The following is a 208,389-nucleotide window of genomic DNA, read 5'->3' on the forward strand; positions in this document are numbered from 1 at the left end:
GGAATAGAATTGAGAGAATAGACATAAACAATTTATGGTCAGTTAATTTTCAACAAAGGTGCCAAGATAATTCCGTGGCAGAAAGAATAGTCTCTTCAACAAATGGGGAAGAATAACTTTTGAATAAATGGTGCTAGGATATCCACATGCCAAAAAAATGAAGTTGGACCCCTACCTTACATCATACACAGAGATGAACTCAAAGATGTTTCAGTTACACAATATATGCAAAAATAACAAGATGTGCAAAGTTATCTTGATGTAAGAGCTAAAACTATAATAAAATCCCTAGGAGAAAACAAAGGAGTAATCTTCAAGACCTTGGATTAAGCAATGATTTCTTAGATATGATACTAAAGGTACAAGAAATTTTTTTATAAAAGAAAGAAATGGATGAATTGAATGTTGTCAAAGAACATCATCAAGAAAATGAGAAGAGAGTTCTCAAAATGGGAGACATTTCTACAAATCATATATCTGATAAAGAAATTGTACACTAAAGAACTCTTACAACTCACCATAAAGAGGCAAATAACCCAATTTTAAAATGGTCAAAGAATCTGACTAGATATTTCCAAAGAAGATATACAAATGATCAACAAGAATATAAAAAAATGTTCAATGTAGTCATTCAGGGGAAAAGCCACAATGAGATACTACTTCATACCCATTAGATGGCTAGAATCAATAAAATAGACAATAACAAGTGTTAGAGAAAATGTGAAAAATTAGAACTCTCATACATTACTGGGGAGGATTTAAAGTAGGGTGGCTATTTTGGAAAACAGTGTGGTAGTTCCTTAAAATGTTAAGTATTTGAGTTACCATGTGACTCGGAAATTCCATTCCTAGTTATATTCTTCAAAAAATGGGGAAAAAAGAAAAGAAAATGAAAATCTATGTCTACACAAGAACTTGTACACAAATATTATAATAGTGATATTTATAATAGTAGAAAAATCCCAAATGGTCATCAACCGATGAAAAGATAAACAAAATATGTTATATCCATACAGAGGAATATTATTCAGCCATAGAAAGGAAGGGGTGTTGGTTCATGCTGCAACATGGACAAACCTCCAAAATATTATGCTACATGAAAGAAGTCAGTCACAAAGGACAGCACATTGTGTTTCTCCATTTATGCAAAATTTCCAGAATAGGCAAATCTATAGAAACAGAAAATAGATTAATGGCTGCCAAGAGTTGTGTGAATGGAGTTAGGGGTTAGAACAGGGCATGACTACTGAGGTGTACTGGGTTGCTTTGGGGGGGCTGATGGAAATGTTTTGAAATTACATTGTGGTAATGGTTACCCAACTCTGTAAATACACTAAAAATCACTGAACATATACTTTAAATAAGTGAATTGTGTGATATATGAATCGTATTCCAATAAGGCTATTCTAAAACAAACATAACAGCCATTCCCCCTTGAGTTTTATACATTTAACACCTAGAAGCATTGCAAGTTCCAAAGCAAACCCTCTCCAACCGGGATTAAGGTTTTAGGAAGACAAATGTCTGTCCTTCTCTCTTAATGGTTGAAAGTTCTTAGAATGGATAAATGTGCTGAGAAAGACAATGTCCCAGTGTTATACTGGAGAACTTCCCTCAGCAATAGAGTTTCTTTTTTTGGTATAGAAGTAAAGCTTGGACTTGAGTTCATTTCTCCCCGACACCTTGGAACTGTTGGTGTAGCCTGGAGCTGAGTAGAGACCTGAAAAGTCCCTAGAAATTCTTCAAATCTTTGTGTTGCCATAACTCAGCCTTCAAGCCCAACCTTGACTCAACTGTGAAGGCAATCATTCCCAGAGCAGGAGACCAAGGTCAGGCAAGGTCCATGTAGCAGGAAGGGAAGCTGGTGACCCATTATTCGTGACCCGGGCTTGCAGGCAGAATCGCACCCAAGATCAACAACTGTTGTGAACGGTATCCTCCGTTGACACAGAATTTCAGCTAGCCCCTAATATTATCTTTTTATTTCTTTTTGAACAGATAATATGTTTACAAAGCTCAAAGGTTACAGTTCTTCAGAATATTAAAAATAGAATTACCTTATGATCTGCAATTCCATCGTAAAAGTGTATTCCCAAAAGACAAAAGCATAGTCTCAAACAGGTATCTGTGCACCCATGAGCACAGCAACATTATTCATAACAGCCTCAGTGCCCATTGATGAATGAATGGGTTAAAAAAAATGCGGTATAGGCTGAGCATCACTAATTTGAAATCTGAAATCCTCCAAAATCCAAAACTTATTATTATTATTATTTTGGTACTAAGGATTGAACACAGAGGCACTCAACCACTGAACCATATCTCCATCCCTTTTTTGTATTTTATTTAGTGACAGGGTCTCACTGAGTTGCTTAGGGCCTCACTAAGTTGCTGAGGTTGGCTTTTTTTTTTTTTAGGTGTAGTTGGACACAATACCTTTATTTTATTTATTTATTTTTATGTGGTGCTGAAGATTGAACCCAGTGCCTCACACGTGCTAGGTGAGCGCTCTGCTGCTGAGGCTGGCTTTGAACTCGAGACCCTCCTGCCTCAGCCTCCCAAGCTGCTGGGATTACAGATGTGTGCCTTCACATCCAGCAATCCAAAACTTTTTGATGCCACAAATGAAAAAATTCCACACCATGAAGCATCATTTCTTGCACAAAATTATTTAAAATATTGTATAAAATCACCCTCAAGCTGTGTATATAAGTTGAATATGAAAACATAAATGAATTTCTTATCTAGAATTGGGTCCCATCCACAGGATATCTTATTATGTATATGAAAATCTTTTAAAATAAAAAAAAATCTGAAATACTTCTGGTTCTAAGCACTTCAGATAAGGGATCAATTCTGTATATGCATACAATTCAACATTTATTATTCATCATTAAAAAAGAGAGAAAACTCTTGGTCAGTGCATGAGATATGCATACATGTATATATCATAATGAACCCCATTGATATGTATAATTAATATGTGTTAATTTTAAAAATTAAAAAGAAAATTCTGACACATGCCATGACATGGATGAAATTTGAAGACCTTATATTAAGTTAAATAAGCCAGTCACAGAAAAGACAAAGAGTGTACTCCCACTTATCCACAGTACCTAGTGTGGGCAAATCCTTAGAGACAAAAAGTAGAATGTTAGTCACTAGGGGCTGGGGAATAGGAGGAATACAAGTTATGAATAAATGGGTTTAGAACTTTAAGTTTTGCAAGATGAAAGAGTTCTGGAGATTGGTTGCCCAATAAGATGGATGTGCTTAATATTCCTGAACTATATACACTTAAAATAATTAAGAAGGTAAATTTTAATTTTACTACAATAAAAAAGTAAATAATTCTTAGTCTATACCCAAAGGACTTAAAATCAGCATACTGCAGCAATACAACTACATCAGTTTTATAGCAGCTCAACTCACAATAGCCAAGCTATGGAAACAACCTAGATGTCCCTCAACAGATGAATGGATAAAGAAAATGGAATATTACTCAGCCATAAAGTAGAATGAAATTATGGCATTTGCCAGTAAATGGATGGAACTTGAGAATACCATGCTAAGTGAAATAAGCCAAACCCAAAAAAACAAAGGCCAAATATTCTCTTTGATATGTAGATGCTAACTCACAACAAGGGAGGGCAGGGAGAAGAAGAATAGAAAATCCATTGGATTAGACAAAGAGGAATGAAGGGAAGGGGTGGGGAATAGAAGGGACAGTAGAATTAATTGGATATAACTGTCCTAGCCCCATATTTGAATACATGACCAGGGTAACTCCATATCATGTACAACTAGTAGAAGGGGATCCTAAATAAAATAAGTTCTACTCTATGTATGTATACATTCTACTGTCATGTATAACTAAAAAGAACAGATAAAAAAATTTAAAGTAAATAAAAATTCAAAGGTCTAAAAAGAAAAATCAATAAAAAATCTCCCAGTTCCTTTCCCAAAAAGCAAGCAATATTAAGTCTTTTCTAAAATTTATTTTAAAGGTCAATTTTCTACTTAACCAAAATACTTTTTCTGGGGGCATTTTGTACCTGCACAAACCTATTCTTTTGAAGTTGGAAATTTATTATGTGACTTGATTTGGCTGGTGAAACATCACTTTAGAAGAGATGCTTTGAAAGGCAGGGAATGAGTCACCCTGGCCTTTAATCCTGCCTTTTCAATTGTGGAAGCATAAGTTGAAGCCTCCCTCAGCCTGGGTCCCTAAGGGACAAGAAGGTTAAGGCCAAGTCCTTCCCAGACAACCCAGGACAAACAGGTGACACATGTGAGACATAAACCTTTGATGCTTGAGGCCACAGTGAGCTGTGGTTGGTTGTTGCCGGGGTGTAACCATGTCTATCTGACCAGTGCATGAGATGTGGCTGGTATTATTTTTGGTGGCCCTGATTTTTACCCCCATCCTTTCTTTTGATGACCTATTGTATTAGTTGATATAGTCTAACAAAAAAAATGTAAACTCTCCATTGTAAGGACTCAAATTCATTAGAAGTTTATTTCTCATTCACGTAACAGTAGAGGGCTGATGAAGGTCAGCAGGTGACTTCCTTTCACACAGACATTCGTTTGGTGACTGTCAACTGGTGGGGTCACTGTCATACTCAATATGAGCTTTCTGAGGTTGTCTCCCTTCCAGCCAACCAGAAGGAAAATGAGGAGCACAGGTAGGAGATTTGATGGGCCAGTCCTGGAAGGGGGTCACCTCCATTTGCTCTCATTCCATTACTGGAGTGTGGTCATCTAACTGTGCCTGTCTCTGAGGGAGGCTGGAAGGTTCTCTAGCTGAGTGTCCTGGAGTAAGAAAAGAACATGGATTGTCCGGGAGCAGTTGGAAGCCTCTACCACACAGACCTCCCCCTTGGCACTCTGCCATGGAGTTGGACACGTGACCCAAACTAGGCCAATCGGAGCTTTTCCCCTGGGTCTTTCCTGTGGATCTGACAGGAGGCTGTTTCTTAGCTTGGGGACCATGAGGTGGGGAGGATGTGAATTAGATCCCAGCAGCCTTCTTCCCTGGAACATGAAGAAAGCGTCTCCACCACCAGAGAGAAGGAGGGGAAACATAAAGAACTCCATGCTAAGAGTGCGAGAACTGAAAGAGGCAAGACCGTCCTGGTGACATTTCTTGGGACCTCGCTTCAGTGCTGATGCCAAACCCACCCTCCTCTGTTCCAGTTCTGTGATCCAGTGACTCCTTTAGTGTTTAGGATGAATTATGAGAACAACAATTTGGTTGTTCTGTCTCAAACCTCTCTAGGCCAAAGGTGTGATGTTGAGGGCCACAGCCGAGTGGGGATGAGCATGGCATTTTGCCAGAAGGGAGTGGTTGAGAGGTGATGCCAGCGAGCCATTGAGATGATGATGGTTATGTTAAGCTGTGTATTCAATTGTATATAGACCCCTGCTGTCTGCCTGGGGGGGTGGCGCCCCTACTCTGGAGTTCTCGTGGGGATTCCTGGGGAGTCCGCGTTGGAAGTTCCAGTGGAGGGAGTTCCGGTTGGAGTGTGGTGTTCCTGGAAGGGCCACGTGCAGCGGGGCGGGGAGTTCGGGCAATAAAGTAGTTCCTGGTTGAACCTACAAGTGCCTCGTGGAGGCTTGGTTATTTTGTGCCCAGCCAGACTGCGGCAGTGTGAAATGAAGATGTCCGCGGGGCCATACTACCACTGAGGGCTCCAGGGGAGAAACTTTCTTGCCTTTTCCAGCTTCTGGTAGCTCTCTGTTCCATGGCTTACGGCTGCTGCGTCATTCAGATCTCTGTCTTCATCTTCACCCAAACTTCTTGATGTGTCTGTCTTCATGCATGCAGGTGACAAACATTTAAAGGAGAGCTTCGATGACATGGTCTGAAGGCATAGAACCTAGTAGAAGCAACCTCCTCCCTCCCAACCCTCTTAGGCTTCCTCGTCTCCATTTCTAGCCCTGCTCTCCAACCTTTCAGTCTTTTTTTTTTTTCATATACTTTTATTTATTTTTATGTGGTGCTGAGGATCGAACTCAGGGCCTCGCACATGCTAGACGAGCGCTCTACCTCTGAGTCACAACCCCAGCCCCCTTCAGTCTTTTATAGAAACACTTTGTGTTGGACTTATGGACCAACCAAATAATCCAGAGTGACTTCAAGATTCTTCATTTAATTACAACTACAAAGGCTCTTTCCCAAAAAAAGATCCCACTCATAGGTTTTGGGGGTCAGGATTCAGGCATACATTTTGGGAAGCCACCATTCAACTCACACTACAGTATACGCAAGAATTGTTAAGAAAAGCTATAAGAGAAGCACATGGATGCATATATGCTAAAGGTGCCACCGATACAGAGAAAACAGAATAACCATCACCAATTTGTTATTCCCATCCTCTACTCTGTTGATAGCTCACCTGAGAAAAGTCTCAGAGCCACAAGCTAACCAGGGGGCTTTTTTTTTTTCTACAAAAGATCACAAAGTAGGGTCTTATCACCATCTCATTGTTGCTTCTTCCATATAAGTATTGATGTGTTTGATTATAGTTTGCTCTAAATTCCACTACAGTCACTAACAAGGTGCACACAGAGACTTAATCTCAAAAACAGCCCTTGTCTATGGGCTTCGTTCTACTTGAATGTGAAATGCCTGCTGAAGGGAAGCAGGAACAATCACCTTGTCTTCCCAAGAAGCCATATCGTGTTTGGTTTTTCCATTCCAAAAATAACTTAGAAATTTCTGGAGACAGTCACGGAGCAGCAGTGAAACAAGAGGTGGAATGCAAGACCTTGCATTTCTTGTGCGGCCTCTTGAGCATTCAAATAGTTACATTCCAACACCACAGGGCAGCCTAAGAGCAGCAGGTGCGTGAGCAGCCTGGGAGGCAGCCTGCCTGCGGCTCCTCCTGGAGGAGGACTCATTGAGTCAGACCCCAGAGAAGTCATGGTGCCCTGCAACCTAACCTCTTGCTACCACTGTAGTCTGGGAGGCTCCCTGGAGGAAATCTGTGGCTGCCCCAGATTGTGCCCGACCTCCCCAAGCCCACCTAGACACCTTTTCCTCCTCTCCCCACAGAGTGACACCACCCCAGTGATGTTAGTTTCCCTGGTGGAAACAATGCAAGTGGATTTGTTCTATTCTCTTTCCCACCTTGACAATAGATCGTGCATCAATCACATGCCTTCCTGTTTTCCTCCATTGCTCCTTGGGCCCCCTTTCCTTCTCACATAATCAACATTTTTTGGGGGGTGGGGTACCAGGAATTGAACTCAGGGCCAGTCAACCACTCAGCAGCATCCTCAGCCCTATTTTGTATTTTATTTAGAGACAGGGTCTCACTGAGTTACTTAGCACCTCTGGATCCTCCTGCCTCAGCCTCCCAAGCCTCTGTAAATACAGGTGTGCAGCACTGTACCCGGCCCTAATCAACATTTTTATCTCATAATTCCATTTTTCCTACCGCACGGTTATGATTATGTCATTAAAATCTGTCTAATTCTCTCTGTCTTCCATTTGTGAATGATAAATAAATAAATAATAAATAAATAAATAGAATTAAAGGCCCTTTCAGCAAACAATGCTGAAGGAATTGGTAGGTTATCTATGGATAAGAAAAAAAAATTGATCTAAATTGATCTCACATCTTATACAAATATTAATTCAAAGTACATCAAAGGTTTATAAAAATATTGAAATTATAATTTTAGGAAAAAATATTTGGGATCTAAAGCTAGGCAAACAATTATTAATTTTGACATTAATAGCACATCTATAAAAGGAAAAATAAAAAACCAGAACTCATCAAAATAAAAAACTCTTACTCTCAAAGGGCATTGTTAATAGGATGAAAAGACAAGGGACAGACTGGGAAAAGATATATCTGACAGAAAAGTATTATCTAGAATATATGAAAATGCTCAAAACTCAACAATAAAAGACAAACAATCCAATTAGAAAAATCACTGTAGAAAATATACAGATATAAATGCATTAAAAGATGCTCAACTTTATTAGCTGTTGGTGGAATGAAAATCAAAACCATTAACTACCAGAATGTTAACACTAAAAAGTAGTGTCAACACCAAATACAGACAAGGATATAGTTAACCACATCATTTATATATTTCTGATGGAAATGTAAAATGGTGCAGCCATTCCGGGAAATATCTTGAGAGTTTCTAGAAAAACTAAACAGGCAACTACCATATGACTGCAATTGCACTCTTGGGCATTTATCCTACAGAAGTGAAAACATCTTCACAAAAAAAACCTACACACAAATGTTTGTAGCAGCTTAATTTATACCCCCAAAGTGGAAACAATCCAGATTTCCTTCAATGAATGAATAGTTAAACAAACTGAGACACATCGATACCATAGCATATATTACTCAGCGATAAAAAGGAAGACACTATTGATAGATGCAACTTGGATGCATCTCCAGGGAACCACACTGAGTTAAAAAAAAAAAGTCAATCTCAAAATATTTTGTACTGATTCCATTTATGTACCTTTTTAATTTTTTTTTTTTCTTTTAGTACCGGGGATTCAAGCCAGGGCCTCCTGCATGCTAAGCACAAACTCGACCACTGAGTTAAGCGCCCAGCCCCCCAGTAACATTTTTTAAATGACAAAATTATAAAAATAAGGGGAAAGACTAGTGGTTGACAGGGATTAGACATGAAGGGAAGATGTGAGAGAGATCTTTGTTGCAATTAAACTCTTTTGTATCTTGACTGCTCTGGTGGTCACCTGAATCTACACACACTGATAAAACTTCATGGAATAAATACACACACACACACACACAAATGCATATAAAACTAAACTATAAAATCTAAATAAGGCAGATCATCTGTACCATTGTTAATTTTCTGGTCAGGATACTGTACAACAATTAATGTAAGATGTTACCATTGGGAGAAACTGAGGGAAAAGTAGATGGGATTTCTGGTAACTGCATGTGAATCTCAATCATCTCAAAACATCAAGTTTTTAAAAAGGCAAGCCAAATGACAGTTGGTGTGCATAGGATTAAAAAGGAAAGGCTGTGAAGCACCTGAGGTCAAGCTGGCCTCATTAGCTGGAAGCAGCATGAGAAGAATGTCCAGAAAAATCTGCCCCGTGGAGTAGAGTAGGGAGTCACCCAATCTGGAAGTCCCTAGATTTATACTTACATATTGCTGACTTGAGACCCGGTCCATGGGGTGGTAATTCTTTTTCCTGTCCTGGCAAGGGGGAATGGAGAAGGGTACTGGGAAAGAGCAGGAGATGCTCCTTCCTACAGAGCCCAGTGGCGGAGGCCGCCTTCTCCTTCCCTGGGTGGGTAGATCTTTCTACCTGACACAGGGTTTCCAGTCCCCATCTCCTCACCCAGCTCCTCCATCTCTGGGGCCCCACATAGCCCATCCATAGATATCAGCCTGCACTAGAAGGACAGCCTGGACAATTAGCCCCATGTGGTTCTCTCTGCTCTGCATCATGCACCCTAAAAGAAAGCAGGTATCTACCACCGATATGAAATCTGGCGCGTCCCTTAGCCAGGCAAGCACACATACACAGAACCTCAAAGAATGTGCTGTTAGCTATTCCATTCAGGCTCTGCCATATAATCCAACCAAGGCTACAAGGAGGCTTCTCTCTACCTTTCAGCCTTGGGAGGTGCCAGACTAAAGGAACAGGAACAAGAGCAGCAGAGAGAAGGACAGAAAAGAGCAACCACAACGTGAATCACCAGAAGGTGCTTCAGAGCCAGGGAATGGGTTGGTTGAACAGCGAGTGTCAAGATTCCTTAGGAAATTAAAGTCAATGGATGTGTAACTGATGTGATTCTGCAATCTGTGTATGGGGTGAAGGTGGGAGTTCATAACCCACTTGAATCAAAGTGTGGAATATGATATGTCAAGAAATTTGTAATGTTTTGAACAACCCACAATAAAAAAATTAAAAAAAAAAGAAAAACTGTTACAAGATATGAATATACTTTCCAAATTAGAAAATGAACAAAAAAGTAAATAAAAATTAATAATGTAAAAAAAAAAAAAGTCAACCTTTTTTTCATCAAGCAAGTTAATCAGAGTTATGAACAGTGTAAGTATATTGAGGATTGTGACTATGGACAGATTGTTTTTTAATGTTCCAGAACTTTCATTTTCTCAAAGATTTTTGTTTTTATTTTGATGTGACAGCGAAACTATCTATATGATGGGACCACGCTCAGATCTGAGTTGTGAACAGACCTCTCCTGACCACCCAAAGGATAGAGGGACCGTCCCCGTAAACAAGTGCTTCAGGAATGGATGGGAAGGAGACAAACATCACCGGCCACGCTCCCTTGAAGGGGCTGGCTGGAACTCAACTCCTTTGTTGGTGGTCTGTGATATGCTCTTTCATTAGACCTGTGGCAGGACAGGCAAAGCTCCCCTCTGAAACTTGAAATAGAAACTCACAACAAATCTAGTTTTGGAGACCTTAATCGGCTTTGTGATTCTAGAATTGGGCAGCAGTACAGAGCAAAAAATGGTTCAGAATGCTCTGCCCTACCAAATGGGCAAGTTGTCTTTCCAGGCTGAGAAAAGGAAGTGACATACAGAAAACCAAAGTGAGGTACAGAGACAGCCCTATTGGCTACAGCTCTCGTCTGTCTTATTTGAATATGTTTGAACAGTTGGTCACTTGTGATGATGACCTGAGACACATTTACCTGTTATCAGAAGAGGTCACAGTTTACCCATCAGGCTCAGTGACAATTCACCATGTACAGAGAAACCTTTGGACCGAACTTAAAAAATAGGTAAGGTGGCTGCTGTCGACCAAACTTACTCAGTTTAACAAGACCCTCACTTCAACCTTGGAATGCACAAAGACAAGTGAATGCTTCTTGGCTATTCTCTTTGGGTTGGGCTATTTATGATCAGAGTCTAAGGTGTTTCACCTTAGTTGTGCCTGGAATCCAGAGAACCTTGTGCTTCCCAATGTTCCTGGTAATGATTGGTGTGTGGTCAGTGTCACCCCACAGAGCCCACATGGGAGTCACAGGATCAGGCTCATCATAACAGAAAATATGCCAGGCAGAAAAAGATACCCCCAGGTTGAGTTTTTTTTTAAATGACTGATGACCTGTAAAACACTGATTAAACCAAATTAGAAAATAGAAAAACTGCATTCTGAATTTTGCATGAAAACATTTTTGTTTAAATCAACGAAGGTGGCAGGAGAAAAAAAAAATTGCTTGTGTTTCATTCTCAGAAACTTATCTATATTAGCTCCAGATCTGAATGCTTTTCTCTTTTCACTTCCACTACTGGGAAGATAGCAAAGCAATTTAGGGCCTGGTAGAGGAAGTACATTTGACCTTGGGGTAATTTTTTTTTTTGCCAAGAGATATGGAGGCCTCCCTGCCTTGCTATCTAGTCAACAGTAACATCAAGATGTAAGAGCATCTAGTCTCAGGACAACCAAAGGGACAAGACTTTGGGTCACCCTGTGGGCTGAGCCTGGGCCAACACAGTGTGCGAGAAAGTGAACTGAGTCACAAAATTCTGAACTGAAGTCTAAGCAAGGAGTAGGCAGCTTCACAGACCAGTCCCTGAGGCAAAATCAGATGGGTCTCAGCTGTCGAATTAAGGTATTGAGATAGGAAATAACAGTCAGGGACTGGGACACTATTTGCAGCCCACTTGGGGTGCCTAAAACACAGTTCTTGAACTATGCCTAGTCATCTAAGAGCCACATACCTAGACTGCACCCCCAGCCATTTCTGGAAATCCAAAACACCTTTAATCTCCTGGTTAATCTTTTCCCACACTGAGTCGCACATTCAGAGAGAGCCAGTTGTGGATCCTGGAAACTGCCCGTTGTCTTCAGGTAGGAGTGATATTGAGGGCTCTGACCCTTCTATTCGCAAAGACCATCTGAGAGCGATGGAATGGAAGTTCCCGGAGTTCTGCTTCTCCTGAAGAGCTGGTTTATTTTTGTCTTAATGATCGCTGTGGATGGTGTTACCCAATTTGTTCTGATTGCCAACAAGCTCAGTGTCCACCCTGAAGCCACCAGAGCAAGGGATCCTACCATGTGCATTGTGAATACCCACGTCCCCCTGGGTGACTTCTGATTTCCCCACATAAGGATTTCTTCGCTGGGACAACGTCTTTTTCAAAGTTCTGGGTTACTCTCCTCATCTCTGCCACCTTAAATAGTCTTTGTGGTGAGGGGGGTGCATGCTAGAGAAAAAATAAACAACTGAGCAAACAAGTCAAATGAGCAGTTGGCATAAACAACGTGTTTTAAAATACTTTCATCCAACTTTTTGTTATCTTGCTTTGCCTGTCTTTAAATGGCTATGTTTACAAACTAACATCTGCTGTGTTGAGTGAAGAATGTGTTTTTAAATGACCCCTGATATTTTTAACTTCTGATGGATTTATTACCACTAGTGAACTTCTTCCAAATGATGCACTTTTAAGAGCTTCTACTGAGCCCGGCAAGAGCATTCTGGGAGCATTTCCCAAGACCGAACAGACTTCTAGGTAGTTCTGGGGACACCGGCAACCGGCAACCGGGCAGATGAAAGTCACACAGTGGAGAGGCAGAAGCCAGAGGTCTGAGGAATGGGTGCCGTGTCTGTCCCTCCTCACTGTCTCCTTCCCCTGGTCATAGGAATGGCCTCCTCCTCCTCTGGACCTCAGTCTTCTCAGAGAAACAAGAACAGGGGCTCGGGAACTCAGTGGTTGGGTCTGGGGAGGAGAGGAAGGCAGGAAGAGTTCTGAACTCTCCTTGAGACAGCTGGGAGTGTGGGGAGAGGGCAGGGAAGGGCAGTCCTTCCTGCTCCTCCAGCTCTGTCTGAGGCTGGCTCCTCGGCCTCACACCTGCCTCTGGAGCATGGGAAGGTCCAAGGTGAGGGCAGGACAGGAAAGCAGAGAGCCTGTTGGACCAACAGTGCGTACATGAGAGGATGCAGGTGAAGGGCACCACATTTTTTAAAGATCAGGCAATATCTATCCCTTTCATGCATTAGTCTACTTTTTCTTTCTTACTTCTCTCTCTTGCTTGTGTCATTTTTAAAGCCAGATATCTTTTTAAACTGTTTTATGAGGGAGAATACACAACACAAAACTTACCATTTTAGTTGTGCAGCTCAGTGGTTTTAAATGTGACCACAGTGTTGTGCAAACATCCTTCTTCCAAACCTTTATCATCTCGCAAATCTCAATTCTGTACCCACTAAACAGCTCTCCATTCCCTACCATTCCCAGCCCTTGCCAATCACCGTTCTGCTTTCTTTCCTTTTTTAAAATTTCTTGTTGTTGTTACTGTAGTTTTGTATTATTTGGTCAGGGATTGAACCCAGAGGTACTTTGCCACTGTACCACTAAACTACATCCCCAACCCTTTTTTTTTAATTTTTTATTTTGAGACAGTATCTCACTAAGTTGCTGAGGCTGGCCTTGAACTTGTGATCCTCCTGCGTCAGCCTCCAAGTTGTTAGGATTTCAGGTGTGCACCACCACACCTGGGACTGTTCTGTTTTTTGGGGTTTTTTCTCTATGAATTTGACTACTCCGGGTGCCTCATGTAAGTGGAATCACAAAGTATTTGTCCTTTTGCGACTGGCTTATTTCACTTAGCTTAGTGTCTTCAAAGTTCATCTATGTTGTAGTTCATGCCAGAATTCCCTTCCCTTTGGGGGTTAATATTCCATTGTATGTACATGACACATTTTGTTTGTCTGTTCATCTGTTGATGGACATTTGGTTGTTCCCATCTTTGGGCTACTGTGAATAATGCTGCTTATGACAATGGTATATAAATATCTGTTTGAAGTCTTGCTTTCAATTTGTTGGCATATACTGTGGAATTGCCAGAATACAGACACATATTTTTATGGTGTTTTTATTAATGAAAATTTCTTACATCCACAAAAAGTAGAGAGGCCCCATGTACCTGATACTGACCATGGCCAATCTTGTTATATCCATTTTTACTTCGTCTATCAGTGAAGTACCTTAAAACCCACTATAAACACCATATGACTTCATCCATATGAATTCCAGGATCTACTTCTAGAAAAAAATCATCTAGATATTTCTTAGGGAGTAATGTACATTGTGAGTATCCAATTATCAAACACCAATATAAATCAATATTCATTGAATGACCAATAATTATTGTTTGGAATTTTATTCAAAGTGTCAACTTTTCAAAGAACTGATTTAAGAGATGATTCAACAAGGAACCCTCATGTGCCCTCATCTGATTTCAATGGCCACTGATAACAAAATGATACTCTCTTTAAAAATGGAGCCCTCAGAATTGAAAGCGGAAGTGTTTGCCTGCAATCCCAGCAACTCAGAAGGCTAAGGCAGGAGGATTACAAGTTGGAGGCCAGCCTCTCTCTGCAATGTAGAAAGGCCTTAAGCCACTCAGTGTCACCCTGTCTCAAAATTAAAGTTAGTGCTTGGAGTATATAGCTCAGTGATTAAGTGCCCCTGGACTCAATCCCCAGTAAATAATAATAACAGAGCCTGTAGATTGCTCAAATGAAATTCTGACACTTTGTTCCTCTGGAGGAGAACACAGGAAGTAGAAAGGAAGCAAGGACAGGGAGAAATCTTTCAGTTCTGGAAAGGTGTGTTACTAATCACCCAAAGCACACGTTTTCAAATGACTGACTCCTTGCCGTAAATGCTCAGAACGATCCGTCTGAGTTTGCAGCCGCGGATGTGATTTGCGGTTTCTCTGTGCTCCTTGTCTTTCCTCTCTGGCCTGAGTGACTTTCAGCTTTCCCAGCCCAGATGGTTATTCTCAGAAAGAACAAGCTGACCTTACCATAAAGGCAGTGGCTCAGGCATGATTTCTTCTTTTATCAGAAGCACAGAAAATGTAGAAGCAGGAATAGACGTGGTACAAATGTCCCTCTTTTTATTTAATAAGGAATTGGGATGGTTTTAGAAACAGATGCATTTCCCTATTGTTTTTGCAAATGATTTCATCATCTTGGCTCAAAACAAATCACCACCAAAATTTAAAGGTTTAAAACAACTATGAATATAAAGCTCAAAAAAAAAAAAAATCAAGGTGAAAGAGCTTTCCCTATCTGATATCAGACTGTATCATCTGTCATTGACTCTAAGCTTTTTTATTGTCTTTGAGCCAGGCTGTGTCTAACAATCCATGACAGTGTGTACCTTGCTCTTGCAGCAGCTGTACATATTTGTTGCTGCCTCTACAAAACTGGCCTTGGGGGCTGGGGATATAGCTCAGTTGGTAGAGTGCTTGCCTTGCTTGCACAAGGGCCTAGGTTAAGTTCCCAGCACCACGAAAAAATAACACCTGACCTTGGCTCTTGGCCGTGGATGTCCACACTATGACCACTGCACCTGAGTTTGTGCATTGTTGTAAGCCTGTGCTGAGTGATCTGCCAAAAGATGGCACTATTTAAAAAAAAAAAAAAAAAAGACATGTACAAAAGAGAGAGAGAGAGAGAGAGAGAGAGAGAGAGAGAGAGAGAGATTGTACTATAATTGACATGGGAATGAGAAGTTAATGTCTCTCTAGAAAGGTGTTGAAAACAGATTGTTTGGGTAGAGAATTGATATTAGTGAAATGAATTTTTATTTTTGGAGAAATGGCCTGAATCAGATGTGTGTTTTGTGAAAAGCAGAGCTGTGCTTTGTGAAACCTAAGAAATGGTGAGATGACACTGTTAGGTTGTGTAACTGAGATGCATGCCCAAGAATTGCTCATATACCCAGAAACTTCTCAAAAAGCCAGGTGTGGTGACACACACCTATAATCCCAGCAGCTTGGGAGGCTAAGACAGGAGGATGGTGAGGTGCTAAGCAACTCAGTGAGACCCTATCTCTAAACAAAAATACAAAATAGAGATGGGGATGTGGCTCAGTGGTTAAGTGCCCCTGAGTTCAATCCCCAGTACCCCCTCCAAGAAAGAAACTTCTCAAAATGGGTGTCAGAAGCTAACCCCTTAACCCCTGCAAAAATAAAATAAAATAAAATAATAATAATCAATAGTTAAGTACTCCTTTACAAAATTTTATTTCTCCAATTCACCTGATGGCTGCAAGTAACAGGAAAAAAAAAAAAAAAAAACATTAGCCCAACAAGCTATATGTTTATTCCTCTGAGACATAAAAGAATTCTAGAGGAAACCTATACTAGATTCCTGGATACCTTCAAAAAGTTATCATGGATATAGGTATGTTTTATCTTGCCAACCAACCTCTGAACATGACTCCTACCTCATGGTATAATACAGCTGCTTCAGATCCAGACATCATGTCCATATTCCAGCTACCTTACTGGAAAAAGGTAAGAAGGACCAAAGGGTAGGTGCCAAATTCTTAAAGGACCAAAGGGTAAGTGCCAGTCAAATTTCGAAGAAGTTGCCATACAACCTCTACTCTATTTCATTGATGTACATATTCACAGAGATGCTCCTAGTTACAAAGAATGCTAGTAAATGTCATCTGTATTTAGGAGTCATATACTCAACTAAAAATCAGAGGTCCCATAATTAGAGAAAAAGCAAATAAATGGATTTGGAAAACTGGCAGTCTTAACCACATCAAATTTATTGGTATGAAACTACCTATAGCATTCTCTTTTTAAAATCTCAATTGCATAAATAATTGTTTTCACTGCTTTGGTCCCAGTATTTGTGTGTCCTCTATTTTTTTTCTTGATCAATCAGGCTAATAATTAGTTTCATGTTTTTTGCCAAACTACTACCTTATCGATATTTTCTATTGATTCATTTTCTAATTTTTAAATTTCTTTTTTTCCCTTTATTATTTGCTTCCTTCAAGTTACTCTGATGTTCTTTTTCTAATTCCTTAGATTCTATATGTAATCTAAGAATACATACAAAACTATATGTAAGATTCTTCTTAGATTCCATATGTAGCTCATTTACTTTTTTTTTTTTTTTTTTTTTTTTGGTACCAGGAATTGAACCCAGGGGGCACTTAATCCCTGAGCCACATCCCCAGTGTTTAAAAAATATATATATATATATATATTTTTTAATTTAGAGGCAGGATTTCACTAAGTTGTTGAGGACCTCCTTAAATTGCTGAGGCTGACTTTGAACTTGCAATCCTCCTGCCTCAGCCTCCTGAGCTGCTGGGATTGTAGGCATGTGCCACTATGCTTGGCTCATTTAAACTTGCTTTGTTTTGCAAATTAGCCAGGTGGAGGACATATGTAATCCCAGCTACTCGGGAAGCAGGAGGATGCCGTGTTCCAGGCAAGCCTGGGAAATTTAGCAAGGCCCCATGTAAAAAAAGGAGGAGGAAGAGGAGGAGGAGGAGGAGGAGGAGGAGGAGGAGGAGGAGGAGGAGGAAGAGGAGAAGAAAAGAAATACATTTTACTATTATGATACCATGAAATAATGGAAGATTATATGTTTGGTCTCTGCCCCTGATTCCTGCCACTGAGTTCCCAATCCCTTGGCACTCCCTGGGTGACAGGAGCATCTTTTGTTCTAATGAAGTGACTCTTGTGGAGCTCCTGATGGGAGCTGGTCACCAGAAGGACAAGCCAGGACTAGAGGCTTGGAGCTTTCTGCCTCTCTCCTCATCCTCCAAGGAGGGGAGGGAGAATAAAGGCTGAGTTAACGTGCAACCATGCCCATGTCACCAGGCCTTCCTAAGGATCCTGAATGGTACTGGAGGAACCTCCAGATTGTGGAACACACGGAGATTCCCAGAGGGTGGCACACCTGAGAAGGCATTGAGGCTCCTCCCATATGACTACTCACCTGCATCCTGTGTATTATCCTTTATAATAAGTGAGTAAACATAAGTGGTATTTCTCTGAGATCTGAAAGCTGCTCTAATGAATTAACTGAACCTAATACGGTGGTGGGGGGGGCATGTCATGGTAACCCTCATGTTTAGCTAGTTGGTCAGAGTCTGAGACTTGGCATATGAGGTGGAAACAATCTTGTAGCACTGAATGGGAACTGAATTGCAGGACACGCATTGGTATCCAATAGAGAACTGATTGTCAGGGAAGAGAAATCACGGCATGTTTTGGTGAGCAGCAGTGAAGCATTCTGTACTGTGTGTTATATTAACAGTAGGAATAGGAAAAACAGTTTGATTTTTCCTCTCAAACAATTCCATATGCTGCTTTCAAGGAAATAAGGTTATAGATACTGCTTTCATAGTCATTTAATTCTAAATATTATGGAATTTCCAATGATTGCCTCTTAAACTCATACATTTTCAAGAGATTATTTTTAAAGCTTGTAATAATACATATGTGGTTTAAAAATATATATTCCTAATTAATTTCAGCATGATTAGTAAAATGTTGCCTGATCTTAAATCTCGGTTCTTAGAAATGTGTGGAGACTTCTTTGAAAATATAATTGAGGCAATCTTTTGTAAATATCCTGTTATCTCAAAAGAATGTCTAAATCAAGTTCACTTATTAAATTTAATTGCTCAATCTTGTAAAATTTTAACCTTTTTTGCTTGTTTGTTTGTTTAAATATATCTCTATTAGACATATGTCAGCCAGGGGGCTGGGGCTGTAACTCAGTGGCAGGGTGCCTGCCCAGCACATGTGAGGCACTGGGTTCGATCCTTAGCATCACATAAAAATAAGTAAATGAATAAACAAATAATAATTTTTTAAAAAGAAATAAATATGTCAGCTAGGTGCGGTGGCTCACACCTATAATCCTAGTGACTCCTGAAGTTAAGGCAGGAGGATCACAAGTTTGAGGCTAATCGCAGCAATTTAGTGATGAATTGAGCAATTTATCGAGACCCTATCTCAAAATAGAAAGTGCTGGGGATGTGACTTAGTGGTTAAGACCCTCTGGGTTCAATCCCCAGTACAAGGGGGTGGGGAAGAAATATGTCAGTCTTGGCCTGTCTCCGGAGCACACATCTGTAATTCCACTGACTCAGAGGCTGAGCCAGGAAGATTGCAAATTTAAGGTCAGTCTGGGCAACTTAGTGAGAACTCATCTCAATAAAAGGAAGGGCTGGGGATGTATCTCAGTGTTAGTGCACCCCTGCGTTCAATTGCCAGTACAGCAAAAAAGAAAAAAAAAATCTTGGCTAGCAGTGCAGTTCAGTAGAAGCATGTTCTTAGAACTTATGAGGCCCTAGGTTGGATCCCAGCACTATCACAAAAAAAAAAAAAAATTGTTTACATGTTTGTGGATTTGTTTGTGTCTTCTTATAATTCTTTTAGCTTCATAATTTGTAATTAAGTTGTTAGGTACAGTTCCTCTTTACCCTTATATGCATGCAAAAATAATAGCACAAGGTGGGTATGGACCTATATTGGAGCAAATTTGTCATATTTAAGTAGAATTAAGTCAGTATTCAACTGAAATAAATTATTAGATCCCTAGAATGAATACACACACACACACACACACACACCTCAAAAAATGAACCTAAAAGTCAGCAGAGGATGGATAACAAAAAACATTAGTAACAAAAGAAAAAATAGATAATTTGAACTTTATCAAAATAAAAACGTATATGCTTCAAAGAGCATCAACAGAAAAGTAAAATGAGGGTGTGGTGGCTCATGCCTGTGATACCAGACTCCGGAGGCTGAGGCAAGAGGACTGCAAATTCAAAGCCAGTCTCAGAAACTTAGTGAGGCCCTAAGCAACTCAGGGAGACCCTGTTTCAAACTTAAAAAAAAAAAAATTAAAGGGCTAAGGATATGTTAAGTATCCCTATGTTCAATCCGTGGTACCTAAGGAAAAAAAAGAAAGTGAAAAGACAACCTACAGAATGAGAGAAATATTTTTCAAATCACATATCTTTTTTCTTAAACTTTTTTGTAGTTGTAGATGGACAGAATGCCTTTATTTTAATTGTTTATTTATTTATTGTTTATGTGTGCTTAGAATCGAACCCAGTGCCTCACGCATGCTAGGCAAGCACTCTACCACTGAACTATAGCCCCAGCCCCTCAAATCACATATCTTATGAAGGACTTCTATCTAGAATATATGAGAACTCTTACAATTCAATAATAAAAAGACAACCTAATTTTTAAAAGGGAAAAAGATCTGAATATTCATTTCTCCAAAGAGACACAAGTAGTCAACAAGCTCATGAAGATACTCAGCATCATTGTCACCAGGAAATGCAAATCAAAAACACAATGAGATGCCACCTCATACCTACTGGATGAGTATAATTTTTAAAAAGACAGATAATAAATAATAATAAGAAATAGTAAGACTGTGACTAACTTGGAAGCTTCATGCATTGCTGGTAAGGATGTAAAATAGTGAAGCCACTTTGGAAAACAGTCTGGCAGTTCCTCAAATGAGTAAATACACAGAGAATTGGCCCATTACTTCTACTCATACATACATATTCAAAAGAAGTGAAACATACGTCCTCACAAAGAGTTAGCAGTGTCATTTATAATAGACAAAATATGGAACACCCCAAATGTCCACCAACTGATGAATGGGCTTTTAAAAAGTGATGTATCCATTCAGTGGAATATAATTCAGCCATAAAAAGAAATGAAAAACACTTTATTTTTATTATTTATTACATTTATTTATTTACTTACTTTATTGCAGTGCTGGGGATAGAACCCAGGGCCTCCTGGACACTGAATAGTCACTTAACCATTGAGCTACTTCAGTCCCCTGAAATATTGTGCAGGAACTGTGTGCTATGTTAACTACAACTCAATAGAGCTCTTTGAAAATCAACAGAGGCATTTTAACCATACACTAAGATGTAGATGTTCAATGCAAATGAAACTGTGAGGCTCGTATTAACACAGACAAACTTTATATATTATGTGATTAATTAAATATCATATTAAATATTATATAATGAAAGAAGCCCACCAAGAAAGAACGAATGTTGTCTGGTTCTACTTACATGAAGTTTCTAAAAAAGGTAAAGCTGTAGAAACAATGAGCAGATCCGTGTTTTCTGTGGCTAAGAATGCCAGCAGGGATCACTGCACACAGACACGAGGGAAATTTTGTGGTGCTGAGAGCTCTAAAACCAGGCTGTGGGACGACTGTACAGCTATTACTGGACTGAGGGTGAGTTGTATGATGTATAAATTATACATCAATAAAATCATTTAAGGAAGAAATAAAATGTTTTCTGATTTTTATGGTCAATAGCTATTATATCTACTGACATGTTCTTTCCAAATCTGGGCTAATCATTTTATTTTGTTTGCATTTTTAGATTTACTTTACTTCCAGCTAGACACATCTTTTAATAATTCTTTTGGTGAAAGTCTGAGAGTATTAAACTTAGTTTTTGCATGTCTAAATGATCTTCATGTTGCTTTTACTTTTTTTGTTGGTTTGTTTGTTGAACAAAATATAAAAATTGTGAATTATTATGTAAAACATTTTGTCTTACCCCAACTCTTCAGGATCAAACTTGTAGATGTTCACTTCCAGAACAAAGCCCTACAAACTTGTAAGTTCAATATTGTTTTCATTTTGCATTTTGTTCCTTTTCTTTTCTGCCTTCAGCATATCTTTGCTCTTCCATGGGCTTCCTCAATGGGGCTCATTCTCAAATATGAATGGGTGCCAGGGTCACCAGATGTCAGAGGAAAGCCTCTAGCAAACAAGAGAGATCATGAAGCAAAAGGAAACAAGGAACTCAAAGGAAACAGAGACAATAAAGGAAACAGGAAATGTATAGCAAAACTAAACACTACTATCAATGTTGTCAGTGAGACACTAAACAACAGTACATCCATTAAATTTGAATAAGATTTTTTTAATTGAATAGTCAAAGAACAAGAATGAGATGTTGGGGGCTGGGGTTGTGGCTCAGTGGTAGAGCACGTGCCTAGCATGTATGAGGCACTGGGCTCAATTCTCAGCACCATATAAAAATAAATAAATAAAATATAGGTATTATGTCTATCTACAACTTAAAAAAAGAATGATATGTTTGAAATTAAATATGTAATAGTAGTAATAAAATTTTTTAAATATTTATTTTTTAGGGTTTTTTTAGGTGGACACAATATCTTTATTTTTTATCTTTATGTGGTGCTGAGGATCAAACCCAGCACCCTACACATGCCAGGCGAGCAGGCTACCACGTGAGCCACATCCCCAGCCCAGTAATAAAAATTTAACAGAAAATTTAGAAGATAACACTGAAAATATATCACAGAAAAAACTCGATGATGAAAGAGATAGAGAATAAGAAGGTATTAGAAAGATTAAAGAAAAAATTAGAAGATCAAATATTTTATATAAGCAGGAAGTAAGAAGGAAAAAAAATGGAGAAAAAAGAAGGAAGAAAGTTGGCAAAGAATCTTTTTTTTTAAATTCTTAAGAGTTGAAGACAGATCGAAAGACCCACTGCCTGCCTAAGGGGAATGAACAAAAATATTCCTCTCCAACACAGATCTCTGGGAAATGTTAAAATATGGGGCATAAAGAAAGTGTCAAAGAGCATCCCAGAATCCCAAATAAATAACTCAAGTGCTGTAGCGTGCGTGCATACACACACACACACACACAGGAATCAGAATGGCACACGTCTCCTAAGCGCCCTTGGCAACTGACTTTTCAACTTTATTCTAAGTTCAGCTACACTAAAAATGAAGTGTAAGGACAGAATATGATTATTCTGAGATCTGCAAAGTCTTTTAAAATGCATCTGCTTTGCATTCTTTTTCAGGAAGCTACTAGAAGATGGTATTCTCACAAAAGTAATTAAAAAATGGACAAATCACTAAGAATGAAAGACATGGGAGAATTAACAGGAGAGAGCAGAAAAAGGTAATCCAGGCGACACCTGTGCACCAGGCTAGGAAGCAGGCAGTCCAGGAACAGTAAAGGACTATGGGAGAGAGGTGGGGGAGCAAGACGGAGGGTGTTTGACTATGTGGGGCAGCAACAGATAGGCCCATAAGAGAATTAGGAAAACAGAGAACAAGTGAAATAAAAATGAAGTAAGAATTAACTATAGGGAGGAAATGAGTTATTAAAGTCAAAGGATAAACAATGTGAATGCTTCTTAAGTCAACAATAAAAATCACGTGTTCATAATGTAAACACGTGTTTAACTCAAAACTGTAATAAAGTTTTGACAAAATTATTAGTTACCTACCAAACATACATTCTACCTATCTTTTATAGTACTTGAATCCCAACTTTATTTAGGTAGACTGCACCATGTTCAAAATTCATGTTTCAGTTAAATAGAGCAAATGCTACCCAAAAAATGTAAGTATGTTGTATAGGATTAATGAGAAGGCTCCACATAAAGGCTAATTTTGCTGGAAGATGAGCTGCCTGTTCCCTTCCCTCCTGTTCCAGATGATAAGATCATTCACAAATATTCACTGGTCCTCCATAAGAGAAAATTATCATTCCCTATCCTATTGACTCATTGGCCATGTGACTCATTTTATATAATAAAATATAAGTAGAAATGACACAATGTCAAGACGAAGCATCAAGAGGTAGTGTGTGATTTACTTTACTTGTTTTGTGTATCTGCCCTGTATCTGTCCACAATGCCCCAGACAGAAATTACACAATCAACCTGGGTTGTCAAGAAAGGTCAAAGAAAGAGAGCAGCAGCCAATAATGGGTATGTTATATGAGAGAGGAGAAAAGTAACTCTTTTTTTTTTTTTTTAAAGAGAGAGGGAGAAGAGAGAGAAAGAGAGAGAGAGAATTTTTAATATTTATTTTTTAGTTCTCGGCGGACACAACATCTTTGTTTGTATGTGGTGCTGAGGATCGAACCCGGGCCCCACGCATGCCAGGCGAGTGCGCTACCGCTTGAGCCACATCCCCAGCCCCGAAAAGTAACTCTTGTTGTTAGCTAGAAATTGGGGGCTGTTCATTACTGCAGCACAAGCTAGTTTATCCTAGCTAATTCAGCACTTTTCTTCTTACTCCTTCAAGATGGAAGTCAGAGCCAAGAAGGATGAGAAAGCATCCTTTCAGATGCCTGAAGATCCACCATATCAGCCTACTTCCCAACTTCTTTTACATAAGAGAGAAGAAAAATTCTATTTAAAACAGTTATTTTGAGTTCTGCTGTATGCAACAGAACCTTATCTTCACTGATAAAATAACTGCTGAGGAGATGGTAGGAGGGAATTTATATAGGGATGAGATTAAGAGAGATACATCCTCTGTAACAGTAAGTCATCAGATAGATAGTATCAAAAATAGTAGCACTGGCATACTACTTAGAATTTGGTGGTGAGGAGGGTATAAAAATCAGAAAAAAAAAAACAGCTAAATGAGTTTGAAAGAAATTGGGTCAGAACAGAACTGAGGAATAGCAACAGGTAAAGCAAGGGCTGCCTCGTTTTCTTTTAGGTGGTTTATAAAATATTTTTTAACTAAAGAAATGTATTACTTTGACAACAATTGAAATTAAATTATTGGACTGAGGGTGCAGCTCAGTGATACAGAACTTGCCTAGAATGTACAAGGCCCTGGATCAAATTCCCAGAACCATAAAAGGAATAAAAAAATAAATAAAAAAAATAAGAAGGAAAGAAAGATTGAAATTAAGCTCTTTAAAGGAATGGGGAACCAAACACAAAACGTTTTCTTTAGGAATGTACCTCCAGGAATCTCAGCATTCAACATCTCAGTGAGAAAGTCTGAGCCTGATGCAGTTATCTTGGGGTCAATCCTGATCACTTCTCCCCATGCTGTTTCGAGACAGAGGGACACACAGAATGACTATTCACTACTTAAGAAGGACCCACTTCCTGTTCTCAGAAGCTCAATGTCTCAAACCTGGAAGACTACCCCAACTTGGCTCTGCCTCACTACAATACAATACAGTATATACAGTAGCCCCAATATTGGTGCAAGTATGAGAAACAAATACCTCAGGGATTGTCCTTCCCTTGTGGAAGTTCCCAGCCTTTCTCCTCGTTCATTCTATTGAGCCCTAAAAAGTCAAAAGGGAAGAAAATGAGTTGATGTATCTTTTCCTGTTATGAATCCAATTCCTACTTATTCAACATCCTCTAGATGAAGTTAAAATGGAGGAGAAAGGAGAGGCAGCAGTTTTTTCTCTCAAGAGCTTAGGACCTAGACGAGGACAAAGGCCATCCAAGGGGCAGGAGGCAGCATTTTTGACAATGTGGTCAATTGTTTGTCAGGGAGAGAGGCACAAGCCACTGTGGGACCCTTGGAAGATTTCCAGGAGTAGGTGACATTTAAGGACACAGTTAAATGGAGGAGAACAGCACGATCAAAGTAGTGAACAGAACTAGTGAACTCTTGAGGAGAAATAGTTCTATCAAAACAAGAAGGTATCTGAGGGCTTCTACACGTCATTGAGGTTGAGCAATGAGAGACAGAGAGAAGTTGCTTTTGGCTGGCTTACAAAGTGGTCTGAACCCCTTCCCTGGAGTGTTCTAAGCCAGAGACTTCCCCTCCCCTTTCAGGTTTCCCTTCCAAAGCCCTGGAATCTTCCATTTCACCATTGCCTATAGATGTTACCTGCAATATCAGGAAGAGATTCTGTCTGGGTTTGGGCATGAAAGAGTGAGTGTGAGCAAGATGTCTGATCCAGGCCTGGGTTTTCAGAAGAGAAGCAGTCCTCCCTAGCCTATCACTCTGATCTATTTACAGGCCTCGAATGGTAAGTTTCCTTTGGACTCTTCATTGTAGAAGTTGCAATGAGAGGGAGGGAACCAGAGCTCAGCTTCACTCTTCTCTCCTTTGCTTATACCCTCCCCTCACCCTGCTTGCATCTGGCACTTTCTCCCTTTTGTTAGCATCCCCCCATCAGACTCTGGTGGACTGTCAGGGATATGGGGTCAGGAAGACACAATCTTACCCCTACCCAGCATCCGGTGTTCAATAATCACTCAATAAATATATGTGAGTCCATGCAGTCAATAATGTTTCCTCTCAGTTCGGGTTGAATTTCAAATGGAGTTATCTTCAACTTTCAGGCCCCTTCCTGAGGAAACAGGATAAAAATTGGGTCAAAAGCACATTCAAGCCTCAAGAGTACTCTTCATACAGCTTCTGAGTGGTTTGTAATTTTCGTGATACCTTTGGAATGTCAATATGTGACAGCACAAGCCCTCATGTAGGATTAGGAATGTGACCCTACCAGTCAAGCCAGGGACACAAACTTTATTCTCAGATCCATGCCAACAGCCAGCCTGCCTTGTGGTCCTTCCAACCCCACTCACAGGCTGCTAGAACAGGATATGTGTGGCTCTTGAAACATATTTTTGATGGAGGCTGACTTGGTCCTGGACTTTACAAGGCTCTGCACATCATATTTGCCAGAAGATTCACTACTTAAACTTAAGGACTCTGAGTCAGGCATGGTGGTGCACACCTGTAGTCCTAGTACTCAAGATGCTGAGGCAGGAGAGAGACAGTCTTGAAAATCAGGATCAGGTCTCATTCCCCTGGTGTTGAAGATTGAACACCCAAGAAACACCAAGACAAGAGCAAAAAGTTGTATTTAAAGGATAGAATAGAGAAAAAGAGACTCCTCCGGAGAGGAGGGGGTCCAAAGCTGGTGCCCAAGAGAGTAGGGTTGTCTTGCCCCTTTTATAGATTTCAGATTTCTTTCTTCTCATGTCCTCTCCTCCTCTTCTGTTATCTGACCAAAAGCCAGGAAAGTAGCTGCCCAGAAAGGCAGAAAGGGAGCCACCCAGGGGGCACTCATTAACAATCCTTGTTGAGAGGAACAATTCCCTGGAGGCAGGTGACCTTGGTAACAGGTGAGGAAGGGAAAGTGCTCTGGAGGTATCAGTATTTTATTTCCTTTGAATCAGTCTCCATCTTCCTGACCCAGTCATCCATTATCTACACTGACTGTCCTTTTGCCTCGGTCTCAGGAGGATCACTTATACCCAAGAGTTAGAGGCCAGACTGGGCAACATAGTGAGATCCCTTTTCAAACAAAGAAATGAAATAAATGTCAGGCATGGTGGCACATGCCTGCAATCCCAGTGACTCAGGAGGCAAGAGGATCACAAGTTCAAGGCCAACTTAGGCAACTTATAGAACTCCTATCACAAAACACAAAGAAAAGCCTGAGAATGTAGCTCAGTAGTAGAGTGCCACCGGATTCAATCCCTAGTATCAAAATAAAATAATATAGGGCTGGGGTTGTGGCTCAGTGGTAGAGTGCTTGCTAGCACGTGTGAGGCCCTGGTTCTATCCTTAGCACCACATATAAAAAGAAATAAAAAACAAATAAAGGTATTGTGTCCAGCTACAACTAAAAATTTTTTTAATTAAAAAATATAATATAATAAGTAAACTTAAGGACCTTGTCATGGGGCAGAGATTTTCAGTCTACTAGTTGACTATTTTTACCTAGAATCCTTCCTGTGACCTTTCTTTCTCCTGGACTTTCTCTCAAGGATCTTGCAGAGAACAAACCCAGGCATCTATCCTTGCCAGCCATTGCTCTTTTTTTTTTTTTTTTTTTTTGTACCAGGGATTGACCCAGAGGCACTTTACCACTAAGCCACATCCCCAGCCCTTTTTTATATTTTATTTACAGACAGGGTGGCTTTGAATTCGAAATACTCCTGCCTCAGCCTCCCAAGCCACTGGGATTACAGGAGAGCACCACTGCGCCCAGCTTGCCATTGCTCCCTTCTAACACAATCATCTTTTCTTTATTTAAAAGAGTATTAGCCATATTCTTGGGAGTACTAGTGCATATTCCCCTAGGAACCTATATGCAAATGTGGCTGACCATATTTTCCAAGAATGGTGACTGCAATGTTTCCTGTCCTACAATCTTCTAGAACCTTCCCTCACTCCATCAAGAGGCAGATCCCATTTACTCTCCCCTTGAACATGGATGGGTCTCAATGACTGCTTCAATCAATAGAAGTTTATGGAAATAATGGTGCATGACTTGTGAGACCAGGTCAAAGGAGATGTTTCCTTCCGGCTCCCTCTCTTGGAATGCTCCATTCTGTGAAGGAGCCCAAAGCAACTTTCACAGAGAAATCACATGAAAAAATCCACATGGAGAACAGAGATCCTAATCAAAATCCAGCATTAACCACTAGAAATGGGAGTCAACTACATAATGATACTAGCCCCCAGCCTTAGAGTCTTTCAGTTGAGGCCCTAGACATCATGGTGTAACAGGACAAGCTGTCCCTGCTGCATTGGGTCCAAGCTCCAACCCATAGAATCCATGAGCATAATGAATGGCCGTTTTTATCACTCAGTTTGGAGATAATTTGCTAAACAGCCATAGTAACTAGAGCAGTGAACCAAGCATACAATGTTCATGAACCTTCCAAAATCTCTTTAGTACTTCAGCATCTGTGGACTTGCTGTGACACTGTAGCCACATGTGAATGCTGTAGGGTAAAATGAGGGTGGTTTTGCTGCCATAACCCTCTCAGCCATGAGAGATATAAAGACAGAAAATACTCAGAGGCATGTAGAAGCATAAGAAAAACTGGGAAATGACTGTATACCTTGGATAAAATAAAACTGGCCCAATACTGACCATTTCTAACCCTGATGATAAACTTGCTAGAACTCTGTTCTTGGCATTGGTAATTTTTAGTCCTTTCCTCCTCCCCTTTTGTGGAGCTGCAGATTGAACCCAGAGCCCTAGGCAAGCACTCTACCATTGAGCTATATACCTAATCCTTTTTATTTTGAGACAGGGCTAAATTACCCAGGCTGGCCTCAAACTTGCAATTCTCTTGCCCCAGCCTCCACAGTAGTGGGGGTTACACACTTGGCTCCTCTCCCCTTTTTCTAAAGAAACAAGAACAAGTACATGAGGAATGGGGGTCTGAATCAGCCTACACCCCTGGGCCGTATCACCTCCAGTTTTATGGCTTTCTTTAAGTCACATAAGCATCCAATTCATAGATATTCAATTCATAGGTAGTACTCCAATTCATCAACATCCAGTCCTTATTGCTTAATTTGCTAAAAATAAAATTTGCTGAAATTGATGAGCCAAATACCCCATCGTAGTGGCACCATCAGCAACACCCCTCCCAATAATCCCAAATCATCACAATCTCTATGAACATGACTATGGTCACAATCTTTCATACAACCAAATGGCACATATACTCCTACGAAAGTGTTACTACAAACAACTTCAGAATGCCCTGTAGTTCTTGTCTATTTGTGGCCATTTCACCCTGGGTACACTGAGGCAGAGGTCAAGAGAAGGATCTATGCCAGAAGTAGTTTATGTGGAAGGTGATCCCAGGGAGCCAGAGTGAAGGAGGAAGGAGAATGAGACCCAGAAGAGGGAAGAACCAATATTAGGGTGCATTTTCTATGTTGCTACTCTGGGTCTTAGAGTTTGATTGCATGAGACTTCCTGAGAAAACATGGAATTTCTCCTCTCCTGATTTGTTAGGTACTTGGTAAACACTCCCTCAGTTATCACAACATTGAAAGGTAAGTTTTAATAATCCCAATTTCCCCCATACCACACCTTTTTTTTTTTTTTTTTGGAAGTGCTGGAGTTCAAACCCAGAGCCTCATATGTTCTAGGTAAAAGTGCTCCAATACTATGCTTGAAGGCCACCTCCATTTTATAGATGAGAAAACTGAGATTTGAAAAGCTTAAGCTGCCCAAGTCATGAAGTGAGGTCACATCCCACCCCCTAACTTCAAAATCCTTTTCCATTTTACAACAGGGTCTGCTGTTGAAGAGTGGGCAGTTCCAGTGGGTTCTCTCAGAAGCTCTTAGCAAATGCAAAAATATCCTTTGGCCTCAAGTCAAAATGCCTCTGAGGCAAGAGTCTTACTTGGACAATAGAGAATTGTCTGGCAAACTTAGCCCCTCGGCTCCCAGTTAGAAGGAACATTCCTGGAACCCTGATAAGCTTCTCTGGCCCATATTATGTGTGTGATTATGTAGCTGACAAAAGTTCACAGAAATATTTGGAGTATCAAAAACACAGACCAATGGCCAAACTGAGGACCTAACACTGAGTGTTAGGTCTTTTAAAGAAACCCTGGCAGCAAGAAGAGTCTCTCCCAGCCCATGGTTGTCGCCTTCCTTCATCAGTCAGAGTCCTATTCTTAGTTTGAGGTATCTCAGTTGTCACCAAAGAGAACTCTCCACCAGCGGAATAATTACAGTGGCCCAGAATAGCACATTTGAGGCGTACAAGAAGAGAGAGCGGGCAGGCGCTGCTGGATGGGTGAGTGAGACAAGGTATTTCTGAGTACTGAGGATCCTGAGTCCACTTGCAAGAGGGCCCTCATTTTTACTTACAGCAAAGGTCAGAATAACCAGATCTGTTGCAAGGACAATGCTGTGGGAGAGGAGAGGCAAGTTTGAAGCCAAAGAAACATTTCTTCAGATTCCTTTTGCTAAATTGGAAAAGTGCAAGTTGCTATGTGATCTTGTAGCTATAAAATGAATATATTTCTCATTGTTAAAAATTCAGGAATGCATCAAATATATAACAGAAAGCAGAAATCACTAGTAAATCCATGATCCAAAGCTCAGAGCTACATGCATAATTTGCTTTTTGGTGTTTTTCTGACTTCAACAACCACTATTTGCTATCCAACACTTCATCTTGCCCTTCCTTTAGGAAAAGTCCCCCCAAACTTCCTTTGGGAAATGTTCTCCCCTCACTCCCCACCCCAGGTTCTCAGGCTAGGGGTTTAGGGATTGTTGGGTCCTCAATGCCTTAAGGACCATAGCCCATTGCCCTGACCAAGGAATTTGTTCAGGCATGGTCATGTGACCCAAGCCAGTGCAACCAGAGTAGAGTGTGTGTCTTTCTCTGGGACAACTAAAACAAGACACCATTTACTTCCCACTGGATGGGAATGAGGACACAGCCCAGGCAGGGTTTGCCACATGTTAGGATCGTGAAAGATGAAGAAACTCCACAGAATGCAGAAGAAAGAGACAGAAAGAAACCAGTTCTTCCAGGACATTACTGAGCCCCTGGAAGCCCCTACCCAGTTTCATGATCAGTTACTTAATTTGACATTCAATCAGATTTGAGATGGGTTTTCAGTTACAAGCCACTGGGAAAACATTTTGAATAGTATTGGTTCCCTTGGACATGTTTCTGGCATCTCCCCCCACCCCACCCAACTTACCCCCACCCATATAGTTTTAGGAAAAACAGGTTTTGTAATGTCTTTTTATGCCAAAAAATACAGGCCTACTTACATAATGATTTTTTTTTTTTTACAGTACTGGGGACTGAACCCAGAGCCTCTCCTGCTACGCAAGTGACCTACCACTGAGCTACGCCCCAGCCATTTTCATTTTTTTGACAGGGTCTCACTAAGTTGCCCAGGCTGACCTAGAACTTGTGATCCTCTTGCCTCAGACTACCAAGTAGCTGGGATTACAGGCCTATGCCATTGCACCCAGCAACTAATGATTTCTAATGTCCTTCTTGTCACCTGTATCTCTATTTAGAAGTCTCCTCCTATATCTGGCTTTTTATGACCTACAATTTGAAGTAGCTCCACCTCCAGTCATCCTTTATCATATGAAAGTGATATATGAATGGAGTTTTGCAGTTTTACTGTACTCTTATATCTTTAATTGTTTTTTCTTTGTATTCCTCTTCTCACTTGTCTGTTTTCCTGGATTTTCTTTTCACCTTTTCTCCAACCAACAGCCAATCTCTGTTGGTTCCTCTTCCATTCTGCCTGTGAACTTTTGCTTCTAGATTCTCTCTTCCTCCCTTATGAACACAACGTACTATGCTATTTCAGTTTTTCTCATCCACTATTTGAAATTATAAACCATTTTAGCAAATTTTCTGTTTATACTGTAGTCAGTTATCGAACTCATCATTTGGTTTATTGTGAGAAAGCAGTAGATGCCTTAGTGGGAGCTATTAGGTTAAAGCTATATATTATTTATACTGGGTGCAGTTGATATTGGTCTCACCCTTAAAGGCGAGGCACTAGAAACCTTCGGGGACACTATAGATCTGCAGGGTATAATTTGTGCTGACTTAGATCCATACTGCTCAGTGGGAAAACACACGAACAAAATGAAAAAACAGGGAATAAAGCACCCCAAACAAACCAAGATGCTCCAACAACAGAATTCACTGACAGCACAGTAGAAAAAGTGTCCAAGAAGGAGTTCAGAATGTACATAGGTAAACTGACCCATGAAATAAAGGATAGTATACAGACTGAAATCAAAGAAAAAAACACAGGAAGTGGAAGATAACTTCAATAAAGAGTTAGAGATTGTGAAAAAAATAACCAAGCAGAAATGTTCAAAATGAAGGAATCAATAAACCAAATTATAAATTCAATAGACAGCATCACCAACAGACTAGACCACTTGGAAGACAGAACCTCAGGCAATGAAGACAAAATATATTATCTTGAAAAGAGAGTTGACCATGCAGAGAAGATGGTAAAAAAAAAAAATGAACATAATATCCAAGAATTACGGGGGTAACATGAAAACACCAAATTTAAGAGTTATTGGAATAGGTGAAGGAGCAGAGATACAAACCAAAGGAATGCACAATCTTTTCAATGATATAATATCAGAAAATCTCCCAAACCTAAAGAATGGAATGGAAAATCAAATACAAGAGGTTTACAGGGCCCCAAATGTACAAAATTACAGCAGACCCACACCAACACACATTATAATGACAATTACTAACACAGAGAATAAAGATAAAATCTTAAAGGCCAGGAGATAAAAAATTCAAATTACATATGGGGGAAAACAATTTGAATTTCAACTGATTTCTCAACCCAGACCCTCAAAGCTAGGAGGTCCTGGAATAAGATATTTCAAGCTCTGAAAGAAAATGGATGCCAACCAAGAATTTTATATCCAGCAAAATTTTTTCAAATTTGAAGATGAAATTAAAACCTTCCATGATAAACAAAAATTAAAAGAATTTACAACTATATCTGACTTTTTTCTGACCCACAATTTAAAGTAGCTCCACCCCAGTCACCCTTTATCATATGACCTTTTTAATCTTCATAACAGCACAGTATAAACAGTACAAATGACCCAACATATAAGTCTTTACTTATCTATTTATTCTGTGTCTCCAACCTCTAAAATGAAACTTCTGCAGAAAAAGAGGTGATCTGTAGCTCTAGATTTTACATCAGTATTGAATACTGTATTGAATACAAAGAAGGTTCTCATTACATGCTTGGTGAATAAATTATTATTTCATGGATCTACCATAATTTATTTAAAATAAATCCCTATTGTGGAACATGTAGGTTGCTTCCAAGTTTTGGTTCAGAGAAACAACTCTGTGACATCTGTATACATTTAGTTATCATTTCATTAGGATAAATTATTGAAATGGAACTGTGGATCAAAGGTAAATATATTTTGATATATATTACTAGGTTGTCCAGCAGCAAATCTGTATCAATTTATACTTTCAACTGCAAATCCATATTCTTTCCTATAGATAAAAAATAATATCTCATTTTCTTTTTGTTATTAGTGGATTTGAATCTTTTCATTATTTCATTAAAGCTAAATTGCCCAGGTTGGCTTCAAATTTATAATCCTCCTGCCTCAGATTACCTAGTAGCTGGGATTATAGTCAGTCACTGCAATGATGGTGCCTGGCTTTTGCCTATTTTTCTATTTGGCTTTCAGTTTTTCTTCTTGATTTTGTCTTGATCTATTTTCTACTCTGTAACTGAATACCAGAGACTGGGTAATTTATGCATAATAAAAATTTACTCAGCTCACAATTTTGGAGTCTGAGAAATCCAAGGTTATGGGGCCACATACAGTGAAGGCCTTCTTGATCCTGGGAATTCTCTGCAGAATCTTGAGGGCACAAGACATCATGTAGCCAGAGGGGTGCATAAGAGAGACAGAACCAAAGAGGTCATTATAATAGACCCACTCTGGAGATGACCCATTAATCCATGAAATAATTAATCCCTTCATGGGGCACAGCCCTCATGACCTAATCACCTACTAAGGGTCCCCTTTCTTATAATGCAGATTAAGTTTCAACATGAGTTTCGATGGGGACATTCAAACCATAGGAGATTTTTTTTTTTTTTTTTTTTTTTTTTTTTTTTTTTTTTTTTAATATTTATTTATTTAGTTAGTTATTGGCAGACACAACATCTTTGTTTGTATGTGGTGCTGAGGATCGAACCCGGGCCGCACGCATGACAGGCGAGCGCGCTACCACTTGAGCCACATCCCCAGCCCCATAGGAGATTTGAACAAAGGATTTTTTTTTAAATAGAACAAGTTGAGATTAATAATCAGACATTTCTATTATCTCAATATTCAGAAATCTAGATCATAACTTTCAGATATTCATTTGAAGTTCAAAATCCAATTGATTTCTGGTCCTTTTCTTGCTGGTGAGCTTATCAGAGGGGGAAATAAGGGGGAGCCTAAGGTGGCAGGGACTGAGAGGCTGCACTTGATGACCAGTGACAAGGTAGACATGGTCACATAGTCAGGCAGCAAAGTGGGTGGTGCTCAAGTTAGACTTTGTGGAGATTTTGGCATGGGCTAGCTGGTCATGCTGCCCTCCAGAACTGGTACGATGGCTTGCCTTCTAAAATTATTGGATTCTTATAAGCCAAAAAGTTCTAGATTTGGTGAAAAGAAGTCTTACTGGAATCATCAAAATGGAGTGACAGGCCCATATCAGTTTTTAGACTTGAACCAATTCAATCTCAGAGTCCTTTACGGGAGGGGAAGTCTGAGCCCCTGGAGGAAAGAACTTCCTCACCACCAGAAATTACCTCCCACCCTCCCCACTGGGCCAATTACTAGGTGACTGTGGATGGGACAACACAGAATAACCAGACTTTGGGGGATTACTGATCACTGGCTTTGACTGGACACTACCTTGTTGAGACATAAAATGCTACTATTGTCTACTAGTTATAGGGGGCCTGTAAAGGTCAGGAGATCACTGAGTTTCAGGTCTATATCACCTTAGCTCTTTAAGTTCCTGAACCCACCTGTGATTATTTCCTCATTTTGGAAATGAATATGGGACAGAACAACACAGCAACTGACAGGATCCCCACATCCCCCCATAGTACTATATCTATCTTTATCTGTGTATCTGTCTATCCATCCATTCATTCACCCATCTTTCTGCTTCACATACTACTACCACTATAATTAATGATCAGAAAATAATCACTCAAGGCATTCTGGTGACAGGAATAATAGTAACAGTTAACACCTATTGAGCTCTGGGTACCAGACACTGGTCTGAGCTCTTTATATGGTTATATTTACTTGCTCCTCTTGACACAAAGATCCCGAGGGACCTCCATCTACTCATTTCTGTGGCCCTGCTAGCCAGGCCCTCAATAAGTGCATGCTACAGGAAGGACCTAGGATTGGTGTGTCCAGTGGATGACATTCTTTTTAAATAACTTTCCCCAAACAAGAGCTTTGGGCTTCCTTCCCTGGAATTTCTCTCCCCTTCTACGCTAATGTGTTGTTTGTTGACCCTCTCGCCTATTAATTCAAAGTGCCTGATGCCTAATTACAGGGATAAATCTGTTTGGACACAGTTCTTCAGGATGGTCCCCAGCATTTTGGTTTTTAAATGCTGCTATATCCTCACTAGCTTCATAAATAGCAGCTTTGGGCAAGAGGCAACCAACCCCATCTTGTCCCTCTGGGCCTTCCCACCAGCATCCCACCCTGTCACTTATGCCACTTCAGGGCCACAGTGTCCCAGGAGCAGCTTTGCTTTCCACTGACCCTTAAATACCTGGCACTCAAACATGCAAAGAAAGATGCTCTAATTTGTCCTAAAAGAGCATTTAACCATTAACTTGTTTGGTTGTCATTTGTGTTTTGAATCTTCCCTCCCCCAAAATTCTTGAACATTGTACAATGTTCAAAGAATTCAGAAGATAGTAATAGTCAAAATAATGTGTTTCAAGCCTTGAAATATTATGCAAAGTGACAGAAGCCAGACATGAAATATATACACTGTACACTTCCATTTTCCTGAAACATCCAGAATAGACAAATCTGTAGGGACAGAAGATGGATTAGTGGTTGACAGGAACTGGGGGATGGAGGTCTGGGGAGTAACTGGGTACAGTTCCTAACTTAATGGGTGCAGGGCTTCCTTTTGAGGTTATGAAAATGTCACAGAACTATACACAGGCGACGGTTGCCTAATATTGTAAATGTACCGAATTCCATTAAATTATATATTTTAAAATAGGTACTGGCTAACTTTATATTATGTGATTTTTAGCTCAATTTTTTTAATAAGAGATAAGGTTTTGCATCTAGGTTTTTTTTTTTTTTTAAGTCTTGTTTGTTGAGTACCTTCTATGTGCCTGTGCTCTGCTAAGCCTGCACTGTAACATATAATTCTCACAATCAACCTTTTGAGATAGGTGCAGTTTGTATACAAATAGTTTACAAATGAGGAAATGGAGCGGGTGTGTGGTGCACACCTGTAATACCAGCAGCTCTGGAGGCTAAGCCAGGATGATCATGAGTTCAAAGCCAGCCTCAGCAACTTAGTGAGGCTCTAAGCAACTTAGCAGGACCCTGTCTCAAACTAAAATGTAAAAAGAGCTAGGGGTGTGGCTCAGTGGATAAGCACCCCTGGGTTCAACTCCAGTTGAGAGCCACAGCCCAGTCGGGATGGCGCCTGGCATTTTGCCAGAAGGAGTGGTTGAGAGGTGACACCATCGAGCCATTAAGATGATGATAATTAAGTTACAGCTGTGTATAATTGCTGTGACTGGATGATGCTGGATTGAAACAGGCTGTGTATTCAGTTGTATATAGACCCCTGGTGTCCGGCAATAGGGCGGCGCCCTCGCGGGAGTTCCCGTTGAGTTGTTGAGTTCTGGAGTTCCCATTGAGTTCTCCACGAGCCCGGTTGAGAGCTGGAAGAGTTCCCGGGGAGTGTGCGTGGAGTTCGGGCAATAAAGGAGTTCCTGTTTGAACCTACAAGTGGCTCGTGACCTCCCAATTTGGTGCCCAGCCAGACTGCGGCAAACTCCTAGTACAAAAAAAAAGAAAGAAAGAAAGAAAGAAAGAGATCTGAGGCACAGTTAGGTTGCATAATTAGGCCCAGGTCACATTAGCAGCAGTTTTCAGAGAAGGATTCATGCATGGGCAGTCTATGGTGGGGCCAGCATTCTGTATCACTGGTCATTTGCTCTGTTATGAGGGATTCTGCTCCCTCAGCATCATCAGAGGAGAAAGGAAGCCAGCATATATTGGTGACAGGGGCAGGGCCAATATTTTTATCACTCTGGGCCATCTCCTAACTTAGAGTCTTCATTTAATTCTCACTACTACATCTTGTGGAGAGAACTACTGATATTCCTATTTTGCAGATGAAGAGCCTAAGACCCAGAAAGTTTGGTCAACTTACCCCAGGTCATAGGACCCTTGAAGAACTGAAGCCAGACTGGCTGAGATGACAGCCCTTGATCTGAGCAAGAATAAAGCTTTGTCTTAGCTTCTCTCACAAGACTTTTTCTTCTTGTCTATCAACCATCTATGCAGATAATGAGAAAGCAATGAATAGGACAAAGCTCTCGCCTTCCTTCTCGTCTCACAGAAGGAGCACTGCCATTCTTTGACATGACCCCTTTGCAGGCCTGTTAGTCCAAATACAGAAGACCACACATTGGCTTCCATCTCTGTCACACACGTCTATTAACAAAGAAATATGGATTGATTCATCACATGTTAATGAACTGAGGTCTAAAGGGGATTACAGGTGTGAGAATAAGTCTGACAGCTGAGCCTAAAACTATTATCTGATTTCCTGTTAATGCATACTACATTATATTTCTTTAGAGAATTTTCAGAATGCATTTCCTTAGACCAAGTCTATAAATTCAACCTCTGCTAACAAAAGTGACAACAAGACCTCAGAAACTCCATTTGGCAAGATCCAATTCCCCAATATTGGTGGGGGGGATCTTCTTTGGCCTTTATTTAGCACAGCTTTGGGAAATAATTTTCAAAACCACAAAAATATACACTGTTTCCTTGCCATCTCTGTGAGATTGGTTCTAGGACCCCCTGCAGGTTCCCAAACATGTAGATACTCAGGTCCCTTGTGTAAAACTGCATAAAAATTGCAGAGTACCTATGCACATCCTCTCATATATTTTAAATCAGCTCTGGATTGCTTATGATACCTAATATATGTAAGTGCTATGGAGATAGTTGTTATATTGCATTGGGTTTTTAATTGGTATTGGATTTTATTTTATTTTTTCCTAAATATTTTCCATCATGGTTGGTTGAATCTGAGGATGGAGAGCTTATGAATACAGAGTGATCTGTATCTGCCACCCTCCCCCAAATTTCTTTTTTTGGTGGGGAGAGGGGTGGGTACCAGGGATTGAACTCAGGGGCACTTGACCACTGAGCCACATCCCCAGCCCTATTTTGTATTTTATTTAGAGACAGGGTCTCACTGAGTTGCTTAGCACCTCACTTTTGCTGAGACTGTCTTTGAATTCGCAATCCTCCTGCCTCATCCTCCCAAGTCACTGAGTACAGGTATGTGCTGGCCTAAATTTCTATTTTTTTTTTTTTTTAGTTTTATTGATTATATTTTTTTAAATACACGACAGCGGAATGCATTACAATTCTTATTACACATATTGAGTACAATTTTTCATATCTTTGTATATACAGTATGTTCATGCCAATCCATGCCTTTATACGTGTACTTTGTTTTTAATTTTTAGTTTTTGGCATTACAATTCTTACTACACATATATACCACAATTTTTCAAATCTCTGTATATAAGGTATGTTGACACCCAATTCGAGTCTTCATACATGTTCTTTGGATAATGATGTCCATCACATTCCACCATCCTTGCTAATCCCCTGCCCCCTCTTTCCCTCCCACCCCTTTTCCCTATCTAGAATTCATCTAATCTTCCCATGTTCCCCCTCCCTACCCCCTATGAGTCAGCCTCCTTATATCTGAGAAAACATTAGGCATTTATTTTGGGGGGATTGGCTAAATTCACTTAGCATTATCTTCTCCAATGCCATCCATTTACCTGCAAATGCCATGCTTTTATTCTCTTTTAATGCTATTTCTTATACTATTTCTTATTCTACCCCATTTAAACTTCAGTAGCCAGAGAAAATAGGACCTGAAAAGATATAGTCATTGGTTCCCATGAGAGCCAGGTGCAAGTTCTGACCCATCTTGTAAAGTTAGCTGCAAACCTACCCAGGGAGCTGCATACATCTTCCAAAGGCTGACTGCCTGTGTGCATAGACACAGCATGGTGCTTGGGACTGCATGGGGAAAGAGGAAGCAAGGTTGCAAACCCACCACCCTCATACATCTACAAAGGTTAGTAAGTGAAGCTGGACAGGTTATCTGTACAGGGCATCAGCCTCACAGCTTCAGCTTATGGTTGTCATACAAAGACTTATGCCCAGCATCATCAAATCTGCCATTACAAAACGAAAAACAAAATCCCCCCCAAATCTGGACTTGATATAAAATCTACTAATTTTTTCTAAAAAATGTATTGTCCCATGTAGGCCAAATAATACATGTTTAGAAGCTAGATAAACTCCAGGGGTTTTGCCAGTTTGCAAATTCAGCTCTTAAAGGTGTTTTAAGAATGTTTTAAACAGCTGGACACAGATTACATGCCTGTAATCCCAGGGAATAGGGAGGCTGAAGCAGGAGGTTTGTGAGTTCAAAGCTAGCCTCAGCAACTTAGTTAGGCCCTAAGAAACTCGGGAGACCCTGTCTCTAAATAAAAATACAAAAAAGGGCTGGGGATGTGGCTTGGTGGTTAAGCACCCCTGGGTTCAATCCCTGGTACCAAAAAGAAGAAGAAGGAGAAGGAGAAGGAGAAGGAGAAGAAGAAGAAGAAGAAGAAGAAGAAGAAGAAGAAGAAGAAGAAGAAGAAGAAGAAGAAGAAGAAGAAGAGGAAGAGGAAGAAGAAGAAGAAAAAGAATGTTTTAATTAGGAAACCAAATAACATGGTCAACAAACTATTTCAGAAGATACTCTGGGAGGGAACTCTAGATGGAGAAAAGGAACATTGAACCCAGAAGCAAGAAACTTTGTTTTGAACCCGAACTTATTAGCTGAAGGGTCCTGAGCAAGCTACAGAACAAAGCTGTGAATGACTTATAGAATGGTTATAGTTTCACTAGCCACATGTACTATGCAGGGCTACTTCAAAGAACAAACCAATCAATTCAGGAAATCTCCTATAATCCAAAGAATCATGCAAATAGAAGACTTTACAGTGTAAACTCCTTGAGGCAGAGAGTCAATCACAATCAGAACACAGTGCCTATCTGCACAGAGGCACTCAATAAATATTTTTAATCGACTTAATATGCCTTCCTGTTATAATCCAAATTTAGAGAATTAATGTTTTTTATGACCTACAAAATAGTTTACAAGATTATTAAGTATTCTGACTCACATAATGACTCACATAATAACTATGGATCAAAGTTCCCAGACTCAGTGAAATTACATGTTAATGTGTAGATTTTTGTCTGAGAGAGTTGCACATCATTTCTCTCTGGTGGAAAAGATATCTACAAAGATTATAATTTATTAATTTGTAGGATATTAGCCCAATTTTGTATTTAACTCAGAATTCTTATCTTAATATTCCTTAATCAGATTGCTTTTATTACCCTCTTCCTTAAACGTTCTTTAAAACATCTTAAGATCGTCCCAATTCCCTCATTCAATCACAGGCTGAATAAGTCTTTCACATGTGTTCATTTTATAGTTGCATGAGAATCATAATTCCACATTTTTTAAGATTACTCTTGAATGCTACCTGTGTTTTCTCATCAAACATGTAAATACAGATACTCCCTTCTTTGATGGAATATAGAAAGGAGTGGGGAGCCGATTTGATCACTGATAACTGGAATACTAGAGGACATAGGTGAGAGGCTATGAGAAATTAAGGAAGGACTTGGTGCTAAATTGGGGGAATCAGAGAATGCATCAGAAAATGTAGCCTATTAGCTGCACCTGTAAGGAAGAGTAAGGTGTTGGTAGATGAGGAGGACTACTCCCAACACAGAAAAACAGAATTCTAGGAATGTGTTGGGATCAAGTACTTTCATATAATTGGAACATACATGGGTTTTGCAGGAGAAAGTTGCCTGATGCATTAGTCAGCCTTTTATCACTGTGACCCAAATACTTGACAATAACAACTTCATGGTTTCAGAGTTTTCAGTCCATAGTCAGTTGACTCCTTTGCTCTGGGCTTGAGGTGAGGCAGAATATCAGGGTGGAAGGGTGCGGTGGAGGACAGCTGCTCAGTTCATGGTGGCCAGGAAGCAGAGACAGGGAAAAGCCAAGGGCAAGATAAAAGGCACCCTCCCCAGTGACCTACCTCCTCTGACCATGCCCACCTACCTATAGTTACCACCCAAGTAGTACATTCACATTATTTAGCAAATGGATTAACCCACCAATGCAGTTACAGCTCTCATAATCCAATCTTTTCAGCTCTTACTAGGGCTGCGTTGCCTAACACACGAGTCTTTCAGGGGACATTCTTAGATCCCAAACATAGCACTTGGAAAAGGATCGGGGTGTCTTTGGGTCCATTGTTACATAACTACTCCAAAACTCAGTGACTTAAAATGACGCTTACTTATTATTTCTCATACATCTGTGGGTAGGCTGATCTAGGCTGGACTCAACTGGAGTGTTTCTGCTCTACATTTGCCTCGTCCTTCTCTGGTGCCCCAGGCTTGCCTGGGAAATTTTCTCTCATGGAATGGCATAGGTGCAAGAGAACAAGTCACAGGTGCTGTAGTTTGGATCTTGAATATCCCTTAAAGGCCCAGGAGTAAAAGGCTTGGTCTACTGGGTGGCACTATTGGGAGGTGGTGGAAACTTTATAAGATGAGGCCTAGTGAGAAGTCTTTGGGTCATTGCGGGGTGTGCCTTGGAAGCAGGTTATAGGACCCCTGCCCACTTCTCACTTTCTTATGCTCCCAGGCTGAGGTGAGCAGTTTTCCCCTGCCATGTGCTCCTGCCATAATGGCTGACTTGCCACTGGCCCAAAAGCAACAGGACCAAAGGATCATGAACTGGAACCTTGAAAAACAAGAGCCAAAATAAACCTTTTGTGTTTTTAAAATAATCTCTCAGATATTTATTACAGTAGTAGAAAGTTGATTAACAACCATGGCCAATCCAAAGGCAAGTGATGGGGAATTATATTCTGACCTTTTAGTGGGAAAAACTGTAAAGTCACATGGCAAAGGACATAGCACAAAGAGGGGTGACGAATTGGAGCCAGCGATGCAATCTACTTAGGGCCAGAAAGTAGAAGACTTAATACTATAGTAAAGAATTAAACTTGGTTCTAGGCAAGGGGAAGCCATCAATGTTTTTAGGCAGAAGAAAAGCATTCTCAGATCTATGTTAGAAAGGTGATTCTGTCTGCTCCCTGGGTAGAGGATTAGGGAGTTTAGAACCACCTGAATTAGAGTAGTGGCTGTGAGAAAAGGGACAGAGGGACAAATTTAAAATAGTTATTAAATAGACTAAAGCGGGCCATCATTTGGAGAAAGAATAAGAAAATCGAAGACACCACTCAAGTTTCTAAATTGATATGGTGAAATCATTGACAGTGATAATAACACTAGCTGCTTTTATTGAGCATTTGAGTCATCTACTATTGCAAACTTTTTTTTTTTACAGTTTCTTTCTTTTTTAAAATTACACATGTAAAGGAAAACCAAGTAATTTTTGTATCTTTATTTAGAGGAGGGGGTGAGACAGACAAGGATGGAAGAGGCAGGACAGTACAGAGAGAGGGAAAAAAAATACTGCTATTGATAGGTCATGGGATTGTAGGAAGTCCGCTGAATGTAGCATGTAAGAGGAAAACTAAAATGTTCAAAGAAATGAGGCACTCCAAGGATTAAAATGAGTTTTCTTTGGTTCCCAGGGACTTGTCCCTGAGCTCTCACTTCAAGTTTGAGTTCCAAAGCTATTCTTTTTGGCTCACAGGGTTCTCTGTGTCATACAAAGACTCTCAATGATTTAAATTCTAGAGCCATCTGTGCCCCGCAAATGGTTAGGTAATAGTTCACATTAGACATGTGAAATTAATTCTACCCAAATATCTAGGCTCAAGGTCAAGATCTGTATATGAAAGTCCCTCCACCCTGATCAAGCCACCTACTATCCTCAATCCAGGTACTCCCCAGACTAGCTCAGAAAATGACCAAGACTTCTCTTCTTCTCCCCTTAAAAAGGTTGTTGGTGATTGCAGGCCTCAGAGGAAGTGCTTGGCATCAGTGGGAGATGCCCAGAGACTGCAACTGGTGAAAGGTAGCCCCCAAGGCCCAGCCCATCTCTGTGTTGTTCACTTTCTTGGTGAGCTGTAAGAGGTGCTATCTCACCGGGCGCAGTTGGGCACGCCTGTAATCCCAGCATCTCTGGAGTCTGAGAGTGGGAGGATTGCGAGTTCAAAGTCAGCCACAGCAAAAGCTAGCCCTAACCAACTCAGTGAGACCCTGTCTCTAAATAAAATACAAAATAGGGATGGGGGTGTGGCTCAGTGGTCGAGTGCCCCTGAGTTCAATCCCTGGTACTCCACCCCCCAAAATAGAGGGCGCTATCTGCAAAGCCAAAGCCATCTTTTAGTAGGGCAGTAATGTAGCTGAGATCCAATACGTAGGAAAGGACTGTCTGAGGTGAAGTTCTCCAAGTTATCTTCACACACTTCCTTGGCTTTTTTTCCCAAACTCTTCAACTTTTAAAACACCCTCTTTTTCATAATCAATCATGTGTGTTTCAATGGCTCCGTCATAATAGTAAGAGAAAGCATAGAAGGACCTTCCTTGGATCTCCTCTGGCTGGTGAAGCTTTCCTTGCACCATTGTCAGCACTTCATTGTAGTGAAGGACCCCAAGGCCCCAGGCCCAACATTAGGAAAACTAACCCCTGTGCCCTGAAGCTGCAAGATGTTCCATATAGATAACCCCGGAAGGGCCAAACTTGAGCAAACGGGGTAAAAACAGGAACTAAAAGGACAGGATGCAATTTTATGGTTTTTCTGAGAACTAAAGTGAGAAAACAAGTTTACCCCCCTAGGTGACTCAACTGCTGAATTCAGAGGGACCAATAGGAAGGCTGTTGCTGTGCTAAGCTAAGACCTAACCCACCTGTTCCCTATAAAAGATCTATACCCCAAAGCCCGGTGTGCCAGTTCACCGAAGCTCCGGCTGAGGTTTTGCTGTGCACCCGCAGGCGCCTGTGTGAGAATAAACGCCTCCTGCTCTTTGCAGCCAGTGTCTCGTGTGGTTCATTCCGGGTTTGGGATCTGTGGATATTTCATTGTGGAGGCTCCACCGAGATCCAAGATCCCGGTTCTGGTTCCGATCCCGGTCCCTATCCGGAGGACACCCGACATCACTGGGAGGTAAGCTGGCCATCTCAAACTGACTGTCTTGTTGTCCTGTTGGTTATCTGTTCTTTGTTCCGCGCAGCGTCTGTAAGACTATATGATCCTAGGCATAGTCATTTAGTATTCTGAGTATTCTGAGGCAGTTCTGTCATTTAGTATTCTGAGGCAGCTTGAGAAGGAGTTGACGAACTCGGACTTCTCCCCTGCCACCCTGGGAGACGTCCCAGGGATCAGAAGGGTCCATTTCTTTGGGGCCCCCGGTGTTTCCGAGGGTTACACCATTTTTGTAGGCGACAAAGAAGTACAAACTTCTCCCAGGCCATCTGATTTGTTCGGTTTCCACCGAAGCCGCGCAGCGATCTCACTGTTTGGTTTCGTTTTTGTGTCATTGTGTCTGTCTCTCTATTTCCTCTCTGAGAATAACATGGGACAATCACTAACAACCCCTTTGAGCCTAACTCTAGATCATTGGCAAGACGTTCAAGATCGGGCAGACAACCTGTCCGTGGCAGTCAAAAAGAAAAAATGGGTAACACTCTGTACCACGGAGTGGCCAATATTGGCCCACCCTCGAAGTTAAATGGCCCCCAGGAGAGTCCCTCCATCTCTCTCTCTAATTTGCAAAGTCAGAGATTGTCTTTCAGCCGGGGCCGCATGGCCATCCAGATCATGGCTTTTAACCTTTCAGGACCTCTGCGAATCCCCTCCTGCATGGGTGGGATCCACGCAGTCCGCCGGGAGGATTCCACCCGGCGGTATGGCGGATCTGTCCCGTCCCTGTTCCTCCCGGCCCCTCCACCCCAGGAAGCGAACGGGTCTTCCTGGAGTCAGGCTGCTTGGAAATGCAGCCCAAGGCGGATGATAAATTCTATCTAAGGCTGAATACTGAGACTAGGGAAGCAATGTTTTCTTCCCCCCCCATAACCGGCTTGAGTGCAAATAGAGATGCCTGCTGGGGATTTAACAACTTTGACATCTCGCTTTGACTTTTCTCAAAGCCCTGTCCTCATTATTAAATTAATGTTAATTGGCTTTAGAGATGGAAACCAAATTTTCAGTCACAAATTTTGACACTCTCAAGGGGACTTTTAAGGAGTTCCCACTCTGCTTTCTTGGGGAAGCCTAGCACTCGAAACAACTGCAAGCAGAGGATGGACTTTTTGGGAGCTGGCTACTAACAAGTTAAAAAAAAAAAAAATACCTAAACTAGAGGAACTGATCCTGTGGGTGAAAGATAAGATTAAGGGACTCCCAGCAGCTGCCAGAGCCATTTAGCTCTGGGGAGTTCCCTGGGTCCTTATCTACATCTTAAGGATCTGTTTACTTAACCTCTGTTTACTTAAAAAGAAGGGACACTGAATGCAGTAAAGCCAGTCACACTGAGACCCTTGATTTTACACCTATAGTTGCCCCTACGTGAAAACATCTGGTCCACTCATAGGAAAATCTATGGTGCCACTGATGGGAGTCATAATTAAATGAAAGTTCAAAACCTGGAGAGATATTTTCTTATCTGGTTGTCTAATTGTTTCTTAGAGATAATCTAGGTTAAATATGTGTCTAAAAAATAAATAATAATAAATTTTATTGTAACAATCTGGTATCTGAATGGGTTTCTAAAACATTGCACTATCTTGCAGTTAAAAGTTGGGTTTAAGCAATTGTTTAGTTTGATTTCAGATAGTTCATGCTAGAAAACTTAAATACTTGGGATAAAAAAATTTTAAAAGTTTCAATTTTGAACTGGGTAGCCTAAAAAAAAAAAATTAAAAATAGATCCAAATATCTTTAATTCACGTGATTCAAACGGTTCAATTTAGATTGGGTAAACAGATAAAAGTAAAGATGTCCTCAAAATTAAGCTTATAAGTTTCTCTAGGTGTTCAAAAAGGCCCTAATAAAATGTTAACTCTGCTTAAATTTAAAAGTTTACAAGTATTGTTTCAAAATGTGAACAAAAGGAGGTTTATGTAATTATGGTGTTATTAATGTGTTCATATCTTCCAGGTATACAAGTCTGTAAGGTAAAAGCTTCAAAAGAACATTATATCAAGCTGGTGTTCTAAAGTTGTATGGTAATTTTAGGCTTAAAAAAAAAAAATGTTAGAAATTCAATTATATCATTTGTGTTCTATAACTGAACTTGTTATCAATAAGATATGTACAGTTCCATGTTACTTTCTACTCTAAGATACAATTTATGTATTTTTAAGTTAATAAGAGCCTAATCTGTGTAAAGGTTTTATTGCAAAACACAAAAGTACATTACTACTTTTCTACAAGAGGTTAAAAGCTTTCAGCCTTTAATTCATATTTTAGGTGTGATATTATGTTGTGTTAGCTAATGTTCATGTAAACTTGAACAACAATTTATGTAAACTTTATAAAATGATCAGCTTCAGAACTATAGTACTTAAAATTTATAAAGAGCCCTGCCTTACTTGAGATAAGGCTCTGTCCCATCTCACTACATGTGAAAATGGCTATAAAAAAAGTAAGCCAGATTTCAGTACAGTTAAAGTTGTGTCCAAAAGTAGGTTTTTGCCAAGATTACTAGGATCTCAAACAGGAAATTATGATGTATGACCCTGCCAGAATTCAAGGTAGCTATTATATAAGCTAAATATGTTTTTACCCTAGTTAGTTTTGTTTTGTAGTTTGCTTATAAATGGTTTAAGGATTGCCTATTAATATTCTAAAGAGGTATTGCTTTAAGAACACAACCTGGGTCAACATAAGATAAAGAGTTATCACCTACAGGATAGAGAGATAGACATTAAAGCCCAGTGCTCTTAATATAAGGCTGTTAACTTATTTGCTGGATGTTTAAGATCAAGTTTTTAAAATTAGTTAAATTAAAAGGGCCAAGAAAACCAATATTTGGCTCTTGCCCTCTGAGTCAGTCTGAATCAGGGAATAGGGGACTTCTCCAAAGGGCTCAGCAACTCTAGGCCACATAACCTCCTGAGCAGGGAGATTAATGAGACCAGTGGAGGACAGAAAGCCAAATGGTGCATTTGCTGTAAAGAAGAGGGTCATTAAAAAAGGGAGACATCCCTGATGCTTCTGAGGGAAGCCATATGGTCAAACAAGGCCTGGACCCATCCTAGCGCAAATGGCACTAGCAGAACTGAAAAGCTGCTATGAAGTTCCCGAGGACTCCCAGGATAACTCAGCTGACTGTAAACAATAGGTAGAAACAAAAGTCAGTTTGACTTGCTTCATCTTAAACACTTAGCAAAGACAGTCAAAGCCAAAGCACAGCTGTTCCTGGACATCTTAAATGATAATAATAATTAAATGTAACTTCCATAAATAAATAGACTGGAGGCTACAAGAGAGATTCTTAGACAGAAATGCCTGATAACTGTCAAAGAAACTACTAGAATAGTTTTAGTCTAAGGCTTTTATTTCTAGACAAAACAGGTAGACTTGATGTTTGCTAATATGGTTATCCAGCCCTAAGTAGCAGAATTAAAGATTTCTCTATTAGACACAGAGGAAAAACAAAAGGCTCTTTTGGAAGCTCGCAAAAATGTGCCAGGGGACGACGGGCGCCCCACCCAACTCACAAATTTGATTAACGAAGCTTTTCCTTTAACCCGGCCAAACTGGGACTATGCGACTGAAGCAGGTGAGAACCACCTACATCTCTATCGCCAGTTACTCATAGCGGGTCTCCATGGAGCAGGGGGGTCTCCATGGAGCAGGGCGACGGCCCACCAATTTGGCTCAGGTAAGACAGACTATCCAGGGGTCAGAGGAAACTCCGACAGCCTTCTTAAAAAAATTAAAAGAGGCTTATCGGAGGTTTACTCCCTTTGATCCTGATAATGAGGACCAAAAAGGAAACATTTAATGGGCCTGCCTTCGTCTCCCAGGTAAGTCAGGCGGTAGCCAATACATTGGAGATTAATTAAAAATTACATTATGGTTATAGACCCCAAAGTTCAGGACAGGTAAAAAAGATAAATAGAACCATTAAGGAGACTTTAACTAAATTGACACTTGAAACTGGCACTAGAGACTGGGTACAACTCCTACCTTTAGCCTTGTATGGGGCCCAAAACACCCCAGGCCCACATGGACTAACCCCATTTAAAATCCTGTACGGTGCCCCACCTCCCGCTATTAACTTTTATAAAACTAAAACCTATGCCTCCCTCACCCCATCTATGCAGACTCATTTGCATGCTTTGCAATTGGTCCAGAACGAGGTCTGGAAGCCTCTAGCCACAGCATACAAAGAGGAACTTAAAACCCCCTTACTGCCACATCCCTTCAAGGTCGGAGATACCGTCTGGGTACGCAGGCACCAGAGCAGGAACCTCGAACCGCGGTGGAAAGGACCCTACACTATCCTGCTGACCACTCCTACTGCACTCAAAGTGGACGGCATCGCTGCTTAGATCCATGCTTCCCACGTGAAGACTGCACATCCACAGGAGTCCGCAGACACCTCTCCGGATCCAGAATGAAAGTTGCAACGTACCCAAAATCCGCTAAAGATAAGACTCACTCGCTGTTAATTTTTCTTGCTTTGTGCTGTGTCTTCCCCATATCAGTTAACCCCAACCAATCTGTGAGCCAGACATGACAAGTATTATCGGGGACAAGAAATATAATTTAAAAAAAAAAAAAACATCCGCAAAATACCCCCTTTGGGCTTGATGGCCTACCCTAGGGCCTGAAAACTAAGTCGCAGGCACAAAAATGTGGGCAACATGAAAGTTACTATTGTAAGTCTTGGGGATATAAAACTACGGGGGATGCATAGTAGAAGCCAAGCTCATCTTGGGATTTAATTCAAATAAAAAAAAAAAAAAAAAAACAGGATCCCCCACTTTCTGCCGACTCTTGCAGGAGCCTGAAATGGTACGGGGCAGGGCCATGTACCGCATTTGCCTGCAACCCCTTAAACATTACCTTTACTCAGGCAGGCAAAGCATCAAAAGATTGGATAAAAAAAAAAAAACAATGGGGCCTGAGAATATATCATAAAACTGCCTATGACCCTGGGGTCCTATTCAAAATTAGATTAATAGTAAATACCAACCCCCAACCAGTATGCTGAGCCGTCAGCTGAAATAATGCTGGAATCCGAGCAGATGGGTCAATGGATATAAGATTATATCCATGATATAAAAAAAGGGGGGAATGAAGGACCCCAAGGCCCCAGGCCCAACATTAGGAAAACTAACCCCTGTGCCCTGAAGCTGCAAGATGTTCCATATAGATAACCCCGGAAGGGCCAAACTTGAGCAAACGGGGTAAAAACAGGAACTAAAAGGACAGGATGCAATTTTATGGTTTTTCTGAGAACTAAAGTGAGAAAACAAGTTTACCCCCCTAGGTGACTCAACTGCTGAATTCAGAGGGACCAATAGGAAGGCTGTTGCTGTGCTAAGCTAAGACCTAACCCACCTGTTCCCTATAAAAGATCTATACCCCAAAGCCCGGTGTGCCAGTTCACCGAAGCTCCGGCTGAGGTTTTGCTGTGCACCCGCAGGCGCCTGTGTGAGAATAAACGCCTCCTGCTCTTTGCAGCCAGTGTCTCGTGTGGTTCATTCCGGGTTTGGGATCTGTGGATATTTCAGTAGCAAGGCTCAAAGCCCTTCTCTTCTCAGTTGCCACCAAACTGGTATTTCACACCCCGAAATATCCAATCTGCTTCCAACCTTCTTCCGACCATCTTGGGCCTTGGGGGCTACCTTTCACCAGTTGCAGTCTCTGGGAAAGTGTATCCCAGAGAGAGACACACTCCAGAAAGTGTGTCCATCATTCCCTTCTGTCAGCAGGGCTCCCAGGGTTGCCAGTCCTGCAGCTTTAATCCAAATCCCAAGTAACTCTGTGTATAGAGCTTATAAGTGCTACTAAACATCTCAAAGGAAGTTGCCGCAGTCCAACTGGGCAAAATAACCGGGAGGTGACGAGCAACTTGTAGGTTGAAGCGGGAACTGCTTTATTGCGGAACAGCAGAGGTATATATATATAACTGATTACATACAGCTGGACTCAATCAGCATCATCCAATCATAGCATTGCTCCCCTACAGATAGAGCAATCAGCCAATAAGAGTCCCCACCATCTTGATGGCTCGGTGGCATTGCCTCACAAACCACTCCTCCTGGCAAACTGCCAGGCGCCATCTTGACTTGATAGCAGCCTCCAACATCTCCCCCTTTTTGTTTTATTAAACAACAAGTATGTGGTTTAGGGACCGTGCCTATCTTAGGTAGTCCAATACTACATATGGTCCTTACCCATCACTGGATGGTTTGACCTCAAATTGTCAGCCTCCTGGCTTAGGTTGGTACCATTGTAATTGGATCTTACCCGTCTTTGACTACCAGCCCAATATATTTAGCCATTCTTGTGGATCTTACCCTGTTTCTAGGGCCATCATGGCCTGTTTAACGACCATAGTGGTTTCTTTTTGTTGTCTGTGTAATTTACACAAACACCATAAACAACCTGCTACAAGCAGAAGGAGGAGAATACAAAATGCCACGATACCAAGCCATTGACTGCTCCAAGTGAGAAGCCCTTGGAAAAATTGTACCACTGATGACACCGTTGGCAAAGACACCCTGGTACTATTAAGAGTTACAATTTTTTGTCTCAATAGATTAGTTAAATTTTGAAACTTTACAGTCCATGTGCCATTAAGCATGGCTCCTAGTTGTCTGGAAAGATCTGCTGCTTGAGAAATATTATCATAATGCATAGAAGTGATACACAGTCCAGGTAAGTTCTGTAAGCAGCTTAAAGCAGAGGAATCCATTAATATATCTATTTTTTCTTGAAGTAAATCGACTCTTTGGTTGAGCATCAGAATTCCATTTCTAAGATGATCATTAATAATGTTTTGTGTTTGTAAAGCTTGTGCTACTTGTTGAGTTAACATTATTTATTGATGCAGCAGTTTGTACAGTTTGTGTGATAGCTATCACAGAAGCTGCAGCAGCAGCAGCAAAAACAGCAACAGCTGTGATGATGGTAGCTGTAATTCTGAAGTCTCGTTTGGTTTTCAGTAATACTGGAAATTCTTCTATTTTTGTCTTCACTGGCACTGGGATGAAGGTAGGAATTCTGGCAATGATGGCTAAAGAAAATTGTGTAGCATTCCAGCAGGCACTAAGAAAACAATTTTCTGAAAAATTTAGTACATTATCCTGAACAGAATTATTAGATATAATGAAAAGGAAAGGTGAAAGTAAACAAATAGGAGTTTTGTTTGCATTTTAAAACAATCCTTTTAAATTTCTGAATTTAGATAGATTATTTCCTAGGCATCAACATTTTATTAGTTTTTTTTTAACACCTAGAAAAACTTGCAAGCTTCATTTTAAAGACATCTTTACTTTCATCTGTTTAACCAATTTAAATTGAACTGTTTAAATCACGTGAATAAAAGATATTTGGATCCATTTTTTTTTAATTTTTTATGAGCGCTCCTCATATATCTGTCAATTTTCATAGCATGTGTATGACATATGGACATACACACATACAGACATACAACACATAACACAAGTGTGCACACTTTACAATAGTAAAGGCCTTGTAGCTTTTCACAGGTGAAATCTCCATTGCAATGTTTAAAAACTCCACAGTTGATCAAAAACTAGAACTGATCAGAAAAACATTAACCTAGGTCTGTAGGATCAAAATTATGAACTCAAAAAATAAAATAGAACTCCATGATGTGGGAAAGGACATAATAAAATAGATATTGAAAAAAGCATCCTGGGGCTGGGGATGTGGTTCAAGCGGTAGCGCACTCACCTGGCATGCGTGTGGCCCGGGTTCAATCCTCAGCACCACGTACAAACAAAGATGTTGTGTCCACCAAAAACTAAAAAATAAAAATATTTAAAAAAAAAAAAGCATCCTGGCTACCACCTGGGTTTGACTCTTCTTTTGATATCCCATCCTTCTTTCTGTAACTTGCATATGGGTTTGAAGGTATTCCCACAAGTAAGCCTCAAGATTTTTTACATTTGAAATAGGCCTCAATGGTGCTCATTATTCATTAGCATCCAGGTGTGGGAGAACCATTGTCGAAGATGTAAGGATAGCTAAACTGGAGTTCTGGATATCAGCTGTTATGGATTTGAGCCAAATCATCTTCTTTTTGGTCTGTAGAAATCGCTTTAGTTAGTCTGTCTGGAATCCAAATCGGCTGCTGTTCTCCCTGTGGAAACACACAAACAGACCCCTCTGGCTCCAGACAATCACTGGGTTAGGACCTTTCCATTGTCCAGTCAGAATTTTAATGTTTTTCTCGCTTCAGGCATTAACATTCGGGGTAAATTTGGATCTGATGGACCTTTTAAGATATCAAATAAAGGTCCCAACTCTCCTGTTGGTATGCCTAGATAAGGCCTTATCCAATTTATGTCTCCTAACAGTTTTTGAAAGTTATTAAGTGTTTTAAGTTGATCTACTCGTATTTGAATTTTTAGTGGGCGGACCATGGTCGAGGATAATAGAACTCCTAAATAATTAATTGGAAAATTTAATTGTACTTTATCTATTGCTATCTCTAGATTATAATTTTTAATAAGTTTGTAAGTGTAGCATAGCATTCTAGCAATGTATTTTTATCTTTGTGTGCTAATAATACATCGTCCATATAATAAAATACTTATAGTTCAGGATTTTGATTTCTAAGTGGCTGGATTGCTTTGTCAACATAAACTTGACACATAGTAGGACTATTAGCCATCCCTTGAGGGAGTACTTTCCATTAATATCCCTGATCAGGACCTTCATGATTCAGCGCAGGGACAGTAAATGCAAAACGTGGACTATCCTCAGGATGAATTGGAATGGAGAAAAAACAATCTTTAATATCTATAGCTAAAACATACCAGGTTTTTGGCAAAGCAGACAATTGAGGAATCCCCGATTGAGCAATTCCCATAATAACCATTTCGTTATTAATAGCTCTTAAATCTTGCAATAATCTCCATTTACCAGATTTCTTTTTGATGACAAAAATGGGAGTATTATGGGGAGATACAGAAGGTTGTATATGTCCCTCCGCTAATTGTTGATTGACCAGGTCATGGGCTGATTGTATCTTTTCTTTAGTCAGTGGCCACTGAGGAACCCATACTGGCCTTTCTGATTTCCAAGTAATTTTTATTGTCTCAGTGACCCCTCCTGAAAACCCAATCCATGTCTATCTGTTTTTTATCTATTTGTATTGGTGCCGCTATACCTTGTCCTTGTTCTCCTAATCCTTTTCCTTTCCTAAAACCTTGTCCACCCATGATAGTGGGTGCATTTGGATTGATATGTGGAATGTTATTTGTTAATGTTAATCCCAATTGACCTAGAACATCTCGTCCCCATAAAATTATAGGAAGATAATCCAATACATATGGCTGTATAGTTCCTTCACATCCTTCAGGATCCTTCCATTTTAATACCATCGCACTTCTATGGGGATTAGTCGCCACTCCTAGGCCTCAAGCTTTTGAGTGGCTTGTTGTAAAGGCCAATCTTTTGGCCATTCTTGACGAGAGATGATGCTAAGATCTGCTCCTGTGACTAGCAGTCCATTGAAATCATGTCCTTGAATGGCTAACTTTAACATAGGGCGAGAATCTAAATTTAAAGAAAGCATAGCCCAATCTATATCTGTGGAGCCAAATCCTTTGGAACCTCTTTCTACAGTATGACTAGAAAATTTGTCATGTAAACTGGGTGTATTAATAACTGTGTAATATGGGGTAAAAATGGGGAGCTCATAACCCACTTGAATCAAACTGTGAAATATGATATATCAAGAACTATGTAATGTTTTGAACAGCCAACAATAAAAAATTTAAAAAATAAATAAATAAAATAACTTCCTAGGAAAAAAAAAAAAAAAAGAAAAGAAATTCTTAACCGGTATCAGCTAGGAAAAGAGTGATGTTCTGACTTGTTGATGACTGATGACATTAACTATGTGAATGCTGGTATTTTATTGGTATCAGTAGAAATATAATTAAATTTCTAAATTAATGCCTTGAAAAAAAAATTTAAAAAATAACTGTGCAATCCTATCTCCTGGTGAAATTACTGAGATACCCCTTGGAGAACTAGCTATAATTTTTATCTCACCTTCATAATCAGGATCAATTACCCCAGGACTTATCATAAGTACTTTTAGAGTAGAAGAACTGCATCCTAATAATAAGCCTACTGTTCCTTGGGGGAAGAGGTCCTTTTACCCCTGTGGGAATGATTTGAACTCCCATCTCTGGAGTTAGTACTGCTCTGGCGGAGGAGCAGATGTCCAATCCTGTGCTCCCTCTGGTTTGTCTGATAAGGGAGTTAATGGATAATGTGTCCTGGGCGCTACTCTGATGGTGTTGCTGGATTCCTTCAATGCCCCATATATTTGTAGTTGTGGGCCCCGGGGCATCGGGCCCCCCTGTCCGTTTTTTGGCAATGGAGTACCCTCTACAGTAGTCTGAGAATGGCATTCACTAGCCCAATGTTTTCCTCTACGACATCATGGGCAAACACCTGGTATTTTTCTTTTTTGATCATCCCCAGTTTTGTTACTTGTTTTAAAACCCTCCTCCTATGGGGCAATTCCTTCTAAAATGTCCTGCTTGACCACAATTATAACATGTTTTTGGCCTGGCACCTAAAGCCTGTTGTACTCCTTGGGTTACTGCAGCTGCTGAGACTTGGCCCTGTACCACTGGTTCATTAATATCTCTACACAATTTAATGTATGCATTTAAGTCTTTATACTTCCAAGGTCAAATAGCCTCCCTACACCATCTATTGGCTTGTTCATAAGCTAGTTGTTTTATTAATGGCATCACTTGTTTTACATCCCCAAAGACTCTGCTTGCTGTTTGCCTATCCACAAACTCAGAGTAAGGTTCATTAGCTCCTTGTATTACCTTATAATTGACCTTTAAAATCTCCATGTCCTTGTAAAGTCTTCCATGCCTTAACCGCAGCTGAAGCGATTTGTAAGTATATGGCAGGATCATATCCAGCTTGTTGCTGCTGACCCTCATAAGGTCCCTCTCCTAGCAACATATCTAGATTTCTCTGTGGATACCTGGCTGCTGCATTTCACTTGGCAGTCTCCACACACAATTCCTGATTAGTAACTTTCCATAACAGATATTGTCCTCCATTTAGCACAGCTTTGCGCATGCTAGCCCAATCTGCTGGTGTCAAGTTTAAACTTGCAATGGATTCAACAATGCTTACAGTAAAAGGGGCTTGAGGATCATAGGCTGCTACAGCTTCTTTTAACTGCTTTACAGTTTTAAAATCCAAAACCTGGTGATATCGCTGCCCTCCTGCATCCTTGAGTACAGGGCATGCTAATCTTCGAGGTCCTGTCTCAGGATCCCATCTATCAACTATGGGGGGTGGGGGCCACCCAGCATATGTTGTCCCCATATACATAGGTGGAGCTGTTGGTTGAATACTTACACCCTCTGGTGATAGAAAGGGGTTAGTAGCAGCCTCCTGTTGTAATTCCTCCCCTGATAGCCCTTCCTCCTCTAAACTTTCTTCCCCTTTCTGACTACCTTGAGAGACTTCCTCTTTTACTTGATCTAAGATGTCTTCTCCTTCCTCTACCATAGTCTGAACTGAAGGCTTTGGACTAAGCAAACAAGATCGTATCAACGTCCATAATGGTAATGTGCCAACTGGCAGAGTTCCTGGGCTTTTCTTTTCTATGTTTTTAAAATCTTCACCATGATTGTCCCATTGTGGTATATTTAACAACTCCTCCTTTAAGAACCATGGGCTACATTTTTGTATCATATCAACGTATGCCCTAACTGTTCTTGGTTTTACTGGGCTGCCTCCTTCCTTTAGCAATTTACTTAACACCTTTTTGGTTTGATTTTTACTAACTTCTGATCCCATATTTCTGTAACAAAGACAACACAACACACTAAGATAAAACAAAACAAAAATGAAACAAAACAAAACAAAAACACATTATATCAATTTTTCTATTTTCTTGAAATGGCCATATGTCCTCTCGCCCTATCTGTTCCTCAGGGGCGAGCAGCTTTCCTCCTGTCCTATCTATTTCTGGGGACAGGCAGCTTACGTTGTCACTTACCCCCGAGCGTCCCAGAGTTCCCTGTATGGGCCACCATTTGCCACAGTCCAACTGGGCAAAATAACCGGGAGGTAACAAGCAACTTGTAGGTTGAAGCAGGAACTGCTTTATTGCGGAACAGCAGAGGTATATATGTCTAACTGATTACATACAGCTTGACTCAATCAGCATCATCCAATCATAGCATTGCTCCCCTACAGATAGAGCAATCAGCCAATAAACAGTCCCCACCATCTTGATGGCTTGGTGGCATTGCCTCACAAACCACTCCTCCTGGCAAACTGCCAGGCGCCATCTTGACTTGATCACGGCCTCCAACAGGAAGTGATGTAGCCCTTAGGGATTTGTTCCAGGGTTTTCTCAAACTGGGGCAGGAATATGATTTGGGTAGAGCATCCCTCACCCCACCCAGGTCCAGAGTTCCCACAGTCTCTCTACATGGCTGTGGCCATGTAGCTGACCTGTCAGGAAATTCACAGTAACTCAAGCCAATATGCCTTCATAGTATCCATCCATGATGCTAACACTGTCATCTGGGACCAGGAAAGGTGGCTTCTTGAAGATCTCCTCCACCTCAAAGAGCAGGGCCTGGGCTTTCTGTTCTGGCAGTAGGTGAAGTCCTGCTGTTGCCTTCAGGACCACTGGGGTCCTTGTGCAGTGACTTCAGGGAATTTCATCTTGGCCACCTCCAAGAGTTCTTCAATACTCTCAGCACCTGCTTAGGTTGATCTACAAAAGCAGAAAGTCCTGGCTTCACAGAATTAAATATTTTTCCCTTCCAGAACTGAAAGCTGTCCGGGAATGTTCTGCATGAAGACGTAAACATGAATTCAAGTTCCAGTGCTTCCTGCATCAAACATAATTCCATACAAGGTGCTGGCACTGACATTTATGGGACACATGGAAGACAGGAAGATACCTTCAAACCAAGTCTGCTGGTCTCTTTGGAAGACAGTGCTACAAACACAGGCTACCACCAGCATGAAAAAGACTGTGCCCCAGGAAGTGGCCATACTCTACCTAAGGTGTGGTGACTTGAAGTTTTGGTTGTGGAAGGAGTGCTGCTCACAGTCCAGTAGTGGCTTATGTCCAGATACCTGGTCTACCTACTAGGACCATAATGATCTTGTTTGCATGAGGATTCAACCAACATACTCCACATTTCTATGTTGGCCAGGAATGTGTGCACCACCTTTGGTGCTCTTCACCCTATTGTAAACCTTTTGCACCTACCACCAAAGGGTTACAAAAAACAAGACCTCATTTTAGTTACAGATTTCTATCTCTGTTTTATGAACAAGAAAACCAAGGCTTAAAACATTGAGTAATTTGTCCAAGGTTTTACAACTCGTAGCTGACAGAACTGAGGTTGGAACTCACTCCCAATCTCTATGGGCAGCCTTGAAGGACAGAGATCAAAAGGACAGGAATCAGCTTTAGGGAGGAACTAACATTGCATTTGGAGTAGTGACCACCTTTGTGACTTTTATATCCTGGCCCTCTGGTCTATTTTTTTAAGCAATAAAATAGCAGTATATTTATTGGTGTAAAACATCACTTTGAAATTTTTAGGTACCTGAAGTTGGAATCATTTACATATTAGATTTGCCCAGAGAATCATATGCTTCATTTTGACTCAAAGTTACATTCATTTGAAAATCAATCAGAACCCATCCCTCCCTACTCAAAGCCCTCCCAAACTGGCTGTGGTTCCCATTTCTCATCCTTAGGTAAGTGTATCCATCGTTCTATTGCCCACGGATCCTTGGGTGAACCTTTCTTTATGTCCTGTAGTCTCTAACAGAACAGATTTAGAATGGCAAGAGGCTGGAAGCAGGTGATTAAAGTAGGAAATAGAGATCCTGTGTGCAGTGCTGAATTAGGGAAGGGCTGGGGAGAAGGGAAATTCGTACTAGTTCCAGCCCCTTCACGTCCCTTCTTCCAGGTCCTGATTCTCTCCATTCTTCTTTCTCCTTATCCTCTGAGACAGGTCTACTCTCAAAACTCAATATATCTCCCCCAGGATCATTTATTTCACCTGGGATCTTCCTTCCCAGTTATCCACCCTGGAGAGACTCAAGCAGAAGGACTGAGGGACCTGGACTCAGGCCTCCTAAGGTGGAGCAGCACCTGAGAACAGTGCAGAAAAATGAAAACACTGCTGACTTTTAACAATTGGTGCATGAAATAAAAATCAGAATACTATTATTGCTAAAGCACTCACTAGTTTGGGGAATGTAAACTGTGCCAATTTTATATCTGTATCTATATCTATCTATCTATGTCGGCCCTCCATTTCTGAGGTTTCTTCATCTTCAGATTTAACCAAGGATGGAAAATAGAACACACACACACACACACACACACACACACACATCTGTATTAAACATGGCAGACTTCTTTTCCTTGTCATTGCCCCCTAAATCTTACAGGAAAACAACTATTTGCATAGCATTTACAATGTAGTAGGTATTGTAACCTAGAGATGATTTAAAGTATATGGGAGGATGTGTGGGGTGATATGAAAACACATCACTTAATACAATAACTTTGCCCTCTTCGGGGGATCCAGCAACCACTCCCCCAGACACAGTGCATGACCACTGACTGCATATAAATGAGATGTAAAATAAAGGGAGAGCTGGAAATAAGATGTTTTATTTTTCTCTTTATATATACACAAACATATTTATTATTTGCCACTCAGCCATTTATTTTACATCTCATTTATTTTGCTGAATATTTTCAAATGTCAATTTTTTTGTGGGATTTCAACCATCATTTGAATCTCCTTCATTTTTATCTCCTTAAGGTATTTTTACTAATTAAAATTAATTTTGCTCTTCTCTAAGCAAAATATAAATATATAATGTATGCCCATGTAGGACATATAAATAAGTCATAAAATCTATCCATTTGTGAAGACATTTATAAATAATTCTCCATTCTTCTGGCTCATTCCTTCATTCACACTTTAACACTGGACAAGAAGTAAGGCTACAGAGGTGGCCCCCATGGCACCAGGGATGGTGTAGTATGATGATTCATTTTAGGTGCCAACTTGGTTGAACCCACAATACCCAATATATGGTCAAACTTTATTCTGGATGTTTCTTGAAGCCACCGCACCCCCGACCCTGTTTTTTTTTTAAATGAGATTAACTTTTTTTTTTTTTGAGATTAACATTTAAATTGGTGAGTTTTGAGTGAAGAAGATTGCCCTCACAATGTGGCTTCTCACATCCAAGCAGTTGAAGGCCTGAATAGAATAGCAGACCTGGGACTGGGGTTGTAGCTCAGTGGCAGAGTGCTTTCCTAACATGTGTGAGGCACTGAGTTCAATTTTCAGCATTGCATATAAATAAAGATCCATTGACAACAAAAAATATTAAAAAAAAAAAAAAAAAAAGAATAGCAGACCTGCCCCTCACTAGCAGGAATTCTGCCTGCAGACTGCCTTTGGACCACAAACCTTCCCCTGGGTCTCTGGCCTGCAGGACTATCTGTGGATGTTGGACTGAGCAAACTTACACAATTTTGTACATCCATGCTTCAAAATAAATCTCTTTTTCTCAGTAAATCACAACCTGTTGGTTCTGTTTCTCTGGAGAACCCCCCTGGACAGATCTGAAAGCTTTTCCTTCTTCACTCTCTGTAGGGACAGTTCTTTTAATGTCTCTCCCAGCCCATCCAAAGACATTGTACAGAACAGAACAGAAAATCCTCTAGCCTTGTCATATCTTGGGTCCTCTTTTTCCTTGCTGTGGGCACCCTGGCTTCCAGTAATTCTTTCAGATTGATAAACCCGCAGGCCTTAGTCAGGAGCCTCAGTGTTCTTTAGTTCCAGGTCTTCAGTGGACATAGCTCTTGTATTTTAGAGCCATAAGAGGATGAACCAATCCAGGCTGTGGAATGCCATCCCTGGGAAAGAGCCCTCTTGCTTCACTATTGGGCTGATGCTGTTAGAAGACTGGGCAATGCGTAACCTTCTCCTGCCAGGGGACACAGCAGGATTCTGTCACTGTTGGGTACTCCAGACTGTCTCCCATCTACTTGTGGTTTAAGATGGGTCCCCTTCCTTCCCCAAAAAAGCTACGATCCTTTTTGGTGACTGACTTCCTTTCTGCCTGTAGAGTTGACAATGGGAAGGAAGCCCTTCCAGGAAACTCTTGTACCCAAGAAGTCTTGGTTTCTTGGATACCAAGAAACCTCTAGGTTTGAAACTAGGAAACCTCTCAGGTTGTCAGGAGGCAGCCGAGGGAGAGTGCCTCACCTCCTTGGCACTGGACCTTCCCTTCACTCTCAGCCTCTGCAGGATGCTGCTGTTTCTGGTGATGGTCCATGGCTGACTCTCCGGTAAGCCCAACCTAGTCCCTAATGTCTAAAGCCTCTCCATGGACCATTGAGATGGGCCTTGTGACAACATATGACTGGTTTAGCAGATCTCCAACCACAACGGTGGCTTTGGTTGCTTGCATATCTTTCACCCAAGAAGCTTCCTTGGAATGGGACCCTGTGCAATTGTTTCCCTAGAACACAGTTCAGCGGGGCCCTAATGAAAAGCTGTTGTGTCTGCTGGCATTTCTGGGGGTTTAATGAAAAGTTTAAACTTTTAACTCCTATCTTAAAGCTGCCACTTTAAGGGCAGAGACTTAGAAGCAAAGGAAGACGGATACCCTCCTGTGAACTGGTTTTTATATATTCCTCCCCAAATGCATTATTCATTTGGATACACGGTTCTCTCTCTGAGGATCCTCCATCTCCATATTGTCTGTATCCTGCAGCAATTAACCCATCTTTAAGGGATCAGAATTTTACTGGATCAGAATGTTAGAACAAATAAAATGACCCTAGCTGGAGAGAGGGAGAAGAACATGTGTCCCCTGTCTCTCTAGTCAGAGGTAATTTCTTGAAGGGACTGTCCCTAAAGAACTTTTTTCAGAAGTAAAAGTGCCAAATGGTGGAACTTGATGTCATTCTGGAATAGCTGTCACCCATCTACCTACCTGGCTCTTATTTTATTTGGTACCCGAGATTGAACCCAGGGGCACTTAACCACTAAGCCACATCCCTAGCCCTTTTTTCTTAAATGTTGAGAGACAGGGTCTTCCTAAGTTGCTTAGGCCCTCACTAAATTGCTGAGGCTGGCTTTGAACTTGTCGTCCTCCTGCCTCAGCCTTTCAAGCTGCTGTGATTACAGGCATACACCAGTATAACCAACTTAGAAGCATGTTTTAATCTGCTTTTTCATTGCCGTGACTGAAAGACTTGACCAGAAAAATTGTAGAGGAGGAAAGGTTTACTGGAGGGCTCACAGTTTCAGAGGTCTATCAAAGGCCAGCTCCATTCCTCAGGGCTCAAAGTGAGGCAAAACATCATGGCAGAAGTGTGTGTCAGAGGGAAGCAGCTAACATGAAGATCAGAAAGCAAAGGGAGGGGTCTCCACTTGCCAGATACAAATATATACCCCAAAGCCATGCCCCCAATGCCCACCTCCTCCAGCCACACCTGCCTCCAGTCACCACTCAGTTAATCCCATCAGGGAATTAATTCACTGATTGGGTTACGACTCTCACATTTCCCCTCTGAATTCTCACATTGTCTCACATGTGAGTTTTTGAGGGACACCTCACATCCAAACCACAACAGAGCAAAATTCTATCACAAATCTCCATGAGGTCGGTACCAGGTCCTCAGGGGCTCCACCCTTTCACATGACAGTCTCTGCAACCACAACAGTGGCTTTGGTTGCTCGAAAGTCTCTGCACTTCTTTGCGGGGGTGGGGGGGGGAGGAGTTTGGGGACATCCTGTTCTCCATCAACACACACACAGACACAGTAGCCCTCAGACAAGGTTGGAGACTATTGATAAAAATAGCCCAATCCACCCACTTTGTGCGTAGTTATTTTAAACTACCACCAGCTTTTCTTGGTGAGAGTAAGTTCCAGTCTCCTGCTGAAGTTTTCTGCACTTCCACAAAAACCACTTATATGCTAAACCTGGTCTTGGGGTTAGTGACCCAAATTATCATCTCTCCCAAACCTCCTATCCAAGTCATAGTTGAAAGAACCAGTGGGCTTAGAGATGGGCCACTAGCCATGCAGCATGTCTCTTTGGCAGAAGAAGCTGAGCATACTCCTTATGAGGTATGACAGCTATCTGGAGTGTAGAGAGAAACTAAAGGATGTGACCTAAAGACAAGAGGATAGTGCAAAATTTCAATTAAGTCTTGTGCTTTATTCCTACAAATGCATTTTAGTTTTGCATTTTCCTCCATGATCTGTGAATGTAAAATGCCCTTCCCCCAATAGCAAATGCATTTCTCCCAAAGATGAACATGTTTACCTTGGAGCATGATGCTTGTCACATTCCTATTCTGGAATCATTGTTCCTAGATACTCCAGAATGGATGTCTGCATAAAGCCAGATGGCAGAGTGATGCTTCTACTCTGTCATTTCTGGTCCTCTCTCCAAAACTTACTGTGTGACCCTTGGAATTGTGCTACTGCCCTATATAAAAGAACATGGTAAGACACAGACATCCAAAATCATCCTGGCAATATGCTGTTGCCCCATGAGATGCCACAAAATAAAAATGGACAGAAAATTCCCTCCCTGACATTTATGGAAATCGTGTGCTCAGTTCCATCTCATGTTCCAAAGAGCTGCAGACCTGAGAGCACACAGTGACTATCCCCTTGCAAATGGCTTTCTCTTCCCTGTTCCAATAGTCTTTCCTCCTTATTTGCCTAGCAGCATCTTTTTTTTTTTTTCATTTTACTCCAGCATATTTTAGCAGCTTCAAATCCTTCCCAGAACAAAGCAGGATATGAATCTTCAAAAAGGCAGGGGGAGGCACTGTTGGTCATTGGACACACTACTGAATGTTATTGGGACCAGAAGCCCTGCCTGTCTGCATCATTGAACCCATCTAAAAACAAGCAGCCAGCTTCTAAGATGTCCCTATCCACCCTTCCAGTGTTTGCAAAGGGCTCATTTCTGTATTTACAGGACAAAAGTAAACTAGATCATCATATATTTAACCAGTGTACATTTCTCCTACTCACAGGTGGATTTTATTTATGGAATATGTTAATTTTTTAGTTAATGCTTTGAGTACTTCTCAGAAATTCAGAAATGGTTTAAGAGTTAGAGCACCCAGATTGACAGAGACCCAAGCAAGGACATGTTGACCGTCCAACTCAAATTATGAGTCAACTGAATTTCGAACTCTACCAAAACACAGGATTAAGGACTCTGCATCCATTCATATCTTAAAAACCCTTAATAGAACCAAGGCTTTTTTCTCAAATTCAATCTACTTTTGATTCGTATAAGCCTAAATTCCTAAAGTGTCTTGTGTAACTTTTAAACTTATTTTAGTATTTCAAGAATGAATGTAGAAAATGAATGATGTAACTTTTTGAGGAAGCAATTTGGCAATAAATATCAAGAGCCCTAAGCCTCAGCTGGGGCTTAGCTCAGTGGTAGAGAACTTGCCTAGCACATGCAAAGCCCTGGGTGCAATCCCCAATACTGCAAAAAACAAAGCCTTAAAAATGTTCCTAAATTTTCATTCAGTAATTGTACTTCTGAGAATGTACTTTCAGAAAAGGACTAAAATGCCGGTCACTGATATACAAAAATAAGGGTTATATACATAGAGGAACATTTCATGTAAAAGAGACAAAAAAAAAATGGAAATAATTCAGTCAATAATAACGGAACTGTTCACTTACTAAGTGGTCAAGGGATAGATCATTCTGCAGTTGTTTAATCATGTTCACATGGAATTTTAAGTATCTGAGAGAAATGTTCTTGAGAGAACGTTAAACAGAAAAAGTAGGAAACAACTGCAGATATAGTACATACTCAACTGTCACACACAGACCACAGACATGAAGGAAAGGCATCAAAAGACCCAGCAGGTGGGATTACGGGTAATTTTTCCTTTTTCACAAGTTGTCTCCACATCTCAACATTCAGTAAGGAACATGTTCTCACATGCATGATAAATAATTAAAATAAAAGTTGCCTGGCGTAGTGGCACACACCTCTAATCCCAGCAGCTCAGAAGGCTGAGAAAGAAGAGCGCTAGTTCAAAGCCAGCCTCAGCAACGGCAAGGTGCTAAGCAACTCAATGAGATTGTTTCTAAATAAAAATACAAAATAGGGCTGGGGATATGGCTCAGTAGTTGGCTGCCCCTGGGTTCAATCCCTACTACCCAAAAAATAAATAGATAGATAGATAGATAGATAAAAGTTATGCTTAAAAGTAGGAAGACTGGAGTGTGGCTTAGTGGTAGAGTATGTGCTTAGCATGTGCAAAACCTGGGTTGGATTCCTAACACTGTAAAAAGAATGAAAGAGAGTAGAAATTCACCACAAAGCAGATTATTGATTGTAATGTATTCCTTTTTATTAAATTATAAAACTGCTGCCAATACACAAACTTGTGGAAATAAAATAATCTTTTCTCAAGTATCTGCTTTTGTGGAACACATGGTTTGAAACAAAATATTTCCATACCAACTTCTTGGTCTTCAAGCTATTTAGCACTTACAGACATACTACCAAGTACAGCTATTATATGTACAGTCAGAATTTATGAAAAGTATTATAAAGATGAATGCCTTGAAAAGATGACACAGCATAGCAAAAACCAGCTATTAAACTGGTACAAAAATTTAGTGAAAATACAATTTTAGTCCATTACGGCTTTGCATAAAGCTTCAAAAGGAGGAAAGTTTAAGACACTTCTTCTCATCAAAGGCACTTAGAGAGTTGTAATAAAATACTTCTTTGAAAGTAGTTTGAGTCCAACAGTATTTTTTATTCCTTTTCCCAGGTCTGCCTCACAGTGAAGCAGTCCTTAAAGGCAACTATAAATGAGAAAAAATAATTATTGCTTCTTAATATACATATTAAAAATACACAAGACAGGATTAATACAGATGTTGGTCCACTGAAGCAAGTAACAGTATCGTACTGTAATGTTCCTCTTAATTCTGAGCAAAAAGCCATAATAAACTCCTCTACCCAGTCCCAGACAGCGAACCTGGGTTCAAATGGGAAGCAGGAGCTCCGTTACCACCACACCTCCAAGGTGTGTGTTAACTGGAAAAGATGCAACCCGGTGGCCTCGCAGGCGTGCCCGTTGGAGGTGGCTGCAGGCCCAGAAGAGTCTTTGCTTTGACAGACACCTACAATTCCGTGTCCCGGTACCGGGCAGGCTGGCCATAGTAACCGCGCTTGGAGTGCTCCGCCAGCTGTTGGCGATACTCCTCTTCCTCCTCCGCTTCACTGCCATAACTTCCTCTGGCATCCTGATAGTGTCTGGAGGGACCCTTCTGTGGCTCAGGGGGTCTGGAACTGACAAAGTGAGGGTGTTACATACCTCCCAGGCACGCCCATGCCCTCTGGCTGCAGGCAGAGGTGAAGCTTGAGTGCAGCCGGCAAGCATCCAAGGCAGATCACTTACTGACTTCTGAGCACTCTGCCCATCAACCAGGGCACTTCTGGCTCCACTCCAGGTCCACAGAGTGGTGAGGACAGAGAAAGGGTTAGGTCAAGGTCAAGGCCGTGGCCCACTTGGACAATGAATGAGGAGCATCTGCTGGGTGCTCCCTGACCTAAGGCTGCCCCACTGGATAAAGACAGGGTACCTTCCTCACCCTACCCCAGCCTCACCTAGCACAGAGAGTCTCTGTCAATGTCAGGCACCAAGTCCCCTCAGTTACCAGAAGCAACCTGGCCACGTTACCATCTAATTGCTAAAGAAGAAATGTCCCTCTAGCTTTCTATTGCCATAAAACTAGACTCTAGCTTCCAATCAAAATGGCCATGAAAAATGTGATTTTTTTCCCCCTATCCTTGGAAGTAGGAAATGATCCAGTATAAAACCTCAACAAGAAGACACTGTGGTGATCCCTAGTGCCTGTGAGCATTTTAAATAGGAAGCATCTTAGCAACACTGGTCAATTGCTTGTCACAGTCCCTTCAGACCCAGTTTGGCATAAGTGGCCTGATTTTGCTGCGTGATGCAAAGGAATTAAGAAGCTTGACTAAGAGGCACAAAACAGTTAAGTGACAGAAAAGGGCGAAGCCCTAGGAATTTTGCTCCTGTGCTATCCTGACACAATTTAACAAAATTGTGCTCCAAAGTGTCAAAAGCTACCAGGCACACAAGGAAAATTATCATGAATTCTTGACCATAATCTTTACAGTTACAATTGATGTACAATTACAGGTGCAGGCCTATAATCCCAGAAGGTTGGGAGGCAGGGGCAGGAGGATTGCAAGTTCAAAGCCAGCCTCAGCAACTTACCAAGGCCTTGGACAACTTAGCAATACCCTGTCTCAAAATAAAACATAAAAAGGGCTGGGGATAGTCAGGCACTGTGGTGCACACCTGTAATCACAGCAGCTCGGGAGGCTCTCGAGTTCAAAGCCAGACTCGGCAATGGTGAGGCGGCTAAGCAACTCAGTGAGACTCTGTTTCTAAATAAAATACAAAATAGGGCTGGGGATGTAGCTCAGTGGTTGAGTGTCCCTGAGTTCAATCCCTGGTACCAAAAAGGAAAAAAAAAAGGGGGGGGGGGGGGCTGGGAATGCAGCTTAGTGATTAAGTACTCCTGAGTTCAATCCTTGGTACAATATATATATATATATATATATATATATATATATATATATATATATATATATAGGCAAGATAAACAGTTGGACAAGGGTTGAAGGGAATCCTCTTGTTCTGAAATCTGGGTAAAGAAAATTCTTCCTTCAAGTCAAAGGGTTGAGAAGCTCCCTCCTTAAGATCTTTGTTTCTGAGTGAGTGACTCTTACCTTGTGTGCTGGGGCAGGCTGGCATCTGGCTTGTACGTTTTAATTGGAACTGCATAGATATCAGGATGCTTCTGAGCAATTTCAATCTGTGGCAATTAGGAAAAAAGAATAAGAATGAAAAAATGAACCACTGAGCAATTCACCTGGCTGGTTTCTTGCTGGCCCCAAGGCTGCCTCATATCCTACTTCTTCACCCACAGAACTCCAGTTTCCATAGTTACGTGTACATGTCAAATAAGAAAGACATTTAAGAGAAATGAAGCCCTGTCAACATGCGACAACATGGAGGAAACTTGAGGGCATTGAATGAAATAAGCCAATCCCAAATATTTATGATCCACTTATCTGAGGTTCTTAAATTATAAAATTCAGAGACAAAAAGGAGAATGGTGGTTGTCAAGGCTCGGGGAACAGAGAATGGGGGTCACTGTTTGATTGGTACAGTTTTACTTGGGGAGAATGAACATATTTTGGAGATGCCCGGTGGTAATGGTTGTACAATGAATATATTTAATGCCACTGAACTATATGCTTAAAAAGAGTTGAAATGGTAAATTGTATGTTAAGTATATTTTATCACAATAAGGAAAATAATATGAAAAATGTTTAAATGCTCTTGTGACAGACTTCAATGATGAAAACTTCATCTGCTGGGCAGATTACACATTGTGGACTTTTACTTAAGTCTTTTTTTCTTTTCTTTCTTTTCAGACAGTGTCTCACTGTTGCCCAGGCTGGTCTCAAACTCCTGAGCTCAAGTGATGCCTCAGCCTCCTAAGTGGCTGGGACCACAGGTATGCGACACCATGCCTGGCTCCACTGAAATTCTTCTTTGACATTGCAAGGTCATATATGCAGACAATACGGAAGTTCAAATGGCTCAGAAAGTACAATCAATAGGCCTTTTCATTTTAGAACCTATTGTAGAGGTAGGACTGATTCTCTGGCAAATCTGGGAGCAAATGCAGACTCAGTTACCCAATAAACATCACAAACGGTCTAATTAAATAAAGTTACTTCTGGGAGGTCCTGATTCTCTTGTTGTACTCCCCCATTCCAGAACCCAATACAAGGCATGAAGAACAGAAGTATGAAGTTTGAACTGCAGAATCTTATTCACCTAAACTATCAGGCTTCTTGACTGGAAGAAAAAAAAGGATGTGCCAACAGCTGGCAAACCAGAAGCAACACACATAGCACTGAACATCCCTGTCATGTTCCTGGCAGTGGAAAAAGAACTGTGCACCGTTATACTGAAATCAAACCTACTTACAACTTATTGTTGACATACCCGGATCCTCTAGTGGTTTAAAAACTATTAGCACCCTGCCCCCACCAAATTACCCTTGCATTCTGTGCTTCTTGGAGCTCTTGCATTCTCTGCAATCTTGCCTTGTGATCCATCTTCTCAAATATTTTGACTTTGCCCAGGACTGATCTGGGAGTGTTGTCTTGCTCCTCACTGCTCTCCCCAACCTCCTCACCCTCAGGGGGAGGGACAGGAGTGGAGGGCTTCAGGACAGATCTTCCATAGGCAGGTTTTGCTGCAACAGGGGGAGGACAACCTTTGGTAGATACCCCTGGAATTTCATTACCAGCCATGGTAGAGGGGTTTAACTTGTATTCCTGGTTTTTAGAGAAGTCGTAGGATTCTTCCCTGTTCTGGGTTCTGGCCTGCAAAAAGTTAATGACATGTTTTTACCTTGGGCTTTTAGTTTATTTTCAAATCTATATTAGTGATTTAATACACTCCATTTCCTGATCAGTTTCCAAGGGTGGTCAACAAATACCATTCAAATGAGAGATCAAATATGGCAGGGCAAACAGCCACTGGTTGGGCATCCTGAGCCCTACCTCAGGTTGTCAGAAAGGGCTGGGAGGATATCCCTTGCTACACACAGAATAAACCTTTAATAATTTTGTACCACAGGATACCAGAATGTTGGAGAAGACCTCTGAACAAGTCAACTTTGGGAGTGGGTTTCTGAGGTCAATTTGCATTGTGTGTGCATGCCATGACTGGAAGGCAAGACCTGTGCCAGCCAGGGGTGAAAGAGACTGGGGTGTGGAGCCAGGAGGGCAGCACACCATGCTGACAGCCACTTCTCCTTCATACTTTGCTTCTAGCCCTCCTTGCAAATGTTCACTGATACGCTGTATGAGGTCACTAATTGCTCTTCTCAGCTTGCACCATCAATTAGCGTTTTCTTCTCATCTATATTTTTGAATTAAATAGAGAAACTTTTATTGCAGGGTAAGGAAAAGCTTTGATTCCAACCAGGGGTAAAGAATTGTATGCTGTATGCTTCTATGCCTCTAGGTTGATTCTGTTCTTGATGACAATTTATTAAACAAATCAGTTAAGTTGCTCTCATAGTGAGAGGCATTCTAAACAATGGTAATGATTGTTTTCTTTAGCAAATCGCCAGGAAGGATTTTCTGATACATCCAAATCAGATTGTGGGCAGAAAACTTTAATTGGACAGAAAAAAGAAAAACAGAGATTCTGAGACTGGTGATTCTGGGCATGCAGCATTTGTCAAATTTGTTCTTCCTTCACAAACAAAAACTTCAAGAGTTCTAGAATTGTATACCCTCTTAACGCAGTTTCCCCCCCCCCTTTTTTTTTTTTGGCCTTTCCCTAATTTTTGGGTTCACCCAACAGCCCACAGAATACTCTCTCTAAAAGAGAACACAGTGAGTCAAACCCATAATCCAACACCATCTCATTGTGTGTGCTCCTCTCTGGCTATCCAGGGGGTCTGGGAACACCTGCTTCCTCTTGGTCCCCAGCCTGGGCTTCCCAGCCACGTACCTTGGGCGGCTCAGGTTTGAATGCCGGGGGCGGGCTACTGTCCCTAAGTTGATCTCTGCTAGCAGCCCTCCTCGTCTGAGCTCGTGGCTCTGGACTGGGTTTCCTTATGCTCTACAAAACATAAACGTGCATTCACAACAAGAACATCCAAGCAGAGAGCAGAGAGCACTCGTCTGCTTTGCTGGAGTTCAGAAATAAAAGTGTGAGCCAGAGCTTTTTACTGAAAAAGCAGATAGATACTGGGTACCCTCCTATGAGCTTAAGACACATTTATGATGCTGGCTGCATCCAGTGTAGTAGACTCTGCCTTTGAAGTACAATTACCAAAAAAAAAACCTCCTAACATCTAGTGTGTCATCAATAACTATTAACGTTACTAAAGCATTTGTTCATTTATATCTGTAGATATTCAGAAGTTATTCTTTTATTCTTTTTGTAAATTTATTAATTTTTTATTTTGAGACAGGATCTCGCTGAGTTGCTTAGGGCCTCACTAAGTTGCTGAGGCTAGCTTTGAACTTGTGATCCTCCTGCCTCAGCCTCCAAAGCCACTAGGATTATAGGTGTGTGCCATTGCACCCAGCCAGAAGTTACTATTTACAACTTGTCTAGCAATATATAAATTTTTTATTGTCATGGTGGTATGAGTTTTTCTCCCCCTTCAACTTATTTTTTTTTAATAATTCTATTTCATAAAGAAAAGTGTCATTCATTAGAATGAATTAAATTGCTAAAGGGAAGTTTATAGCAATAATTATCCAAATATATTTGGGTAACCTTGTCTACAAAGATCATTATTCTGATATTCTCTAAAGTGCAACTAATAATTGCTCTGGTCCTAAATTAATGCCTACGTAATTTCTAGGACCACGTAAGCTGTCAAATCACTGGATACTGGTTGCATGGTACATATAATTAGATGTATAATTGATCATAATTGCAATTAAAAATTGAAATAGAAAAGAGAAGGAAACTGATATGGAAACACTCAGGAGCTCTGACAAGATTAGAAGGTTAAAGGCAGAGTGGAGAAGAAAAGCAAGGGCTCCTAAGAGTACAAAGAGAGAGAGACCTAATCAAAGGTTACAAGTAAGTACAGCAATACCGTATTTTAAAAAGAATATTCAACTTATAATTTAAACAGCTGGCACATAAAGCCATTCCATTTATCCATCACAACCGAGGGCAGGGGTGTGACAAGCACTGAACACTCAACCTCTGCTGATGGCACTTTTGGGTCCCACTTTACCAGGGATTGCAGCCACAATGATACAGGTGCTGACTCTGAGTGAAACTCCCTGGCAGTCTGCTCCAACCCTTAGGAATACCTTCCACAGCACCTGAGTTAACAGGTGTCCAGAAGAATTCAAGTGAGACAATGCAAGACTCTCCTTTCCTGCCCGTGGCCTTGGAGCCCGGTGCCAGCCTCGCCTCACCTCCTCGTGCTGCACCGGCTCAGAGGAGCGGGTGATGGAAGACACCAGCGGCTCCTCAGCTGGCTCATCCAGCTCATTGTCAGTGTAGGCACCTCCTTCGCCGTCCGTGTCTTCAAAGTCACTGATGAGGCGGCTGTCGCAACTCAGATAATCCGCGCCCATGGCGGTTAAGTAGGACATGCGGTCTTCAGGGTCATCATCCATCCCTTCCATCTAGAGGAATTTGTTTTGGAGGGTCAGTGGGGTCTGATGTGGCTCTTGGGAGTGTGGACTCAAGGAAACTCCCAGGGACATGGCCATGTGTCTGAAACCTTGATACACCCTAGATGGGGAGGGTTCCTTTATTTTCCTGAAATCACTTGGCTCTGACTCAATGTTGTCACGATGTCAAGTGTGGTTCAGGGACTCCACTTAGGAACCCTCCAGCCTATCCTTGCTACCATCCATCCACAACTGAGCCACACTTCCTCTGGTGGTTGTGCTTTTCTTCCGTAATCCAGCTTCACTCAGCCTTTTCTCCTGGTGTCTGTCCCTTAGTCATAAATGCACAAGCATCTCCACTCATCTACAAGATTCTCAGATCCCTGTGAGACTTGTCCTCCCCAGGGAGCCTTGCAGAGTATAAGCACCTGGAAGATGCTTATAGATAGATACCTAGACTAACCATCCAGTTCCCAAAGTACAAGACTTAATCAATTCTGCAACAAAATCATCACTAGAAAGGCTCACAAACTACCTCAATTCAGCTGAAGTACAGGACGCTAGCACCAAACACTCCCAGAATGAAGGGGATCGCAGGTTCTACAATCTTTCTCTGTAGCACAGCCGTGCATAAACTCTATCTATGGAGGAGATGCTACTCAATTTTAGAGGCCTAGCACTTTAATATCACCTATTCAGAGTCCTAGAACTATGGCCCATTCTCTACCAACCTCTTTTCTAAGCAAATAATTCTAATTCCATTAGCTTTTCTTTGGGTATTAATTTTTAATCATGTTCTCCATGGTCCTCAACCTTGCCTCTCATCTCCACTGTAAGTTTCCCATGTCTTAGTAAGCTTTGGAGCTCAGCACAAGATCTTGTAAGCTCTGATTAGTGTACTTGAAATACAATACTAGTTACTACATTAAAAGTAAAAGGGGAGTGAATGTAGGGCCACATACATCACATTCTGCATTAAAAACGAAACAAAACACCATTTGTTACTTTGTTGGAAAGTTTGTAAGATTTCAGACTTGAGGAAAACACATATTGGAATCACTTTGGCCATGGTATTACTACATTCACTGCCCTCTTGAGGAAGATTCAGAACACGAACTCTCACCTCACAGCAGCACGTCTAGGCCACATACCTTTCCTTCAGAGACCCAAACTGCTTCTCCTTGCTGATGCTGAATGGTGTCCTTCAAGCTGCCAAACCAGCTATCATTGGCTGAACTGAGGTTGATTATAGCTATATAAATGTAAACAAAAAGATTTACATCAATTTCCAGAGTAATGTTTTTTCAAGAAGCTCTCTAACATAATTCATATGTCTTTCTGTCATATTTGAATATAAAACTCTGGTAAATTCAAAAAGCCTATGTAAATCCTTTTAGTTGAATATAATTTAAGCTATTAACCACCTAGTTGTTACAACTTACATTACAGGCAGGTGTTATAAAACTAATAATGGGTTTATTTCCAGAATATCTATTCTTTAGAAATGCTACCTTTAAAAATTCTATTTTTAAAACAATACATTTTCAGCAGCACAGCAAGTCTAAAACAAATAAAATTATATTTTAAAGATCACTGTGGGACACAGTGGCACACGCCTATAATCGCAGTGACGGGCAGACTGAGGCTGGTGGATTCTAAGATCAAGGCCAGCCTCAGCAACTTAGCAAGACCTGGACTCAAAAATTAAAAAAGAAGAAATTACACAGATATGAATATGATAAATAAGAAAAATAAACACTAATATACTAAGTATTAGGAACACTTATATCATTTTGAGAGTTGTCAACACTTTTAGAATATACAAATACATAAACCAAGCTTGGCTGGTATATATTCAAAGAATGAATCTTTTTATATTCAGAACAAAATATACCTCACATAATAGCACTTACTCTGGGTCAGCCAGAAACTATTCTAAGTACATAAACTCTATGAGGGAGGTATTGCTGTCAAGACTAATGAGAAACCAAGGCACAGTTGTGAAATTAACTCACCCAAGGTTTCACTTCAAATAAGAAAGGAAACTGGACACAGACTCAGAAGTTTGTCCTTGGAGCCTATGGTCTTAGCCAACACACCACACAGCCCATTGGAAGACACAAATTTAGAGCATATATAAAATGCTAACAAAGTGCAACATATGCAGTTGCTCTTTACCATATGTACTAGAGATAAACCAGACAAGTAAAGTGGTCCAAAATAATAGATTAAATTGTGTCTAAAATTATCAGACTGCAGGTAAATTGGAATTAAAAAAAAAAAACTGCCATGGCTTTTTATTAGAGGACATAACAATATATATCACTTCTAAAGCCCCAAAGAACCATTAAGCAACTATGTGAGCAACTTTAAGTTTCCTTCAGAGTAACATATAGTTTTTTTTCATTTAAGAAGTTTCAACACTGACCTTGGAAAATCCTGAATGAGCTTACAATTTCCTTGGTTATTAATTATTTACAACATTAGAACAAACCGATCCATCAGGCAACCCAATGAAAATTAACCTTGATGCCATGGATTTTTGTGTCCTTATCATGGTACTTCACAAAGATTAGTGTGCTTATCGCTAAAATATGATGCAATGCACTTATATACAGAAGTGAGATTGTGCACCCCAGAGACAAAATAAGTGACTTGCACTCAGTGTAAAAAGAATGTTAAGCTCTCTGTTGGGGTGATCTGGTTACAAGTACAGTATGTATTTATCATAAAGAAAATCTAAAACTTAACTTCTATATAAAAAAAGGAAAGAAAATCTAAAGTTGATAAGGCCACTTAAGAAATGCAGAAAATATGTTCATGCCCCTTGATAAAATGAATGAAGTCACAAAACCTCTTACTGAGTTCATATTAATAGTCAAATGTACAGAACAAAAAAAGAAGAGCTTCCCAGTAGGGAATTTCCTGGGCCACATACAAAGGTAATACCCATCCAAGTTGATAATGTCTAACTTTGACCTGTTACAAGCCTTCATAGCTTTCAAAGTAAGAAAGTAAAATTCTCAAAGCATCATCACTCAGCCACTCCCTGGGCTGGAAACACCAGGACTCCAAGAGCATCCATGCCTGCTGTGAGTGTGGTCTGTGCTATCCCAACCCCAGAAAGGGAGGCTGAAAGCACGAAGAGCAGCAGCAAAGGGTAACACGGTGCTGGATTGGGGAGAAATTGGGAGTGATTACTAATTGGGCACAAACGATCTTTTTGAGGTTATGAAAACACTCTAAAAGTGATTGTGCTGGTGGCTGCACAACTCTGAATATATATAAAAAACCATGAAGTGGATACTGTAAATGGGGACACTGATATGTAAGTTATATCTCAATAAAGCTATTCCCGTGGCCATGTCAACACTGAAGTGCGAAGTGGGCAAGCAACAGCAAAGTGCTTGCTAAGAGCACAGCTTGTCATCCTTGTCTGCTTCCTGTGGTCAACAGACTCTGCACTCCCTGGGGAAACTGACAATCATCTACTGCAGTTTGCATTTTCTCGGCTGGTACAAGATTCACTTTTCTCCCAAGCTTTTTTAAAGACAAAATAAAGGTATAGAGATTTGTTCTTTACAATATGATGAAAGATAAATAAGTGTAAAGTAATATATATCACTCATAATAATCAGTCGTATTTGTTCAGCACCTCCCAAGTCCCAGGACTAAACTATTCAAATTCACATTACTGAAGCCTAGAAAGCTGACCAAACAGCTAGACTATCCCACAGTGCTTCACAAGGCCACAACTTAACATGGAGGGTGGGTTTCTAAGTCCATAATTCCACTTCAGTGGTCTTCCAACTATGAACTCAGCACTTTGAAGACCCTAAGAACACATGTAATTCAAACTTCATTTTTTTAAAAATAATTCTTGTAACATGTACATGTAAATGCATTTTATCTCATATATTATTAGAGGACATAACAATATATATCACTTCTAAATATATAAATTGAGAAGGGAAGGCAAGTGTAACAACTTACTATGAGAAGTCAACTTGGTTTTGGGCAAATCTCAGAACGAAGTGTTTCTTGTTTAACTGGGACTATCTCGAGATTATAAGGAAAGACATTTAATATTGCCATTACTAAATACTCATATTTAGAAAAGAGGGTTTTCTTGTTACTACGTAGAAAGGGGGAAAATAGGATATTGAACTTAATGAGACTACATGAAACATAAAGCTTGACTTCAAAGTGCTGGGTTCTTCACAGCAACCTTTATTATTCTCATTTATTAATTCATAAAAATACCCTAAATTTAAAATCATAAAAAAACCACAAATATTAATTCTGCCTAAGATTCTGCTGTTTAGGTTTGAAAACCAGTATTTCTGGTCATGGCACATACCAGTAAGTCCCAAGATGTCAGACTGATTAGGGGGTGGGGTAGGAACACAGGGCTTGGTGAGGACATTGTTCGGCTTTGAGGAGTCAAACTTGGAAGTCTGGAAGAAAATTATCAAAGACCACTGGACAGAAAATGGGGCTTGCTGGCCAAAGTTGTGCGGCACGCTGCAGCACTTAAGATGATTCTATGTAATAGACTGGCAATTCATATTGGGATTAGGTCCCTTCAAAGTTCTAGAAGAAACTCAATGCCCAGTGTTTACACTTCAACCTCTGGCTCTCAACTTCCTGTCTAGCTTACACAAGAAATGACCTGGTGTGCCAGGGGAGTTCTTTGGGGTTTTGTTGTTGTTGTTGTTTGGTTGATTAGTTTGGTTTGGTTTGGGTGGGTTTGCTAGGGATTGAAATCAGGGGGACTCAACCACTGAGCAACATCCCTAGCCCTATTTTGTATTTTATTAGAGATAGGGTCTCGCTGAGTTGCTTAGTACCTTGCTTTTGCTGAGGCTGGCTTTGAACTCACGATCCTCTTGCCTAAGCCTCCCGAGCCACTGGGATTACAGGCGTGCTCCACTATACCCAGCCCAGAAGGGGTTCTAACCTATGTTACACACATTTGTACCCTGCCTGTTTGCTAGGCCTGATGCTGGTCTCAGACACATGGAAGTGGATAATGTATACTCTCTGCCTTTAAACATCTTGTCGTAGAGCTAAATGAGGGGTTGCTAAATGCTCTATCCACAGAGGCCCCCCCAAATGCTCAATCAGAAGTTGATTGTGGCCTGTGCTTCAAAGAGAAAATAAAGCTGACCCAAAGCTAAGAAAAGAGAGTGCCTACAGTCCCTGGCTACTTCCTTCAGCCTGCTCTCCTTTTCATCCAGCCTTCATCAGCCTGGTTCTTCTATAACCCATTATTACCCTTCCTCATTTCTCAGATCCTCACATGAACCCAGAATTATAATGTCTGAGGGAAGCTTCTAGCCATTCAGTGGACTTCAAGGCAGGGTTAAAAATGAAGTGGGAGCAGGTTTTAATTACTCATGAGGACATAGGCTTGTTTTCTTATCTGTTAAAAGGAAGAGTTGCATTACTGGCTGTTCTAAACATCGAAAACGTGAAATGCTCCAAAATCTGAAACTTTTAGAAAGCCCAAACCATGTCACAAGTAGAAAACTCCACACCATGAAATTCTGTTTCATGGAAAAAGTCTTTAAAATATTGTTATAAAATTCCCTTCAGACTATATGTCTACAGTATACATAAAACATAAATTAATTCTGTGTTTAGACTTGGGTCTCATCCCTAAGATACCACATTATGTATAAGAAAATACTCCAAAATCCCAAATCCAGAACATTTTGATCGTAAACATTTTAGATAAGGAATAATCAACCTGTATATGATCCTTTTTTCGCATTGGAATAGTATGTCTGTGCTATAAGGTACATGTGGTATTAACACAGCATTACAGATACTAGAGAGTACAGTTTTTGAGACATCATCTAAGTTGTCCAGGCTGTCCTCGAATACAGGATTGCATGACCAAAAAAATTATGTAACTCTTCTAAACTCTTAATTGCTAAACAAGTCTCCTGCCTCAGTCTCCTGAATAGTTGGGACTACATGCATATGTCACTGTGTTTGGCTTCTACACAGGATCTTTGTGCAGACATCACTGGGCCTGTCTTCTAGCCTAAAAAGAGAAAGGCCGGACCACTGTTCCCTGCTGCTATGGAAACAGTAATAATAATAACTACTACTAGTGGTTGTAAAATGACAGAAAAGATATGCATGCTCATGCTAACAGCACAACCTCAACAATGCCCAGCAATCTAGCTTATGATGGATCATTTCCTCCTGTGCATTTCATTGAACTGTCAGTTTTCACCAGAGTGAAAGTGATGCATCTTTAACAAGCAGCCAAGTGACAATAAAACAAGAGGCTTATGTGTGTGTGTGCGCGTGCACACACACTTACAAACCCACTTCCTCCTCAGTATCAGAGAAATGCCAAATATGACAAAGGTTGATGATAACTGGCACTGAACCCTAAAGAGCTATCATTATTGAATGGGTATTACATCTGTGCAGTATCCTCATGATGCTCCCAGAAAATACAGCACTTGCATGACCAAAAATTTTATGTAACTCATTTAAACTCTTTAATTATACCATATTCAGAGAACTAGTCATTTATATAGACAGACATATATTTAGTTACTAAAATATGCCATATTTTTAGACCATTTTAGTTTCATGAGTAATAGCTGCAATGGGTCTTTATTTCGGGGACTTAAAAAAATCCTGTTATGGAAAATTCTAAACATGCACAAAAGCAAAGGACAGTTTAATGAACTCATATACACAACAAGCAACTTCATGACTACCAATTCCTAGCCAGTCTGGTCTTATCTATATACCATCTTCTCCCCTCCCTGAAGTTTACAGAAGCAAATTCTAGACATTCTACTACATCATCCATAAGTATTTTGTTTAGTATATATCTCTAAAAGATAAGTATTCTTTTGTTTTTTTAAAATACAATCACAGGCTGGGGTTGTGGCTCAGAGGTAGAGCGCTCACCTAGCATGCGTGAGGCACTGGGTTCGATCCTCAGCACCACATAAAAATAAAAAACAGATATTGTGTCCACCTATAACTAAAAAATAAATACTAAAAAAATACAAACACACATTATCACACTTAAAAAAAGAAAAATAATAAATCCTTAAAATCATCCAATATCCAAATTCTTCAAATTTCTTCTGGGGGACGTTTTTAAATAATTAAGACAAGTTCTTCTCACTTTGTAAGTTATGCATTGATGGTCAGCAGAGAACAATGACACAAAATCTAGAGCTGTGGGTGCTGGGCAGTGAGGTAAGTTTGATAACTAGCCTTGTATTCCCCCATGAAAGTCTGAACCTCTTCAAAATGATCACTGACAACCACATCACGGATCATTTTGATCATCCAAGTAGTCAAAATAAGTTCGTATTATAAATATACGAATGTCATGGCCTAGTATACCTGATATCGTTAACTACTTTTGAAGGAGTCACAAGCACAATTTCAAACTCTACATTCAGATTATTTTCTTACTTCTTTCATTGTTTAAATTCTCTTTCTGACTTTTGAATATAGATGAGTTTAAACTTCACTTACCTGTAAAAAGATGTGCACAAGTTTTCTTGAGCTTATTGGCTTGATCAAATAACTTCCGAGAACTTTTGTTGGATGCTGGACTCAACCTCTGTCTCATGGCTTTGACGCCCTGTCTAGAGTCTGGATTGAAGAATATCACAATTGGGAACCACTGGGTATAATTCAACAGGTCCACCGCTTTAGGAGTCACATCCAGCAGTGCGTGCTTATCCTGTTACAGGTGGGGGAAGTTACACATAAGTGGTTATGTCAAGTAACACAGCATCAGAGAGTTTGTTTTAATAAGTAAAAGCTATTTCAGGTAAAAACTGCAAAATGGAATCAAAAGGCAGAAAATATTTCCTTTCACATTATGTCCATTTTAATATTATCAATTGTTTATAACTTTTAGTAAAAAAAATTATACTAGTCCTCCCACCCCTTATTTGGGTTTTACTTTCTGCAGTTTCAATTACCCCAGGTCAAGAGCAAGTAAAAACAAGGGTGAGTATATTATAATAAGGCATTGAGAGAGAGAGAGAGAGAGAGAGAGAGAGAGAGAGAGAGACAGACAGACAGAGACAGAGACCCTCCACATTCAGGTAACTTTATTACAGTATATTGTTATAATTGTTTGAATTTTTTGTTACATTATTGTCATCAATCCCTTGCTGTATCCCGTTCTTTCTTCTTTTGGTGGTACTGGGGAATGAACTCAGGGGCACTCTACCACTGAGCTACATCCCTGGGCCTTTTTATTTTGAGACAGAGTCTCGCTAAATTGCCTGGGCTAGCCTTGAACTTATGATCCTCCTGCCTCAGGTTCGAAAGTAGCTGGGATTACAGGCATGTGCCACCTGACCAAGTCATGTCCTTCCTTCCTTACTTCCTTTCTATCTATCTATCTGTCTGTCTGTCTGTCTATTGAATATCAAGGATTGAACCCAGGGGTACTTAACCACATCCCCAGTCCTCTTTATTTTTCACTTTGAGACAGGTTCTCACTAAGTTGCTGAAGCTGGCTTTGAACTAGGATCCTCCTGCCTCAGTCTCCTGAGCCACTGGGATTATAGATGCACCATCACACCCAGCCTGTACCTGATTTATAAATTAAAATTTATTATAGATATGAATGTATAGGAAGAAACAAAGCATATATAAAGTTTGACACTATCCATGGTTTCAGGTGCCCACAAGGGCCCCTCAAAGGCATCTCCCTTGGATAAATGGGGACTACTCTTCACAGGTTATTTGGTATAATGCTGAGAAGTCTGAAGAGACAAATCATTATTGCCACAAAATAATGAATGGTTTCCTCACAGTGAAATAGCTTGCATTTACATTAACTTTTACCATTAATGATTAATAATTATTAAACTAGATTTTTATCCTAAAAGAGATTGTAGCAAACCATGATCCCATTCTTTCTCATAACATGCCATTCCAGTGAATTTTCTCACCTGCTCAATAATTTGCCTCACAGTATTTAACCGAACTACTCCACTGGATTTCTCAGATCCTGCATCTTTAGGTTCTGTTTCTGCAAAAGCAAAGTGGAGCTAATTTTAGAAATAAGTGACAATCAATGTCCCAATCTAGCATCAACACCAATGGGACACACCGGACATTAAGTGTCTCCTCATATGATGCAGCGGGAAGGATCCTAATACTTGTTTATCAGAAAGATAACCATGGGGAAATGGTTAGGCCAATCTGATAGGGAATGCTCTATGAGACAATTGGTTTGGACTCTTCAAACTGTCAATGTTCCAAGTAAGGTTAAAAAAAAAAAAAAGAAAGAAAAAAACCACAAAAAAAAATTAAAATTAAAATCAAATGTAATGCATGATCCTTGGAAGTGGGACATAATTGGGACAACTGAGGAAATATGAAAAATTGACTATATATAACATACAGGTTGAGTTTTGCTTTTCAGAAATGTTTGGAACCAGAAGGGCTTGGGATTTTAAATATTTGCATATATATACATAATAAAAATATATAGGAAATAGAATACAGGTCTAAAACCAAAATTCATTTGTTTCATCTTTTACACATAAACTGAAGGTAATTTTGTGCAGTATTTTTAGTAATTTGTCACAGGAGGTCAGATGTGAGATCTTCAACTTGTGACATCATGTTCGTGCTCAATAAGCTGCAGATTTTGGAGCATTTGGGATCTTAGACTTTCAGACTAGGGATTCTCAACCTGAATATCACTGTATCAGTGTTCAATTTCTTGGCCACTGAGATGGAAATGGTATTGTGACTGCATAAAAGAATGTGCCTGTTCTTAGGAGATTCATGCATATAATTTAGAAATAAAGTGTTATAATGTTCTAAACTTCTAAATGGTTCAGAAGGATAAGTATGGGAGTGAGTGAGTGTGTGTGTGTGTTTCCATGGACAGGTTATAGAGGAAAGAAAGTGTATGTGGCAAAATGTTTATAACAATCAGTGGTCAGGTGAAAGATATGAGAATGTTCATTATTCTTTTGATTTTAATGTATGTTAGAAATTTTTCAAAATAAAAATTCTGGAAAACATCACTGATAGACTTACTAGCAGTTTGGAACAAGTCAGGTAACTCGTTGGCCAACTTTTCCATTGCTATGTCTGCTATGGGGCCGAATAAAACCACAGGTCTCTTGAAACCAGCTGAAATGAAACAAGACAGGCCATTAAAATAACACATGTGCCTCACTGTTCAGGTAAGAAGCAAAAGGATTACATAGGCTTTTGAAAATAACCTAATTAAATGAGAGAAATTGAACCCACAATTGAACCCGGTTCTTTTCTAAAGGACGTGACTTCACTATCCCCACCATTTTTAAAGATAAACGTTTCTATGGGTAACATATAAAAACTTTGGACTGGTGGTATTAAAAGTTTTTTTTTTTTTTTGGTCGTGCAAACTTGCCTCCACTGAGGAATCTGAACAGTAATATTTTGGAAGTCAGGCTCCATGTTAGTGTATGATTCCAACTGTACACCCTGCCTTTGGTGTAAGTGATGTAGGTAAGTTAGGACTTCACCACTGCAGCCTGGAAGTGAAGGAGAACAAGCACAGAGCCCAGGTGGATCACTTCTTGGCCCCACGGGGCCTCCTCACCTTCTCGCAGCAAGACCCTCTCGTAAGCTGGGAACTTGGTGCTAACAGACACAGCAGCTGTTAAGTCTTCCCGACTCTTCCTTAGGTTCTTCTTCACCCCAGATCTCTGGCCACGCATTCTCCAAAAATCTGCCCTGTCCCCAGCATTGTCTCTCTGGGCATTCTGGACACTGGCCATCTGTTCAGCTCTGAGAGAAGAAAGCATGGGAAATGAATCTCTAGAGCCAGGACATGTGGCACATGTGCACGTCATGAACCAGATCTAGTCAGTTTTGCTTAATAACTTGGATTACAGAAGATTCAGCTTGACAATGAAGATGTTTCTAAGGGGGAGGACAGGACATGGGGACCTTCATTTCCCCGCAGAGGCCAAAAAAGGGCAGGGTTCTCAATGAAACCCACCAGAAGGAGCTCAGTGATTAAAAACACTAAATTTGGCTCACCTGGTATGTAAGTAAATACAACTGGAACTCCTACTAAAATACAGGCATCTTTCCTAGATCCCTGAACCAACTAACAGGCATTCGCTGGGGTACATAGCCTCTCCCAAGGAAGGAGACCAGAGACAGTACAACCACTCAGTCCCTCCTGCGTATGTTGTGCAAGGCGGTGGACATTCTTTGGGAAACTGTTAAACCCAGTCAAGCCCAACAACCAAGCAAGTGATGCAAGACACTCATTGCAAACAGGCTGGTGGCTATTTCCAGTTCCAGGCCACATTCTCAAAACAAGTAGATGATGTCAAGTAGATGAGGTCATGTGGGAGAGGTCATTTGAGGGGTTTATAGTTTGGACCTGGAAAGTCCCCTACAGGCTCGTGCTGAAGGATTGGTCACAAGCTGGTGGCACTACTGGGAAGTGGGGAAAACTTTAGGAAGTGGGGCCTAGTTAGAGAAAGTAGGTCACTGGGGCACGTTCTTAAAGGGTCGTATCTTGTCCCTAATCCCATCCTTTCTCCCAACTGCCAAGAGGTGGACAGCTTTACTCCACCACGTGCTCCCCTCCATGATGTTCTGTCTCACTTCAAGGCCATTGTGATGGGGTCAATTGAATGACTGAAACTTCTGAAATCATGAGCCAAAATAAATCTTTCCTCCTTGAAGTTGTTTTTCTCGGGCATTTTTGTCACAGTGACAGAAAGCTGACTAACACAGGAAGGGAGGGATTCTATGGGCTTGTGGGGGGTGGGATGGGGGGCATTAAAGGGGTGTGTGGAAATGTGCAATGTGAGGTACCTGCTTCTGTTGGGGATCAAGCCTTTTTCCAATTCATTCCCGATCCTCACGGCCAGCCAGTGACCCAGCTTGCCGTCATACAGGGTATCTACCACTCGAAAGACCTCCCCTCTGGTAAAGGCCAGGCTCTGTGGAGTTTCCTTCTCACATTCAAAGTGGCTTCTTATAAAAAATGAATCCCCTCTTCCACAAGCCAGGATGTCTCTATAGACTGAAAGGCAAAAGCATGGTTTACTGCATTTGTTTTAAAGATCTTTCCTGAGTTCTGGTTTTTCCCATCTCTGATTACCCACGTCACCTTCCCTGCATCCCTGCATCCAGTGAACCCAGTGCATGGGCCTACAGGAATCACAGCTCTAACAGGAAGGATGTATAACCAACTACATGAGCTGCTGAGATGGTTAATGTTATGTCTCAAATAACCTGGGCTATGGATGCCCAGATATTTGGTCAAAACATTATTCCAAATGTTTCTAGAGGGTGTTTCTACATGTTTCTAGAGGGAAGGTATTTTGGGATGAGAGTAATTATTTAAATGGATAGACTGAATAAAGCATATTGTCCTCAGTAATGTGGGTGGGCCTTATCCAATCAGCTAAAGCCCTGAATAGAGCAAAAAATGAGACCCACCCTCAAGTTAAGAGGGCACTGCTCTTCTCTCTTGGTGGCCTTCAAACTGAGAACTCAGCTCTCCCCTGCCTCTGTAATGAAACCATACTGTCCTGGTTAGACCTTCCAGCTGGCTCTGCTGGGTCTCTATCTTTAATTCACCCTGCAGATCTTGGGATATGCCAGCCTCCATGATCCTATGAGCCAATTTCTTATAATAAATGCTACTGGTTCCAATGTCTCCCATGAGTTGTTTCTCTAGAAAACCCTGACTAATACAGTTGTCAATCAACCCTCTGAAATGGGCAGGGAAGAGACTATGGTGGCCCCCCACTTCACAGATGACAACCAGGCCCAAGAAGACAAAGCAACTTGTCACATTGGTCAAGGTGGGAGCCAACAGCTGGTGTGGCTCTGGTTACCTGTTATATGGAAAATCAGTAATAACTCCAGGCAAAACTTAATGGCCTATCACTGTTCAGAAAAGAAGTTTAATTCCAAACTGACATACCAATGAAATTATTTCAGTAGATGGGGAGGAAACATTTTTGTACAAAGTTAAGCAGCACTCAAATTTTCTCCATATATACCTGTGACTCTGGGATCAGGCGTCAAGATCCATTTCAATTTTTTAACTCCTGTATTTTCCTATTCTGGCTCCAAGACACATCTTTCATCCTTCCCACCTCCCCCAAGTAAACTAAATGACCAAACATGCTCACCATCAGCTCTGCTCTGAGCTAAAATGACCACCATTTCACCTTTGGGGATTTCTAACAGGTAGAGTACAGCATCTTCCCGGACCAGCCCTCTGAAGTCCTGCGAGTTCACCTGACAGAAAGGAAAAACAGGAGGAGAGAGATTTCATAGTTAGGCGTCAAGTGACCTAGTCTGTCTGTTTTCGTCAGTCTTCCAAAGCAAAACAAGGACGTACCAAGGTCCTTAGTGTCTCTCTACTCATACCCTCCCTAGCACTTCCCCATGGGCCTGAGCTGCATGGGCACCACTAACTTTCTTGACTCCCCAAATTGCCAATCCAATTAGAAATAAACCACTAGACCAAGGATTTGTCACTGGATCAGCCAGGACCATCTTTTGGCTATGTCTGCCTCCTCCTCTCCTGTAGTTTCCCATAGAGTTGGCCAGGAAGGTAATGTGTAATAGGGAGCAGTGGGGTCTGTGGTAAAGGAGCTTGGTGATCCATGATTAAATCAATTCAAATAAAATCCACAAGTAAGGATTCTGATCAAATCCATCCTTCTCCTATAGATCCTATCCCTGAAAGACATCTAACCTGTGTTTATGAAATCAAAGGGCGTTTATGAATTGAAGAGCATCAGCCTTATGAAAGACCATTAGTCTAATACATGGCCTTATATAACATAAGCTTCTGGCTCACACCTATTTCTGGCAAAGAGCCCCTATTTATTCCACAGTGATTGAATAGGGATCACTATAAATGGCGTTTGGAAAATAAATTAGAGAGAAAATAAAACTGAAAAGTAATAACAAGAAAAAATATTTTGAAACCAGAATTCTGTATCCTTAAAATTATCTTGAAGTGTTGGATGTTTTAATAATATTTTATAGAAATGAAAAGATACAGAATACAGAATTCCTATGAAATATTTTCTTCAGTTATTGAGAGCTACAAAATCCTTTCAATCATAAAAGAAATGCTTTATTACTGGGGAAAAAACTATCATTGATTTAGGGCCTTAATTAAGGCCAAATGTGTGATTAAGTGAAAGTAGACATTAGACTGAAACTAATCTGGTGCTTTAAAAAAGAAAAAAAATAAATAAAAATGTGATTTGCTAGAGCAAACAAGCTAACTTTTCCTTTGTAACAATATTTATTATTTAAAATACTGTCATTCCCACCTCTCTGTCCCCAAATAGGGATCACTGAACTTTGGTGCTAATCTTTCCTCATGTGGTTTCTGTATTTCTGTACAGCTACATATATGATTTTATATGAGCTGTAGATGCTTATATTTATTTACTTAAATAAACCAGGGCCACAGGGTCAGGGGGAGGATATCAGAAGTCCCTCTGCCCATCTCTATGGCCACATGAGGCTAAACATCAATCAGGTAAAAAACCCACAAAGGTCAAAATGAAATCACGTGAGATGGATTCATTGGTTTAAAACCAAACAAAATTTTTCCCCTCACTTCCATCCCATAAAGGTTTCTGAAAGATAAATGACAACTATACCAGATAAATAATAAGCAATGAGATGGGTCAAGCCAAGCAGGAAAAAATAAACATATTTCTGTTTTGGGTAAGACATTACACAGTAGCATAGACCACTCTTGCTTTCATTTCACACATCAATCTGTCACCTTTACAAAACAGAACAGAGCCACACTTAAAAACCCTCCAACTGAAAAATGCCATTAGTCTATGGACACAGTTCACCTCCCAGATTCAGTTTGGGCATGAAAAGCAGCACGGAAACAAATGAAAGTAAAAAGAGCCAGGGCAGCACTTTTGCGCTTTGAGGGTTAGACCACACCGTCCTTTCTGATAAATATCCTCTTTCATGAGCTATTTAGTAGTCCACAGGGTCCAGTCCGGTTTGCTGTGAGCCTAAAGGATCCTGTATCAGCTACAGCTCACCATTGTGCAGCAGCTTCTCCGCCCTGATAGGCAAACACAATCTTTTTCACCCTTTTGCAGAGCTCAGGGCTCCTTTTGTAGTCCATAGAAAATTTATTCCCACCCTTGAAAGAGGACCACCTCACCACCTGACCTCCCCATACAAGATTACTGCAAAAGAAGCCAGTTCCCACAGTTTCTTCCTTGTAACCAGGGTGAGATCAGGAAACAAACATTTCTTAAACATAAATGCTGAGTAATATGACTTTTTACCCATTAAGTGACGCTCCCTGTCTTTAATAATGACAAACAGGGAGGTGGGACGATCAAATCCCTATATGAGCTCACTAGAAAATTTAGAAAACACTGCTTCCCCCCCACCACCAACTCCCCAACACAAAGAGGACAGATTTATTTTATCCTTGAACTTTAAAGAGCAAAAGCTCCAGATCTCCAGCAGACACCCGATGGCTTCACAGCAGTTAGGAATTATGCTTCTTCTTTATTAGCATATTTACTGAGCGTAAAGTGGTATGCGCTGGCACCTGGACAGGATTTTTATCAGCAGCATTTGGTGGCGCATGTTTCCTAGGATCATGTGCTACAGCTACACTCAAGTAGCGAGTTCACTCAAGTCGCAAGTCTTCTAGGAGCCCAACTGGAGCCAAGGAGGGTCTAGAGTTTCACTGGAAAGCTTTAGCAAAGCTCATGATCAAGGTCTGCCCTTCCCCTACTCCAGAAATGAAATCTGAACTACTGCCATGGAGCCAAGTGCTGAGAAGGAAGCAGCCATCTGCTTTTGTACTTTGCTGTTTTCTCTAGGGTTCTGTGAATTTCTCTCTCCTCTCCTTTGAGCCTAGAAGCACTTACCAGACCCTCAGTAAATGACATATGGGCTTTCCACTAAAATTAACAAGGAAAAAGCAAACAAACAAACAAAAAACAAAAATGGAAAGAAATTCCAAAATTTCAATGAAGACAGTTCTCTAGCATGCTATATGTCTATAGCAACAGCATACTTGGCATTAAATATCAAAATTGAGTTATTTTTTAATTGTTTAACACCAACAGATTATACAAACATACAGCAATTTTAATAAAACTACCAATATGTTGGGCTAGGGATGTAGCTCAGGGGTAGAGTGCTTGAGAAGCAGGCCCAAGGCTCTGGGTTTAATCCCTAGTACTGCAAAAAGAATAAAGAGAAACAGAAAAGAATTCTACCGATATGTTATGAACCAGGAATTCTTTTCCTGGATGGTTTTAAAAGTGAACAACATACTGAGTGGCAGCTGTGTGTCATCTGCCAGGAACTGTGCTCTGGGCCTTAGAAGTACTCTCTTTTAATCTTGCCAGGGTTCCTGAGAGGTAGGTATTCTCATCTCCACTCAAGAGACCTGGAAACCACATCTCAGGGTGAGCCAGGGTCACAGAATTACTGAGAGGCTGGAGCAGGGCTCAGATAACAGGGTCTGATGTTAATAGTCATGCCTATTCAATTACGTCACAAGACCCATTGAAATTTCTTTCTTGCAGGTTCTTAATTAGACTCTTGACTTTTTTCATTAATCAAACGACTAAATTCATAGTGTCTTAAACATTATAAATTCTTGTAGACCAAGGGATGAGTTTTGGATTCTAGAGCAGATGAGACAGGGCCTATGTGAGACAAGGCCTCAGGGCTGAACATCAACACACTTGTCACTGACTGTTTTCACAAGATGACCACCTCCTTGTGAAAGAACACCCAGAAAAGCCCACTCAGCAAGAGACTTATGGAAACAGGGCTGCGCTTCCCTCACCTTCAGAATCTGGTCTCCCTCCTGAAGGCCTTCCTGCTCTGCAGATGTGCCCTCTTGAATGCCAGCAACAAATATCCCAACGTCGTTGCCACCAGCCAACCGGAGGCCCACGCTGTCTCCCTTCTTGAACTTCACCATTTTGGTGTTAGGGCTGCAACAAGTTTGGTTCCAGAAAAAAAAGAGATGAGAGATCATTTTTCAAAGGGGAGGGGAGAGGGCACACTAGCAGATGAGAGATTTAATATTGTCTATCTACAGAGCAATTTATAGGTGACATTCATCTCATTTTTCTCATCTAGTCTATGATTTTATCCTCCTTGGGACAGTTAGGTGAATACCAGCAGGCTCACATTACTGAAGAAGGTGAAATATAAAATGTTTGCATCAGCTTATTTAAGATGAGAAAGCAAACAAAGGGGAGAATTAGGGCCAAAATTAAGCTACCCAACACTCAGTTTAGGATTCTTTTAAAAGAAAACCTGCAGGTATCCTCAGCTTTTGTCAAATGAAGACATAGAAGCTGGTCCATGGAAGGTGGTCCTAATACAGCTGCTGCTCCTGACACCATTGAATCAGAGGCTCATTATCAAGTGCAGAGCCCTGGTTACCTCCGTTCCCTTCCCCACAATGGGATCATCATGTCACTGCAGCCACTACTGAGGCACCACAGTTTAACAATGCTTCACCTGTTTGGGGCTATGCCTCTGCCAAAAGCAAATATTCAAAATAATATTCTGGAGAAGTAGGCAGGCAAGCAGGGAACATCATCATCACCAAGTTCACCTAGTTCCACAAGTTGCTTTTCAAAAAACTGATTCCACTCTCATAAATATCAGCAGTACAGGTTGGTTAAAGGTAGCTGGTAAAGAAACCTATTCTTCTGGATTTCAGTTAAGCAGATTAGCAGTGTGGAAAAGAAAACAGGAGAAAAAAGAAAGAGAAAGAGGAGCTGGGGTTGTAGCTCAGCTGTGGAGCACTTGCCTACCATTTGTGAGGCACTGGGTTTGATCCCTAGCACCACACAAAAATAAATAAAATAAAGGTATGGTGTCCATCCACAAAGGGGGGGAGGGATATATACCCATATATTGCTTCATCTTCAGGACTAGGACGAAGAAAAGTTCTTGGAGCTGGTTTGGGTTGAGGAACTGTGGAATACAAAACATCCATTGTTACTGATGTGATGAGCAAGAGACAGTTTCTAAAGTTCAACTGTGCAAACATAACAAATATTCAAATATTATTTCAAAGTTACCATAAATGGTATTTTTGCCGCTTAAGCTTTTATAGGTACCCACATCTAGAATGGTGGGACATAATGGGTTATGGTAAAACTTAATTTTGATGCATTAGCAGGTCCTAATACTTTCTCAAAATTGTAAGAAGAGAAACAAACCACCAAAATGCAATGTGCACATGTACAAGATGACAATATTTTCTAGAACTAAAAGATCATATAATGAGACTACATATTTCCCAGGTATAAATATTTATGCACACAAAACAGGATGATAACTGCAGGGTGGCAGAGTTAGGGTGATGAGTTTGGGATCATGGATGAAAGCAAGAGGACTATCACCCATCAAATATGTCAAATATGATCAATTTTGATGGCATAAAAAGAGGATGGACTCAACCATTTTAAGAATGAGGTTTTTTTTTTTTTTTATAATTTCTCTCTCCCTTTCAAACCACTCTCTGAATCTCATGATTCTAAACTCAAGTGTTGACAATGAATGTCTCAAGTTGGGGGTCTAGCTCCGTGGTGCAGGATGCACTTTGCATGTACAATATCCTGGATTCAAACCACAGTCTCCCCCAAAATGAGTGGTCTTAAAGCCTCACCCGGTTCCTCTTGGTATCTGGGTTCCTTGTTGGTTTCTGTGACAACTGCAGCTGCAATGTCCCCAAAGGACTTGAATGGAGTGGGTGTGGCGCCCATTTTGGACAATCTGTTGGGCGTGTCTTCCCTTGAACTAAAGCATAGGTTATGTTAACATCTCAGAGGTAACAGATTCACAAACATGCATGTGTGTAGCTCCCCAGTGTGCAAGGGAAATACGTGTCATCTCACCTTGGCCTTTCCTTCAGCTTCTCATTGGAGGAATGATAATCATAATCAGAATACTGCTGGCGTCTCTCTTCTGGAGAAAATGATCGGTTTGACTCTATTTCTGAGACGTCTGTTTCAAAAAAAAAAAAAAGACTTTTATAGTAAAATATTTAAGATATGTATCAGAAATTATGCTATTTCCTCAGTAGGAGATATGGGAAATGTAAGAGACGCAGGAAAAAAAAGAAGTTAACCTTAAGGGAAGGGCATTAAAAATTAATATAGAGGAAGTCAGATTCAGAACTGTACATTTCTCTTTCATCCCACATTCCTTTATAACTGCTTCTGAAGGATGAAAATTCAGTTATAGTCAATTCTCAACATCTGCAGGACAACAGTTTCAGGCTCACTACAACCAAAATCTGCAGATGCTTAAGTCCTTTATATAAAATGGCATAGTATTTGCAAGTAACCTACACACATCTTCCTGTATACTCTAAAGATACATCTAAAGATGACTTATAATGCCTGATACAAATATAAACGCTAGGTAAATAGCAAAATAACAAGAAAAAGAGGTATTAAGCAATGAGTACTGAGAGATTGAGTATGTGAAATGGCAAGAGGCTTTGGCAGAGTGCGCCCAAATATTACTACATTTATGTGGATTCAGCACAGTGCTCAGTATGAGACAATTCAAGTTTTGTTTCTTGGAACCTGATGGAATTGTCTTTTCCACATATATTCAATCTGTGGTTGACTGAATCTGAGGATACAGAACCAAGGACCTGGAAGTCCATCTGTACTGTATTACATATTTGCCCATTCCCACCAAATAGATGAGTGCTTCTCAAACCTTAATGTGTATTCAGATCACCTAGGGATCTTCCTGAGGCACAGTTGTTCTGGGGTAGGGCTTGAGATTCTGCAGTTTTATCAATCTCCCAGATGACACTAATGCTGCTGAGGTGCTGGGGACCACACTCTGAGTAGCATGGAAATAACCTGCAAACTCCTAGGATACTGGGGTTAATCCTCACAATCCTTTTGCTTTCCTGAACTGCACTCTTGGCAGTGACCACAGGACCAGACTTTTGATATGCTGGAGATCAAATTAAGTTTTAAGTTTTAAATTATTTTTTACAATATATTTTTAGTTGTCGATGGACCTTTATTTTATTCATTTATTTCTATGTGGTGCTGAGAATTAAATTTAGTGCCTCACATGTGCTAGGCAAGTGCTCTACCATTGAGCCACAACTCAAGTCCCAAATTTTTATGTTTTAAAAAGAAATTCTTTTTTAAATTTTTATTATTAGTTGTTCAAAACATTACATAGCTCTTGACATATCATATTTCATATATTTGATTCAAGTGGGTTATGAACTCCCATTTTTACCTCGTATACAGATTGCAGAATCACATGGGTTACACATCCACGTTTTTACATATTGCCATACTAGTGTCTGTTGTATTCTGCTGCCTTTCCTATCCCCTTCCTATCCCCTCTCCCCTCCCCTCCCCTCGCATCTTCTCTCTCTACCCCATCTACTGTAATTCATTTCTCTCCCTTGTTTTTTTTTCCCTTTCCCCTCACTTCCTCTTATATGTAATTTTGTATAACCCTGAGGGTCTCCTTCCATTTCCATGCAATTTCCCTTCTCTCTCCCTTTCCCTCCCACCTCTCATCCCTGTTTAATGTTAATCTTCTTCTCATGCTCTTCCTCCCCGCTCTGTTCTTAGTTGCTCTCCTTATATCAAAGAAGACATTTGGCATTTGTTTTTTAGGGATTGGCTTGCTTCACTTAGCATAATCTGCTCTAATGCCATCCATTTCCCTGCAAATGCCATGACTTTGTCATTTTTTAGTGCAGAGAACTACTCCATTGTGTATAAATGCCACATTTTTTTTTATCCATTCATCTATTAAAGGGCATCTAGGTTGGTTCCACAGTCTAGCTATTGTGAATTGTGCTGCTATGAACATTGATGTAGCAGTATCCCTATAGTACGCTCTTTTAAGGTCTTTAGGGAACAGTCTGAGAAGGGGAATAGCTGGGTCAAATGGTGGTTCCATTCCCAGCTTTCCAAGAAATCTCCATACTGCTTTCCATATTGGCCGCACCAATTTGCAGTCCCACCAGCAATGCACAAGTGTACCCTTTTCCCCACATCCTCGCCAGCACTTGTTTTTGTTTGACTTCATAATGGCTGCCAATCTTACTGGAGTGAGATGGTATCTTAGGGTGGTTTTGATTTGCATTTCTCTGACTGCTAGAGATGGTGAGCATTTTTTCATGTATTTGTTGATTGATTGTATGTCCTCCTCTGAGAAGTGTCTGTTCAGGTCCTTGGCCCATTTGTTGATTGGGTTATTTGAAATTCTTTTTTAAAAACCAAAAGCTTGTTTGAAATCTTAGAAACTTAACATTTTCTCAACTTTTCTGCACAAAAATAATAGCGAATGGTCAAGCAGGATAGAATATGACTCCTTTTGGCATATATATAATTCATATCAGAGAAATGAATATAACTTTTAAAAAGAGAAAAGGTGACCTGGATTGAACACCACAATATCAAGCTATCTGGACTGATTCTTTATTATAGTGTGCACATCTGTTAGTTATACTCCAGATTGCCTTCTCTATTGGAAATACTAACAGCCACTTTTAAAAAAACACACAAGCAAATGCAGGAAAAAAGCAATGAGCAAATTGATTCATTATACAGGTTAGTTCTCTGAACTGCTCAGACATGTATTTCTTTTCTTGAATCAGGGTGTATGTTGCCCAGGCTCCTGGGCTCAAGTGATCCTCCCACCTCACACTCCAAGGTGGCTAGGACTACAGGTGCATGCCACCTTCCCCTAGCTTGTATACGTTTTTTTTTTTTTTCAACTAACAGGTTTTGATTTCAGTGGCTTAATTAAGAGTCCTCTGGGAGTTTACAAGTGCACCAGAATTTCATACTGGAAACCTAATTTCAGTAGACACTTAATAAACAAATAACAACTGAACACTTAACTTTTGAAATTAAAGTTTAAAAGAGAACACTTCACTGGAAATTCAACTTCTGACTGGCTAGCTTTGCTAACCAGATGAGAATGCAAGGCCAATGGTCCTACTGACTTCTGGCTAAGCTCCCCACCATCCTCTTTCCTTACCTTCTATTTCAGAGTCACTGTCATTTAGCGAGGGGATGTTGATGAGGGTCTGCTTGCTATCTCTCAACACAACGAGCTGGAGTTTTCCTCTGGACTTCTCTATCAATTTTCGTGCATCCATTAAAGACATGTTCTCAGTGACAGTTCCATTGATCTGTATTTATGAAAAATAATAATGCTATATACAATAGAATTTTCACAGCTAAGCATGCAATTTATATGTTTTCCTTCTACAAACATAAGGGCTTTGTTCAGATACTCAAACAGACTTGGACTTAGGATCATTGAATAAAAAAACAAAATCTTTTTTTTTTAACCTTAGGCAATGAATATTTTTGTTTATTATGTTGCAGGTATATTATGCATAAAAAAGTCAATCTGCATGTCCTGTGTAGAGAATCCATAATTCTTACTCTCCAGAATTTCACATTCCATTACAGACATAGCAAACTTAAAAACCAAAACTGTTAATAAGAAAAATGGAAATTAATCCTTTAAGAAAATAACACTTAAAAAAATTAGTGCACTAGTTATACATAATAATGGGTTTGGGGTTGGGGTTATGACTCAGCGGTAGAGCGCTCGTGTCGCATGTACAAGGCCTGAGTTCGATCGTCAGCACCACATAAAAATAAATAAATAAAATAAAGTTATTAAAAAAATGGGGTTCATGCTGACATATTCATAAATGCACATAACATAATTTTCTCCATTTCAATACCAGTACTATTTCCTTCCCTTCCCTCCTCCCTTCCCCGAGCCCCTTCCCCTATTCTACTGGTCTTCAACAATGCATTCCAATTTTATATATAACTATAATGCATTGAGTAAAAATAAATAAACAATAATTATCTTTTAAATTAAACGTAATCCTGAATACCTGGCTCCCAAATGCAACCATGTAAAAGCTGCAGTATACTCTGCTAATTTATTTAACTTGCAAGCTTAAGACAATTGTTTGGTTTACTACTGGAACATGTTTCCTCACTGGAGAGGTTTACGATAACTATTAAATTTAACAAGCATTCATATACTACCGCTCTCCCTTTCATCTTTCCTTATTTTAAGGAGTAAAAACCTCAACTTTAAGTCAACAGGAAAAAAGACAGTATTTTTTGAGGTTTCTTTTAAAAAGTGACACTAAAGGGGCTGGGGCTGTAGCTTAGTGGCAGAGCGCTTGCCTAGCATGGGTGAGGCATGGGTTTGATCCTCAGCACCACATAAAAATAAACAAATAAAATAAAGGCATTCTGTCTATCTACAACTAGGGGGAAATAAGTAAATAAATAAATAAAGTAAGTAAGTAAAGTAAGTAAGTGACATTAAAGTAGTCCAAAAGAGCAATGAGCAAATGGATACATTATATAGGTTAGTTCTCTGGTTTTTCTTCTTTTTCTTTTTTTTCCCCCCCAGTGCTGGGGATGGGACTTGGGGCCTGGCATGTGCTCTACCATAGTACTATACCTACAGCCCTGAGTCTGGTTTTTCTGATAAAATCATCTTGCTGTGCTGCTCTTCCTATTGATTCCCAACACAGCCAAGTTTTTCTTTATTGGTATTTGAACATGGAGTTGCATACTAGGAATGCATTTAGGAACACAGCTGTTCTCTGTCCTCATCCACCCACCTTGAGAATTATGTCCCCTTCATGAAGATTGCCATCTTTAGTTGCCAGACCTGTTCTGGTCATCTCCTTGATGAAGATCTGACTCCCCAGCCGCAGACCATACTCTAGAAACAAAAACATAAATACACACATATGTCAGCCTAGCTACTATTTAAAAAATTACAAAAAATTAATATCATGTGGAATGTTCTATTGTTATGGGCCTAGACTCTTATTTAAAAAAAAATCAAGGTCATTTAAAAAAAAAAAAAAAAGAGGCAGAGGAATTATTCCACATTTAAAAAGAGACATAAAAGCCAAAGGCAGTGCATGAACTCCATAGATCCTTGATCCAGCACAGGGGAGGGGATGGGTCACGATATTTTGGACTAATTCCAAAATGAGCTATATTATATGACGGGCTATTAATATTTATTTCCTTAAGTGTGACAGTGGCATTGTGATATAGGAGAATGTTCTTATTCTTGAGAGATTTCACCTGCTGGAATATTTACTGGTAATGAGTAAAGCTGCTTATAACATACTTTCAAGGGGGTTCAAAGAAAAAAGGGAGGAAAAGGACTTAGAAAGCAAATGTAGCAAAATGTTAACAATTGGTAGAACTGGGTGAAGGCTATAGGTGTAAGCTACAAAATTAATACTTTTCAAATAAAATGTTGGAAACAAAAAAGCAACTCAGCAACATCTTAATAAGACCTTCTGCTGACAATGAGGCTGCCCCCACAAAGGAAAAAGGGGAAATACTCCCTCTGTAACAATGTAGCCGGTACAGGGTCATGCGCTGAAAGTTCAGTGTGTGAAGAAAAGCAGTAAGACAGGCAAGGTAATTCTGAAAGAATTCAACTAAAGCTAGCAGAGCTCTGGGTGTTCATGCACTTGGCATTACTATCAAATGAAAATAACACATTAACTAAGGATGTGTATTTTTAAATATTTTAAATGTTCTTCAAACTATTCTGATTTTCCTTATTAAACCTGTAAAAACATGCATTTTAAGGATGAATTTTGGTTACTTTAAGAAGCCATCACAATCTAGAAGTCTGAAAACAAATACATTCATTTTTAAAAAAAATTATCACCACTGTTCTGAAAGAAAATCTTATTATAAAACAGTAACTTTCTCTAATTCAGGAAAGTTATGAAGTAAATTTAAAAATTAAGTTTTTCATGGTTTACAGTAAACCTGAATCCCTCACATACACAAGGAGCTGATAAGAATACCAAACAGGAAGGGTGAGGACTCCTCTACCTTCATGGGTGATGACCCTCTACTGGTCAAACAGCATCGCAGCCCCGGACACAAGGCTGACAAGTCTGACTGAATAATTTCTTTCTTATATAACAATACCCCCTCTCTCTATCCTCTTAAAAATTGCACTTCTGTTATACCTTTGCAAATAGATTTGTTAATGTATGTGTGGGCATTTCTTAAATGAAGAAATCAGCTGACCAGCTTCTAAGACCTTGATATGCAAGGTGATATGGTGCCCAATGAAATGAGCCTATGAATTGATGGTATTTTTTCCTTAATCAAATGTATGTCTGACCTATTGTTGAACTTCTTATGCACACTATTCTTATGCACACTAGACAGTGAAAGCTAAGTTATTACATAATCTTAGCAAAGGGAGAAAAAAATTCTTTTAAAGTGGAGGGCTGAGGCTGTAGTTCAGTGGGAGAGCACTTTCCTAGCACATGTGAGGCTCTGGGTCCAGTCCCCAGCAAATGCTCCCCCCACAAAACACACACACACACACACACACACACACACAGAAGTGGAATTGTTTATATAGTGATTTCCTGATTTGGGGAACAAAATGGTCAAGAAAGAGCAAAACACTGTATGAACACAGAAGCATAACCCCCTTTTTTTCCCCTTGATTTACTAAGACTGGTCATGATGGGGGCAGTCTCTTAGGATAATGTGTTTCTAAATTGTGGGGTTTGAGATCAACTTAGAGGGCTGCAACCAGTATTTTAAAAATTTAATGTAATGGAATTCTCAGGTACACCACACTGAAAATGTAATGTTCCACCAAACTCCTGTTAAAGTTTTTGACATGGAGGTGCTTCTATGATTGTTTACAAGAAATAGTTATTTTCATGGCAGGAGCTAGGGAAAGAGGGAAGAAGGTGGAGGAAGAGCAAAAGGAGAAAGAAAGGAGAAGTTTGAAAAGCAGTGCATTCAGGAACTTAAGATCCTTGGTGCATGCCCCAAAGCATAGGGTCAGACTCTTAAAGAGGTGTCTCTTATCATATTCTCACTCTCAAAACTTCTCTACATCCCATTTGTCAATCTAGATACAGGGTGGTTCTTATTCTGCTTGAGGGTTCTTGAATGATCACCTCCTCACAAGAGTTATAAAAATTCTGTGAAATCATTACACCTAAGATGCACCTTCCTCAGGATGATGCGTTCTCAGCTTTCAGCTTTATTTTCTTACCCTGAACCCCACTCAGCCCCTCACATTATTCTTCAGTTATTTCAATAGGCACCTGGTTATATAACTCAACCCTTTATGAAAAATTAAGAGAAAACAAGCCCTCTCATCTGGCAGGCTATTTAAATGCAAATCCCCAAACTGAAAAGCAAGAGGTCTTTCACTTTCACTTTGCATGGGGGTGGGGGCACTTTTCATCTTTTTTTCCCTAGAAATAACCATTGGAGAGCAAAAGGAGATATGTTAGAAGAAATTTTAAGTCAGAAGACAAGTACTGATGCTAGGACTAGCTCAACAATGGGCTCTCAAGCCCTGTTCACTCACCTACTGATCTCCTATCAGCTACTCCCAAGGGATGGAGTTTGAGTTCTAGCTCCATCATCTACATACTGGCTTCAAGACGGGCAAGTTGCTTCCCCATCTGAGTCTCAGAATCTCCACCTATGAACTCCAGGCGTTAACTGCTTCTCTAGCTGCAATATAGAGTATGCCTCTTGGATGTGATAAAATGGATGTGGCAGAGACCACCTCCACCACAGATCTACCCAAACACCTCCCTGTATCATGGTATTCCTGACCTACAGCACTAGAATAAAACCTCCTTCCACACAGGGTTCTTATAAGGATTAAATAAGAGAATATTTATCCAGCATAGCTCCTGGCATAGAACAGAAAATCAAGAAGCGCTGGAGTACTGTCTTCTCTCTTGGTTTCTCTAGCTTGAGAAGCCCACTACCTGCAGGCCCCAGGGCCACTACATGTTTCTGATTCCATGGGGCTGGGCTGAGGCCTAAGAATCTGCATTGTAACAAGTGTCCAGGTGATATGCTACTTAGAGAACCACTGGCCTGGTAATGCAAAGCCAAAGTTGGAGAGCCTGGTTTTGCCATGGTGAAACTATTGCACAGGGCAATGGACTCTTCTATGCCTGTCTCTTTGTCTATAAAATAATGGTACAGGTGGTGCTCCCTCAGGACACAGTTTGTAAGAATTAAATGAGCCAACAGGTGACCAGCACTGAGGTCAAAGCTGGGCACCTAGGAGGTGCTATGGAAGAGCTGGTTATAACTAGTAGCACAGTGCTTGTTTTCCACCTACCTTCATTAGGTTTGCTTTTCATCAGAAGGACCCCAATGGGCCTGTCCGAGTCTGACTGGCCGGTGTGCTCTGGCCGAGCCCTGGGCTGGGGGCTGGGGCTGCGGGAATGCAGGTGCTCTTGGCTGCGGCTCCTGGAGCCCTCGTAGCGGGCATCGGGCTGCGCCCTGCGGCGGTGTTCAGTGGGAGGGCTGTAGGTGCGATCTTCGGGCTCGTAAGCCTGGTGATAGGCCCGCTCGTAGTCCCGGTCAATGCTCCGGCCACGGCTGCGGTCTCGGGGTGGTCCAAAGCCGTGGTCCAGGCCACGCTCCAGGCTCCGGCCACGACTGCGGTCTCGGGCGCGTCCATAGTCCTGGTCCAGGCCGCGCTCCAGGCTCCGGCCGCGGCTGCGGTCCCGGCTGCGGTCCTGCTCCCGGCTGTATGCCCGCTGGTAGGGACGGCCCCTTTCGTCCTCCCAGCTGTGGCTTAGCCTGTCGTGGCTGCTAGGCCGGCTCCTCTCGCTGTACCCGCTGCGGAAACTTCCACCATCAAAGTCGTCCATCGCCTCAAAAGCCCGGTCATCCTGACTGAGGGGTGGGCTGCCCTGCAGCGGCGCCACCTGCACCTTCCGGGGCCTCTTGACTACCTGTCAACAAGACAGACACTGTTGGATGCAGGACAGCCGCAATTCAACACAGAGAAGGAGGTGGTCAGGGTGCTGGTTCTAGTTTCAATAAGACCGGTCCCTCTTCATCCACAGCATCAGAAAATGAAGAAAAACAACGCCCCCCCAACAAACAAACAACAAAAATAACCCTCCGTCTCTTAAACAATCAGCTATGACCCTGCCTGTGCACTAAGTCTTGGATTTTTCATCAGGAACCAGGGTCAGTTAAAACCTCAGGGAGTTAAAATAAGACAATAACTGTGAAGGCTCTGCATTCCCTGCCTCAAATGGAGAATAATAAGAATACCTGCTTCCATCAAGAGCAAAAAGCCTCAGAGGCCGGAACTCTCTACATTATGAAGATTCAGAAAGTGAGACATTCTATATGTAACTGCCTAGACTCTTCCAAAATTTAATACCACTAAAAAGAAGGGGTGCCAGGCACATGCTTATAATCCCAGTGACTCATGAGGCTGAGGCAAGAGGATAACAACTTTGTGACCAGCCTGGGCAACTTAGAGAGATCCTGTCTCAAAATCAAAAATAAAAAGGGCTGGAATTATAGCTCAATGGAAGTTCAATTCCCAGTAAACCCCCATTCCCCCCCCCCCACACACACACACACAGTGAAAGGAGGGAGAGAGGCAAGGGGAAAAAGGTACCCTTCTAGATTAAAAGAGAGTAAAGAAATAATTAGATGATTAAACATGGTTCCTGGAAGAAGAAAAGACTATAAAAGACATCTTGAGATATGCACTGAATATCAGGTCATACTGCAGAAATACAAATTTTCTTAACTATGTTAATAGCATTATGGTACTTAGAAGAACGTCCTTATTCTTAGATTCATGCTGAAGTAAGAACTGTCATGACATTGTAATGCTGCCTGGATAGGAGAACTGCTGGTCTTAGGAGAAGGACGAAGAAAAGGCCAGAAGGATGGCTTATGCACATCTTCACATCACCCATAACATCACCCTCCAAAAGCACTAAGGACGCAAGAAGCTAGTGGGCCCTAGGTTACGTAATTCTGTCAAATGCTCAGAAGCAAGCGGTAATTTTCTTCTGGGCATAAAAACAAAATGCTGTTGAGGCAAGCCGAAAGCCAAGCCAGTACTTACAATGGCAGCAATCTTCCCACTTTTTCTCAGCTGCTGAACTGCAAATGAATGGAGCACATCCTCCATGGGGGTGCCATTAACCATGACCACCCTGTCATTTTCTCTGTAAACAAGAAATAAAAACAGGTCATGAAAAACTCCCATCTACTCGATGGAAATCATTTATTTAGGTAGAACATAAGCAGCAAATTGACCCAAGATGCTTATTAAAGGGCTCCCAAAGATCAGTCAACTTGGTCAGAGTTCTTCTGAGGAAAGAAATTGAGCCACAGAGCTCAATTTTTTTTTTTTTCAAAATGTTAAGATTTTATTTACAAAGCTTTTTTGTTGTACAGAAAGTAAAAATGCTGTTACAATCTCGGTGTGACTGGTAGCCACAGACAGTTGACTCACTAATCACAGCTATCCATGCTACAGCAAGAGTCTTACACAAAAAACCTAACAATGCTTACAATTTTGTTGGGGCAAAGTCCCCAAGCCTGGTGGTGGATTACCAAGAGGGACTAAAAGGAGGAAGGTGGAATGTTACAGGAACTATTCTTTGGCTCTTTGGGTGGGTGGGCGTCCTGGGGTTTGTATCGCAGCCACCTTTTTTTTTTTTTCTTTTTTAAACAGCTATCAAATCCATGAGCAGTCCAACCAATACTGAACAGTTCTGTTTTGCAGTGTGTCTGGGGTCTTAATCATCTTCTCCTTCATCATCTGTTTCTCTCTCTTTTCACCTTTCCTGCTTTCTTCCTCCTCTTCATCCTCATCCTCGTCTTCTTCATCTTCATCTACTTCTCCATCATGCCCAAATTCTTCTTCCTCCCCGCTGACCCCATCTTCATCTTCTTCATCAAACTCTTCCTCCTCACCATCCTCATCCTCCTCGTCTTCCTCATCTTCTCCTTCTTCATCCTCCTCTTCTTCATCCACACCATCCACCTCTGCATCTGAGTCAGGGGCTTCCCCATCTTCTCCATCATCGCCGTCCAGGTAGGTCAGCTGGGGCAGGAGCCTGAACACACTCCAGGGTAATCATTCAGATTAGTGACTTCACAGTTAAATAGATCCAAGCTCTTCAGACAATCCAACTTTTTCAAAGGTTCCAAGGCGCTGATGTCTTTCAGTTTATTTCCACTTAAATTTAGATGTGTGAGATTTGGAAGTTTTTCTGCTAACATATCCAGACCTCCATAGATTCTATTGTCACTGAGCTCAAGCTTTTTCAAATTTAGGTAGCTTGGGGAGATTTGAAACTGAAATCAAGCCTACATTTATTAAACTGAGGAACTCCAAGTTCACAAATTCAGCAGTTAAGCCCTCAATTTTTCCATCATTTGATTTGCAATTGTCCAAGACAAGTTCTCCAACCTTTTAATTTCCAACAAATAGTCACAGGGCTCTGGCCTATTTGGGGCAAGACCTAAGGAGCTGCTGGGGTCCTGTTCCTCAGCTCCAGGTGGATCCTCCTCTTCGTGTCCATGTTTCCCTCGTCCCCCCTCTTCAACCTTAACTTTCCGAGGCGGGGCGGAGGTGGGAGGCCTGCACGGCAAGGGCTGTCGGAGGGGGTCTGCTCGAGGCAGCGGCCAGCAGCGCGGTCCCGTGTGGTGGGCGAACAGAGCCCCCGGAGCCAAGTTACTTGCGGGAGCAGAGAGAAACCATGGAGGGAAAAGGGGGCTGGAGCGCAGACCACTTAGGAAGAAAGAGGACTGCCCCCAGACCACTGGGCCACTCCAGCAGGCACCTAGTAACGGTGAGATCTGTACTCAAAGAAATTTCTATATCTTTCTTCTGTTAGTGAGGTGCATGGAGGGCTTCAGAAAAATCTACAAACACTCTCCCAAAATAAGTATATACCCATTTGTGCTTGTTTGGAGGGAAGCAAGTCAAGAGCCTGCATCAGATTCCTAAATAAATTTTAAAGGTTGGGGGTATAGTTCAGTGGTAGACCACTTGTCTAGCACGCAAACAAGCCCCAAGTTCAACCCCAGCACAGCCAAAAAAGAAAGAAAGAAAGAAATTTTAAGAACACAGAATTGTATTCCTTTAACTGACCCAAAAAATTATTTTAAAATTTCACATTGCTCCTATCAAAGACTACAAACTTTGACAGGACCATATGGACTTTAAACAGAACCTCAATGTTTGACCTACCTGGCCAATGCAGCCATCTAGCTAACTTTAGATTCTGCCCTGAGAAGTTATCCTGAGAGAATTCAGACATGGATCTTTTAAATTGGCATTATCTCTTCAGGCCACAAGGCTGGCAAACTTGTGCTTTATTGCAGTATCTTTTCCCAATTTCTGCATCTCTCTTATAAATAAAGGTCATTATTTAACCAAAGTCTACTCAGTATTTTTTCTTTTTCTTTTTCTTTTTGGATAGTACTGGAGATTAAACCCAGGGGACCAAACGCAGGGCCTCAGGCTAGGAATGTAGCCCAGTGGTGGAATGCTTGCCTAGCATGTACCAGGCCCTGGGTTCAACACCAGGACTGCAAAAAGAAAGCCAAAATCAAAACAAAAACAAAAACAAGGAACTCACACGTTAGGCATAAGCTCAACCACTGAGCTATCTCCCCAGCCATCCTGATTAAAAACTTAAAAAATATATTTTTAGTTGTAGATGGACACAATACTTTTATTTTATTTATTTTTATGTGGTGCTGAAGATCAAACTCAGTATCTCACACATGCTAGGCAAGCGCTCTATTTAGGAAATGATTCCTAAACCGTGAAGTGATATTTGCAACTACCTTCTTATAGGGTGAAAAATAACTGCCCTCCTCTCCACAAGAGTTTAAATGTCCCCCAACATTTGGGGACTGTTAAAACATGGTGTGCTAGTTATGGCCTCAATTACTGCTTGAAGACTTTTCAAATGTTATATAAAACTGGTTTTTTTTTCCCTAAGAAGTGCATATCAACCAAAGTACCCTGTCTAGTGACAACTGGCACAGTTGGCAGGAACCAGGGATGGGGTGGGGGGGGCGGGAGGAGACTCACTGAAGCAGGCCATCAGCTGGTCCTCCTGGGAGCACATCAGAAATGACTATGGATGTTTCTCCATTTTCAAAGTGGGGGTTGTCTCTGCCTCCAGACACTGCAATTCCAAATCCTCTTTTGGAATCCTGTTCGTTAGGGTTAGGAGAAAAATGTTAAAATCCTTCCACAAGTGGCTTTCAGGATTTATTACAAGTACTTAATAAAATAAAGGTCAAATCAATGACCAGAGATAGCTCAGGAACAGATGGGCTTACAGAAATAAATAAAAAAACAAAATAAAGCGTCATTGTAGTAAGCGGACAGGTTTATAAAGGGAAATCCCTTATCTAAAATAAACAGCCTTGTGAAAAATGTAAAAGATGGATATGTACAGACTTGACTTATCCCGAGAAGCTGGCGGGAGAAAGAAATAATGTCTTCTGTCCACATAGGTGTGTGCTGTTCAAAGCACCAATCACATCTGCTTGCATCATGCTGGCCCAAGCTGGCACAATTCCAACTTCAGTAAAAGCTGAGTTTGTGCATATTTTTTAAAAAAAATTTTTTTTTAAAGTCTGGGACTAAACTCTGGGGTGCTCTACCACTGAACCATATCCACCCCTAGCCCTTTTTATTTTTATTCTGCAATCCTTCTGCCTCAGCCTCCTAAGTTTCTGGGATTATAGGTATGCACCATTACACTTGACTCTAAAACTGCATTTTCGAAAAGTATATCTTTAACTCCAAGTTAAATGGGCTGCTGGTTTCATTTTTAATATAGGGTGAAAAGTACATGTATTTAAAAATCAAATCCAAACATAAAAATAGTATTGAGATCTTATGAGTGAGCAAAGCATTAAACTTTTTTTCTACATGCCCAGAAGAATGGAAATTAATATATATCCAAGGGTAGTCCAGCAATGCACACCAGTGAATCCAGGTAAAAAATAATCCTAACTCTTTTCAGTGTTAAAAAAGCTAAGCCGAGTTTCTAAACATAAGAGGTGGCAGTATAATTCTAAATCGGGGTTAGTGATTTAAAAAAAAAAATCTAATCAGAGAATAAAAGAAAATCTCTAGCCCCAAGGAAAAGTTCTGGTTTGGGGCCCGCTATGCTGACATTTCAAACCCCAAACGGGCTGGGTCATTGTCTATTAAACATATGGCTATGAATCTGGCAGCATCAGACACCTGGTTTTAGGTAGAGGCAGTACCCTCCTCTATACCAATCCTAAAAAGTTCCTCACTTCAGCTAATTTGGGGTCTACAACTCAAAGGTCACATGAAATTCTAGCAGAATGGGCACAGAAAAGAACCAAGATGACTAAAACTGAAAATAAAGACATGAATGGGCAAAGTTCTCCAACTAAAGAATCTGCAATAACTGTTACCGAAGTTTGGGCACTCGGGCACTGACCCAGTGACAACTTTTTCTACCTGGATTCTCACTTAACATTTAATGTGGGAATGAAATTTTCATGGAAGACAGGGCTGGAGGCTCAGGGTGGTGCTAAGGGTCAAAGGAAATCTTTAACTTTGAGGAATTCCCAATCCCCTCTAGGAGGTGACAGAGGGAAGATTCCTGTGGGGAAGAAGATCACTGCTGGGCTCAGTGGTGCTGACAGGAAGGCAGCTGGATGGAATGAGAACCAGGGATGGTGAGCTGGGGATGTGGGACAGCCACTACCTACCAGGTGTGGCCTTGGGTTTGAGCCCAAGTTAAAAAGCATAAATAAATTAAAAATAACTGGCAAATCACACAGGTAGTTCTAGACCAGCTCAGCCTCACATAAAAGACTTAAAGACTCTTGGTTGCTATGCTTGCCTATAGCAGGGCTAACACCTATTATGTCTACCTAAAACTTGGCTATCAAATAAAAAGGGAGCTAACATGTACGTACGGAGTGCCAATCTCCATGGATTGGAAGCTCTATGAATCCCCTCATTCAATGAAGAAGGGTAATACCTGTGAGATGACTTTAAAAGTAAGTAAAATATACTAATATATGGAATTAATTCTTTCAATACCATGGGGAAGTGGATTTTTAACTTGATTAACTCAACCATTCTTAAAACAATCAGGAGAGCAAGAAGAACAGAACCCGTCACCTGATTCCTAAGTCAATCTTTTCTAATTTAGTTTGTGTTTAAAACTCACTTGACGGTTATAAGGTATATGGATTATAGTGAAAAATATCCACCCTCAAACAGTATATAGGTTATTTTCATTCTTCCCTTACTTTTCTCTTTGTTTCATAACCTGCACTGTCTAGAAATAAGCGACAGCACTCAATATTCTATGAAAGGTTCCACAGTATACAGAACTTAACCACAAAACCTAACAGCAGGCAAATCTTTGTTAACACTGTGGTTACTGCCAGCTAGTACAGATGATGCGTGATCTATCTCAAGAACGGAAACATAAGTGGGTGGACAAAAATAAATAAGATCAAGACCTTGACTGTATAACACAGGACATGTGCAGAACTCACCTTCTGTAGGGTCACAGTGTACTGTTCCCATATCAGCTCCTCCATGCCTGGGGCCTGTTTTAAAATAAGCAAAAACAACTTGATTAAAGCCGCAAATCTCTCAGTGCCAGAAATAAAACTGTAACTGTAATTCAGGATGTCTCAATTTAAAGTCCAACTCCCAATTTCTATGTATCAGAAAGTCAAAATGTGCTCAGAATGTCATGCTACCTATTTTCATACTCTCTTTCCATGAAATGGTTTCCTTAACACGATACTAGAAAAATTAGAGAAATACATAGTGAGAGCCCCTTAAAAAAAAAAAAAAAAAAGGATAAAATGTTAAGGGCTGAGCCCTTTTATCATCACCACTCACACTGTCAACATAAAAACCTTTAAAAAAAAATGTAATTAAACTATGACAGTGGCCCATCTCTGTAACCCTAGCTATCCAGGAATATCTCAAGTTCAAGGCCAACCTGGGCAAATTTAGCAAAACCCTGCCTTGGGGAAAAAGAAAAAACAAAAAACAAGTTTTCAAAAGATTTTCCCATTTTTAAAGCATTCTCGAACCAACTTGCCTCAAAGGTAAAGTCAGGCAAATTTTCTGCATATTTAAGTCAAAAAAAATTCTCGACCTTATTGACAAGGGTTCCTTATAGGTTATCTGTGGGATCTTTTGGCTTTTTCTCTATCAGTGATGCTGGATGCAAAATGGCAATGCCTGTATAAATAGGCCATAGGGGCTTCCATCTCAAACATTATTCCAAAATAGATGTCTAGAAGACCTTAAAAATAGTGGTGTCATTTTAAGAACAACACTATTCCATTATGTCCAGGCTGCCTTTGAGAAGGACAGAAATGCCAAGAAAGCTGAATGCCAGGATAAGATAGTACAGAAGCAGGAATTTAAACAAGAGGGTGTAGAAAAAGGGTGGGAGATAAGATCACATATATTGGGGGGGGGGGGGGGCAGGGGACAGCTCCATGCAAATGGAGCACTAAAAATATCTCCTGGAGAATTCCTATCAACAGACAGATATTCAGGTTTGAAACTCAAAGTCATATTATGGAGGTGACCATACCGCCCCAAGAAATATGCCCAACCAAAGTGGTTCTGCATTGGTAGTTCTACCAATTTTCTTGTGCCAGGCAAATCCTCTCCAAGGAACACTTTTATTAAACACAGGCTTTGAAGAATCCCTCAAATAAGTATCTAAGGAACATGAGCTCACAATTTAAATGCACACATACATAAACTGAAGAATCAAAGACGGTAAATATTGGAAACGTCCCTCACAAATCAAAAAAGTGTATATAATATGGATCACATGTTTTAGGATTCGAAAGGGTGGGAAGTATGAATGAGAAGTTAAGAGTAACAGGTTCTAGGAGGAGATAAGAGTAAAGGAGAAATCCAGTATCCAAGGAGGTGATGCCTTCTCCTGGACTGAAGGTTTCTTCTCTTCAGGAAGTTTCAATACATCATAAGCAAGTTAAATTTAAAAATGTAAGGAAGAAAAAAGAAGGAAGAGAACCACACTTAAATGTATTGTGGTCTCATTGCCTTTAAGGACAAATATACCTTGAGAGGAGCTCAGCAGAAGAAAGATCATAAAAGAAAAACAAAAGGACAGACAACTTCTCACCAGCAATAATGGAAGAAGACAATAATGAAAGACAGTAGAATAGCATCTTAATACAGTATCTGTCAATTTAAAAGATAGAAAAGGCATTTTTTAAAAAAAGGTCAGATTATTACCAGAGGCCAGAAATAAAATAATTGTCAAAGGAAAAATTTAATAAAGGAAAATAACCGGGCCTGGTGGCGCACACCTGTAATCCCAGTGACTTGGGAGGCTGCAGCAGGAGGACTGTGAGTTTGAGGCCAGCCTCAGCCTCTTAGTGAGACCCTCAGCAATTTAGCGAGACCCTGTCTCAAAATAAAAAATAAAAAGGGTTGGGGATGGAGCTCAGTGGTTAAGCATCCCTGGGTTCAATCTCTAGTACCAAAAAAAAAAAGGAAAATAATGCCACAAGGAAAACCTAAAATGCAAGGAGTGCAAGTGAACCTGCATGCACGGTGACTACATGAAGTTACAGTCACAGTGTGTGATTTGTGAAAGTTAAGAAAAATAAGGCAGAACCAGAGCACTGGGCAACAATGTGTAAACCAAGAGGAGCAGGTCTTGAAGAAATCATTCTCACTCGGGTGCAGTGTAAAGCTACTGATTAATTTTTGAACTTCATTAAGTTAAATTTTCTAGGGTAACCTCTAAGGGAATAATTAGAGTGCATAACTTCCAAAATAACAGAGGGGAAATTAAATGAAAAAACAACACTTAAAAAGAAAGCAAGGAAGGACAAGAGGGGGAATGGTGGAAAATCATGGCAAATATAAAACTCCAACTCCAATTGCAGAAAGGAATGAAGGAGAATATACACAATCACAGTAAGTATACAAAAAAGCAGGTTGTCAGACTGGATTAAAGACAAGAAGAGCCAGATATATGGTTTTTGTTAGACACAGGACACACAGTAATCTCATCACATGAATTTAAAAAGTCTTGCTGCATTTATATACAAATTATAAATAATTTATGAAGAAGTATCTGGTTCCACATTTAGAACAAATTCTTAAAATCAAATGGGCCAATCCTGCACTGATACTAATACGAAAGAAATGGCCAAGAGTTGAAACATAGCCAGATAATATGCTTTTTATTCCCCAGTTAACGAACTAACTACAAGAGGCATTTACATCAACCAATATATTTGAGCAGATAATTTATTCCTCTTGGTAGGTTAGGAAAAGGCAATTTTGTTTGCACAGAAGAAAAGTAAACTAGCCTCCACCTGAGTGATTACAACTGATTACTCATATTGAGTGGAATTTATAATCCTCTCTTTCCTCCTCCCTCTAAGTACTCACTTCTAGGACATTCTCAGGGCTAATACCATCTGGCTCCAAGATAAGAATTCTCAGAGATTAAAAAAATATAATCAAATCACCTCTATGGTTAAAAAGGAAATGCAGGGGGAGGGGCGGACATGACATGTGAACCCAGAGGTCAGGTGTTGAGGTTAAAGGAAGGCTCATGGGAATGCAATATGCACAGGACCAGAGGATCACTGTGTTATGTAAGACTCTCTGGTTATTTAAGTTTGTCCATTATGATCAGTTTTTCGGTTTTACAAAATGACCGTGTCCCCACAATTTAGATGACAGTGAATTTTCAAGTGAGATTTTTGTATCTCTCTTACCTCTGTCCCATTATGTCCTAGAAGATGGTGTCTGACATACAGAATAGGCCAAGGTTTGTCTGTTTGTTTTTCCCCAGTACCTGTGATTGAACCCAGGGGTGCTTTAACCACCAGGCCACATCCCCAGCCCTTTTTTATATTTTATTTAGAAACAGGGTCTCCCTAAGTTGCTGAGGCTGGCTTTGAACTCGCAAATCCTCCTGCCTCAGCCTCCTGAACTGCTGGGATTACAGGTGTTCGCCACTGGGCCCACAGTTGTTTCTTTTCAATAAATCAAGAGGTGGGTACACCTCTATTCACCATTCAATTAACCAAGGCACTGATTTCTACTGTTTAAATTTTCTTAAAGAAATTTTCTATTTAATTCAGAGGCTCTGCTTTTTGTGGTCCTTGTTTGTGTGGTGCTGGGGATCATCCCAGGAAAACGCTCTGCCACTGAGCTACCTCCCCAGACCTCTTGCGTCTTGAACAGCACACTTAAGGAGGTTGATTAGGAATTCAAGTGCCTACAGTTTGGTTCTCTAGAGGTGCTTTAAATTCCTAAATTCTTAAATTCCTCCCTGGAATTTTATTCCGTCTACAACAGCACTTTCCAACATGTGTTAGTATAACACGTTTTCCCAGATTTTAATAGTGTTTTTGTATCAGAAAGTTTTATTTAAAGGAAAACTGAAAGCAGAAACCCAACTCAACTCCTGGAGTAAATCAGATTGGTTGTCCCTTTCCATAGAACACCTTGTTGGCCAACTTCAGTGTTAGATGTGACCTTCATAAAACAAATCCAAAAGCCCTAGGAGCGTCTATGCTCTTCCGAGCTCATCTTCTCAGCACCTTCCTGTATCTTATGAATAGCAAATTTCAACAAAGGAAAGCAATCTGGAAGTAGTGGTTTAAACAATAAAATAAAACAGGGCTGAGAAAGTGGCTCAGAGGGACAGCACTTGCACAAGGCACCAAGTTCCATCCTGGCAACACAAACACACACAGAGCTGCCAACTATTCTTGAAATATAGTTACATCCCACACATTAAGGAAAAAACATCAGCTAGGACAGTGTAGCCACAGTACCAGCTACTCAGAAGGCTAAGCTAGCAAGATGGCTTGAGCCCAAGAGTTCAAGGCCAACCTGGAGAGCTGGTCTTAAATAAATAAATAGATAGGTAGGTAGGCAGGTAGATAGATAAATGGGGGGGGGGCATATAACACCCTCTCTTTTATTTATTTTTTTTAAAGAGAGAGAGAGAGAATTTTTAATTTTATTTTTTAGTTTTCGGCGGACACAACATCTTTGCTTGTATTTGGTGCTGAGGATCGAACCCAGGCCGCATGCATGCCAGGTGAGCGCACTACCGATTGAGCCACATCCCCAGCCCCTCTCTTTTAAATTTATACTAAAATCATTAGGAAAAAAAAAAAATACCAGAGCTGGAGTGGAGATCACTGGTAGAACCCATGCTTAGCATGTGCAAAGGCCCTGGGTTCAATCTCCAGCACCCTCCCATTTTTAAAAAAAGAATTTTTTTTTAATCAATGCCATGACAATCCCTCTTAGGCACATGCCTATGTACCATATGCATATGCACTTGTGTGCACACATAAGCACACATGCGTGCGCGCGCGCACACACACATACAACTAACCAATACAAGGACAATGGTAGGGGATAGAGGGTAGCACAGGCATCTTAAAAAATGAAGATAATTTGAGTTAAATAAAGGCTATAAGGGCATTTAAAATAATTGTTTAATGTCCACTAATCTTTTCTAGGATTTTTTACCCTGTTAACTGTTTTCAATTAAAGAGAGACAAATGGAAATACTATAGGGAAAAGCTTGAAGAACAGGTATCAAAAAACATATTATATTTCCCAAGGAGCTACTGTTATTACAAGAGAATACTTTTGTGCTCTCTGAAGTTTTCAAATGAAAAAATAATAATTAAATAAAATTTTATTTAATTGAGTTGCTTAGCACCTAACATTGTTGCTGAGGCTGGCTTTGAATCCTCAGTCCTCCTGTCTCAGCCTCCTTATCATGTAGCCAAATAAATGAGTTGCTACAAAATTTTATTTTAAAAATATTGTTCAACTAGAATAAACCTGGCTTTTGAAATTAAGGGTCCTTCTATAAACAGATGATTCTGTCTTCAGGAATTTCCTTGCTATCCTAATGACCCCTGGGCCAAGAAACATTCAGAAGCATTTAAAAAAAAAAAAAAAAAACCTGAAGTACATCACTTCTCCCATGTTAAAATTCAATTGACTGTTCCTTGATTTTTAAATTTATTCCATAATTATGTTTGTGCTTTTTGTAAACAGTATGGAACATACATATTTATGTGTTAAAAAAGAAAAAAACACTTTGATTCAGTCATTCAAGAACTGTTCCATTTTTAGCTTTTTCTTGGGGGGTGGGGGTGGGGGAGGGGGCTGCCAGTTAATTGTTTGAGGTATTTAGGCATTGTTATCAAATTGTTATAAAATTTATATAAGTTATAAACATTTATAAAAGTTATAAAATTACGATGTAGGGGTTTTGTAGGTGAGAGAGTCACGTGTGAAAGTTGGCTCCACTAGTTATCCACTGAAGCAGAATAAAGTGTGTATGTGCACAAAAAATGCTAAGTAATATTAACTCCAGGGTTCAGGGCCTTTTAGATGTTCCCCTTTCAATAAAGTCTTCAAATTCTTGCATGCATATTATATATATGATGTAATGGCATAGAAATATATGTATAATACACATATTTTCCCAGGGATACCTGATAACTCTATATTTTATTATGGAAGTTGAAAGGAAAAAAGGACTTTACCTCAGAAGTTAAAAATTTTTTTTTAAAGTACTTTAAAGTTAAAAGAAGAAGACGACTTTCTGTAATAAGCTATAAGGGAAGATCAAATTTAACTTTGTGAGTGACAGGATCTCTCCTACCACTACCTTCATCAATAGAACTCAATCAATTTTTAATCAATAACACCTTGTCGTGAACTTGCTTGGAGCTTGAAGACCTCATCAACTTGGTATGACACTTAGACTTCCAGAAGCTGCTTTTTATCTTCAGTTAACTGTCAAACACAATATTGAGGGCATACATGTTCTGCTAGACTAAGTGATAAATACAAAATCTTAATTTTCAAGGCAGGGAAATCAGGGTAGAAATATGTTTTAAGAGGCTGGGGGTGTCCCACCCCCCAAAAGGTGTTAAAGTCCTAGCCCCCAGACCCTGTGACTTTATTTGGAAATAGAGTCTTGGCAGATGATGGAGTTAAGGTAAGGGTCACTAGGGAGAGCCCCAATCCAATTTGACTTGTGTCCTTATAAAGGGGGGAAATTTTGACACAGACATTCATGGAAGACACACAGAGTGAAGAGAAGGAGAACACTGACTCTATGCCAAGGAATTGGAACAGAGCCTTCCTTTACAGCCCTGGGAAGGAACCAACCTTGCCCCTAATAACACCTTGATTTCAGACTTCTATCCTCCAGACATGAGACAATAAATTTCCGGTATCTAAAAAAAGGGGCTGGGGGTACAGCTCAGTGATAGAGGACATGCTTTGTGTGCGCAAGGTCCCGGGTTCAATCCCCAGCAACAAAAAATAAAATCTTAATAGCTCCTGGAAGCACTGAATACACCACAATTATGTTCATGTAGCCCACAGAGCTGTGACTTTTTGCAAGTCTCGGGGCAAAGCCTTATGTCATTCATTCAAGAATATCTACTGAGCATCCACTATGTGCCAACATGTTGTTTTGTGGCCCTTGAGATACATTAGTGAATAACACAGCTAAAGCCGTTGAGTTTTACCAACTACCCATGGGTGCATCCCACAAGCAAACCACTGAGTGTCTTCCCACCTCATTTGTATATATCATCTATTTAGAATCACAGAGCACCCCACATAATCACATTTATTTCTCAGAGTTATCAGCTCGGGTACATCCCCAGGGACAAGCTGTCAGCATGCACTGGCTTAGCAGAGACAGCTCATGCAGTTCAAATGGGGCCACCAGGCTCTGGCCCCACACAACCTGCTCATCTGTGTGCAGAACAGACTGGCTGTCACTGCTGGGTCTTTCTTTGCTGGAATGCCAGAAGGCAGCTGCTTAGCACTGCGGAGCTTTCCATGCAGGGCCATAGGAAGAGCACACACGTATCAGAGTTAAAGGGACAGATGTTCCACAAAGGAGTGATTCCTTTCCTGGGTGGAGGCCCTAGAGAAATGCATTAATAAGTGCATGAGGGCAGACGGATAAGAGTATTCACAACAGCAATGTCCTCATCAGCTAAACCCTGGAAACAACCCAAGCATCTATCAAGAGCAGAACAGAAAAATACACTGTGATATAGTTCTAAAATACAATGTTATTCTGCAAGGAAAGCAAACAAACCCCAATCACACATAACACCACAACACAGGCACATCTCAGACACACCCCTGAAGGATGTGTAGAGCGAGGCATTATTTCTAGGTGTATATATATAAAAAAAAAGGCAACAAAACTAATCTTTTGTTTAGGGACATATGTGCATGTGTGTATGGAGTAAAACGATACAGAAAAGGACAGGGAATGAAATATACAAAATTCAGGATGAAGCAGTCTGGAAAGGAGGCATAAGATGAGGTGGGAAAGGACACAGGATTTGGGGTTTCATCCTAGTGAGGGTTTATGGATGTGTGTGGTGGGTTCATGGTATTTAATTTTGCTTTGTTTTGTATGTGTTTGGGGAAAAAGTTTAATTGCTTTGTTGGCAAAGGAGAAGCACAGGGGATTCCTGTCCCAGAGGCTGTGATTCTGCTCATCAAGGGGAACAGGGACTTTTAAAGAGGTGATTCAAAGGCTACATTCCAGGTGTTCTCCATTTGAGTGTAATTCAACTGTTAATTTGGGAGAGTCATTTCTGAGATCTCTGGTGACATCATTCCCAAGTCTGAATTATTTCCTTCCTATGGTGGGTGTGTACTCAGTGACAGATAACTGTGCCTAGGATGGGGAAAAACAGTAATCCTGTTTCCCCTGAGATTAGGGAGGGAAGAGATTAGGGAGGAGCAGGGACAGAGGAAGAGAAATGTGTCCTTTTTAAAAATAAGTCATAGTGGCAGAGCAGCAAGGGCTATAATCAAAGCATAAAGTGGACCACAGTGACATTTCCCCACTGGCAATTTTTGTATTCCATTTCTATGGAAAATGAACAATAACATGTCCAAGCAGCTTCCTGCTGAAAGAGGGGAGATGGGAGAAGTGACCAAAAGTCCCTATTCTGTATCAGGTGGGGCATGGACAGTTCAGCGTATTCAGCATCAGGACAGTCCAGAGGTCCAATGGTACAGATGGCAGGTGACTGGAGAAGGCATACACAGGGTAGGGATCATGCTAAGATCATTACTCTTTTGTTTAAAAAAAAAAAATTAAGCAATTAGTATTCCAGCCAGTCTCTGAACATTATGAAGATAGCAACTCACAAATTTATCAATGAAAAACGGATCTATGTAGAAGGTCAGGAAGATTTGTAGGTCTTCGAGATCGGGCTCAAACTGACTCAGGACAAACTTTTGACTCTAGAGTCCTTTGTGATTACTATTAGGCACTCCCACACAAGAAACCTCCCCTTATAGTTTCCAACTTTACTTACTTTCGGTAGGGCTGACACAAGAACATACCCTAAGTTATATTAAAAATATATATATTTTCCTCTTAAATGTCTATGTCGGACTGTGCTTTGGCTATACTCTCCTGCTAAGTATTTAAGACCAAGTCGGTCAAAACTGACCTTGTCCCTATTTATGTTAAGAGTCAGCTGAGATTCCTCGGAATCTCTTGGGAACATAGGACAAGCCTCTTGGCTCCTTTAGCTTTCCTCTACCAGTGGTGCCATTTGCCAGGATGGGTCAGGGTCTTTCTGAACATATGTGGCTTCTCTTGGGAGCATCATGGTATTTAATTTTTATGCTTTATGCTTTACTTAATTTTTTTACAGTTACCAATCATTTCATAAATTTTTAAAAAATAGGAGAATTAACATCAAGGGGTACCTAATTCCTAGCCAATGACTGAATACCCAATGACATACCTAATACCAAATTTTAACGAAGTCCCAATTTTGCAATGAAAGAGCAGAAGAGAGTGCAGTCATTTCTACTGGAGGTGGGGCAGGTAGGGTGTGGTACCAGTGACTGGGGAGGAGAAGGAGGCAGACAAAGGCAGGGGTGCTGGGCATGTGTGGAGATACAGGTCAAGCCCGGGGAGCTGCAGGAAGCAAGACTGTCCACGTCACCTCTTCAACTTAGGGGCCATGATTCCATCCAGCAGGAGCATCTCCAAAGTGTTTTTTATCACTTTTCCTGATCACTTTTACTTTCCCTATAACTAGTGTTAACAACAACCTCCTCCATTTATAACAAATTGTTCCTAGAGGCCAGGGAAAGATAAAAGTGGGCTAATTTTTCTACCATAAATAAAAAGCTCTGTGTTAACAGTAAGGTATTTGTGTAAAGAAGGAATAGAAAGAAAACTAAAGCAAAAAGGTATTTGGTCTGTTGTTTTATTTTTTTAAATCCTACTTTTTATAAAGCTTATTTCCTTTGGAAACTTTGACCAAAGAGAGAAAAACATCATTCATGTTCCATAAAGAATTAAAAAAACGTTTTAAAAAATAATCACAAAGCTAATACCAAAGCTTCACAAAGTCCCTCTGACCAGGCAACTTTTAGACTCTATGTCTACAAACTGCTGTTTCCTATTAAGAAAGACCATAGCAAAAAGCAAAGACTAATCAAAGCTGCCCTTTAGGGACATGATTAACAAAAGTCCCAAACCATAAAATAAATACACATGTGACAGCGCTACATACACCCAAACTTATATAAAAGGAAAAAACATGTGGGAAACATTTTTCCTATATGTCTAGACGTAAGACTAGACATAAGAAAAAGAATATAGATTTCTGCAGTATGAGAAAACAAAATGTTTTCTCTTCAAACAAGAAACCATATACTCTCTCTCTGTCTCACACACACACACACAGAACAGTATGTTGATCTATACCTAGAAAGCAAAACCATGCTAAGAGATTCCCATCACATAGAAAACAGCAGCCTTTGATTCATAAATGCAGCAAGAAGCTATCAATTTCACTTTAGGTCTGCTAAAAAAAAAGACAAGTATTTAAAAACCCACCATTGACTACAGTCCACAACGTGTGATCTTACAATTTGTTACTGAAGGCTGCCAGGGCACAAATAAATCCGAGGATAAAGGAGACACTGTGAGATGGGGTTTGTTCCCCCTCCCTTCCCGCAAAGAAATGTTGGGAAAGAAAGGGGGAGAGCTTGTAGGGGGACTCACATGGCCTTTCAATCTCCCCAACTTTTTAACAGCCTGGATCCACATCCTCTGGAGGACTTGAGCGGTCTTCATGCCTCTGGAGATTAAGGGGCCCGGCCACTGCCTACCTCCCAGGCTGTTCGCCCATTTCCATCACTCCACGTGGTTACGTAAGGCGGACACAATAGTGGCCCACATTCCCAGCAATCCGTTGTCATCTCGCACAGTGACACATCCATACAGCAGGGACGCCAAAGGCTTTGAAAAGCACCACTTGTGAGGCAAAAAGAAAGCAGGCTGGAATTGGGCCACTTTAGCGGCTTTCTTTTTCCCTCCCTCTCTCCCACGTGAGGGAACTGGGGCACTGGAGTAGATATTTCTTGAGGGCATATAAAATGATTTGGAACTTCAAAGGAACTTATTAAATACAGTCAGCCCTCCATATCCACTGGTCCTGCATCCAACCAAGTATAGATCAAAAATACTTTAAAATTTTTTTTGTCTCTACAAAACATGTAGCGACTTTGTCAGTGTTCCCTGAAAGATACAGTATAACAACAACTTACGTAGTATTTACATTATTTTAACTATTGTAAGTAACCTAGAGCTGATTCAAAAGATATGGGAGGATACCTGCAGGTGATGTACAAAAACTATACCATTTTGTATAAAGACTTGCACATCTGCACTTTGGTATCCACGGGTGTCCTAGAACCAATCCCCCCAGGATAGTGAGACACTACAGAGAGAAAAATTTTGACATTGATTTTCATAGATCCATATATAACATACCAAGTCCAAAACAGCTAGAAGTAAACCAGTAGTGTTTCAAATAAACTGAACCAGTGGTGTTACACAGAAACTAAAAGCCATGAAGACAAAATGTTTCACAATCTTGGAGATAACTAGGAGAAGATACCGGAAATCCGGGCAGTTCAGAGCCCACTCAGGAGACAGGGTGCTTAGTCAGCAAAGTTCTCTCCTCTTGTTAAACTTTCTGTGAGCTTAGCAGATAAGAAAATAACAAAAGAGTTTAAGTGGAGGACAGGGAGGAGTAGAAGTACAAAGTTTCAGATTCTGAACAGCTAGCTAAGGCTGCATGGGATGCCTGCACTTGAGAGCTGGGCCTAGGATTTCAGAAGCATGGTCCTGGGGAGCCCCGGGCATTCCTGCCCCCATAAAGTATGAGACATTCCCCCCAGGGCTGGGCCGCATGGTGTGCAGATGAAGAGCACACCTTCTAATTTGAGACTGGGATGCATATCAACTTGAACTGTAAAGTAGAAACTATGCAGAAAACAACTTGAAGCAGTGGCAGGAAAGATTTGGGATGCAACCTTGTCCTGTGGCTTAGGTGTGGGGTTTTGGATATATTGTATCCTTTATAAAACCGAAAAAAAAACATCTACACCTCACACAGTCAACAAGAAAGGAGGCAATCTGTACAGCACCTGTGCTAAACAGGCACCTGGAAATGTTCGTGCCCTTCCCAGATCCCACCAGGAAGTTTTTGACACAGTTCTTCCTAGGTTATAACAGCTGAACAGGACAGAAAGGGAAGGGACGTTTACATTTCAAATCTTACAAGGAAGAGGGTGGGAGGTACAAAGGGGGACCCTTGGAAGCCGGGACAGCCAGGGGCTGGTTCACTGGGCCTCAGAGACAGAGAAGTTTGAGGATCCAAGCATCTGTGGGAGGCTCAAGCCAGCCCACTCCTTCACTCGCAGTCCTTAGGAAGCCTCCCGACCTCACCCTGAGGAGGAAACAGGTAATTCTTTCCAATAAAAGTTCATGTATACTGTCCAGAAGTCAGGTATCCTGGAATACAAGATTTTTTTACACTGGTTTCCCAAAGTGTGTGTGTGTGTGTGTGTGTGTGTATGACTATACTGACATTTTTAATTGTACTAAAAAACACAAAACCAAATTTATCATCTGAGCCATTTCTAAGGATACAGTCCGGCAACTGGTTTGAATGCATGAGCAACCCTTAAAATTCATACGCCAGAACCAAAGGCTCAGTATAAAAGCATTAAGAGGTAAATCCTTCAGGAGGTAACTAAGTCAAGACGGCTCCAGAGAACTAGCTGGGCCCTTATAAAACCCATCTGTCTTCTAGTATGTGAAGATGCAACATTTGCCTCTTCCACCTCTTCTGTCACATGAGGATCCAGCAATAAAGTGCTGTCTTGGAAACAGAAAGCAGCCCTAATCGGACACTGCTGGCACCTTGATCTTGCACTTCTCAGCCTCCAAATCTGTGAGGAAATATATTTTTGTTCTTCATAACCGATTCAGTTTTAGGTATTTTGTTATAGCAGCAGGAATGGACTAAGACAGTCATGTATTCACACATTTGTGCAACTAATCTTTTGCAAACTCTTTACCTTGCAAAACTGAAATTCTGTACCCATTCAACAACTCCTGGCAACTACCATTCTACGTTTTGATTCTATGAATTTACTACATTAGATACCTCACTTAAGTGGAATCACAGAGAATCTGTCCTTCTGTTAATTGGCATACTTCACTTAGTATAACAATCTCAAGATTCATCCAAGTTGAAGATGAATCAGAATTTCCTTCCTTTTAAAGGCTGAATAATATCCCACTGCATGCATATGACACATCTTGTTTATTCATTCACCCAACAATGACACTTGGATTGTTTCCACTCCTTGGCTACCATGAATAATGCTGCTATGAACAAGGGTGTGCAAATATGCCACCACTAATTCTTTACTCATTCATTCAACCAATGTTTACCAAATGCAATGTGTTAAAAGATCTAATGAAAATCAAAATGTACAATGATGCCCTCAGGAAGCTCCCCAAGAGGCAGCACCTGATATGGTCAGGTGGCCAAGGGAGGCTTTTGGTGAGGAAGGGGCATTGAGATGAGGTTTAAAGTAATGAGTAGGATTGGGACAAAATAGCACAGTGCAAAGACTCTGTAGTAGGAAACAAATTTTAGTACCTACTTGAAAGAAAACAGGCCATGTGGGCTGGAGCAGGATGAGTGATGGGTGACTAGCAAGTATATAAAATATTGCAACTGCAAAGGCGTGAGTTATTAACTGGGCATGGGAGGTCTGGGGAGGAGGGACGTGCACACCACCGCAGGGAGGTATCTTCTCCCACGTGTCCTATGTGAGTTCCATGCTGAAGGATGATTAATGTGAAGATGGGTGGACACTGAACATGGAGAGAATGGCACCCTCACAGACAGGAGCAACAATCTACAAGGTGGGTGCAGGTACTGCAAGTACCTGGTGGGGCTGGGGAGTGAGCCACTTAGAAACACAAGCAGGGCCACATTCTCGGTGTGGCTGGACATGCTGAAACACCTTGGTCCACAGCTTGGGAGCGCTAAACACATGCCCACCCAGGTTACGGCAACGCAATAGTTATGTGATGGGAAGGGAAGAAGTCAGTTTCATTCAGCAGGGCATCACACCTGAGCTCCTATGATTTTACAGTGAATGACACACCCCTGTGGTTATCTACGACTGTTCCCATTTTACAGACAGGAAATTTACACAAGTCACCGCGTCAGAATATGACATGTGCTTTCCCTGCACTAAGCACTTAACAAATGTTCCTTCCAGTGAATCACTAGAAGAAAGGAAGGAAACAAAAAGAGGAAAGAGGGAGGAGAAAGGCAAGAAAGACAGAAGAGGGCTGGAAGTGTGCTCAGTGGTACAAGGTCCTGGGTTCCATTCCAGCTCCAAAAAAAAAAAAAAGCCGGCACAACTGCACACAACTCTAATCCACAACAAAGGAGGCTGAGGCAGGAGGATTGCACATTCAAGGCTAGCCTCAATAACTTAGCAAGCCCTCGTCTCAAAATAAAATAAAAATAAGGGCCGGGAATATACTTCAGTGGTAGTGTGCTTGCCTAACATGTGCAAGGCCCTGTGGTTGATCCCAAATACTGAAGAAAAAAAAAAAAAGCCAGAGAGAGGAGCATTAATTGAAATCACTGAGGTTCCCAGCAGGCTCCAACCTGTACATAGGAATCCTTGGGAGGACGTCATCCAACAAGTGGCCGGCAGTTTTCTGCGTCAAGTTTCACTCTGGTGTTTTTCTATATGTCTGGTTTATCATTTTAGAAACCAACTAAAATCCTTAGAAGAGTGTAAATAAACAGCAAGCCTAGGGTGGGTGGGCAAGCCACAGCCCACCTGCCTCTAGGTGGAAATGGGACTTTTCTGGTTCCCTCCCCCCCCCCCCCCCCCCCCCGCCCCGCCGAAGAAATCAGTCTTGTAATTTAGTCAAAAATCTGCTCACTGAGCTGGAGTTGTAGCTCAGTGTTAGAGCACTTGCCTGGCTTGCGTGAGGCCCTGGGTTCAATCCTCAGAGTCACCAAATAAATAAATAAATAAATAAATAGTTCACTGACAGCTAAAAAATATTTTTTTTAAAAAAAAAAATCTGCTCTCTGGACACAATTTTAAAATATCTGTCAAATAAATAAGCAGGAACTTCTTTTTCCCACAGAAGACAGAAAATGAGCTCAACTATTTTTCTTCCTAAAACACCTAATTTTTCACATTATAAAACAAGTCCTTGGTTTCAGGGTGCTTACCCAGTCTCTGGAAAGTTGAACCCTTCCTGAAAGCAATAAATTTGTTGCCAGAGAACTAAACAACCACTTATGCAATGTTTGGTTTAGAAATCAAACCCTGTCAAGGTTCACTCCACATTCCACAAGTGCTTCACCTCCAAATGTGATCCAGAGGTTGTCAGGGATCCTTATGCTGCTATCACAACCCACTATGGTGAGTCTTGACTACGTGAACAGTTAAAACTGGTACACACAGTGTGCCTGAAGCACACGCCTCACAATGGACACAGCCTGGGCACAATCAAGTTTCAAGGAAAAAAAAAAAAAAGATACATATAGAAGTTTACAGAGGGGTTTCCGGACAGGTGACTTGAATGAGGATAGAACCTGGACAGAGGGCTGAGAGTGTCAGAATTACTTCACTTTTGTTTTTTGGATCCCATTGCCCTCTTTATCAAGGGTAAATTTTCAGCATACATTTAAGCAAATAATAAATTGGGAGAGGATGACAGTAGACTGTGTGCGAGTGTGTGTGTGGGGGGGGGTTACAATGTGTAATTTTGAAAGCAAGTGTGCTAAAATAAAATGCAAAGAACAAGAGACTCCAAGAACAAGCTTCCAGCCAAGACTGCTCCTTATTGTATGCATGCACAAATATGTAACAACAAATCCCACTGCCATGCACAATTATAATGCACCAATTTTCAAAAAGACTGTGCTCCTCAACCTGGCCAAGAGCTAGAGGCCCATTCAATTCCATTGCCACAGGCAATCAAGAATATCATCAGTCATTTCACAAAGTGAAAGGAGGACATTACCATGACAGCATTTTTTAAAATCCAGCCTGGTACACCTTCAAGTGGGAGGTGGGGAGGTCATAAATCCCCCCATAATGCTGGCCATAAACATGGTGCTATGAGCTTGTAGGCCAGCACACATCCCTGGCTCTAAGCTTAGCTCCCTACATGCCCTCCAAGCTCTGGGACCTGGAGCAGTATACTTGGTAAGACTCAGCTGCCTCCTGTCAGTTGGGGCTCGAATTCCCTGCCCTATTAGAAAGGGGAGGAAAAAATAAAGAGCTGTTGCCCTGAGCCCCACTCTACGCCCACCACAGAAGGAGTGTTGATAAAGGTTTCTGTCATGAATACTGCAGCAGCCAGGTAAGGTCCACTCCCAAATAAGAACGGTCTGTTTGCTCTCTCAGAAGAGCACTAAGAACACATTGTGGAACCTATGAGAAGGGAAAATATGTGTTCACACAAAAATTTGTACACAAATGACATTCTTTGTGGCATTATTTATAATAACAAAACAGTGGAAACATCCCAAATGTTCATCAATTGATGACAGGGTGAACAAAATGTAAATTATCCACACAACAGATTATTATTCAATCACAAAAAAGAATGAAGTATGGGGCTGGGGTTGTGGCTCAGTGGTAGAGCGCTTGCCTAGCACATGTGAGGCACTGGGTTTGAACCTTAACATCACATAAAAACAAATAAGATAAAGGTATTGTGCCCATCTATGACTAAGAAAAATATTTTAAAAAAAGAATGAAGTACTAGTACACTCTACAATATGGTTGGATTCTGAATTGTAAGTAAAAGAAGTCATATGCAAAAGGATGTGAAATGTCCAGAAGAGACAAATCCAAACAGACTGAAAAGAGTGGTTGCCCAGAGCTGCAGAGACTTGGGAGCAAATGGGGAATGACTGATGGGTGTGGGCTTCCTTGTATGGGACAGCTGAGCAACTCGGTGGGAAATCAATGAAAACCACTAAGTGGAAATATGGCGCTCAGTTGGTAGAGTGCTTGCCTCACATGTACACAGCCATGGGTTCAATCCCTAGCACCAGAAAAGAAAACAACAACAAAAAAACCAACACTGATTGCACACTTGATGTGAATTATACCTCAATGAATCTATTTATGTGGTGCTGAGAATCAAACCCAGAGCCTCACACATGCTATGCAAGCGCTCTACTACTGAGCTACAACCCCAGCTCCTAAAGCCACTTATTTTTTTATTAGTTGTTCAAAACATTACAAAGCTCTTGACATATCATATTTCATACATTTGGTTCAAACGGATCCTAAAGCCACTTTTTAAAAGAACGTATCATAAATGCTTTAGTCGGAAAGTAGGGATTCAACTCCATGCTCTACCATTTACTTTGAGCAAGTTATTTAACTTCTCCTTCCCTCAGTTTCCTGGATCCGTAAAGCATAGGCGGCAATAAGGCCCCCCTTTTAGAGTTTTTATAAGAATTTAATCATATTAATGCATGCACAGAATTCAAGGTTGTACAGAGTAAATGCTCAATCAATTTTGGCCTTTATCAATATCATAATTATTAGACTTGTTTTACAGAAAAGAGACTTAAGTCAGAGAGGTAAAGGAACTTGATGGAGATCAGACAAGTAAAAGGCAGCTGAGGACACATTCTAACCGGGGAGTCTCTTTCCTTGAATTTGCCTCTTCTACTACACACCTACAGTGCCCTTCGAAATCCAATGGTGACAGGTCAATGGCCTTCAAACCAAAAAATACCATGGTTGTTGGTGCTTATGGACAAGAGCAGCCATGGATTCAATCACTCTGACGACTCAGAACTTCTTAACCAGCTTGATGGCTATTTCTAAGCAGCCAGCCTGGGTCCAATAACCCAGCTCAGTAATTCTTATGCAGTGGCTTAGTAAGGAAAGGGTACAGGGAGTCAGGCCAGATTTTATTTCTGGCTGTTTCAATAGCCAGTTTTAGATACACAGTCCCAAGTTCCCCAATTGACGGGCCTTTGTGAACATACGTGTAAAACAAGAAGGCCTGAGACACATCATCACTTACTTTAACAACACGCTAGATGCTGTGCCAACTGTTTCATGGCTATTGCCTGCTAATCTTCTAAAATCCCTATAATATTCCTCCCTTTTTTCACACATAAAGACTTGGAGCTAGGGATGTAGCTCAGTGGTCAAACACAAACCTAGCACACACTTGGGTTGGACCCACAGCCCTAAAAATAAAAATTAAAATTAAAAAATGTGGGGTAGAGCAATTGATTCAAATGTATGAATTGCCAAGATCATTGTAATGGCATGTGTAGCTAATAAAAAAAAAAATTGAAATAAGGAAAAAAAATGTGAGGTAGAGAAAAAGAGGAGATAAGCACGGGGCAAGGCCCCCTAGTTCAAAAGGAACTGGTCACAATTTGGATTCCAATGGGTTTGAGTCTGATTTTAGCAAGATGTGAGGCACATAAACACAATCAGCAGGTAATGACACTTAAGACCTTTATGTTCACAGTCCTGGCACACTAAGCTCTAGGTATAATTTAAACAGATCATTCTTATTTGTAATTATAAAGAAGCTATTAATAAAGCCAAAAACTAAGGTGCTAATTTGGCAACAAAGACAGAGCCCTATTTATCCTATGATTTTATAACTGACTCAGCCCATATTACACTAAAACATAGTTTCACTTGGGGAGGGAGGGGGACATGTATACAAACCATCACCCAATAATTGGTACCAAGATAAAGAAAATTATAAACTGCTTTGTCAAAAGGCAGGTTAGAAAACCAATTATTAGCAAGGCGTGGTGGTGTATGCCTGTAATCCCAGCAACTCTGGAGGCTGAGGCAGGAAGATGACAAGTTCAAAGCCAGCCTCAGCAACTTAGCAAGGCTCTAAGCAACTTAGCAAGACCTTGTCTCAAAATAAAAATAAAAAGGTCCAGGGGTGTGCCTCAGTAGTAAAGTGCCCAGGGGGTTCAATACCCAAAAGAAAAGAAAAACAATTATTAGAGTTGCTCGGTTGAATGCTGCAAGCATGTGACATACACAAAGTCAACTTTGACCTCCCAGACTTACAACTCCATCAGAAGATGCTTACACAGAAAAGAGACAGATGTTTCTGCTGTATCCCAGTGAGCCCAGTTAATCCCACAAAGCCATTGAGACTAAGTACAGAGGCCTGAGCCCCAAAGACAGGCCTTTCCTTTTGGAACTGAGGAGGAAATGCTGGAACCAAAAGAAATTCCCCCTTAGGTACCACATCACCCACAGCTGGGAGCTTGTTAGACATGCAGAATCTCATGTTGAACTAGAGCCCATGTGTAGAATATGCACATTAATGTTTGAGAAGCACCCGGCTGGCAGTCCTCTCCCACAAAACTTCTGCCCCAACAATATCCTATAATGTGTCGTCCAACATACAAACCACATATGGCCACTGAGCATTTGACATGTGGCTACTGCAACTGAAGAATCAAATGTTTGACATCATTTAATTTTAATTAAATTTGTAAATAGGCATATTTAAAATATAACTTATTCGCCATATCCCTAGCAGTTATTTAAGCAGTTCTGAATTTTTAAAAAACATTTATTTATTTACTTTAGTTTTAGGTAGACACAATATCTTCATTTTATTTTTATGTGGTTCTGAGGATCGAACCCAATGCCTCACACATGCTAGGCGAGTGCTTTACCTCTGAGCATGACCACAGCCCAGTTCTGAATTTTTTAAAATTATTTTTAGTTGTAGATGGATATAATTCCTTTATTTTATTTATTTTTACATGGCACTGAGGATCAAACCCAGTGCCTCCCATGTGCTAGGCAAGTGATCTACCACTGAGCCACAACCCCAGCCCAGCAATTCCTAATTTTTTGCTAATACAATGCAAACTATGGCAAACACTGCTGACACATAGCGCATTTAGTTAAATCTGGATTAAAGAGTATAAATATTTCTTTACATCTTTTATACCCTTTATATCTTTTTAAAAGATATCTTGTTTTTTTAGGGAGAGGTGGAGTTACTGAGGATTGAACCCAGGAGCACTTTACCACTGAGCTACAACCCAGCTCTATTTATTTTGAGACAGGGTCTTGCTAAGTTATTGAGGCTGGCCTTGAACTTTCAATCATCCTGCCTCAGCCTCCTGAGTTGCTGGGATTACAGGCTATGTGCTACCACGCCCAGTAAGACATCCCTACTTTTAAAGAGAGGTTCTAGCAATTTAGATCAAGGCAGCCATAAGCCAAATGCCATGTGTTTCATGCTATTTTGAAAATGAAAAAAAGATTACTTGTTTACAGAAACAGTACTTATTTTATACTTTAAGAATCCTTTGAGGGGCTGGGGTTGTGGCTCAGCGGTAGAGAGCTCACCTAGCACGTGCGAGGCCCTGGATTTGATCCTTAGCACCACATAAAAATAAATAAAAACAAAGTTATTGTGTCCAATTACAACTAAAAGTAAATAAATAAATATTTAAAATTTTTAAGTTAAGAAAAAAGAATCCTTTGAGTAATCTTAAATTTTTTTGCTGCAAGAAAACAATAAAGATTGTAAACTTCTCATGCATGAATGTTAATAAAACTTAGCAAATGATGCTTTGAAAATACAAATTTAAACAATTTTAAGTAAGAGAAAATAATTTTAAACCAATCTGGCCAGGTGCACTAGAGCATGCCTGTAATCCCAGTGGCTTGGGAGGCTGACACAGGAGAATCACAAATTTAAGGCCAGCCTCAGCAACTTAGCAAGGCCCTAAGCAACTTAGTAAAATGCTGTCTCAAACCAAACTATAAAAACTGGGGAGGCTGGGGGTGTAGCTCAGTGGTTAAGTGCCCTGGGGTTTAATCTCTGGTATCAAAATCAACAACAACTATTTGTCTATGGGTAAGATTAAAAGAGAGGCAGATTTCAACTGTATTTTTTAAACATTTAAACTATCATAAACTTAATGTGGTGTTTGTTCTGTGGGATGCACTGTACAAGAATGAGTCCCTACTAACACCCATTAGAAAATCAAGAGAGAAAAACAAAGAACCACCGGTCATTCTGGAACACAATCCAATAAAGGGAGAGGGCAGCAAAGACCAGAGACAGGAAGGGGAAAGGTGAGGTTTCCTGTTAACCTTCCCTATGGATGAAATGTGGGAGCCAGAGCCAAGCTACTCAAAGGAACAAAACTGCAAGTCGACAAGGCTTGCTAATGATCATGACTCAAGAAAACACAGTAAATGAAACTGAAGCAAGTTATATAAAAAGTTACGCTTCTCTTAATTTTTTCTTCTCATGACAAAACTTAAAGAAATAAAAAGTTCAGATGTTTGAAACAGCCTTGTTTAGAAAAAGACCTCATTCTCTGATCTAGTCTCATGCATGCCATTATTACATAAACTGAGTTAAATTGATAGTCTGCATTATTTTCCAACATGGGAAATTTCAGATAGGGACATTTTTAAAATTTTTTGAATTACACAGTACTGAGCTCCTCTCAAAAACATCGTCTGTGCCCAGTAAGAAAAATCATGGACCGAAAGAGTACATGAAGCTGGGCACGGTGGTGTACACGCCTGTAATCCCAGTGACTCGGGAGGCTGAGGCAAGATGAGTGCAAGTTCAAAGCCAGCCTCAGCAACTTAATGAGACCATGTTTCAAAATAAAAAAAGGGCTGTGGCGGGGGGGGGGGGGGGGGGGGGGGGAGAAGAGAGCCCATGATCTTAAAGCATGAAAAGGCAGAATTTGTGGTAATCAGGAAATCAGCCGACTGATGGTTGTAACAAGTATAATCCACTAGGTGGTGCAGTGGTGCAGAAATTAAAAGGGAGAGATGGCACTTCCCCTCAAATTTAAAATTTCAAAACGTAATTTAGAAAAAACGAAAAATGGACTTTAATAACTACAATAAAAACCCTCCACTGTAGCTTTTACACTAGCCAAGGTAAATTTACAAATAGTGAGGAAAAAATAAAAGCTGAAAACTATACTTTAAATTTTTGTTATGAACATAAACACAAAATGCTCATTAACAAAACACAAACATATACAATCAATCAACACCCTAGCAAGCTTCTGCTCTCCTTGGAATATCAGATAGTCCCAACTTAAGGATCTTTCACCTTTAAAATAGGGAAAGTCTGAGCAAACCCTTGAGTTTCACGTGATTCTGGTCACCTTCTTTCGTCACTGATTTTATTTTTATTTATTTGTTTATTTATTTTAAAGAGAGAGAGAGAGAGAATTTTTTAATATTTATTTTTTAGTTTTTGGCGGACACAACATCTTTGTTTTGTATGTGGTGCTGAGGATCGAACCTGGGCCGCACGCATGCCAGGCGAGCGCGCTACCGCTTGAGCCACATCCCCAGCCCTGATTTTAGAAGCTGCTTATTAAACAATAAATAGACCCCTTTAGCTTTCTCACAGACAGTACCTCTGAGGAATGCATGGTCAGTATGGTTTCATTTGTTTTGCAGGATTCTAGAAAGAGCCTGGTCTGGCTCAAACCAGATGAAGAAAGAGTACCCACCCTTCACTTGGGCCTGTACAGGTGTCTGGTCAGGTGACCTTTTGACATCAGAGGACCAAAATTACACCCTTGGGTCACACTGATGCTGCCCTTTGTGGACACACATCCTATGAGGAGCCATGTAGTTTTTGCTCCAGTTCCTTCCCTTTTCCTTGACTCTCCTCACCTCTTCCACACTTCAGGCACTCTTGCTTCTTTAACCCTCAACCCTATCACCAGGGAGGCAGATTTGAGGCTTCTCTCTTAACAACTGGTGCCTTGTGAATAAACTTTTCTTTTTTTGCAAAACTCATGGCTTCAGTAATCGGCACACTGTGTGGAAGGTACGGTGATGCAAAAGCAACAAGCATTCACAGAAACCACACTTGTGATCTTTCCCCAGGGCATCGATGTGTAGGATAGTAACTCCCAGTCAGCCAGGTGATCTCAAGGGTCCGCAAGGGTACTCTACAGTATGTTGGGTTGCTAAGCTACAATGCTCAGGAGATTACACGCATTATGTGCATTTTTTTTTTTTTGATTCAGGGTATTTTCAACTTAGAATGAGTTTATGCAGATGTGACCCCTGTCAGCTGAGGAACATCTGTAACAAAACATGGGCCCTACCTTCATAGAGCTCACAGGCCAATGGAGATCAGTGGTAAAATAAGGAGCCAAACCAACTGTCAAACTAAAACTTCGATACAGGCTCGGAAGGGAAAGCACAGAACAATCTAAAATAAGAGGAACTGGCCTCATCATGGAGATGGCAAATGTTTTCATATTTAGGGCCCCTGTGGAAGCAAACAATGTGGCCCCTGAGGTAAAACAGGCAAAGACCGCCCTAGCTGGGCAGATGTGATACCCTAGTAGACTGAGGTGGGGCTGGATCTCAGGAAGGATCCTGGTCTCCATCTGTGAGCAAAATAAATTGGCTCAAGAGGATGTTACTTTTATATTTCTGAGTCAGAATTCCTCATTCTGCTGAAAACCAGGGAAGAAACATAAGTCTAGGTTGACAGCAGGTTATTGGACACAAGAGGTAGGAAAGGTGAAAAGGGAGGCCCTGGCCTGGAATCACAAGGGCAGTGATGGCTTTCTCAAGGCCACTGAGGCCAACAGGCCTGTCCATGGGTTTAAGCACCAGCCAAGATCCCCTAGTTACTATAGGGAAAGACTATTGTTAGCTACAATTGCTGCACCAAGTTCCAAAGTCCCTTGCACTATGCTATTGAAGAGTAGATAAGAAAGTATATCAGACTATGCAAGAGAAACATCTATTAGCTATTCTGAGATACAAATGCACACACCTGAGTAAGACAAAGTACTGAGGAGTACTGAGGGAATGAGCTACATTATCAAGAGCTGCTCAGCTGAAAGAGGCCAACAACCACCAATACCCCTCCACTTAAAGAAAACTCAGGTAAACACTTCTATATTCACCATGATGGAAGGCTTCTGCTTCCCCTTAGGGACAAAGGATAGATAACAATGGCACATCAAGCTTTCTCCAGCTGCTCACAGGAAAGAAATTCTAGTCCAGAGTCTGATCAAGAAGTTCTCTAGCCTGACATGGTGTCACACACCTGAAATCCCAGCAGCTCAGGAGGCTAAGGCAGGAGGATAGTGAGTTCAAAGCCAGCTTCAGAAAAAGCGAGGCACTAAGCAACTCAGTGAGACCCTGTCTCTAAATAAAATACAAAAGAGAACTGGGGATGTGGCTCAGTGGTCAAGTGCCCCTGAATCCAATTCCTGCTACCAAAAAAAAAAAAAAAAATTCTCTGGGCATCCCAGTGACAATACCCATCTCACAGGAGTCTTTTTTTTTTTTTTTAAAGAATTTTAATATTTATTTTTTAGTTTTCGGCAGACACAACATCTTTGTATGTGGTGCTGAGGATCGAACCCGGACCGCACGCATGCCAGGCGAGCGCGCTACCGCTTGAGCCACATCCCCAGCCCCTCACAGGATTCTTATGAGGATCGAGCAAGAATCTTACATGGAGCTTTTATAAACCATTAGTACCACACAGATGAGCGTTGTTTCCACTATTTATATAAGCCTCGCTCTAAAAAGGACAATCAATAGTGACACAAGTTTAATATAAGATTTTAAAAACAGATTGCATACATTTAATGTTCACCTACCTACTACACAACGGGCTTTGAAAATAAAGACCCAATGACATGACAAAGCCCCTACCTTCAAATGAGGTTTGCTGTGGGATGTACAGAGAATCATGACAGTACACAGGGCTGGGGTACCTGCCCAAGATGTGTCAGCCCAAAGCCCTCCCCGATCTGCTAAGTAGGAGGAACATCACTAACTCCTCCTCTACTCTACATTTCTTTAAGAGAATGAACCCATCCCAGTGCTTTATTGTTACTCTGAAGTTTCCTCTGACAGGAAATAATAAAATGTTTAGAAATGGAACAGCCAACAACTTAGAAATGCAACATAGCATATGTCCCAAAGCTGACATCCAGAAAAACAAGAACATCTAAAACCTAATGATCATCAGGGGACATTTCAGTTTTAAGGCCTTTCTATATCCTAAAAACAAAATGTGCTTTGAGGTAGACTTTCACCACATTTTCTAATACAACCCTGAGGACTCTCCACTGCTCTCAAGGAGCCCCAGTTACCTGATCACTTTTCTGCCCCAAAATACATAAGCTGCAGCACTCAGGCCCAATGCCTCTCTACAGCCAAGAGGGGCCACAGACAGGAGTGTCCACAGGCAACAGGCATCTCCTCTCAGCCAGCGTCCAGGCCCACTCTGCCCAGGTCGCCAAGGAGCAGGTGAGAAACCAAGCACCCTGCTGTTGAAAACTCCGCTGGGGGCCAGCCAACACCTCCTCAGGCACCAGAGGGTGAAGACTCTAGGCTGTGTGAGCCAAGGAGGAAAACTGAGGATAACTGTATACAGTCCCTCTTAGCCCTCAGGAAAAACATTTCAAGATACCTTAGTGGATGCCTGAAACCACAGTTAGTATCAAACCCCTATATACACTAGGATTTTTCCTATATAGACATACCTATGATAAAGTTTAATTTATAAATTAGGCATGGGAAGAGATAAAACACAATAACTAATAAAACAGAAAAATTTTAACAATATACAATAACAATTATAACAGTATAATAAATGTTATTTAAAACTTATGAATTGTTTAAAACCAATTAAATTTTTCATTAAATATTTTTAGACTTCACTTGACAGGTAACTGAAACCACAGAAGGCAAAATGTGGTTAAGGGAAGCCTAACATAGGTTCTTATGTAGCCATTAAAATGTAACTATTTGGCCAGGTATGGAGGCGTATGCCTGTAATCCCAGCAACAAAGGAGCCTGAGGCAGGAGGACTGCAAGTCCAAGGCCAGCAAGACTCTAGCACAGAATAAAAGATAAAAAAGACTGAGGATGCAGCTCAATGGTAAAGCATCTCTGGGTTCAATTCCCAGTACCCGTCACCTATTTGAAAATACTATTTGAATTATTTGAAAATACAAGAATGGTCCTTTAACTAGTGGACCCGGGGGAGGGGGGGGAGAAATAAACAAACAAACAATACAGTCTTCTGTAGTTTGCCAAGCCCTAACCTGTGTTTATGCAAAACCAGTAATGAAGGACAGACTGCAGGTGTCCATTCACCAAGACATGGCTCCTTATCTGCAAGGTGCTCATGGAGGCACTGAAAGAGACTTGCCCTTCTCCATTCCTGATTTCCTTTGCCTCTTTTCCATTTCTATCCTCAAGAACTATCACATCTGTCCTTGGCATCCAGTCATTATTTGGGGATAATCCTGCTGTGTTTTCATTTGCCTGTTTGTCTTTGATTTAATTAATAAGAGAGAAAATCTTGGTACATAATCCAAAAGTCAGGTCAACTCAAAGTGAACTACACTTGGTTTTGATAGCAATGAGACTTCTCTGGTTACATTTTTACCTAAACTAAAATCTGAACGTGTTCACAGCTCCTGATCTCATAGTGCATGGGAAGCCAGACTGAGACCAAAATCTTACTTCTGGTAATCCTCAAAGTAGATAAATAACAACATTTGTTAGTAGTATCAACACAGGTATTAGGAAAGACACTGTGTACTAAGAACTATGTCAAACACGAACTAAAAGCATTGACTGAGCAACTACTCCAAGCCTAGCCTAGGAATGCAAACCACCAGATGTGCCCTTGGGAGTCCACAATCTACACCCCCATGTTAAAAGCCATGCCTCACCCAACACTAGGCAGAACTCAATCTGCAGGTTTAGACCCTCTCTGAAAACACCCTGCTCTTCTGAAAGTTTAAACGTGTGCACTGAGGTTTTTATTTAACTAAGGGCATTTTTGCAGTTCACTCTTTCCAAGCATCCATTAGGATTAAGCTCTTTCTAATCAAAATATTTCTGCTGCTTATATTGTTCAAAGACAATGTAGCAGACTCCTCTGATGTCACCAATATATTCAAGTTGAAACAGATGAGACCAAGAGACAGAAATGACAGTAACCCAGTTTCTGGGACCCTTTACTGCATAAATCATTATCCTAAATATGAAGCCCAAAGAGTAAGTCTGGTAACTAGGGTAACAGATAAGTGTGGGTTTTCTTTGTTTGCCTTGTTTTTTGGAGAGTTCAGTGCTGGGATACAATCCAGTCAGGTCACCATTACATTTAATCATCCAATCGCACTCAAATATGATTCAGAACAACAAATGCAATTGTTACTTAGGGCTTACTAGTAAGCCAAACACAATTTGCCTCTCATAGACATGTGTGTGCTCCTTTGCTCAGGTTCTATTATCAGGCAAGAAGAACTCTTCTAAGCAGTGCACACTGACCACAGAGATTCTCACTGTAGTTAACAAAAAGAAGCAAAAGTATGTTCTGGACAAAGTAAACCATGAACATGATATTTTGAAATTTAGCAATGCCCAAATCAATTTCTTTTACTTGTATTCTTTTTGTTTTTAGTTTATATTTTTGAATTTTCTAATTTGTTCTAATTAGTCATACATGACAGTAGAATGTATTTTGACACACTGCACACAAATGGAGCACAACTTCTCATTCCTCTGGCTGTACATGGTGCAGAGTCACACCAGTAGTGTAATCATACATGTATATTGGGCAACAGTGTCTGTCTCCTTCTACCGTCAGTTTCTACATATATATTTTGAGATGGGGATCTCACTATGTTGCCCAGGCTGGGATCTCTTGGGCTCAAGGGATCCTTCTGCCTCAGCCTCCCCAAGACTGAGGCAAACACTAATATGCTCCCCACCTAATTTCATTTTTTTAATATTTATTTTTCAGTTTTCAGTGGACACAACATCTTCATTTTATATTTTTATGTGGTGCTGAGGATCGAACCCAGCGCCCCGCGCATGCCACATCCCCAGCCCCCACCCAAATTTCATTTTTAACCCAATACTGTTTCACTACATTTTTCAGGAGAAAGCCTACACAGAAATTTATCTTTAAAAAGTAGGAGATTAGGGGCTGAGGTTGTGGCTCAGAGGTAGAGCAGTCGCCTAGCACATGCGAGGCCCTGGGTTCAATCCTCAACACCGCATAGAAAGAAATAAATAAAATAAAGGTATTGTGTCCAACTACAATTAAAAAATAAATATTAAAAAAAAAAGATAATGGTTTAAAAATAAGTGGGAGATTAACCAATTCCCAGCATTGGAGAAGTTCCAGGAACCCAGGAGAAGAAAGATGCAATATCAGCTGCCTTCCTTAAGTCCCCAGCCAGAACTTTTTTTTTTAATTTAAATGTTATTATAAAAAATAAAGTTTGTACTGTACATAAAAACAACAAAACAACATCCCAAGGCTTCCTCAAGCTGTAACATTACTAGCTAAAATATTTATAGACATCTGGGTCAGAAATATAGATATTATAGTTAGGGTTGGGAGTGTAGCTCAGTGGTAGAACACTTGCCTAAGCAAGCACAGGGCCCTTGTCACACAAATATATATAATTGGCTGTTATGTACATACTTAAGACCAAAGATTTTTTGCTGAGGAAGTGAATTAGGTCACTACCCAGAAGAAGCTCCCCTCCAGCTCTATTTTCTACTCGCCAAACACTGAAACTCTTTGTTCATTGTATCAGACACTGTAAACTGTTTGGACATCCATTGTTAGCCCTGGCAGACTCCAAGTCTGGAGAAAAAGAGATAAAAAAGGATTCTGTCAATATATTTCTAGCACATTCAAAAATCTAAGCAAGCTCTGCAAATAACCACTAACCGCTAACCCAGTGGCTGAAATAAAATCTCTGGTCAGACATATCTTTGCACTTAGAAATCTGCCCTCCTTATCAATTCAAATTTCCTTACAAGAACTATTCAGAAGTAGATCTGTAGATGTCTAAAGTGTTAATCTATGAATCACACGGCCAGATTCTCACTCCCTTTAAAGAAGTTACGAATACAGGGTTAAAGTAGGTCAGAGTTATAGGTAAAATTATTTGAATGAGAGAAGATTCACTGATTTTTTATTTTTATTTTTTGCAATGTTGGGATTGCTGACTTTAAGGTAAAGTTCAGTTCTTTCCACATGTGACAGGACAAAGCCAAAACTGATAAGATTTTTAAATGTCTTAGCTCATTCTTTGTAAAACAAACTCAAAATATTTAGGACAGACACTATTGATAAATGTTTCAGTAGGACAGAGCAATCTGTCAGCATGAGATCTGAGGCACAAACTAGGATAAGAACCTAATCTCTTTCCATTTCATTGGTCAAAGACAAAAGAAGTTAAAGATATGGGGAGTTATCAACCAGACTTACTACTATCATTCATTTTATTAAAAAAACAAAAAAAAAAAAACTACCAAATAGAATGACTTCAAAAAGAAAGAATTCATTAGGTTCCATAAAGTCATCCATCAAAGCAGTTCTTAAAATTAAGTTGCCTTTCATTTTTATTTTTACATTCAATTGTAGGCTTGAAATTTGTGATTTCCTTTTTTCTTCTCTCTCTCTCTCTTTCTCTCTCTTTTTTTTCTTTTTGCAGTGCTGGCTGATCAAACCCAGGGCCTCCTACAGGCTAAGCAAATGCTCTACCACTGAAACTCAACCCCAGCCCCAAAACTGTAACTTCTCAAGCTTGCTTCTATAGAAAAGTACTTAGATCACAGAGTGCAGATGCAGAAAGTGAGGCCCTTGCAGAAAAACACCCGACACGCAGGCAGCTCTGCCAGCTACCACCTATACTACGACTGGTGACTGCAACATCACAGGATGGATTCTGAGCATGCCTTGCAGAGGTCACTCTGGTGACTGCGGCAACATTGTGTTCTTCAGAAATAATGATGAAAATAATACATTAAATTGACTATGCACCTCTCAGGAGGCTTCGGCCATTTCTGGCTTGCTGGTACTTCTAAAAGAAATGCCTCCAACTTCTTCACCAACAATGTGCATAAGTTTAAGATCTGGAAGGATGAAGCCAATCAAAAGCAAAAACCCTTTGTTTTTCCTACAGTAGCAGCAAGGTGGATTTCTAAGCATGAGCCATCTTCAAGATCCCTGCTAATACACCTGCTGTGGAAGCTGAGAAGACTGAAGGTCTTAGGAAGGTCTTGGCTCCTGGGGGCAGCAGCTTCCTCTCTGTGGCAAAGATTCTAAAACCAGCATTGGGCCCTTGGTTTTTAATCCGACAGCCTTTCCACAGTTCAGGAGGCACCTGAACCTCCACACTGAGTCTTTCTCGCCTAGAAATAACTAGAATGATGTGAGTTTTCTTGACTGAACCCTAGGTATGCAATGCCCATTTTACAGCTGGGAAAACTGAATATGAGAAAAAAGTAAATCGCCTAACTTCAAGGAAGTAAGCAGCAGGACCCAAGGATTCACACCCAGGGCTGAATTCAAAATTATAGAAAGGGAGTTAAGCACATCCCCACAGATGACAGAGGAATTCTACTCCTTGGAATTTACACAAAAGCAATGGGTACATAGGTTCACAAAATAACCTGTAGGCAACTTTCATAGCAGCTTTACTTAGAATAGCAAAAAAATTGAAAACAACCAAATATCCACCAATAGAAGAATAGATAAACTGTGGTAAATGTATATCCATGGAACAAAGAAGAACTACTGAATCTCATGTAACAACATGGATGGATTTCACAGAGGTTTGGTTGAGCAAAAGAAGCCAGACATCAAATGGTGATTTGATTTACATGGGTCCTCCCAAGGTCAGGCAAAACTATTCCCTGGGGAGTGGTCAGAAGAGAGGTTCCCTTGAAGGTAGGAGTTATAACAGTCATAGAAGTGACAAGACAGAACCTTCTAGAATGATGGAAAGTTTTAGTTTTTGATGTAGATGGTAATCACACAGGGGAACAAACACAGTTATATAAAATATCATCCAACTCTGGAACGGGGGTAGAGGTGGTGGTTGCACAATACAGTGAATGTACTAATGTGTCATTGAATAACACGCTTAAAAAGGGTTAAAAAGGTGGCTTTACCATTATGTATTTTACCACTGAAGGAAATGGAGACTTACAAAACCCTCAGGGAAAAAGGGAGCTCAGGAATCTGACCTGATGCAATCTCCCTGAACTGCTAAAATCCCCCTGCCCACCAAAAGTAACTGACCAACTCCTCCTATGACCTGGCCCTGCTAAACCCTTTGATCTCGGCCAACACCCCAGTCAAATCTCTCCATTAGCATCCCTAATGTCTCCCATCACTGGACAGAGTTCCACTGGAGAATGAGAGGGCATCCCCTCCTGCAATCTCAATGGTGGAGGACCCCCAGGGTCCAGATGACCCAAAAGGCGAGGTCTCAGGCAGGGTGCCTCTGTGAGAGACTGAAAAGGCTCGAAAGAATGAGAAGGCTGGTGTTGCATGTGGGAACAAAATGGCAGAAAGTGGCCTCTGATCTGCAGGTCTGAATACATAAGAGAAGGAAGGAAACAGAGCATATGGTTGGAAGGAGGACACCTACAACACCAATAAAGGACCCAATACAGGTCCTTGCTCCATTTATGTGGCAGAAAGATAGCTCATGCTTAGAAATCCACCGTGGGATGGGACTCCCCCGTAAGTCGTCTCATTAAAAGTTTCAAAATTTTCCACCTCAAATCTGACCTCAAAAACAAACGCCTAATTAGGCTGAGTACCCAGATCTAGCCACAATCTAAATTAGACAACCTAAGTCAGTGGCCCAAATTCAGAATTCAGAAACTTTGACCCCCAAATCCTCCAAGACTTAGACAATTTCCTCCAATAAAATGGCAAATGGCCTAAGGTTCCTTACCGCCAAGCTATCTTTTACCTCTGATCAAGGACCTCATTATATACCTTGCTCTGCTCTCTAATTAATTTTCACTGATTCCCAGCCTCATAAGTCCCTTAGATAAGGTCCTGACCCCCAGCCCTCTTCTTCATTTACTGCCCTCAAAATAGCAGATGAACCCCCACCAAAAGTAAGTAAAGCTGGAGGCTATAAAGGAAAGTTTTACAGACAGGAATGTCTGATAACTATCAAAAGAAACTGTCAGAGTCACAAGCTTTTTTCTGAGTCATTTTGAGACCTACAAATCTAACCTCCAACACAGGCAGGCTTGATCTGTATTTGCTAGTATGACTATCTAGCCCCAATATTTATCCCTCATGTTGGTCTAAAAAATGTAATATTGCACATAAAAGTTCTGACTAACTTTACCAAGAAAACCCTAACTAACACAGATAAAGGGATCTCTAGAAACACAGAGGTAATGCCAAAAGAAAGGTATTTTGCAAAAATCAAATGGCATTAAACTTCTTAACTGCAACTCATGAGGACATCTGTGACATTATAAAAACTAAATGTTGCATCTAGTAATTCTATCAATTACTAGATGATCCCCATGTGCTTTCTTTTCCAAGAAGCAATTTACCTACAGCCCTGCCTGGCCTCTGTGGACAGGATACATCACATTCCTTAGTAAACTACCTGTTCACTGCAGGAGAAACGCAGGCCCAAATAATGTGGATAAGAGAAACACAAATTTCCCAGAAGGAGGAGACTTTTGTGACCAGATTCTGAAACTCTGGGAGATAACGATAGTTCCTCCTAGCCATAAAAATCTGTAAGAATGTATGGTTAGGAATCCAATTAGAACTGGGCAGCATGGGCCAAGGTAAACTAGAGTTCCCATGACAGTGGGGACTTGAAAATCTGATGTCACCCTAATGTCAGTCAAAAGTCAAGAGGTGAGTGGGTTAGATCCTCCTTCACCCCAGTGTTGGGAATGTCGGTCCTGATTTGCTCAGTTTCTTTTCTGTGGGAGAAATTTGGTGTGTGGGACAGAGGAAGGCTTGAGACAACTGAAGGCAGCTAGCCAGGGCCACTTCCTGGTGCTGCACAAAGGTCTCATGACCCAAATCTGACCCCGACAGCCCTCAGGGGTACCAAATACCAACCACTACCTGTCTCTCTTTTTCTGACTGACTTGGCTCAATAGTGGAGGGCACCCTCATGTAATGGATCTTGGATCCTGAGATGAAATCTCAGTCTGATCTGAGGTCTTTAGGAAAGAGGTGAATCATTAATCCTCAGAGAATGAGCCAAGCAATCTCTCCCTCTTCAGCAATGCTTCTACTCCAGGTCTGTCCACACTGTCTGCCTCTTAAACAGGGACCCATTATGATAGATTCTCCAGATAGAGCACCCCTAGCTTAAAAATTAGACTACCTTCTCTAGACTCTCATAAAACATATTTTCTTCTGTACTCCCCTCATCTGATAGGGAAAAAAAAAAAACAAAAACAGAAAATCTGTCTCAGTCAATTAGAGTAAAACTACCCTGCATTTGTCCTAGCTCAGGAATCCAAATTATTCATTTTCTCTAGTGGAGATATCACCCAGAACACTAACAGGCTACCTCCCACTTCAAATTGAGGAACATAATATGAAATCATGGTCCTGTGAGTATGAGGCCTCAAAAGGACAAAGGGAACATGTAAGAAATGTTAAGGGCACAACTAGCTGGCAAATGTCCTCCTTTAAATTAAAAAACAGTTATCAAGAAGTTAGTATCCTCCATTCTGAGTGAGGTCCCAGCCAGAGGTCATGAAGGAAAGGCAGAAACTGCTGACCCCTAGAGGCTGTGGGATTGGGGAGATATCCCCTAGCCAAAGAGAAACTGTTCTCAACACAGATGCCCATGTTATGTTCTGGTTTGTTGTTGTTGTTGTTGTTGTTCAGAGAGGAGCCTTGTCCTCAAAAGTAGGGGATGACCAAATCACAGTTGAGATAAAGGAGATGCCTAATAATTTTCCACATCCAACCTAACCCGATTACCAACTAGGGAAATGAAAAAGGGTCTCAGGAAGAAACATAAACTATAGAATACACCTTATGAAACTGACTTTATAAAACATAAAATGGTTAAAATGCCCTATGTATGAAGTTTTGCTTCTTAAACTGAAAACAGAGCTTCTCTGACTTCTTAACTTCTCTATCTCCAAGGCTTGCAGAACTTGCAAGTCTTACAAGGCTTACAGAGGTGATTGCCCAAAACTGGTTTGAGACCAAAAGGAGGGGGAAAAAAAAAGTGTCACTTTTACATTCAAGCTGCTTGTGAGACCTAGATGGCTGGCTATCTTATCTCCTCTTAGCAGTCTATCATGCTGCTTTCTTAACAAGTCCTCCCTAAACATTACAGCACAGGGAGGGAAGATGGAATGATTTCATATATATAAGTCTTCTTTACCTGAGAATCTTTACCTAAGGATTTCAGGGCTTTCTCATTCTTTCAATATCCAAACTGTCTCTAATCTGAGCCAAAAGTACACTGTGAGCTGATAAAGATGTTCTGCATGCTCCTTTAATTATGGCCATGTCATTTTATTTAGAACTCTGTTTTTCTTTTCTTTTTTAATTCTGTTTTTGAGCTTATGGTTTTATGGTGAATTCAATTTGATTCTGTCTGCCTACATTAAAAATATTTTTCTGATCAGTCTATTTTATCTAACTTTAGAGTTTTTGATACTCTGTCATTATTCAGAGGCCAAATTTTTAAGTTAACTCTCAAATACATTGGAGAATCTCCTTTGACAAAAATCCTTAAAAAAAAAAAAAAAAAACTGATGCCATTGAGGACAAGTGGCCACCTAAATCTCAGTGTCTACCATGGCTGTTACACTTTACACCTAGCATTTCCAACTATACAAGAATCTGTATAAGTCATAGTGTAAAAGTCTGATAAGCTCTATTTTAATTTCTAACAATTTAAATCTAAGAGAGGCTTTAATAAACATCTGTAGCTTTGCCTCCTACCTGTGGAGATCTACCTACAAACAGCTACAAGATCTTGGTTTCCTTTCTGTTTTATGTATGAATGCACACCGGTGTATTGTGTTTTTGTGACTACATATGTGCTTGCATCCACATACCATGTGCATGGTTATCAAAATTGGCATATAGATAAATGAGCACTCATAAATTAAAATTTAAAAGATAAAAGGCTCCAAATACCTTTTAGTTCATGTTACTTTAAAAGTTCAATTTAAATAAGGTAAACAGATGAGAGTAAAGATGCTTTTAAAATTACTAACTCACAAGGTTTTCTAGGTGGTCAGACAATTAACAAAGTGTTGGTTTCTACAAAATGTCTAGAATGCCATATCAATTATTTCTAAGATTTTTCTTCAACAGGAAACTTGTCTGATATCTTGGATTTTACAGTTAAAAATTAGTAAATTAGATTTAACACCACATCAAATTTCTTGTGTCTGTTAAGTTTTACTATTTACATAGAAACTAGTCTTAAAGGAATTAGGGTGTATACAACTCTAGTTAAAAAAAACAACTGTTCTTTTAGAGTATTACGCTACATTATAGATTCTAAACTTTGAAAGCTAAAGATGTTTAATATAAGAACATCAGTGTAAACATGGAACTGTTACTGGCTTCTATGTCATATCTTCCAAGTATATAAGTCTTTATAAAGTTTAAAAGAACATTTTACCAAGCTGGTGTTCTTCAAACTAAAGTTTAAAGTAAAGGTTTGGGATTCCAAAAATTATGTTTCCTAGTTAATAGTTATCACACAAACTAAATATGTTTTTACTCTTGTCAATTTCAGTTTGTATTTTCCCTATAAACCTTAACTGTTATCTTTCTTTTAGTGCCTTACAGAAGTACAACTTCTAATATAACAATCTAAGTTAATTTGAGATAATAGGCCATCACCTACAGGACAGACAGGATGATGTAAGGCTAATTTCCAGTACTAATACTGACCCCAATTAAACAGAAATGGTAAATAACTATAAAGTTATAGACTTTAAAGGTAAAACCCAGTAATCTTACTTTAAGACTGAAACTGACTTGCTGCATGTTTAAGAACAAAGCTTACAGACTAAAGTCAAGGAAATAAAAGGGCCAAAAAAGAGAAAATAGCCAATATTTGGCTCTTGGCCTCTGAGTCAGCTCAAACCCAAGGAACAAGAGGAGTTCTCTAAGGGCTTTGTGAATCTGGGCCACATGACCTCCAATCAGGGACATAAATGAGACCCTGAAGAACAGAAAGCCAACCAGTGCCAAGAGGAGGGTCATTGGAGATGACCAAGAGAAGCCACATGGTCAAAGAGAGCCTGATCCACCTTGGCAGATGGCACTAAAGGAGCTAAGAGGCTGCTCTCAAGTTCCCAAGAGTGACCCCCTGAGGAAACAAGGTCAATTTGACCAGCTTAGTCTTAAACAAGTAGCAAAAACAGTTATAACTAAAGTACAGCCATACCTGGGCATGTAAAAGACAAGACTATAGTTCTTTTAATGGAACTTAAGACATATATTGTGTCAGCCCCACAGCCCTGATGCCCCTACCCCCAATTCTGAGACATTTTTCCTCTGTGAGACTCAGATTTACCCCTGCCTACCAAAGATAAGACTGGCATCTGTACCTTGGTCTTGTTTATTCCTCAAATTGATGTTTTTTAACTAACAACCAAAGTTTGCCTATCCTGATAACAGTGTCCACCAGACACAAGGGAGCTCTTCAGTTCATTCCCTTACTCACAGGGCTAGAGATATTGGCACAGGGGCAGTGAGATTAGGAACCTCTATTCACTACTATAAAAAGTTGTCACAACCACCTATTGAAGATATCCAATTCAGTTCTCTGATTCAGTGCTGGCTTTACAAAATCAGATTCCGTGGCATCTGTCATCCCACAAAATCATCGGGTCCTAGATCTCCTTAGTACAGACTGAGGTGGCCTCTGTCTCTTCCTCGGGGAAGAAGGTTGATACTATCTTAATAAGTCAGGAATAGTAAAGGAGAAGATGAGAAAGCTAAAGGAACAAGCTGCTAACCTAGCAAATATCTCCTCCTCCCCTCGGTAGTGGGGAGGACTTCCGACCTGGCTTGGCCCATTATGACCCCCATTCCCCTGATTATCTATTTCTCTCCCTTCTTTCATGTTTCATTAATCTTTTCCAGAGGTTTCTAACAGAACGTGCCTCTACCATCTTCAGGGCCACCATCCAAGAACACGTGGAAGCTATGTTCCTCCTTCAGACTCTAGAAGATGTCCCAGTGATACCTCTTCTCAGCAGGAAATACCCAGATGTGATGATGTCACCCCAACTCATTATACCTCTTTCAGAGCCTAGAATGAGGAAATGAAAGATCTCCAAAACCCTTGGGGGGAAAGGAGCTAAGGAGTCTTACTTGTTGCAATCTCCCTGATCTGCCCAAATCCCCCTGCCCACCAAAAGTAACTGACCAACTCCTCCCATGACCTGGCCCTGCTAAACCCTTTAAAACTCAGATACTTGTTGTAGCCTGTTGCCATTTTCCCCTTGTAAATGATTCTCCAACAGATCAGTGATGCTGATCTGTGGAGGTCTGTCTCCGTTTCCTTTCTTTTTGTATTCACTTTCATTTGCTTTCAAACACACACACACACACACACACACACACACACACAAATTCCTGAGTTTTGGCACCAAAAAGCAGAACGCAAAACAAAAACAAAAAAAAAAAAAAAAAAAATTCATCCAGCTCTCCACTTGACATTGAAATATAAATTTAAATAAATTTGTATTTAAACTGTACTATAATAAAATACCATAAAATTTATAACAGAAAATGTGTCACTCTGAGTAAGGATGAGAAGACAGACCCTGGGTACTACTGTTTCTCTGAGAAAAAAAACTCTCAATGGAGACATTTCAGATGCATTTTTTTTAATAACAGCTGATGGTGAATTCCATCTATTTCTTTTGCTCTTTCCTGACCCTCCACTTCCCAGAGTCATCTGCCAAATTGTGCATTTAACTAATGTAAGTAGACTGAAAATATATATCTTCTGAACCTTTGACTAAAATTTGCATTTAGGGCTAGGCATGTTAACTCAGTAGCATTATATAGGATGTATAAAACCCTGGGTTTCCATCCCCAGAACCAAAAAAAATAAGTAAATAAACAAACGAGGCAAGGTATTTCATGTCTGTAATTCCAGCTACTTGGGAGGCTAAGATAAATGAACTGAAAGTTGGGGGCCACCTTGGGTAACTTAGCTCAAGATAAAGTTTAAGCCAGTACTGGGCGCAGTGGTGTACACCTGAAATTCCAGCAACTTGGGAGGCTAAGGCAGGAGGATCTTGAGTTCAAAGCCAGCCTCAGCAACCTAGTGAGGCTCTGAGAAACTCAAAATAAAAAAAATAAAAAGGATTGGAATGTGACTCAGTGGTTATGTGCTCCTGGGTTCAGTCCCCAATACAAAAAAATAAAAAAATAAAATAAAAGGGACCAGTCAGAATGGCAATCATCAACAATACTAATAATAGGCATGATAGTGCAACCCTATAATCCCAGCAACTTGGGAGGCTGAGGCAAGAGGATAAGGAGTTCAAAGCCAGCCTCAACAACTTGGTGAGGCCCTAAGCAACTCAGTGAGACCCTGTCTCTAAATAAAATATAAAAAGAGCTGGGGATGTGGCTCAGTGGTTAAGCACTTCTGGGTTCAATCCTCCGGTACCAAAAAAAATAATAATATAAATAATAATCAGTTCTGGAGAGGATATGGAAAAAGAGGAACACTTTTACACTGTCAGTACGATTGTAAATCAGTACAACCACTATGGAAATCAGTATAGCGGTTCCTCAAAAGACTAGACATGGAATCACTCTATGACCCAGCTATATCACTACTCTGTATTTATTCTGAAGAATTAAAGTCACCTTACTACAGTGATACATGCATACCCATGTTTACAGCAGCACAATTCACAATAGTCAAACTATGGAACCAGCCTAGGAGTCCATCAACGGATGAATGGATAAAGAAAATGTGACATATATACACAATGGAGTTTTATTCAGCCACAAAGAAAAATGAAATTATATAATTTGCAGGAAAATGGATGGAACTAGAGGCCATTCTGTTAAGCAAAATAAGTCAAACTCAGAAGGCCAAGAGTTGTATGGTTTTCGCTCAAATTCAGTAGCTAGAAAGGAAAAAGGAAAAGAAAGGTATATGGGGGAGGTGGATTTCTCATGAAAATCAAAAGGAACAAAGAGACCAAGAGGTGAGAGGGAGGGAGTAGGGAAGTGCTGTGGAGTAATAGTGGTGGTCAAACTCTATTGTTATAATGTATGCAGATATGAATATTTAACAACAAATCCCTCCATTATGTACAACTATAATGCACCAATAAAAAATATGGGAAAAAAAATTTAAAGAGGTGGGTGGGTGTTAGGAATATAACTCAGAGATAGAGCACTTGGCTGACATGTGAAGCCCTGGGTTTAATCCCCAGTACTACAAAAAAATTTTTTTTAATTTTTTTTTTTTTTAATTTACATTTAGGCTCTGCTAGGAAGGTAGCCACAAAAGTGTTCAAGAGGAACTCAGGGCCTCTTCATTTCAATATGTCACCACTTGCCTGTTTTTAAACTCTAACAATAATACCAGAAGGAAAAGCACAAATGTTTTTCAGTTCCATTTCTGGAAAACTTCAATGGATGTCTGAGATGCCACAAATCTCTCTCCCCTCTTAAAACTCACCCTGACACTAAACAGAGCAGCTCAAGAAGGCAAAGTGGCTCAGCCTGAAGTTGTACTGAAAAGTTTGCATGTGCCTGATAAGTAAGGCTGAAACTCAGTGACAGCAAGTGCTCTCCCAGGAGTCCATGAACAGAGTTTGCGGATGGTGAACAGGAGGCTGAACTTCAGCCTGTTTGTGAAGATACTGAAAGAGCTCCCAATTCCAGGCCCGCCTCCCCTTCCATGCTCATGCTAAGAAAATGTGGTCCCAGGGGGAGAATTCTGTGGGCAAAAGAAAGAGCTGTGGGAAGCCCCCAGTATGCAGCTTTTACTGGGGAGAATAGAAAGGAAGAAAATGAAGAAAGTTTCTCAAGAAGCTATGCAAGATTGTTGTGGTGCTTGCCTGGGCTGCGCGGTAAGGAAGATAAAGCTGCGATAGTACATTATTTAAGCTGCAACTAAATAATAGATGTTTCCATCACCTTTTTTTTTATACTGGTTCTTTTTAGTTATACATGATAGTAGAGTCCATTTTGATGTAATTATACAAGCATGAAATATATCTTATTCTAATTAGGACCCAGTCTTATGGATATACACAATGGTGAGATTCACTGTGTTGTATTCCATCACTTCTTGAATTAAACAACTATCAGCCACTTTGGGGTTCCCAGTTTTTTTGTTTGTTTGTTTGTTTGTTTGTTTGCTTTTTTAATGCCTCTCAGAAAGAATCCACTGAACCTCTTTTTTAAAGAAAAAATAAATAAAAGGAAACAAACTTAAAATTGTTGAAGGAGCAAGGAAGCACTCTAAGAGCCAACAGAAAATTTTCAGAATGTTCTCTAGGCTTTACACTAAGCACTCAGAACACTCAGAATAAAGAATTTAGAGACCATCATCAGCTGGGCCAAGGGGTGCACATCTGTAATTCCAGCAACTAGGGAGGCTGAGGCAGGAAGATCACAAGTTAGTGAGGCTCTATGCAACTTAGTGAGACCCTTTCTTAAAATAAAAAATAAAAAGGACTGGAGATGTGGCTCAGTGGTTAAGTACCCCTTGGTTCAATCCCCAGTACCTAAATAAATTATTAAACTAAATTAAAAATAGAAAGGGCTGGAGATGTGGCTTAGTGGTTAAGCGCCCCTGGTTCAATCCCCAGTACCCAATAAAATTAAATTTAAAAAAAAAAAAAACATCAAATAGGGGCTGGGACTGGGGCTCAGTGGTAGAGCGCTTGCCTAGCATGTTCAAGGCACTGGGTTCAATCCTCAGCACCACATGAAAAAATAAATAAAATAAAGGTATAAAAAAATACAACAATCTTTTTAAAAAAAATCAAATATAACTAAGAAACTGAAGATTAGAGTTTAAGCAGAGACTTTGATAAAGTCACCCAGCTAATTAATGGTGTAGCTGATACTGTTTCTATATCATTACAAAAATGTTCTCTAAAATAAACATTTTTTGGTAGGAGTTTTCCTCACAAACTATCATCTACTCACTACATAAATGTAAGGAATTCACTCTTCTAAACTCTCAATTAGTCTTTGACTCATCCTAGTTGATGCTACAAAGCTTTCCCAAATCAAGTCAATGTCCTTAAGTACTCAGTGGATTTGTTTGGGCTCTGACAGCCTCTGGGCTTACCTAGATGACTCAGACCTGGGAGGGGCTCACCACTAATGGGAAGTGACTTGTGGCAAGAAGCCCACTTGATAAGAGCTAGAATAAACACTAGGAGGTGCACACTAACCAATCCCAGGCAAGAAAGTAACTGACTCCACCTTTCTGAAGAAGGGTAAGGGAGGAAGCAGGCTCCTGAAACTCAGCTCACCAGGAAGTTCCTTCTCCGTGATTCATTTTTTTCCAAAACCAGAAATGCTAGTTTTGCTCATTCATTCCCTCAAATAATTTTAATCTGCCTTGCAGATATATTTAGAAACAGACTTGTAAGGTTTGAAAGAGGGGCACTAGCCAGGACGCACGTGTTATTGACTCCTCCTTTCCCAGGTGAAACTCCACCCACCCAAGTTCTCAGGTACAGCTATCCATGTAAGGTAAAAGGTCAGACACTTAACCTGCAGAACTCCACAGCACTTCCTTTAATAATGTCATAAGAAATGGCTGTCAGCAAGTGGAAACAAATAGCTACATCTGGAACATTATTTCCTCCTGGGAAGAACAATGCTGCTAAATGGCACACATTCTGGAGTGGTTCACTAATTCCTACAGATGACTAGAAAGCATTATTTCCCTGTTCACTTTCAACTCCAGGGACAAATTTAAAGTACCGGCAATGTTCTCAAATTCTATCAAAGCTCTTCTGAACCACAATGGCAAAAATGTAAATGGTTTTTAATCATTATTTACTACCAAAGGAACAACTATCCCAATAATTCTCTCCCACAAGGCATTACAAATATTCCCTCCAAAGGCCTCTGACTTTTCACCAACTCATAAATTTAGGCCCATAGGAATACAAGGTGTCCATGAAATGAGGCATAGAAAATTAAAATTTCCATAGTTCATGCCATTTGTTTCCGCATAAGCATAATGCATATATTTTGTATGGTTGATTTAAGTCTACAATAGAAATAATAATGACCATATTAATTAATTCTGAAGTCTGTATTCACATACAATATGAGTAAAATTTAGAAAACCTTACATTCAAGGATGTGACATAAGACCTTGGCCATGATTAATGATATGATTCGAAATAATCTGGTCAGTCAGTCACGCTTCCAGACCACAAATATTTGATTCACAGGGCAAGGAGTGCAGCTCAGTAGTAGGGCCCTACTTAGCACATTCCCAGCGCTGGCTTCAACCTCAGCACTGCCCCCGCCAAAAAAAGAAAATTTATTCACAGAGGATCTATCAGGACTATTTTTACCAGTGCTAACATCACTACTGCCTCCATCCAAAACAGTATGGGAGGAGAGACACCTAAGTAGAAACCATATCCATGGATATTCTAGTTAGGCTTATTTTTTCTTCTCAAACTTAAAATAAACATTCATTATTACACAATGTATCTTTTGCGGCCAGCAAGTCTGTAATACACAATGGCATGCAAGTGTTAAGGAAAGCTTCATTATGTTTTTAGGGTTACACATCTGATAAAGCTTTAACCATCATACAAGAGCACTAAACAAATTTATCTACACTGATTTAAAATGACTCAAGCTGGGTGTGTTTGCACATATTTATAATCCCAGCAGCTCCGGAGGCTGAGACAGGAGGATCACAAGTTCAAAGCCAGCCTTAGCAACTTAGCAACTTACTGAGATCCTGTCTCTAAATAAAATATAAAAAAGGATGGAGATGTGGCTCAGTGGTAAGTGCCCCTGGGTCCAAGCCCCAATATCAAAATAAATAAATAAATACATAAATAAAATGACTCAAGTACAAGTTACCAGCTGAAGGCTCAGAATTTCTCATAAAGGGCATGTACAGGCACACCATTAGAGATTTTGGTGATTAAAATAGTGTTATCTTGTTTTATGCACCTAACATCAGCCTACATCTCAACTGGTCTTTTTTTTTCCCCCCAGGTCAAATCAGAATTGTTCTCTACATCAGGATTTCCAGTTCTAAAACAATCTTTGCTAAAGCCTCTTTTATAGATCAACATTAGCTCTATCAAAAAATAAAAACTAACTCGGACATGGTGGTACACACTTATAATCCCAGTTACTGAGGAAATAGGAGAATCGTAGGTTCAAGATCAGCCTAAGTAATTTACCAAGACCTGCCCTCAAAATAAAAAATAAAAAGGATTAAGGATGGAGCTCAGTGGTACAGCACCCCTAGGTTTAATCCCCAGCACCTCAGGAAGTAAACAAAAATTGGCTGGGTGTGTCTCCTCGTGGTGAAGCACTCTTCTAGCATGAACTGAAAAAAAATTTTTTTAAATAAAAGAAATAAAAATTCCTGAAACCAGCACACTTTTTAATATACACGTTTAAGACCAAGTCCATCACCTTCAAATTTCCTGGCTTTTCTGAACCATTATGTCTGACATTACTGAAGGTGTGGACAAGGTATACTTAGAGCTCTCCAGAACTAAATGCCACACCCCTATCTTAGTTAGCATTACCCAAGTTGCAGCTGTCAAGCATCATCTTCACAATTTTGTTTTATACTTCATCCCCACAGTTTACAGTTTTTCTTAAAACAAACTCAACTGTTCTACTTAATACTTATTTTTAGCTCATTCTAAGCAACCTAGGAATCTAGCCATAAAATGAATGGGTTTGGTACCTGGCTTCATTTTTTCACTCCTAACATACAATATTCATGCCTAAGCAGTGAAAAATAGAATATGTCCCCACAGTACCACCTGCAAGCCTGTGTATACTACACTTCATAAAACACTGCTTAGAGGACAGCAAAAAAAGGAGGAGAAAATGCTTAATTAAATGGTCAGGTATTTGGGGAGATTGACAGTCTTTAGTATTTCTTCTGAGTTCACAGGTTATCCATGATGATGAGGCTTAGATGCAATAGAGAGTATGCTAGAGACCCTAGTAGCTTTAAAAAAAAAACAAAATAGGGGGCTGCAAATGTGGCTTAGTTGTACAGTGCAACATCCCCATGCAACAAGGAGTTTGAGGCCCTGGGTTCAATCCCCAGCACTCCAAAAACAAAAAGTCCCCAGTATGGGCTGCCGTTCATTGCCCAAGCCTAGGCAGGACCTCCAAGGACTCTAGTAGTCATTGTGCATCTCTTAATCAAGTAGAAAAAAATGGAAACAGGCACTTGCCAACTCAGAACTTTGCCTTTTACCCAACAATGCAGGTAGCCTACAAGCTCAGGTGATTACTCAGGTGACTCCAAGGTACCATGCAAAACTGGAACTAGCTATTGCAATATTAGAAAATGGGATTTTGTGCCTGAAAACTTCTTCCTATTGCTATTATATAGTATTATTTAAAAGTTAAATGGTCATACCACCTTAGACCCCTATAAATATGTTAGCTATATGGGCTTCTGCTAAAAACACATCATCACAAAAATTCCTTTGGGGGTGAAATAGGCCCTATATAGTTTTTATAACCTTAACATAGCTCATGCAAACATTGCTGCGTTTAGCCCACCCAATGGGGGTTAAATCTGACCTTTGAGTCTGTTTCTGGCCTTGATCCTTGAACTTAGGATTGACAGACTAACTCAATAAATTCTCAGATAATTCTGCTTCCTTCCACTCATGTCTTGTGTGACATACCTCAAACATTACCATACTTCAAACCACCTTAGCCTCCCAATACCAAAGCTGGCTGATTCCAGGCCACCCTGGCCAGCAGTTTTTAGACTGCTGACTATTCTTTTAATCAATGATGCATTTTACTGAGAATCAGCTCTCAATCTGTAGCCACAACTGCTTAATAGGATTTGTTTTCAGCATCAGGAAAGGAATTCCCTAATGGGTCATATTCTTGGTAGAAGTATGTTGAAAGTTTGGTGATTACTAACCCTACCTAACTCTTCACTGTGCACCACCCATGTCTCATGCCACTCCCCAACCAAATCTGCATGGACTTTTCAAAGGACAGAACTACTACTGTATGCAGGACTCAAGTGCACAAATTAGGCCCCACCTAATTTCAGGATATCTGTCTCCTAAAAAGAAAGCCTTCTAAGGAGAGAAATCCTTGCTAAGCTCAAAAGCTAATGGTGGGGATTTCACTGGCTCCCTTGCATTCAGATATATTCCAAAAGTTCTCACACTCACACTGAAGATAAATGATTGACTGTGACCTTGTCCATGTGCAAAAAACTAGATCAAAAGTTAAACAAATATTGGCAGAAGTCACTGCAAATGGAATTCCCCAGAGGATGATGTAAAAATTCATTTAGTCTTAAGCCTATGCAACCCTTAAAAATAGTAATATTTACTAGTAGAGGGTGGGGTGGAATGTTTACTGGGAAACTAACTTCACTTGTTTATGGGGAACGTCAAGCCATTAGGAATTTCTATGACTACGCCTCCCAAAGTTCTGTTACTGGCATTAGAAGCCTTTCAAAGCAGTGTGAAACTCCTTCTTGTTTTTGTCTTTGCCAACTACTCCTATACTTGTAGATCTCATCTCCCTTATCAACCCAAAACCCTGCACTTAACACCCACACTTAAAAGGTTTTTAGCACCTATTTTGGTTCCTATGACTGGCTACCCTTTACTTAGCACCCACTCTGTGCCAACACACTCTGCGTCATTTCATCAGTCCTTACTCGGCCTGAGGTGGAGGCATTACTAACTCCATTTTCTATAGTGGCTTACATTGGGAGTTGTCTGTTCCAATGCCCTTTCCTCCCAGCAAGAATCCCTGAAAGGTGTGCACAGAGGACAATCCCACCCTTTGTTGTATTCCTGAAATGCAGAGTATGCATCTGTATCTTACATATTCCCTCCCTCACCCTCAGGAATCCTAACAGAGACAGAGAGATCAGAGTCTAAAACAGTCTAAAATGTTCAGGTCCACAGACCTTGAAGGCAAAACTCAAGTCTTATTCAACTTTGAATCCCCTTACAGTAACCAGCAGTAAGTAGATACTCATTAAGAATTAACAGAATGGGGGCTGGGGTTGTGGCTCAGTGGTAGAGCACTTGCCTAGCATGTGTGAAGCACTGGGTTCACAACTCAGCACCACAAATAAATAAATAAATAAAGGTATGTGTTCACCTACAACTAAAAAATAAATTTAAAAAAAAAAAGGGGGGGGCGCTGGTGATGTGGCTCAAGCGGTAGCGCTCTCGCCTGGCATGCGTGCGACCCGGGTTCGATCCTCAGCACCACGTACAAACAAAGATGTTGTGTCCCGCGAGAACTAAAAAATAAATATTAAAATTTTCTCTCTCTCTCTCTCTCCCTCTCTTTTTTTAAAAAAAAAAAAAGAATTAGCAGAATGGTATTGAAAAAGTTGTTTGGGTGGGGATGTAGCTCAAAAGTGTACTCGAAGCTGGGTACATTTGTGCTCATCTATAACCTCAGCTACTGTGGAGACTGAGGCAGGAGGATTCCAAGTTCACAGCCAGTCTGGGGAATATCAGGAGACCCTGTCTCAGAATAAAAGATAAAACAAACTGGGAATGCAGCTCAGTGGTGGAGTACCTCTGGATTCAATTCCCAGTACCAGAAGGAAAAAAAAAAAGAAAAAAAGTTGCAGGAGCATATCAGGGATAAGAAAAAAGTTCATGCATGGTGGCACACACACATCTGTAATCCCAGTGTCTTGGGAGGCTGAGGAAGGAGGATTGTGAGTTCAAAGCCAGCCTCAGCAATTTAGTGAGGCCCTAAGCAACTCTATGAACCCCTGTCTCTAAATAAAATATAAAAAGGACTGGTGATGTGGCTCAGTGGGTTTGATCCTGGATAAGTGCCCCTGGGTTCAATCCCTGGTAAAAAACAACAACCAAAAAAAAAAACCTTTATCAATCTTTGCCAGTAGCTCTGAATATTCTCAAGAAACACTTCAAAAGTCACTTTTGCCTTGGTAAAGAACACTTACCTTCTCCTGTCTCCCCTACAAAGGGAATCACAGCTCCATGTTCATATTTCTAAATGGCACTCATTGAACTTCACTATCTGCTTGCATCCCCAACAAGTCTGTGTGGTAAGGCATGTGCCTCTGACCCATTTTGTCTTCACCACACTGAAGTGGAGCAGTGTGTGTGAAAACTTATCGAATAAGCTAATGACATTCTTAGGCAGTATTCTAATAACACTTCACTACCAACGAATTATTAGTACTAGTTTCTCACTTTTAACTATATCCTTCCCAGGTGTGCTTGAGTTATAGTCTACCCCAGGAATAACTTGAACCTCGGTGGACCAGTTCTCCCTAAGAGATTGGCGGCACCCCCAGCTCAGACCACCTAGAGAGCTGAAGGATCGGGCCTCTCTCCTCCCACTGGGATTCCCTGGCTGAGGGAAGGAGTGTACAGGGCAGTTTCTATGAGGGAATGACTCTCCACTGGGAACTTCAGGGAAACCACAACCATTATTACTCAGCTGCCAGGGAAGCAGCTCTGTCTGAGAACTGAAGCGAAAATAGAGGTGGGAGGCTGTATTCCATTACTAAGCGCTGGAGTATTCACTTCCAAGTTCGTCCACATTTCACAAATGTTAAATCTCGTAAGTTGAAATCCTTGATTATTTATAGCTTAAAATAAACTACTGTGTGGAAGGGGAAACTTGACAAATAAAGACATAAAATAAAGGAACTGGTGACAGGTAAGATAATACAAGAGTACAAAGCATTCATCACTCCCTTGTTGTGGCTTCTTCCAAAACCCCATATTCATTCCCATTGAAAGTAACTTTTATTTGTAACGCGCAGGCAGCTGGTTAAAAAGGAAAATGAGGAGTTTGGTCCCCAGCGAGTTGTCAGTTCCTCTCAAGGACCCCCATACGTGCCACTTTGCATTAAGTACAGTGTGCCTTGAAACAGAGCAGGAAACACAGGAAAAGAGCAGGAGACGACAGGCAGGAGCTGCCTGGGTTCAAGCCATTTCCTCTAGCTGCGACTTAATCTCAAATCCAAGTGACTTTAGAGAAAAAGATCCCGGATTCCTGGAGACCACGAGTCACAATGGGTCCGGCAAAATCTACCCTTCTCTGCGCTCCGCGTCCGGGTGGGAGAATGCCAGCTTTCTCCAACGAAAAGGGAACAACTTCAGAGCAACCTTTGAGCCGAGCCCACCACGCGCTCCCCGGCTCACGCTCCCGACCCCTCTCCCGAATGCGCAGCTCAAGAGAGGACTTACACGCAGCCAACCTGACAGCTCCCGCCGGGGTGGAAACCCGCGGTCTCCCCGCACCGGCATCTCGGCGCAGGTCCAGCGTGGGCGCAGTTCTGGGTCCCGCTTCTCCTCCTGGCCGCGGGTCAGTTCTCCGACCTGCAGCCCCAGCCGCCTGAGTGCAGAACGCGGGGACCCACCCCTTTGTCCCTCCTCCCGCGGCGGCCCGCCCCCAGCCAGAGCGCTACGCTTTTGCGCCTGCCGCCGGCCCGGGAAACCCTCCAATGGGCCGCTACCACCCTGACAGCGAGCAGGGGGGTAGCTCTCCTATGCAGCGTGCCCAAGGCCCCTAGGGCAGGCCTGGTCACTCATAACGCCTGGCTGGGGTCGGGAGGAAGCGGCAGCGGCGGATAAGAGTTCCGAGGCCTGAGCATCCTGCCGCACCTCCGCTTGCACCCCCTCGGGGCTGGCCCGATGGTTCGCTCCGCGGCGTGCACTGGAGCTGGCAGGTCCGGTCTGAGCGCGCGCCCGGGAAGCGCTACAAGTTTGGCGAGATTGGGATGAGCCTGCGGCGCTGGCCTGTGTGTCCGCAGGTTTTTCGCGTTGAGGTCACATGGCCGTCCTGTAGAAACACTTTTTGGAGACGACTGGCCTCAGAAAGGCCAGGAGGTGGAAAACCCCGAAAGTTTTCCGTCTCGTCTCCAGGCCTGCCAGGCCAGCGATACATAGTCTCGTTCCCCAAATTTGTCAGCTCAACTGCTTACCCAAATCCTGAGGTATGCGAGGCTCATATTAAATATTAAAACGGGACTCTTCGGGACAATGTACGCCAGGTTACCGCTTTGGAACATAGCCAACAACTCGAATAAAGAGATTGAATTCTCTCCTCCATCGTCATCAGCTTATTAAAAAACTACAGTAGTAAGTCACAAAGCCTCACCCAGCAGGATTCCTCGAATCCAACAGGGTATATTTATTAGTTTCAGAGTCCCCTTTGTGCAATTTAAATAAAAGTATTTTAGGTGCATATAAATGATTTGGAGAATCAAAACTACCCCGATTGAATATATATAATCGTGTGTGTGTGTGTGTGTGTGTGCGCGCGCGCGCGGGCGCGCGAGCGCAAAATTTGGGATTTGAAAGGTAAAAGAACAAGTTGGAAATGTGTTGCCTATACCGCTCTTCCCTTAAACTGGAAAGCAAAATACAACTTAAACTCACAAGTAGAAGGTAGAAGGTAAAAGGTTGGTCGGATCCCCGGCCCCCTGATGAGATCCAGATGCTGGGATCCCTCTCTGAAAAGTTGCTTCACTTCCTGTCTAATCAAAACAAGTTTGGCAGTTTATGCGGAAAAACAAGTCGAGCAGATGCCTCTGAAAGTATTATGCTTCTGGCCTCCTTTGGAGTAGATAACCAAGTGCATGCCTTTGGATAAAATGCACTGTGAGTAACATTTCCCACTTTAACTCAGTCTCCCTACTGAGACATTTTGGTCATATTCCTGATGTGAAATGTTACTCTCCTGATCTAAGCATGTATGTATATGTGTGTATGTATGTGTGTGTGTGTGTGTGTGTGTATATATATATATATATATATATATATAATTTTTCTTAAATGGTTTCCAAATTAGGTGGTGCTGACTTACTAGAATAATGATAGCACTTGTGAACTGGTCACACCTTAAGTAATGTGAGTTTATACCACTGGCATTTAAAACTAGACAAGATCCAGAATGTAGCAATTATATCTGCTGAATGAATCCCTCTTTCTCTCTAAAGTTGGATTGTCCATTATGATGAGCACTTGCCACTTGCCAATATTTACATTTCAGTTTAAATTAACTAAAATTAAAGGAAATGAAAAATTCAGCTTCTGAGTCACATCAATCACATTTCAAGTGCTCAATAGCCCACATGAGGTGGGGATGTAGCCCAGTGGTACAGCATTTGCCTACCATGCTCAAGGCCCTGGGTTTGAGCAGCAGCATTGGGGAAAAAAAAAAAAATCAATAGCCACAATGTGGCCAATGGCTACATATTGGACAGTGCAGATTCAGAATATTACCATCACCACAGACAATACTACTCCAAATGATGGCATATTTGTATACTTGAATACCATCAAGTATATCACGTGACAGTAAGCATTCAAAAAAAAAAAAAAACAGTTGTTGGAAAACTTGTTTGAATTGATAACACTGGTTTTGCCAATGGCGGTATGAATCTATGCAGCTCTTTGGAAAACCAATTTATTAGTCCATAGTAGTACAATGTGGGATTACACTTTTTAAAACTCACTCCTGTAATTTGTTTATCCAAAGAACTTCTACCCAACAAGGCTCTACTAGCACTACAGTCAACCCTCTGCCTCAGGGGGTCTACTGCAGTAGAGGAATCAGCAAGTGAATAAGTGCTGAGATTCCTAGTTGGCTCCAGGTGATCTAAAAACTCTCAGGAGGGGCTCCTCACCCCTACTGAGATGGGGAAATGGGGTTGAGGGAAGGGTTTCAAGAGATAGTTTTGCTTGTAATTCTAAAGGAGATGTGGGAACGAGTTTGTGAGACAATAATGGATACAGCTCTCCAAGTGAGAGCAATAAACAACACGTGGAGAAATGAGGAATGAAGATACTTTCTTCTGAGGTGCCAGGAGGTGAGGCTGCCCAGGCAAGCAGAGGCTGTTGTTCCTATCAAAGTGGGATTAAATTGGCATTTTATACTGAGCTCTCTGTCAGCTTCTTGGAAGATGGATTTCGCAGTTGGGGGTAATGGGTGTCAGTAAGAATACGATCAGCAAAAACTGCATTCTTGTGGGAATGCATGTAAGAGATGATGTGGCTATGAGGTCAGGCAGCAATAGACAAAAGCAAGCCAGACTCAAGAGAAACTAAGGAAGTGGATCAGCAGGCTGGATGCCTGCCTGATTAGATACTGGGAGACAAGAGGGAAGTGAGCCTAGGGTGACTCTCAGGTTTCTACTGGCTTACTTAAGTAGATGATGGTGCCTTTGACCAAAATAGAGAACACAGAGTGGGAAGAGATCTTGGGAGGGGCTTAAAGAAGGGATATAGGTAATCCAGGTGGAGGTGTTTAGTAATTTAACAAATATTTATAAAGTGTCTACTACATGAGGTATTAAGGAGTATTTGAGTAGAGAAATATGGGTCTCATGATGCACCAGCAAAGTGATGTCATGAGAGGTGATGTCATGGGAGGTGATGAGCCTATTCAGAGAATCAGTGTAGTTTGAGGCATGAGAGGATCAGGACAGGTCCTATCCATGGAATGACAATATTCAGGGTGTAATTTAGGGAGTCTCCAGAACAGAGGCCCAAAAGGCACTGCTAAAAGGTGAGGAAAAAAAAAAAAAAAAAAAAAACTTCTCTAGAAGAATGTTCAAAAAGCACAGGGAAGAATATATGTCAGGAAGAGGAGACTAGCCAACAACATGGAACTCTGAGGAAGTAGATTAAGAATTGAAAATATTCATTAAGTAGAGGACCATTGCTTATCTTGGCCAGAGCCCTTCCAATGGAAAGATGGGACTGGAGGTTAGATTACTGTGGGTGACCTGTATCAGGCAACACTCCACTGTATGCCAGTCCTAGTAATGAAAGACGCGAATCATCAATGTCCAGTGATAGAGGGCTATTAAGTTGTAGTCAATTGACTTAATTGGCATAGCAAAACCACCATTTAAAATTATAATAAAGACTGTATACAACAAGGAGAATTATAATGATATGATCACCAATGAAAAAGAATACAGATTTTATCTAACCTATGATAATAATGATGAAATTATTAAAAAGTTTTAGAAAGTTTATGGGAAAAATGACTTAATGGTGAAATTGTGCATACATTTTTTCTTTTTTTTTTTTTCTCTTTATCTTGCTCTTTTATTTTCTTTCTTTCTTGTTCTTTTTTGGTGCTGGAGATGGAGCCCAGAGGTTGGCATATGCTAAGCTCTGACAAGTCAGTGCTGCCTCTGAGATATATCTCCATATCCCCAACCCCATATTTTTCTTTTTAAATTATAGTTACTGTTTTTGCAGTAGACAATTTTTTTTCAATGCTTTCAGGTTGTATTACAATATATAAGTTCTCTGAAGCAGTTGGTCTGAAGATCTCAAATATATGTGATAAATTATGCCTTTTAGTCAGTTAAGATTTGGAGTATGCATGTATGTGTTATGTGTTTGCAAAATGATTATGTGGTCTTATCAGCTGAGAGCAATAGAAACTAACATAGAGAGAAGTTTTTACAGGCTGAGTCACTGTTGCCTTGCACACTGAAGGCCAGACTGGAATCATATAAAGACATGCCCTTTCGACAAACATTTCTTAAATGCCTCTGCTGTTCCCTGGGGTAGGTGTAGAGAGATAAGGAGTACATAACAAGAAGCCCACTCTGTGATGAAGACAGAGATGTGAAAATAAACACTGACAGGTCAGGAGAATTGCTGGGGTCCAGAGATGTGGAAAGTGCTGATGTAACCATTAAAATCCTTCCTCTCTGGAGACCTGGCATTGGAGGAGTAAAAACCTGGTGTCCCCCCACCCCCATCCTGCTTCCCAGTGGCCACATCCTCTCTCTGTCCCTCCCCCCCTTCCTTATTCCACCAATAACACATTCCCTCTAGGACTCCTAGCCTGAGTAATGGTCCTACTCCACAGGCCCTCAAGTTACACCCAAGAGGTGGCATCTCCAGTTCTGCTTCACCTCTCCTGCCTTCGCTTTTAATTCTTACACATTATTCCCTTCACTTTCAAAGTTTGTTAAAGTACTTTTCTTTTGCTCTTTTTTGGGAGGGGGGGAGTGGTGACTGGCTACCTAGCCCAACTTCTAATTAGAAGATTATTTATTTGGATATGGAACTTCTATCACACATTCTTGCCCAACTCCCACCCAGGGTAAAGCAGTGCGCTTTCTTTTCTTCAGTGCTGGGCCTCAAACCAGGGCCACACTCACTGAACATGTGCTCTCCCACTGAGATAAGTCCCCAGCCCCTAATAATAGACTTCTGAATTGAGATGCTTCTCATTCAAATCTAGGATAGTTCTAGAAATGTGATACAATGGAACATTTAATTGTAATAGTCAGAGGTTTGTAAAGACTGCAAACAGAGCAATTTATTTTCAGGCACTTAGAAGCATATAAACTAAAAAATGAACACTTTATAAACCTTTAGCAAAGCTCTCAGGCCTGCTTCCATCTTTTTGGCAACTACATATTCTTGCTTTAACTTTGGAAGCTTTACCTCTGCAATTCACTGAAAAACAATTGGCAGCTGCATGCCTTCAAGACTGTTCCTACATTTTAATATTATGTGTAAAGAGCAGAAAGTTGCTCCAGGTTACCTCTTTTCAAATATGTCCTGGTTCAATGTCTCAAAAAACGGTGCCAATTTTCACTTAGACATTCTTCTATTTAGTAGATAACCTAAGACTGTTTACTTTATTCCTAAAGTTACTGAAGACTATTTCCATTTTTTAAGTTTTTAGACCAGTAAGATTTGCATGAACGATAACGTGTTCATTATAAAGCATTTAAGCTACTTAGAAAAGCATAAAGAAGTTTTTAAATTATCTAAACTTCTAATAAGCAAACTCAACATCAGGCAAACATTCCAGACATATGCATATACACAGACAGAAAAGAATAATTTTAACAAAAAATGAGTATTTTGCTGGACATGATGGTGGATATCTGTAATCCCAGCTACTCGGGAGGCTGAGGCAAGAGGATTGTAAGTTCCGGACCAGCCTCAGCAATTTAGCAAGACCCTTTCTCAAAATAAAAAATGAAGAGCTGGGATGTAGCTCAGTGGTAAACCACTCCTGCATTCAATCTCAGTATTAAAAAAAAAGAAGAAGAAGTTTTTACTTTCAAAAATAGTAAATAAAATTCTTTTGGCATTAATAGAAGGAAAAAAAAAACTTATTAGGGCTATGGGTGTAGCTCAGTGGTTTAAAAAAAAAACAACAACAACAACTTGAGTAGCATGCACAAGGCCCTGGATTCCACCCCTGGCACCACAAAAAATGACAACAAAAAAATTCATAAATTCAAGATAAATATTTCTTTAACATATTTGTCCTCAAAAAAAAGATCATCTAGGGCTGGGGATGTGGCTTAAGTGGTAGTGTGCTCGCCTGGCATGCGTGCGGCCCGAGTTCGATCCTCAGCACCACATACAAACAAAGATGTTGTGTCCGTCCGCCAAAAACTAAAAAAAAAATAAATAAATATTGAAATTCTCAAAAAAAAAAAAAAATCATCTAAAAAGGAAAGAAAGACCAAAAAGTTTAAATAGTGAGCTTTCAAAGATATTTCTAAAGAAAACCAAATGTGAAAAACAATAAGAGATTAGATTTGTTTAAATTACATGGTTTTAATTTTAGAAAGTTTCTCCTCTCCTGGATCTAGCCTCACCACCTCTTTCCCTCCCATCCAGCTACCCAGACTTTTTACAAGGTAAATCAGATTTACCTTTTTACAAGGTAAATCTTTAAAAAGAGACAATAATGCTTAAACCCTTAAGAGCTCTCTGATTGCTTCAAAAGATCACCATTCCTAATATAAAAAAATAAAAAGGCACTAATCCACAATTCTTGCAAGGTCTCTAGTATGGGCTGAAAGTTAGTTAGTGCCCTGCCATTCATCCCCAAATTCTTAGGTAAAAGCCCTAATTCCCCAATGCAATGGTATTTGGAGGTATTAAAAAGTTAAAAAAAAAAATTTCAGTTAGAACTAAAGGGTAAGGCCTGGGGATGTGGCTCAAGCGGTAGCGCGCTCGCCTGGCTTGTGTGCGGCCCGGGTTCGATCCTCAGCACCACATACAAACAAAGATGTTGTGTCCGCCGAGAACTAAAAAATAAATATTAAAAAAATTCTCCGCTCTCTCCCTCTCTTACTCTCTCTTTAAAAAAAAAAAAAAAAGAACTAAAGGGTAGGCCCCTCAAGATGGGATTTCTATATCTTTTTTCATGATTAGATAGATAGAAAGAATGAATATATCCCTAGGAAAGGCCACACACTAAGAAGTCAGGCACCTAAAAGCCAGCAAGAGGGAACAGAACCAGCCAGCACCTTGATTTTGGACTTGCCAGGCTTCAGAATTGTGAGAAAACAAAGGGCTGTGGTTTAAGTGCCCCCTAAGCCTGCTGTATTTTGCCACAGAAGCCTGCGCTAAGACGGTCTGAGAGGCCTGCATAAGCTGCACTGGATACACGGGCCTTTCTTTGTGGAGGTGGCTCCTGAGATCTTGTCTTGCTCATTCCTGCTCCAGAGCCTTTTTTGGACATTCTCTACCTGAACCACAAAGCCAACTCCTACTTGGATTTCAAGGGAGCATCCCCTTGAAAGCCACCAGGAAGCAATGCAAGGAGGTGGAATCCAATTGGGTGTTCTGGTTCCCATGAACCAAGCCTTTTAAAGGTATAACACAGAGGTTAAAAGAAAGTGAGGGGCAGGAAGGGAATGGGAAGTTCAGAGAAGCATTACAATAGGAAGAGAGAGTAACTGAAGAAAGCAAAGGAACCTACTATCCATTTATCTTTTTAACTTCATTACTATCATCATTGGTAATTGACTGCCATGGATGTTATGACTACAATAAAAAGATGTTATTGTAAGTGCCGAAGTAGTCAGACTTAGGGGAACAATAACTTCTTAGTGGATGGTGCCTTTCTAGTCACCCTCTCCTTCACCTGCTGATGGCAGAAATCCCAAACCCCAGCATCCTCTCCCTGGTGTAAGAACCCAGAAGTGTTTCTGAGCATAATGGGTTTAGCTGGCCTCAAAGTTGACAAAAAATTAGTTGGGCAATTCAGGGTCGGCTGTGGCCTGGACGGTTTAAGAGTGAGGATACCCTAAAAAATGTTCTTGGGAGAACTCTGAATTGTTCAGAAGGTGGTTAGAACTAGGCTGACCATGTGCAGGTTTTTAGGTCACTGTCAGGGCTGGTTTGGGTGTGCTCAGGATGGACACCCGAAGTGGTACTCAGTCCCATCAACATGGGTGAGGCAGAGTATAATTCAACTCTAGTCCTGGGGAGCCAAGAAGCACTTTTCAAAGCATGGTTTGGATTACACAGGCCCTACAAGAGAGCATGCTTTGTAGTATGGAGGAACTTTTCCTCCCAGGCAGGATGCCCTGGATCTTCCCCAGAGCATTGTGTTCTGAAGCATTGTGTTCTGCCTTACCACAGGTTTTATTATCTTACTACTGTTTACACTGAAGAGTATATGAAAACCACATTTTCTTTTCAGGAATAGATGCCAACTGTAAACCTTCTTTTAAAACAACAACACATTGCTGGGTATGGTGGCGCATGCCTATAATCCCAGCAGCTCACGAGGCTGAGGCAGGAGGTTTGCAAGTTCAAAGCCAGCCTCAGCCACTTAGCAAGACCCTGTGTCAAAATAAAATAACAAAAAAGGGCTGGAGATGTGACTCAGTGGTAAAACACCCTGAGTTCAATCTCTAGTTGTGTGTGTGTGTGGGGGGGGGGGGGACGACAATAACAACCAAAAAAGAAAAAACCCACACAAATAGAAACCCAGATAAACAATGATTGATTAAATGCACAGTATATACCAGGAAACTTTCGTGCATTACATTAACTTAGTAAATGTAAGTCCTCAGTGACCTTCTATATTAGGTATCATGACCTCTGCTTTAAGGTAAAGAAGGAGCTTCATGGAGGGAAAGCAGCTTGTGAAGATCATCCTCAAGTACACAGATGGCACATACAGAATCCAAACCCAGGTCTGACAAGGTCTCACTAGATTGCCTTTCTTTAATGGTTCTAAGGGCCCTCAGTCACTGTATTTATTGCCTCTACTACAATTAGTGCATGGAAGGAGAGGAGAGGTAGGATTTTGGGGTTACTAATATTGTTATTTTTCTCTTACCTCCTTTTAATAGAACTCAAGAAGGTTTTTTTTGCCGAAATAAGCAAATTGAGTTTTATCCAAACAACATTGGAAAATCAAGTTTGTGAAACTTTTCTTTTATATATATGTATATATATATATATATATATATATATATATATATATATATATATATATATATTTTAGTTGTAGGTGAAAAAAATACATTTATTTTATTTATTTATATGTGGTGCTGAGAATCAAACCCAGGGCCTCACACGTGCTAGGCGAGAGCTCTACCACTGAGCCACAACCCCAGCCCAAGTTTGTGAAACTTTTCCTATGTGATATTTTAAAAAGGCAAAAACGCGGGGGGGGGGTTGGGGCTGTAGCTCAGTGGTAGAGTGCTGGCCTAGCATGTGTGAGGCACTGGGTTTGATCCTCAGCACCACATACACATAAACAAAAAGGCAAAAATTCCACAAATGCAATTAGATTCCAGCCAATGAACTAGTTAATATGAAGACCTAGATTTGAACATGATTCTGGTGTCCAAGTCAAGTTCAGAGCTCCCTTTCCCTAAAAAACACTTTAGTAAATAAAAAAAATTTCACTAGTTATAAAGGTCTTCCTCTCCCTGACAAAGGAGAGAATCTAAGGTGAAAAGGACCCCTGGGGACTGTCCTCTCCAGAGAAACAAGGATACCTGAGGAGCCTCTATAACACCTGAATTGCTTTTTAAAAAAATTATCACTGAATCCACTAGCCCTAAGAGTTCAGTATCCCTGATTGACACAGATAAAAGTTGTTGAAGAGTCTTCTCAAATAATCTTCAGACCTGAAGGTGACCTTAGAGTTGCAGATAAATAGATTTCCAGGACAGCTGTGCAAATGAGCATAAAGGACGCTGGGGCTGGGGAAGGTGCTTCAGGACACATTCAATCAGATGAAAAATGTGGCTTGTAACATTTATGTTCTATAGCACAGTGTCCTAAATTTCTCTATGATAGTGATCACCTGAGGCACTTGCTAAAAATAACAACTTCCCCACCCAAACCAACCAAAACACCACCAACAAAACAGTATCCCAGGCTCCTCCCAAAGATTGGGTAGGACCAAGAAGAGATTTAGGGAGTTGATATTTTTAAGCATGCACCCCCAGGTGATTCTTCTCATTCTTGCCAAGGTTTGGTGAATTCTGCTAAATGGACATTGTTACAATTCTCTGACACAATATTCTTGTCAAAAGATTGCAACTTTGAAGGCAGGTAAAACTTGTTCGCTTTTTGTTTTTGTTCTCAGAAGGCAGGTCTCACTAAATTATCCAGGCTTAGTGAGAAGAACTCCTACACCCAAGTGATCTTCCAGCTTCAGCCTCCAGAGTAACTGGGACTATAGTGCATACCACCACCAGTTGTTGAGTAAAACATTTTCAAAGTTAGAAAGGAAAAAAAAATATTTGCAAAAACTTAGGAAGAAAAAAATATATTTGTAAAAAGTAGTGTCTGGTTTATAAAAGAAAGGATCTGGTTTTATAATCCTTCCTATTATGTCTATCTCTCTCTATATTTGTATACACATACATTTGGACTTCAACTATTATTGTTGTTGCTGTTATTTTGGTACTGGAGATTGTACCACTGAGCTACAGAGCCACATCCCCAGTCCTTTTTGTTTTTTAGTTTGAAACAAGGTCTCACTAGGTTGCCAAGACTGGCCTTGAACTTGCAACCCTTCTCTGGGATTATAGGTGTGTACCACTATGCCCAGCTAAAGTTATTTTTTAAACTGCTACAGAGGACAAGAAAATTGAGATGGATGAAACTCCTATGCTTTATTTTTGTATAGATCGTATGGAAGCAAGTAGCCAGTAAGACTCAGGCAGAAGATGGGCAGTGGCACATATCTGTAATCTCAGCAACTCAGGAGGCAGGAGGATTGCAGAAGGATGGCAAGTTCAAGGCCAGCTTCAGCAATTTAGCCGAGCCCTAGACAATTTAGTGAGACCCTGTCTCAAAATAAAAAATAAAAAGGACTGGGGATGTGACTCAGTGGTAAAGCATCCCTGGGTTCAATTCCCAGTACCAAAAAAAAAAAAAAAGGGGGGGGGGGAAGAGGCAGAATTCATAAAATGTATTAAGAACAGATAATAAGTTAGTTCTACATAGGATACATTAACAGAATAAATGGAGTATTTGCATGTTAAATACAGATTAAATAGAAGCAAATGGAATAATAAAGTAAATCTTAAATCATATTTATTTAATAAAACATAAATAATGAATATTTAATTCATAATCATACTTACATAATGTATTTAATAATTTACAACTTATATTGTTAATAATATTTCATAAATATTAATACTATAATAAAGCCCAGCTCAGGTTACCTCCAGATTGACAGTTCTGCCATTCCTACATTGATTGCCCAAAGGTGGGGCCCATTATATCCCAACCTGGCCCACAGACTGCCCCACACTGCAGACAAAGTACAGCTCCTTGGTGAGCTATAGTTTATCCAAGCCTGTTGTCCTACATCCCTCCATAGAGCAGCATGTGCTGACGTCAAGACTCTCTCCCTCGGCTGAGCCCACTTCACCTTCCACTCTGGTCTTTGTGCCCACCAGCAGCAGGGAAGGCAAGCACTGCAGAGCAGTGGGCCGCAGGAACACTGCAAGCATGGAGGGGCCAGAAGTGTGGCTCCTTCACTCCATTTGCATCCTAAATTAATAACATTAGAGGGTCCTACCTCTTTCTCCCTGTTTTCAAGTGGAATAATGGTATGATTGGAATGTCTCGTTTTTGGTCTCTGAGTCTCTCTGTCCCAGAATCTCCAGAAGAGCTTATCTGGCAGCAGCATCCTTGGAGGGAGGCTAAGACTAGTACCCAGCATACTCTTAGAGTAATGGAGAGAAGCAAGCAGGGTGGGGAGCCACAGGAATGCAATTGGGTTTATAGAAGAGACAACAAAATCTTTGCTAATGCAGGATGTGAGGGCAGGTTAAACAGAGGAATGAATTCTTTCATTTGGTCTCAGAAATATATGCTGTTTTTCCTGTTTCCAAGTTATAGTCTAAGTTTTTAAACAAATCAACCAAGGTTTATTTCCAAGAGATTCCAAGTTCCTTGAGAATTACATTCTAAACAGTAAATCATATAAACAGTATTTTTCTATTATTTTGTTTCCAAATCAATCCTATTATTCCCAATGATACTATTTTACATACCTTTTCTTCCTGATCTAATTCTGCCTCTGATGGAACCATTCTTCAGTTGCTAAACCTTGGTTATTTTGGTTTGTTTGTTTGTTTGTTTTTGGTACCGGGGATTGAACCCAGAGGCACTTAAGCACTGAGCCACATCCCCAGCCATTTTTTATATTTTATTTAGAGACAGGGCCTCACTAGATTGCTGAGACTGGCTTTGAATTTGCAATCCTCCTGTTTCAGCTTCCTGAGCTGCTGGGATTATAGGCATGTGCCACCGTGCCCAGCTTCAGCTTCCAGTTGCTAAATCTTAAAAATCTAGTTCCAAGTCTTAGGAAAGCATTCCTCTTTCTTGCCATAATTATTTGACGGAGCAAATTCCATCAGAAGCCTCTTTGAAAGTATGTTAACAGAGTTAAATATCTTAGTAACCAGACTTGAGATCCAAAGTAAACTGGGCACAGTGGTATACTCCTATAATCCCAACATCTTGAGAGACTGAGGCAGGAGGATCACAAGTTCAAGGACAGTCTCAGCAACTTCACAAGGTCCTAAGCAACTTAGAAAGACCCTTTATCAAAAAAAAAAAGTGGGGGTGGGGGGCAGTGCTAGGAATGCAGCTCAGTGGTAAAGTATTTCTGGGTTAAATTCCCAGTGCAAAAAATGTGTGTGTGTTGTGGGGGCAGGCCCCAAATTCCTTAATAGGACACCTATAGCACAAGCGTTAAAACCAAGAATCAACAAATAGGACAAATTCAAACCAAAAAGTTTTTTCTCAGCAAGAGAAATAATATGTGAGGTGAATAGGGAGCCTACATCCTGGGAACAAATTTTTACCTCTCAAACATCAGCTAGAGCTCTAATCTCTAGGGTATACAAAGAACTCAAAAAGTTAAACAACAAAAAAGCAAATAACCCAATCAACAAATAGGCCAAGGACTTGAACAGAAACTTCTCAGAAGAGGATATACAATCAATCAACAAATACATGAAAAAATGCTCACCATCTCTAGAAATCAGAGAAATGTAAATTAAAACTACTCTAAGACACCATCTCACTCCAATAAGAATGGCAGCCATTATGAAGTCAAACAACAATAAGTGCTGGCGAGGATGGTGGGGGGGGGGGGAGGTACACTCATACATTGTTGGTAGGACTGCAAATTGGTGCAGCCAATTTGGAAAGCAGTATGGAGATTCCTTGGAAAGCTGGGAATGGAACCACCATTTGACCCAGCTATTCCCCTTCTCGGACTATACCCAAATGACCTAAAAAGAGCATACTATAGGGACACAGCCACATCAATGTTTATAGCAGCACAATTCACAATAGCTAGACTGTGGAACCAACCTAGATGCCCTTCAATAGATGAATGGATTAAAAAAATGTGGCATTTATACAGAATGGAATATTACTCAGCATTAAAAAATAACAAGATCATGGCATTTGCAAGCAAATGGATGGCATTAGAGCAGATTATGCTAAGTGAAGTTAGCCAATCCCTAAAAAACAAATGCCGAATGTCTTCTCTGATATAAGGGGGGTGACTCAAAATGGGATAGGGAGAAAGAGCATGAGAAGAAGATTACCACTAAATAGGGAAGAGAGGTGGGAGGGAAAAGGAGGGAGAAGGGGAGTTGCATGGAAGATGGAAGGAGAACCTCATCATTATACAGAATACATATATGATGTTGTGATGCGAAAAAGAAAAAAAAGTGTGTCACATTAGATTGGATAGAGAGAAAGGATGGGAGAGGAGGGGAGGAGTTGGGGGGATAGGAAGGGCAGCAGAATAGAATAGACATTATGATTGATGTATGTACATTCCATGTATGTATTATATGTCAAAATACATTCTGCTGTCATGTATGACTAAAAAAAATAAAAATAAATTGTACGGTTAAAAAAATGTGTGTGTGTGTGTTTTGTGAACACATACATATATTTATGTGTGCACATGTATGTATGTACTTCTATACATATATATATATATATATATGTACATATGCCTATACATACACACATATTTTTTGGCAGTACTGGGAATTGAACCTAGGGCCTCAAACATGATAGGCACACACTGAGCTACATCCCCAGTCCTTTTCTGTCCAGGCTAGCCTTTAACTTGCAATCCTCTTGACTTAGGTTTCTGAGTAGCTGGGATTACAGGCACATGCCACTATGCCCAGCAAATTGATTTTTATAAATGCACAACTACTTTGGTTTGTTAATATCAACAATTATATTTCAATGTCAAGTAACAATAATTATAATCAAATGATTGTTTTTTTCCCAAAAATTGATTTTTTTTTTCAAGTACCAAATAATTATGATTCAGTGTAGGAAAGGATCCTGACTGGGGTCTTTTTTGATCTCAGATTATACAGCCAGATTACCTCTAAATGAATTCAAGTCTGGGCTGCCACCAACCATTTGATTCATACAAGTAAAATTCATACAAGGGCTCTCCACTGATGACCTCTCCCTCATCCAGAAGCTAGATGCAAATTTTTCATCTCAATTTCATCAGGTTAAGTGGAAACCATAAAATAAGCTTCCTCTAGGCTTCCTCACACAGCCTCAGTATCAGGACCCAACATGGGCAGCCGCACACCGCACCTTGCTGGTGACCACAGAGTCCTGCTCATCTGTAGCTTTCCCTAAGGGAAATCTGCATCTAAATTTCCCCAGGCAGTGCCTTGCCTGGCCCATAGGATACCTGAAATCAGCTACAGGACGCCTAAGTGGCAGCATAGTGGGTACAGAAAGTGTTGCAGAGAAGTGGGTAGGAAGGAAAAGAGATAAGAAGCACAGAGAATCCTTTTAAAAATCTGGCCTATGAAAAGTAAGAGGGGTGGGGCTCTGGGTCATCTTTAATGCTTAGGTTCTGAATTCTTCTAAACACGCAGGAGTATAATTAAATTTGTGTTTCAGATCCTCTTGAGCATTACTCACCTATGTGTGCTATATTTAAAAAGTCCAGACAGATTTCCAGGGATAGGCAGGAAGGCCAACACTGTCTTGTTGATTTCATGAATACAGCATGCACTCTAATTTTTGTATGCAAAAAGTATTTGACTCTTGACTAAAGCATTAGAAAGTTACGAAGAATAAAGTCTTCTTATTTTTATTTTTCTCCTGCTTACACAGTATACTAACTCCTCTTAATGATGAAAGTTTTCTTGAATTGCTAAAATGACACAGTCTTTGTAGATTGGTATTTGGAGTGCTGCTCTAGGATACTGGTATTATTGTATGGTTACTGACAAAACTACTCGTCTGAAATCTCATTGGCTGGGTTATTGTTAACTTGCTAAATCCCTGAATGTAGAAACAATTCCAAGTAGATGCATAAGAAAATTCAAGTAAATACAAATCTAAGAGCTAACACATTGTTAGGCTACATATTTACAGACAGACTAATTTGGGAAGGAAATTAAGAACAAGACAGCTATTCTCAAATAATCAGTGAGTTCACAGTGTCCTATGTATTTAAAAATATCAAAAAGAGCATCATCATCTGAAAAACAAAGCCCCTTTCATGTATGAATTCTAATACTCTATTCAATATACTCTAGTATATTCAATATACTTCATATACTCTAATAATTTCCCACCAGCTCTTGTACAGCAGATAAGACAGGCATCTGAATTATCAGAGTCCTTCAGGGGCTGGGGATGCAGCTCAGTGGTAGGTCACTTGCCTAGCATGTGAGCTCCACCCATGGTACCATAAGAGCCCAAAGCTACCAGAGTAGCAACCTGGAACCCTGAATTCCACAACAATGGGGAACCAAAAAGAAACATAGGAGAGAAAAAGAAAATTCTAGAAAGCAGTGGAGCACTGGGTAAAAGAGCACAGCTACTGGAGACAGACAGATGCAGGTTTCAGTGAGCCCCAGTTCTGCTACTTCTTAGGTTGGAATCTGATGACTTTGCCCACCATCCATTTTGACCTACAAAAATGGCAGTGGCTCAATTTAGTATGATATGGGCAGGTGGCCTACATACTCTCTAAGCTTCCATATACAGTTGTGATGAATTGAATTGTCCCCTCAAAATTCATATATTGAAGTTCTGCCTACCCCCCCCCCATACTCGACACCTCAGAATGTGACTTTATTTGGAGACAGGGCAGTTACAGAGGTAAATTCAGCTATAGAGACTTCTCTAAAGTGGGTCCTAAACCAAAATGACAAAATAAAAAGGGAAATTTTCAACACAGAGCCACACGTAGAGGGAAAATGATGTAAAGAGACAGAGAGAGAGAAGACACCCATCCATAAGACAGCAAGAAAGCCCTGGGACAGATCCTTCCCTCACCGCCCTCTAAGGGAACTAACCCAGCCAACACATTGAGTTTGAACATCTAGCCTCCCAAACTGGAAGACAATAAATTCCTGTTGTTTCAGTCACCCAGTGCTTTGTCCCTCCAGCAGCTCTAGCAAATGGGGATTCCAGGGCTGGTGACGGATCTCAGTGGTAGAGTGCTTGCTTTGCATATGCAGAGGCCCTCAGTTCACTTCCCAGAATTGCACAAAAACTCACAGTGGGTATCACAGCTGGACCTGCACCTCCTAGGATGGTATGAGAACTAGATGAGACAATGCAGGTAGAGTATCTAGCACAATCCAACTGAATCACAGCTGAACTTCCTCACAAGGGGAGGATTTTAAAATTCCTCATGCCCCAATAGGCACTGAGGAAATTAAGACTAAGATGTTCTTTGGCTAACTAAATCTATACACATATATTTCCTGCCCTTTGTCCCACTTTGCCGCCTCTTGTGAACACTTTCCATGCACCTGAGCTCCCCAAAATGGAGATTTGAGACAGTTTCTCTTCCTCAACACTGGCTTTGAATAAACTTATTTTCCTGCCAACCTGACTCCTGAGTATTGTGGAACCTAAGTGGTAAAGCCCTTCCCATAGGTAGTAACACAACGACACAAGATGCACCCCAACGTGGTCATCGTTATTACAGGTCAACGCTTCATTTCATACCAGAATCACAATGACATTCTAGGACAATCACAAACCTTTCTTCTAGCCTGGTGCAGCATCTCCAGGCCCCGTGATGGACGATCGCTTCTTCCTGAGTTTCTTTTCCCCTCTTTGCACATCTAGCCAACAATTTTTCATCCTTGGGTTTCCTCTCAAACACCATCTCCCCAGGAGGCTACCCCTGACTGAGCCACCACTTCTGGCCTTCTGTCATAGCCACTAGAAGAACACAGGTACAGTCCTTTTCTCCCAGCAGTGCAATTACTAATCCCAAACCAGACTCCTAAGTCCCCCAGGGGCGAGCTTTTAGGTCCCTCTAAATGTCCCTTAGGCAGTGCTATGTGATATGATCCTTAAATATTTGAGGAAAAAAACCCTTAGCCACAGGTAGGGGAACTGGCTACAAAACACACATCAGCACACCATCTACAAACAAACCCATGCTCTAAAATTCCTATTTAAGGTACACTCCAGGTTAGGGGTTCTTAAACTATGGTATGCAAACCCCAAGAACTTGTTAGAAATGCCAATTCCTGGCCTCACCCACACTGCCTGAAGCAGAAATTATTATTTTTTTAATATTTAGTTTTTAGTTATAATTGAATACAGTGCCGTTATTTTATGTATTTATTTTTATGTGGTACTGAGGATCCAACCCAGGGCCTTGTGTATGCAAGGCAAGCCCTCTTCCAACTGAGTTACGTTCCCAGACCTGAAGCAGAAATTCTTGGGAGTGGGGCCCAAGACTGTTTTCACAAGACCTCCAGCTGATTGAGAACTATTGCTCTGAGTGTGTCCAATTCAATATGAGCAGGTGTGGCTGCTTGCTGTGACCTCCCTGAGATACCCTACAGATTGAGGAGCCCTTAGGTAAGGGCACTCTACCACTGAGCTACATCCCCATTCCTTTTTGTCTTTTGAGATAGGGTCTCACTAAGTTTCCCAGGCTGAACTTCTGCCTCAGCCTCCCAAGTATTTGAGATTCCAGGCGTGCACCATTGCACCTGGCTCAAGGTTTCACTTTCAACTCACTTTTCTAAGCCCCTATGATGAGATGACACAGTGAAAACCTCTAAGGTATCTAAATAATGAGATTCCATGTCTAGGAAGTGAGGCTCTGCCCTGGAGCCTTAGCATCCTTCCTAAAGGCAGAGGCCAAGATCATGTTGCCAACTCAGAAAGGTGATCATCATAGCCCCTTAAAGTAGCAAGAAACAAACCCAGGCAACTAGTGCTTATCCCAGCAGACTCCAAAATGGACAAGGAGGTCAGAATAGCCAGAGGCTGATGATCATTCCTCAGGTCAAGAGCAGATTCTACAGACACCCTCTTACTCCCTACTAGACATTGCTAATGGATCACAACATGCTCAACAAGCTTGGGCAGCACCTAGAAATCTTTAACTAGAGGTAACCACATCAATTGATCAGAGCTGACCTTTAAGAAAAACCTGTTTACTGACCTGCATTTAGGAGTTAAGTCTTCATGCTCAGTAGAGTTAGTTTAAAATCTTGTGACTATAGAAATCTCACTGAACCTGGGAGTCAAGGGCTATGCACCCTTGGGGAAATCGTTTACACTTTTTGAATCTCAGTTTATTTATCTACAAAAGGGCTGCGGGGTCATAGCTCAGTGGCAGAGTGCTTGCCTAGCTAGCATGCATGAGACACTGGGTTCAATTCTCAGCACCACATATAAATAATTTTTTTTTTAAAGGGTGGGTGGAGGAGGAGTTGACTTCCTGTGGGGTTGTTTTCAGGAGAAAGCACCTTACACAGCACCTGGCAAACAACAGGCTCTTAATGAATGTTTTCTGGATCTGAAACTAGGACAATGTGGGATGCTCTGGAAAAAATCCTCACCACTGATGGAACTTGCCTAAGGCTAATTCATTCCAGATGCTCAACTTAAGTGTTTACACAGGAAAGAGCTCTGGAGTAGGCACAGACTTAGGAAACCAAACACATGTCAGAAAGGTGTGGCAGTAGGACAGGTTTAGGGAATCACAAGGCAGGTATTTATCAGGTGGGTCTTGTTTGAGTCAGAAGAAGCTTTCCTCTCAACAAATAAATGCAGGTCCCTCTAGGATGATCTGTTTGTGTCCCTCAAAACTCATACAGTGAAACTTATCCTCCAATGTCATGGCATTAGGAGGTAGTGCCTTTGGAGGTGATTAGGTTAACAGGCCTCCCCCTGGTTAGCACCTTATAGAAGAGGCTACAGAGAGCTAGCTAGCTAGCTCCTTCCACTGCATGAGAACACAGAAGATGGCATGTATGAAGAAGCAGGCCCTCAGCAGACACCAAGTCAACCAAATGTTAAGAAATAAAGTTCAGGCGAGGTGTCATGGCTCATGCCTGTAATCCCAGCAGCTTGGGAGACTGAGGCAGGAGGATCACAAGTTCAAAGCCAGCCTCAATAAAAAAGTGAGGTGCTGAGCAACTCAGTAAGACCCTTTCTCTAAATAAAATGCAAAATAGGGCTGGGGATGTGACTCAGTGGTTGAGTGTCCATGAGTTCAATCCTAGGTACCCCCCAAAAAAAAATAAAAAGAAAGTTCTATGAGGGGCACACTGGGGATGTGGCTCAGTGGTAGAGTATTTATCTAGAAGGCAAGAGACCCTGGGCCCAGCACTGCAAAAGAAAAAGAAAAAAGAAAGTTCTGTTGTTTTCAAGTTACCTAGTCTAAGGTATTTTGTTATAGCAGATCAAAAAGACTGAGATATATACTCTTTTACAATCCATACTCTCCTTCCAATTTATTAGATTTTATCAATAGATTCCACCTAGAAATCTAGTTTCAGGAAAATCACTTCTGGGGTCTGGGTAAACAGGTGTAGTCCAATATTTGGAAACTTTAAAAGACCATAGAGAATATCTCTACATCTGAAACCACTCCCAGCCCTGTTGACTCAGTGCAAACTGAAGACTTCCCTACTCACTTGTACCCATTTAGACAAGCTGACTCTGAGAAAGAACTTGCTATTCATTCATTCAGTTAGCTTCATGTTGACATGCCCACTGCTCTGAGGCTTAGAAACACTGAGACCTGTGCCCAATATCACACGTTAGAAGGCAGAGCACTGGAATTTGAACAGCTATCTGCTGATCTGGAGTGTGCAGTTCACATACCACTGAAATCCAGTTCTCACATATGGCTAGGAACCGCCCAGGCAGGGGCTGCCAGCTTAAACAGACAGGAATTATAAACCAAGCACAGAAAAAAAATTCCAACTCCGTTCCAGACAGCCATGGACTGACCTATAATCAGAGGTTAAAGTCTAACTAAGAACAAATACATCTGTCAAAACAAAATTTAATACCTTGTAAATCTTATGTAATTCATACTTAAAATTGAATCCATAAATAGATAATGCTCACTCTTAGCTCTTTCACTAAAAGCTTGTACATAATTAATCTTTAGAAGCCAGTGCGTTGACTCTCTTTTATATCTTCAGCAAAGTGCTTACATTGTTATAGTACTTTATTCCCTCAATGACAGTGAAAACAAATGACTTACCATAACAACCTCCAACCCCGACAGCATGAACATCAAATGCCAATCTCACCATCTAGGCATTCATCCTATTTTATTTTTTTATTTTGCAATACTAAGGACTGAACCCAGGACCTCATGCATACTGAGTTCTACCACTGAGCTACATCCCCAGCCCTTCATTTTTGTTTTGAGACAGTCTTACTATATTGCCCAGGCTGGCCTCGAACTTGGGATCCTCCTGCCTCAGCCTCCAAAGTAGGTGGGATTACAGGTGTGCACCATTGCCTTGGGCAGTAGGCATTTATTACGAAACCCACGAGTTATACTTAACATGGCTTGGCCAGGAAAACACACTCACACACACATACCCCTTGGCAAAGTTAGAAACTATCAATTCAGACATAAATGCAGGTAAGATATTTCTATTTGTTGAGTGGGTGTGGTGGTACATGCCTGTAACCCCAGCAACTCAACAGGCTGAGGCAGAAGGATGGCAAATTCAAAGCCAGCCCCAGCAGCTTAGCAAGGCCCTAAGCAACTTAGTGTGACCCTGTCTCGAAAGAAAAAAGAAAAGGGGTGGTGGGAGAGGCTGGGGATATGGCTCAGTGGCTAAGTGCCCCCAGGAAAAAAAGATATTTCTGTTTATTAATAAATAGGACATTACCATTAAGTTTTCTATGAGACTTTATATGTCAGCAACATAGAAAATGACAATCTGGATGACATCTAGGATATGAAGTGATTTACATCAAACTTTTTAAAAAATATTTATTTTTTAGTTGTAGTTGGATGCCATACCTTTATTTTATTTATTTTTATGTGGTGTTGAGGATCGAACCCAGAGCCTCGTACATGCTAAGTGGATGCTCTACCGCTAAGTCACAACCCCAGCCCCTACATCAAACTTTTGGTAGAGAAGACCCAGTAACTAGGTTGCTGAGAAACAAATTAGTAAATACCTGGGAAAGCAGGCTGCTGGCCAGCAGGAGTCTGTGCTTCGTAGAATACTTGCGTCTTGAGCTGGAGCCCACGTGCCAGTCCCACTCACAGGGAGAGGATAACAACGTGGTATTCCGCACCCTGGAAAGACAGTACGGTTAAAAATCCAACCTGGTCATTCCCAGGATAGTGATTAGCTGGAATGCACCAAAGCTCACGTATACCCATCTCACCCCCTAGAGCACAGATTTTAGTGTACTCACAGACTTGAGCAACCATCCATCCCCTGATCCATATTAGAACACTCTCATTATCCCCCAAAGAAACCTTACATCCTTTAGCCTTCACCCTCAGTCCCCTCATTCCCTCCCTGTTCCCAGCCCTAGGCCACCACCAATCTCATTTTTGTTTCAGTAGATAAATCTATTTTGGATATTTCATATAAATGGCCACATACAGTATGTGACCTTTGGTGACTGCCTTTTTTTACTTAGCATAATGTTTTACAAGTTTTATTCATGTTATAGCATGTATCAGAACTTCATTTTTTTATGGACAAATAATATTCCATTGTGAGGATCCACCACATTTTATTTATCTATTCATCAGTTGATGGACATTGGGTTGTTTCTGTCATTTGTCTATTATGAACACTCATGCACAAATGTTTATGAGAGTTTGTTTTTCATACAATGGAATTATTGCCCCTAATGTTTTCATTTAAAAAAAAAAAAAGGAGTAAATGAGTGAACATGCAAAGTTTGATATTGTCAATCCACCTGAAGTTCATCCTTTTTTTTTTTTTTTTGGCAGATAGCAGATATCAAATATCAAACCCAGGGCCTCATGCATGCCCAGCAAGCGCTCTACCATTGAGCTACATCCCCAGCCGCTGAAGGTCATCCTAAAAAATACGGTTTTTCTTTTTATTTCTTTCTTTTTCTTTTTCTTTTTTTCTTTTTTTTTTTTTTTTTTTTGTACTGGGGATTGAACCAGTGGAATCTTGCCACCAAGAAGCTACATCCCAGCCCCTTTTTTATTTTTTATTTTGAGACGGGGTCTCACAATAAGTTGCTGAGAATGGCCTCAAACTTGTGATCCTTTTGCCTTAGCCTCCCTGAGTTGCTGAAATTATAGGTGTGTGCCACCATGCCCTGAAAGAACAAGATCTTTTCAGAATTCACCTTTTAGGTGAAGAAAAAAATCACTCAATAGGTGAGAAATAGCAGGGGGAAAAAAAAAAAAACTTAAAAAAATTGGGGTAAAATATACATAAAACTTACTATTTTAAAGTGTACAATAGAGAAAACATTTTGAACTAAAAAACTTCTATAATACTGGCTCATGTTTATATTTGTGGGTGTCCACCATCAGAAAACATGATAAATACTTTCTCTTTTCACCCCTCAGTGCAAGAAAATCCAATGAATACCACTGTGAAGCCAGGTGACGTGGTGCACACCTGTAATCCCAGCAACTCAGACACTGAGGAAGGAGGATTGCAAATTCAAGACCAGCCTTGGCAATTTGGTGAGACCCTGTCTGAGAATAAAATGTAAAAAAGAGCTGAGGGTTTGGCTTAGTGCTACAGGGCCTCTGGGTTTAATCACCAGCACAAAAAGAGAAAGAGAGAGAGCGTGGAGCAGGGGAGACAGACACATACCCCTATTGCACATTTTTATGATTCTGCATTCTGCTTGCCTCCAACACCACCAGGAGGCAAGCTCATTTCTGGCTTGTGCCCGGGGTTCTGGCAGCTTCCCTTGGGCAATCACAGGAAGAACATCTAGTGGGAGAAAGAATGTGGCTTCCCACCAGCTCTGGACATGCTCTTCTGTTTGCTACACACAGTGACACTGTGGCATCTGTATAAAGCAATCTACTAGCCAGAAGTGTTGGAATATACTGTAATCCCAGCCTTGGGGCTGGGGGCAGGGCAGCCAAGGCAGGAGAATCACAAGTTCAAGGACAACCTGGATAATTTAGCAAGATCCTGTCTCAAAAAAAAAAAAAAAAAAGGTGGTGGGGAGGGGCTGGGGATGTGGTTCAGAAGTAGAGCATCCCTGAGTTCAATCCCCAGTACCCCAAAACAAAATAAAACAAAACAAAAAACACTCTACTCCCTACATCCCTCCATGATGAAACAGAAGTAGAGGACAGTGTCGGATTTTATTTGTACAGGCGGGCGGCCCATTTCCCTTCTCAAGGATCAGCAGGAAATGTAGGCAAAGGCTAAACCGAGGCCATCTGGACATCCTACAAAGCAAGCGGTGGGATTAGAGCCCAGCCCATACGTGGTTTCTATTATTACTCCCAAAGATAAATAAATGGCTAGCAAATCAAGATGCGCTTGGTTATGCTTGGAGCCTGAATATGGGATTTTTCTGTATGTAACAGCTCGAAAGAGAACTTGCTTCTTTTAGTGAAACAGATTGTTTCTTAATTCAACCAGCCTTTTGCATTTCTAAGATATCCTGGCTTCAGCTTTCTTTTTGTAATATTTTAAGGGTTTTTGACGTGTAAAAACTGCTAATAACATTCAGTCATTTTTAAAATACCCTATTATTGACTGGGGCCTCTAAACTAGGAAAAGCTTGGAGGAAGCAGGTAAAATCTATTCTTGGTTTTCAATAGTTTGGGCGTATACGTAAGCTATTGCCAGCTAATGTTAGAACTGAAAAACTATACAAATTTTAAAAGGCATGCCTCGGTATGTTTGTGTTAGGTGTTGATTCTTTTTCCCCGCTTTCATGCATGACTATACGGAGACTGAGTAAGCAGTGGCAGACATTTGCTGAGCACCTACTAGGCCCTGAGCAATGAGGGAAATGTGCACGTGTAAATCTCCTCATCTCTGCTTCAATGAACTTGCAACACTCAGGAAATTGTTGGTTGGTAACTGTTTTACAATCATGTGAATGTACAGTTTGCAGATTAGAAGCCCCAGATTAGTCCTCCCTCTAGACAACAAGAAAAAGACTAAAGGGGGAAGGGGAAGGGAAAAGAATAAATTCCTTGAGATTTTAAACATGGATTATTTCTGACTTCAATTATGTTTTAATACACAAAATCAACTACTCCTGAAAACTATGTAGTATTACTGTGAACTGAGGAATCACTACTACTACTTATTATTATTTATTTTTTACTTATAAATTTTTTTAGGGTACTGGGGATTGAACCCAGGGGTATTTATTTAATCACTAAACTACAACTTCAGCCCTTTTTATTTTGAGATAGGATCTTGCAAAATTGATTAGAGCCTCGCTAAATTGCTGAAGCTGGTCTAGAATTGGAGATACTTCTGTCTCAGTATCCTGAGTTGCTGGGATTACAGGTGTGTACCACCACTCCTGGCAGAATACTTCTTGAGAAGAATAGAAGGGACAGAATTATTTGAAGAAAAATCAACCTCACTGGTTATTCAGCCAGCCCAATAGAAATCTCTGATCACACATATATGGGAAGATTTCCCTCCATAGAATCACAGCCAACAATCTTACCTCCTTAACACCATGATCTTTAGCAACTGCTGGGAGGGGAAGTATTGGACCTAAAATCCACCAGGAAGATTAGAAGGTGCAAGGTCAAGAATAGCAAGTAGGCTTTAAGGGAAAGTGTAATGAAAAGATGCTTGTTTCTCACAGTATGGTTCATGGAGTAAATCATCAGCATCACAGGGGCCAACGGCATAACGGCATAACGGCATTATGGCATTACGTAGGAGTTCATTAGAAATGCAAAACCTGTTTTTATTGTATTTTTTTGTTTTGTTTTGTTATGTTTTTTTGGGGTGGTGGTAGTAGCACTGGGATTGAATCCACAGGCATTCTAGCACTTAGCTATATCCCAGCCCTTTACATTTTGAGACAGATTCTTGCTAAATTGCCTGGGCTGGCCTCAAACTTGCATTCCTCCTGCCTTATTTTCCTCAATAGCTGGGATTACAGATGTGTACCACCATGCCCAGCAGAAATACAAAATCTTATGCTCCACCATAACCTACAAAATCAGAATCTGCATTATAGTAGATAATCCATAGGCCTATTAAAATTTAATAAATAAGACATCAAGATATCTCTGAAAGATGCAGAATTGATGCACGAAATCGACACATGTCAGCAGGAGATAAACCCTTCTAGGATACCCAGAAAGGGGTGTTTACTCTTAGTAATGGATGTAAATATGTTCCAAGAAGGGCTGTATCAGGTAATAAAGGGGTCAGCAAGCAAAAAATGGGAATTAGTGAAACAAAGTTTTGTCCATGTGTATTCAAAGAATGCAAAGAATTATAGACACAAGGAAAACCTCATTTGATGCTGTGCTATGTCATCAGGCTTAAAGGAATGTTTCCTTTCTCTCTCTCTCTCTCATGTTATTTAAGGGTTGGAGGCCTAGGTCAGGGATAGAGAGCTTGTCTAGCATGCATGAAGCCCTGGATTCAATCTCCAGTATCACAAAAAAGAAAATAAAGTAATATTTAACTTTCCTTATTAAGGATCATTTTGTAATAAATAATTTGACTTCTGTTTGACTTGATTTGGAGAAAGGAGGAGAGACAGAAATAGTTTTCCTTAGGGTACTTACTCATTCCAATTACTGGGAAAAGCTTTCTCCAAACAAAATTTAAATATCTGGCTATCAGTTTATGTATCTGAATCATGTGAGCTTGTTTAGGGTGCATTCCTTCATGAATGCTCCTGAGCCACAAACAAGAACCTCTACTTTCTGTTTGAGGGCCAAGTCCTGGATCATGTTGACTCAAAGGAGGCCAAGTTTGCCGCTTTTCAAATGAAAAGACTAAATCACAGTTTAGAAATGGTAATATAGGGACCATGTGTCACAGCTCCCCAGTTCCCCAACTACAAGTTCAGAACAAACATCCCTAATGAACTGCAATACTCCTTTCCTGCTAAGTCTAGACTTGGCCCCAGGGTCCTCCCATCAGCTGGTACCTGCCTGCCATATGAAATCCATTTGCCATCCCTGATAAAAGATTCTCCCAGCTCTAAAATTCTGTTATGCCCAAACCAAAGTCCAGACTTCAGCATGCCCAGTATCCATATCACAATTTGGTCAATTAAGCATGATTTCCATAAGCCCTCACCAAACACCATTAACCCACTTAAGCTCACAGTCACTACATGCTCCTTGGCACCTGCTCTCACACATACACTTTCTTTGACTTGTAAGAGAATAATAGTAAAATAATAATAATGTTGTCTAGGAATTCCATTGCATCTCTAAAACTTCCCAAGTATCTATTTTTTTTTTTCTAGTAAAGAGTACTTTTTACAGTTGGAAAGAAAATCTAAACCAAATTTCTCACCAGAAGTACTACTGCCATTTTGGACTAGATAATTATTTGTTGGGGACTGTCCTGTGCATGGCAAGATGCTGGGCAGTCTCCCTGGCCTCCACTCACAGATGCCAGTAACAGTCCTGTGTTGTTACAACCAAATCTGCTCCCAAGACATTGATGCCAAATGTTCCCTTGGGGACAAAATTCCTCACCCCCACCTCCACTGAGAACCACTGACCTTAACGATTATAGTAATTCTATAAGGCAGATAGATGAAACTATGGGTGATTTTTTCCCCCTTATTTTTCTGTATTTTCTAAATCTTCTGTAATGAATGGGTACTATTTCTGTGATAAAAATAGGCCAGAAATATTCTAATTTTTAAAAATATTTTTTAGTTATAGATGGACACAATATCTTTATTTATTTATTTTTATGTGATGTCGAGGATCGAACCCAGTTCCTCATGTATGCGAGGCAAGCGCTCTACCACTGAGCCACAACTCCAACCCCAGATATATTCTATTTTTTAAAAGAAATTTCATTTGCTAAACAGACACCTCAGGTTGACTGTCACTGTGCATTTCATGCAATTTAAAAATTAAACTCAAACCCTAAAAATGCTGTTTACGACCAGGTACCTTAAACCAGCAACTCTTTGAAGTGTAAAAGATACAAAAGAAAGACTGTAAAAAAAGAGCTTAAATTGAGGTCTATAGCCATGTAGAAAAGGACTTCTAAGCCCTCTGCAAGCATGGTAAATCGGTGGGCTCTACAAAGAGCTATGACATGAAAACTACTGTCTTAAGAAAAGTTTTTCCCTGAAAGATAGTCTGCATATACATTTTATCCACTGTTTTTATAATGATGGGAATAAAACCCAGGGTCTCACGCATGCTAGGCCAGCACACCCACTAAACTGCGCTCCAACCTCTGCCCATCCACTTTAACCAGAAAAACACTTGCATTGATAAGGGGAAAAAAATAGTAAGGCACATTTTCTTCATCTGTTAGCATTGCTACATTTCTAGACCATGCAAAAAAAATTTCAAAATTAGAGAATTTAAATATCTAGATTGTAAAAATGGGCTCTTGACTGTTACTTTGTCTCTGTGGGGGTTAAAAGTGTTATCCAAGAATTTCATTGTTATTTTAAAATCATTCTAGGAGCAGCATATCCTCCAAGAAGCAATCTGTTATCTGCATGAGAAAAATGCCTCTTTCCTCTCTGTGGGCTCCCCAAACAGCGAAGAAAATATTAATATTTCTAGGGAGAAGCTTCCATGCTCCTCTGCTTACCCAGGGTGCTGCCAAAGGTTCACGTGCCTTCTGCTTTCAGGGAGAAGTTCTCTCTTGTTAAGTGGGGTGATCCCAACTGCTGCTTCCAGAATACCTATGTACTTCTTGTACCTCATCTTGTCTCCCCCAATGCAAGGTCCTGCAAATATCAGTCACTGTACAGACGAAGCAACGGTACTAATCTTTGCTGTACTGGAATCTACTGCTCCTTTCTGATGCGCTGTGTATCCCTGGCTAAACCTGTCAAATATAGCAGTGGGGTAAGAAGGGAGAAGGAGGCCAAACCACGAAGGATGAGAAGGTCTCTCAGATCTCCCTGCAAAGACGGTGTTATTGAAGGCTGAAAAATGCTGAATGAAGCACTAAAGAAAATGATTTGCAGGAATGACAGTAGTTTTAAATACAGCACTCTAACATACACTCCCCAATTAATCCGCACATAAATCTTTGAGGCCACTAATCCTTCACGTACTAATGGCACACGAGGTGATTTATCTCAAGGTCTTGTAATAATTGATCCCAAAAGCCTGCTTGCCTCTGGATGTGCTGAAATCAGAAACAAATTTGCTTTTTCTACAAACATGTATGTGCTTTGACAAATGTGGAGGGAATTCCAGTTGTCATTTTATAGCAATATATTTCTAACTGCTGTAAGCTCTTTGCTTAGTTCAATAGCAAAGCAAAGATTGATTAATTCATTAAGAAACAATTTTAGGCTGGAAGTGGTGGTGCAGGGCTGTAATTCCAGCAATTCAGAGGCTGAGACAGGAGGATGGCAAGTTCAAGGCCAGCCTCAGCAACTTAGTGAGACCCTGTCTCAAAATAAAAAATTTTAAAAAGGGGCTGGGGATGTGGTTCTGTGGTTAAGCATCTCGGAGTTAAATCCCTGATATCAAAACAAAACAAAAACAAAAACAAACAAAAAAAGAAGTGATCTTAGGTTTTTTAAAAATATATTTTTTTCAGTACTTCTAAAACCCAACATGGATGAACCCTGTTGTCATTAAAAAGCATTGGAGATATTCAGAATCTATCATCCCTCTTTTTTTGTAAGACTCTTTGTTTGGCTTCAAGGAACTTTCTTACTCTGTCCATGGGGAATATAAGGCCAATCTATCATAATGGTCCATCTCAGGGCTATGGTACACATGACCTAGACCAGATCAACATCTTCCCTGGGATGAAATATGACATTAGGGTAGAAGTTTTCTCTGTCCATTGGTGTTAGTAACAGGGTTAGGACTGTTGGCAGACATGTGCCCCACCACCCAGAGAGGGATCTTCACTAGTAGATGACAGATAGCACCAGAAGAAATTCATGACATCCTTTGAGTTTCTAGATCCAGCTATGCCTAGCCACTATTGACCCAGGAGATTCCAGTAATACCTCTCTGCCCACTACCACCAGGACTGGGCATTGAACCCAGGACCTCCCACATGATAGCCAAGTGCTCTACCACTGAGCTACATCCCTAGTCCTTTTTATGTTTTATTTTCAAACAACAACTAGCTAAACTGCAGAGGCTGGTCTCCAACATGCCATCCTCCTGCCTCAGTCTTCCAAGTAGCTGTGATTACAGGGGTGTGTTTCCACATCCAGCTCAGCTCTACTTTTTTTTTTAAATATATATATATTTTTTAGTTGTAGGTGAACACAATACCTTTATTTTATTTATTTTTTATGTGGTGCTGAGGCTTGAATTCAGTGCCTCACATGTGCTAGACAAGCTCTACCACTGAGCCACAACAGTAGCCCCTCAGCTATACTTTTATTAAAGCTTATTATGTAAAAACGTTGGTGAATTTTAATATTAGTTATGTTTCTGTCAGTCTGAAAGGGGTCTAAGAGGTCTAACTGATTTACCTCCTCCCTCACTAACCTCTTTGGGCTGTTTTTTTCTTTTTCTTCTTCTTTTTGATATGTTATGACAACACATAGGAATTATGATCGTCCTTGTCCAAACTCATGTATAAATGGGAGGTAAAATAGAAAAGGGTGATTGGAATGGTGGGGGCACCTGTAATCCAAGCTACTCAGAGGCTAAGGCAAGGAGGACTGTTGGTTCCAGGCCAGCCTCCGCAATGTGGCAAGACCCTGTCTCAAAATTTTTTAAAAAGGTGGGAGCACAGTGGGCTGGGATTTGTCTCAGTGACTGACCATCCATGGGCTCAATCCTTTGTATTAAATAAATTTTAGCAAGGGCTAGAGACACAGTTCATAGTTAGAGCACCCCTGGGTTGAATCCCCAGTACCAAATAGAAGAAGAAAAAAGATGGAGGAGGAGGAGGAACTGGGCACAATGGCACATGCCTATAATCCTAGTGACTAGGGAGATTAAGGCAGGAGGACTGCAAATTTGAGGCTAACCTCAGCAAATTAGTGAGACCCTGCCTCAAAATACAAAATAAATAGGGTTGGGGATGTGGCTCAGTGGTAAACTGACCCTGGGTTCAATCCCTAGTAACCAAAAAAAAAAAACCAAAAAAAACCTGGTAATAAAAATAAATTACACATTCTTCCTAATAAGAATTTATTCTGCTCTTCTTAGTCTTTATATTTAAGTTTCTAATTTAAAAATGATGGGGAATAGAGTACATTTTAATTGACTTTGTATACCAGTATCTACCAGAACATTGTATCATTGAATTATTAATTATAATTTAAACCTATAATTGTTGAAGGATTGAATGGGACCAAGTGAGAATTAAGGAGACTTTGGGTTGCCTTCCTATTATATAATGAAGAATTATTACATTTGCCTGATACTTTAGAACACATGAGTAAATCAGTGAGAAGACAAGTGAACTGCAGAAACATATGAAATATAGATCACAGATAATATTGTGAACAATGGCCCAGCTAAAATTGTTTTTATTTGTTCTTTTCAGCTATAGATGACAATAGAATCTATTTTGATATATCTATACAGCATGGACTATATCTCATGCTAATTAGGATCCCAGTCTTGTGGATGTACACGATGATGAGTTCCTGTGGTATATTCATATATGTCAGATGGGCAATTTAGTGAGGCCCTAAGCAACTTAATGAAACCCTGTCTCAAAATAAAAAACAAAAAAGACTGGGGATGTGGCTCAGTGGTTAAGCACCACTGGGTTCAACCTCCTGCACCCCCCCAAAAAAAATGGTTTATTCTTTAAAGCATTCATAATATTTTATCTCGAGAACTAATATATTTTAAGGTTTATTAAAATATATTACTTTCAAATTAATATATTCATATAAAATATATATATATTCATATATATGAGAAGAAATGCTTACAAATCTGATAGGGGTACATGAGCAAAAAGTCTGAAGTTGGGTGATTTACATATCCCCTCATCTACACTCTTAGCCTCAATTTCCCCATTTATAAAATAAGAGAATTCAACAGGTGACAGATACATTTTCTACCATCACTGACAACAAACATCAAAAGGCTAAGACCTCCCACTTCACTTTACCTAATTAGACAATTAATCTGACCACAATAAAGTGGTGAGAAACAAGGGATAACCATTTGGTCTGGGCATAGTTCATTTCCATAGTATTCATGAATTTCACTCCCACTGGTGTTCTGCAAACAATTAGTACCAGTTAGTCACAAGAATTCTTTTATCGGCTGAACTTGAACTTGGCCAGCTACAGCTGCCACCACTGAAAAAAAGTTCCAATACAGCCTTCATTTCATCATAGATGTAATTGCACTCACACAACAGCCTTTGTTTTCACAAACTGTGTTTCTAATGATGCGTGATAAAATTACTATATGACCCTCTCAAATGAAGAAATGAAGCCTGAGCCAACCGCAATAAAAAAATCAAGTTAAACTTGTTACCCAAAGGAAGCTGTTTTACTGCATTGAAAGTGACAATGTTTTATGAGTGCCATGCTTAAAGTTTCATTTTCTATTGGAATTGCTTATTCTAACATTTAACATACGGCTATTACAAGTGATTTTTATCTATGATGATCTCATTCAAAATTTAAATTGGGTCTTTCATTAGGAAAATAATTGTGCTTTAGCAAATATTACAAAGAATTTGCTTTTCTGAGCGTTTGACAAAATACAGCATCCATTCATGTTCAAAACACTAGAAAAACTTGGGATAGTAGGAAAATACCTCAAAATTGTAAAAGCTGTATATGTTAAACCCAAGGCCAGCATCATTCTAAATGAAAGAAAACTAAGCATTTCCTCTAAAAACTGAAACAAGACAGTTCTATTTCACCACTTCTATTCAACATAGACCTTGAAACTCTAGCCAGAGCAAATTGGCAAAAGGAAGAAATTAAAGGGATACAAACAGGAAAAGAACTATTTCTATTTGCAACAACATGATCCTATATTTAGAAGACCCCCAAAACTCCACCAGAAACCTTCTAGAATTCATAAATGAATTCAGGAAAGTAGCAGGTTATAAAATTAACATCCATAAATAAATTGTGTTCCTATACACCAATGATGAATCTGCTGAAAGAGAAATCAGAAAAACTATCTCATTTACAATACCCTTAAAACAAAAACAAAAACAAAACAACAACATCAAAAAAACCTAAGAATCAATCTAACAAAAGAAGTGAAAGTCCCCTTTATAATGAAAACTACAGAACACTAAAGAAAGAAATTGAAGAAGACATTAGAAGATGGAAAAATCTCCCATGTACTTGGATAGGCAGAATTAATATTATTGAAATGGCCATACTACCAAAAGCACTATACAGATGCAATTCCTATTAAAATTCCAATGACATTCATCATAGAAATATAAATTTCAATAATGAAATTCTTTTTGGAAAAACAAAAGCCCAGAATAGACAAAGCAATCATTAGTGAAAAAAAGTGATGTAGGAGGCATCACAATGTGAGACCTTAAATTATACTACAGAGCTATAGTAACAAAAATTGCATGGTATTGGCACCAAAACAGACAGGAAGACCAATTGAACAGACTAGAAGACACACAGACAAACCCACATAAATACAGTTATGTCATGCTATGCCAAAAACATACATTGGAGAAGACATAGTCTCTTCAAAAATTGTGCTGGGGAAACTGGAAATTTATTTGTAGCAGAATGAAATTTAACCCCTATCTCTCACCCTGCACAAAACTCAACTCAGTAGATCAAAGACCTAGGCATTAGACTAGAAACCCTACACCTACTAGAAGTAAACAAAGGCCCAACTCTCCATCATCTCAGTTTAGGAAATGAATTGCTTAACAAGACTCCTAAAGTGCAAGAAGTAAAATCAAGAATCAATAAATAGGATGGCATCAAATCCAAAAAGCTTCTTCACAGTAAAGGAAACAATCAAGAATGTGAACAGAGAGCCTAAAGAATGGGAGAAAATCTTTGCCATCTGCACCTCAGAAAGCATTAATCTCCAAGATATAGAAAGAACTCAAAAACTTAACACCAAAAAATAATAAAAGGGCAAAGGAACTGAACAGACACTTCATAGAATAAGAAATAAGAATGGTCAACAAATACATGAAAAAATGTTCAATATTTCTAGCAATTAGAGAAATGTAAACTAAAACTACACTGAGATTTCATCTCACTCCAGTCAGAATATCAACAATCTAGAATGCCAAGCACAGTGGAGTACACCTGTAATCCTAGCAGCTCAGGAGGCTGAAGCAGGAACATCGCAAGGTCAAAGCCAGCCTCTGCAAAAGTGAGGCCTAAGCAACTCAACGAAACCCTGTCTCTAAATTAAATACAAAATAGGGCTGGAGGTGTGGCTCAGTGCTTGAGTGTACCTGAGTTCAATCCCTAGGACCCTCCAAAAATAAAAAATAAAAAGCTGGGAATGTGGCTCAGTGGTTAAGTAGCTCTGGGTTCAATCCCCGCTACCAACAACAACAACAACAACAACAAAACAATCAGTAATGTTATAAAATACCATAAATTAAAAACAAAACAAAACAAACAAGTAACAATAAATGTCGCCGAGGATGTGGGGAAAATGATACACTCATACATCGTTTATGGGACTGCAAATTGGTGCAACCATTCTGGAAAGCAGTATGGAGATTCCTCAGAAAACCTGGAATGTAACCACCATTTGACCCAGTTATCCCACTCCTTGATATATACCCAAAGGACTTAAAATCAGCATACTACAATTTTGTGTCATGGATATGACACAGCCATATCAATGTTTATAGCTGCTCAATTCACAGTAGCTAAGCTATGGAACCAAACTACATGCCCTTCAAGAGACAAATGGATAAAGAAACTGTGGTACATAAATACAACGGAATATTACTCAGCATTAAAAGAGAATAAAATTATGGCATTTGCAGGTAGATGAATGGAGTTGGAGAATATCATGCTAAACAAAATAAGCCAATCTCAAAAACCAGGGGCCAAATGTTTTCTCTGATAAATGGATGCTAATCCATATTGGTTGGAGTGGGGGCATGGGATAAGTGGAAAAACTTTGGATGGGGTGAAGTGGAGAGGCGGTAGGCAAAGGGGTAGGAAAGACGGTGGAATGAGATGGACATCCTTACCCTAGGTACAAGGATGATTGCACAAATGATGTGACTCTACTTCATGCACAATCAGAAGTGAAAATTTCTGCTCCATTTGTGTACAGTGAATGGAAGAGTTTTCTACGGTCATGTATAACTGATTAGAACTAATAAATAAATTTTAAAAACAAAATGTGGTATATATACACAATGGAATATTACTCAGTCATAAGAAAGAATGATTTTATGGTATTTGCCAGAAAATGGATGGATCTGAAAAACTACTGTGCTAAGTAAAATAAGCCAGTCCCAAAAAACTGAAAGTCAAATGTTCTCTCTGATATGTGGATGCTAATATACAACAAGGCGGGGAGAGGAACAATATAAGTTTGGTAGATTAGACAAAGAAGAATGAAGGGAAGGGATAGGGAGTAGGAATAGGAAAGACAGTGGAATGAGTCTGACTTAACTTTCCTGAGTACGTATATAAATACATCACAGTGAATCTCCACATCACGTACAACCACAAGACTGAGATCCTACTTATAATAAAATGTACTCCATGTTTATATAGATATGTAAAAATACACTTTACTGTCATGTATAACTACAAAGAACAAATTTTAAAAAGTATAAAAATAATGAATTTGCTTTTCTGCCATAAATTAGATTGTCCATTTCTAATTTCTTTCTCAATTATTATTAATTTTCTGAATTGTCATCTTTTGTGAATTCCTTTATAATAACTCATAAGCACAGTAACAGAAAAGTTTTTATAGACAAAATACCCCTTCCAGATAAGAATTTCTGACATTTTCTTTATAACTCTAGTAGTTATTTAGAAATATGCATTTATTTAGCTAATTCCCTTAGAGTTCTTAAAACAAGAAAGGAAAGAAAGAAAGAAAGAAAGAAAGAGAAAAGAAAAGGTTCTGAGTCCAGATACTCAAGTTCTCTTTCCAGAAGATTAAAATTAAACATAAAAAATTCACAGTTCACAGATTAGACTGAAGTTCCTTACTGCCCGCCCCTCCTCCCCCCATACTGGGGACTGAATCCAGAGGTGCCCTACCACTCATCTACATCCCCAGTCCTTTTTTATTATTTTGAGACAGGGACTCACTAAGTTGCCTAGTCTCGAACTTGAGATCCTCCTGCCTCAGCCTCCCCAGTTGCTGGGATTATAGGTGCATGCCAACATACCCAGCCTGATCTTCCCTTTGAACTAATTGTTTCTATTTTATTTCTTCTGGAAGAAAGGAGTAGATATCCTTCTTCCCAGGATGTTTTAACCGTTACTGTACTTTAGAAGCATAAAAATGGAAATGACCTAATACCCCAAATAGGTCATTCCACAGGGTGTGGTCTGCTTCAGGGAGCTGGGGGGTAAAATAAAAAAAAGCTAAAGTAGAATAGTTTCTGATCCCTAGCATGACCAAAAAAAAAAAAGAAATAAAGAATGAAAGAAAAGAAAAGTACAAGAGTCAGGGAAACAGCTATTTTTCATTTTTCAGCTCTACTGTAAATAACCATTTTTCCCTTCTTAACAGATCCATGTATAATATCTACTTATATATTTGCTACCCAGATGCCACACCATTAAAAAAAACATACTATACAATGGAAAAGAATCATCAAAGTGTTTAGAAAAAAATCAGAGCCAGGGTGTGGGAACACAGGCCTGTAATCCCAGCAACTCAGGAGATTGAAGGAGGAGATCCCAAATTCCAAACCAGCCTGGGCAATTTAGAAGACCATCTCAAAATAAAAGGGCTAGGGATGTAGCTCAGTGGTAGAGCACCCAGAGTTCTACCCCTGGGTTCAATCCCTGGCACTGCAAAAAGAAAGGGAAGGAGGGAGCAAGAAAGAGAGAGAGAGAAATCTTAAAACACCTAAAGACCTTTAAATAAGTTTGTTTTGTTTTGGTTTTTTCCTATAAAACATTTCCAAATTATCTACACTAACGTTTAGTTTAAGAGACTCTTGGGGTGGGGGGAGGTTTGGGGGTTTAGTTTAGTGGTAGAGTGTTTGCCTAGTATGCGTGAGGCTCAGGGTATAATTTCCAGCACCACAAAAAAAATTAAATTAAAATAAAAAAGAAGAAGAGGGAGGAGGAGGAGGAAGAAAAAAGGAAAAAGAAAAGGAAGAACTCTTTTTTACATAAGTGGTTCTATATTTCCTTAAATTAAAATAGTATTATAGGGGGGCTGGGAATATGGCTTAGAGGTAGGGTACTTGCCTAACAAGCTCAAAGTCCTGGGTTCAATCTCCAGCACCACATAATTAATAATAATAATAATAATAATAATAATAATAATAATAAACATTAGAATACCTGTTACCCATCATTTAAGTTACACTCATTATATGCTACTGAAAATAAAACAGTACATTTTAAATTAGATGAGTCAGTGGGTCATCCTGCAATTCCATATATATATTTTATGGGCAATTCAGCCAGCAGACATATTTGAAATAACAAAACACTTCCTTCTGCCAGTGGTTCTATGCACCACAGTTAGAAACGTGAAAGTTATTTGTTGATCTCAATAAATTTTAATTGATATTAAATAGTGTTTAACAGGGCACAGTGGTATACTCCTATAATCCCAGTGACTGGCAAGGATGAGACAAGAACACTGCAAGTTCAAGGTCAGCCTCAGCAACTCAGTGAGACCCTGTCTCAAAATATAAAAAGTAAAAAATAACTGGGAATGTAGCTCAGTGATAGAGTGCTTCAGGGTTCAATCCCCAGAAAAAGAAGAAAGACAGAAAAGTAAAAGAAAAAGAGAAATGATGTTTAATACCAGTCTGTCTCCATGAGCATTCTGAAATGGCCTGGCAAAACACTGAAGCTCTAACCCCCAGTGTAATGGTATTTGGAGGTTAGGTTTTTGCAAGGTGATTAATTTTAGATGAGGTCATGAGAGTGGTACCCTCATCATAGAATTAGCATCCTCTTAAGAGGAGGGAAAAAGAGGGATTGCAACCTCTTTCTACACCAACACACAAGAGAAAGGCCCTGTGAGGACAACAGCAAGACCACAGCCATGCCCAAGCCTACTGAGATCTGGCTGCGCTGGCTCCCTGATACCTGACTTCCAGCCCCCAGAACCACGAGAGATTAAGTGTTCGTTGTTTCTATTAGATATGGAAAATGACAAACCCCAAAATAGTGAGGCCCGGGGAAAGAGAGTAAAAAGAAAGTCGTACATTAAGAGCATTGATCCTTTCCCAATACATTCTTTCCCAGTGACAAGGCAAGCCCTGGGGAGGAAATAACCATCCAAGTCTAGACTGGCAGTCTCTGGGAAGAAGCCAAAGTATTGACCCCTCCCAAAATAAGTCCTTTCACAGTGACAGTACAATGACACCCCAGAAGGAAAGATAAATACTGATCACTGACTCCAGACCCTCCATCGGGCCCACTGACTGCTGACCAGACCCTCCATCAGACATGTTCTGGTGATAATTAGGTTACCTCTTAGTATAACCTATACAAGCACAAACTTCCTGTTTAGCCAAGGGTTCATTTTCCACCAGGAAAGTGGGTCCAGCCCCATCACCCCATTCCTGCACACCCCATTTCTGCGTGAAACTTTGTTCCTGAATAAAAGGCTAAGATGGTCCCTGAAGTTTGCCTCCGGCCTGGTCCTTTTTGCTAACATTTTCACCCCTCAGTTTGTGGCACTTTGTTATAGCAGCCCGAGCAGCGGAGGACCCTCCTGGATCTGGCTCACTGGGTACACTTCATTAGTCACCCAGAGCTCCCTGACACCAGCTTGCCTTGCCATTTCATTCTTCCAGGTATCAACCTAGATCTCCTCGCAGTCCTGCCCTCCAGGGGATGAGGTGCAGGTGATCTTCACTCTACTCGCCTACCTGTATCTTCAGGACCCCTAGCTCCTCTCATGCAGCTCCCTGCCTGACCAGTCCTGCTGCCATCCTCTACCACCCACCCTCCAGGTAATACCTGACACTGCCCACAGCATCACCATTCTGGATGCCCATTCCTTCCTCTCACAGGCCTCCGGCACCTGCTGCTACACTGCACTGTTTTCCTCACATCACTCAAAGTCCCTAATTAGATCTGTGTTTACCTGTGGATTATCTCTTTCTCTAGGCCACAAGCCCTGCCCTCACGACAGAGATCAATTGTGCTAACACATCATATGCATTTCATGTTGGGTTTTCTAGTGCCACCCCACGCTTATTCATTCATTTACTCCCTCAACAACCACCACTGAGCACTTTTATCACACTGACTTTGTGCCTGGTGGGACACACCTGGAATCCCAGTTACTCGGGAGGCTGAGGCAGGAGGATCACAAATTGGAGGCCAACTTATCGAGGTCCTGTCTCAAAATGAAAAGCAAAAAGATATGGAGATGTAACCCAGTGGTACAATCCTTAGTATATTGCACAGTAAGTGTCATGATGCAGCACAAGGAATTGCAACCCAGTATGCTGTAATAGAATATGGGAGTGACCAGGGAGAACCACCCTGGCTAAGGGGCTTGGACTTGGCTTGGGAACATTTTCACAGAGTACTTAAGATGATGACATTTTTTTGGGGGGATGGTGCTGGAGATCAAAACCAGGGCCTGATGAGATGGGTCTTCACAATAGGAGTAGATAGACATTCCTTATGTTGATAACAAAGCCTGGGACATGGCAGGCAGAAAGGAAAGCATTCTCAAGAGGCAAAAAAATAAAACAGCACCGGATGAGATGGCACATGCCTACAATCCCAGAGGCTCAGGAGGATCAGGCAGGAGGATCATGAGTCCAAAGCCAGTCTCAGCAACTCAGCAAGACCCTATTTCTAAATAAAATGCAAAAAAAAAAAGGGGGGGGGCTGGGGATGTGGTTCAGTGATTCAGCACCCCTGGGTTCAATCCCTGATACCAAATAAATAAATAAAATAGCAAAGGCTCTGTGGCAGAATGGCAGGCTTGCAGTAGGTCTATGAAGCCAGGGCTGGAGAGAGGCAGGACACCCTGACCGGGCTATGCAGAGGAAGAGCGCAGCAGATGCCAGCCCCTCCCACAGACACAACTTCCCCTAGGCTAGACTGCACTGATTTATTTTTATTTTTTGTGGTGCTGGGGATTGAACCCAGAGGTGGTCTACCACTGCACTACATCCCCAATCTTTTTTGTTTGGACAGACAGCTAAGTTGCTAAGGCTAGCCTCCAATTTACCCTCCTGCCTCAGCCTCCCAAGTCATGTGGATTATAGGACTGCAGAAAACAATTACTTGGTGAATATTTCCACTGTGCCAGTAACTGAGGTAAGCATTCTATACACTGTCTTGTTTAATTCTCACAGCAGACTTTAGAAAGCTATAAAGTCTCCCTGTTTTTAGATGAAGAGACATAGGCACCAAGTGACTAAGTAGCTTGCCCAGGGCCCTGCAGGTTAATAAGTAGTGGAGATGTGATTCCTACCCAGGTTGGTCTGATTACAAAGTTCACGCCTTCTAACACCCACTAAGCCTAGAGGGCTGCCTTGGGGCACTTGGTGTTTTCCCATCACAATGCATTTAATTGCCTTGGAATTTACTCATCTCTCCAGAACTTGGATCTGCTGAGGTCAGAGCTCCTGCCCGGTTCACCAGAGTATCTCTAGCTGCTGGGATATAGTGACAAATGATAAGGTGCCTGGCAGAGTATAGGCACCAATAAGTGTATGTTAGAATGAATGAACTGAACACATGAATAAACAGGACTCTGAGCTCTTTCCCAAAGAGTGCTACCATCCTTCTCTGTTCCTGTTGTAAGGGAACCCTTGGTTGCCAAGCCTAGATTGAGGTAGAAAACCCCAGTTCATTTTTGTCCTCTCCTGCAGCACTAGACCCTGAGGTTGGATGAACAGAATCCTCCCTCCAAGTTCTGGTGCTCCCATCAACAACCAACCTCACCCTCCATTCTCATCCCCATCTATGCACAAAAATATAACATTGCAGGCCTGACTGCTAGCCTTTGAAAAGCCTGCTTATGCCATCACAGTGGTACACACCTGTAATCCCAGCAGCTCAGGAAGCTGAGGCAGGAGGACTGAGAGTTCAAAGCCATCCTGGGCAATAGCAAGGCCCTAAGCACTCAGCGAGACCCTGTCTCTAAATAAATATAAAAAAGGTCTGGGGTTGTAGCTCAATGATTAAGCACCCCTGGATTCAATCCCCAGTACAAAAGAAAAAAAAAAAACCTGCTTATAAGAATGGTACCCAGCTGATTTCTGAGAACTTGGATTTGGGGGAGGATTCCCCATTTCCAGAACTTATGATAAAAGTAGCTCACTGTCCATAAACTACTTGTGCAAATAATGTGGTTTATGTTGACCACTTACTTTCCTCTGGGGAGCCTGAAATTTGGGGTTTGAAACATGATAGGCATAACAATCCCTCAATAAAAACCCTGGGACTGAGTCTCTGAGATTTCCTGGTTGGTAACATTTCATATGTATGGTCACAAGAGTTGCTGGGGGAATTAGGGCAGGCTGTGTGGCTCCGCTGGGAGAGGAACCTTGGAGGTTGGAGCCTGGTTTTCCTGAACTTTGCTCCATGTGTTTTTTTCCTTTGTGGATTGTACAATCCTTGTACTGTAATAAATCAGTCCCCAGTATAACTATGTGATGAGTCCCCAGAGTCCTGCTAGCAAATCCCCTGTTGGCAGCCACTCTGGACAGGAGTTTTGTATGTGGCGAGCCAGCCATGGGCTGTGTGTGTGAGCTGTGAGCATCTTGAGCACACAAAGCGGACTGGACTGACGATGCTGCTCTGTCTGGGCTGTGCCTGTATGTGTCCCTTCCACATGCTCTGCCTTTGATCCCCACACAGCACATGAGATGGGCGTCAGCTTCCAAGATGTCAGTCAATCTGCTGACAGCAAGACATCATGAATCCTGACCCCCTTGCCTCACAGGAATGGCTTCTCCCCAATAAAACCGGGTTCGAGGGGTGCTCTTTCTTTCTTGCCTGCCTTGCCTCCTTTGTGGGAACTGGGTCAGAGTAGCTGTCAAAGAATCCAAAGAAAAGGGTATTTATCTGTCTGTGTGTCATTATTTCATGCCAGCCCAGTTCACCTGGAGTGACCCTGACTGGTTTAGTCGTATGTCCCGACAATCCCCAACACTGGGCATGGTCTTGGGGACTGCAAGATACTGCCTCTCCACTTCAGAAGCAGGGTTGTGAAATGCTTCCAGTCCAGTGCTGTCCACTAACCAGGGGACTCATATACCCAGAATCTATAGAGATGGCATCTCCTACAGACGTGTGCTAACAGCTCAGTGGGATTGAGAGCAAACTGGAAAGCCTGAAGTAGGAGCTTGCTCTTGGGCCCCTGTCACAACGAGTCACATGCAGATCCAGGTAGTGTTACAACCAGCGATCTTAAACCATCTCTCTTGGCTAACAAAAGATGCCCAAATGATAAGAGAGTATCTGGGGACGGGCTGTGGCCTCTTTCCCAAAAGCAAGAGAATATTTTACATCTTCAGACACAAGGAGGATTCCTTTAAAATGAACTGTATAAGACAGTAGGGAATGTTTGCCTCCACATTGTGAAACCAGCAGGCAGGGCAGAACAGGTTTGCTTTCAGCACCGGGCCACTGCCCTTCTTGGATTTCTCCTCTGAAGCAAATCTTCTGACCTTCCTGAGGCCAGAGACACTCCCATATGCAAGCATGCACTCACAGAATCGGCTTATATCAGGTTCAGGTTACAATAAGAAGGGTGGGTGCATGGCCGCACAAATCTTTAAAGCTATTAAGCTGAGCAGGCAAACACCAGTTTTAGTGATGACCATCATTATGCCTAAAGGAACCTTCTTATTTGCAGATCCCACTTTGGTTCTAGGTTGATTTGCAATAGGCAAGAAGAGGGAAAGGATGCAGTCAGCAAATAGCCCAAAGACTAAGGCCTGAGGATGGAAGGGGCCCCTATCTAAAGAAGGAAAGTCAATCCTGGCCTGACCCTGTGACCTCAGGCTGCACAGCCCCCTATCCTGTAATGCCAGCCTTTCTAGAAGGCAAGACCTGTACCTACCACTTGGTGGCACTCAGTCCCTCCCCTGAAATCAACACCTGCACAGGTCCTCACTCTCCACACATGGAGCTGGAGGACCCTGGCTGCCCTGGTCTCCTCATTACCCTCTGTCCATTCCCTTCACTGTCCTTTAAAGACTCCTGTTTCTCCCAGGACCCTCCCCACAGCATCCCTGAATTCAGTCCTCAGCACCTGTCGATGGCCCCTTGCTTCGTTCCTGATCCATGCCTCCAACAAGCACCTGTGTGGAACCCAGCCATTCTGTATACTTATGTCCTCCCTCGCCACATACTACAGTCTTAAACTGCCAAATGCCTCCAAGCCACTGGTTCTCAAAGTGGGACTCCTAGATCATCAGCAGCAGCACCTGGGGTGGGTACTTGTTAGAGACAGAAATTTTTGGTCCCCAACACACCTACTTACTCAATCCAAATCTCCAAGACTAGGGTCCAGCAGCCTATGATTTAACAAGCCCTCCAGGCGGTCCAGATGTATGCTGATATATTTAATTTTTTATACTGAGAATTGAACTCAGGGGTGCTTAACCACCTGGCCACATCCCCAGAGCCCCCTCCCACCTTTTAAAATTGTTTTTTTTATTTTGAGACTAAGTTGCTTAGGACCTTGCTAAATTGCTGAGGCTGGCCTTGAACTTGTGATTTTCCTGTCTCAGCCTCCTGATTATAGTCCTGCACCACTAAGCCCAGCAATGTACACTGGTATTTGAGAACCACTGCACTATGCTATTGTGTATGCCAGTTCAACTCTTTCTTAAGCAATTCGAAAATGAAAGTTAATTTTCTCTTCTAAATTCAGCTGGTTTCCCCATTTTTCTCAATGCTACCAACATTTTTCCATAACACAATATCAAATCAGTATATCCCAAGTACAATGTAGTAAGCCTCCAAAATATAACAGGTACCAAAAAAGAGAATTTTTCATGTGGCTACAGAGAAAATCACTGTCATGTGGTTTGGAAACAAAAGAACAAAAATGCACTAACTCATGAAAGATGTCTATCAGTCTACTCTTCTTTGTGGGGGGTACTTGGGAATAAAATAGAGCACCCTAGTAAGATATATAAATAATGTATTAATGTTATTTTAAGGTCTATTGTATATTTTGTCTGTTTATTAATTTTTGATGCTGGAAATCAAACTCAGGGCTACACATATGCTAAGTGCATATTCTTCCATTGAGCTATGCCCCCAGCCTTACTGCATATTTTAATAACTAGAATTGACAGATGTTAATCAACAAATATTTTGATTAAAATGTTTAATCACCATCTGCACCAATCCACTTTTTAGTACGTTTATTAACATCTGAATGATGCATTTTTTTTTTCTCATGGGCATTAAATCAGTAGGTAGAGCAATAAGTCTCTGCCTACTTTCTCTGTCTCAAGGCCAAGTAACTCTTTATTCACTATTTCTTCATTCAGCTCTTTCAGGACATCAGATATTACACTAGGCCCTCAGGCAAACAAAAAGATACCAAAAGAGCAAGGGCTCAATTTACATTTTCAGTATTCTTCTAAACCACTGAAACAGGGAATGCATTCAAAACAGATTTTCCTCTTTCTCTACCTAATTTTGTTTTAGAAAAGAATAAAGGAAAAAGTCAAGGGGTTGGGAATGTTGATCAGCGGTGCAGCCCTTACCTAGCAAGCTCAAACCCTTGGGTAAAAAAGAAAGAAAAAAATCAAGAAAGGATGGGCTTGCCTAATTTACATGAGGCCCTGGGCTCAATCCTTAGCACTAAAAAGAAAAGCAAGAGAGAGAAAAATAAAGTGATTCATGCTACAATGTAGATAAACCTTAAAGAAGTATCTAAGTTAAAGAAGCCAGATATAAAAGGCTACATATTGTATAATTTCATTTATATGAAATGTCCAGAACAGACAAATCTATAGACAGAAAAATCAATGGTTGCCCTGGGAGGGAGGGACTGGGGGCAGGGGATGAGAGGCGTCAACTAAGGGGTAGAGGAAATTTACAAGGAGACTTTTTTTTAGGGCAGTGAAAATGTCCTAAAATTGTTCATGGTTACACAACTGTGAATATACCAAAAACATTGAATTGTGTGCTTTATTTTTTTAAATTGTTCTCTTTAAATAGGTAAATTGTAGGGGCACTTTACCACTTAGTCACATCCCCAGTCCTTTCTATTTTTTATTTTTGAGACAGGGCCTCACTAAGTTACTAAGGCTGGCCCCAAACTTGAAATCCTCTTGCTTCAGCCTCCTGAATGGCTGGAATTGCAGGCATGCACCACTGCGTCTGGTTAAAACTGCTTACTAACAACTAAGCAGGGCTTCCTGCATGAGAGGCAAGTGCTCTACCAACTGAGCTCTATTCCCACACCCTACAAGCACTTTTACAAAAGGGTGCTAGAGTCCCAGCTATGATTCTGAGATAATTGTTCTTTTAACTTTATATATGCAGGTATGTGGTATATATAAAAGCTCTGAATTTGTAAGATTACTCTATTCATCCAGCTGGTGGAAGTTTAGGTCAGCTCTGCCACAGCTAACCCTGTGCCCCTTCTTTGACACTGTGCAGCATCTCAGGGAACTAAAAGGGTACTGTCAGGTTGATGAACAAGGATAACACCTCTAGGCCATCTGAATAAGAAAAATGTCCAGGACTTGATTTTTACCAGGAACAGAGTTGGTACACTAACCCCACAGTCAAGCTAGGTATTAATCTAACTCTCAGAGTTTGTAGGGTGCCATGGAAATGGCATCCTTTGCTCTAGAATCTTTGCTTCGCTGGAATTTACTTGAATTTTGCTCTGTGTGTGTGTGTGTATGTGTGTGTGTGTGTGTGTGTGTTGCTGGGGATGAAATCCAGGGCCTCATGCATGCTTGCCAAGTGTTCTACCACTGAGCAACTACAACCCCAGCCCTGACCATCTTTTTATTTGCTTTGGGGACTAATGCAGGACCTGATGTCCCAAAAGCATTAAATGAAAAATGAATTAATATATAGCCTGTTGGTGGTGAGGGAGAGTAAGTAAGCAGGGACTTATAATTCTATATGGAAAGACTATGAAAAGATCCATGGGTTCAAGACTTACTTGAACCCATGGTGGCCTCAATTTTCTCTTCTGTGAAGTGAGAAAACAAGAAAAACTCTCAAAATTGTTGTAAATATAACAATGTGCCTTAAATCCCTGATTCACAATAGGCATATTTCTTTGATAATAAAATAGTCCAGTAGCTGGGGACCAGTGGTTCTTCTGGACCCTTGGGAGTCTAAACGTCAATAACGATCAATACGGGGCTGGGGATGTGGCTCAAGCGGTAGCACGCTCGCCTGGCATCTGTGTGGCCCGGGTTCGATCCTCAGCACCACATACAAACAAAGATGTTGTGTCCGCCGAAAAACTAAAATAAAATAAATATTTTAAAAAAAGGAAAAAGTGCTTTTAAAAAAAAAATGATCAATACCTAAAATAATTGATTAGAAGAAGAAGGAGTAAAGAGGTACTGATTAGACCTGCCAAACTTGAACTATCTAATTTCAGAGATGAACCTATGGTTAATTTTTTTATGTTAAATTAAAATTACAGAATTGGGGATATAGCTCAGTAGTAGAGTACTTGCCTAACATGAGCAAGGCCCTCATTACCACAATAAAGAAATAGTTTAAAACATTAAGTAAAATAATTAATTAACATAATATTTTCTTGTACTTTCAGATTAATTTTTACAATATCCATACATGAGGAGCTGGGGATGTGGCTCAGTATACTATATAGCATGTGTGTAGTATCTGCTAGGCCTTGGGTTCAATCTCCAGCATGAAAAAGAGAAAGAAAAATTACAACATTTTAGTTTGTATGTGTGTTCAAGTGTGCATACATGTTTATGCATGTTCATCCAAATGATTCCCAAACCTAATTTTATATCAGAATCACCCTGGTTCTATTAAATCTACAAAGGCTCTGACTTAGTGAATCTGGAATATTTGATAATATTTCCATTTTTACAAAGTTCCCAGGTGATGCCCCAGACATCATGAAGCACTGATAAAACCATTCATTGGAAGTTGGGGGTGTGGCTCAGTGGCAGAGTGCTTCCCTAGCATGGTTATGTAGGGCCCTGGGTTTGATCCCCAGGACTATACACACAACAACAACAACAACAAGAACCCACTCATTTGAAATTTTCTCTCATGTATGGACTGCAAAATAGCATTTGTTCACTGGTTAAAACACTGCATATATCGTTACTTCAGAAAAGAACATTTGGTGGAAGGAGAAAATCTTTCTCTTTTGCCTCACCAGAATTAAAAGGAATGAATCATTCTGAAACTCTGAGAAAGCAAGAATCTTCCATAGAGAGAGCATTTTCTGCTAAATCTTTCCCTTTTGAATTATCTTCAATCACTTCAAAGGCACTTATCAATCACACAAAGCTGTAAATTCCTTTCTAAAAGTTAATAACCTCATTCTGATAAAAGCTTTAGCACAAAGTCAAGGGTCTTAAGAAATATAAGACAGAGCTCAGGAAGAATAGGAGAGATCTCCACTATTCAGCTGTTTATTAAGTTTTCCCAAATCCTTGACCACTAATGTATTCTGAACCACATATTTTTTTGGGGGGAAGGAAGTGGGGGGTATCAGGGATTTAACTCAGGGGCACTCAGCCATGAGCCATATCCCCAGCCCTATCTTTTGTTGTTGTTGTTGTTGTTGTTGTTTAATTTAGAGACAGGGTCTCATTGAAAGGTTTAGCAACTTGCTTTTGCTGAGGCTGGCTTTGAACTCCCAATTCTCCTGCCTCAGCCTCCCCAGCTGCTAGGAGTACAGGCCTGCACCAGGGGCACCCAGCTCCTGAAGCACATTAATTTTTTTAGTTGTAGTTCGACACAATATCTTTATTTTGTTTTATTTAATTTTTTGTGGTGCTGAGGATCGAACCCAGGTCCTCACACATGCTAGGCGAGCACTCTACTGCTGAGCTAAACCCCAGCCCCTGAACCACATTCTTGATCTATAACAGTGACTTAGATGATAAATGAAACATTTTATTCACCAATTCAGTTACGTTCTCACTGAAAAGTATGCCCTCAAATCACAAGCTGGATCATTTTAAGAGGATAGAAACAAATGGCTTTCACTATTAGAAAGCTTTCTAAGTTTATGCACACTTTTCTACAACTAAGAATGATGTTGCTGGATCATTACTTGTATTTAACATTAAAGCAGAAATAAAACAGTTTGGGGTATTCTGGAAAGTTATTTCAAATCTTTTTTTTTTTTAATGTCTTGCTGTAACCTCCTCCAATATTTATGAAACAATAATTTTTTTCTTAAGGTTTATTCCAACTTTTTTTTTTTTTTGGACGGTGCTGGGGCGAGACCCAGGGTCTCACACTCTACCACTGACCTACATCTCTAATCCCTTATTCTGAATATCAACCGGACACCTAAGTAATGCCACTAAAAGAAGTGCAGAGTAAGAGATTACCAGGCAACAATGCTTAATTAGTGCAGAGGGAGCCTTGTGAGAAAGTCCATTCCATTCCAGTCAAAACAAAAAGGAAATCCTCAGGGTCTACCTTGTCTCTATTAAAAGAAAGCACACCAAGAACCAGGAGCTATACATAGTGCTTATCCATTCAGGAATCCCCAAATGTTTGTTTATATTCTGCCCACATGATTTTTCTTTCACTTTTACATGCCTATTCAACCTTTTCTGTTCCCTACCAAAAAATTATATATATATATATATATAGAGAGAGAGAGAGAGATAGTATCCAGAAGCTGGGCTCGGTGGCACAGGCCTGTAATCCCAGCAGTTCAGTAGGCTGAGGCAGGAGGATCACAAGTTCAAAGCCAGCTCAGCAACAGCAAGGCGCTAAGCAACTCAGTGAGACCCTGTCTCTAAATCAAATACAAAATAGGGCTGGGGATGTGGCTCAGTGGTCGAGTGCTCCTGAGTTCAATCCCTGGTACTAAAAAAAAAAACCAGAAGTCCAAGGAAAGAAATGGGTACAGAGTTTCTATTGCACAACAATGAATGTATTTCAATGCCATTGAATCATGGCATTGAAATATATTCAGTGTTGTGCAATAGAAACATATATATATTCAGTGTTGTCCAAATAAAAAGGTTAAAATGGTAAATACCATACTATGTATATTTGCCACAAAAAAAATATCCTGAAACAAAAACTGCAGGATGGGGCTCGGGATGTGGCTCAAGCGGTAGCGCGCTCGCCGGGCATGCGTGCGGCCCAGGTTCGATCCTCAGCACCACATACAAAGAAAGATGTTGTGTCCGCTGAAAACTAAAAAATAAATATTAAAAAATTAAAAAAAAAAAAAAAACTGCAGGATGATATGTTAACTGTTATTTCCAAATCTTGATAAAAAGCCAATCACACTGGGGTGGAGGAGCTGTGATCCACTTGGCTGTAGTGCATTTGTCCCCGTGGGCAAAAAGAAAATCCAAATAAAGGACAGGAGGGAAATGTGTCATAAATCACTATTTTTCACTAGACAGAAAACTTCACCCGGAGACACCCTAACCCAGTGCTTCTCAAACTGAAAATATAAACGGATCCCCTGGGGATCTTGATTCAGCTGGCCTGGGGCGCGGCTTGCATTTCAAAAGGCCCCCAGGCAATGTCCCGAAACTCAACAAGGAAACCCAGAGAATAAATAGATCAGACCTTTCAAATGAATAGGTTCAGGACTTCACTTACCTACTAACCACCGTTTGTAAAGACGGACTGAGAAACTTCCTCCCGGCAGTACCCGCCCACCCCTAGGCCTGGAAGCAGCCACGGATAAAGAGAGGAGAGAGAGACTAAGTTGCACCGAAAGCCCTCATGCAAACTTCAGAACAGTCTGGAAAATACCCTTTTCAAGCTCCAAGAATGCCTGGCATTCGGTGGACTTTTTCCAACATAAAGATCTCCAAGTTGTTCTGACTGAGAGTTCCCTATAGAAGAAGCTTGCAACACAACCCTTGGAAAACCGGCAACGCCCTGCATGTTGTCAGCCTCGGCTGCACGCTAGTAAATAGGTCAGAAAGTGCAAAAAGTAAAAATAAAACAAGAGTAAAGTTTCTCAAGGCTCTGTGGCGCTGGAGACAGAGATCCCAGCTCTCCGAGCCGGCGCAAGCAGGCGAACAGATCCCGGGCGGCCACTCAGGCGGGGTGGAGTGGGCAGTTTTCGAGCCCCGCGGCGAAGATTTGGCTGGTAGACCCAGAAGCCCCCACCTGCTTCCAGCTAGCACCTCCCTCCGCCCACGTCCATCCAAGGCACACGCTCCCGCCCCCTCATATACTGTTGGCTGCTGCAACAGAAACTCAAAGGCCATTTTAATCTGGTTAAAGAGAAGCTCAGCAGAGAGTGGAACGGTTTCCAGCCTTTGGAAGAGAAGGGCTAGGCACCTGCAGCTGCCCAGGTGCGTGCGCACTCTTCTCAGATGACTCCCTAAAAGAACCCCTGTCACGCGCTGCTATCCCCCGGGGGTGGGGAGGGAGACAAAATTAAAGAGGAAAAAAAGTGCCCAATAAACTACCCCCCCAAATTCCACAAGGAGATCTGGGGATATCAGATCACCTCTGTCCGCGCTGCCCCTTATTCCTCCAGGCACCACCGATTCAGGGCACCCGCACAATTTTGCACCCAGCAAATCCCTCCCTACCAAAATCCCGTAAGGAGGAAAGGCACTTTGGCGACGCCCAAACGCAGGTGGCCGCTCTCTGGTCGCTCGGCGGGCAGCGGCAAAAGCCCGCTGGCTCTGCCAGGACCTGGGAGGGAAAAGGAGGACAGTACTCGCCTGGAGAAGGGTGGAGTAGGTAGCCGGCGGCGGAGTCCCGCGCAGGGCTAAGGAGGCGCTTGCCGGTGCTTGTGACTCGGCGCCAGCGGCTGCGCTTGTGTCCCCTGCGCTGCCCGCGCGGGTAGCTGGCAGCGCTTGGCAGAGCGGGAGTACAGGAGGCTGCCCCGGGAATGGGCGTGCACGAATGGCCTCCGCGGCCGCTCCTGTGTATTATTGTGACTCAAGCTATTTCCTGTTTGGAGGTTTGGGAAAAAGAAGAGGAAAAAAAAATCCAGATTGGGGGGAAAGGGAGTTGGGCGGTGGCGAGTACCAGAGCCAAGGCCCAGGAGCCGCGAGTGGTCGGCGGCTGTCACCTGCTCCCTAGAGATCAGAAAAATTGTCGGGCGCGGAGACCCGGAAAAAACGACGCGATTTCTTGAGGGAAGGGCAAAGAGGGAGCCCTCACCCACGCCACCCAGCGGTGGGGTAGGAGTGGCGGCCGTGAAGGCGGCCTTGTCACCGGAGCTCCTGTGCCATTCCCCTGCCGCCGCTTCCCCTCTCGGCAGAGTTGACTGAGCTTCCTCTCCGCACAAGTGCAGGAGGCCTTCGCTGGGCTTCTTTATTTGAGCCCAGGTTTGCTTCTTGAGCCTCTCCTGGGGTGTGAGCAAGGAAGAGGGCAGCTCAGGCACCCTTCGAAGAATGGGAGGAAGGGTGGTAGGGTATTGTGGATGCGTGTTGGGTGGCTGTGGGGTCGTTGTTCTATTAAGGGAAGAAGGGAAACAGTCTATTGATTTTAATGAAAAGTTAACTTTTTTATGATCAGTTTCCATTCCCCTCCCCCACAAGCCTCGCCCTTAGCCAGGATCTCGGAGTTTGAGGCTCCAATCCGGAAATACCGGTTCCTCCCAAGGGACAATAGGTGAGGGCGGGAGCGCTAACTGAAAAAGCCTGCTTAGTCACTTTGAGAATCTGTGTTAGGCCTAGGCCGGGAAGGCAGAATTGTCCCAGTGCCCAAGGCTGCACCTGGAAGCAGGTGCTCCTTTCTTACATTTGACACAGTCTTGTTAAAAAGCCTGGAAAGATAACGGACAGTTATTGTTTAATAGCTAGAGTTTCAATTTGGTATGATGAAAAAGTTTTGGAGATGGATGGATAGTGGGGATAGTTGCACAATGTGAATTCACTTAATGGCATTGAATTGTGTACTTAAAAATGGTTAAAATAGTAAATTTTATGTTGAATGTAATTCATTTTAATGAAAAATCCTGTGAACAATGCCATCATTCATTTAAGACAAAAGTGCTTTCTCCTCTAAACTTTTTTTTCCTTTTTCTTTCTTTCTTTCTTTTGTGTGTGTGTGTGTGTGTGTGCGCGCGCGCTGGTGATTAAACCCAGGGGCGCCCTATTATTGAATTTACCAGACCAGACCTTTTCATTTTATTTATTTATTTAGGTACAAGGGATTGAACTCAGAGGTACCCTTACTGAGCCACATCCCCAGTCCTATTTTGCATTTTATTTAGAGATAGGGCCTCACTAAGAGTTGCTTAGAGCCGCCCCCTTGCTGAGGCTGGCTTTGAATTTGGGATTCTCCTGTTTCAGCCTCCTGAGCCACAGGAATTACAGACGTGTGCCACTGCGCCCGGCCAAACCTTTTTATTTTTTTTTTAAAGGAACAGAGAGGCTGGCCTCGAACTTGCTTTCCTTCTGTCTCAGCCTCCACAAGTGCCACCCCTCCACACAAACCTTTGCAGGAAAGTAACGGAATGAATAATAGTACTTGTTATAAAACTCAAATTCACTTAGTTTTGCCTTCTGGGGATACTTGTCAAGCTATGTGGAGAGAAGATTAAGCTAAAAGGATAGTATGATTTTAAGAATTTAATTTTATGTATGATTTTATTTTATAGTATGATTTTAAGATTTTAATTTATTATTAAAAGAAAATGTTAGCAAGACAAATGAAAGTTTATATAGTAGACAGGCACAATCCCAGACACTTTGGAGGCTGAGGCAGGAGAATTGAAAGTTCAAGGCCAACCTCAGCACTTTAGCAAGACCCCATATCAAATAAGCAATAGAAAGGACTGGAATATAGCTCAGTGGTAAAGCACCTGGATTCAATCCCCAGTATAAGAAAGAAAGAAAATTACATAGGATGCCACTATAATTTACCTTAGAAAGGAAGAACACACATATACATATGTGCTTATTTTTTAATGGAAAGATGAATTACTAAATAAAATGGTTAACTTATAAGGGAGGGAACAAGATGGAAGTGAAGCAAGATTTAAAGATAGGTAGTTAGTGCAGTTAGGTAAATTGGGTCTAATATCGAGTAAAATAAAGAAAATGGAGGCCATTATAGAGAATGGAGTCCAGGAAACCAGATCAGCATTGGGGGAAATTGAAATGTTAATGTCCCCAAGGCCCAGAACCCACCCTAAGGAACTGTTAAAGAAACAGCTCCAAGCAAACAGGGAAGTGCTAATCAAAAGCCACCCCAGGCCCTTCCTGCCCAGATTACTCCTCCAATCCACCCATCTTCTACCTTTCTCCCACCTTTTGGGCCTTCCCACCTGCATTCTATCACTGCAAGATAAAGGGAAACAAAAGACATGAATGTGTGAAAGCTAAAAAGAAGACCTTAGCTATAAAAGAGGGAAGACCTTGCCCTTCCATGGATTCTGCCTTTTGGGTCCCCTTCTTCCTCCAAGGAGAAGTCTTTCTGCTGCCTTTAATAAAGCTTCTACTTTCCACTCTACACTTGCTTCTCTGGTGTTATACTTCAGCATTCGGGGAAGCCGTAAACAGCGGTAACAGAAGGGACAGGGCAGGAGCTAGATTTCTCTAAATAAACCTTGGTTAGAAATTTGACTTTGGAGTGATATAAATACTTTACCTAATTACGAAACAAAATGAAATCAGATTTTAAATAATCAAAGGCAAAATGCCAGCCAGGCACAATGGCAAATGCCTATAATCCCAGCAGCTCAATAGGCTAGGCAACTTTAAGGCCAGCCTCAGCAATTTAGTGAGATCTTGCCTCCAAATAAATAAATAAAAATAAAGGGCTGGGGATGTAGCTGAAAGGTAGAGCACCCCTGGGTTCCAAACCCAGTATTCCCCACCCCAAAATGAAATGCAGTAAATAAATCTAAGTATCAAGTTAGTGGCTTACTCGCATAAAAGGAAATTATTTCCCTTATTTGATTCTATATTCCTTAGAGATATCCCTAATGATGAAGAGCATTTAAGAAAAGTAAATTTTTAGCAGGACATGTTGATACACACCTACAATCCCAACTACTCCAGAGGATTGAGGCAGGAGGATTACAAGTTCAAGGTCAGCCTTATCCACTTGGCAAGTCCCTCAGCAACTTAGTGAGACCCTGCATAAAAAAAAAAAAAAAAAAAAAAAAAAAAAAAAAATCTGGAGATGTAGCTCCATTGTAAAATGGCCCTTGGTTCAATC

General features: G+C 40.7%; 2 protein-coding genes, 1 long non-coding RNA gene and 2 pseudogenes across 5 annotated transcripts; 1 reads left to right on the forward strand and 4 right to left on the reverse strand.

Moving 5' to 3' along the window:
* Window positions 1–43,238: 43,238 nt before the first annotated feature.
* On the reverse strand, window positions 43,239–57,529 carry LOC124103020 (ectonucleoside triphosphate diphosphohydrolase 5-like; annotated as a pseudogene).
* LOC124103021 (uncharacterized) lies at window positions 43,931–49,938 on the forward strand. The gene is made up of 2 exons (XR_009228206.1): window positions 43,931–44,407; window positions 46,400–49,938. It is a non-coding gene; the product is annotated as an uncharacterized LOC124103021 (long non-coding RNA).
* A 7,367-nt stretch (window positions 57,530–64,896) lies between the features above and the next one.
* Tjp2 (tight junction protein 2) lies at window positions 64,897–176,134 on the reverse strand. 3 transcript variants are annotated; one of them, XM_046459362.1, is made up of 23 exons: window positions 176,014–176,134; window positions 106,272–106,325; window positions 103,801–103,925; window positions 100,810–100,912; window positions 99,046–99,667; window positions 95,507–95,610; window positions 93,880–94,033; window positions 90,738–90,846; window positions 90,509–90,639; window positions 89,745–89,811; window positions 88,664–88,814; window positions 84,981–85,089; window positions 83,650–83,860; window positions 82,415–82,602; window positions 81,865–81,960; window positions 80,763–80,842; window positions 79,324–79,534; window positions 72,951–73,051; window positions 71,599–71,811; window positions 70,163–70,273; window positions 68,692–69,021; window positions 67,348–67,433; window positions 64,897–65,874 (listed from the first exon to the last, which is right to left on the reverse strand). In XM_046459362.1, the coding sequence occupies exons 2-23, from the start codon at window positions 106,314–106,316 to the stop codon at window positions 65,706–65,708; spliced, it is 3,516 nt and encodes a 1,171-aa protein (XP_046315318.1). In that variant the 5' UTR covers window positions 106,317–106,325; window positions 176,014–176,134; the 3' UTR covers window positions 64,897–65,705. The 3 variants fall into 3 exon arrangements, with proteins under 3 accessions (XP_046315318.1, XP_046315317.1, XP_046315319.1); XM_046459361.2 differs by lacking the exon at window positions 176,014–176,134 and adding an exon at window positions 154,489–154,645; XM_046459363.2 differs by lacking the exons at window positions 70,163–70,273; window positions 176,014–176,134 and adding an exon at window positions 154,489–154,645.
* Window positions 100,923–103,779, reverse strand: LOC124102922 (acidic leucine-rich nuclear phosphoprotein 32 family member B-like; annotated as a pseudogene).
* LOC124102983 (uncharacterized) lies at window positions 176,014–205,744 on the reverse strand. Its single transcript, XM_058584036.1, has 2 exons — window positions 204,936–205,744; window positions 176,014–176,134 (listed from the first exon to the last, which is right to left on the reverse strand). Exon 1 carries the CDS (start codon window positions 205,742–205,744, stop codon window positions 204,983–204,985), a length of 762 nt encoding a protein of 253 aa, XP_058440019.1. The 3' UTR covers window positions 176,014–176,134; window positions 204,936–204,982.
* Between the last annotated feature and the right edge of the window lie 2,645 nt (window positions 205,745–208,389).

The sequence above is a fragment of the Marmota monax genome, unplaced genomic scaffold (assembly GCF_021218885.2).
Source record: "Marmota monax isolate L192 unplaced genomic scaffold, Marmota_monax_Labrador192_F-V1.1 WCK01_AAM20220418_F8-fsc00059, whole genome shotgun sequence".
Lineage (NCBI taxonomy): Eukaryota > Metazoa > Chordata > Mammalia > Rodentia > Sciuridae > Marmota > Marmota monax.

Coding starts and splice junctions, on each gene's coding strand:
- LOC124102983 (XM_058584036.1), bottom strand. CDS start 205,744: ATGGAAACTGATCATAAAAAAGTTAACTTTTCATTAAAATCAATAGAC.
- Tjp2 (XM_046459361.2), bottom strand. CDS start 154,548: ATGCCGGTGCGGGGAGACCGCGGGTTTCCACCCCGGCGGGAGCTGTCA. Junction 95,611..99,045: donor GAAAAGCAAACCTAATGAAG/GTAGGTGGAAAA, acceptor TTTTGTTTCTAG/AGTATGGTCTGCGGCTGGGG. Junction 73,052..79,323: donor TTGTGCACATCTTTTTACAG/GTAAGTGAAGTT, acceptor ACATTTATATAG/CTATAATCAACCTCAGTTCA.